The sequence below is a fragment of the Fistularia commersonii genome, chromosome 19 (assembly GCF_037954325.1).
Source record: "Fistularia commersonii isolate RoL2024-O1a breed Wild chromosome 19, RoL_Fcom_v1.0, whole genome shotgun sequence".
NCBI lineage: Eukaryota > Metazoa > Chordata > Actinopteri > Syngnathiformes > Fistulariidae > Fistularia > Fistularia commersonii.
In genome coordinates this window covers 8,638,300-8,882,092 of record NC_141302.1, presented here as the reverse complement: position 1 = coordinate 8,882,092, position 243,793 = coordinate 8,638,300, and the positions used below count along the sequence as shown (strand labels likewise).

Below are 243,793 nucleotides of genomic sequence, written 5' to 3'. Positions count from 1 at the left end.
GGGGGGGGGGGCATCTTTTTTCAGGTCTCATGGATCTCCATGATACTGTGGTTGTGTTTCCATGCAAGACACTGAAAACAAAAGATTTTTTTTCAGCGATAAAGTTAGCTTTCCATATCAGGGTATGTGTCTACAGATTCATATTTAATCAGACGTCATGCCAAAAAATTTCTAGCCTGGTGCAGAATGATGTGACAGTCAGAGAGGGAATTTGTGACACAATATTTCAAAAGGCAATTTTTGCAAAATATTCAGCCAAGGCAGTGTGATGAGGAAACCTGAAACTTCTCAACTGGAAGCAGAAAAATGGATATTAATATAGACTCCATTCATATGCATATGCAAGGAGTCTAGTATTTTTAAGGGTCGGGGTCATTAGATGCCATTTTTAACAGACTTTTCCGCAGAAAAGAAGATATTTTACCTCCCAAGACTTTGACTGTAACCTGCCATATGTGATGTTGAAGCTTTTGTTTTTCCATTAGTAGCGACAGTGGTGAGGATGATGATGATGATTATTTAAACTATTAAAGAAAAGAAAGGGGGAAAAAGCTGGCATGTTGTGCCTTTTAATGGAACTGCAGCTTAATAACTATAATTAATAACTATAATTTCACAGTTCAGTTGCAGACCACGAACACGCGCACGTCGGGATCGTGCAATCACGCTCGCTCCCGATCGAACCTCGTGCACGCGCCTCTGCGAAACTTCGGGGGAGTTGATGACCGAGCAGCAACTAGTCCACACTTAGCAGCCGTCGAGAGCAAAACACACGCTCGATTATGGAGGAGAAGAGAGTGGAGACGATCTCCGGCCGCGTGGATGCTGCCGTGTCTTCCCCTGGTAGGACAGCAGTCGCATGTTTCCTCGCGTGACTGTCAACACGGGTTTGTTCTGTCCGTCCACGCGTGGGGGAGAACGTTTGGGCAAAACTCCCGCTGAGAATGAAACAATTCAGCTGTGTCCCGACTGGTTTATCGGGGGGGCAACAAATTTGCTAGACGACAACTTTGACTGTTTGGCTAGCTTTTCTTCAATTTCGGCTTACAAAGAAAACCCGGATCGCATTAATGCTATTCTAATGGGAAACACGACACACCTGCAAATTGACACTTCAGTAATTGGCAGGTCGTTACGAGGATCTTTAAATTCTGACATTTCTCAGTGGAGTTCCGCGTGACATGTTTTCTGCTTGGATGTGACTTGCATGCCTCTGCAACATACATTGTTCACTTTTGCCTTCTTTGGAAAAGAATACTAATCCTTTTGTAGCCGAGTTATGTGGAAATATATGTTACAATTTGTTTGTCTAAAGTTGCACTAGAGACTGAACAATCTCCAGTACAGTGCTTTCGTTTCATTTTCTTCTGTGTGCATTGTAGTTGGAAATGGCATTAGTTTTACAATAAACAAAAACATCTGATGAAATTGAGATTTTGCTTGTCGTCACTTTAACCAACATTTTTCCAGAACATTTGAATTCACCTCAACAGAAGTTAGTGCGTGGGCACACCATCCGTTTTTAATAAATAAAAGAAAGGTATTCGGACACAAGTATCATATCTATGTGGAGGGTTTCCCCTCCACATGATTTGGCCGGAGTCCTGAATATTGAGCACATTCTAGTCTACAGGTTTCTCTCCGAACCAGATGGGCAGTTAAGTGCTTGTCACTCCGACCCCAGGTTCATCTTTCTTACCAGCCCCTGTTAGGGTTATGAGTCATATCTTCATGACATTAAATTGTCTTGATGTGTTGAAAGATATTCATCTGTAGTCTATGCTGCCGCCGCAAATGTGTCTTTCGTTGTGTCTGGTTTTCTATTAATGCTCTTGTAATAATCCAGATCTTTTTCTTTGTGTACATGATCATCTGTGCTACTGTTTCTCTATCTGAACTGAATAAGCACTTGCTACCTGTCTTTTTATTGTTAATACATGGTGTTGTTGACCCTGGAAAACATAAAAAACCTGAGAAATCAGTTGATCAAGTGGTTTCTAGACAAAAAGAATTTGAATAGTTTGAGAATGTGTTTTTTTTTTTTTTTCTTTTTAATAATTTTCTCTTGGAGTGCATATTTAGTCTTCAAACAATTGAGAATAAATCAATATTAATTGATTAAATAGTCAGTTAAAGTAAAATCAATATGCAGCTCTAATGAAGACTCAACCTTTTTCTTTCAGAGGAAAATGCTTGCTGTCAGTGTTGCTGAAAGTTTCCTTAAAACATTGTTTCACAAAAGGTCAATGTGGAAAACTTAAGACACCCACAACTTTTCTCCATGGTTTACCAAATCATAATTTTCAGAAGTTCATTTTCCATGTCTGTGTATATGAATTATTAACTGTCGGTTACATTTTTCATCAATGTCTTAGTTAATTGTACATAAAGATTTGCCGATTTTCTTTTTGAATGATTTAGCAAAGTTAGCAAAGAATTTGTGGGTAAAAAAGATAATGGGGTGAATATGTGGATAGACATAGGAAAATGATGTATCACAAATTTTGAAATAAAATAATTCTAATCAGCCAGCCTGCTAATCACAATTTCTCAGACAAGAGAACGTCTTTGTAAAGACTAAATTATACCAAGAATAACAGTACATCTCGTTCTCAACTTGTCCATCAAACTCTGTCTGCGTCACATCATCCCCAGAGGGCTATAGCATTGTTATCCATCCCCAGGGAAATCCCATTGTAATGATCGCCCTCAGAAATGCTATGGTCGTCCAGCCATGAGTTGATTCTCCCAGGAGCTACTCTCCTTGGAGCTCTCTCCCACCTCCCATTCCTTTGGTGTCCACCAAAGGCTGCCCAAGACATTTGTTTGCTGTAGCACCATATCTTTGCATTTCAGAAATGTTATCATGAAGACTTGCAGCATGTACAATTTTCATTGATTGTGCTGTTTTTAGTTCTGTCTTTTGGTAGAACAAGACATTGTTCTATTGTCTATTGAGTATTTATAGTGAATGTCCTTATGGGGGCGGCGTGGCGCAGAAGGTAGAGTAATCGTCTTTGGAACCAAACATTCCTTATTTTATTCCCGGTTCCTGTCAAAGTGTTGATGGGCAAGACACTGAACCCCTAACTGCTGTCCTGGCACTGATAGACGGCATGCCTACTGTTCATGGTTATTCCATGATGCGTTAATTGCAGAGAATGAATTTCCCCACAGGGATTAATAAAGGGTAAATTATTATTATTATATTATTATTTGTGTCGATATAAATTATCACAGCCTAGTCAATAATTTTTACATTGCATACCTTAAGCTGCATTAAAAATATGAATAAAGCAAACAGTAAAAATTTCACTATGATTCATTGCCTCATAGCTGTTGAATTCATGCCTCATTTCCTCGGATTTACATTTAATTATTTAGGCCTTACATTTTGCTTACTATGTGCATAATATTTTCCAACAGGCCTCCATGAACAGAAAATTTATATCGGACCTGTTCGCTGTTAGTTGTGGGCACTTAAAGGACATGAAGGTGATTTGCTATGCAAATTTCAGACCGCTTTGCATAACCTAACAAACCGGACACACAGGCAAACTGGTCTTTTTGAAATAATCAATACATAAGACATCAATACTGACACTGAATTTTAACGTTTTCGCCCTGAGTTATGTGCAGTTCAGTATAGTATTCAATTATGTATCGCAGTATTGAACATTCTTACTGTGAAGTCTCCATAAAGCTTTTAAAATCATCAGAGCTCAATAAGCAGTGATTGTCCTGGCAGATGGAGTGTTGCAGTTTCTCGATAAGAGTTTAGATTGTATTAATACAATGGCACAAAACTAGGTTGGTTTTTCAGACATACAGTGATTGGTCTTCTCAGATATGAGGTTTTGCAATGCCTAGAAATGACCATGTGAGTGTGCATGCGTGTGTGTGTGTAATGGTGTACTCAGAATCTGTCAGCCAGGGGTCCTGAGATTGAACTGATGTAAATGTTTGGATTGAGGGAGCTGCTCCAAATCTGTCAGATAGGAAAGCAAAATGGTTTATCTGTCAGAGACAACTTGATAGCACAAAGAACTGGATACCCTGTTTTTACCGTCTGTTTACTTTTATTTTGCTGCCTTTGTTTCAGCTGAGGACTTGGTTTGATTTGTTATCAGCAAAAGCAGTTTTCTTCATTATCTTTAAATATATAAAGATAGATTAAAGCTATCTAATTAATATTTTCAAGGGCTGATGTCAAACATGTGAGCTCCCTGGAAGAAGAATTGTCAGCGGCTTTATTACGAGAATAGTATTTGCATGAGATGAAAATGTCATTGGGCCTCCTTCAGGAAATATTTCTTTTCATGATTAAGATTCGACCTACAAATGAGGGCCGGCTTGTTTATGGTTTATACACTCACTGATGTGTGTGCAGGGTAAAGAAAACCATAATCTCGCTTTTGTTGTTCTGTTAATCACCTAGATTCCTTTGGATTCTTGACCCATTTTCAGTCTCCAGTCTCATCTGGCATTACTGGGGAAAGAAGTATCAGAATATTCTTTTTTTAAGACCTTTATCTGTTGTATATCCACTTGTTAAAGTAGTTTGGGAGAAGCTACTTTCTCTCAAAAGCTTCCACATGAAAATGCTCATAAGCCAGTAATCATCTTGTGAAGTCAACCATTTTTTCTGGAAAGAGAAACATCTCTCTAATTTTATTGGATATAATCTTTAGTCATTTTTATTCCTAAGAGAATAATTGGATCTTGTCAGTCCTGGTATATTCGAGGAACTGATGGTTTCTCCAGCAATAGTTTATTCAGAGCTCAGAATCAGAAATCAGTCTGATCTTTTGTCTGAGGACATTTTCAGGACACCTGTGAGCTTCCATTCTACCTGAAAGATAAAATGATCTGTGGTCAGACTTTGGTTTGATTTTAAGCACATTTTGTGTGCTTTGCATCCAGATTTTGTTTTCCCTTTGAGGGACGTGGTGGGGAGTGTCCGCTTGCAAGGACCATCTGCTTCAGGACTCAGGCCAGATAAAAAAGAGGGAAGGAGAAGGGGAACAAAAAGGTGAAGAAAGAATCTAGGTGATGTGAGTGGCCATACCTTGATTTATAAAATGTGAGTGAGATTAAACTTGTAACAAAGGTTTGACAGAACACAAGAGGCTTGTTTATGGTTTCAAACCTTTTAACAGGAGTTTATTGTGGGCCGTCTCATTTCGTTTTTTCCCCTGTTGACTTGCCAGTCCCTGTTGACTATGCCTTTGATTCTCCCCTTTTGACTTTGTCTATTAATGTGCCAAGTAGTCGTTACTAACTTCGTGGCAAACTGGCCCACCAACGTGTCCTCCCATCTTTGTGCCAGAGTCCCAGTGAGGATCAATTGCTTTCACCGGAGTCCAAGGCGGTGAATAGAAAAGACTAATGTGAAAAGACCTCTAATGTGTCATATCTTCCTGAACAAATTCTCAAGTGCTTCTCTAAAAAGCTGTCCCATTGCCCTCAGCGCTTCCCGCTTCACCCTTGCCGTCAGGTGTCAATGTTCAGTAGTGTGTGGCAGGATCTCGTTGCAAATGTGTGCTGAGTTAGACTGGTTTCCTTCCAGATTTAATAACACTCTTTGGGGTAACGGGACTGTAGAGGCTACTGTAGGTTACTGAATGTAATGTCATAGCTTTATCACTTTTTTCAATACTGAAATTTGTATTGCGTAATTTAACTGTCTATGGCCATATCATGTTATCCCTTCAAAATGCAAAATTAAGCAAGCCCTGGGAAAAAAAACTTCATGAAATGACGAGAACTGCATCACAGTACTGGTAAAGTTGATACCGTTCAGTGCATATGAATTTTACACTGCACCAGCATGAATCATCAGTCCCAGGTTGTGAATCTCCCTGTATGACATGTGACCATAAAAACGCAATAAAATGTAGACAAAGAAGAGAGCTGAAACTTAGATTAAAGAATTGACTATTTGTCCATTTGGATGAGCCTTTTGAAGGGCTCCTTGATGAAATGGTGTCAGAGCTGAACACCATACAGGCCATATGTGATGCAGCCAGCATCAGAGGCCAACTGGAGGGTCCGTCTGTCTTTCTTCTTGTCCCTATGGGGGGCTCAGAAGCCTGTTTTGGGCTTTCGCCACTCCAAAACACCCTGTCCTCCAGGATACTGCCAGCGCTTATTATAGACTCCAGAACAACACAATACTGAATATATCTGTCAGTCTGATTGGAGATTGTGACATACAAAACATCAACACAAACCATGTGCATGCGCGCCATCTTAATTCGGATAGCCTGAAAAAAGGTTGGAAACATTTGCATGGGATGTGGCTTATCAAGGGTGTTATGTCAACATTCACACTTGCGGTTGTCCAACAGAAAACCTGGAATGTACAAGACTGACACCAAGTGGCAGAAAGAAGATCCCTCACTTGCTGAGAATCCACAGGAGTAGTAGGCCCACTTCAAGACCTGGCTCATGAATCCCTCTGTCTGTCTGTCTGTCTGTCTGTCTGTCTGTCTGTCTGTCTGTCTGTCTGTGTATACATACATATAAACACACAATATAGTCATATATGGTGCGTCTTAAATTACAGTCATAGTTATATTTACTGGCAATTATTAGATTAAATTTGTATGTATTTAGCGTTTTTAAAATTCAACAATGTCCATCACATGTGTGCAGGTGTGTGTGTTGTGTACACTCCATGTATAAGGAATATTTGCTCATTTTAATTATTGTTGTAACATTAAGAAGAGTGATTATTCTTTTTTTACATTGTTGACAAATATATATAAATATATATATGTATATATACGGTGTGTATATATATGTATATGTATATATACAGTGTGTGTGTATATATATATATATGTGTGTGTGTGTGTGTGTATATATAAAGATATATACACATATACATATGTGTGTGTGTGTGTCACTTGAAATCTGCGACTTGCATTTCTTTCCATTAATAATTCAATATGTATAGATTTTTAAATATCCTGTTATCCTGTTGTTGGGTGTACTACTTGTCCTAACTCAGGGTCTTGGGGGCACTGGAAGCCATCTCAGCTTACACTGAGAGAGGGGTGGTGTTCACCTTGGATTTATTGCCATATATTCACAGGACCTGATTTCACATAATTACCTCAGAGATATTCTCTGACCTATTTAGGCCCCTGAAATCATAACTGTTACATACATATTCTGATCTTTATTCTGTGTTCGTGACACTGGCAAAATAAATGCCCTTTTGTTTGATGTGTAAAAATTCAGCATCTCCCTGGAGAAAATGAAAGTGACCTTACAGCATAAACCCATGGATGGGCTACATTCTTTTGTGTGTTCCGCAACCAAAATTACACGCATCCTTTCATAGAACGTGCCCCAAATCCCTGCAGGTGCTTGTACAGTCACCAGTGCAGTGTCTCAGCACAAGCTGACCGATAAAGAGCCTCTGTTATCTTCACATAACAGGCGCCGCGGCTGAATAATTTATGGGGGCATTCCAATACATTGACTCAGAAAATGATGGAGGGCAGGCAACTGGTAAATGGTTTGATCTGTGTGTTTGAAGGTGTGCAGGTGTGGGTTTCCATTACGTTGCTTAGCTCTCTTTTAAAGTGTGTGTTTTTGAGGTACTTGTATTATAACTGTCTGTTTGGAGTGTGTATTGTTGGTTGAACTTCTGAGATTTTTTTCCATGCATGGACATTTTGGGTTTTTTAGAATATTTTTGCACACCCAGAAGCTGCTGTTTCAAGAACCAGTGACATTTGAACATGAGTATTAGAGCTTTAATGAAGCAAGTAATTAAACTTTCACTTATCAAGCAACAAAATTGGTCTCTGGAGGGATTCTAAAAGAGAAAATGCAATTATTTTACTGAATCTTCATTCATGTCTGATCACATTGTGTTCTTAAGGAGCCCAACCATCAGGGGATACTTGAGGCTGATGGTTGTGCCAGTTTGGTGTTAACAGTTTCTCTTACAGTCTGCTTTAGGTGGCATTTTTGTTTCCATTCTTTCACACTTATTGGAGTCTTAGCTTATACTTTTAATGCTAGTTTGTACAGTAGGTACATGACAGTTTGCCATTCCTCTTTCACTGCGGACCATTTAAAAGAATTTGGTTATTTGAGTCGTTTGTGTTTAAATTTGTCTATATATGTATTTAATATGACCAAACATTGCCTTAATTCTTGTCCCTTATTTGTCAAACTGTATGAGGATAGCCTGAGGATATCTTTAGAAACTAAGTACATTTCTAGCTTTTCTTTCTTCATCATCATACATGCAGTGTCCCACTGGCCTTCTTAAAAGTGACAAATTTTCTTTCAATGTAACTTTGATGTAACTTTGTTCTTCATTGTTGAGCTGTATCCTCATGGCTCCATGTGGTTCAACAGTCCATTTACCAGGTGGAGGAATGTTTGAGAAGCTTGGCAAATGTGAACTGATGGACTTATTGTATTATTCGTTTTCATTATGCTGAGTTGCCTTCCACTAAGAGCTTTGTCAGTTACTTCTAAAAAGGTGCTGTATTCATGTAATTAATACTAGTGCATCATTGAAGCGTTATGAAAGTGTGACGGCTAAATCTTTCAGCAGGTTTAGTGAATTGGTATCGTAGATACTTGCTCTGTCCCTTTTATGACCCTGGAGTAGCTTTTGTGAAGGAAAAGGAGAAATATATTTACCACATGTATTTATGTGTGCAGTACATGTATGTTTATGTGTTTAAATACATAGATCTTTCTTGTAGAGTAGACCGTTTGTTGTTCTTCCTATCAGATTACTTAATAATGGTTTAAGACGTTATGGTATTGATTTTGGGTCAGCTAAAGTAATACTCGAACAACCACGGTTTCCTGCAGGATGCCATAATGTTTCGCTCACATTTCACTATAAGTGAGCGTATACATCTATGACAATTACTTCACGAAGAAGAGCCATCATGTCACATCTCTAAATACTGCATTGCAGTATGTTTAATCCACAGGACTGTTTCCCCTTATGTATTTGGCTAATTTTAGCCGCCACTTTGGAGGACAAGGTCAGTGTAGCTGAGTGCAAAAATTTGGAAGGGTCGTTTGTGTGTGTGTGTGTGTCTGTCTTTGTGTTTTTGTCAGTGTGTTTGACCTTGTTTACCTACATTTGCAGCGTCCTAAAATCCAGGCTCCTGTTTGTGCTTTGAGGGCCCAGTCTCCTTGACTTCTGTTTTGATGGTAAAGACTTAAGCTGGAGCTTAAGTTGTGATGGGAGGTTGAGGTGCAGGTAAGGAAATCATCCTCCATGATGATGACCCCAATATTTTTGTGTATGTGGGAGGAAGAGAGGGATTAAGTGATGCATCACAGCCAGCTTAGTTTCACATAGCCCATGTTGAGCTCTGCTGTGACCACTGTCTGACCTGCTAACACCAAGCCAAGGGGTCTCTGACCAACATGGCACTGCAGCTGTGGAAGAGATGGGAGGTACGAAGTAGCAGCTCATTTCTTTTTTTTGGCAAACGGCAATAAAAAAACACCCTGGTTTATGGTTCCAACTCAGGACAATGTTTCATTTATTTTTCTAGTATACTGCAGAAGCTGTAGCTATTGTGTGTGTTCTCAGAGCTTGGTGGATGAGGCATTCTCTGATTAAATTTTTTCCAAGTGCGAGTCAGTTCCCTCAGGAGGGTGGGAGGGTTCAGTCAATGGAAGTTGTGAATAAAGCATTAGTTATTGAAATGACATAAAATATCATCTGGTTTATTGGAAGGACTGAATTTAAAATTGTTATTATTGTCAGAAAACATTCACCAGAGTTTCCCTATGTTCAAAACAATGAATTGATTATCAATTTTTGTAATTGATATGGTGATAGCTATTTGCCAGATTTTTTTTTTGCTTTTTGTCTTTTACAAAAACAGACAATTTTGGCATATGCTTTAACAGTAATCCTGCTTTATTAAGATTTACTAAACCAAATTGAAATTGACTGTTTAACTTTTCTCACATGTAAAGATTTCTATGGATTGCGAGATTCTAGCATGGGTTTAATGTGGGTCTCTCATGAACTGTGTACACTTGATTAAATTGAGTGGAGATTTTTAATCACATACTCACAAACAACTGTCAGCCTTGCTGTTCGCTTTGTTTTTAGACAGTTAAAAATCCATACATCCCATCAATCAAGATAAAACTGATGGCAAAGTAGCCTGTAGCAAGAAAAAAATCTGGGTCTTGTGTGTGTGTGTGTGTGTGCGTATGCATGTGTGCGTGTGCGTGCGTGCGTGTGTGCATGTGTATCCTGACAGGTTTTGAAAGATTTTTTTAGAATTCATCCAATATCTCCTGTACTGGGCTGCTGTTAAATGTTACTTGTTTAATATAAGAGTTCCACTTGAGTAGTAAAGACAATTAATGTTGTCTACTTATTGAAGCAGTTGAGAAAATTCAACAACAAAGTAAGCTGATTATATGCCAAGTCGCTAATGCTGTTGGGCACAAACTCTGTGGCTGTAGGTGATTGCCTCTGTAATGGCCTATTGTATTAACTTTGCAAGTTTTTAGTGAAACAGGGTTCTTAGTTCAAATGAGCCTGTTATCATGAGTATTGTCTCTCATTTTTCAAAACCAAAACAGTGAGTTTATTTATAACCTGTTTCTCTTGTTCACTGTTAAGATCTTAAAGTCCCAATTTATTTTAAAGGAAAGGCACCTTTTTTTTTGTTGCCCGAAATATGTGCATAAAGAAAGCATGTCCATCAGTAATCATCTACATTGGGCACAAATGACTGGGCTATACTCAGAATTCTTGTTGCCATGTGAATTAAGGAACAAAATGATGTCAAACCCATTGGGTAAACTATGTCTACTTGAATCACATCAACATCAACAAATAATAGTCTCAGCAATACTAGTCCCAGGTTTAATTGATGTTTTTACTACAGTTTAATAAATTAACACCTGCTCTTTTTGGAACATGACTGGTAAAACATCTACGCTTTAATTAAAAATATCTAATAGTCATGAAATCCAATATTAATTTTACATGCGTTGAAAGAAAACCTCTGATCGTGGTCATATTAATTTTTTAAGACTTTCTCACTGAGGTACTTATTGGAGTTGAAGCACTGGAATCTGAGACTTCCTATTGTTTTTTATGTACAGTAGTCCTGAATCAGACTATACTTTATTTATCCCCAAGCATTTCTTATTTGACCTCCTTATCTACCTCCTCCTTCTCAGTCAGAGCCAGTGAAGATTATTATATATATATATATTTTTCAATTTAGAATCTTTAGAACGCTTTTTGTTAGCAACCTTTTTTTTTTGGGCTTTTTGTGGAGATGACATTGTCAACACAGAAGAAGATGTCTGATGAGACAGTATCCACCTGCTCGCTGATATCCTCGGATGAGGATATAAGATTTCCCAATCTGTGTATCAAAGCATCCCTGAAGCATATCAATGCTGTCTGGCATCCAATGCTTGAGCTTAGTTACTCTACCTGCTCTCCTCACCAGTGTTGCAAAGGCAGGAGCAAGCAGGATGTAGTGGAGGGGGACATTAATTTGTGAGCATCAGGGACGGATCTGAAACATTTGTCAAGTGTATTCTTTAGACATATTTTACAGTTGACATACTCCTCGATCCAGTGGGAAGTGATTGAAAATGACCCATGATGAATTTTGGGGCATCGGGAGATCTGCTCAAATCTGTCAAGTGTGGATTTGATAGGCTCTGAAGCTGAGGCTGCATTGATTTTGAGGTGGATGTAAACCAGGATCAGGAAAAGTTGTAGGAATTCTCTAGGGAGATAGAAGGGGTGCAGGGAGATCGCTAGGAGCCCAATGTCTGAGATGCAAAGCGTCTCCTTGACAACCACCGTCTTACACCACCGGGGGTTAATGTAGAGGCAGACGCCCCCGCCATGGTGTTTCCCCATGCTAACAGCATTCCGGTCTTTGGGATGACCGAATCCGTCTGTGCAGCGAATTATCGTTAATGTCCTTATTGTTTAAACATGTTTCTGTGAATGTGATAGAAATGATAGAGGCAGTCCGGTACTCGTGCATGTTGTTTCTATTGGCCTGGAGTTTGTCCTACATCCCGGGGAGCAAATGCACGTTGGCCAATATGACCGAGGGGAGCATTCGTATTTACCTCCCGCCCGTCTGAGTTGGGCTCTGATATTTCCCTTTTTCTTTCCCCAACAACACTTATTTACAACACTTTGTTTTGGTCTCAGGTCTTGACTCTAGTCAAATATATCTAATCTTCGTTTTGAGTGTCACTCCGGCAGCATGGTCTTTCATACGACGAGCTCCCTACTAGAATAAATCGGTCTATCCACAGAGCATTCAGAGGGTCTTCCCTCAGGCTGTGAGCATACCTTGGGATGTGCTTTGCAAAACAGTGCTATCACAGACCGTATACAACACCATAACAATGAAGCCGAGCTGCTCAGTGTGTTCTATCAGGTGTGTGTCTCAGCTTGCTGGAAAAGTATGGCTCTATTCCTGGTTCTCTGTCCAGGTTCCTCTTTTGTCTTCGCAGGTACAGAATATGCTGTACTCATCTCAGGGGAAGCATATAAATTTAGCATTGCTGTCTATGCTTAAGCTCAGCAATCTGCCACTAATGGCAGCAAATGTAATGTGCATTTTAATGTAAATCTGAAGCCTACTTGGCAGTGACCAGTGACAAATATTTTGCATATGACACATGCAAATGAACAACAGTTTATTCAATAACATGCTTAAGATCACTGCCCGTAGCTGTACGAACATAAACTGCACAACCAATTTAATCATGGAAACATCAACTATGGATTAATATATTCAAAATGGTAAAATTGCTTTCTACTTTTCCTAATCCTTTTCCTGCAATGACTGAATCTTAGCCTTTTTGCACTGTCCCATTTACCTTAAGGTTGATCCAGTTTGAAATTTACTGCCAGTCTTCGTGATTTGGATAAGATAATTTTGCTGCCACATGATACTCTTATTGAGGCTAACCGACCACCAGCAGAACACTCACATCATTTCATGAGATATAGACATGCATTGGTCTCACTGCTTGGTAGCTGCTACTTTCTTTGAATTGTGGGTGAAAAAGTCTCTTTTAATCACATGAAAATGATTTTATAGATTACAAGGATTTCTCAGTTCGGAAGAATTATCTTTGGATTTGTGCCTGTGTGATACTTTTTTCTTAAGACGACTTTGGAATTGTTGGGGGCAGCAAATGTGCAACAGATAAAATGTTAGACCTATTGCAGTGCACTCACAATTGTGTCTGATGGGTGATCCATCATATTGGTTCAGAGTTGGTATGTTATATTAAAACAGAATAAATGATCTCAATATTACAGAAGCTCCTAATTTACACTATTATTGCATTATCACAACATTAATGCCTGCATTAGTTTCAGTTTAAAAAAAAAAACATAGCTTTCTCCTAACCTCTTCAATATTTTAAGAGAAGATTGAAATTTTGTTGAAGTCACGCTTAAAGAGTGGTTATATGTACCAAAATTGATTTAGGGCAGTTCCCAGACTTCTGTTTTTGTAGGGGGTGTTTTCAAGCTTCTTTGTAGATACTGACAATTGGAAGTGATCCATGTCTTTGCATTGGTGCGTTTATGACAGGAGATTCTCAAGAAGCAGAAACCCATTTGTCTCCTGTGACTGCAGTTACTATTATCTCTGCTTCTGATACCAATAAAAACATACTTTTATAGCCTGCTAACTTGAAAAAAAAAAAAAAAAACAGCAGCATCTTGCACTCTCAAGCTCTCTTACTCCCTCTCTTACTTATTCAATCACTCTGCCAGTGCCTCTCTCTCCCTCTCCTCTTTCTCCTCCCACCTCCTTCACACTCTGTTGATCAGCTCAGGAAAGGGAAAGTGCTTGTGTGAAACCTGAGGATCGCTGGCAGGGTAAAGAAGCAGAGAGCAGAGCAAGCACATCGTCCTTTAACCTGCAAGGTAAGGTGAGCCTCACATGATAGCAGTTGATAGCAATTAGCTCTTGGACTGGACTATTTCTGTCAAGTTTAAAGCATATCAACTAGTATAAATGCAGGATCTTTAAAGCATGTGTTTACGGTGTTTTATGTGTGATTTGTTCAGGTATGAAAGTTGTGCTCCTGATATGGGACCTTCAAGATGACAGTGTTGTGTGCAGAAGTAGGAAATTATTAGGTCAGGTTTTTGGTAGCATCATAATATTGTCTTGTTTTAGTCTTGACGATCTATCAATGTGAGGAAGGTGATGATTTTGGTAGATTCACTTTTTTATTATCTCTGATCCAAGAATAGCTCACTGAACAACTAACCTTCTTGGAAGACCAACCTCAGACACATAAGACAAGCTTTCTCCTAAAGGGCATGCTGAAATGTCTTGCATTTCATTATGGCCGTGCACAACTTGCGGCAAAAAGCTTTGCAAATTATCATGTCTTCTCAGGTGTATAAACAGGTACCAGTGTGCTTTACACGCTACAGTGACTGTAGCTATTTGTATATGGATGTTTACCAGAGGCTGTTCATCATTTCAATTCTGCAGCCTCTTAACCCTGCACCCACAGGGTTTGATATCATACTTGTGGCAGCTCTTTGATTTAAGTATATTGTTGCACAGAATTCTGGTAATAAAACCTTTGAGATATTTGTTTCCCATATATTTCACATTAGTAAAGGGTCCAACCATGTGCACGCCAACCAAAAAGACCCAGTGTAGGGAGGACATACAGGACTTCCGTAATGACCATGGCTTCTCCAAGAAAGTCCTGCTCAACTGCTGTCTGGTGCGGCGCATCATCAGCTGGGCCTCACCGAATCCCAAAGGTATGAAAACATGGGTTTTTAAGGATGAAAATGTTCACTAATGTGATTGATTGCCTCTGATAGTTTCTGATACTGTTTAATTCAGTCAGAGTTTTTTTTTCTCACTGACGTAATGGGAATGTCAGCCCAGCTCGATTTGTTAATCAATCAAAGTTATCAATAGGCCCCTGGAATAAATATTCCTGGTCTTTAAACTGTTTTGTATCATATACGTTTGATAGCAGGAATTGGGATCTTCCTCTTGTTTCTTTTTCCATTTACTGGGAAATGAATTTCAAGATTTTTTTTGAGGCTGTTTGACAAAGGGTATCTTAAGTTTTTATTTTTTCAGTTACTGATTATTTTGCAGGTTCATGTACACATAGATATTGCTGAAACAAATAAGCTTTTGGACTACGAATAATATTTCATACTGCCCCAGTATGACTCGTAGTATCCAAGGACAAATATAATCTTGCCTTGGTCGACTACAAATTATATTATCTAATTAGTTGCAGGATAATTTTTCATTCTTTTTCTACTCTGTTTGCCTCTGTGATTGTTTAGTGTGCCTGGAAACAAAAAGCTATTGCTGCTGCTTTGTGCTGGGAATAATCTGTTTTCTTTTCTTCTTCATGAAATTGGTTTTGATATTATTGGCAGATATTTGTTTTTATCCAGACTTCAGTTGAATATCAGATTAAAATCTAAATGTTTTTAAGCGCCCATGTGCTTATTTTGCTACATGTCTGGATGATCAACTGCAGGATAGATTTGACAGCTTAATCGCAGTGATGGATTGTCGAGGACAAATTATCAACATTTTATTTATGGTGAAATTTGCTCCAAAACAGGCGCTGAACTAACAGAGATAGGAGAAATAACAAAATGTTGTGTTCAGAGTCTAATCTGGGATATGTACAACTGCAATGTACACTTGAAGTTGACTGTAAAATTAATTGTTTTTATCAATGTTTTTATGGTAGCAATATAGTCTCAGTTACTGTATGGACAATCTTTTCTTTTTTTAACAAGCTGATATGAACATAAAGCAGCTCAGAAATGTGTGCCTCATAAATGCTGCTGAGGATGTCAAGCCCTCTGAAAACATGGAATGTAATATTGATCAGTGATTCTTTTACATTTAGTGGAACACCAAAATTTATGATTTTTTTTTTTTTTTTGCAGAGTGAGAAATGGCTGTAACGCAGTGCCCCACAAGTCACACTCGACAGCTTCTGTAAATACATTAATTGAACCAGTTCAGTATTGATTACCTCTGAGCTTCTATATTCTTAGTGGTCTAGTAGCCTCATAAAACAGAATTTATAGCTACATGTGTTTGTACCTGGAATAGGCACCATTATGCTGCCATTTGCATTTGCCCTTACCACATATTTGGACGATAAGCATGCTAAATTTCTTTGTCTGGCAAATATTTATCACAAATGATACGTTAGGATGTTCCAGTGATGGATGATTAAGCTCTTATTTATGAAGTATATCAGTTTCTTTAAGTGAAATCAGAAGTTGTTACAGGATGTTAATACATTTTGACTAAGCATTTTAATTTTTTGTTTCATCGTAAAAGTTCAGAATGTAGATAGAGCCCCTACTTTGATCATACTTTATTTACCATGAAATGTGGCACATAACTCTTATGTCGAGCACACCAGAAACAATACACTTGTGCGGCCTGTCATTCATTGAAACAAACGGCTTGCTCATGATTCAGGATGCTATTAAACAGCCATGAATATCTCTGCTGGGATTCTTAAATGACATCTGCTATAAAGATATTTCTGCAGGGCCACAAAAACAACACAAGGACTCTGAACAATTGCTCGTTAGGAGAAGGATGATGCGTATCTGAGTTTTGTAACTCAAATCTATTCTTAGTCATTTTGTGTTTATTAATCTTGTGGCAGGTGCACTTTCTAGATCACATCATCACTTTGGTGTGCTCCTGTATTTCCTCCTTGTATTTGTTTGTTTGCGTGTGTGTGTTAACCTCAACTGCTGTAATTTGAATGTATTTCACTAATATCATGCAAGCTGATGAGCACAGCTGGACCCATACTTGGACCCAGGTGCTCCTGTCATACACTCTTAAATGAAGCAGAGCATTTGTTTTGACCCCCATTCCTTTCTTTGCTTCTTCCTCACTGGCATCAAAGCCTCTCTTTCATTCCAGACCTGTATTTCAATCGAGCCTTAAGGCCTATCTTCAAGAGCACAGTGGTATGAGGCCCAAAGGAAGGCAATGCATTTTTCAAAGGAGTGACTCAGGAATCGGATTTGTAGCTACTCTTCAACTTTAAAAATTCAACTTTGTTTTCCCATACTGCCAAACACCACTGTCACTGGAGGATTTCCTACACACTTATGTCTGTAGTCTCTGCATAATGCAGACATTGGTAGGAAAAAGATGAATTCAGAATGCATAATCTAACATAGTTAACAAATGTCCAGTTCTTTCAGAATAAAAGTTTCCTCCCCTCACACATGATAAAGTCGTAGGTGTAGGTGTCATTGGAACCTAAATCTGTGCGCTAATGTTTCCTGGAATAGCCTCCCAGCATGCATATTATCACACAATAAATCCATGGTCTGCTGTGAGGGTGTAATTTACAGGCCCCTGTTGTGTGTGACGCACTCAGATGACTCAATTGTTGTATCCACAAGGGAAAGGAACATGCTGTGTTCTAAATTATACGTTGTGGATTAAACAGCTTGTTTCTATTAACAGTTGTGTGAGACACTCATTGCTTTAGTTATTGTGGAGGACCCTGCACAAACATTGTATAATTCATGTTTGATCTGAGGACGTAAAGGAAATCCATGACTGTACTTTATTTTTACAGCCAGGAGAGGGCAGCAGGCTACTGAATAACTACATAAGTAACTCACTGTGCTGGTTCCTGCATTGTACTGCAGTTGTAGTTTTGTTGCCTCAAGTGATCTCAGTAGAAAAATAAATAAATTAATAAAACTATGACTGCGGATTTGTTGATGCAACACATATCCACTTTTAGGTCTATTTGTGTTTTCTGCAGAAGTAACGATTTATTTGAGAGGTTTTACCCAACCTATTTTTGGATATATTGGGATTAGGAATGTATGGATTTATCAGCTTTGCATTGTTTTCTGTATGTATGTGCCCAGTAATCTGTTTACCAGCAAAAATGCTGGTATTGAACAACAGTAGTGGGTGGTGTTCATTTCTGTTTTGAGTGGATGATTTAATCTCCGTTAATTCAAAAGGATTTTAATGAGGCCTGAAACACTTGATAACATGTGGAAAACAGATTTTTTTCATGTCTATGGGAACAAACTGGGCAATACATAACATTATTATATGTGAATACATACATAGTAATTGGTGCTGACAATTTGCTAATCTTTAAGTAAATAAGTAAACGTGTAGTCTAAATGCATTGAATATCTGACACTATCTATCTGACGACAATTATTCTCTGGTAAAACTGCATTGCCTGAATTTGACAATTTTATGCTACTTGAGTATTTTTGAGGGGAAAAAAGGTGCCAGAAATTCTGGAAGAAATTTCATGATGAAAATAAATAAAAATTAGTTAGTCTTTTTCTGCATCAGATATTGTGACGTGTCACTATTTAAAAAAAATGGCTTTTTTCATATTTGCCATTACTGAGGTCTTCATAAATGCAATTCGGATTAGTTTTGTTCCAGGATTATTTTCCACAGCAATGCCTAATCAGTCACAAAGTGAGCACTGTACCTTACACATACTGTCAGACAGTTGTGACAGACAAGCAACAAGGCCTTGAAAAGCAAACCTAACCACAAAGAGTTTGTAAACTGTAGGAACAAAATGTAATTATTGCTTTGAGTAAGAGCTGTTATTGAGCTGCAGGAACCCAGTGAGGCCTTTTCCAGGGACCGGCTGCAGTCGGGGTTAGATGTCTTTTTGTATTGTGTTTGCAATGAGTCTGAGGACTCTACAATTCAACTCTGAGATGTTTGTGTGGTTTTCTGTTTTAGTGTGGCTTCAAAAATCTCTGTTAATGTTCGTCATAGTCAACCGTTGTCAAATTATATTATGGAAACTGGACTTAGTTTGCCCCTTAAATACATTTGACATTTCATTTGATGGAGTTCTTCTTAAAAATCCCTACAAAAGATTTGGATTGCCATTTATATCCATAGTGATCCTTCACACCTTTTTCTGCAGGTCAGAATAAGGTTCAACATAATTTAAGGTTGCTCTAGTGTTACTCCTTTTTGTATGTGCTTACTTGTAAAGGAATAAAGATTAGCAAACTTTTTCAGGTTGTCACCGCCAAAATAAGCATGTCAGAAGATTACAACACCCTGTATTTCTGGAGATGGTTTAAGTTTATAAAGGCACAAAGTTTTTCTCACTGATTTCATTCTGTCAACTGTTGCAAAATTGCTCTGAATTCTGTTTTCTTCTATGGAAACCCTTTAGCATTGCTCACTCAAGATAAGCCATGCATTGGTGGAGAGCACTTCTCTGTCATGTCTAATCTCTTTATTTTAAGTCTGATTCAAAATTACTTTGAGCAAGTGTGTGAAGTTTGACTCCACATCCAAAAGTTTTCCACCATGCAACGTCCTGGAGTGTGTGTGCTCTAGATTTGTCTTGTCCTTTTTGTTGAATTGCTTTCAAGAACATTTGAGAAGTCCCTAACTGATTGCTGGCTTGATGCTATCTGCCTGTTTACTGTTAAGAAAGGCTCATTACATTTTAATCTTTTGTTCCAATGTGGTCAAGAGTGCACATCTCAATAGAACCAAGGTAGAAATGGAAAAAGGCAATGATGGATGAGAGGGGTAGTTAAGGCAGCACGCTGCCCTCAGTTCTTAGGAGAGGGGATCAAGAGCGATTGCTCAGGGACTGCTGGCTGGCTGAGATGCAGACATGTCCCACAGTTGTCATTTACTTGATTCATATGTTGTGAAAATGGTAGCTAGAGAATGAGAAGGAAAGGATCCAACAGTGATGCCTCTCCTTGCCGTTAATCTTCCTCATCGGTCCCGTACTGCTGTCAGGGAAAGCTGAAAAATAACTGGCTTTTTGCAATGGATGGGCTCACAGATGATAAGTGGGTTTGGTGAACTACTATAGCCCACGCAATTCAAATTTTTACTCCCAATTTAAAAATGCAGGGCACTTGAAACTTGGAAATTGAGAGTTTATCAATATGGAGATGAGGGATCTATGATCAAATCTGATGAAAAAAAACATTGCTGGAATTAATGGGGATCCACACAGTAAAACTAGATATTCCCTGATTAGATACAATCATTGAATTTTGTCAAACATGATGCAAACCAACAGTAACAACTGGACCTATGCGGTTTTTCCATTTTATCAATAACACTTTTTAAGCAATTTGTATTGAATGCTGCAAAAAATAAATAGCAAATTGTCTGACTTTATGGCACTTTTTTATTAGCCGATTATGAGGAAATGAGCTTTGGCACAACTCAAATCTCCTGCCCATGCTCCCCTGCTCTTCCGAAGCTTGGCATTGAATTTGCTTGTTGAATCCATAGTCATCATATAATTTGTTTTCTTTCGGTTACATTCTGTTGTTGAATAGTGTCTAAAATCTTTGTTAGACTTAATTATTATTTATTTTATTTTGAGACCAAAGAATACTACTCTTTGACTTTTCACAAATTGCAGGGGAGGTCAAATGCAGAAACAGCTAATCAGCACTGTTAGCTACCAGAATGTTTCAATCTTCCATTCAGTAAACAGCCTTTTCTTGACATTTTAGAGAAACATTAACATTTATGTGCTTTTAAGGATGCCATCTATCCTTCAATCCATACAGCTTTTCCCGCACTTTGACTTGTCGGGATGCTGGAGCCTATCCCAGCTGTCATCAGGTGAGAGGCTGGGTACTCACGGTACCCATCACCAGTCAATCACAGGGCCACATATAGGAATAGATAACCATTCACTCTTTCATTCATCCATCTGGGCAATTTTTCAGATTTATTCAAAGTCACCCTTGTTATGTTTTTGGACTGTGGGAGGAAACCAGGGAACCCAGAGGAACCACTGTTATTATTACTACCACTGTTATCTATTTTTTGTGTTTGAATGAACATGGATACATGGATACATTACTTTGGTGAAACACAACTTATTCAATGGTATTGTATGTTAGTTTGTGTGTGTGTGTGTGTGTGTGTGTGTGTGTGTGTGTGTGTGTGTGTGTGTGTGTGTGTGTGTGTGTGTGTGTGTGTGTGTGTGTGTCCACACACACACACACAGACACGTATACATATATATATATATATATATTGATCTAAAAATGGCACTGCAGTAGTGCTCCACTGGTTGTTTCCTGAAGTAGTTCATACATTTCTCAACAATTCTATAAATGGCTCAAATGTCACCCAACTGTGGCGTGCCAGACTGCAGAAGCACTTTCCATTATGTCACACAACAGTGAGCCTGGCGTTGTCTTTCTTGGTCTTGTCCACGACCTGTTCCCACTGCTGATAAACAGGGATTAGTAGCTAACAGCCAGGGATTAGTCAGAGAATAAGCAACCCTGCTGACCCACTTTGTATGTAAAACACCTTTAAGTAGTAAGTTGATGGGCAATAAACACTTCAGACACTTCATCTTGTCTATTCAATACAACAACTGGGTCGGCTCAGCATGTGACTTCGCCCTGTCACCCCTGTAACCGAGCCGCTTCCTTTTGTCTTCATGGGGAACTCATTCCATAATGTACGTCATTAAAGATGCATTTGTTGTTTTATTCAAGTGTTTTTCCACAGGCTAGGTAATATTGTTTATGAGGGAGCATGCAGACTTACCCTTAATGCAGAAGCACTGAAATAAAGACTGGAATCATCAGCAAGTTAGTTTACAAAAATATGTAATTGATTATTTACAAATAAAAGCATTTTTTCAGTTGAGGTTGTTGTTATTCACTTTGAGAAATTGAAAACCGGCTTAATGTCAATATGATTTTCCAGGGCAAACTTTCTAAGCTTATTATTTTAGTTTAGTACCACGTGACTATATTTTTTGAGGAAGAATGGTTCATTTGTTTAACTTTTTTCTAAAATCATTTGATCAGAAGTCTCATCTGACTTTTTGATTAATTTTTTTAAGCCTGTTATAATGAATTACCATTATTTTTGTGGAGCCAAAAAAAGCGAAACTGAAGAATCTTCAATGTGTTTTTTGTCTTTCTATCATGATGCTACAAATGTTTGCACCCAAGTAGAAGCCCAGCCTCTTAAGATTTTGTTTTATGCAGAATGTGCTAAAGCTTTTTCCTCCTGTTGTCCTCTCAGCGTGATGAATGCTATTTGTTACTCCACAGGCCTCAGGTTCATGTTGCAAGGTGTGCATCAGTGTTCTATGCCTTTTTAAATGAGGGAACAGGAGGCCGACACAGCAGCAGATGCTGTCACTACATGTGACATATTCTTGCAACTTGAATTCCTGTTTCCACTAACACCTCGTGATTTTGCAGCCCCTCATTATGTTTCTTATTTTTCCCCTGTGTTTGAGTTTGAGTAAGCTTCAATAATCTTACCTTTCTCAATTTTACCAGTTTGTGAAATGTTGTACTGGCGAATGCTATTACTATATGGGTGACTGTCGGGGGCCCAAATTGAATTTTGTGACTGCAGGTTGTTTCACCATAGCTTATGTTGATCATTAAAGCACTTACGATACACTGTCATACAGCTGGGAACCATAACAATCTAAATATCTTTCAAATAACAAGAAAAATTCTTACTTTAGCATCCTGCCTAAAAAAACTCAGCTACCTTAAATAACTAGCTGAATCTTAGCTTAGGGACATTATTGCCACTCCTCACCAGAGACACGCCTCACTATTTGGTAGAAAGTTTATATTTATTGCTTGGGGCTCATGGGAAATGTAATCTTGAAGTCATTGTGTGCACTGTGTCTCATCTATTTAAACAAAAAAGTAATCTACAGATTCATCAGGGATGAAACTTGAACCTTATCATATATTAGTGGGCTGGGCTGGAGGCTTTCAATGGAGCATTAGGAACACAAAGTTCCCAGACAAATTGTATGGAAATTTGTCTTGGAAAGGTTGTTGTGAAGTTGCCAGTGCCATCAATCATCTGCTGCCTCCGCATAATGTTGGTGCCTCATTTTTCCTCACACGTCATCCTGCGTCTATGTTTCTGCTGGTGGTGTAAGTGTATGTTGTAACCCTCTTTAGACAAGTGTTTGTATTCTAGCAGAGGCACAAGCCCTCTATAAATAGGCCTCCCTGATTGATAAAGGCTACAGTGAAATCTCGTAAGCCTTCGGCTGCCGCAGGGCAGGGATGACTTCCTTGTGTCTGTTTCACCTCTGCTTTAACACACCTGTCCCTGTCACAGTCTAATACGCCCCTCCTGTACAAACTACAGGCAGATGTTCATTGCTAGCCCTAAAAGACCTTTTACAAAGCATCTAATGAGGTGAGAGGTATTCCATTTCCAGTCAGGTACAAGCTGCTCAGTGGCTTTTAATCAAAAGAAAGCATTGGCTTCCTGTTTTCTTCAGGTTTTTTTCTTTTTTTGTTAAACTGCTAAACAAAAGTATATTGCTTCTCGGGCACCAGGTGAACCGATAAGACTGTATTTCTCCACAATAATGTTATGTGTTTACCATTTTCACACAACACACTATGGAACAGTCATTTAAAATTGATTTATGAATGAAAGTTTATACACAGATAATAAGAAAAGCTGTTCGTCAGTAACCTTTAACTCTATATCTTACAAAAATAAAAAAGCAGAGCAGCAGAGGGCTGGCTCCAGTAGGTCTCGACCTTTTGTCTGCCATACAAAATACATTGCGAGCGAGCCTTATGTCTCCTGGCCACAGGGCGATGGCTTTGTGCTGTTTATTTTGGCAGGGTCTAACTGAGCCTCATGGGCCAAAGCCCGGCCATCAAGCACTCAGTGACACGCTACACTCTCAGGCCTGGCCCCAGGATGGTGCCCTGGTCTCCCTTAACCAGTCAAAGCACCTTGTTGTCATCTGTTGTCCGTAATTAGTTGTTTTTTTTTTTTTTGAGCTATTGGAATTAGAGCATAATTTTATCCAATGTAGGCCCATTTTTATATGTGATACACCAATATCAGATAAAAATGGCTGGCCAATAAAGTCATACAGACCATAGCAACATGGATTTATGGATCATCAGTTTTGTTTTCATTCAAAATTATTTCTTTATAAAAAGCTAATTTTGAATTAGAGTGCAAATTGAGGTGCATATTTAAAATAATGTTGGTGTCATGTTTGTTGCTCATGCCAATAACAGTCCTGTGAGGGCATCACTTTGACAGACACAATTAAATGTAACCTTGATAATAAATGAGCAGCAGTCATGCTGAAGTAAACTGAGGCACTGGAAAGCTAAGTGGGTGAGATTTTTTGTTGTATTGGTATTGGTTGATTAATTTAGCAATTAACACATGCTCTAATTGCAGGGTCTTTTTATATTTTGACATATTTGCCTCACTCTTTTGACTTAGATCAAAATTATGATGAAATAATTCTGAAGTAGCTTTTTAATCTAAGCAAAATACCATTCTATAATTTTATCAATCCTTTAGTTTCACTAAAAACCAACTACTGAACAATGAACAGGTTCTGCCTGGATCTTTCATGTGCATATGATGCTAGTTTGCTGCAGTTATTGAACAGATGTAGACACTGAAGTGTAAGTAACAGCCTTGGCCATTGTAGCCAAAACAGACATTTGTTAGCTGATAGACTCAAACACTGTAAAAGACATTTGTGACTATGAGGACAACAGGAGAGAGAATAATCCCGTTCATGGTAGAAACAGAGGAAGACACAGATGAAAACTGCATGTATAGGAACAGACAGAAAAAGATATTGGAAACTACATAGAAGCTCTGTTTTACAGGGTAAAGTATGTGGCATTATAAAAATATATCTCAAAGATATTAGCAGATGTCTGTTCCATGGACTGGAGTCTGCTGCATCAGTTCTGATAAACCTGGATGTGTCTGACAGTAACTGCGCCCCTGAAATAGAATTACACTAAACAAATTAAAGTTTTCACTTAAGTCTATACCAGAGCCCAGTAAAAAACAGTCAGATACTTCATTTATGAGATTTTTTTTTCGCTAAATTCAAAGTTATCAAACTCCTGAAAATCATAATGAAATTTTACATTGATTTCATAACTAAATACATCGTCTTCATATAGACTATTTGTGGTCTTATTGAAAATCATTCTGCCTTAGCAGCATACCTCCTGCTGCTATGTAATTGTGATTAAAAAAAATTGATTACGATGGTAAAAAATGTTGAAATATAAGACATTTTATTCTTTAAAAGTGGAATACAGTATATACAGTGCAGTTTGATATAAGCTCAGTTTCACACACTATTGCAGTAATCAATCTAAATATGGTCAAAGCCCTGTACTGACCTGTAGTCTGTGGTTTCTATATTTAAGAGCTGACTTTTCTTTGAGACACCAGGCTCAGTGTTATATGTTTATTGACCTTGTGGAATTATTTTATGCTGTCCTGAGAGATTCAGAGCAGAAAAAAAGCCTCACTTTCTTGTATTGTAAAGGTTATTTTCTCCCCACACCACTGGAATTGGTGTCGCATCGGTCCCAACACAGCATTGACCTAAAGCAGTACACTTTTTAAAAGGCACGTCTCTGTCCTTCACACCATCTGGGGGAAAAATGGTTGCATATTTCTCACCCATGCTGTTACACATTAAGGCCAAATTCTATATTTGCCGGGTCCTTAATGGCACCAGTTCCATTAGTTCTCACATAAGGGGTAAACCAGGAGAATCAGTGGTCCCAGTGGATGATGCCAATCCTTTTTAAGTAATCGTTGTATTTTGTGCTTGTATGTCTGTCCACCTACACTTGCTTTGCAGAATTAGGTCAACAAACCACACACCATTCCTTCTTAGAAGAAACCAAACAAATTGAGGTCATGGAAACTAGGAGGCTCTCAGCTGGACTGCAGAGCTTTTTAGCATGGCACAATATACGTTTTGTTATGACAGTTAACTCCCGCTTAACACTAACATAGTCACTCACCAAAATAAATTGTCTCCATGTGCTCTGACTGGATGTTTGACATTATTGAACCTCCTTAAGTAACAGCACCTATTTTGGTGTAATAGTAAAAGTTCATTACACTCAGATAGAAGGGGGTCGGCCTGCTGCACTGAGAAAACTCTGTATCATTGAATTACCAAAGGACAGCTGCTGTCATTCATAAATGTATTGTCGTTCGGCTGTTGCTCATTTACAAGGAATCATGGTCTCAAGTTACTGGAGCCTGCTCACCAAAGGGGATGGTAACTTTTTGTAAAATAGAGGACATTAGCTCATCACTTAATCTCCCTGTGATGCATTTCCTCATACTTCTCTGAGTGCTTACTGGCAAGCCACTTCTACTGATGAATTTCCAATGTGATGGCCTCCCAGTAATTACTGTGCTAATGATCGTTTATATGGCATGGCGGTGGGTGTAATTTTCCCATTCTTTTGGCAGCAGCTAAATTTTTATTTTTCTTGTCTTAAAGGCAGTCATTCAGTAAATAGCTTCTTGCTGGAGAGAATAGTTTTGTGTCCCAAGTGTTAAACGCAAAGGGAAATAGCAAAGGTGAATAGATGCAGAGTAAGTGAATCAGAAACTTTGCTGATCATTAACATGGTTGTGCTACATTCCTCTGCATCTTTATTTCACAGTTCACACAGCTATATAGTAATTTACCAGTATAGTGTTTTAACTGTGATATTACTCTTATCAGAGGAGATTTATACAGTGACAGCTCTTAATAGAACCTGACATAGAAAGTACAGTTTGCTAGATCGCAAAACTTAGCAAAGATAAATTGATTGCTCAGGATCAAAAAAACCCGGCTAGTTTAAGGGATGTCATTTGGTATTGCAGAATAAAATGTAGCTTGCACAGTAGTGGGAGTTTAGATCTTGGAATAGTTTCAATGTGTTGTTGCTCCTGGCTGGTTATTATTACAGATGCCATATGCCAAATCCTAATTGTTCCCTGCAGACCGTGGACTACTTTAGTGATTTAATGGCAAGTGTAATTTGAATATTGCATAAAATCATTTCATGCAACACCTATCCAACATAGTTAGCCTCCTATTTTGATTACTACCATAATGAGGAGTATGAAGTGCAGGGCATATATTTGCTTTGGAAATATTTTTTCCAGTGTTGCCCGCGTGTAAGTCATGTCTTGCTGTTAGGACTTCATGGTTTGTTTTATTTAATTAGGCTTTATTAAAGATTTACTAGTGAAAAGGGAATATTATTAATATTTCGTCCTTTAAGTGCTGATATTCAATGACAGATCCATTATGTGTGGGAATACAGCCAAAGCACAGTTCCATTGTCAGACACCTTGCTATTGACCACTGACCAAAAAGCAGTTTGGATTTTGGCTGAGCCAGAGGGCATGTGAGTATGATTATATTTTGAGGATGATCAGTTTCAGCATTGCCATGAGTGAACTGAAATTAAAGAATTTATATCAGTTCAACATGATGATGGTAGTTTTTTTTCCCCAGCATAGATCATATTGTAGATCATTTAGGAACATGTAGGTTTTGAAGAAATCAGTTTTTTATTTGTGTTCACCACAAAGAGGAATATGTTGCCTCCGTTCTACTGCGGGAGAGAACTGTCTCAAACCAGATCCATAAGCTCTACAAATTCTCTCTTGTCTTTGTTGACAAATACAGAAGAGCCCCCGGTGTTAGCCTCATACTGTGCTGCAGAGTGAGCTTGTGGTGGCTAATGTGTAACATCATTCCCGACAGGACTATTTTGAATTGAGTTTCCTGGGTATCTGGACTTCTGCGGCGGCATGGTCTTGGCCTCTGGTTGCCAGCATTTTATAATGTATTCATGAAAGTCCAATTGTTGTCCCAAAAGTGGCACACATATTATTTCTGTTTTTCTTTGGCTCCTTTGGGCCTTGAATAGAAGCACGTATGCAACTTCCTGAAAATACCCACAGTCACACCATGGTAAGACTAAATGTGGCCCTTGTCAAGTCATTTTGATTACATATGACCCTGTTAGGCCCAAGACAAGCCAGGCCCATCTTTGCTGTAACCTTAAACCCACTAATCCTTGCTTATCTTATTTTGGCTCTTTTGGAACGTGCTGAAAGCCAAGTTAAGTCTCTGGCTCATTATTAGTGTCGTTTGGATCAGACAAGACCCACATTTCCTGCCATCAAGTGACAGTGTGCTTCAAGTACAACACAGACACCATGAATTATGGTTAATAAATACTCATCCCCCCATGCGATTATTTCTTACACCTGTATTCAGCAATTTTAATTCAAAATAAAACATTACCACCCCTGTTAAAAAAAAGAAAAAATCCATTCAGAATCCACTTCAATTGCAATGTCACCAAGAAATTAAAATAATAAATCAACCATGAGGTGAATCAAGTGAGCTGTCTGGTCATCAAGGGTAATACTTGCTTGTATTTATCTACAAGCACATATTCACCTTCCTAAAATCTTGAGTTTGGATGATGATATCATTTACAGTGAAGCAGGGTTATTGACAAAGTTTGTTTGAGGCTTGTGAAATGTGAATCTGTTTTTCACTCTTCTGTGAATGTGTTGTGAACTGAAATCTTTTTTCACTCCTTTAGAGCTCCCTCACTTGTTACAGCCTCTTCATGGTCCAGATCAGAGGCTGTTAGTGGATCCTTGTGCGTAAGCTGTTAATCATGGCATAAAAAACGCAGAGAAGTAGTAGTTTCACATTTTTCTCCCCTCGATCAAAACTTCTGGGCTTCCGTCCATCAGCCAATTGAAGATGGACTATTTGCTTTACTATGCCATTGCTCCATAATTTAGAGGATCAGGATTTTTGTCAACACACCCATCTAAATGTTCAGTCAATCCTTTCCATTCAGTGATTTCAAGATTTTGTTAAAGAATGGTTTATATTCTTTGACTAGCTTAAGATGACATGTATCATAGTGTAAACTAGGGAGTTCCGAGAGTTCTCATAATCACATCAACAAGGCCCCCCCATCACAAACTAGCTTTGTCAGCCTCTTGGAAACTGTAGAAAGATCCATTACTCCACTATAAACGCAGTTTAACATATTCTCCTATTTGAAACCATACACACAGAATTGCAAACATTTTATTCAAGTAGCAATATCTCAAACAACAATTTGCCTGTCTTGAGTGAGAGATCTATATTTCCTCTCTGTGGAAAGGTTGTTGAGGGTGATCCAATTTCTTGCCTGACATGTCAAATTCAAGAGTATCATCAAGGCTGCGGTTCTGATAACTCCCAAGATGTGCATCTAATTCTACACTAACAAACATTTTGCAAGATGAAGAAGAATAAATAAAAAGGCATTGTGTTTTCTGAAGCAGCCTCGTGATACAGTAGACTTCCAAATACAGTATTAACCAATGTTTTGAGAAATCTGCCAAAGTAAAAGCCCTTTTACATACAATATCTCTATCCTCTACTTTTTGCCACAAATGGTTCTATCATTCTTTTTTTTTTGGTCATTTTGTTTTTTTTGTTGAAATTAGCTTTCCACTGCTGTCCTGAAAACAGTCTTTTATTTCTTTACCAGATGAGTGCAAGAAATGTGTTAACATACACAATATTTTCATGAAAGGCTTAGTTTTTGCATTTGGTCATGTAAATATGATTTATTTTCTATCAATTCATTTAACAGAATTGAGGATATTACAGTTTGCAGTTTTCCATCAATCTTCCCAAGTTTTCACAAGACTGGAATTCTTATATCAATTACATTTTTCTAACAGTCTTCCTTACCCCTCAGCATCGCATTTTTAGAATGTTAAATGTCTTCACGTATTGGGCTATCAATATTTATAAAACAGAACTTGTACAGACTTCCTCTCAAGAGGAGTAGTATTCTTGTGGGAGAACTGGTATTTTAAGCTACTAAAATGATCAGAGCAGCTTATGTAGTGCAGGACTCTAGAAGTTCTTCTCAGATAGGCAATTAAGCCAAAAACAGCACTCTTGGAGGTTATTACAAATCGGCATGATGGACAAACACCATGGCAAATCAAGGCAGGATGTTGAAAACCTTTCATTTAAATGCTGACTATATTTCCCTTCTAAGATTCTCTGTCTCCCTTCCCCCATTTAGTAACCTGGAGAAAACAGAGATCAATTCATCATCCCTGTGACTTTTGTGTGCCATTAATTCAGACATGCCTGGAGTTGGTTCCTGTAAATATAAGGAAATGATTTTCAGCAGATCAATATAGTTTTTGCTCTGGAAAGGAATACTGACTGCCATCATTCAGCAGGATGCAATAGTGAGGAGAAGAGAGGGGGATATGAAGTTTATTACAAAGACGTACTGTACCTTCCCTCCTTTTTCTGCATTTTCATTTGATTTTTCTGGCACCACCAGCTTGTCTTTTATTAGCAGGGTGTTCAGGAGAATATGAAAATGACCCAAAACATTCAATGATTTGGGGCAAGATGTGGACAAGAGATGCTTTGAAATAATTGGAAATGGAACAGCTGGCAACTTTGTGCCCTTTAACGTGATGGAAAAATTAGCCTATCTGTTAAAAGGCAAATTACAGAATAGTTGAAGGTCATTCATGAGGTAAAAAGAAAAAAAGCCAAATGATTAAATATGAAATGATTGGTGAAAACAAAGACATGAAAAATGGAACATGTTAAAAACAATGTGGTCCTAAATATAATGGGGTCTCCCTGGCTTGTGCATCTCCCAACCACCAAATTATGTGGAAACTGGCAAGGGTAGTTTTTATGCAACTTTTCCAAAAAATAAACCATAAAACAAAGGGAAATGTAATTTTCATGTGTCAGCTGACCCAGGTAACAGTTGATTTTAAAGCCTGATATGGCAGTGGTGACGAAAACAAGCTCTTGGTGAACGTGTGTTGCCCATGGAGGAGTGAGAAATCCCTCTGATTGGTTGAACAATTTCTCTGAATGGGTTTCCAAAAATGGAAATAGGAGTGAGGAAACCAAGAAACTAGTTCAATCAAGAAGGCTCATCCAAACTGTTGGATGATTCTCAAACTTACCTCATTGGAAAATTCCTGGAAACACCAGTACCATTTGGAACATTACGAACACAAGTAGTTGTACTGGCTAAAAGAACTTGCTTGATTTATATCTACAATCTAGGTTTGTTACTTTTTTTTTTCTGAACCTGACCTGCGAGTATAGAATCATTTCTTCTCATACCCTGGCACCCTGTTGACTGTTGCTTCATGTCTGTGGTCTCTTTTAAGTGGCCTCTTTTCAGATGATGTAAGCTGACGCAAAAGTCGCCATGCATCAGCAGTGGTGCATCATTGTCGGTTATGTGGCTGCAATAATTGTACTTGTCTACCATTTCCCATCTTCTTGGACCATCTTGTTTCTGTGGCTGTTGTGATGTGGTTGTATTCCCAGAAGAGAGAAACAGGGAAAGATGCTGCTGATGACTTTGGCTATTAGGTTCTTAGCTGGTTTCCATCTAATCACAGGGGTCCAATGCATTAACTTCTTTGACCTAACGAATGATACTGCACTGCATGATCTAGAGAATAATTTGATGCGTTGTGAGTTCCCTGCTTGTGCAGGTCACGTGCTCAGCTACCACATCTAGAAGTCATTTAACTGGTTCTTGATTCAGAGCTTCAGATGCATGAGGTTTTGCTCCTGTTCACTGGGATGATTCACAGACATTCAATCCTGCCACCTTGAGGCCAAATTGCAGGTTTTAAAAACAGGTCTGTTTCTTGTAGAATTTGTTGTAATCAAAAGTAAAGAAATTGGTCAATGTTTATTTTTCAGTGTGTATTGTCTGGAGGGAAAGTAGATAGGGGGACTTAGTGGCGTGATGAGGAAATACAGGAGTATTTACAGAGAAATCGCTCAGCATAAAAGAAGTGTTATACTGAGGGGACTGAAGAGAACAGACAGGTAGGTTGGAATGGGTGGAGAGGAGTATTATGCAAAAGAAGACTATCAGCCAGAAGGAAAGGAAAAGTGTACAAGACATTGGTGAAACCGGCGATGCTGTATGTCCTACATTACATTACAGTCAAAGCGACTTACAGAAAGAAAGTCCTAGAAACAGTAACAAGTAACATCTGTCTATTGATAGACAGATGCTGGAGTAGGAACTGCCAAGCAGGAGGTCTCGAGGAAGACCAATGAGGAGATTTATAGATGTTGTAAGAAAGGATATGAAGTTGGTTAGTGTGAGAGGGGAGGAAGCAAAGAATAGGGTTAGATGTAAATGGTTGATTCGCTGAAGGGAGTTGCCGAAAGGAGAAGAAGAAGAAAGATATTTACTATCTGGCACACACCACAGAAATGCTATTACCCAAACAGGGCATATTGTTGATTGATTAAATAATGAGTTTTGGAGGATTGGTAGGAATGACTCAAGCAAAGATTAAAGGGACTGGCATTGCCAGTATATAACTGGATATGTTGATAATAACCAAAAATTCAGCAAAGGGAGCATTTGTGGCTTATTTTAAGGAAGCATATGAGCTCGGGAACATATCTGGATTAGGGATGTTACAACATACATGGGATTTCAGTTTTTCAGTGTGAAAAGGGATGAATAAAAACCTAATGCATCGTTGTATCCTTCAAGTGACATTTGGTCAGGCTCATCCTGGTCACAGTTAGTTTCTCAGAAAATTATCTTTCCTTTTTGTGCCCTCTCCATGCTGCAGGTGAATGGACATACAGTGCAATTCGCCCATATCAGTGTTGGACTCTAAAGCGTTCATCTTCCCAAACAGTCTTGTCAAGATAGCGAGTGTGTAGATAAAATGTGTGTATGTAAAGGTATAATGACTGATCTTCAGTTCTGCCTTCTTGCTAGAGGAGGGGAGATTGCTTTTCAGATTTTGCCTGGATGCTACAAGTATCACATCAGCAGACTCATAATGAAGGGGATTATCAGTTTTCCATAATGACCTCTTTTAAAACAAGCTCCACCTAATTCTAAAGAGAGGTAATGAATTCCAATGAAGACCGACTGCAGTGAGTGTCTTGCATAGGATTTACACTGTGCTAGCCTGCAGGTTTAAATCAGGCATATACTCAGGACTGGTGTTGATTTGACACAAAAAAATGCACACTGTGTCCAAATGATCTGCTAATTGCAGACAAAGGAGGGCAATGGAGTATAATGTGAGAAGGCATCTCATATTCTTTTCAGTCATGTCCTCAGGGAGCTGTTGTACTAACATTAGTACATTGATGTCATAAGCAATTCATTACTCTCCTCACATATCGACTGGGCTCTTATCTGCAGTGACACCCTCTGCTGTCAGAGCTACCATTAACCTTATGTTACAGGAAAACACTGAGTGGTCTATCCTGTCTGACAATATTCGAATCGGTAGCCTTTTAGTAAATACAAAGTGTTTGCCTCGTTTTTCTGGTTGCTTTGGATTCTTACATTATATGTATTTTCTCTTATTCGTATGGGTTTGTGACCTCTTGGCTGGGATTTTTTTGGTTTTCAAATTAATAACTCAAGTTTGAATCTCTGATGTTCCATTAATATACAGAGTTATAAATAGACAGAATTCCTCTTGTTCCTTTCATTGATGCTTAAAAAGTCCAAGTGCCTTTATATGTTTTTTTTTTTATCAACTCTCTATCTAATTTCTTGGAAAATGGCTGATCAAGAAAAGATCCAATAGTGTGTGTATCAGTGGGTTGGAGGATTATTTTTCTCATAGAATGAGGATTCATTAAAAAAAACAAGTGTAAGTCCAGATTTGCTGAGCCAGTGTTGCTAAGCAGGACAGAATGATTATCTATTGCTTGACATTGATTGATTTGTTTACCAATTATGTTTGACTAGTCAGGCATAGGTAGGACAGCTAACCCCTCTTAGCTCTTATGAGAAAAAAATTCTTGAAGCACTAGGAGCTTATTTCTGCTGCAACAGCAATAATCTGAGTGACTTATGTGACTGATAGTCATAAAATAGATACTGATGATGATATTTTCTTTTTATGGAGCCTTAAAGAATTAAGCTGACCATTTTCCAAATAACACCTTTAAAATATTGATCATCCTTCTCTCTGAAAACACCATCTGTTTGCTTTTTCTCACTAGAAGTGTTACAAGAGCACGATTTATGTAGATGGCATCAGCTTTGTGCTACGGAAGAATTGATCACAACTTTGATAGCTATATCATGCCTTTAAAAATTAATTGTTACCAGTATAATGTGCACCCATGACCACGAGTTTATTTGCTCAGCCTGACAAAACTCACTTTTGCCTTGTACCTCCAACTTATTTTTGGGGCTCATGAAACTGTGTTTTCATCAAGCTAATCTGGGCTGGGGAGCAGATTCATCTGTTCTATTTGAAATAGAGTACATCAATCCTAGTTTACAGTATAGTTGCTGTTCTCAGTTATTTCCCTCTTTCCCGGAAAATTACAGTGGAAATATTAGCCCTGTAATCTCCACGGATTTATCTGTAAATAAAACAGTAAATAAAATGGATGTCTCCGTGATAGTGTCCTCCCGGTATGATGTGCTCAGCAGAATGGCATGTCTTGTCGTAACTCAAGTTGATGATCTTGTTTATTGCCTGTTTATAGAATTTTCTCTCTGTAAACTGTAGTGCTAGGTTGCAAAGCCAATGCATATTTAAATATTTTTAAGCAAAAATTTTTTATATCTGATTTTTATTACTTTGTTGACAACACCATGCTTTTCCATTGACATGCAAATTGTAAATGGGGCAAAGAGGCTACATCCAAATGGAGAAACAAGTGACTTTTAATGAATTTTTTTCAGATAAAAGAACAAGCTGTATTAAATCTGAGCTTTTCACTCGGGATTTGGTGAGAATGAGAGACTGTACTTATTTGGCTTTCATCACATCCCTCTGGGTTAGCCGAGAGACAGTGAAAGAGGTAGAACTCATTGTTTGGGGGGACGGGGGGTCGAGGGGCTGCTCTGGAACTGGACTGTTAGAAAAGAAATTGAAACAACACTGTCAGCGATGCGGATGTCAATTAAATAGCAAAATTCTGTATCATTAAAAACACAACTATATTATTCTGGTGAATTAATGAAAGTGAATAAGTAGTTAAACCACCTTACTGAATATCTGAGAAAGATATAAGCGCTCTCAGCTTTGTTTAGCTGTGCAACATTTTGCAATGATCAAACATCCACCCAACGATGGATTTGGTTCATTCAGTGATATTTTTCAACATTTAAACCCTCTACCAGTGCCCTGACGCACAGACTGATGTGGTTTTATGAGGATGGGTTTAGATGATTGGTTGATCAGTTGTGGCTCCAGTACAACAACTTTAAAAGCTATTTTCTGGATATTGTCTGACAGGTCAAGAAGAATGGATGTAGCACTTACCTGGTATTGCAAAGCACACTCCACAGTGGGAAAGTACTTTCTAGATTGTTCCCGCTGTTAAATCTAGTGACCACTTTTTTCAAACCTCTCACCTCAACCTCCCTATTTCCACTCCAGTTCTGCTGCGGTATTTTACAACATCTGTCATTTGCAATGTAGGCTCTGGAAATTTGCTGTTACTGTCTTGATATTTGTGGGTAAATACCGTCTGACACTTTTTTGTATACTTTTTGAAACAAATGCATAAATGTTTGTTTGAAATTGTTTCCCTGTGAAGTGCTGCTACTGCAGTTTTCCATCTGCCTAAGCTGCTTTCCAACATAGCAAGGAAAGAAAGCTTCTGCAGTAATGGTGGTGTTTGTCGCAGTGTACCTGCAGTCAGTGGCTTGAAGACTGATCACATCCTGTCATTGTCTAAGAGGGCAATATGAACAAGCTCATGTTCCATCCATGCTTGCAAAGAAAAAGAAAGTTGCTAATAATGGTGGTTCTAGTAATTTGTGGTTCTAATCCCAAATTAACATCACATGGGATAGACCTTTGATTTTTGCTAGTAACTGCAGGAAGATAGATGGAATCAGTCTCCACATCAAGTGAACTCCTCTGGTAGACCAAAGGTTACTTAATAGCCTCCTATCTCTGATTCACTCTGGACCAAGTGCACGGTACCTTGATGATCTATAGCCATGTTTATTTGATGATGGTCTGTTTGTCCAAATGTCCTATCATAATGATTGGTATAGATTAAAAAATAAAAATAAAGGTTTTCATTGCAAATGCAGTCTCATTCCACATACAGTTCATTATAATGTTTGATGAAAAGGTATCTTCATCTATAAGACATCTCCAGCTGTATTTTTACCCTGCAATCCTAGACACACCTCACTGACCATTTCAAAAAAAAAAGTTTACGTGACCCGAGCTTCTGTATCCCTTTTTTATTCAAGGAAACATGAGTCATGAGAGGCGTTCCATACTCTATATGGAGCTGGAATGTAGTGATCCTCACATTGCAGATCAGATCCAACTGGTGGAGGTGGGGAACTTCAGACAGATTGTGAAATTCAAACACTTGGAAACTCAGTAAAAAAGGAAAAAGTGAAAATATGAAAGGCAGCACTAGACTAACTGTGTTCACCTTAATGCTTCTATTTTGCTCTGTGTTTGTTTTTGAATTGTTTGGGTGAGTGGCGAGCCATCTGTTCTGCATGAAAATAATGAAGTGACCAACCTCATTGCACTCACTTTGTCATGATGGTTGAGCTAAAGTACAACCTGAGAATACTTCAGTTTAACTGTTCCCAGTTGTCCCGGTAGACATTACAGAGACTGCAGTGATGTGTATGTTTATTGGAAACATGGGCGGCAATGGAAACCACCGGCTAGGTGAGAGGTGATGGGGTTGCACACATGTTGAAATTAGGGGTTCTCAAGGGCCTCAAGACAGCAAGTATGTTTGCAAATAACGAGACACAAGTGCACGTTCGGGTACTTCTCACATCTCTGAATTGTTTGCATGCCTGTTAACGTATCTGCAAGTACAAGAGCCATAGACTCACTGCAATTAAATATAGGACATTGTTAATAAAATATTAGGCTTCTTTCTGAATGGTACATTCTTAACATTTCCCAGTATTTATTGTTGTGTATATGTGGCTTGAAAATAACTTCACAGACCACTGTCTATTTTTCACTTTTCAAGCGTTATAACATTTCTTGTTATTTATTTATTTATTCTTTTGGAATTTTTGAACATTTTGTAATCCCTTGCAGGACATTTTTACTTCTCTGCATTTTACCCAATGTGGATGATCCACGATCCATGAGCCTCTCAGCAGTTAGGAGTTCAGTGTCTTGCCAAACCATATATTGACAGGCCAGGTCAAGCTGAGGAATCAAACCAGGAACCTTTGGTTCCAATACAACTGCACTTATCACCTGAGCCATGCTGCCACTGACATGGATATTTAGTTGGTTGTAGGTTGCAGTAGAGTTTTGGGGTCCCTATATCATGGGTGAAGTCTTATGTACCTAACAACTGATCATTGCTCTCTGTGATTGAGGGAAGGTGAATTCCCCTTGAATGTTGGAACTCTTTACAAATGTGAGACATCAATAAAATTGCAGCAATAAAGCCGCCTCTAACAGTTAATGATTGTGAATACAAATTTTGAATGAAAATCACATCTCGAGTCCACTTCAATGACCAACTCTAAAATAAGCCATTAATCAAGGAAAACATAAACTGGTATTGACAGGCGAGTGTCAGAGAAATGTCTCACAAAAACTTCCTTCACTATTTCAAAATTGTCAGTTTGAAACTTTCATAATTTCCTAAGTCCAACATCTTTTTCATGTAGCAATTATTTTTCACTCTCAGCTAAATATGGTTACCCACCACAAGTTGAGATAACCTAAAAATCCATATACTTGGATCTGCTACAGAACAAGAGTATACAGACAGGATATGTATTAGCCTTTACAGTTGGTTTTGGATTTAAGTGTGCCTTTTATATTCAACTGTCATTTATTTGTAATCATTTTTGACTAGACTTGGCCCTTTTCAATCACCTTTTACAGTAGCATCCTAAAAGGATTTGAATAGCTTACTACTTAGTGTGGTAATAAAACATGCTATATCCAGAGCCGATTGGCGTATCAAAGCAATATATCAGCCATACTTTATTGTTAATAGCACGTGCAAAAACACAAACAGCCACAGTAGAGTTCATTTCTCAAACCGTCAGTCAGTTGGTACGTCCACTGAAGGATTATCATAAAGCAGTTTTGTAAAATTATTGGGCACTAAATTTGTCGATCCGCTGCCAAAGCTTTGAAAGCAAGTATATAATGTCCCAGTGGACCTAAGATGCCTCTCAGGTATCTTTCAAATGATTCACCTAATTGAGACACTGCACTACTTCCATATGCTGCTCTGACCCAGTGGGAACTTTACAATATATTTCAAGTCCTTGAAATCATTATTTTTCTCCAAGCGTGTTTTATTCCTGCTTGTGGGGCAGTCCCCTTGCTGATCATTTCTGTCCAGATCATGCATGTGCTCTCACGGCACACTAGCAGGAACCCCAAGGTCATGGTCTTCAGAGACTTCACTCAGAGCAGGAATCACCAAAATAGACCAGCCGCACTGTTACCTGACCTGTGGAATCTCAACCTGGTTTCAGAGCAGATTAATGCACGGCTTACTTTCACATCTGGGCCAGTCAGTCGACTGGACATGTGGCCACTACTCAAATTTGTTCAAGTAAATTCATTGCCGCGGTTGAAGTGGTTAAAGGGTTCATGGAAATGACAGGCTTTTCTGAATCTAGAATCCAGAATGTGCTTGGCATTGATAAATGAGTGTAATTGGGGTAAAGTGTGAGCTCATTAGGGGAGAAGATGATGCACTTGGACGGTCTTAATGTCATTGCTGATATAGCCTGTCAGTCAAAATTAATTTTGACCTTGATATTTTTTTGGTCAGTAATATCACAAAACCTTAGCTCAACCTTGCTCTCAAACCGTTTTACTTATTTTACCCCACATTTATCCAATAACAACTATCTTAGCGCTGTCTTGAGAGAGCAACATTAATGTACCGCCTCACGATCACCAATTCTTTTAACATTTAGTAAAACATGATCTAGCAGGCCACCAATGTACCTTTATTGCTGATTCATTGAGGTGGACACTTTCCCCTTAATTCTCTTTTATTTCACTCCTCCTCCTTGTGTGCATTATATCTCTCCTCTCCTCCTCCTTTACTCGGACCAATCAGACCACACCTCCATGGCAACCGTCAGTGAGGGTAAAACATCCACAGATGGTGCTGAGTAGAGCGAGCAGCAGGCGCACTATAAGATCAAGTGTGGGAGTGTGTTTTTGTTTGTTTGCTGGAGAGGGACAGAGTGGAGAGACTCACGGGTTAACTCACTATTGTGAAGCTGGCAGCATAGTAGCCCAGAAGAGGACTAGAGGAGTGGCCAAGAAACTCTGAAGTTAAAGAGTGAAAGGATTGAAAGAAGCCCAATTTTACCTTGCCTCAGATCAAGGGGTGAACTGCCGGTAAGCAGACATGCCTGACCTGGCAAAAGAGCACACAACGTCCCTGTGTTGATCTGACAGCTTTATCCCGGAGTCACTCAATAGCATCTCTGGCAAGACGAACCCCCTTTGCTGCCCATGATCATCACTACCCCTACATGCAAGAGCCACAGTAATAGAGGCAGAGGAGAGAAGAGAGCAGTCACCCTGTTGCAGGACTTTTTTAAAATTGGGGCCATCCCTGGATGTTCTGAAGTCCGATTACCTCTCCGCACTGAGGGTTCCAAGTCCCCTTCCCTACTCTGGAGCAAAGATGAGCTGCAGGAAAAGGTGCAAGCGGGAGATTTTCAAGTTCGCACAGTATCTGTTCAGACTCATCACAGGCACACTCAACACCGGTAAGGCTCCCGGTGGAATGTCATAGATTGGTCTGTTTCTTATCTACCGTCAGTTTGCTTTGATTTTCTTGGAACTGCAGCGATTATTTTTGTTTCTATCCTGGGAATTTTTCAGATTAAACTTTAGAGAGATAAAAAGTCATAACCATCATTGTTAGATACCCTGTCTCATTCGCTGTGAATGTTTTTGATTGTGTAAATGTAAAAACTCACAAGAAATCTGATTTTAAGCAGACTTTTACATGCCTTTGTTAATTAAGTTAACTAACCGTAAACCATAAAAATTATTTGAAAAGATTGTTTTTGTTTGATTTGATTTTTTTAGGTGTCCTAATGAAATTTGAGCGTTAAAAGTCCCTAGAAAGATCACTGAGCAGTTAACGCATCATAATTTCTTTCTATTAAATCTATGTTTTTTTCAGCCATTGCTATAATAGATGAAAGCAGAATACATCCTAGTTCTTCTTCTACATACACACACAAACAGTTTTTCCATGGAGACAGATTATAAATCATTTTTAACATGATTTTGCTGTTGATGTACAGGGGGCTTATTAATTGATTAGGAATTGCTTTAAGATTATTGCAATAAATTTTGTTAAGTGATTTCAGGTACAAATTGCATGTATGCATCCATGTGTAGTTGTGATTATATTTATACATCATGGAGATTTTTCCTTTCCATGAATGTTCCACTGACTTGTTTGCCTTCAGCTATGCTATAGAGTTTTAGACGGTCAGACAACAGAGGCATCATATTATTCACATTAATACCCTTTACTCCTGCTCCAGTCTTGTTTAGTTGAGCTCTGCTGTCAAGAAAGCGGTTGATTCTCGTGCTGCATGAGCGGGATGCTGCTAATCCCCAGAGATGATACATGCTAATGAATTTTAGCGTATTTCTGAACATGTGAGATTTTTCTTTCCCACTGTGACTTTATCAACACCATTTTTATTCCAGGAATGCAAATCATTTAGAAAAAAAAAAAAAAAAAAAAAAAATCACATGTCCCGGTAATATATCTTTATAGTCATGGCCTACTTTATTTCATATTCTTGACCTTCAAGACAATGAAAGAGGAGCTGTAGAACAGAGAACACCATCAATAAGCAGTTATAGAAGGGTAAACCATGGCCTTCAAATTAAACTGATAAATATAGACTTTTGGGGGATACCATGTGTGGAGAAACCCACCTACTGTATTTGCCAAAGAGTGTTCACCATTTGTTACCATCACAATCTTTGTTGAGCATATTTCTAGAAATTCCACACATTTCACTATTTGCATGGGTGCAAAGTTTAGCATTATTAGTTCAAACGCCATAATGTTGATTTGATTTGATTAATTTTGTAAACGTCTACACAAAACAACATATATGGGCACCAAGCCGTAAGTTCATGTTGATTATGTGTCCGGAAATGGACAGTCTCAATCCTCTGAGTATTTTCAACCATGTAAGCGTTGACATATGAAGTTCCTTTGAGAACAAATTATAAAGAAAGATGTTGCGTATAAAATTATGAGACCCATTATCATTCTTTCATGAGAGAGTCACTAATTAAGTGCAGACATTTCACTAAAGAAACAGTTTAATTGCTAATATCCCCCAGCTTATTCCTTATATTAAGAAAAATGAAGCTTCATGGGAGCAAAGAGAGAATGATACATGGAATCAGTTAGCAGACCATGGAATTTCATTTGAGACATTCATTGTCCTGGAACAGTCAGTGCTTCACTGATCTCTCAGTTGCTAAGGCCAGCACAAATGCATTGCGTTGGTCAAGGGCAACATCCATGACATCCAGAAACAGTCCTTGGAAAATAGTCCTAAACTTTGCGTGTCATGTCATGAATAATATTTGCCTGGACAAATGCAGTCATTATGGAGTCCTTGAAAGAAGATATATGTAATTGCCTACACTTAAAAAAACAGTAATAACCTCTACTGATATCAGGGTTTCATTAAAAGATTATTTTTTATTTCACTCTGGATTGGTGGTCATTTGTTGACCAGAGTGACTGACCTTTCTGGCCAAAAGGAGTTAAACTGAGTCAGTAGGCCACTATTAGTAGACATATCACTCGTCCGTCCAACTAGCCCTTGAAGGGTAGAAAAAGGGAAAGAAATTGATGCTCAGGATTCATCCAACAACACATGGATGCAAATTTGGAGAGTGTTTTTTTTTTTTTTTCTCGCCTAGAAAATATTTTCATCTGCTTCAACATTTCCTAGACTAACCCTTTTTTATTGCAAAGCCACAAGTACTGTAGTCTCCATCGGTAACATTTAGAAACCCTAAACCTGTCTGATTGATGCTGCTTACATCTCAGCGACACATTTTCAATACCTGCTCGTCATGAAGCCCATTTCTTTGAATGTGCAGTGAAAAAAAAAAGATTAAAACATGTCTTTTCCTCTTTCATTCAGCAGGATTGCATTGAATCACATACTAAATCTGCCATGCGCAGCAGAGTTATATCCCTTGCATCTTCACCCCTCCCCCCCCACACGCACACGTGTTTGGCTGTCGAGAGTCACTGTTTCTGTCTCTCATCAACCCTTTTTCCCGCCTCATGAGGACAGGGCCATATTCTTGTAAGTGATTCCAACATATTGTTTGACATGTCCCAGCAAATCTCACACATGGCATCTACATCAAGAATGATAAAGCTGGTTTCACAGGGTTTCTCTGTGTCTAAGGATCTTTCAGTTTGTATCCACTGCCGCTGGGTTGAATTTCTTTTCTTATATTTCTTTTGCTGTCTTCTTTATGATGAAACAGTACAGAAATCGGACCTTCATACGTAATAATTACGTACAGGGTGCAGAACGCAGTAAAAAACATTTCTTCATTGTATTCTCTACTCTTAATATTCATTTTCAAATATTATTCAGCATTTTTTTTAATGAGTGATGTTTTTCATCCTCATGCTACTAAAAATAAGGTTTATTTTTCAAAAAATTGTTCAAACTAAAATAGTGACTAAACAAGAAACTTACACACACATTAAAACACTGATGCAAAAGGGGATGATATTTTACCACTGCATTTTACTACCGCATTTCAGTAGTAAAATAATGAATTTAGGAAAAAATGAATAATCAAAAATATAAATTTAGAGAAAATAATTAACCTCTATTACCTCTATAGGAAATTTGCTGTCATATATTTGTCCAAAGTTGCATCACACACTTTCTTTAGCTTCTTTCTAAATAAACATCAATAAACCAGGAGCAGGTGATGGGTCTGCAGTGTCTGAAAACAGCATTTTTAAGAATTTATTGTATCATCAATTCACATTGTCTGAAAAACCGTCGCAGCTGATGTAGAGAGAAGGTCTTGGACAGACTTTCAATGATAAAATAGGCCTTTTTGTCATTTTCACCAGAAACTTTGATGCTTTCTTTTGTCACAGAAATGACAGCATCTGTCCGTGTTTGTCAAGGGCCAGTCCTTTCAAAGCACCCATTTGGTGGCAAAATCCCAGTGGGAGATCGTGAGCATCATAAAGTGCCTTCAGCTGTATCATTAATGTGTAGAGAAGCTGCCATCACTTAAATTCAAGGTCTTTGGCAACAGTGTAAATCTGAGGAATTCTCTGCCTGACCAAATTTGTAGCAAAAAAAAAACTTCTCAAATCAATATGTAAATAGGTAACTTATTTGTTCAGACGAATCAGAAAGCAAATCTGATCCCAAATAAAATTCTTCCTTTTTTGCTATTTATGTTACTTTTTATTTAAAAATCAAGAATAAGTCCACTTAATTGGCAAATAAAAATGCTATACAGTAATACATAATTTTCTAGCTTTTCGGTATGTATGTTAAGGAGCACATGTGTGGGTACCAGCCCAGTGACATGAGTGCCTGCCTTGGTTTCCCTCTCTTTAGTTTCCTGATGACCATTAGCAGGTCATGTTCCACCTGTCCCATGTGGACGGCACATTCAAAGCCCATAATGCCTGACCAAACACTGAATATTTCATAGCTACAGGCAGATTCGGTTGTCATCAAGTCTGCGCATAGGTGTCCTCATTCCGGACAGTTGGCAAAGGCTCATTCTTTAACAGTGCTTGTTTTTACTCATCACTGCTCTGAATGTACAGAGAAGTCAAAGTCAGCAAATTCTCTGCTCATATAAAACATAGCTATTGGCAACATTAAGCTACTGTCTGACATCCTCTGTTGCCTTGCTAAAAGAAAAACTCAGTAACTTAGATATCAACAATCAACTTCTGTGTAACTTGTTTTCCTCTGTACATGCACATCCAACGCCAGTAGAATAGAAAAAGGAAAAAGTAAATTAGAACAAAATGACCATAGAAGTTAAAATTAATCAGAAAAAATATGATTATAGGTCTTGCTAACTAGAGCAAGTGCTGTTGTATGGAATAACAATACCAGATGGCCGCCCGTGTTGCATAATATTTAGTTTCACATTCCATGTACTAACATGACATCTGTTGGAATCCCATGATGAGCATCTGAATCAGACTCACGTTCATGTTTATTCTATGCAAAACAGTCTTGAATAGCATAATTTCTCCAATCAAAAAAAGAAGCTTTGTCCTAGTGTGTATTTGTACTTTGTGCAAACTAGAAATGTCTACAAGGGAAAGGAAGAAATAGATGTTGGCAGAGTGCCGATGACTGCAATAGATGGGTTATATCATGCCATGAAAATTAGAGATTTTATCAATTACAAATGAAAGCATTGTCATTTTTGACTCCCATTTAGGTAAGAAGAATGTGAACTTGATGAATGCACATTTCAAATGGGTACTAAAATACAGTATTAGACAATTCTTGGGGATGTATTATCAAAGTACAACAGCACAGTTTGAAATAGGACTTTATTCCTCCTGTCTTTGTAGAATTTAAGAAAATAAATTTCAGCAGACTTGACAAATGAAACATGAAGGGTTGGAATTACTATGGCATTTTGAAATAAATAGCACAAAGCTATGTGTTTTTTTTTTTTTATATTTTCATTCATGGATACAGCCAGTACTTCTTTCGGCTTTTCCCTTCAGGGTTCGCCACAATGAATCAACTTTCTCCATCTAACCCTATTTTCTGTATCCTCCTTTCTCACACCAACTACCTTCATATCCTCTCTCTCAACGTCCATAAATCTTCTCTTTGGTCTTCCTCCAGACCTCTTGCCTGGCAGCTCCAATTCCAGCATTCGTCTACCAATATATTCACTATCTCTCCTTTGTACATGATCGAACCACATCAGTCTGGCTTCTCTGACCTTCTCTCCAAAACATCTAACATGTGCGGCTCCTCTGATAGACTCATTCCTGATCCTATCCATCCTGGTCACTCCCAAAGAGAACCTCAACATCTTCATCTCTGCAACCTCTAGTTCGGCCTTCTGTCTTTTGGTCATTATAACAGTTTCTAGTCCATACAGCATCGCTGGTCTCACCTCTGTCTTGTACACCTTTCCTTGCCCGATAGTCTTCTATCACATAGTACCCCTGACACTTTTCTTCACCCTTTCCAACCTGCTTGGAATGGGAATGGGCTTGGAACCTGCGTCTCTTCACCTCTTTTCCACACTCTCCGTTGCTCTGGACTGTTGACCCCAAGTACCTGAAATCCTCCAGCTTCTCGATCTTCACGCCCTGTAGCCACACCGTTCCATCCGAGTTCCTCTCATTCACACATATATATTCTGTCTTGTTGCGACTAACTTTCATTCCTCTCCTTTCCAGAGCATACCTCCACCCCTCTAAATTTTCCTCTACCTGTTTTCTGCTCTCACTACATCACAATGTCATCTGCAAACATCACGGTCCATGGAGATTCCTGTCTAACCTCATCTGTCAGACTGTCCATCACCATTGCGAACAAGAAGGGGCTCAGAGCTGATCCCTGATGGAGTCCCACCTCCACCTTGAACTTCTCTGTTACCCCTACAACGCAACACTGTCTCACAGCTAGCATACATGTCCTTCACCAGTTTAACATACTTCTCTGCCACTCCAGACTTCCTCATGCAATACCAGAGCTCCTCTCTTGGCACCCTGACATATGCTTTTTCTAGGTCAACAAAAACACAATGCAGCTCCCTCTGGCCTTCTCTGTACTTCTCTATTAGGATTCTCAATGCAAATACTGCGTCTGTAGTACTCTTTCTAGGCATGAAGCCATACCAATACATCTATATTAATATATAGATAGATATGTGTGTATATATATGTATGTTCTTCTGTATGCAAGAAATTTGAGTTCCACACTTCAGACAAAGACATAATCCAATTAAAAACTATATTTTTGTTTGAAATATATTTAATTCAGAGTGACTATCTGTTTCTAAATCTACCATGAAAATTAGATAAAAATGCATCAACCAAAACACTGGTGGAACCAAGTGAGTTGTTGATGTCAATAACCTTATGCCTTACAACAACAGATTAGGATGTTTCCGTAATCCGGTGTGTTTGTCAAGCCTCTTACATAATGGAAAAAAAGAGAGCCTGTATCAGTGTCATCTGGTAAAGACGTTCCTTTAACCTTCCAATGTGACCTTCCATTGTGTCCCCTTTTCTCAGGGTCACTGCTTTTGGCAAAGGGAGATTTTTAACCATGATAGCTGTATCAGATTCCCAAAAGGTACAATTCATTGTCTCACTGTTACTCTGCTCCCAGCTCCTCGTCTCTGGTTACTGCTGTTGTGATGCTGTCCAACACTAAATCTGCACAGATTCTTTGGCTGTGCCACCGAGGACAAACAATGTCTGGCTAAAATGCCAAACTTTGCTTGAACTAACTTTTGATGTTCAACACAATGGCTGAAATTGAGAGCAGTCTACCCAAATACTTATTTTTCTGGCAAATGAATGATGGTTTTTTTTGACATCTGTTCACCGCTGCAAGACAATCTGGCTGTGTGTTGGCTTAAAGAGGAGCTAGAGAATGGGAAAAATGACACCTTCAAATTAAAACCCACTGGACAGGACTGGAACTGTTTAACATTTTACCTGCACTGAAATCAGGGTTTGAAGAGAGTTTCTCTAAGAATTGATGGCCCATGTATCTATCGGATATGATATTTTTTCCAGACAAGTTCCTGTAAATGTAATTTTCAATATTGATGCAGTCATTCAAACATGTTCTTTGTGCTCAGTAAATCCCTCTTGCTCAAACCACCACAATTGCATTCAAAATATTAAATGCTTTATTTGGTTGACAATTACCTTGTCAATTAATGTCACCCTAATAGTTAATAATGGTCCGATGACTCATTTTAGTTTTTTGCACCATACATCATCAACTCTTCCTGGAAGTAGATTATACTACTGATTTTTTTCCCATTAATTATTCAATTGAAAATACTGCTACATTTACTGAGCTAGAAATAATTCTTGTTCATTATTTCAGATGAGCAAACATCTTATTTCCAATATATGTTACTCAGGGGTTTATTTAACCAGCCACTGAATTATCCAGAGATATTTTTTTTTAAATATATCATCGGTGGTCTCTTATCAGAACGGGGACACAGCTATCAATTCAACATGAAATAAGAGGATGATTGTTCAGAGTTACTGGTTTTAACTGATAGCTGTTTAATTTAACACAGTGTATTATTACTCACATTGAATGAAATAATATAAAAGTTTTGAAAATAACTGCATGTGAAGTATTGGTCAGAAGACTTGTACTTATTTTCTTGGGTATATAATCAACTGCTGAATCCGATAGATGAAATATGGCAAACTGGAATTACTCAGTCCATGGTAAATCCCAAAAGAGAGATTTGTTGAAATGACTTTTATTCATTCATTTGCTGTTTCGCACAAAAGCTTGTCTGAACCATCATGAATATTTTCGATAAAATAACAATTCATTGCAACTGTTTGCTTTTTCAAAATATAGTTGGGGGGTGTTTGGATACTTAATTTTTCATGAATAGATAGATACACTCCAAGTTTGTAACACAGGCGCAGGGCTGAAGCTGCATAGCCTATTGACCTCAAGGGAGCTCATTCAGAGAAACATTAGATGATTTTAATAAACTAGGTGTCTGGTTGACACCTTGTTATATCTCAAGTATGGGAATTAAGTCATTAGGCTGACTTTCAGTCCACAGTCAGGTGGCTCTTATTATCAACAGGTACTGTGAATTTTATAAGGGAGAAAAACCTGTCTGGTTACTTTAAGTATTTTGTGTCATTTTTCCCCTACATGCAAAAATACAATTGGCTGCAGTTGCCCAGCAAACTGTCCTTTTAAACCCATCTTCGCAGATGTAAGGCTATCTAATCAGTTTTCCCATTTGCCATAATGTTTGTAAATGAGAATCCCTCTAAGTGGGGAAAAAAGGAGTTATTTTTAGTTGGGTGCACATGGCTGAGTTACAAGCTTGTGCAAAGTGTAGATCGTTATTGAATCCGCTGTGGGTTTTAGTTTGTGAAAAATGCCAAAGGAAATTGCTTTAATGATTAAATTGTAAAAAGGTAACCTGAAAGGATGGAAGTAAAATGGCTCTTAAAAAAATGACAAAACAAGATTGCGCCATTTGAAAGTCTTTTAAGAGGGTATTTTTATTTTCTCCTCTGTTTATCACCTTAGTGGATTAGTTATTATTTATCCATTGACATTTCAACTGCGCCATTGTAGTTTGAACCTTAACCCTTCAACACGATTTTCCCCACCCCCTGTCTATTCACATTACCTCCTATGCTGTCTCGCATTCCTCCTCTACTACTCTACTTTATCCCTTCTGTCACATTTATAATCACTGAAATTCCACAGGGAGTCTTTGTGTTAGGTGTTGCCAGCGGTCGTTTTCAGTGTGTAAGTGTGTGTTTTTTAAGTGAAAACTTTCCCTGATGCTTGCAACATGAGAGACAATGTCCTCTCACACATTATTAGTTTGCAATTACAGGGACTACTGCGCACCATTAAAAAAAGGAGAATCAATATACCTTTCAGGAATTGTATTGGAGCCTCAAGGGGAATCCATAGGAATGTAGTATTATTACTACTCTGTCCAGATATATTACATCATGTAAAAATCAGGTTGGCAGATTAATTGGTTATGTCAAATACAATCCTAAAAGACCAAACATGCTTGGGATAGTCTTTGCTTTCTACAGTCCCAATGGATTCTTGGGTCTTGTGAGTTTTTCTTTCTCTTTGTATTATAGTTTCTGCTGCTGTCCTCTTGCTAGATCAGTGAAGGGCTGCTCTCGAATGGTTTTCATGTCTTTTTTGATTGTATGAGTTGAAGGCTTGACATTTTAAGCAATTCGAGCTTGAGCCCCGCACAGTTACAGTACGTCAAACAGTTGGATAAATAGATAATTCAAAGATGTGAGGGGATACATACAAGCAGTTGGCCATTTTTGACATTTTCACAGTGTGACTGTCTTTGTGCTACTTAATACCAAAGTTATGGTCAGGTTGTTTAAAGATTCTTCTTTGGATGGTTGTAAATAAAGTCTCATGTGGATCTAACTTCTTGTTGGGTGCAGTGTGTGTGACTGGAATATTTGCAGCTACAACTCTGAACCACTCATCCCAATCGGGAGGGGAACTATTATATTGATCCTCAATATGTTTTCAAGTCAACTCCCCCTACCTCAGTTACAAAACGGTGCAATAACTCACATTTTCCATGGAGCCTGACATTGTTGGCTGTGCAGTAAAATAGAGCTCACTGAGAGCTCCCCCCTTAGTCCCATTACTTACCTGGCTAAGTCTTTGTCCATATCAGGCAGGTGTTCATGTCCATTTAACATCAGTCAGATGCCTCCATTTATAGAGGTAAATTGATCAATAGATCTTCTTCACTCAGATCTGTAGCATGATATGATATTAAGTTGTGGCATGGGGAGAGAGAGCATGCATCACATTTCACCATTTCTTTGCAGAACTGACAAAGAAAAATTGGAAACTTAATAATTAGGAAATGTATTAATTTCAATAAAACATTGTGTGGAAGAATGTCCAAGTTACAGTGACACTTTTTATATTCTATTCCTGAATGATCCTCTGGGTGCTTGAGTGGGATGCAACTTTTTTACATTTGAAGCCTGTCGGAACAACTGTTATCTGATGTGACATGAATTAGATCTCTACTGTAATGACACAATGTATGCCTAAAAAGCATACAGTCAATACCAGGGAACTGCTTTGGACCCTCCATCCCTACATGAGAAGGTTAAATAATGATGTTCATTCTCCATTCATGTATCGCCATTCATTTTAAAAGGTGGCAATTGAGTATCCATTAAGCAATAAGATGCTGACATTTTTAACCCTACTAAATCTGTAAAGTTAAAATGTGCCTGCTTCTCATGAAATTCAGACATTTTCCTCCAGAACAACATTTTCTTCATTTGCCAGGCATCTGATGAATGTATGTGATTGTAACGCAGCTCGACAACTCTTTGTACTGCGTTATGCTGTATGTAAAATGTGTGTTTATATGCTGCCAGACAGGTAGATAAACCAGACTCCCTGAAGATGTTTTCAGCCATGAAATACTAATACTGTTGCTTTTAGGGCCAGCTGCGGTACTGACATGCCGCTGATATTATCATTTTAAATTGACACCCTTTTCACGTTAAGTGATTTCTTAAAATTTCTAATCCATTGATTATCTGATTCTATATATATATATATATATGTTTGTGTGTTGTTTTCTCCTGAGACTAAGCTAAAAACAAACAGTTGGCCAGTAATGTTGGCCAGTTATATAACTAACAAAATACCTTGACCAGATTAAATGAATGTACAAATTTAGAAAAAAGGAGGAGAGGTGATGTATAACACACAGAGTGACAAACCATTCCTTGTGGAGGCAAGGTGTCATCAAGAATCTGTACTCTGTCTCCTGCATTTTCCATGCACCACTGAAACCACCAGAAATTCAATTTAAATGCAAAGCAACAGAGAATGAGGTATTTGTGTTGGACATTATTGTACCTCAACCTGAGCAGCCACTGAGATACAGCCAATACAGTCATGGTCAGTTTCCTTGTGTGCACTGTTCCAAAGATCACACTGACCATGCGGTTGCCTCTGACTGACTGCTTGATACATTAGATTTGTCCCTAATGAGGATGGATCACCCTTTTGCTCTTGTCTCCTCCTTCAGGTTATTTGCCCTATTTTCCTCCTCCTCTGTGATTAAGCCATGCCCCCAAAGGAGATCTGTGCCATATCCTATGATCTGTTTCTGTTTAAACTGATTCTAGTCTAATTAGATCTACACAGTACTGCAGAGTAATGAAATTATATTATTGTGGGCTTTTGATCACTATACATTGTCCAGAATGGTTACTTGGATTCACTGATGGATTACATGGGTTTCCTGCTGAACAATGGAGCTACAGCGTTGCTTCTCCATCAATCCCAGTTCTAGTGGATATGAGCGTTGCAGTATTTTCTTGAAAAGTAGGGCATCAGTGGGGACATGTTCTTGTCTGTTTGGTCAGAGTTGAGGAGAGGTCACAGGGGTTTTGCGGGTAAGCTAAAGTTTTGTTTTTGTCAGCTCCCAAAAAAAAGACCTGGTTTGTTTAGGTTGAACCAATCAATGGCCAGCAAACACTGAACTATTTCCATGTCATACCTGCATCCTTGCCAGCGGCGATCACTCATCTGGGCTCTGTAGATGTGCAATTGATTTTCTTTTATGGGTATTACTAATATCTTGTATATGATGTTATCATTTTTATTATATTTCTAAATGGCGAATTAAACATTTCAAGATTTATTTGTTTTTCTCGCAGACTCATGTAAATTCAGTCATGCAATGGAGGACTTCATCCACTTGCTGAAAATAGTCTAGTTGTTGTTTGCCTGTCAGTTAGATCCCCAGACTTTTGGTTCAGTCTTCCTGGTGAGGGAGTTATATCTCATTCTGGCTGTATTGCAGTTGGTGGTCTCAGTTATTCATCCTATAAGCACGTCTGTTCTTGGCTGAATACCTTTGTTTTGTTGGAATAGATTATTTCACCAGTGAATAGGAGCTGTTTCAGACTCAGTCTTTGTCCAGTAAAGAGTCATCATTTCGTTTGATTATTGTCTTATACAGGCCTCGGATCCCGTGGTTCTTGTATACAAATGGAACATTTTTCACCTATGAGAAACTACTTATGTCGTGTGAAGAAAGATGGAAGAAAAGTGTAATCGTGGTTTTGCAAGCCAATGGAGAATTAGAAAAGTGAAAGGAGTCAGCTGAGTTGCAGACAAAGCAATATTTGCTTCCTGTTTTTCCATTTGTTTGCTTGCCTGTGATAGCAGCCGAGGGACAGGAAAAATGCACTGAGGGGGCGTTTCAAAGCCAGCCACTTCTCCATGCCAGCAGGAACCAATTGTAAAGGCTTTAATTGAAAAGTGGTTGAAAATTTTTTGGATCATGTTCTCATTCCGCTTTAATTGCAAACAAAGATTCAAAAGAGAAAATATCCATTTTATACTACAGCTTGGGTTGAGATTGGGTAGGGTTGCTTTGTGCTGAGAAGTTCAATGTGTGAGCTGTATTGGTTTAAATCAAGAAAAAACAGTCCAACATAGCATGTACAAATATATAAACATGACTTCCTCTATGAACACAGGAAGTGGAACATCTCCCTGATCTTTGTATAAAATGTTGGGATATTATCCCTTGTCATTGCAACTTGAAACCTAAGTTATAAACACATTTGAGGTCAAACTAAGTCCCTCGCAATCTAAAGCTGTGGCATAAATTTATTCAGGGACAGCTTAAATCCTTTTAAATACACTATTTTCTGGACCCATGCATAGCTATACATTAGACCAGAGGTCTGGCCAACATGGAATATCAGTATGCTGATTTAACCAGCCAATATTGATTTTCACATATTGGAATTTATTGAAATCAGCATATATTATATGTATATTATATAACCTCTTTTTTTGGTCAGATATAATTATAATTTTGCCTGATTTCTTCTCAGCATGCAAAAAACGCTATGCACCAATGGATGATTCCATTTTCAGCTGATTTTAATTTTTTATAGATATTTAAAGATTTCAAGGGAAAAGATATCCATCTGATTTTGTAAATGTGCTGAAATCTTCTCTTACTACATTAGTGATCAGACTTCTCAGCAATCTCATGTGAGAAATGAAAATGTTAAAAATTTATAATAGATGTGAATGATGTTTTTTTTGTGTGGATTTGCACTCAACGGTTAGCAAGGTCTTAAAAATTCTAGTATCATATTTGCTTTGCTTCGAATGGATTTGGAAAACTAAAGGTGTTTTATTAACTGGAATTACATACTGTAAGTATGGGTGTTTGTAAGTATGATATGTATACAGTGTATGTTTGTATACATTTGTTTGTATACATTGTGTTTTTGAATATTTAAGTATGATGATGTTTTTTTTCCAGACCAAGTCAGTGCATCCTGTGTCATACTTTGTTTTGGCACAGTTCCATAAAAATCCCTTGAAGCCAAACTCCCAATATTTCAAATATCGGAAAAAAAACAAGGAGGCTGATTTTATCGACTCTTATTTTTGATGTAATCACATAACCAGCTGGTTTTTGACTGCTAATTTATGAATCATTTTGTTGGAAATGATGCAGGAAAAGAGTCTGTGCAATGAGTGGCACTGTAGAAAATAGGTGACATACAGAGCTCTATTTGATTTATAGTGTAATTTAGTGGCAACTTCAGACTCTGAGCCTGTATTTTCTCCCAGCAGTAAGGTGGGATAACCCTAATAGTTTGTTGTAGATCGAAACCTTAATCTTTGGTTTGATCTTCTGAAGAGGGCAGCATGTGGTCCTCTGTGTCTTTGCTTACTTTCATTAAACAGATTTTAACAAACCTTTGGATGAGGCTATCTACAGGGAATCTAAGAACCCAGTCAGTGCTTTGAACAGACTAACCTCTTTTTCCTCAAACACACACACATTTCTGCATTTATTTTTAGCCATCTATTTTTTAGATGATTTTTCACTTGCAATTTGTTGGCGGAGGTTGTCTGTCATCTAGGTGATGGTGAATTTGGTCCTGGAGAGGCCTCTCAGATGAGGGGTGAAATGTCTTCATGTGAAGAATCTCAAGTCCAGTTGCCAAGACAAGAAGATTTTGACAAGAGTAATGTCTTCTCATTTTTTCAATATAGAATACCCTGCCTGAGGCAACTTTGCCACCAAGGTATTTGCTGGGTATTGTAAGAATTTATGCATATGCTTGATGCATATATATATGATGCTAGTTTAGCTGGAACAATTTCAGATGAGTGTGTGTGTGTGTGTGTGTGTGTGTGTGTGTGTGTGTGTGTGTGTGTGTGTGTGTGTGTGTGTGTGTGTGATATCATTTGTGAAATACTTAATTGTGTAAGCTGGAATCAAATATCAGATGCATTAGCATACATGCCCACATTTTTTCTGAGCACCCTCAGATTGCCCTCCGTGAATTTTTTACTCGACTTTCAAGTTTTCATTAGCTTTTTGATATCCTTCCCTGCCCTGAGGCCCTCCAATGAGCTATGACTTCATAGAGCAAGGGCAAACATTGATTGCAATTGAATCGGTTACAATGTTGAGATGGGGTGTGTGTGCATGTATATTCAGCCGCATGCATGCTTGGGGCAGTGTTGGAGTGGTATGCTCATTTTCTCCGCCTTGTTTCACATTTATAATGTTTTTACAATTTAACACTCTGATGTCTATCAACTAAGATTGGGTTAATTGCTGTTATGACTGATTTATATAATTTCATAATACAGCGCATATTGTTTTTTTCTATGTACATTGATTTTTTTTCTTATCTGAGGGAATTAGATTTTATAGACTTTGATATTTCTGGTTTCTAAATCTGCTGTAATTTTTAGGTTTAAATTATGCCTAATACTATTTAAATACTACTTTTTCTTGTAGTTACCTGGTGGTAGCTAGGATGACACAGTAGGGCAATTCCAAGATTAAAGAGAAAAATTAAGCTCTAAAATAATTCTTTCTGGTGCCAGGAGTATTTTCATAATGTGTAGTATTTCTTCTCATTCTCAAACTGAGGCAGCCATGAGAGGTGAAACCTTTTCAAGGGAAGAAATTTAAGTCCAGGTGCCATGAAAAGAGTTTGACATCACTTTTTTAATCACTTCTCATTATTTACCTTCTACAACCTGGATTTATGCAGCATTGAAGCCAGATTTAAATAAAACACAAAACATGGCATTTTCTCCTAAATGTTTCTTTGCAGCCTTAGAGTGGCAGAGAAGTATGTTAGACTGGTGCAGGACATGTATGCTAGCTGTGAGATAGTGGTGCGGTCTGCTGCAGGTGTAACAGAGAAGTTCAAGGTGGAGATGGGACTCCATCAGGGATCAGCTCCGAAGCCCTTCTTGTTTGCAGTGGTGATGGACAGGCTGACAGATGAGATTAGACAGAAATCTCTGTGGACCATGATGTTTGCAGATGGCATTGTGATCTGTGGTGAGAGCAGGTAAGAGGTTGAGGAAAATCTAGCGAGGTGGATGTATGCACTGGAAAGGAAAGGAATGAAGGTTAGTCGCAGCAAGACAGAGTATAAGTGTGTGAATGAGAGGTGCCCGGGTGGAACGGTGTGGCTACAGGGAGTGGAGATCAAGAAGTTGGAGGATTTCAGGTACTTGGGGTCAACAGTCCAGAGCAGCGGAGAGTGTGGAAAAGAGCTGAAGAGACAGGTTCAAGCAGGTTGGAATAGATCAGGGGTATTATGGGTAGTATCAGGGGTATTATGGCATAGAAGACTATCTGCCAGAATGAAAGGAAAGATACAAGACAATGGTGAGACCAGTGATGCTGTATGCTCTAGAAACCGTTAAGATTATGAAAAGACAGGAGGCAGAGTAAGAGGTGGTAGAGATGAAGATGTTGAGGTTCTCTTTGGGAGTGAGAAGGATGGATAGGATCAGGAATGAGTCTATCAGAGGAACAACATGTTAGATGTTTTGGAAGAAAAGGTCAGAGAAGCCAGACTGACGTGGTTCGATCATTTACAGAGGTGGGATAGTGAATATATTGGTAGATGGATGCTGGAGTTGGAGCTGCCAGGCAGGAGGTTTCAAGGAAGACCAAAGAGAAGATTTATGGACGTAGTGAGAGAGGATATGAAGGTAGTTGGTGTGAGAGAGGAGGATACAGGGAATAGAGTTAGATGGAGAAGGTTGATTTGCTGCAGCGATCCCTAAAGAAAAAAAGCCAAAAGGAGAAGAAAGAAGCTGCCTTAGCTTTCCTGTGAAAAGTGTCTTCAAGGTGAGATGTCTGTTATTTTGCATTTTTCAGTTTTGCAGACATTGCTCTCCAATCAAGCCTTCTGTGTGATCAAATTAATGGAACGATCTAAGAGAAGGGTGGAGGAAAAAAAAAACAACAGTAACCTTTTAGTACTGATCAATTTGCTGTCAGTCATGCCTTGACTATGTTCTTCTTGGTGAGTTCAGATTGTAATTTTGAGTATTAAACCATGGGGGAACATCATATAATTGTAAAAATGATAGGTTGGTATTTTAACAAGAATTCTTTCACTTATTACACTTATTCCAACAAAATAATTTCTGAAACGTTTGAAGTAATTTCAAGGTATCAGGTAATAATTACAGTCTCAATATATTGTATATGACATGAGATGACATTTCACATCATGTGTCTTTAAATGACATTCGATTTTCCACATCATTACAGATGTTGTGATATCTGTTTGAATAATGACAAGGAGTTTTGGAATATCCTGATATTTATTTGTTTCCATATCAGCCAGCTCTTCCTCAAATTCTGCCTTGTTTTTCCTTCTATAAATTGTTCCTTGTGTCAGTGCGCATGTGTCAGTATGCTGTGCACACTGTATCTCCAGGAGAATCTGTTGCCGGTTTGTTCAAGTGTTTTCACTCAGCTAAATGATAGTACCTGCAGGTTCCTGTTTAATGGACAGCCCCATTACACATGAAATATGGCTCTTGTTCTGTAATGGCTGGATAAACCCACTGCCTGAAGCAACCATGATGAAAATACTGAAAAGAGGAAAAACACAGTGGTGAGGATTGTTCCTCTGTGAAAGATGCTGCATGCAGGTTTTCATGATGAGGTTTTATCAGACCTGTTTGCAGGTCCTGAGACACTGCTGAATAGATTCACAGCACGCCAAGGAGGTGATAAGACATGTGAAATTCCACCTTGAAACGCATGAGCCTGATACAGATTGTCAACGGGTTCAGTCTGAGATATGATAGGAAAGATTTCACATTGTGTGTTGTTTTCAGGAGGCCATGCTTTTGAAACGATTTGCTTAGCCAAGCCGATGTGCTGGGCTTTTCAGAAAAGCTGGGTTGTTTTTTTTCCAGTTTTATTTCTTCTACCTTTTGATTTTTGCTTGGTTTGTGCTGAAATTTGCATCGGAGATTTGAATTACGCTGCCTGAAAGATCCACGAACAAGCTTGTCAAGCTCATTTGTTTTGAAATGAGAAAGAAGAACAAAAGAAAATCCCCCCTAGAAGATACACATGGTGAGTCTTATTTGAAATGTCACGCTCCAGAGCCAGTCACACACAACAGCAGCCCTCATTGATTGACGGTACTGCGGTACCCGGTTGAACACATAAAGCGATTCACTCATCAGCAAGCAAACCAAAACAAACAAAAAGGAGGAAGTGCTCGCCATGTCAGAAGGAGATCACATTTCCCATCAGGCTTCTTCCCTGCCCCACACTGAGTCCTGAACCTCAGCCCTTAAGTGACAAGCACACAAATTGGACTTGAAGAAGCCCAGAGGCAATCAGAGCACACCATTCATGCACAATTACTCGTCCTTTAACAAAACGATCAGTGCGCACAGCAAATCTGACCACTTCAAGCTGAGATCTGCTAAAATTGAATCCCCGCATGAGTGGGTGAAGCTGGACAGTAATGAGAAATAGAAAAGTTCAAAAGGTAATTTTTAAACTGAAAAGCCCACAGTTGCATTCAGGTTTAAGTCTTTAAAATGGGTCTCTAGTGTGTGTGTTTTACTTTTAGCTGTGTCAAAAATAAATATTTCAACAAATGGATACAAGAAGTCATTATCAAAAGCTTGGTGAGTAATGGATTAACTGAACTTGAGATGTTAGACATTCAAAACACTTAAAATTGAGTCTCAGTTCCATATAGACTGACCCAGACAGGCAAACATTACTTTTCTCTGTATGGCATCCGCTCACATGCTGCTGCTTTAATTGTCTTTACTGACTCCTAACCTTTGCTTTGTGCGCTAGGTATGACGGGGCAACAACATAGATGCAAGTTTCTAGGGGTGTAGGTGATTTATAAATGTGTTATTTGGTATTAAAACTCAAACGTGCATGGTTTTGACAGAAAATGACTTGTACGACATTCATATGTGCAGATATTGGGGGTTTGCTAAACCTGGGACTGTTCACAGTGTTTGTCAATAGAAGATGGTTGTCTTGACTGCCTTTCATTGCGATTGTAAGTGACTGCATACAGCATTGCAGAATTTATGGTGGTGAATCTGACAGAGTGGTGCAAAAATAGAATTCTGGAGTGTGTGTGTGTGTGTGTGTGTGTGTGTGTGTGTGTGTGTGTGTGTGTGTGTGTGTGTGTGTGTGTGTGTGTGTGTGTGTGTGTGTGTGTGTGTGTGTGTGTGTGTGTGTCAGAGCTGTCACAAAGTGGCTGTCTGCCATTATTTCCAGAGAAAATGCTACAATTGCCAATTTATATGCCTCAGATCACAGGTTATCTAACTGAAAACATTAGTTTGTAGATTAATGCATGCAAAATCATCAACTCAATCATGATCAATAATAAGAGACCCTTTTAAAAATAAAATTGTCTCCCTTTCCTTTGCCCTTTTATTAAGGTCCTTACAATGCTCGCCCTGGTCTGTCATGATTCATCAATGGACTGCTGTGTTTTTAACCTTTTTTTTAAACTGATTTGCTCACCACATTTAGCTGACTCATTTTAGAACAGTAGGAAACTACATTAAAAACAAATTCATAAAATAAAAATACTTCCACTTTAAAAAATTGTCAAGTTATTCTGAATCAGAAAATGTAGAAAAAAAGGTGAAATATAAATTCTTCCTCTGCAGGGCATTAGTTTATGTTGAGTATCAAACACTGAATATCTAATCTGTAAGCAGATTGATCGCAAAACACTGGGATTCTGAATATTGTCAAAATCATCCATATTGCATAGCCATCCTATTGAAATAGCCCTGGAGTTGGCTCACCTACCTTTGTGTGCAGGATGAGCATTACTGATAGACTAATTCTGCCAAATGTCAAATTCTGCCAAAAAAAAAAGACTCTGATTTACATTATTTTGATTCAGAAGCAATTTGAGTAAAAAGCCTTTTTTATTGGTTCCTGTGAAAAGGCTTCAAACATTTATGATCTCCACTGGAGTGTTTGCTGAAGTTCTGTCAAGTGGGGCTTGGACAATAACATTTCATTTCCAAAACAATGCGTCTGAAATTGGACATTCTTCATCGCTCTGTTAGATCTCAGGTTTTTGCAACTCTGCAACACACTTCCAAGTTTTAATCTCTCTGCTCCAAACCCCCCACTTTGAGAAGTGCTGCTCGAATGAAATGCACTTCAGTGTTTCTGAAGAAAAACACAAAAAAACCTGATAAACGTTTCACTTAGTTTTAAGTCTTGAGGAACATGTGAGGGAAATAAAAGCCTTGTGTTAAAATGTTAAAATATATTCCTCATCTTAGTTCTCTCTCAGAGCCTCTCAAAATGCCCTTATGAACAGTTGCTGTTTTAATAAAATATTTAAATGAAAATGGACACTGGAGCTCTACAACACTGGAGCATAAAAGACTATAACTTCTTCACATGGCAATACTTCTATTCAGTGTCTTCAAAAGAACATTTCGTTTTCTACCTTCAGCAAGTGAACTCATAGCAGTTTGATTTTATTTCGTTTGTGCACCATATCAATGTTTGTTGCTTCACTAATTTCTTATCCATGTCCTCAGTATGACTTGACTGATGGAAATATCAAGCCCGACCACATCCCTTTCACATGCCAAGTAATTGGCCTTCGTTTTCAGCACAAACACCATCATGTCTTCATCATTATTTAATCTTTCACTCAGATTTTCCTCTTTTACTTGATTTCTCACACTCAGATGAACTCAGCTGTGACTTCTTTCGTTGTACTGACACAGTAACAACAGTGAGGCTTCACCTATCATTTATGATCACACCAGGATTTTACTGGATTTAAATTCAAGGCGATTGTTTTACAAATGTGGATATTCTGTAAGCCCTTGTTCTTTTTGAAATCATCTGGCTGTGTTAAAAGTCTATTTATGGAATATAATCTCTTTTGTGAGATGAAATGACTGCAAACTGGAGATCAAAGACTTTGAATGAGGGGAGATTTGACGATGGAAGCGTCTATTTATTGATTTCAAACATGCTAATTGGAAAATCTCAACGGGTTATCAAATAAGATACTTTTCCATTTATTCTTGTGGACTGATTGAGTGTTGTAACACAGTACTGTAAAAACTCATGCATATATCTCAGATATCATGTTCTTTTGCTTGACTTAGCATTTCACATGAGTAGTTACTCAACCGAAAATGAACCTGCATCCAGACATGCTCTTTTTGTTGTGCCATACGCCCTTAGAATAGAAATGTCTTATAATCTTTCAAACTCTGTACCACATGAAATAATTGGTTCACACTGTTCTCTTAGATTAAAAACCTTTTTTAGCACTATGAGAAAAACCGCCCACCACGCAGTCTAGGACTAAACTCTATCTGTTCAGTCCTGACTTGCTATCTGTGAATTTGGTCAGTTTCTGTTGCAGTGCAATGAAGATGGAGAAATGAAATGAATCGATTGCTCTCTGATGCCACAGCTTGACCATGAAATGGGATTTTATGATGCTTGCTCTGCTTGTACTGTTAGATGCAGGTTTAACCCTTTCTTGGTTGGTTGGGAAAGTAATGCTCATGGTTTTTAGAAAGCAGCCTATTGCGAATTACTTTGGCTGCCATACCACATCCCGTCAGTGCCTTGCTTCAGGATGTTGCAACAAGGCTTACACTTGCACTTACACTTTGTCTTGATAAGCTGTACTGATGCAATATGCCGTACTTGAACAGTACTGAGCTTGTCGAATTGAAACTGCTGTCAACAGATGCCACAGAAATCTCATGAGTACACAGTTGCTGTCATATTTAATTGTTTTTTTTTGTTCACTGACTTTTCAGAAATAATGACAAACTACAACACCGCTATTTTCCATTATTTCTGATATTTTACAGCCTTTTACATAGATAAATAACAGAGAAAAAAATGTAATGTCCCAGGAAATATTAGGCATATTGTTATGACATGAAAATCTACAATAAATTACTCTTGACCTGAAGAGGCATTTAAATTTACTTGAAATCTTGTTTAAAATCACTTGAAATTTGAAAAGAATGGAAAAAAATTAATAAAAATCAGTAAATAGCACAAAAATCTGTAAACTCAGCAATTACAAAGAAGAGTGAGAACCCTGGGATCTACTGTGAGCTCAAGCTGCATTACCTATTGACCAATGCAGAGACTAGAGGAAGCCGGCAGTGTCCCTATATGAATTTAGACTCAAAGTACACCAAAAATCTTGGGTTCTGGTTTAAAAAATTATACCAGGTGCTGTGTGTGTGTGGTTTGAAAATGCAGTGGGTCCTCTTAGCAACCAATTTTCATGTTGCCTTTTCTATACATTATTGATATATAAGTAGTGCTTACCAGTGTGACAAAAAGATGATTGCTTCAGTTTTTTGTTGTGTCCCATTAAAAGTCACTTTAACAGTCATGAACTTGTAGTCACTTACTCTTGCAAACATTGCAATTAGATGTTAATTGGTTGTGTAATTACACAGATGAAAGCTTGTGTCTAGCATTTTTCCTGAAGCTGTGAAAAGCCTGCCGAGCAAATGTTGTTATAGCCCACAATTCTGTGAAATTCTAGGTGGGTGGGGGTGAAGGGAAAGAGTAAAATGAAAAGTGAAAGAAGAATACACCTACTTTAAATCAGACAGTGACCAGTGTGTGTGTGTGTATGTGTGTTCATTGTTGTTTTGTCTGTCAGACAGGTAGAACCCAACATTTCGAAAACAGCACTGAGTCTGAGTATGTGAAAGTATGTTTGGAACACAACCAGGAGAATAGTTCACACACTAATAGGTCGCCCTTTGTTTTTAATAATTGCTCAAGATGCGGGTTCCTTCATGTCTACATATGGATTATCAATGAGCCATGACACCTTCGCTAACAGATAGCCCTAACTCATAAAATTCCATTAACAATCACAGCTGCCAGCATCAATAAGGCAACACTGCTGTCCACCATACTTCAGCAACGATTTCTGTGCCATTAATCCCCAGGGCTCCAAGGGATGTGGTTTAAATCTCTGGAAGGAGCCCACTGTCAAAGTGCAGTATTTGCCATCCCATGCATAATTCAAGTAAATTCTGCCAGTCAAGTTAACTTTATGCAATTTTTATGAGAATGGAACTCAACCTAGCTCTGTTAGGTGAAAGAGTCAGTTCTGTTAGGGTGAAAGGTCTATCCCAGCAGTGTGGAGTACACTTGAAACCTTAGTGTTATCTTCACCTTGGGCTTCTCTGACTATGTATGTTTGGGGTGACACAGCGGTGCACTGCTGTATGACTATGTTAGCTGTGCTGCCTACTATGCATGATTTACTATGTATGGCATGCTCAGATGTGAAGTTTACTACTGTATCATCTTACACACCAAGTGATGCTGGTGGCTCTGTAATTAAATCAAGCACTACTGCCTTTGGTTCAAGGTAACTGGATTTTTATTTTGTTGTTGCAACTGGGCTGACCTCTCAGTGCCACAGTAGTTGAAATCTATCTCTCTGCCACATGAGCCAAAAAAATAAAATAAAATCAATCATGGTATCAAAACTGATCCCAAAAAGATCAGTTGCATTGGGCTCATCGCTGTCTGAGGGTAGGATTAGTAACAAAACACAGCTGCTGCTACATTTACTTAGTGGTTATGATGACACCGTGGCATACTGTCCAGCTGTTTTGATCATAGCAGAATGGAGTTGATGCAGCTATCCATCGCAGGGAGTCTACAAAAAAGTGCCTGTTTAAACAACAGGCTGAGAGTCACAGCTTGGGATTGACAGAACAAATTGTGAAGGCAATGAGGTTGAGTCTCCCTTGCTTAGTTTCACATTTTCAAAAGATTTTAACAGAGGCTACCGACCAAACACTCCAGCGGACACAAACAGAGCAATAGAATGTTGCGGTAGATTTGGAAAACTGTAAACGGACTGTGTGCTGGTACCAGATGCTCTCATGAGACTAGGAAACCCATGTGAGCTCTTCAAAAAAGCCCCAAGTCTTATTTGTTTTTGAAAGTTAATACACCATCTTGTGTTTTAAAACATGCTTCTGGGACTCCCAGACATAGGGATGAGCATTTCTCTTCCTTCCTACAAACAAGGAGATTCTCCTATAAATTCTACCAGCTCCAGATTACTGGTCATGATTCGCAGAGTATGACCAAAACCACTGCAAATCAGAAGGACCAGGGGGCTAGACTGATCGTCAGAGTGAAATAAACTTGGGCTTGGCAGATTGATTTTGCCACCAGGGTGGTAAAAGCTTGTTTCTTAAGCTGAAGTGTGTTTGTTAATTGATGAGGGTTGCAGTCTGCAACATTGAACAATGAGATTCTCTCTTATTTCCCAGTTGGACCACAAAACGCCCTCTCAGGGATGCATATTGTATTGTCAGCTTTTTATGAGAAGAAAGGCAGAATAAGGGCATTTTATTGTTTTGTTTTCGTATTTCTTTTTCACTGAAAATGTGCCGGAGCATCTAGATGTAGAACCCATATTTTAACATTCATCTATTAATGTTTTATAACTCTTCTATTGCGTCAGAGATGAAGATTTTGAGGTTCTCTTTGGGAGTGACCAGGATGGATAGGATCAGGAATGAGTCCATCAGAGGGACAGCACATGTTAGATGTTTTGAAGAGAAGGTCAGAAGCCAGACTGAGATGGTTCAGTCATGTACAGTAGCGGGGTAGTGAATATATTGGTAGATGGATGCTGGAATTTGAACTGCCAGGCAGGAGGTCTAGAAGAAGACCAAAGAGAAGATTCATGGAGGTAGTGAGAGAGGATATGAAGTTGTTTGGTTTGAGAGAGGAGGATAAAGAGAATAGGGTTAGATTGAGAAGGTTGCTCCTCTTTGGCAACCCCTGAAGGGAAAAGCCGAAAGGAAAAGGAGAAGAAGAATTCTTTAATTGCCTACCTTAATTAAATGTGCAAATGTGTTCATTATAACTGCAGTATTTCTTATGATGTATTCACCCTGCAGAAAAAGGTAGAGCAAAACAAAGAAAGAAAGGGTTTTTTTATGGTCGCATGAAAATATTAAATATTTATCAACTAAGGCCCTTAGGATAAAACAAATCAAGAAATATTACTTTATTTCCCCCAGTATATGATTTCATGAGCAGCCTCCTAAAAAGTAATACAACCTGTTGTGAAGCAGTGTACTTTTAGCTTTCACTGTTTTGTATTTACTTTCAGCTATTTTAATTCAAGGCAAAATGTAGAGTAATCAGGATATTTATTTGATTTCATCGCATCACTTTTGACAGAATACTGTTCTTTTTAAAAGCACAAACTTCAGAATCTGTCTGTTTCCAGTCATGGTACCATCAGAAATTACAACAGTAGCACGATTTTTGCAATCTATACCTAATTTTTAGGTCTTCTTATGTTTCTCATGTCAATTTTCCAAAATGATACTATTTGCAAGATGCAAATGCAAAAAAAAAATAGTTAACATAATTCACCTTTTCAAGGTTTCTATAAATTAATAGAAAATGTCATAGATTTATCTTTGCAGTTGGTTAAGAGCCGGAAGCATCCGTCTTGCAGCTCATAAACCTACGCAACATTTTTCTGATGGAGTCAACTGTCTTTTCCACATTTCAGACACCATTAGCATTAATCACAACATTTGTCCCAAGCCGTCTGTGAAAAGTATTTGGAACTGCATTAGCTAGATAGGATATGCTCTGTTGCATCCACTCAGGAGACAATCTGTGGCCAGCCTTGTTCACCCTTTGTTCTTGTTGTTGCGGCGAGGCACATTAGAGCAATGACAACATAACATAAAGCCATCTTTTCATAGTGCAGTCCAGCATGTGTAATAGGCTGCAGTCTTGGGCCTCCCTTTGAAATCTGTGCCAGCACCAGCAAAATATTTTCATGATGTTTTGAACAAAAAGGCTTTTTTGTTCTACACATCCAGTGCCCGGTTGCAGATGAAACATATGTCACTCAATTACAGTCTATATGACGGTTTTACATGCTATAGAGATTTTTTGGAGATGCACTGAAGATAAAGTCAAAGACATACCCGTTATCTCTTCTCATTTTGCAGGGACTATTGGCCAGGAGATGTGAAAACAATTCCAGGAGTTTTCATTTCATTCATTTCCTGTCATCCTTTATCAGACCAGACTGATAGTAACAAACTCAATCAGCTGTTTCCCACCAAATGTCATGATCACTTTTTCTCAGATCCTGAAAGTGAACTGGCAAAATGAATGCTGCTTCTTGCCAGTCGTGACAGGTAATCTAGCCTTAACGTGGGAAACAAGAGAGGAGTTGATACTTGAGTGTTCCAGCAACCTCCGGAACAGTTTGCATTTGGTTACAGGCTGCAGGTCTGCATCAGAAGATAGCATTCATGTGTTGCCATTTACCTGAGCAAAGGGCTTCCCCTCCTTCTGGATTATTAATAGAGAACTCATGCATGTCAGCAGGGCTTGAGCATTGCCGCAATGGTACCATCATTGACATGGTTAGTGTTTCACCTGTCACTGTTAGTGATGGGCTGTCATCAGAGCCAGCCTAATAGATTTTAGATGAGATTGACGCCAGAGGTGGTTGATAAATATCATTTACGGGGCTGTATGTGATGGCAGCGAAGCCAAAGGCTGTTCAAGGTTATCCATCCAAGGTTACACAGCTGTGTATAAGCCGAGGCTTAACTCTTTAAGAGATACAGTATAAAGCGCCAGTGAGCTCTTGAGGGACATAAACTCTCATGGCGGTAGCTCATAAAGCAGTGATATTAAAACCATCATCATTGACTTGTGATCGATCATGCCACATTTTCTCATAAAACGGTGGTGATGAGACCATGCTAACTTGCAAGGTGATTAACTGTTTGGGGAAAACAGGAGACATCGTTTTTGTGAGAGACTTATTTTTTGGTGCTGAAACAATGTACTTGCTCAGCACAAACTGAGCTGTAAGTGTTGTTTTTTTTACCAGTCTTGAAGGGGTCATTTCCTGCAGCACAGCATTTCATCAGAGCCTCCCTCTTAAACCCCATGCATCCAGTTTGTAACATACATGACATGACAAAACAACTGGTCAGCATATTGCTACCTACAGAAGAAACAACAACCAGTGGCTGACGCATACATGGTTATAAACATTCACTGGGGAGGGTGTAGTATCACCAAAAAATAATGATATAATCTCTTGGGTCTTATATATATATATATATATATATATATATAAATGAGAGATTTTATTCCTGAGTTGACCAGTGTTTTTTTTCTTCAAACACATTTAATTGTACAATTGTCTAAGATTTAACCAACATATTAATGAATTAATCACTGTCATACAGTAATGTGTGGTCTAAAACCCCATGCATCCCTTGACAGAGCTTCTTTGCACAACTGAAGAGAAGTTGGGATAAAAAAAAAATACCAAAAAAATATTACAATAAATCTGTTGCTTTGTGAATTCACCAGTGATCAGCCAAACTAATTAAATGAGACACACACTGTCACAAATCAAATTTTCCTTTTCATGTGGTGAAAAAGGCTTGTATTTTTCCCACATAGTTTGCATGATGTTTGGAAGAATTTAGACTTAATTAAAGGGCAACAATTTTAATTCATTAGGAAGACATTTTTGCCATTGCTTTTGTTGTCTTAACAGAGAATTACGATGAAAGAAAAGTTTAAAATTGTTTGCTTTGGCACCACTCCTGTTCTCACTATGGTACACAGCTTGGCAGTCTTTATAAACATTCATTCTGTTACGTGACTGAAATAAATCAAGCTGGTGAAAGCACATAATTATTTAAATGCCTGGTATAATTTCTCATGCTAAAGACTACACTGCTCCCTTGTGTATTCAAGAACAGCACACAGGAGAAAGTGTGTGTGTTGAGTGGTAATATACGGCATACAATATTACTAAAATGAAATGGAGTGAGAAGCAGTGTTATTGCTGTTGGGCTTTAGGACAGAACCAAATCAAAGCAGCAGTAAATTAAGTTTCATCTTGCATCTGGAATGCTTATTTAGTGATATTTGTGGTCCCAAATAACTGCCACGATCAGCAAAGTGAGTGTACCGCAGAAGGCTTTATTGATTTTCTTCTCAGCTCTGAGTATGAATTTCTTATTTATTTGGAGATGCATCAGGATTTATGATTGAGAGTGAACTTTGCTCATTATGCGATTGTAATAACGCAGTGTTGACTGTGGTTAGAGCCGCCGCAGGTATTTGGTTACAAAAAAACATGTTTTTATGATGACTTGCTGCTTAACTTTTATATTCATATCTTCTGCCACGACCAGATACATTTCATAGGTGGAGTACAAAACCGTCAGTCTTTCCCTTCTTCTTGCAATAGTTAGTCATCCATTGCATCCCTTGTTATGTTTTGTCTCTGAACGAACATTGATGAGAAATATAGGCTGTCACACAGACCGCAGCTCCATGTCAGCGAATGCTGTAATGAAACAGTGTGACACAAGCTGAGTCTATCGGGTGTATGATGGCAGCAGGTGGGGCTGTACCATCGACAGATAGACAGATAGAAAGGAGTGGGTGCCTTTGACACTCACACCCAACTGTAACTCTTTGGCTGACATCCATGTTGGACTGCCTCCTATAACCACTAGTGCAAAATATGGTTATGTGGTTCAAGTGGTAAGAGCACTTGTTTAGAAACAAAGTTGCTGGTTCGATTCCCAAGCTCCTCCTTGCCTGCTGTAGTGTTGTTGAGTAAGACAATGAAACCCTCACTGCTCAGCGGCCGCTACTGCTGATGGTTTGTCTATGACAGGCAACAATGCAGGGAATCATTTCCTACATGAAGTCGATACAGAATTCAAACTTTCAAAGAAAAAAAAATAACTAAAAAAAGGTTACCAGGAACTTTGAATAAATCAGAAAAAATTTGAATATTCTTTTTGTGTATCCTTATTATTATTATTATTATATTATTATTATTATTATATTGTTATTATAATCATCATTTATGACTTTGTTTTGTATTCTTGGGAGCTGTTCTGATCTTGTTGTACAAGCCAGTGATTTGTTTGACAAAGAACTAAAGAAGTTTTGAGAAAAACACTTTCCTCTTAAGTTCACAATACAAAGTTTCCCCTGCAGAGCAGTTAACTACACTCTCACTGCTGTTATTTGGTTATTTGTAGGCACAAAAACATCTTACTCTGCACATCAAGGATCTTGTTTTTTATTCTCAGTGTCTTCAAGTAAATTAGTTGGAATTTATAGACAACATATAATTGAACAGAAGTTGGATTTACTGATTTTCAATCAACATAGTTTTTCCTTGCTCCAACCATTTGGAGAAATTTGTCTTTTGAGCAATCTTTTCAAGGAAATAAACTTTTTCATCGGGCCGTATTTGTCAGTGATCGATGTCAAGTGAATGTCCTACAAGGCCATGTGCCCACTGATTCAGACCATCTCGGCCGGTAGCCCATTATTACTTTAGCAACATATTATTGTAAAACCAGTCTCAAGGTGATAGTTTTTTCCATGTGCAGATAGGGGTGTGTGAGATATTGATGACTGCAGGAAAAAGCCAAAGGGAAAAGGAGGGCTGGGTGCTGACTATGCATATGCTGACATTTTTATAGATGCATCATTATCCATGTTATTATTTGTTTTTTCGTCCTGACCATCCTTCATATGTGACATTTAATATTTTCCCCAGCTTGCATCGGCAAACTCAACCCAGCAGATAAACCCACAACTGCTGCGCCGCGGTGTAGTACATATGTCTTGAGAAAACCTCTCTGCCCACTTTTTTTCCCGCCTGCTCAGGTCCAATATTAACTAATGTCTAATTAAAACCAGCAGGCTAAAGATAATTTCCGAAATGACATCAGGGTATAGGACATATACCCTCTGGCAACCATGACTTATTTAGATAGCCTGACTTAACTCGTAAAAACTGTGTTTTTTTAAGTGGGAAGTCCTTTACCCAATTGGTAAAATTCCACGGAAGTGCCTTTATCATTCTGATATCTGCACAGCCTTATTTGTTTGTCCGTGCAGCAAACACCCTCATTTCCTGTTTGTATTACTGCTTATTGTGTATTCACTCCCCTACCCAACCTCCCCCAATGCTCATTAATATTTTTTTTCATTTTCCTGTCTATGACTTAATGCTGGCAAAAGCTGAACGCAAGCTATTTCCTTCTGACTTTCCATTTCATTTGCTTTTAGAAAAGGGCTGTTGTTTGCAGCTCTCCTTGACCATTCCCGGGTCAATCGGTGAAGACCTTCTTGACGTGACACTTTCTTTTCGTTTGGATTTTATGTCACCCAAGGCATGAAAAATTGATGATTTATAGTTTGTTTTAGAAAGGGCTCTGACATACTGCGTTCTGCGTGTGGCGGGCGGTTGTGACGTCATGGAAAAAAAGCAGCATGCCTGCACTCTTTTATTTACATTGTTCTCTGTTGTAAAATCAATGTCTCGCCTGATACGTTGTTGTTAAAAAGTAAAGGGCTTTTCATCTAAAGACTGATCGGAAAAGGGGGCCTGGGGTCAAAAAGCATTGTGTGAACTTAACGCAATCCACCATAAGACTGTCACTCTCAGGGCTGTTTCAGAGCCTGCAGGTTCAAGATGAATCGAGTGCGTCCTCTACTGCTCAGGACTGAAAATTACAGTTCCTTCATTTTGATAAAATGTATGTCACACTTTGTTTCTGTTGTTTTCCTGATTGCTGTAAGAGGAAGATTCAAGGTGCAAAAAAATTCAAGTTTTTTTCCAAGTAAACACATCTGAAAAATAATGTCCAGCTGTGACTCGGATATTAAGAACTTGGTGTATTTTACTCTGCTTTGGTTTCATCCTTTGATTGATCGAGATTTGTTGGCTGTTTTGTTGTTGTTTACCGAACATATTTCACGTTAAGTATATCACAACAGAACTGCTGTTTGGTTATATTTTGAACTAACTCTGTCAACGGTCACTTATTATTTTACTATTATTTGGTTACATCACCTTCAGGGAATTTACTCATCGATTGGTTTTATTTTATTTTATTAAAATGTCATTATCTCTTGAAATGCAGGCTTTGTGGAACCAGCTAAACAGAAGCTGCTGTTTTTTCTGTTTCATTTGATTGAGCTTGTGTTTTTTAATTAAATGCCAATATTAGTTTTTTTTTGGCACAATATTGAAATTTATTGTTGCACCAAAGTCCTGAATTACAACCCCTGCCCAGCTTCTACCATTGTCACGTAATGATTTTTATAAGCTAGTAAGTGTATAGTTGCTCTGTATGGTTTGTTTTTGGTAGACTCCTCAGTCAGAAACGATGTATGTCATATTGACCTGTATAATGATACTCCCTGTCCTTGTGAGCTGCTAACGACAGCGCTCTGTCAACTCTCGGGATAATAATGTGACTATCTCCTGCTTTTTTGAAATTCCTGTCTCTTAATATTTTGAGGGACATGAGTTCATCCTGTCTTCCAAGAACAGGCTCCCGCTAGTTTTAGTGGCTGGATGTCTGCTCTGCTGCTGGTGCATGTCCGCCTACAAGACACAGACACATTTACCCTGGCCCCAAGCATCAATCTTCAATTTGTTTACCATTTTTTTGGACTTAAGACAAACAATACAATATATTTATTGCTGTTAATGTCTTTCTGAGTTTCAAGGCCTTTGTCCTTGCTGTTCTGTTCACTCAACAAAGGCCAGCAGTAAAAAGCAGAAAATTATTCATGTACTGTAGTTTTTTCCGTTGCTTCCATAAAGTGGACTGTATCATTTCTGCTCCTCTCCATGAAAATTGATTTTCTCTGAGGAAAGTGGGGCACTGAATACATATTCATATTGCATTGCACTGGCATATGCAAGAAGTAAAAAAGAATGTGATGTACCATACCAAGAAAATATGGAGGAAGTCAGACATCAAATAATTAGCAGATGCTGTTTGACTAAAACAGAAAAAGAGGAATAAAAACAGAAATGTGCACAACTAGCACTTACACTTATTAGCACAAACTCAAAGAATACTACAAAAGTATATCAAACGAGTTAGTGAAACATAATTTCACAGAAAACATAAAAAAAGTTATTTTTAACACTCTAATTAAAAATATGAGATATACTTGGCATTTAAATTATAGTTTTATATATATATATATATATATATATGTTGAGTATTTGATCAGTACACAATTCTATTTCTCATATTTAAAAATGAATGAGTCCATATCTCCACAACATTTGTGAGACTGTAAATGTAGCTCAGAGCAAAAAAATGTAAACAATAGTTGTCTTTGCTGCTTTTGTCATGCATGCTACACCCACTGATATTGGTTTTAGAAGTGGTGTCTAGGGTGTGTTTGACCATTCTTTTTTGCTGCAGCCTTTTGCATGTGGAATTGGCCTCGTCTGCATATATTCTTGCATTCTTGTGTCTCTCTCATCATTTTGATCTTTGCCCGGGTGTTTGAATGTAAAGCAAAAAGGATTGATCATTCCCATTATTCATTAAAAATTGCTCACAGGTTTCCTGTGGTGATGGCTAGAGAGCTTTTCCCCTGCTGTACGTTCAAAAGGCTGAAAGCCCGCTTCACTAACTGCTTTTTTCTCAATGAAGAACCTTGGAATACCAGAACCAGTTAAGGAAACCTGACATAGGAAGCAGAAAAGCTAAATCTATTTCAACATGTGGATGATTGACATGATATTCAGATGCACGGTTACACTCCTTATCATAACACTTAAAATCAAACGTAAGACATCATGGACCCTGAGTACACTTCCTGCTAGAGAAGTACTTTGTTATGAATAGAATCTGTTTCTTTCACCTGTATGACTACTCCATTATCACTTGATGATTTGTGGAACATTTCTTGCTCATTTTTCAGACCATCCTCCCTGCTGTTTTAGAAAGTTTATTGATTTCCAGCTAATTCTCTTTTTCAAGTCAGTGATATATTTTTTGTTTTTGTTTGTGATTTGACAGTGATTTTGAGGGGAGAAATTGCCAATTTTCATGTAACCTCATCCCAAGATTTTCATTAGATACCTATTCATGTATTTCATATTTATCATTTTTCCACAATTGAGTGATGTTAACACAGAATTATTTAGGTTACTGAGAATTCACAAACAGTTCTGCCCCTTAATTTCAAATATAATTAAATTGCAAAACATTTAGAACAACAATTATACTTGCTCTTTCTTAATCAAATCTCCTACAGACCATCTTTTGATTATAATTGTTTGTTTTTCAACTGGCTTGAAATCCCCTTCAGTATGTGTGTATGGCATATGGTTTATGTGGATCCTGTTTACCCCAGAGATTATAGATACTTACAGGCTGTAACTGGATTGTGTTAATTTATTGAAAAATTTGTGCCCAACATAATTGGGCCACTCTGAAATTCTGAGCTCTGCTGCTTTGAATTGATTCTCACTTTGGGACGCAAGTTTAAGAGTTCATGCTAATCCCACTTATAATTTAATTTAGCAGACCTTTCTCACCAGGATGCACTTCACTACACTTATTTCAAATACCCTCTCACTGGCAGTGAGTGCAGAAAAATATCTTCATCAAACTTACCACATAGGAGAAAATGCAAGGTGAAAATATATTTAATCCAAATTCCTCCTGGATGAGTGAGGTCAAAATGTTTTCTTAAATCCACCTGCATGATTATCTATTAAGGGTTCTATTGAATTGGAAATAATAAAGATTAAATTAATGACCGGTGTCACATACGCTGTGGAGGGATTGATAGTCAGATTGTGCTGCTTGCAGTAGTTGTGAGGGTTATAAGAGGGTTAGTCTTGTTGTTTGACGCCTAACCTCTTATAAACCTCATTTAAAGAGTTCCGATTTTGCATCTGCTCGCCTTAAAAGTCACCCTAATTTGAATGCAACGTTTATTTTGTTTGTTCCCTGAAGCACGAGTTATTATTATAGCTAGAAAAAAAGAATTAATCCAATTGATTTTGTTTCTTAAATGTCTCCCCAAAAGCCAATGCACACTCTGAGATGTCAGCATGTCTGGTATATTGCCAGTTATAGGGCAACAAGGGAACTTGGGTACAATGCCAAAGATGTCCACCCCACAATAAACTCCTACAGTAACAAGTCTGGTACAAGTCAATATATAAGAAATTGGGGTTAATACCTCTTGCCAAGTGTTCATTTGGCTGACTACGGTATACATTGACATCGATGTGTGTTTTCCTGCACATGGGTATCCCCAATTATTCCTTTAATTTGGATTTTTTGGCAGTTACTTTGTAAAACAGTCAATCGAAATGTCTGTTTCTGACAGAACCAGAACCCCTCTCAGTGGAACACTTAGTACCAATGTTGTTGGTTGGTCATCTTTTGACCCTTTAAGATTTTTAGCTTAACTTGAGTGTGGGCGTCTTTTCGCAGTCTTCCGTGGTTGTAGTAAAATCATGCCTAGTCAGTGAACCAGTTCAGTTTCTCAGATGTTTTGTCTCTCATCCCAGAGTCTTCTTCAGCTTAATAATAACAAAACAAAATAAAGGAATAAAAAATTAAAGCTGAGAAAGAAAGAAATTTGTTTGGGAAAATCCCACAACTAAAGTTGGCCGAGTATGCACATTGGGTTTTTGGCATCTATGTATTTTTCATTGTCTTACATATGGTACAGTCTAAGCAAACCAGTATAAACAAGAATAATTATATTCAGCAACCTATTTTTATTTTAATGAGTCTGAAAGGTTGTTATCCAACTTCTGGTTTTGGAATGCTGAATGTCAAAAACATTTTGGCAATTATAAAATTAAATAAAAGATGTAAACATACACATACAGGAAAGCAGCAGCATGAGGGCAAAGAATAAGCAGGTATCCTGCTGCTTACTAGCATTGTTTTGCCACAATAAGACAATTTTACGATGTGGGTGTTGACATTGTAATTCAGATGTCATGTCGGGAGAATTGGAGTCACTGCTTCAGGAGAAAACAATTATGACAGAAATAGGGTGCACAGTGAGGATTTAAAGGGTCCCTGACCTTCAGAATGACAAAGCACTCCTTGCTTTTGTTAAATCAGTACTTGATAAGTCAATAGAGTCTCAGTGCATCTCTGCGTAGATCGGCACTCTTAGATTATTTCGATGTAAGTTCACCTTGTGACTGACAGCTGTTAGAGACTTCTGAGCGATAGAGACGCTGTCAACAGGAAGCAGTTCAAAGGAGCGACTGCAAGTTGATACTTGATTGCGGTGGTTTGGCTTTTCCGCTTTTGAATTGGACTGCTGTCAACATTTTATGACATGAATTTTGCACAGGAGGCTCAGGGAGCGGAAGTCTTTGTTTTTCCATTTTCCTTTTGTTGTGTTTCACATCAGGAGAGGTGACTGTTGTACCTGTCGTAATGGAGACTGAAAAAGGGAACGATTTTTTTTTTTTCCCCACATGGGTTTGACCTCCAGACCTCTAATCCAAGTGATCTTACCCAGTGCTGGTCCAAAGCTGCAAGAGAAGTTGCTCCCGGATAGGCTTTTGAGGGGCAATCATTTTTGATATTACATGTAATGAGATGGATTTCTTCTGAGGTACAAAACCTGAATCAGTATTGTTGCGATTTTAAGCCTTTGATGTAACATAATACAAGTAATGTATTCCTTTTTTTTTTTAATTAGTAAGGAAGATTTAAATTACATTTTAGGTAAAAGTCATTGAGCTAAATTGACCATTTTTTATGTTTGCTAAAAATGTTGTTTTATTTCTTGTAATTTTGATTTTGCATCAGTTTATTGCTCTTAAGAATCGTAGAAACACAGGACGAGATGTAAAACTGTCCTTTGTTCTAGTAGATCGGGCCTGGCCAACCTGTGGCGCCCAAGCCACACGCAGCTGTTACCTTCATGCCGATTTTTGTGTTTTTGTGTGTTGTTTTTTTTTTTTTTTTTTTGTTGTGCGCGGAGAACGCTGGAGCGGCACGTGACTGCACAAGTAAAAAACACAAACACAAAATTCAGCATGAATTTAAGAGCCGCATGCGGCTCGGGAGCCACATGTTGGCCAGGCCTGCAGTCGATGCTTTGCACTTACATTGGTATATATTAAGAGCAATATGAGAAACGATCGAAAAGATATACATTTTGGGACATATCATCAGTAGTGTTCCTTTGATTCAATGGGTGTTTTTGCCATTTAACACTGTACACCCTCCTAAAAGGTGACCAGCCACAGGTTGATCAGATCTGAGCTTGTGTTCAATGCCCAATCATTACAATGTTAGTTATTGAGTGGGTCGGCTCTGTGAGCCCAGCGGGGGTTCTTCCGTATTATCCATATCCACAGGTTGCCACTTTCAGACACTTCAGAGATGATTCTGTCTGCCTAAGAGCCTGTCCTTGAATATCAAGGTCTTTGAGCAGCCTGATGATGGAGGAAGCCACAAATCCTCTACATCCCACTTCAACAGGAGATGTTTGTGTTCCATCCTTGTTGTTGAGCGTCCACTGCCAGTTCAGTGTATTGCAGTTTCTAGCACTCATAGGCCTTTTCCCAGGGAATTGTAAGTTCTGTGATGTAAACAGACTTCAGTGATGGAGACCAAAGTAACAAATCTGGCAAATGTAAACCAACACTGTCCAATCTCGTGTTGTCGGGCTTGAGTATGGTGGGAGCATGGTTAGGCTTTTTTTGACCCTCTCGGATGAATGAGGCTGCCATGGTGGAATTGGTTGCTCTCAGGGGTAAGGAGTTTACTGCATTCCTCTTGTTCTCCAGTACTGCTGCCAGACACTTCAACACCTGGTTGTGCCTCCAGGTGTAACGTCCTTGTGTGAGGCTGGTCTTGCAACCGGTCAGAATGTGTTTGAGAGTGGCATGGGATGGGCAAAGGTCACAGGTTGGGTCCAAGCCATACCACAGGTGGAGATTTTTGGCAATGGGAGTACATCATAAGTAGCTTGGATGAGGAGGCTTAGGTTATTTGCCTCCATCTCCCAGAGCTCCCTCCAGCTGAGCTTTCTTCTCTCCAGACCTTCCCATTTCATCCATTGCCCCTGCTGAGCAAGAGAAACAGCCTTTGTCATTCTATTAGGTTCCTCATGGCGACGCACCTCCGCAACCCCCATTTCCCTTCTTTCTGCTGTGGACTCCTTGTGCCAAGTCGATTTACTTGTTGACAGACCAAAGCCTCCTCTTCCCAACTGCACATGCCATACGATGTCATTGTGCCTTAAGGCTGAGACAGCATTCTACACTGCTTTGGATGTTGTCAACTTCTGTACGGTTGCCAGAGGAGGTGCAGTAGCAATGACCGTTCCATCTTTGGAGTCCTTTTAAGGTCATTTGGAGCCTCACTTTAGAGCACTAGTACTTGTTGGTGAGGCTTGTGATGGGCAGTTTAAGGATTCCTTTGCCACAGAGGCTGATTTTGGTCAGACAGCGTGGGACACCAAGCCATTTCTTCATGTATGAAGTCATGGCTTGTTCCATCTTTTCCACAGATGTTATATGGACCTCGTAGATGGTAAGTGGCCACACGACCTGAGTCCCAGCAGGCAACAGACCTTGACCTTTCCTGGTAGTTGTGTCTTACTGATGTTTTCAGAACCTTTGGTAAAATCCTGCTTTAGTTGTTGCACTTGCCCTTTGTCCCCAAGGCTGGTATTGTACTATCTACCCAAACTTTTAATAGGTTGCTCATACACCAGCGGTATTGGGTCATCACCAATGTAAAACCTCAGGTTTTTGAGCTCTCCCTTCACTGTTAGCTTGGCTTGATTTTCATCTGGGCCCATGTGATGTTCTTCAGCAATTTTCCAAGTAGTCACCTGGAGGATGCTGCAGAAGTGGTCAGGGTGGTGATGTCATTCATGTATGCTCATATTGGTGGGAGGCGGATACCGTTCTTAGTTTGCTCTTCCCCCACCACCCTCCTTGAGGCCCTGATAGATATAGATATTACATTTTGTCATCATAGTTTTTATATCCAAGATGTATTTGAATTTTTTTCAGAGTAAGAGGAAAATACAAAATGACTGACAATCAGTGCTCTTCAAAAATCCGCAAAATATACAAACAGCCCAAGAATTAGCCCTGTCCTTATAAATCATGTGCAGACATTTAAAGACACATAGCCATCGAAGTGGATGTTCACATAATGTTTGTCAGTGTCACCAGGTGACAGAGCTGCCTGCTTTTACATAATTAAGATATTTACATCAGAGACTGTGACTTCTCAGCTCTTAACTCGGTGTTATGGATGCAGCACGGCTTCTTTCTCTTTTCCCTGCAGGAGGTGTAGTTAAAAGTCAGCTAGTGAGGAATAATGGTTGTCTACAGTGTTATCTCTCTCTCCCTCCGATTCCTCCCTCCCTGTTCGAGGAGCAGCATCACCATTCTCTCTAGCATGTTACTGGCTCAATTATTCTAGGTGCTCAACTGGTACAAAGTGGGTTTTGCAGAGCAGAGATCAACCAGGGAGCTCTCACTTCAGTGGGAGAAAGGGGGAGAGGGCTGTCAAGGGCTGTGTGCCATTATTCAGACCTCAGCATGTAACGCATGTTTCACATCCACTCCTCTTCTTCATCATCCAGCCTACCTAGTCTAGTGAATACGGAAGGGAAGTTGAGATCGGGTTCTGTAATTTGTTTTTTAATCTTTTCTTTGCTTTTTGGAGGCTACCAGTATCTCTTTTGTTTTACGCTCTCTACTCTTGAGCCGTTCAAGTGTGGGAGTGAAACTGTGTGAAAGCTCACAGGACTTCCAGATCACAAAGCGAGAAAGTCTGGAGGGCAACATGGGGGCTCTAATGGTCATCTTCTCTCTCCAGCCAAAACAAAGACGCAAGGAGACAGGTAGGCCCGATCGAAGGAAAGGGAATCTTTTTATTAGAAGATGTTCTTACAAATTAATTACTGTTAAAGAATAAATCATGTGGTTAAATCACAAACCTGTGGTAAAATTCAGATTTAAATTCAACAGGAATATCTTTATCATTCTTGCAGTGGAATATGAACTAAATTCATTAATTTTTAACAAATGAAATAATTCAAATAACCCTATTTGTCTGCAGTTTCTCTGTAATTCTCTCTATTTTCTCCATATTCAAGTTCCCACACCACCAGTCCATTAAATTGACTTTTGAATTATGCACCCTTCGATAAACATTTGTCTGAACTCTACAAACTTGCTCGAGTTGAGCCACTGCTTTTTCCAATACTGATTTAATAGTGGTGGCATGCCACCCCGTCTCCCTGCCACCGCTGTCGTACAAGCTTGTGTTAAACCTCTGTCTCTCTGCGGTAATGCACTGATCAGATTCTCCATCACACAGGAAGTCGAGTCTTTATTAAGGAATAATGACAGACATATTAACTGTGTGGCCAGTGAAGGGCTACAGCTGCCAGGAGATGAATTTACTGCTGTAGTTGAAGGGGCAAATGAATGTGTGTCATAATTCATGTGGGGATTGTGAGAGAACTGCAAAACAAAATGAATTGGGGACTCATGCTTAGTCTCTCTGGCAATACATTACCACAGTAGTTGTATGCAATGTAAGCATATTTCACAAGGGGCTTGAGACCCCAGGAACCAGATCAGCCCTGAATTACAGCCTCACAGTGAATCACATGTGGAGCTTAATTAAGATATATGTAAGAATTGCAGTTTTTTTGCATTGCATTTCAAAAATTAAAATAGCTCTTGGTTTGGAAATATAGGACACTCCATAGTATGTGCTCCCCCAGCACCAACAATGTTTTCTAAGCCATGCATCTACAAATTACAGTTCATTTTATGTCTTTCCAATCTTTCCGATAGCAGTGTTCTTTTTTTTTTCCATTTGGGTTAATGAAGCCCCTTGTACCACTCTTGTGCTAAAAATGTTTTAAATATGTAGCATTTATAGTTTATCATCATAGTCTGGACTGTGATATAAATATAAAAAATTGATATAAAGAATTTCAAGCCTGGTGATGAAGCCCCATTTTGAGAGGCTGGAGTGTTACTGCACTGTATTGGGTTCAATCTATTTCCGTTGTCGCACTTATTTTCACAAAGTGATGAGGGTCCAACAAGCACACAAAGACACTTTGCCCTCCACCAATATTTTCAGCTCACCGCCTTGGCTTTGAGTGTTCCCATGATGTTCAAAATGCTGCAAGGATAAGAAAGTAGCCGGGGTCACCATGATGGTAGTTGCTGACGTGTTTGTCCTTGTTGTGTTTTCTATGGCTTGGATTTCAAATGTTTGCCTGTTTGTACTGAGTACAGTTTGTGTAGGCAGCAGGTACCCTCAGGGGTAGAGTGGCTGCAGTGGAAATGGCAAATCGTGAGTCAGGCTGCAAATTGTCAGTCACTGAGAGGGAAAATAAAATAGCAATAGTTTAACAAAATCTGAGTTACCTGAAAGATAATGATGTAACAGCCTTTTATAATTATAATCAAGTCAAACTGATTGGCAATCGAATCTAAACAATAGTTCTCCTTCAATTCACATGAGGTGCGGTTCTCATTGCTGGCCCGGTTTACTTCCAGGCCTTCTGGTGTTTACAGAGCCGAGTAGCGACTTGGGCCAACTGCAGGGATAGCACCTGTCATTGCTAAGGGCAGCCGTGTTCACCAATTACCCTGCTTGCTCAGTACTAGTAATTTCAAGCAAAAAATAAAAAAAAGAAAACAAAAAAAAAGAAACTCTTATCCCGCAATGCTTATTTTGGAGCATACATTTCTTCTTTATCGGTAAGAAAACTCCAGACATTATGCTCCACATCATTATAGGGCTTTGTGAAACTTTGGAAAGATGTTTAATTCGGTTCCCCTTCGTTATAACGCAAGTGGTGGATCATTTACCTCACACAATTTGAATTAGTCTCATTATTTTCTCAGACCATCTGTCACATGCAGAATTTCTAGCAGAGCTTCTCATCTTGTTCAGAAGAGCCAGATGGACATCACAATGTGAGGGACATTGTGATGAACATTGATGCACATGCTTTATTGCATTTTTGTTCCTCTCACCACAGGTACAACCAACAGAAAAACTAAAGGAGCTTTATGTAGTTAAGATGAAGAAAAGTTTTACAATCTGTTTGAGCAAATATTGTATTTATTTATTAAAATGCTGTCCCCAGAGCAATACCACAATGTAGAAACATCCCAAATAAACAGTAATATGCAAAACCATCATTTAAATTTCTCCTTGGAATTTGTCTCAGTAATAGACATATAGATTCTCTTTCTTTTTGATCACTATTTGCTACAGTCAATTGTTCACAATCAAAAATAAATATTTAGAAAACTTAAACCCGAGATTGTACCAGGATAACAATTTTGATAAAAGGTTTCTGATGTTTGGATTTAATTATGTGCTTATACATGTAACATGAGGTAATGTGTCGCGTATAACATTGTCAGCACTTCATTATAATTTACACATGTACTCCACTGGACTTTGGACATCAGTAAAAACACAATTTTTCCTTCCCTACATGCAAAAAGGGATTGGCTAGCATTCCATTATATTCCATTGTCTCCAGGTAAATTGAAGTATCTGAAGGTACCCCTCTCTCTCCCTCCCTCTTCCTCAAAATTGTTTTAGTTTTATGAGACGACATCGTGTGTGGCCCCTATTCTCTAATATGTAAATATATATACCTGTAAATGATAGGGTCACTACACAACTCGTTCCCCTGGTGTTTTTGTTTTTTCATTTTATTTTGTTTTGTGGCTCTTTTTTCCAAAGTCACTGTGTCACTTTACCATATTGTTTTTCAATTTTTTAAATTAGCATTTAAATTGAAAAAGTAATGCTACGGCAGTTGGCTTTTTGGGCAGAGAGGGTTTTTGGTTTCCACCATGACATTTCAGTCAGTGCAAACATTCAATCTGTGAAATTAACTGTTCTGCTCCTGCAGGGCTTGCTGGCCAATGTCATGAGGGCTTACTTAGAGAAAAGTACAGTAGTTACTGTTGAGAAAAGCTCCGCAGATGCAAGGAAATAGTCGTGCACTGATAGCGATGTAACTCGCAGGGCCAAGGAAGTGGATCCTGATACCCACTAATGAACTGGAGATACCTGGTGTCCCCTTGACTGCAAATGTAGTCAAGTATTCTTCTATAGTCTCTTTTCTTACCAAATGTCATGATATTACAGAAAGTAAAAGATTGACAGTGTTGCTTGAGCCCCCCCCTGTTTTTTATTTTACTCACTTAAATCAAAGTTAATGAGTATAACTTTAATCAGGTTCGTGATCTGTGTAAGGAAGCATTCAAGTATTGCAATGTCAGGCTTTAGTAATGGGTTCTGACTAGTCTTTCTCAGGGTTCACCGAGAAATAATGCATGTTTTTTCAAAACAATTTTCAAATGTGGTGATTGATTTGCAAATCTCAAAAAAGTCCAGCCAGCACTGAATATAATGACCAAGAATCGTGTGGGAGGGTCACAGTTCTATGGAACATTTTATTTAAAGATGACCATGAAAACGGTGAGGTAGTCTGTATCAGACCAGGTAGGATGAATGCCAAAGCAAACACTGAATTGCTGAACTTTTGACACATGACTTTCTCTGATTTATACAAAATCCCATGTTTATGGTGGATTCCAGCTGCTACAATAAACCCTGATGAATGAGTTATGATTGAGGTCTGCAGAAGAACCTGCCTTGATTCAAAACACCTCAATCTGTCAGCAGAGGTTCACCAAAGTTCGGCCGTGGAGATGAAAAAATAATCAGTCAGTGTTCGGCATAAAGAACTGAAACCAGGCTCCTCTTTGTCCTGTAGCAGCAGTCGAGGCTGCTGCTGCTGGCGTCATGTGTGGGAGACACTTTCCTGACATAACGTGGGCTGCATTGTACTGGATGAGCTTAAATTAAATTCTCAGCCTTTGTTGTTTTGTTTGGCTTTTTTCCTCAAGTTAAAGCACTGGAGGGAAACATAGCATCATAATCATAATTCTAAATGATGAATTTGAATACAAAGCTCACAGAATCTCGGAACTCGAGGTCGTGTCCAAAACTGTATTCCCTGGACTTAGAATGACTCTGGAGAACAAGGTGGTAGAAGAGGGTTACATCTGGAAGTTGTTGGCCGTAATCCTTGGGAAGCATTTCAGATGGTAGCTGTTCTGTGAGAAAAAAGAAAGGCATCACAGTGCTGACAAGATCTACATATTTAGAGGGCCTTTAGTTAGATGACTGTGTTCATTCCTAATCCACAAGGTTGAACTAAAAATACAAATCCCAAAAACTCAATTAGCACCATTTGCTAAAAAAAATGCAAATGAGACAAGTAATTCGAAATTTGGATTTACAAAAGGTGATGACTTCAAATTGACTTTTCTTTTAAATGCTTTTCATGATTAGATTGACAGTGCTGTTAATTTGTATTTACGATTGCATTTTCACAAAAGCAAACAAACAAAATTATTGTTTGATAGAGTACAAAAAGCAGTCTCAAATTCAGATTTCACATTGAAAACTTAAACCCATTCACATCAAAACAATCATATGTCAAGCAGTCATAGAAATTGCTACAGAATTAGTTATACAATTAGTAAATGCCTTGATGGTAATTTCCTTGAGCTAGACTTAGCAATCAAGTGAAGTTAGTAATGGCATTTAAAGTTTATTTGCAATTACTATATATTTACAATACATCATATTTCTTTCTGTAAGCATCAGTCCCCCTGATGCTTGACTGACTGAAGTAATTTGCAGTTCTCTCAGTTTCCAGTACAAGGCTCAACTACTGTCTGTCGATCAACCCTGTGGTGAACAAGTTTGTTCTTAAGATCTCATTGCAGGGAGCTCTAGATCTTGATTTAGTTGTGTATATATATTTAGTCTGGAATTTTCCTCTTCTTTAGCATGTACAGTTGTGTTCAAAATAATAGTGTTTTTTTAAAACATTAGAAATGCTCAGAATCCATATAATTTATCTCCATTAATTCGGAACACTACACATTATATTTTACGTCAATACATGAAGAAAAAAATGTATCAATATTTGAATTACTTTATAGAAAATGAAGGAGTGAAAAAGCTATTGGGCTGTTCAAAAAATATAGCAGTGTCTGCATTTTTCATTACAAACTCAAATATTTACTCAAACTGAAAAAAATGTTCAGATTTAGCATTCTTGTGACTCACTAAACTAATATTTAGTTTACTAAAAGTAAGTGTTTACATCAGTTTACACTGATACTAAGAACTGCTTTACATCTGTGCTGCTTGGAGTTGACTTCTGGCAGCTGTAAACAGGTATTCCAGCCTAGAACGATTTGACAATAACAGACTTAGGAGCATTCATATCATGAATGTTGAGTCCGTTGGTTTCTCTGTTTCTACCAAACCTACCGGTAAATTATTTGCCATGTAATAATATTATTTATACCAAAAACAGTGATTGATCAGGTCAGTTATGTTGGACTGCTCTTTATTTTGAACACAACTGTATGTACCCAGTACAGGTTTGCTTGTGGTTCTTTTCTCAACCCAGTTGCTGGGTGGGCTGTCATTTCATTTAATGCCACATGATGGCAGCAAAATAAAATAATCAAGCGTCTCCACTGACAGCTACATCATCACATTGAATGTGGAAAAATTAGCTCAAGTTTTGAACTTTTTTTATTTATTATTTTGACTCTTTGGTCATATCATTAAAGTGCCTAATTAAAACAAGGTGTTCGTATTATTTGAGTGCATAAAATATCAGGTTGTGTCAAGGCTCAAAGTATTACAAATTCTATATTTTTAAAAATATTAGAATAATTTAAATTTCCCAATTGTTGGAGCATTAAATGCACGTTCTATTCTAAGTACTGTGTCCTGTAGATTAGATGTGTCATAATTTGAATTTCCATATCATCACACAAAATTTCCCAAAGACTTTTTTATTGATATGTTTCAGACTTTTTTAGTGTGTGAATGTAATGTATGCAAATGTAATGCAATATTTGAAACATGACAGCAACTTCCCAGGGATGTCATTTTTAAGCTAAAAAAATTTCAGGTTTGACATTTCATACATTTTGTATCTTGCATTCATTTGTAAAACCAGCTATTCCTAAAATAATAAATAAATACATACATAAATAAATAAATAAGATCCAGCTTAAAGGTAATTTTCTTCAAATTGGATTATCATTGCAAATATCCAGAAATGAGCTCTAATTGATCCTGGTAATTAATGAGACGTTGAATTAGGATAATCCTGTCAGGGTGGAGGAGGTTTCTTGTGGCTGACGCCCATTGGCCGAGGGCATTAAAGGGAAATCGCAACTTACTTACTAATGAAATTTCAATGTCTAAACAACCATGCTGCCCGGCTGTGGAAATTACAATGAAACACTAATAATATAGCTGAAGCTCAGAATTATCAAGAATGCCACTGTTACTTATTAAGCTGCGTTCTTCACTGCAGCATATAGTCATGTTACTGTAGGAGTGGAGGGACTTCATGTCAGGTGTTCTGTGGAGAAATATCAGCATATCTTACATGTTTTTAAACATATTTTAGCAAATTAAGAACTTGTTCACTGGCGTGTTTTTCACGGAGCATATCGACAGGATACAGGTGCTGCGGACGTGTACTGCCTCCTATAGTAGAATCCCCCCCAGGTTAAACCACCACACTGCAATTACCTTGATCACCATTTCCATGGTGATTCATTCAGCATACTGTGTGCTGATGACATGCAGGAACAGTGATTATTTTCATTACTTTTTGCCAAAGGCCTTGATTACGCCCTATGTGAAGTCATGTAGTGATGAGAGACCAGATGTTGGGAAGTTTCTTGTGAATTACGTCATGATCTGGTATCACACTGGCCTGATGTTGTAATACGATTATTACACTATTTCTTAATTCTCCTTCTTTTCATCAATGCAACATGGTTTTTCATCGGCGTGTTTAGTGGCTGTCCACCCACTTATATTCCCAAACTGTGCCCGCACACACATACACTCTCTTGGGGTTTGCGGGCTATATTTGGATGGTACTCAGCTGCCACAAATAAATTTAAGGGCTATACAGACTTTATGTGAATTTAGTAATAGGTAATATGGAAATCACCTGAATATAGAATATTATTTTATTCAGGGAGGCCAGTGTCTCCGTGAGCCGGTCCCAAGCCTGGATAAATGCAGAGGGTCGCGTCAGTAAACATGACAGCCTCATTTTAATATTCCTTGGAAAACATAAACCACAGACTAATTCCACTTTCAAATTGCTGCAGGTGTTACTTAATTATATCACCAGTTTGTACCCCAAGCTAACATGTAAACAGTGTGATTAGCTTGTGTCTGCCTCCTTAACTGGTCAATGACAGGAAAGAAGGCACCATGTATTTGATTGATGACTGTTGAATTGAGGCATCTCTCCCACTCCTAGTTTCATTTTCCTCGAGAAAAATCTGACTTGCCCAGCACTTCATGAAAATTTTTCAGTGACTTTGGACAAAAATATGGATTATCAATTTTCTAGAAAAAGAAAACACGTTTGTCACCTTTGCTTACTTTTCTCAAGCTCTGTGTCAGAGCCTAAAGGATCCACAATTTAATAGCTCTCGCTGCCCTTAGTAATGGTTTTGCTTGGGAGTTATAATATGTGCTTGTTTACTGAACACACAAACCTACTGTACTGTATATACAGTGTGTGTGTGTGTGGGTATATACATACACATACACGTATCTATATGTATATATGTATATATACATACACACACACACACGCGCTCACACACACACATACACACACACATATATATATATATATATATATACAGGTATGCATATATAAAATGCAGCCTCAGAGCGGCATGGGCCAGTGTCTCCCTGAGCCGGCCCAAGCCCAAGTAAAGGCAGAGGGTTGTGTCAGGAAGGCCATCTGGCATAAAACTTTTGCCAAAACCATCATGCGAATTAAACCTAATAATCTCATAAGGGGTCGGTCGAATGACCGCCATCGGTACCCATGACCTACAGTGCACCAGTGGAAACTGGGCTACTGTAGGTCAAAGAAGGAGAGGTGGAAGTTGTGTTTTGAAACAGAGAGAGAAGAGGACAGGCAAGAGTCTGGGACTGAGAGTAGGGACCGAATATCTGGACTATGACAGGAAAAGGTAGAGAGTTGGTCGACATGATGCAGAGAAGGAAGGTGGATATACTGTGTGTCCAGGAGACCAGATGGAAAGGTAGGAAAGCAAGAAGCTTAGGAGCAAGCTTTAAATTGTACTATAATGGTACTGACCAGAAGTGAAATGGAGAGGGAGTTCTCATGAAGGAGGAATTTGTTAGGAATGTTCTGGAGGTGAAAAGAATGTCAGATAGACTTATGAGTCTGAAACTGGAAATTGAAGGTGTGATGCTCAATGCTGTTAGTGGCCATGCCCTGCAGGTGGGATGTGAGTTTGAGAAGAAGGAGAAGTTCTGGAATAAGTTAGATGAAGTGATGCAGAATATCCCCAGAGATGAGAGAGTGGTTGTAGTGCAGACTTCAATGGACATTTTGATGCCAGCAATCGAGGTGATGAAGACGTGTTGGGCAGATTTGGTATCCAGGATAGGAACGTAGAGGCACGGACAGTGGTAGACTTTGCAAAAGGGATGGAAATGGCTCTAGTGAACATCTTTTTCCAGAAAAGACTGGAGCATAGGGTAACTTATAAGAGCGGAGGTAGGATCACGCAGGTAGACTACATCTTGTATAGACAAGGTAACCTGAAGGTGATCAGTGACTGCTAAGTAGTTGTAGGTGAGAGTGTAGTCAGACAGCATAGGATGGTGATTTGTAGGGTGACTCTGGTGCAAAGGAAGATCAAGAGGACAAAGTGATGGAATCTGAAAAGGGAGGAGTGTTGTATGGTTTTCAGGGAGGAGTTGAGAAAGGACTTTATATGAGGACTCCCGAGGACTTTATATTTCAGACTTTATTTAAGACTCGATGCAAATTGACTCGTTTTTTCAAGTAATTTGTGGAAAAAAATGTGGGACTAATTTTCTAAACATAAACCTTATTAATAGTCATATCTGGACTCTTGCGTGCTTATGTATGTCATGTAAACCAAGCATTGTCTTTGATTGATATTAATGTATTAGGAATGAATAGGAATGAATATCAACAATTTATAGGAAGGTCCAATGTTGGGAGCAAGCCACTGGAGAAAAAATATTTTCCTTCTTTTTCCCCTTTTTTTCATATGCCTGCAGGTTATAACAAGCTTGAATCTGTTTCCTGGTCAGATTAACGAGGTCATATAGGCGTTGATTGGGATTGAAGTGCTTTGCATCAATCATAGACTGAGAGTCTTAATTTTAAGTGCCGTGTGATTGTTCACCCCACGAAAATCATCCCTCTGAAGTTACAATGGGTTAAAAATGTTACATTGTGACCAAAGTGAGCCCCATGCTAGGAGACATGTTTACTCACATACTCAGAGTCTGAAGTGGTTCTTAGTCATCCAGGTCATAGTGAATTCTTGTCGAAATCTTCTTGTCTTGGCAACAAATCTGTCTTGGTATTGATCCAAGTATGGCGTTGTACGTTTTTGAAAGGTTGTGTCTGAGTATTCCTCCTCCGTTCAGAGATGGTTTTTCCGTTTTGACAAAAATGTCTTCTTTGAATCCTCTCTTAAACCATCTGTCTTCTCTGGCCCGAATACGGACATTGCTGTCTTCAAACAAATGGCCCCTGTCCCTCAGGTGTAAGTGGACTGCGAAGTCTGTCTTGAAGTGGTGGCTCCACTGTTTTGGGCCATTCGTTTGTGCAGGGGTTGTTTGGTGTCTCCAGTGAAGAAGTCAGCACAGTCCTCAGTGCAAGTGACAGCATACACCACATTCTCTATCTTGTGCCTGGGTGTTTTTTCTTTGGGTTTTTGCCTCAGGGTGTTGCGGGGTTTTAAATGTATCAGTATATGGTGTTTGTTGGACACCCTTCGGAGTTTCTCTGAAACACCAGTAACATAACATATGATGATGCTCTTTCGTTTGTTGTTTTCTTCATCCTGTTCTATATTCCTGTGCCTGGTGGTTTCTGATTTGGTGAAGGCCCGATTAGGGTAGCCACAGGATACATAGACATTCTCAGTGGTTTGGATTTTAAGAGTAATTAAACAACTTCAAATACCCATATTAGATACCATTGAACACCTCAATGAATGAAAATTCAGAAGTAAATGTAACCAGATCCCACACCTCACTGTACTCAGATTATATGCCTAATAGTCTTTGTTCCAAATATGTCGTCACTAGTGCCAGTGAGTCTGTCATTTGCACGGGACTATTTTAAGCTGTGAGAAGCAGAAGCGGTAGGTCAAGGGGGAATGAGGAGTGTGTGGAAGCAATAGAAAGTGCTAGTACACAGGAGAAAGGATCTCAGGGATCAATGGGTCAAATAAAAGGTAACATCTGAAGGTCACTTTGTTTTATGTTATTGATTTGATTTAGGGCTGTATTCGTCCCCAGGGACATCGGTATAGGTCAAATGTATATATGTGTGTGTGTGTGTGTGTGTGTGTGTGTGTGTGTGTGTGTGTGTGTGTGTGTGTGTGTGTGTGTGTGTGTGTGTGTGTGTGTGTGTGTGTGTGCGCGCGCCTGTGTGTGTGTGTGTGTGTGTGTGTGTGTGTGTGTGTATAGATATGTAATATTGTTATTATATTTCTTCAAGCAATCCAAATCATAAAAATAACAATGATGAGTGAATTTGATATCAATTTCAATTATTTTTTTCCCTTGTTATTATCTAACAAGCCAGTTTTGTGGCTATTCATTCATTCATTCATTCATTCATTCATTCATTCAATCAATTACTTATTTATTCATGCCGTGGAAAAATGTATTTGCTTTAATAAATAAATATGCTAAGAACAATAACAAAATGCTGATTTTTACTGATTAAGAATCAAACATGTCCACATCATCATAGCTGACTTTGATGGAAAATTGATAAATTGTTAAAATTATGCGGTTTGATGAAGCCTAAAAACAAAGTTACAGTTATGCTGACGAGCTAAGGGAAACTCTTGATGCAGCAGAGAAATCAAAGCTTTCGTCTAAATGCGCAGGAATCTTCCCCACACTTTCTTCACAGGTTTCTTGACACTCTCCTTTATCTGATTCTGACAGCTCCGTACCTCAGTCTGCTTTATTTTATGTCATCCCTGCTGGGCCACCCCAGGCTGCAATGCTTCACTTTTTTTATTGTCGTTGGTGGTCTTCTCTTCTTACATCCTCATGAGCTGGATGTGTTACAACCCAGCACATTTGCAGCCTTCTGCAGGTTGTCTTTTAAGGATGATGCAGTAGGGAGGTGTCATCACTTCACTTGCAAGCTCCCATTTTTCTCACCCTGGTTTTTCACCTCCATCTTCACCAGCTGCAGGTTTCAAAAGACTTTCATGCTTCTTACCCTGTAAGAGCATAATCATGTTATCCTTGATAATCTTTAGCGACACTGGCAGAACTGTTTTATTATTGGTCAGCAGGTTATATTTTTCTCTGAATCGCAGTAAACACACTGGATACGTCACTTTTCATCGTCAACCATTCCAGACTCATTCAGCAGCAAGAATAAAGTTCTCAATAGAATTTTTTTAAACCTTTTTATTTATTTTTGTCATTCATGTTATTCTTTCTTTCTTTAAGAACATAAAATAATATCAGCCATTTCATTAAACTAATACTAAGAATTCTCATCACATTTCTAATAAATTAAAATCTCTCTGCTAATACATAGGGAGAAATTTAGCAGCTTATAACAAAGTAAAGAGAGTAGTGCCTCCTGGGGTTTCCAACTGAATTCAACCAGCTTCGTGAAGAAGAACTATGAGGTTACAAAATATCAATTTGTCCGGCCAAATAAAAGGCATGAGAGCGAGAGGGACTCCTCTTTGTTGTCATGTTCTCGTCACTGCCAGCGATGCTTTCAGACATCCGTTACATAAGGCAGCGCAGCCGCATAATTAGAGTTGTCGTATTTTCTAAGAAGAGTCGACAGTTGTCAGGGTCACCACATAACTTTTGGATTTCATGGTTATTCATGTCTACTTCAATTTTCCATCCTTCTCCAAGGACTCGCTCGAGATGTTGAAGGTGTTCTTGTGTCTCTTTGAGGCTCTTTTATCTTTTGGCTGCAAACATTTTTGAAATGAAAGTATATATTATATGCATTATATTTTATATTTTTCCACATTCTCATCAGACAGAACGGATTTTGTTGTTTTGTCTGTTGTCTATTGGAAAGGAATCAAAGCTTCCAGCAGCGATTTTGAGGCATTACAATTCCAAACAGCTGCGGTAAAAGCAAACAACAACAACAACAAACTACATAGCAGCCATGCAATGAAACATGTCTTAGTGAAATTGAACTTATAGCAAATAAAATAATGAATATAAAAGATACATTTAAGGGGAAGAAAAAAGCAAAACGAAACACCAGGGCTGAACAAAAGTCATTTTTCCTAAGGAAATGCACAGTGGGTACAATGTGACTGTTGCAAACCCCTCCTCCAACCAAGAGCATTGTGTCGAAAATAAAACCATCCAAGAGGTTGTAATCAGGAGCAATTGTTACCTCAAACGTGGGCATCCAAAAGGCAGCATTACATCTACTTTGGAAAATTGAGCATCTGTAAAGATTTTCAGTCACCCAACTTATTGTTATCCAAAAGAAGATTGGCTTCATTATTGATCCTTCAGGATGTTTCACATGTAATCAAACAGGCCTTTTCAAGAATCCATAACAGAGTCAATGTGTTAGTCCTAACTTTACGCCAATAAACTCAAAACACGTTTCCTAAACGTAACAGAGTGAACACTCACCTGACCTTGACTTTGCTCTTCAGCCCACTCAGATCATTGTGATAGACGCTTATAAAAGAAATTGGACATCACAAAAGCCCACTTCTAACCCGTGCGCCCAGAAATGCTCATTTTGAACTAAGCTACTGTATATGATGAGCTGGGAATAAGGGCCTGTTCGTAAAATTGCGTTTCTGAGTCAAAGAAGAAAAAATACACCGTCAGAGCTTTTGACCTCTGCACACATTCACTCAAAAGTGGCCCCTCAAATGCATCACTTCCATCCATCTGTTGTGTCTATCTCTCTCCTCTGTTGCTGCGGTCAGGTTCATCCACCAGCTCCTATTTTCCACATTTTTTTCCCCATTCTCTCCTCACACCTTCTCACTATCTTCTTCCCCCACCTTCCCCCTCCTCAGTCCTCCACGCATTTTCCCCCTCCCTTCTTCCCTCCCTCCCTGCCTGGCGCCGGCTCTTCATCAGAGCTGGAGATGCAGGGCTCTTGAGGGGAGTTAAATGGCCTGCAGACGGTGCACCGTGAGCTCGGTGTAGTCGGCCATGGGCAGCCTGTGACCTGTCCGACATGTCGTCTGTGAACTTGGAGGGGCTGGAAATGATTGCTGTGCTGGTGGTTGTGGTCCTCTTTGTAAAGGTGCTGGAGCAGTTTGGTTTGCTAGAGGCCGGCTATGACGGTAAGGGGAATAGTAATCCTACTGTGTTGTTAGTCAGAGTGATCAACCACTTGTTGTTCCCACACTTGATATTGTGCAGTACTTTGTTGGAAGTGTGTTCCTCAGTGAACTATATATATTGTCTAGTTTCAGTGTCTGAAGTATTCCTTGGAGAGACTATTATGTTTAGTCCTGGTTATTCTTAGAATTAAACTTTGCAAGGGGAAACACCATAATTGTCTTAGGTTAGCTTATAATCAACCAGTACCACAATACCACAAATTTGTTTCTTTGAATCTGATTAGTCATCTTTGAGCTTTTGACTAGGATCATTTTAGCGATTAGAAATATAAAAATTGAAAATATTTATAGATGTGAAAATCTTTCTTGTTCATCTTTAGTTAATTTTCTGTTTCCTTCAGGAAACTTTTGATAAGTTTTTTCTTGAATTCCATGGCCAAATTCATTTTTCATTTTTATATCACTTTAATCGATTTTGTGAAGGATGAAGGGGTCTTTGAGGAGTCATTATGGATATTTTTGATTAAAAACCAACAGCCAAAAAAGTATATCCATCATTACAGTAAAGCTTTTTCAAATGTATATTTCATTTTTCTGAGCCATATTTGAAGAGTGTGTTTTGTTTGTTTTTAACTTTCAGATTTTGAAATTCATGTGAATACCCTGAAAGTATATATACACCTGCAACAGGAAGCATGTTGGCAAAGATATTATTCTTTTTCAACACAGTTTCTTGCTATTGCAATATTTCATTTTAACTACAGTTCGATCACCTGCCCCTGTGCCCTCCCCAGGTGCATTTTAAGTATTTTATTTTCTCCAAATGATAAAACTTTTCTGTTGTTTGAACTGTAATCCACCTCTTCTGCAATTCATAATCTGAGGCTCCTTTGCCTGTAACTTCTCAGTGCTTGCCATTCAAAGCCTTCACTTGACAGCTATTGCTAAACTTTTGATTTGAAGGCTGAGTTTATTAGATCTTTGCAACTTTGGGCTTCGCTAACTTGTTTAAGCTGAAGGAGAGTGAAAAGTTGGGATAGAAATGACTTACACTCTGGAACCCTGGATTGATTTGTAATTAAATAGAATCTGCAAATTGTTTTATAAACTGAGAAAAACAGCATCTGCTTCATGATTGTTTCACTGTTGTCTTTCATCTTGTTTAGTTAAGAGCGACAGCAGTATAGGAGCCGATTTCTGATTCTCTTCCTCCATAGAAGGAATGTAATATTCAGGAGTTGGGTCTTTCAGGCAGTGAAGAAAACCTGTTATTTGTCTGCACTGCCAAGCTGTTGTCTTTATGTTTCTAAAGTGAAAAGCAGGCCAATATCATCACATCCGTTCCAATTCAAAGAATTGGATTTAATCACATTTGGGTACATCCACAGACTGTAATTTGCGTTATTTTGTTTTCATTTAGAAAATTCATCTTTATTTATAATTGTCTCTATATCTATGTTTCCCATCCACACTTTTCCCAATTATTTCTTTGAATTTATTTTCCTTGAAATGTTTGAATCTATTGTCAGGTTTTCATTATTTCCTTGTTTTTCATGGCTAGAAGCTGTAAATGCTGTATATCAGAAAGACCTTATCAATTTTTAACTTTTTTTTAAACTCTCTTGTAAGAGTAAGTCACCCAAACCATTAAATAATGAAATGTCATCAATCATGTTACTTTTTTCTTTTTTTCTCATAGATATCGTAAATAATTCAGCTTATATACAAAAAAACACTTCATGTATGCACTGGGACGCACCCTCAGTGATGTATTCTGGGGTCATTGGGTGTTTCAGGTCTCACAACATCATACACCCTCACCCAGGCAACCCAGACGGGGTTGATCAAGTCTCAACCTGCATCCCAGTAGCAATCTACGGATATTAATCCAAAGCCACCAGTTGGCCTTCTCTAGCTTTGCTTGCAGATGTAATAGCCCTCTTATTTGCAGCTCCTACAATTCCCAAGCGACTCATGACTTTGCAAAAAAGAGCATCCTGCAAAACCCCTGTAGCCGACTTCTATGGGCTCATAGAAGGTTCTCCAGCCTCCACCAGCTCCTGGCACTTGGTTAATTTCCTCTCGTTGGCTTCCTCAATTTGCTCTTCCCAGGTCACCGTTAATTCCAGTATGATCAGGTGTTTTGAAGCCTTAGAGGTGATTATCATATCTGGTAAGAGACTTGTTGGGGGAAATCTCAGTTGCTTTCCCCGGTCAACCTGTAGCTACCAGTCAGATGCCGTGTGGAGGAGGCCGGTTGTTCAGGGTTTCTCTTCAGCTTTGATGGAGACTGCCTTTTTTGGAGCATGATAGTGCTTGCTGTAGCTGATGGCTTAGGCTAAGCTTTCAGCGATTGCCTTAAACATGGTCATGGCTCCTCCGATAGCGACCATCAACCAGGGCAGCTGAGGAGATGTTCTAAAAAGCCTCCTCGAGAGGGACCATCAGCCTAGTTTGCGACGCTAAAAAAGATCAGGTAAAGTGAAGGGAATTGTAGGTTAATTATTATTTTACTTTTGAACACTAAATATTAATCACTACTAAGTTTTTCATGAATGAATTCATTTCATACTGTATTAACAAATGTTTCTAAAGCACATTTTATTTGGAATCTCAAGTTTCATCTTTGGGAATTATTGCTTTATCACTTCATTGCAGCAGCAAACACTTTTGCATTTTCTCCATTTCCAGTCAGAATTGTGCGCCTTCCACTGAGCTGCAGGAAAAATGAACCCACAGTGAGTAAAAATATTACAGAGCAAAATTGAAAACAAAAAAAAAAATGTTTTTGGTTTGATGCAAATTTCCAATACAATGTGCAGAAGGATTATGAATCTTTTTTTTTCAGGTCCATTTTCATTTATTTATTATATATATTATATCTTTTTTTAACCCCCCCCACACACACACACACACACATACACACACACTGAGATTCTCATTACTGTTTTTCTCTCCCATTTGATATTTTTTGCTAAAAATAGACAGTCAGTTGCAAATGGCTCTTTTCAGTGTCAGCTCCTGTCAGTGGTGGTGTGACATTAAGTGACAGCAGCGCACCACCAGTGTACAGGGGTGTGACAGCTAACAACGCTGCTCTTTGATATGGCAGTTATTGCAAATTGCTCCCATGTTTCAGGTGCAGCTTTGGTTAAATGGGACCGAGTGCTATATGATGCAGTTAACAAACAGACACAAACATAGGCTGCAAATAATACTTTCAGCAGACTGTCAATTCCGGTGCGAGGGGGATAATTTCTCCCCTGTTTTGTGCCCTGACATGTCCATCCTTTCCAGCAATCGATTTGTGGGTATTTTAAATTTTTGCAAAAAAGTTTAGTCTACATAGTCATATCATGCATTATTTTCTTAAATGTTGAAAATCTCTCTATAATTGTAAAATAATTTGACTTAAACCCCTTCAAAAATCATTATTCATTTCAAATATGTTTTCAGGTCATGGCTGCCATCTGTTGGTCAGTTTACCAAAAAAATAAAATAAAATAACGTTAAAGCTGGTCGGTGAATGATTAAATATCGAATTATTTGTGATATTTCTGTGAAGATCGTCAGTCATCCCAGGACGTGGATTTCGTTTATGAATCGTGCTATGCTGACAGTGATTTCCTTAATAGAAATTGTGATCATGTATTTATTTTAAATGTCATATGTTAGCATCAAACACCAACCCTCTTTTTGAAAGGTCTGTGCCAATTTAATATCATCATATTTAAATGTTTTTTTCGGTATATTCACATATATGTTTTTTTTTACAACCATGGAAAAATGTCATTGATAAATAAGTGTGAACGTACTAAAAGACAGTGAGAGTAATGATTGCTTGGAAAGTCTCAGGAAATTAGTTTAAAAAATCACATTTCAATTATTTTATATATTTGGAAAAATGTTTTAGAAGGTCAGTTAAATTACTCTGTCAAATTCATTTAAAATGGATGATTATTCTTTTTAGGGTGGTTATTGCAGCATTAAAATCTGAAGCTCTGAATGACACGTGTTTCTTGCTTTTTTTTTTTTTTTTCTAATAAATATTTGAACCAGTGTAGCGAAGCCTCGAATGAAAAGCACCTGAAAATCTAAGCACCATTGCCGTGTCTGAAATATATAGCTTTGACCACAAGGGGAAGTGACTCCATAAAAAGAGCCACTTATAGCTAAAGATAGAAGTCACACTTTTTGAAAATTATTTTTATTTTTTCTTTCATATGCATTTGAAACGGTTACATTTTGTCTTGTTGTATTTTTTAATCGTATTTGATGAGTATATCCACAATACGGTATCTTACCAGCACCACAGAGTAGTATGTTAATCCTTAAATTATTTAAATTAGAACCTTGACTTTTAGGGTGCATTGTCAACTAATTTAAAAGAAAGCGATTGAATATCCGTATATTTTATTTTCTATAACAACTAGGGTATCATAATAGGCAAACAGGTTAATTATATGAGACTCGAGCCATGTGGCTTCCTTGACTCGTCTAAGTGTAAAGTAACAGGTCCAATATATAAGAAGGTGCCCAGAATTGCCAAGGAGGGTTCAATGAAGTGAAGTTAAACAATTTTCATATATTATTACATTATCAAAATAACATTCTGTTATTTAACTAAGTGCTGCAGTTCAAATATGATATATTGGGACCTTTGACAGTTTTATCCAGGGTCGGAGGCTGATAACTTGAGTTGGGGAGACGTTTTCCATCAATTTAGTAGAGCCTGGATTTATGTTCTTGTAGGCAGGGCAGGGCCTGGCCCCACTTTTTCATCAGTCATTGGAATGAAAAAACATTATATTAGCAAACTAGTGCATAATCTCGTAAATGCTCCTGTGTGCAAATTATACTGTCAATCATTTTATTTTTTGTTTTGTTTTTTTTAATCAATGTTAGGTTCTTAAATTGTTGCAAAATTTTAAAAAGTGTAAATATTTTTTTCCCCAAAGCAAAGATGATGTCCTTAGATGTTTTTACCTTTGCAATGACCTCAAAGAATATTTTAGTTTGATCAAGAAGACTGAAGAATATGGAAAAATAGATCATTCAAACTATAAGGGAAAAAAGAAGAAATATAGCTTGACAGAAAAAAAGTTATTTATCTTCACATATGCATTGGCCTAAATTGATCGAAAGGAAAATAAATACTTTCTGTGTTTTTCTGTGTCTCGCACATGATTTTGCCACCTTCTGATATGGCAAAATCCCTGATTGTTTGCTGAACAAAAAAAATATTGCAGCATTATTTTTGCAAACACAGAGAAACATCAAAATGCAAGGTAACTTTCGTTAAGATTATAAAATCAAATGCGATATCTCAATGTCCCATGTCTGAGGGATAACACATCAATTCCAGTCATATACAGGTACAATGTATGAAAGGAAATCGCGCAATAGGAAATTGTCTGAGTCATAATATTATGAACTGTTTGCTTTCACATACTGTTATGTCTATGTGAACCCAACATCTCCCTCAGATTATTTTCTCTATTAATTCTGTTGTGACAGGGGAAGTCCCTTTGCAATTATCTAGGAATATATTCACCAAAATATTTATCATTGAGATATGATTAACATTTCACACACCAGTTGCCCCTTGTTTTCAAAATCAAGCAGACAAATGTAAATGATGTCCTTTATATTATTTGATGTGTTCATTTGTTAAAAATGTGGTTGGAAGAGGATTTGCTTTACAGCACATTCTACTCCTTTTAGAATTGCATGCAGGCACACAGGATATAATGTTTTCATTTGGGAGTGACTGGCATTTAATGAGGGTCTTGGAACTTGGAACGGCCTTCCAGTGCTCCCTTTTGTCTCATCTTATCTCCGGATCCAGTGCATGAAAGGGATAACCTTAGTCCACTCAAATGTGACCTTCACTTCAACAATCAACTTGTCAGCTTGTTATCTCGAGATGTCTCACCTCTACATAGCATTGCACTTTACGATGCAAAAACTTTTAATTACAGTTTGTTTTAGCTTGAACAGTGTATTCACATACTGTAAAACCTTGTGACCAGTGTGGGTTCAGCTCCAAAGAGCTCTGAACAATGGATGACAAGGGCATAGCATGCTTCGAAAGAACACCTTGTGGGTCAGTTCCTGAAAGAGTGAAGATTGTCTCTGAATTTGAGCCGATGGCATCAGTAATATATGGCATCTGTCCAACAAAAAGTAGTGTTATTGTAAAGTTTTCAATCACAGGAGAAATTCAATACTTAAATGTGCTGGACTGGATTAGAGTTTCCACATTAATAGATATAACCAATGAATATGGGATGTAAACGCAATGTGGCTGCTAAGTCTGTATTTTTCTAAAGATCCCAAAAATCTTCCCAGAAGGTTTTTGAGAGGAAGCACTTTTCTTCTTATTCAAGTCAGAGTGAGCAATCAAAGCGAGCCTGTTGGGCTTCTGCCCAGTGTTATTTATCATCAGTGATCTCTAAATTTTCCTAGGTTCTCTGTTGTTGTTGTCGAAGCTTCAAATGTGGAGCTTGCAACACATTAACGTGTAAAAACAATCAAAATATTTCATGTGAGAAAAAAAGACAATTTACAAAGTAGGATATTGTCCAACACCCATTAGTTGACAGGTGATGTAGACTGGCAAATAAAATGAGAGTAAAATGAGACCTGTGTCAACAGTCCACTTATATTTTGACCAATGTGATGTGAGCCACAAAGGCTGCTTTACAACTCAGCCAGCGCAAAATCTATTTTCATCCACTAGCTGATTGTCAACGTGTCACCAGTCAAGACTCCACAGATGCAATCCATCTCACTTTCTGGATAGAAGAAATCTACTTTGTTATAGTTCTATTTGCTCTCTCATCAAACATTACTGTCTGACCCAACTGACAAATTATCGATGATGGATAGATGTGACATCGTATTTGTGTTATATTAAAGAGCAAAAATAATGGGGGAATTTTTTTATATTTAACAAGCTTGTCAGTTTTTGATGCAAATCTCTTCTCCCTCCACCTTTAGTATGCTGCCTGCACTGCTGGGAATGTGAGCAATTGTCTTTGAGCAGTTTCTAAATAACCCAACGTATTTCTGTTCACATTATTAAAGTTTAAGCACCACAGAATTGGTGCTACTGTGATGGGTCTTTGTCAGCGGTTTAGCTATTATTTCTTCCTACACAGCACCAAGGGGGTGATCTCATTGTGCTGGTCTCAAGCCCAGATCAATGCAGGGGGTCGAGTCAGGAAGGCTATCCGGCATAAAACCTGTGCCAAACTCAACATGAATTTCAAATCTATGTCATTCATGCCAGATCAGTCAAGGGCTGAGTTAACGACCACCATTGGGGCAGATAACCGACAGTGCGCTGGGAGATATTGGGCCATTGTGCGTCATAGGACGAGAGGAGGAGGGGCGTCCGTGGGATAAGAGAGAATAGGAATGCAAGAATCAAGGATTTAGAGAAGGGACTTTGAATGTTGGGATAATGACTGGAAAAGCCAGGGAGTTGGTTGACATAATGTGGAGGAAGAAGGTGGATAAACTTTGTCTCCAGGAAACCAGGTGAATAGGGAGGAAGCCTAGAGGCTTAGACACAGAATTTAAGCCACCTACAGGTAGAGCATACGATGGAAGGGGAGAAGAAATTCTGAAGTAAGTTAGATGAAAGGATGCAGAGAATCCCCAGAGGCGGCAGTGATAATTGGTGCACACGTCAATGGACATGTTGACGCAGGTAACAGAGGTGATGAAAAAGTGATTCGAAGGTTTGATATTCAGGATAGAAGTAGAGATGGACGGATGGAGGTAGACTTTGCGTAACGCCTTTTCTGGAATACTTATTCCAGTATCCCAGAAAGGATATAATGTGAAGATCAGTGACTGAAAAGCAGTGGTACCTGGGAGTGTAGCCTGATAGTAGTTGAGGATGGCTCAAGAACACAAAGGTAGTGCAGAGAACAAAAGGTTGGAGGCTTAAAAAAGAAGAGTGCTTTGTGGTTTTCAAGGAGAAGTTGAGAAAGGCTCTGAATGGTCAGGAAGAGCTACTAAAAAATGCAGCTAGTGTGATCAGGTAGACAGGCAGGAGAGGATTTGGTGTGGAATGAAGGTCACCACTTGTTGGTGGAATGAGGAAGAACAGAAGTGTACACAGAGAAAAAGGTTATTAAGACAAAGTGGGACACTGAGTGAACTGAAGAGAACAGACAGAAGAACAGGGAGAGGGTCTACGATGACTTGGATACTGGGTTGGAAAGTGAGGAGGGAAAGACCGATTTATGACGGTTGACAAAGAAGAGATAGAGATGGGATGGACTTGCAATGCTTGAAAGGGAATGCAGATTGGAAGAGGTGACTGGCATTGAAGAGAATGAAGAGTTGCAAGGCAGTTGATCATGTTGATATACTGGTGGATGTATGGAAGTGTCTAGGAGCGCTAGCTGCAGAGTTTTTGACTATATTGTCAATGGGACTTTAGATAGTGTGAGAATGCCTATGGAATGGAGAATAAATATACTTATGCCAACTTTCAAGATTAAAGGAAACATGCATATTTGTTGTAACTATAGAGGGTGACCTCCACAATGATGAGACCCACGATACAAGGCAGTGTTAGCATTTGTGAGCAGCAGTATGTACCGATAGATTGAAAAACAGTGTGCCAGGTGCTGAACTGTGGTATTGAGTGAGGAAGTCTGGATGGCAGTGAAGTATTTTAGACTGGTTCAGGACATGTATAACAGCTATAAGACAGTATGCAAGGTGTGCCTTAGATGTGACAGAGGAATTCATATCGGAGATCAACTCTGAGCCGTTCTTGTTTGCAATGATGACAGATAGACTGACCGATGAGGTTAGACAGGAATCTCCATGGACACCGATGTTTGCAGATGACACTGTGATTTGTAGTGAGAGCAGGAAGCAGGGGGGAAATCCAGGAATGCTCTGGAAATGGAAAGCAAACGGATAAAGATCAGGTGCAGCAAGACAGAATACATGTGTGTGAATGAGAGGGGCCCAAGGGAAATTGTAACATGGAATTACGGTGAGTAGAGAAGAATTTTAAGTACTTGGCGTCAACAATCCAGAGCTATTGAAAATGTGGAAAAAAGAGGTGAGGAAACTTGTGCAAGGAGGTTGGAACGAGCAGAGCAAAGTGTCAGGTGTCATGTGTGATAAAAGACTATCTGCGAAACTGAAAGGAAAGGTGTGCAAGATAGTCATGAGACTGTGGCACTTGATCGGGGATGGATGGATAGAATCAGTAATGTATCCATCAAAGGGACGGCACATCTTAGATGTTCTGCAGAAACTATCAGAGGGGGCAGACTGAGATGATTCGGTCATGTACAGAGGAGGGAAATTGAATGTAGGGGTGGAAGGATGATGAGGCTTGAACTGCCAGGCAGGAGGCCCAGAGGAAGAATGAAGAGAAGATTTATAGATGTAGTGAAGGAGGACATTAAGTTAATTGGTGTGAGAGGAGAGAATACAGAGAGTAGGGTTAGATGGAGACAGATATTTGTTGTTGTGACCCCTGAAGAAACAGTGGAAAGGAAAAAGAAGTTGTCATTATCTCTTCCTGTCAGTAGCAATGTAACTTGAAACTTTGCTCAGAAAGGAACTTTGGAAATATCGACAGCTTTTAGAGAGAGAGCTCTTAAGGCCAAACATAGCAAACGTTCTTCCTCAAACAACATTTATATGTCCTTAGTTATTATGGTTGCATCAGGAGCCTGTCAGACTTTGGTGTCTATTTCTTCCATTTTTACTCAGTTCAAGAGAGTTCCCAGTGTCCATGTGTTTCATCTGTATCGAAATCCAAAAGGCTTTTCTAATTCCAGCACTGCATTGCATACATTTTCTTCAGCAGAGCTTTTCCTATTTTAATACGGCCTGTGTTTTAAATTATCCTCAAATTTGGAGAGACTGTCAGTCTACATGCAATCTATTTATCTTCCTCTCAATCTAAAAATAAACTACCAATCACTTCAATATCAGCTACACAGAACCAGTTAGACAAACAACCAAGATTCCGGTTAATGGAAAAAACACTATTGATTTCCTCTGATTCTGTTACTTGCTGTTCAACTTTTTCCACTATATCTTTCATCCAGACATTTGGCTCCAGCACTCTTGTGTTCTTTCTGTGGTTATATACCCTCTAGTCTGCCTCTGTTGTACTGTTTTACTCCAAATGCATATTCTTCACTGACCTTTCGACTTAAAGCTCAGTCTGACTGGCACTTTGCCATCGAAGGATAACACACAGTAAATCAGATGACAGGCTGACTGGGCACAGACGACCCTTGTCTTGTCCTGTGCCTGCACGTGTTTTCCACAGAGAGCTGCCAGAGAGACATACTGAAGCTCATACGGTGAAGACACACAGACAAGCAGGTCAATGTTATCAGCTCCAGCACGAAGCCCTGAAGCTTTGTGGTACTGTCCATTTGCAGACAATGCCATTTACTTTTCCTTTTCACGGGGAAACTAATCATCTGGATTGAATTAGGTTGCTGATAAAAATCTTGCGGATCCTGCTGTAGAGATGAGGCTGGCTACCGTGAAGCATGGTCACGTCTCAGAAACTAACAAAATGTGAGCACAGGAAAACATGACACTCATATTTTAAAGGGTATTATGCATTTAGCCATGTCCCTTCCAGAAGTCAGTCTCCGAATAATGATTTTTACATCAAGTGAAAGGAATAGGAGCGTTTCATCAAAGCACTGCAGCTGGATTTTAACGATATAGATGTACTTCTTTTAATTCTGTAAATTTTAATTTGACTACATCGTGAAAGGCTGTGCAATATGAAGAAATGTACCATCAGACCATAGAACGAATATATATCAAAAGATAGACCTTTCCCTCAATCATTTCTAAAGATGTCATCTGTTGCAAAAAGATTGCAGAAAAGCTACATGGCCATGGTTTATGTTACTTGTAATCCCATTTGTGTTCTCTACAAAACAGTCTTAAGTGATCAACAAATAGAATGGGAGATGGGGGGATCCACAACATTTGAGTTTAAGAAAGATCAGACTGAAAAAAAGAACAGGAAGAGCTTTCATCTAAAATTAGGGCACCTCTTATTCAGTTTATTTTTTATTTTTTTGGTTAAACTGGCTGATACTGATAGGAATACTTCACATCCCACAGGTTTCACAGAAAATGTAATATATTGTGATATTTGCCATCAAGATATGAAACTCAAAAAAGAAGGAAAAAAAAACTTTCCTTCCTTTTCTTGAACTTTTATTATGCCTCTGCATTATGCATCTATATTGCAATAAAGCTTGAATTTTGTAAAACTTTTATACTATGACGATGCATGCTTGAAAAAACAATGAGCCGCATAATCCCGGGTTCTCAAACAAAGTCCTGGGTATCTGAGTCACCCCCTCCCCACCCACAGCCCTCCATGGCTGATTACACTCGCTGAGTCTTCATGGGTTGCCCCAGTTCACAGCTCATAATTACCTTCCCCTTCTCAGGCTTCGTTTCAGTAAACATGACAGCCTCATTTTGATATTCCTTGGAAAACATAAGCCACACACTAATTCCACTTTCAAATTGCTGCAGGTGTTACTTAATTATATCACCAGTCTGTACCCCAAGCCAACGTGTAAACAGTGTGATGAGCTTGTGTCTGCCTTCTTAACTGGTCAATGACACGTAAGAAGGTGCCATGGATTTGATTGATGACCATTGAATTGAGGTAGCTCCCCCACTCCTAGTTTCATTTTCCTCACGAAAGATAACACTTGCCCAGCACTTCATGAAAAGTGACTCGATGGCACATAAATATGGATTATCCATTTTATAGTAAAACAAAATAAGCAGGTTTGTTACCCTCGCTTACTTTTCTCAAGCTCCATGTCAGAGCCTAAAGGGTCCACAATTCAATAGCTCTCGCTTCCTTTAGTAATGGTTTTGCCTGGGAGTTATAATATGTTCTTGTTTACTGTATTCACACACATACTGTACTGTATATACAATGTGTGTAGGTTTGTGTATGTATATGTATGTGTGTGTGTGTGTATATATATATATATATATATATATATGCATACCGGTATATATATACTTGAGGCCAAATGTCCAGAGCAACTGAGTGTGGAAAAGAGGTGAAGAGGCAGGTTCAAGCAGCTTGGAATGGATGGAGAAAAGTGTCAGGGGTGCTATGCGATAGAATATTATCAGCCAGGATGAAAGGGAAAGTGTGCAAGACAGTGGTGAGCCAGTGATAGTGATATGGCCTCCAAACAGTTACAATGACAAAAAGGCAAGAGGCAGAGCTAGAGGTTGCAGAGATGAAGATGCTAAGATTCTCTTCGTGAGTGACCAGAATGGATGGGATCAGGAATGAGTCTATCAGAGGAACAGCACATGTTAGGTGTTTTGGAGAGAAGGTCAGAGAAGCCAGACTGATGTGGTTCGATCATGTACAGAGGAGGGATAGTGAATATATTGGTAGACGGATGCTGGAATTGGAGCTGCCAGACAGGAGGTCTCGAGGAAGACCAGGGAGAAGATTTATAGACGTATTGAGAGAGGATATGAAGGTAGTTAGTGTGAGAGAGGATACAGAGAATCGGGCTGAATGGCGAAGGTTGATTTGCTGTGGCGACCCCTAAGGAGAAGAAGACTATATGTATATATACAGTATATGCATATAGTCTTCTTCTCTTATATATAGAGAGAGAGAGCGCACGGTGGTTAGCACTTCTACCTCACAGCAAAAAGGACCCTGGTCCAATTCCGACTCTGTGGAGTTTGCATGTTCTTCCTCATGTCTGCATGTTTTTTTTTTTAAGGTTCTCCAGTTTCCTCTCACAGTCCGAAAACACGCAACACTTTAATTGGAAAAACTGACCGGCAACCAGTCCAGAGAGTACCCCGCCTCTCACTCAGTGATAGCTGGGATAGGTACTAGCATCCTACATGATACTGTGTAGGATAAGGGGTAGACGAGATGGATGGATGTGTGTGTGTGTATAGACACATATATATTTTTTTTTTTCCTCAGTGTTTGACGGACACATTGAATTTTTCAATTTTTCAACCTGTCCTATCCTTAATTACCAAACTTCTTGGAAAAGGAGTGATAAGATTCTCCCCTTGAGGAAACTGGTGACATATGAGTGAAGAAGAACATACCATCTCCCCTCCAAAATCAATGTCTATCACTGTCATCACAGAAATATTGGAACAAAAAGGCCGCGGTTTGTCAGTCAGACTTATCCAGTTCATTACACAGATAAGGACCTTGGCCATGGACATGGCGACACACCACACCATTGGGATTCATGACATTTCAAGCTACAGTCCAGATGATACACATCAGACATTCCAGACGGTCTGCAAAGCCGTTTTTTTAATCCTTCAGTGTAGCGATGATTGTGGGTGGCGATTTCAGCTTTACTTGATGACATGACAGGTTCAGGTTGGATGGGAAATTATCACATCAAAAGTTCCTAAAATAAATTATTACTAATGCTCACTAATGAAAAAAGAATACACATCTATAGATAGTAAGACAATTTTACAATTTAAGAAATCATTAGAAATTGTTGAAGATGTTAAAATTATAGGGGTCTGATCAATGATGATGTGTCCGATTTTTTTTTGATAAATATTCGTGACACGTCATTACCCTAACCTGGTCCCACTCAGATTAATGTGTTTTTACTGACATTAAGTTTTCCATAACATAGCTCGATACAGTGACCTCTGGACATGAAGGCGTTTTTTTTTTCACCCATATTGCTGTGCCTTGTTGATTAAATCTAAATTCTCGATAAATTGAGCACATCCTTCTCTTGATCTCATGGCTCCATCTACAAACACCTTTGAGGCTGCTGTGTCAATCCTGGTGTTATTACAAGTATTTGTCCAGTCAAAATGAAGCAACAGTATTCAAGAGATCTCAGCAAAGGCCCTCTTATGAGCCTGACACTTACACAGTTCAGTAAATGAACAAGAAAGGATCTAAAACCCAATAACAGACATAATTCATTACAATTTTAAATATGATTTAAAATAGCGATTTTTTTCAGACAGGAAATATTGTTGTATTGTTGCATTTTGGACAAAAACGATTCTATGCAGCAAACATTTTTCTTTATTTTCTGAGCTGTTCTTTTATGAAGGGAAAGCTCAGCAAACTGTCAACTGTGATAAACCAGATATTCCTCCAAATATAATGAAGGTAAATTTGAATAAAAAATATTTTAACTGTTATTTTCAAATGTCAGGTGAATTAAATCACATGTAAATTGTTCAGTTGTTGAATAATATATGACTCTTTTATTACAATATTTATCAGGAAGAGATCTCTGTGGCAAAATTTAATGAGTAATCAATGTTCCTCATTGATTTCCATGCATGATATAACGGTCCCTTTTGTTTCAAATCTTTGACATTCAAACAGTGTCAACATGTCTTTTATTTTCAATTTGAGCACATTATAGATCATTTTCTAACTTTTAATTCTCAAAAACAAAATAGCCCTGTCAGGTCCATACACTCTTCACAATTTCCATGCTCCTTCATCTTTTTGACAGGCAGTGCCGTTACAATGGTGATTATTTGGAATTTGTTTGATTTTAATGGAGCGAGATGCCGTCTGCCATATTTACTTGTCAGAACCCTTTACAAACCCCCTCTTATCGCTGGACAAAGAAAGACATTTCCATATGCCTTTTTTTCTCACCCCCAACCACAGTTTCAATAATTCATAGGTTGGTTTTAGTACCTGTATTCTGTTGTTTCTTTATGTTTTATTAACCATGGGTCTATCGGAGGGAATGGAGAGCCGAGTCATTGGCAGAGGGAAAACTGATGCAGCTCATCCAATGCCTTAGGAAGCTTTTTGCTTTGAGCAAACTGAGCTTTTGGCTGTCACTGTGCTGTGGCATCACTGATGTTGCACGAGTTTCCACATGTTGGCAGCATTGTTGAGTTGGATGTTGCGGCCCAGGAGGCACAGAATAATCCCAACAGTCCATGCACAATACTGCACCGCCTGGCAGAGCAGCAAGCCAAAATTCCCCTTGCCAATGGGTGGTTTGGGGTTGAACAATTTATTTTAATCTACTGTGGGTTCTTTTCAAAAAGAAGTTCCAACTCGCGTTCCAACTCGAGTTTCCCAAGAAACAATTTTTTGAAATATTTAGAAATTTAATGATTCCAAAAAATATCCCTAGAGATGAAATGCAGCAGAAATTCAGTGACATCAATTTTCACATACAAAACAGGATTTTATTACATAATTTGCAAAAGTGGCTTTTGTGAAAGGTGTGGTGAAAAAATCTATGTATTTGTACTGGAGCCCAACTTTGATTGGTCTGCATTGAAATGAATCAGTTGGTCGTCACTTATCAAATTAGTAGAACTATATTTTTTCCTATATTGTTCAAATTCATTTATTTATATTTATCAAATATAAATACAAACAAGAGTGTATGATTGTTGTAAGTTTGTCTCCTTTGGATTGCAGATATGTATATGTTTATTTATATGTTTGGGCTTGATTCAATACTAATTTTTGGTTCAACAAGAACTCACTTTAGTGATTAGTCTTTACAGCGCTAATTTTTTGATACCTCAGTCGCCCATTACGGACTGCAGTCATACACAATAAATTCAGGTAAAAGGATAAAAGATAGTTTAATGCTCTAGATATACCAGAAACACCTTCAGGACGCATCCTCAGTTATGTATTGGGGTCTTATGGTGTTTCAGGTCTTGCAACATCATACACCCTGGCCCAGGTGACCCAGCTGGGGTTGATCAAGTCCCAACCTGCATCCCATTAGCAATCCAATCAGGATCTCAATCCAAAGCCACTCGGTGACCTTCTCTGTGGCTTTGCATGCGGATGTAAGGGACCACTTTTATGCAGCCTACATTGCCCAAGCAACTCAGAACTTTGCAAAGAGCGTCCTGCAAAACCCCTACGGCCAACTTCTATGGGCTCATAGAAGGTTCTCCGGCCTTTCTGCCTGCACTCCTCCACCAGCTCCTGGTATTTGGTTCATTTCCTCTCATTGGCTTCCTCAGTTCGTTCTTCCCAGAGCACTGTTAATTCCAGTATGATCAGGTGTTTTGAAGCCTCAGAGGTGATGATCATATCTGGACAGAGAGTTGTTGTTGCATCTTCCTCAGCTGCTTTCCCCGGTCAACCTGCAGCTGCCAGTCAGATGCCGTGTGAAAGAGGCCTGATGTTACATGTTGGCATGCTTGGGGGTTCTCTCCAGCTTCGATGAAGGAGACTGCCTTCTTTGGAGCATGATAGTGTTCGCTGTAGCTGATGGCTGAGGCTAAGCACTCAGCGATTGCCTTAAGCACCTGGTTGTTGGACCACCGATAGTGACCATCAACCAGGGCCTTTGGTTGCATTTGAGGAGATGTTCTAAAAAGCTTCTTCAAGACCAAAGAGGGCAGTAGGGTGTTTCACTCTTCGAAGAGTGGGGGGGGAGGAGACTTTTCAACCCTGGGGAGCCGTGTTACAAGTTCTTTGCTGGACTTCTGGATGGCGGATTAATCTTTAAGGCTGGAGTTTAAGTGTTTCTCCAAGCTCTTGACAGGGTGCTCTGTGATGGTTGGAATGACATTTCCTAAAATGGGAAACTGGAACTTGTCAATCATTTTCCCCTTCTTCAGCACCATGGATCTTGAGTTTGAGGGCTTGAAACTCATCCTTGCCCAGTTAATGAATCTCTTGAGCCCTTGTAGGATCCACCTGCACCCTGGGACCGAGGCCGTCCTTATAGGCTTTCATTGGGGACTGTCGTACACCTGACTTGGCCTGGAGCCCTCTGCATTCCACCTCGGCTGACTTGAGCACCATGTTCATGGTTAGTGCAAAAAAGGATGACCAAGATAGTACAGCCTGTTGTTATTTCTTTCCCAATGCAATGCCAGTCTTGTGTTTCTAACCCAGAAGTGACCCTCTCATCCTTAAATGATTGTAGTAATCCAGGATGAGGTTCTTGATCTTATCGGGAACATGATGGAAGTGCAAAGCTAGCTCGACCAGTTTGTGCGGTATGGACCCGTAGGCATTGTCCAGGCCCAACCACAAGACAGCTAGTTTGCCTCTGTTTTCATGGGCTTCTCTGATTAACTGTGTGACAACTCCAGTGTGCTCCAAGCAGCCAGGTGCTCCAGAGATCCGTCCCTTCTATATTGATGGGTCAATATAGTTGTTCTTGAGGAGAAACTCTTACCTTCAATAATCAGGAGTAAGATGGTTTGAAATTACTGAATCAGACTATCCAATTCCCGAAAACTGATTGATTTTGTGTTGAAAAATGAACAACACAAATAATCACGTGGTCGTAAGTATCAAGATAAAATTGGATGGGAGTGGGAGAAAATCATATTGGTTGTTTTTTCTGAAGAGGATCATTTTCAATAATTCAACAACTGTAGAAAAGGGAGTGGAGTCCCATTCCTCATTTCCATTTCAGCTTTGCTCATAAAGCAGCAGCAGAGGGTGGACTGAGTGAAATAATCCACCCCTTATTGAACATTCATCATTTGTGTCAATTGAGTAAGTAGTAAGTTTTTCTTTCACCGTGCCAAAATAAGTTTGGTTCATTTACATGAATGATCTCGGGTTGACTTCATTGCAAATGGAATGAAAATAAGCAAAGTGCAGCTGTAGGTGACTTACTCCAAATAATTTAATTGGGTACAGATACTTTTGAGAAGTGTACATTCTGAACTTGCATTTCAAAGATGTATTCTGATGCGTTTTAAATGCAGAAATATTAGGTCAAATGCCAAACAAGCAATTTATTCCACATTCATAGAGCTGATTTTCACTTCTCAGTGGTGAGGAATGTCAGGAGAAGACTGAGTCTGCAGGTGGGCAACGGTAACAAACAGTCCACTCAGGGCCAGTAGATGGTGGTATCCTCACTCATTTGATACACAAATCAGCCACACAAATTATGCAAATATCAGTCTGTCCCATTTCTTTTGAATAAAGCAAATAATAACATTTACAGAAGAATATAAAACATTAAAATTCAACCTTCCCCTGCCAATTTCTTTTAACATATATTTCCTTTCAATCACCCTAAGATAACCAAATTGAAAAGCACCAGTTGCAAAAAGATGTAGATTTCTGTTCTTTTTTTTCCTTTTTTTTCTGTTTTGTTTAGGAGTGCTTCATAGGTTATCTATGAATTTTGAGAAATTGTCATCTTACCAAGATAACAAATAGAGACTTGAAATTGATCGATCAAGGTGTGTGTGTGTGTGTGTGTGTGTGTGTGTGTGTGTGTGTGTGTGTGTGTGTGTGTGTGTGTGTGTGTGTGTGTGTGTGTGTGTGTGTGTGTGTGTTGACAATATCAACAAATCAGCACTTCTTATGGCTTCTGTAATGGCTGAGACACAAGAGATAAAAAACTGAATTGTATAGATATGTGGTACTTTGACTATATTTTTAATGTGTGCCATACAAAGAGTACATTTGTGCTTAATTACTTGAAAAAAATCAAACTTGAAACCCTTCAATTGAAAATGTAAAGTTCTTCACTTTCAAACTCTGTTAAGAATACCATTGATGTATTTTTTTTCTCACTGGATTTTAATGAACATTTTTTTTTTGCATTAAACTCTGAACTCAACCAGTGCACCTGAAAACAACACCTTGTCATGGTGACATGAAAAGAAGTGCAGTACCAGAGTCCTAAGAAAAGCTTGGACCAGAGGTGTATTTGCATTTCACGATCTGCACTTCAATGTTTGATATGCGCATGTGTAACTCATGCACTGTTGTGTATCTCCCAGAAGCACACCTCTCTTTCTCTCTCCGCCCCTGCCTCATCTCCCCTCCCTCTCACTCCCCTGCTCATATCCACTCCCTCTCATCTTCCCTCCCGATACTTCTCAGAGAGGCAATCAGTGTGCCTGAAAGAGCAGAGAGAGCCACAAACTGTAAGAGGAGAACAGAGTTCGCCTTCCCGTTTTCCACATGTCTCCTTATTTGTGGGGACAGGAGATACTACAAGTGGCCTCTCTTTTTGCAAGTTTGGACGTCATCCTTCTTTGAGTCAGCTTTTCTCGATTACCACTGACCCCCACGAGATCAGAGAGACCCGTCATGACTTCAGACTTCTCACAAACTTGAGGCTAGGTTTTTCCTGGCTCGCTCTCTACCTCAAAAAGCCTTAACCTCACCCAGACTGGATTTAGGGACCAAGCAGACAGAAGTCGGGTGCCAGGAGGCGCCCGGCACGTGCTTGTGGGCCGGCTTAACACTGGAGTGGGTTCAGGGGAACTGGAGTGCAGGACCAGGTGGCATACTAAGTCCTGGTCCTGGCAGCGGTCCTGAGGGTGAGGAGGCCGGGTCGGGCTCCGGGTTCGACTCCGGATATGTCGGTGCTGAGTGGGCTGAGGGTGGAGCTATGCTGAATGCGATCTGGGAGACAGAGGGGCTTCAAACTGTGGGCATTGTGGTGCTGGTATTCGCTTCCATCAAGCTGCTGCACCTTCTAGGGCTCATCAGCTTCTCAGAGGGTAAGACACATATGACAACATCACAGAGACCGCTAAATAGTCATTACATGCTTATGGATTAGGAATATGAACATTTTGAGTGCTTTTTCATCTCAATTTATATCCTCACCAAACAAAGTAGGCTTTGTCTTGGAGCTTTTTCAGACTCTAATTAGTTGATTGAGATAACAGAAGCATGAATAGGCATAGGCAAAGGAACAGACTCTTTCATGGATCAAAGTTGCGGAAAGACAGAATATGATAACTGACAGAACTTAAGAAATTTATTCATGGAAGGAAAAAACTGATGCAACTTTGTGATTGGATTTTTTTTGAATGACAGCTGAGAAAACTGGCTTGAAGCCCCCAAGTTCCTTTTTTTCTTTCTGTCGCGCCAGCAAAATAAATATTTACTTTATGCTCCTCACTGAGCGCTTAAGGAAAATCGATCATATATGCAAGCACAGCCACAGCAAAACACCCAGCAGAGAAAGTGTCAGGCCTAAATAAACTGTTTTGTTGAGAACCGCTGCAGTTGTTTCATCACAAAAGAGCAGAGAGCCCATTTATCAGTGTAAAGTTCAATAAACACACATCATATTTTTATTGGAATCATTAATGCAATCTGGAGTTTGGTATCCAAATTCAGAATAAGATAGCAAGGTGAAAATGTTTTTACTCTAATCTATGATGTGAGGGTATTTAAGCCTGAAAGAGCTGGCCTGACTGGAGAGAAGTGTTTAGGTAGAGGAAACACGCGTCTGCAAATTAGCTGTTATTTCAAATGCACGTGGGAGCATGTGCATTTGTGACCCCCATGCTCAGCATAAGTTTCCATGCGTCACTGAACAGCGGTGAGCTGAAACTGCCCGCCCCCGCCCCCCGGCATATCCAAACACAGCTGACACGATAGTGATTTTAGTGAAATTATACAGATCTCAGCGTCAACATGCCGTCTGCCATTTTCTCGTTGATGCTATCTGCATTTCAGGTGTCTTCAGGTGTAATTACTTATCCGCAATATGAGCCCATGAAAACAGATAAGCAGTCAATGCAGATATTGATATTGTGCAGGGGGCATGAACAGAAGGGCTGGGAAACCATTTTGATATTAGTGGCCTGGGATGACAATGAGTGATGGCAACTTTTGATTCTAAAAAGTCTAGAAATGATTTTCAGACTTTTTCAGTTTTAAAATCTTGAAATAAACTGTGTGTCTCTTAGAATCCAAACACTCAGGGTACAACCAAGATACATCCATTCATATTTATAACTGATGGTTTTCAAATTGAATTTCTTCTTGTCTTAAAAAAAAACCAGAATGAACTCAATAACACATTGATAACTATATGGTTAAAGAGAAACCCATTCATCCCCACAGTCAAGAATATTTTCCTTTTTCAGAATGTAATAGTTAGAGTTGTTGGTTAATTATGAAATGGATTCAGCATCAGTGCAAACACAACTAAAATACTACAATCACTTATACTAATCACATTTAGCTGTGTGATTTATTTTGTGATTTCTTTTATTTTTTAAATTATTATTATTTTTTTTATACTGCATTTATTTATTACTTAAAGTTGTGCTATCCTATCGTAATCTATACCCTGTTGTAAATTTGATACCTGGTTCATCATCTTTAAAAACAAGCATAAATATGTGTAAAAATAAGTGCAAGAGGAGGTCCCCAATAATCATGATGCCTAATTGGTTCCATTCAACTCGAAAACAACTAAACTCAATTTTCCAACTAACCTGAATGTTTTTGGACTGTGGGGGAATCCAGGGAAGACCCACTCAGACACGGGGAGAACCACTAACTCCACTCAGACAGGTCCCATTGTCAGGATCGAACCAGGGTCCTTCATGCTGTGCGCCACCATGCCGCCCGCAACAAATACAATATCTAATCTTTTTTTCATCTTTATTTTCATAAAGCCTCTTGGGAACTTTTTTTTTTTAAATGGAGAATGCACGCCTTGTTTAACACTCATAGAGTCTGACATGTTCACAGCTGGGAACTGCCCACTATGATCACATCCCTTCACTGCCAGCCACCTGAGCAGCCCTACTGGGGCGTCAAGGGGGTAAAGGTCTTTCTTTAAAAGCCTTTGTATGGTAGATGCTGAGGGAGCTTCTCAGCTGAATTGCAAACCTGAGTTGGAAATTTGTAAGGGGGAACGTTTGCTTTGAGTATCTCAAATGCTTCACTCATCTGGCAACTGCTGTAGAATCTCCAGGCTTTGCGGAAATGAAGTCGTCACAAATTTCTAAATGGATGGGGGACATGTTTGCCTCGAAGGAGCAACACAGCATTTCACGGATTTCTTCTGTTGCAGAGACTATGAGGTTTTTAAACAAAGTTAAGTTTATTAGCAGCCGCTCCCGTGTTGCAGAAAATTAATACGATTATTGCATCAGCACTATACGCAGGAGGAAAGCCTGGAATACATTAAGTGAAAGAACTAATGTTAAGTTTTGGTTATAGGCAGCAGGACTAATGTCCGATGATGTAACTAGCTTTCCCGAGGCTAATGTTGTTTTATGTTTTTAATTGGTATTTACAGGGACCGTTTGACTTTTAAAAGGAACTGCATCAAAATTAGCTTATTGGCATTTGTTTTCCTTGGGCAGATTGATGGAAAAAAAATGTGGATCAGGAAAACACTCACTCTTACAAATGAGCATTATGAAACAAAATCAGTGTTTTATATATAAACTGAACATGGGTCATGCATTTGTTGACTTTGGTCATTATATTGAAACGCTTGTTGCAGAATTAGCTGTGTGCTGGAGGCTATTTTGTCATTTTATTTTCTAGTTTCTTGCCTGAACTGTGGTGTGATCTACCATGACAAGGCCTTATACAATACTCAGTTATCATGGCGGTCTTAATGTCCAGAATCCTGAGAGATAAAAAGAAAAGAACACAAACAAACAAAACTGCTTCCAGCAACACCAGCAAAAGCACATTTAAATTGATATTTAAATTGCTTTATTTTGTTTTATTCATTGGGTTTTTGGGCTGTTGTTTTTTTTGGTGAAGATGACCAATCAAAGGAGTATTTCTGAAAAATCTCAACTGCTTGATTAAAACTACATCCGATGCCTTAACACTTCATATTTTTTTAAATACATATCATGAAAATAGCCTTTTGACAATATAGTCCTTGAACCACAGTTGTGAAACCACAGCCCCCAGGTCCGCAGTCACGAGAAGAACTTAGATGCAGAGGTTGCAGTGTTATGGGGTACAGAGTCAACTTTTTTATTTGTCTCAAATTAACAGACTTGCTCCCATATGTGCAGTTGCCCTTTCACCTACACAATGCAGGCAATACAGTGAAGTGCTGAGCAAAGCTCCGTAGGTTGCAGACTAATCAGTTTGTCAAATAATGATAAATAATTCTGTGGTTCAGCGATGCACAGCAAACCCCCAACCACCCCACAATCTCTTTCTCTCAGATGGACACGCAGACATGCACATACACACTCACAAAGACAAACACAGTCATCATTATGCTCTTACTTGATCAGGGTTGGAATGCTGTGTCAATTTCAGCTAGATTGCTTTTACTGGGCTGAAGTCACAAGGATCTTTGTATTGATATCAAGCTAACAAGATTCTTGTATTTGCACTGTCTTTGAGGGGGATTTATATTTATGGCTAAGTTACAGATATGGGTTTCGGCACAAACCTTGCCCATTCTCTGAGTTCTATTGCCAGACCTTGTCATGTGTGTTTGTGTTTGCATGTGCATGCACATGTATGTCGTGTGCAATGAATAGGTTGCTGTTACAGGTGGACAAAATTATGTATAAAGCAGAGTTGTACAGAAAGTGTGTTTGAAGACCACAAAGATAATTACAACATCTGTTTGTATTGCAGGCATCTTATTTACATTAATGTGGAAACTAAATAGCCTAATTATTGAAAACATGGTAGTTGCTCTGCGAATGTCATATTGTTACCTCAATTAGTAGTTTAGTTGTAAATGAGATATCAGATATGCTTACTAAATTGTCGTTCATTTTTCAATATTTTTTTGTCACCAGGATATTCATCAGTCACATTAGTGAACCTTTTCTCTAGGCTATCCCCTTCATGAGGGTATATTTGGTTTTCTATTAAATAACTTGAGAATTTTGATACATTGCCATGGAATTTGGCTTGTAACATCCAATAACTGTCTATGTCATCTTCAAATATGGTATTTCAAAATGCTTTAGTGAGTAATATGTGTAGTGATCTCCTCTTATAATTGAAAAGCTTATTGTCGTTGTTTAGAGCTGTAACATTAAATCAAACTGTAAAATAGATGACTACACCTTCTGGAAGAAAAAAAGAATTGCCTTATTATGATCGTGTCTTGTGGATGCAAAGCCATCAGTGGTTGGTTAGTTTCCAAGGCTGATTGCAATAGTATTTCACAAAATTTATATGCTGTATGTTGTTGTTTTAAAGCAGATCACCAGTTAGGGACTTGATATGCAGGAGAATATTGCAATAATTCCTGCATTTTTTTATGTGTAAATGTATGTTCATTTCTGCCATGTGTCTTTGTAAGACTTGTTTGTGTCACACATCAATTACCCAAGTCCAATCAGTAAAAACAGTTTATTCATATCAGTGATTTTTCATAATGTTGTTAATTTAATTGGCAATCCCCATTTGGAAAATAAATTCCATTCTTACACCCACAAGTCTGCATTACAAAGAATGTTTCAAATGTGTAAACAGGTTCTTTGTTACAGTGACTGAAGTGTTATATTTTTTTTGAGCAGCTCTTCTCAGAACTACAATTCTCCATCCACTTACCAATCAGTTCCAAGGGCAATTTAAACAATCAGCAGGCCAATTACCCTTTAGTTGTTTTGCTCTCTTCCTATTCCAAGCCGCGACGTGATTGACTTAACCTTTGCTTGAGCAACCTAAGATATAAGACCCTCCGGTGTGTCTAGATGTAAGAACTGCATGGAGTGATTGGAGGCATAGACAGAAAGCACGATCCTTTCTATTTGACTCAGAAAAGGAAAGGAGACAAGTATCACTTCAGCAATCAATCGTGATGGAAACATTGGAAACATCACAGATAATAAATTCTGATAGGGGGAGGACGACACATGCGTTTGAGCTAATGATTGGGAAGGGATGATGGCGGTGCTTAAGGCTCCCTATGGAAGAGTCAGATTGTATTCTCTGAGATGTATTTAATTAAATGCCCTCTGTCCTGCTGCAGTGGATGGATGCAGGGTAATGTACTGCACATCAGAGCCCCATATTGTATAGTTTTATCTAGATCTTATTAAACCAGAGTTCACTTTTTGGGGTTTGGTACATTCGTGAATCCCAAAGATCAGTAATGTGAACCACAATAGTTACAAACTTTAAAAAAAATGAAGACTAGAATAAAGTGCTGCATAAGAAAACAAAGTTTCACTCTCCCATGAAGTTTCATCTGCACAGAGCAGTGAAGCTGCAACGTGGCATTTAGTTTTTCAATCAAGGCTATACATCTAGTTTGCTCCTTCAGCTTTTTCATGACTTTAATTAGCTGAAAAAAGATAGATTAATCATGTTGTCACGGAATCCTAGTACCAACATTTTCTATAATTAATCCAAGGACATAGGTTCTCATGCATAATGCAGTGGTTCTGTGCCACCCTTATAGCTAATTTAATCTTTGCTTTGATAGTTAGCAGCAAGGGTTCATTCTTTCCTCTCACTGATTGTAGATAATATATTTGATGTAGGAAATGTGCTGGAAATACTTTGGTGTCCCTACAAACTTCATCAGTTTGGTGCACTAATCCATAGAGAACTGGGGCACTGGGATGGAAAGTGCTGACTTTAAGAGAGTCAATCTCATTACTACTTAGTTCTGTAGTATCTTGAAACCATTCGCTTCACAGAGTTCTCATATTTCATTTTTTTACTTTATGAAATTTCATTTGTCATCTGCTGTGGCAGACTTAAGAAAATCAATTCAATCAATCAATCAATCAAAATTTTAGAAAATCAAGTCTTTGGTTGAAAATATTCTATCTACCAGTAATTAAATCAATACTGTTTTGTACATTAGCCATATATACATAATGATAGAATAATTTGTTAAAGAACTCTTTCTTTCATTCATTTATTCATTATGTATACCTTGTGCAGGCTAATCTTGCAGTCACGGTCAAGGAGACCTGGAGCCCATTCCATTTAGTGAGACCATCGCCAGTTGATCACAGACCCACGTATAGATACATACAACCATTCACTCTCTCTTTTATATGTCTGGTCAATTTAGTCATAAATGAACCTAGGGAGGGAGGAACCAGAGAACCCAGAGGAATCTCAGGGAGAATGTGGAGACTCCACACTGAAGGCCCTATGGTCACAACTCGACAAGGGGCCAGTGGTTAGGGCAAGTCTATGTGCCAATGTGCCAAACTAATCATAAAGCAAGAGACAAATGCCGTCCATACAAGCCAACCTTTCCTGTACATTGACTCATATGATGTGTCATGCAGTTTTACTTACTGTGGACGTCTTCCTAGGTGTGTCATGTGTCCATGGCATAGCACTCTTTTTGTGTATCACATGTAGACTTCAAGGACTCTTATAGGCTGTTCAGTTCGAGGTGGGGGGGGAAGTTTGGATTTTGTTCAAGCATGCCTGCAGAGTATAACAAATATTTTGGTCATGCCAGTTTGAATTTAATGTGTTGAAAAAATAATGTCTGCACGATATGTCCAAATATCATTGATATTGCATCGTTAGAATGATACTCTTGGGCAATTTATCTGCACTTGTGGATATCATGAAAAGAAATCCAACATTAATTTTATTGCTTTTGGTGATAAAGGTTGATGTTGTTCCATTGGCCAAGATAGTACAGAGAATTATACCAACTTCAATAATGAGTCAATTTCTGTAACCTGAGGGGTCAAGATTTAACATTGTTATAAATGTTTCAAAATATTTGTGGCATTGCAATTCATTCTTGGAGACCCCTCTCTTTTGAGAATCAGAAACTTCAGTATTATATAAAGAACAGATAATATCAGAAGCAGCCTATAACTATCAAACTTTGCATTCACATACATAGTTCAAAAATGTGAAGCCTAAAGATTCAATATATTTCATATACTATAAAAAAAACACTTGTGACCCTCCAGGGGGGGAGGACTTCAACAGAAGTAGCATTGAAGTGATAAAGCATGTTATATTGAGAAGAATTATGTTCAGTTTTATTGATATCAATGTCTCAGTCGTTAATTTGATATTTCCTTTCTATTATCCTCTGCTGGTGTGGAGAAAATTAAAACGGCCGGTTCTGGAACTCTTGCTGAACCATGAACTGTCAGTCTGGCTTTTTTTTTGAGTGACTGCAGGTGTAAGTTTGCTGAGAGAGTTGAGAATACAAATGACTCTCCTAGGAATAGGAATCAGTCATTCTTAGATGTCTTTTGGTGTATTTGTTCATGAAATCTGTAAACTTTGGAGCTGGGGTGTGATAAATCTCTTACATTCTTTCTTGCCCCATCTCTAGCTGAAGAAGGAAAGGCAGAAAACTGAAAACTAAACATACGGATGTCAGAGCACATTCTATATTATTCTATAACCTTTAAAAGATACAAACTATGACAAAGTTATGTTACAAAAAACAATGACTGTTCATCCCCATCATCATATTTCCGAAGGATCCTGCACGTTCTTCCTCAATATCACTTTGCAGTGGGTCCCCAGTCAGTGGAGACAGTCTCACTCAGATGTAATTTTTAGCCACCAAACAGTCTCTACAACACTGTATTGCAAGGGTTTAGAAAAGAAACAAACTTAGACAACTTCAACTCAAAGTGTCACAAGACAGGTGCAGCACCTGATATACGAGAATAGATAATATGCAGATGCACAGCAAATGTATACAGTATCACAGTTTGAACATACTAATGTCTAGATAGTCTAAAGAGTCCAATCACTGTTGGGGAAAAAACTGGGCCGATAGGGATCGACAGCGCCTCCTTGAGGGTATCAAATTGCACAGGCGGTGAACGGGAAAAGAGGGCCTGTAGATTATTTATTCGTGCCCTTGTAATTGTTGGTTAGCAATTCAACAGATGGGTGTGAGCTCACAATACCCTGTGATGATTCATTGATGATGCACAGTAGTGTGGAATTTGTGTTGTTGGAGGAGATACCTAACTGTTATGGGTGAGTACACTTCCTATAACAGAAATGGTGCACCTCTGAAAGGTTGTTGGTTAATTTTGGGATGGTTGTGAAAATATACACAATTAATTCACTATTAATCCAGGCCCACAGTAAGAGGCATGCATCCAAGCTTGTTTTATCTTTTGTAATTAAAAAAGTGCACACAAATTCACCGGTGGTACAAAAATTAAGGGTGATGGTTTCATTTGCCGATAGAAACATACTTTACTTTGCTTTGCTTTCTGTTCTCCAGCAAGGAATAATCTAGACTTCAGTCATTCCGTTTCAGACGTTTCTGATGAGCTATTCACAGTCTACTCGGACTCATTTATTTAGATCTGCCTTTCAACCCTGACAGTCTCATAACTTGATGTTATTTGCGAGATAACGTTAATTCATATCTCAACAGACTGGTTTTACAGTGTTGTTGTTTTTTATATTTTTCATTCAGGGCAGCTCATGTTCTAGATAATGTTCCCTATTGGCTTTAGTTTTAAGACAGACTCTGGACGCTCTTTAATTTTGTTTTCCTTTTCACTCTATTTCATGGCCGTGTGTGTGATTGTGTGCATGTGCATATGGTGCGCATGCATTCCGCCATAAGGAACTGCAATCTGTTTTATTAAATAACAGCAGTGAAATATTGCTTCCACTGACTCCACTTGGGCTTATTTGTATTTTGGCCAACCAAATATGGATAAATAGCAGCTCTGTATCCACCGCTGTCATCATCCATGTGATTTATCTGATACAAAGTGAGCCTTTTTCATTACACACAAAATGTGTATGAATTATGTTTCTTGTACTGACTTGAATCTGCACATCTTCCACTGGCAAGGCCAGAGTTGTAGTCAGCACCTTTTACACCTTTGCTGCAATTGTATGATTGTTGTTGGCAGTCATTTGTTTTATACCATTCGAAAATATAACGTATGCTGAATTCTATATCTTTGGCTGTATCAGAGATTGCAACATACTGCAGACATTCTTAGTCAAACCAAGAAATGCAGCTAGTGGTTAACTGATGCTCTTTAATCTAGCATTCTGCTGTTGTGAGATATCAGTCCCAAATAATGTTGCAAATGTGGTGCATAAAATTTATGTATGTTCAAATTAAAATACATTTAGTCTCCTTCAGATAGATGAGTAGTGTGATGCTTTAGATGCAACGAGAAATTTGCGAGAAAAACCTGGTTGCTGAGACAACAGACATCAAACTCACAAGAATTATTTGGTGTTAATATTGCAGGATTGCAATTTTTCAAAATCTTCAACTACAGTGAAAAATTGCTTGCCTTTTAGGCAAAAGTTCTTGCCTTTTAAAATCTCTTTGAAATTTGATTGGTTTTGTGAGTAGTATTTGAATCTGCAAGACAAATCAATGTGAGTGTATTCTTTTGCTAATTTCTGCAGTGGGAAGCCTGTGTGACTCTGAGAGCCTTTAGTTTGATATTATATATCCCTTTCTTTGGGAAGCATGCCAGGATGCATAAAGTCAACCCCTGGCTATACTGCCAGTGACTGTTTCTCTGCCACCCTAGTCCCCTTTTTGGCAGGGTATAAATTCAGTTAATTGTTTACTGCCATGCATGTGTCACATTTGTCCCTATTTTGCTAAAAGACAGCATAAAACCCATAATTCTGGAATGGGATTTGAAAGTGAGCATGTTATGGCATAGTCAGATATTAAATATTTGGCTTGCAAATGCAAAGTAATCTCCTGTCTGCTTGCTTCAGCTGATTGTCTTTGATTTAATTTTGCCAAAGGCTTTGCTTCCTCCTTTGTGTAATTGACCATATGACAACATGACCTTCTCTAAATGTTCAGTGGCTACAATGTTACTAATATGGAGTTGACCTTTAGGAGGATTGAGTTTAAATCCAGAATCGAAAGAGGCATTGAAGAATAGCATGTGGCCAGGGAACAGGATATATTCAGGAGCGAGGAAAAATTCTTACCTGTAAGTAAGTTGTTTTTATTCCCACTGTATTAATTGAAAGTCAAATTAACCTTGAAATAGGGTTTGAGTGAAAATTGTATTGATTTGTGGCAGAATTTAAAAGTTCTTTGCCTTTGTGGTTCAAGGCCTGTCATTATGGGATAAAACTGAGGTTTCTTGGTTAGAGTATTTTTATCAATCTACTAACGATTGGTCAATCCATGCTCGGGGTAAGCGCGTAGAAAAGGTTTTGTTTTTTGTTTGTTTATTTGAAAATGGGATGTGGCCTCTGTAATATGCAGTGTTAGCAGTTGAAATATGACAGTGAAAAGTGAAGAGACAGTAAGAAGAGTGGGGGTATAGTAACGCTTACCATTATTTACAATTCCAAACTCCGGATTTCCTGGAACGAAATAGGATGAACAGCTCCTGTCAAGGAAATGGGGACTTAAAATGGAGTATGTTGAGCTGATAGCTGCAAACAAAGCCAGTGTCAAAACATTGCTTTTTAATTTCTTTATATTTTCAATCATATTGGATTTTCCCAAAAACATCCATGACCAAAGAAAAAAAAAAGAAAAAGAAAGAAAGATAATAAAATGATTTTAACATGGCAATGAGCGCTTGCTCACCTTCCATGTCCTGTCAGACTACATCTTTTCCAGCATCTGTAGAGTGACTGAAGTAGTTTGGATGTGAACCAAAGAGACAAGACAGAGAAATATGGAGGGGCAGCTCCAGTGCGCACCTCTGGATAAGATCACTCACAGTATGTATGTGAGAGTCATTAAGATGACTAAAATGCTCTTGATGCAAAGAATTAATGCAAAGATTACTTATTTGGTCCAAGAATCATTATTTTGTACTTGATTTTGAATCTTTCACTTTTTTATTTTTGTACTGAAATGACCCATCTTTGTTTTGTGATTCCTTGAACATATTTTGCCCTTTTATGGACAGCAGTCAACACTGTGCAGCAGTGTGATGGACTAGATACCCTGAGATCAATGATTGGCTGTTCTGTGCTTCATTGCCAGAAAAGACAACATGCTATATTAGGAGTGAGCTTGGATGAGCTTGGATGAGGTATTTGTGAGAAACATGGTGACGGTCACCATTAACGGGGAAATTGAAAGTTGTAAACTGCCTTCAACGAAACGTTTTTCAGGTGATCAGTGTTGATTTACTCTGGATTAGATTTGGTAAATGTCATTTGCCAAACCTCAAGTCCAAGTAATACATTTAAAAATAAACACTTAGACTAGCCATTTAAATGTGTCCATTTCTCAGACAAGATGTCAAATACTTTTGTTTACTTTCACGTCATTATGTTTTACAATTTCCTGGCCATTTCTTCTGGACGTCTGACGTGAGGCTACATTCGACACCAACTTACTGCTGGAGATGCCTGTCTGGACGTTCCTATTAAACAGATATTTCAGCACTATTTTCATGTGAAATGTAATCAAATGGGATCCAGCAGGGATAATTGGGAAAAATCGCCTTATGTTTGAATGAGAGAGTGAATGATTCTTTGTTCTATATGTGTTTATACGGTCCAGTGTGTACCCCACCTCTCGGCCAATGACAGCTCCATTATTTCTGCGACCCTTAATGCAGGATAAGTTGTAGATAATGAATGATTTTTTTTTTTTTTCCAGTTAAGTAAAACCATTTTGCTTTGTCTGTTCTTGACCAGGATGGAAACAAGGTCTTGGTGTGCATCCGCTCCTGATCTGAATACCCCTTTGTATGCAAACAAAGCCACAATTGTGTTTCAGAATATTATTTGCCTTGTAAATCTTTCATACAGGTCTTTAAAATCAACATTGTGCACAGTTGCAGCCTCAGTCATTGTGCTGTCATTGGTTTAACGGCTGCATTTTACCTCGTGAATTAATCACAAATATTGACAAAGAACCGAGTGGCTGCATATCATTCATCCAGGTGTCATTAGAAATAAGGGAATGACAGTTCAGTCTTGTGCTTGTTTATTATTTAAAGAGGCTTTCTCATTACCTGTGGGGAAATGGGGCTTTTTATTCTACGCGTTAGAGGTCAGTGAGGCTCATTCAATTAGACGAAGTTGCCATTAACTGTAACATGGAGCCACTGTCCAAACATGGCTTTACAGGAGCTGTTTAGACCCACATACTGTGTGCCGCTGTAACACTATCATGTTGACTGTCTGTCAGATCTATGTTCCTGTGGAGTCATGGCCTACTTTTAGCGCACCCACCTCCCCCGCACCGAGGTAGTAAAAGGATAGCTGCAAATAAATTTCAGTTAAGACTTTGTCTCCCACCCAGAGAGAAACACACGCAAAGTTAGCTATTATCATTTGCATGCTGTATCTACATTTTCGTCTCATATGCTGAATGAACCCCCCCAGCAAAGAGACGTGGTCAGATGACTGTAATCAGCGCCTGATATTATAAACTATCACGGCTGATTTCACACAGATTAAACCCAAATTGGTCCTATCCATATCGCTATTTTAATTTGAAAATTAGAGCAAGTAATGATTTGGATGTATTAAATCCATTGTTTTAAGAAGAATCCCCCTGGCCATCGTTTGCCTCTGAGCTCTGTGGGCCTGTTCATACACTCTGAGCAGCAGATTCAGCAGAGCACTTCATCAAACTATCTGCCTCAGCACAAAAAGTGACCTGTGTTTGTATTAAATTTTAACCAGCCATTTGCGGTTACCTGAAGACATTTTAATTTGCATATAATATAGATTTATTAGTTATTCTTTTACCAATCTTTTTTTGAACTCTCTCTCTTTTGTTTTTTGGTCCATTGGCCTAATTCATTTAAGGCAAATTGGCTTTACCCTCTAGCTTGACTTTTCCTTAGAGATGAAGGAACCGAGAACCTGAACCTATGGACAGTGGAGCAGCTGGGTGATGATTGGTCATTCCCCACTTCTTTGTGGATGGTAATAATATATTTACACAGTTTTCTCTCTTTCGTTTTCCTTTAAAAACTCTGTTTTATGGCCGTTGTCTATGAAGATTGCAACAATCTGGCTTGTTGTAATTAAATATTGCTAAAGCATTTTCATTTGTTTCTATCCATCTTTGGCCATTCAATACATTCCCTGCTGCCAGGCATAGTGGCAGATTTGTCCCTCAGAGGGAGCTGAGAGTTATACAGTTGATGTGACTTACATTTACTAAAGCTTTTCTTCTGAAGAAGGCAAAAGTATTGCATGACTCTGTGCACGTAATGATCAGTAACGTGTTTTCCGAACAAATACTTCTTGACACACTTGATTCTTCAGGACAGCACTTCTCTTCATATTAACTGATTTCATTATTTATATGTGATTTTATTTCAACCCCCAAACTGTGAACTTTGACCCTTTGACATGAGGTCCTATCTGCATTGCTTATCCACAAATACACATAAACTGAACTGCCGTGTCCACTTTGCTTGTAAACTCAAAGGGTAGCCATTAATCACACTGCTGCGGCGACTTGCTCTTTTCCTGTCTGATTAAGTACCATGTCACTCATGCATTGTACTACTGCATTTAAGAGATACATTTTTGGTCTCAATGTTGCTGCATTCCAGATGCTGTCATTCTTCCTGTCTTGTGAAATACAAGTCCCACTCGTTAGAAAACTCCTGCAAGGTCTGCTTACTGAATGCAGTAGAAATGTTTAATCTATGTTTACTCCTGCAGGAGTCATTGGTCATTGGATTTAGATCAGCAACTCAACGGAAAACTTGGATATGTTAATTTTTCGCCCCTTTAACAATAACTACGTACTCCAAGTCTCGAAAGTCTCCTCCGCAATTCCGTCTGTCTCTGCTCAGACAGTGCCTGGAAATTGTTTGGTCAGAAGTTAGTTTGAAAGAGAGCATAAACAGAAGGGAATCTGACAGTTTACGTTAAGGTAAGGGTTAGGGTTAGATTGATGATTGATTTACAAAAGGTCATTCCTAAATTATGTTCCTCTGCATCCTCAAAGTTGCTCTTGGGTGAATTGTAAAAACTGCAAGTTTTGCCGTCCACAAAATTGTCCTTGAGCTACTTGAAAAGACGCTCCAGCTCCATGCTTCCAAATAAAGCCTGCTCGCTGCCAAGGACAATATCTCCTGGTAACAAAAGCCACATCTGTCTAGTTCAGTGAGGACACAATGACGTCTCGTCTCCATCAAGGAGGGAAGTTATGTGTCGGGCAGGTAACAGCAACAAATGAGTGTCTTCGTAAGTGTCTCCTCCCTTGTATCCCCGAGTTATTGTGTCATTACAAAGGGCAATAGGAGCTGGCCTCGAGTCAGGGCATGAAAATTTGTCAGCCTCAATAATGTTGCTGGTTGTGTACGTTGTGTCAGAGCTGAGCCAGGAGCTTTCAACCATCTGCTCTGCATGTGTTTCGTTTTGCTAGGAGAGCAAAAGCCTCCCTGCCAGCCTGCTGAAAATGTATTTGGCAGTATCTTGAAATGATAGAACAGTCTTGGCCTGGTGTAGAGTGACCATATTTGGCTCCAGTCAAGCTGCTTTAGGCTTATTGAAAGAAAAGTTTGATGGAACTCATTTAAAGTATGTACTTTTCAGACATGATAGTGATTGAAGTGAGATGTTTTTTTTTTCTTTTCTGTTATTCTGACTTAAACAATCTAAACCAAGCATAATGTTACCCCAGGGTAGTTATCAATTGACTGTCATTTGAATGGGACAGATTCAGATATAATTATGGGAACATTTAGATTCGCTAGTTTGTTTTTACTCAGGTAAAGAAAATTGTTTTATAGTTCTCAAAAGGACTGGTCATTCTAGAAATTACATCATGATGTTCAGGTATTCAGAAGTTTTTATTTTTGTATTAATGTGTAGGGAGAGATAGTGCTTGTCCTGAGTATTATTTACATTTTTGTGACAAGCTATAAAGGGAACCTCCCCTGAGAGGACTGATAGGCATAAATATGCTTTACTACTTGCCTCATACTAGAATATTTTGTTTAAAAAGCATGAATAATTATTTCTTTAAAAAAAAAAATCACAATTTATAACACATATTTTAAGATTATTTTACTGACACAATGCATGCTGGGTTGATGATGTAAACTAGTTGATCATGTTAACTTTGGCTTTCCGCTAACATAGCTAGTATGGTACAGCATATACAGTAATAATGCCGCATCATGCTGCATTTGGATCTGGAAATTGCAATTTCCAGTCCGAGCAAAATGCTAGTTCACACAGCGGGAAATTGCTTGTGGACGTAGACAAGATCTTAAGGATCCACAGCAGTAATCTAGACACTGCTCTCCAGATGCATTTGACACATTAAACCAAGCTAGGCTGCTGAAAAAAATCACTGTTGCTGCCAGTTTAAACGGACACTAAAGTCAAATGCTGTGCCTACAGTTGTCTTTGAGAGAGAGAACAACTTTATTAATTCCGAAGGAAATTGTTGTGCCAGAGTTTCAAGTAAAAAAACATAACAGTAATAGATAATAGTAGAAAGGAGGAAGAATAAGAAATATAATGAAATATGTATACTTTCACAAGTATACAGAAGGGTCCTCAGGAAACGAGTGAGACCTGCTCAAAGAAAAAACTCAGACAAGAAACTGGATGCCCTCCAATGAGGATGTCAACAACCTGCAATGCAGAAGTGGCATCTGATGATTGTAGAGTAGCATCTGAAAGATTGGATGCGTAGCAGCTGACGAGTCAACATGTCAGTCAACACAGCAGTCTCTAAGTCTACCCTTCTTCTTGTCTTTGTTTGTCTTCATTTTGAAGCTTATTTTGCCCTCTCTCGTCAGCATCGTCCTTGTCGCTCACGTCTCTCTTGGGTTCAAACAGGAAGGGATGCAGATTATATGGTTTTGCACCGCAGGGTAAAATGAATGGGACTGAGTCCAACCTCATGAATGGACAGACACTTTTGCGATTTAAACAACAGTGGCAGCCTACGAGTAAAAGTTTTTTACAATTTTAATCAGACTAAGATATGTTGAGAGATTTTATCATTTTTATGTAGCTGGTAAAAATATTTATCAAGTAAGAAAATAGTGTCTTGGTAACTGGGGATCCCTTTAAGAATGTTTTCAACATTTTTTCATTTCTTCATATCCCTCTTCCCATTTCTCGTCTCGCAGATTATTTTTTGCTTCTTTTCAATCTATGTTAATATTTTGTTTTTACTATTGTTACGTAATCTTTTAAATTCAATCCAGATCCATGACTGTTTAGTTAGTTTATTTTATTAATTTATTAAATAAACAACTTTTTTTCTTTTAAATTCTTCCAGCGTTGAGTCAATAACAACATGTCCTTGAGCCTCAGATGTTTTCATGGATAAATGATCTTAAATAAAGTGTAACATGCACTTTTCTCAAATATTCTGAAACTGAAAAGTCCTCTCCGACTTTTTGTTCCGATATGTTTAAGTGTGGTTGCAATAAATATGTCCTTTTATATGACACCTTTATAATGAACTCTCATGATTGAGATTTGCAGTTGCAACATGTGGTTGACTACTTTTAAACCTACCAGTGGCCATGTAGCCTTAAAATTAGTGAGTGTGATTGCCAAGCGATTTTCAGCATTTGAGCTCATCTAGTGGAGTGTCGCAGCCATCAAACCTCATACTATTTTTTTCAGGACAGCCTGGAGCTTAAGAGGACATGCTCTGTGCTTAAAAGCAAGGCTGAGAACTTCTATCTTTATTCATTCTCTATTCATTCTTTCAATTTCAAGTTAGATAAAGGTTCTGGTGGTTGTGTATTGCTTGGAGGCAAATGTTTAGCTAAATTAAAAAAAAAAAAACTCAATTTAAATTTCATTTGTTGAGGAAGTGCCTGGTTATTTATTTAGCATTGAACTTTAATTGATTTGTGATTAAAAAAAGAAACCTTGGATAAATCAGTTTAGCTCAATAGTCTTACACAAACAAAGGGGAAAAATCTATTTAGTAATGTGTGTATGTGAAAAGATTGGATACCTGACAGGGTCTCAATTGACATCTGACGCAAGATGACATCAAAAGCTCCATATCATATTTTACACCAATGACCTGCTTCATACGACCGGGTTTGTGAATAAATAAAGTGACCCAGTGAACTATTAGCTTGTGAACACCAGTGAAGCTATATTTCTGCAACCTTGAATCAGCCTGACCTTCCATTTTCATACAGACTTTAGTAAAAGAAAATGTTTTCCAAATCACTCCATCAAGTGTAGTCAGATGTACATTTAGAAATGTGTTCATGTAATACCCGATATATTGTTGAAAATGTGCAGTAGAATTACAGATACATTAAAAGTAATTTCAAAAGGTCATTTAACAAAACAAGCCACCTAAAATATGTCTATAAGTAATTGTATTTCCAAAAAACTATTTGCCAGTATTGGAAAAGGCAAAAAAGATCATTTAAATGTAAATTTAGATTTTCTTTTAATGCAAATATTGTCTAAACCCTCAGTGCTGCCATTTGTTTTTTCTATTTTTTTTTATTTAACATCCTTACCCCAGCTATGTCCAAACCCTGAAGTTATCTGAGTGTCCTCTCATCACAATACATCATTGATTTTTCGCTAAGGGTTTTCCAAGCAGAAGAATATTCATGATCATTCACTATAAGCGTTCACCTTTATTTCTCTTCCCATTAGTGTCCCTTCCTGTTGGTCAGGAGTGTAACAAGAAACCAGCTGTCCAAAATTCCATTTGCCTGATACATTTTTGTAAGCTTTTAGGAAGATGGGGATTATAATTTGAAACATTGCTTACAGTAGATACACACACAAGTACAATAGTGTCACTTCATCATTAACACAATGGCGTAAGTGCTGTCCTGAAGAAACAATGCCAGCATAGTGCTGTTTCAACATGTTAGGAACTTTTGAGAGCCCAACCCTTGCATGGTGTGTTGGTGTCCCCCTTCCTAGAAATGCAATGCAGCTTCCCGTTGCTAAGGTAACGTGAGACTCTACACTGTATTCCCCCAGGTTATCCTCAGATTGTCCACAGGCGTGGGGTGAGAGCTCGTCTAATGAGGCTCTTCCCATGTTCCTCAGCCAAAAAGTCATCATCCAGTAATCAAAGCAAGTGGCTCTCTCTTGCTCTCTCTCTTGCTCTCTCTCTCTCTCCCTCTGATTCTCCTATCATTGTCTAAGATGCTTTCCCTTCCAGTGTCTTCTGCTAGAACGGGGGTTTTTAGTCACACATGATTATTCTAACTGCATTTCAGTAATATCTTTCAGTTATCTTTCAGCATTCTGTGTCCCCATTTCACAGAGCACATTTTGTGGTTTTTGGTTGTGTGAAAAGATATGATATTATGCTCTGCTATATGCCTAGCCCATTGTTCCCTATAACTTTTACGGTATTTCATGATTTACAGGTTGCCGCCAAATGCGAAAGAAAGAAGTCATATTGTAGAATAGTTTTATTATAATTACTTTGAAAATCCCAAGTAACACAAGACAGCATGCTTATCTCACAGAATCATTTGACACTGCACCCTTCTCAAAGTGCAATAAATGAGACCATTTAACCTGTGATAGGACAACCATATATCAGTTGCACAAGCGTGATTGATGAGGATGTTAGGTTTTGGTGTCAGGCTACCAGAGGAGTTAATAAGGTATGTAGACACTGTCTTTTTTCAGGTGATTGTGCAAATAAAATGTGCTATCAGGACAGTGCAGACAATGTCTGGACACCATCTGGCATGTGATAAAATGCTTCACAGGGTTAAGTTTCATTGTCACCTCCTTTACTGACACGCAATCATTTCTTGTGTCACATTTGTTGTGAAAGAAGAAAGGGTGCAAATTTGTGTAAATAGCAGAATCCTTTTATGGTGAAGAATGAATTTGAAAAAAAATGGATTTGAATAGGTTTCCTGTGTTCTAGTAGTCTATTTAAATTTTCTTATTAGTATTTTTTGCTGTTGTTTTTTGTGCTTCAAGAAAAAATCCAAAGTAAAAAAATGTGAAGTAGACAAAACAGTAAATTTTTGAAAAAGAAAAAAAAATACCCCAACCTGAATAGGAGTCACAAATTCAATCCTCAAAGTGGATTTTTTTTAAATGTTCCATCTGACCCTCCTCCTCCTCCCATTCTCCAGACAGCATTGAAGATGAGCTGGAACTATCTGCAGTTCGCCATCGCCCAGAGGGTCTGGAGCAGCTTGAAGCACAGACACGTTTTTCGCGCAAGGAACTACAGATCCTTTACCGTGGCTTTAAGAACGTGAGTGCCATGTCCGACTGCAGCTGGAACATAAAGTATGTCATACATAATGCAGCTGTGGCCTTTGTTTATTCCTGTATAACTCCATATACTGGACATCAAAACCCTGTTTCCCTTTGATTTTTTTTTTTTTTTTACATCTCTCTGTAGTTGACAGGTTGACGTAACTGGGTTTCAAAAGAGATGTAACAATGAATTCTGACGACACACCTTAAAAAGTGTTAAAAAAATTGTTTTATTGCTGAGTCTTATTAATTTTGTTCTAAATGGTATGTCAATTTGTGCTTAGCAGAGAAAATTACTGTTCTGTACATCGTTCACTGTGCCAGGTATAATTAGGTCAAACATCAAAACCCACTGTGCAGGATATGTGATGAGCAATCCAGGTCACACAAAGTCCTCAAGAGCTACCCATATGAAACTGCACAGCTCGATTGTCACCTCTGATGTGAAGTGTAATGAGATAACCCAGAATTAACTCAGCCCAAATTGTCTGGCAATGAACGTGGGGAGAGTTGTGTGATTGTTGAATTCCCATGTGGCTACAGTTTCCTGTCAAGCCTCTGCTGCACCCCAGCCAAATCCCTACAAAGCCTGCCTATTAGTCCACTTCCACTTGACTCTGACAGAGGTAAAAAAGTGCACTAATGAGGCCTTTCCTTGCCACCCCCTCCAAGACTCAGGATGAGGATAAGCTTTTAATTTTCCAGACTCATCACTGCTGTGTAAAAAGACAGATACAGTACAGACAGAGAAAAAATTTAAGAATAATGGCACTAAAATCACAGCGTCTAAATAGCTTTTGTTTGGTCCATCCACAGGCTTTAGCTCGTTTCTATCTCTGCCAGGGTCAAACAGCTCATCTCTGTCCCTCCCCAAACAGGACTGGCAGAATAAAAAAAGCAAGCTTTTAAGGTTAGCCAGACTAATAGGAGCTGGCATGGACCCCATGATAAGAAATGTGGCCATTTGTCCTTAATGTTCAGGGTTTTGAGGCAAATCAAATGCCTCTAATGCAGGCATCAGGATGAGGTTGTTTGTCTTGACAGCAGACTTTAAGAATCATTTACTTGTTGTGCAGGTGGTCAAGGAGGAGCCATGCCTCAAATCTCGTAATATGTCTCACAAGGACAAAAATAAGACCTCTGAATCTTAAGGTGGAATGTGAGTGAGGATGACCTTACATTTCAGACTGGAGCTTTAACGTATGAGAGAATCCATTGTTTCATAAATCCCCTGACCGCAGACCATGTGAAATACCAATATTGTCCTCATGTCTGGCTCAGTCTGCTGGCCTTTCACAGTTCACACTCCAGGACTCTGCCTCGGGCATTAGATTAAAACCCTTGAGTTTTCTTTTTCCATCTACTATGGGGCCTCTGTTCACAGGTTTATTTCCTTCACACTTATTCCCACTTTGCTTTGTGGGTCACAGTAAGAAATTTCACGCCGGGATGATATTGCATGTATTTGCGATTTTATTTTCATGGATGAGTTAATTTTACAAGCATATCAAATTAAAACAAATGTATCTTTCCAACCTTGGAAATATTCTAATGAGATTTGCACTGAATTATTTTCAAAATGGAGCAACATCTGAGAGCAAATGTTAAATTAGGCCCTTATTATCATAATACTCAGGATACAGATTTTGTTATTTAAATATTTTTTCTTCAGGACAAATGGTTCAAGTTACGGCAGCCGGTTGACAATAATGGTTCCTTGAATTCGAAATGTTAAACCTAAAATTGTAAAATATCCTGCATCATTGACCCAGCAATGGATCCATTCATCAGGAATTAAGTTATAAGGGATATTTCAACCTGATAGGATGGAAAAAGAGAGAGCGAGAGAACAGATAAACATCTCATACTGATAACACCAGAAGGGCTAACAGCTAGAAGGTTCTGGTGACAAAATATAATAATGGCCTCAATATTCATGAAAGAAACAATGAAAAATAATAATGGGAGCCTGGCAGGACAGTATCAGTAGATCAAGCCATACCTCCACCTCAGTGTACAGGGACTCGGGAGAAGACCACAAACAGTACAATATTAATGCCTGCTGTTGTCGGTATGATAGCTCAAAATGTTAGCATTATTTAATAATAATAATTTATCCTTTATTAATTCCCGTGGGAAAATTCATTCTCTGAAATTAATCCATCATGGATGAACCATGAGCAGTAGGCTGCTGTCGACCAGCGCCAGGGGAGCAGTTAGGGGTTCATTGTCTTGCTCTATAACACTTCGACATACTAGGAGTCAAGAACCAGGAATGTTCAGTTCCAAAGACGATTGCTCTACCTCCTGCACCATGCCATCCCTGAAAGATACATGAAAGATAGAGTTTTGCCCTGAAAGATACATTTTTACATTTATTTAGCTCAAAGTCAATGGCCTTTATGATTGTAGTGGATGGAAAAAGTGTAAAAAGAGTTGCAAACTCTCAAAGACCTTGGTATCAGCAACATATGAATGGAAGGGTGTGTTTCGTCAAAGATTACCCTGACATGGCCTTCAATGTGTAACTTTGAAAAGATTTACAGTGCACCATATGGCACATGACGGTAACTAGATAACAGTCTGGCTTCATTCTCAATTGAAAAAGTGTGATGATTTACAATCAGGTTATTTTGGTTCTTGAGTTTCAGTGACCTTTAGATCTCTTTTCGGTTAACAAAGAACTAACAAGGTTTAAAGTAGAAGATGCAGAGTTGGAACTCAGCTATACGTATAAAACTTTCCCCCTTCATCTGTGTGTTATCACTGTTGACAGCTGTAATTGCCCATCTGTGCACCGACACACTTACGTTTGCAGCATCTCAACACAAGAGGGGAAATTTTGCATTTTAAAAGCCCTTGCCCTGAAGATCTTAATTGCATGTCATTTTACTGCACCTTCAACAGATGGTTGACTTTTGACAACCAGATAAGTGCAGTGTTTTAGGACATAAACAGTATTCTAATTAGAAGAAGCTCAACTCAGTAACAAAGAGGTACCTCATGTCAGATTTATGTCACTGCCCTAGAGAAAGTTCGCTTTTATAGAAGATATATGTGAAATTGTTTGGGAATCAGAGAGACCTTAAGCAGTATTTCTTTGTTTTTTTATGGGGAGAGTTTTATACAGTTTAGAAAAAAAAGTTTGTCTTCAGTCCATGAGTAATGCTATTCTTAAATGTCGAATAAACAGGAAACTACTGGCAGCTCCCAGGGTAGCATTTACCCTGTAAACAGAAAAAGAGGGCAGTAAATCTCACCTCTATGGATGATGTAAATGTAACAATCGCCACAATTGATTAAAGAGGAAGTCTCTCAACAAATTCTTCATTATTTAAAGGATCACAAAGCTGGACGTACACTATATGGCCAAAAGTATTGGCGCACCCATCCAAGTAATCGGAATCAGGTGTTCCAATCACTTCCATGGCCACAGGTGTATAAAATCAAGCACCTGGGGAAGAAGACTGTTTTTTCAAACATTTGTGAATGAACGGGTTGCTCTCAGGAGCTCAGTGAATTCCAGCATGGAACTGTGATAGGATGCCACCTGTGCAACAAATCCAGTTCTGAAATTTCCTCGTTCCTAAATATTCCACAGTTAACTGTGAGCTGTATTATAAGAACATGGAAGTGTTTGGAAATGACAGCAACTCACCCACGAAGTGGTAGGCCACATGAACTGACAGAGCAAGGTCAGCGGATGCTGAGGCACATAGTGTGAAGAGATCACCAACTTTCGGCAGAGTCAATCACGATAGACCGCCAAACTTCATGTGGCCTTCAGATTAGCTCGAGAGCAGTGTGCAGAGAGCTTCATAGAATGAGTGTCCATGGCCGTGCAGCTGCATCCAAGCCACACATTACCAAGTTGGATGCAGCGTGTAAAGCACACCACAACTAGACTCAAGGGTAGTGGAGACGCGCTCTCTGGAGTGACTCCATCTGGCCATGTGATGGACGAGTTTGGGCTTTGCGGTTGTCGGGAGAATGGTACTTGTTTGACTGCCTTGTGCCAAGTGTGAAGTTTGGTGAAGGGGGGATTATGGTGTGGGGTTGTCTTTTAGGAGCTGGGCTTGTCCCCTTAGTTCCAGTGAAAGGAACTCTGAAAGCTCCTGCATACCAAGACATTTTGAACAATTCCATGATCCCAACTTTGTGGGACGAGTTTGGAGCTGGCCCCTTGATTTTCCAACATGACAATGCAGCAGTGTAAAAACCAAGGTCCATAAAGACATGGATGACAGAGTCTGGTGTGACTGAGCTTGACTGTCCTGAGAGTCCTGACCTCAAACCGATAGAACACCTCTGGAATTAATTAGTGCAGAGACTGAGAGCCAGGCCTTCTTGTCCAACATCAGTCTGTTACAAATCTGCCTCTGGAATAATGGTCAGAAATTCCTATAAACACACCTGAACCTTGTGGACAGCCTTCCCAGAGGAGTTGAAGCTGTTATTGCTGCTATGGGTGGACCAACGTCATATTGAACCCTATGGATTAGGAATGGCATGTCACTTAAGTTCATATGTGAGTTAAGGCAGGTGAGCGATACTTTTGGCCATATCGTGTATAACTCACATAGTCAGGGGTACTATGTGATAGAAGACTATCGGCCAGAATAAAAGGAAAGGTGTACAAGACAGTGGTGAGACCAGCGATGATGTATGGACTAGAAACTGTTACAATGACCAAAAGACAGCAGGCAGAACTAGAGGTTGCAGAGATGAAGATGTTGAGGTTCTCTTTGGGAGTGACCAGGATGGATAGGATCAGGAATGAATCTATCAGAGGGACGGCACATGTTCGATGTTTTGGAGAGAAGGTCAGAGAAGCCAGACTGAGATGGTTCGGTCATGTACAGAGAAGAGATAGTGAATATATTGGTAGACGGATGCTGGAATTGGAGCTGCCAGGCAAGAGGTCTCGAGGAAGACCAAAGAGAAGATTTATGGACGTAGTGAGAGAGGATATGAAAGTAGCTGGTGTGAGAGAGGAAGATACAGAGAATAGGGTTAGATGGAGAAAGTTGACTCGCTGTGGCGACCCCTAACGGGAAAAGCCGAAAGAAGAAGAAGAAGAAGAGAAGTGTATAACTCAAAAATAAGCCAAGTAGCTTTTTTTTAGCAAGTAGCAATGTAGGGAGAGTCAGCACTAAGCACTTCGCCACCATGCACATTGCTTACATGTGTTCCTTATATGGTTCAAAACCACACTTTTTTTTAGATATTATGTAGCCTCGCAAGCATCACAGTCTACAGCAGATTTTCAGATGTAATTCCTGTGTTATTTAGTCCATCCATTGTTTGCATAGTGCCTCTTTTAATATCACTGTATAAAGTCTGGATGTGGTTCTGCTTTCTCAACAAAGTGTAAAGTTGAAACAAGCAAGTGCTCATTTCACTTCCCAAACTTCCATGTAAAATAGATTTGCCCCCATGTCACAAAATAGGAGTTATGTTTTGAGACAAATGAGCAGTTGGAGAGAGCCAAGGGAACTTAAGTAGATATCTTTTCTGCATCTCCTCAGCTTTGAACAAAACAGAATCTGTTCGGAGCAAAAAAAACAAGATTTTCATCTTTATATTCACCCTAGCTGCTCGCTTACCTAAAGCAATGGACCATTAATGAGCAACATGAAAAGAAAAAAAGTCTTTCCTGCTTGAGTTCACTCAAGCAAAATCAACTTTATTACAAATCAACAATATGACACCTTATTGTTGAAAACACTTTCAGACGGAGGTGGTTTGGCCATGTACAAAGGAGGGATAGAGAATATATTTGTAGACGGATGCTGGAATTGGAGCTGCCAGGCAAGAGGTCTCGAGGAAGACCAAAAAGAAGATTTATGGACGTAGTGAGAGAGGAGGATACAGAGAATAGGGTTGGATGGAGAAGGTTGATTCGCTGTGTTGACCCCTGAAGGGAAAAGCCGAAAGAAGAAGAAGAAGAAGAAGAAGAAGAAGGAAATTGTTGAGAACACTTTACCATGCTACAGAGCAAATATTTATCAAATTCAGATTTGTGTTTTCTGAACATCAATTGAGTGCTTCATTAAAATGTCAATACATTGCTTTGAAATCCCCCTGATATTAGCAGAACAGGCATTGCTTTTTCCCTTATTTCTCTTTTTTGGATATCTAGTGAGACTCTTATATGTGTTTTATTGTCAATTATGCAAACTCAGTTCCTTATCTTTTATTTCCTTTTAGAGCCTCCACCATGCCCCAAGAAACCTCTGTTTACTTGTATGGAATCTTTATTAGCAGAACATTTCTCTCTGTTTCATGATTTGCATCCCAGCATCAAACCTGCAAAACAACCTGTTTTCATAACATTCTGCTCCATTCAAGGACATCCGCCTATTTGTTTGTCACTGTTTCTCTAATATTTCAAACAAAATTGGAACACTTGGAGTCTAGTGCCTCAAGGCAGGCGTAGGTAGGCATTTTGAATAGCTCGCATGAATTTTACAGTGTGTTTAACATCAAAAGTATATTTAACAATCTGATAGATTCATAGTTGAAAACACACCCCAAAGGGAGGTCTCTGTGCAGATGAGACACGGTGGTGCCACATGAGCTGCTCTCCTTTGCTGCCGAGAAGGCCTTCATCTGCTCTCTAAACCTTCACTCCCATTACAGTTTATTAAATTACTTTAACGCTGGAGGAATCACTTGTTAATGGTTGTAATTCCGACTCCATGAATCCCCTTTGTCTCTGCAAAAAATGTCATTGCCTTGTAACTGGTGGTAGCACTTTGGTCAAAAAGATTCTTAACAATGCAAGTATTTACACTGCCTCTGCATGGCCACAAAGAGTAAGTGCATTGTTAGAGAAAAGTTTTTTTTAAATCATTATCCAGAGGTATGTAGGAATTTGCAATCAGTCTTTAAGTAATTACTCAAATTGACTGTGCATCAGCGTGATATCTGTTAACTAATTCCTATCTTCTCAGCTACACTGCCTGTCCTTGTAACCTTTTTTTGAAAAGTTAGAGCAAAGGTTTACTGGAGTCCCTGACAATATAATCAGAATATTGTATATTATAATTTTAAAATTGTGTTTTATTGCTCTTTTCAGTTGCAAAATTTTGGTCTCGGAGGGCGAAAAAGAGCAATCTAGGTCTCAGTTTAGGGTTTCTCAGTCACTTATGCAGTAGCAAAATACAATTTGAAGCAGATTGATGGACCATGGATGTCAAGTATCTTGATTTGAACATTGAGCAAAGCCCATCACTCCTTCAAGTAGTGCTGTTAGCTCTCGGCACACACACTCTTGAGGAAATGGTTTGTGGTAAAAAAAAAAAAAAAAATGTGTACTGATCATGGCGCTGTTTGGAACATCTTGAGAATTAAAACCTACAATCTGGGTTCTGAGTGACATGTCATTTTTATTATTTCTTTTAGGAATGCCCTAGTGGGGTTGTCAATGAAGAGACATTTAAAGACATCTACTCACAGTTCTTCCCACAAGGAGGTTTGTACCCTCTGATTTGTTTTTGCTGCTTGTGTTGCTTTTATCTTTTCCTTTACACGTTGAAAAACACTGCACTCAGCTCACTCTTGAAGATCATCACGAAACATAACACTGAGACAGCCAGGTTGAGAAGCAAGACATTGTCAGCTTTTATTATTACACAAAGACTCTCTGAGGAGCAGAATAGAGAACTTTGAGAGACATTGATAAATCTGCTGGGTGAGAAGAAAGGCAGATCGATAAATACAGTGATTTAACACTCGGGTAAGAAAGATAAAACCTTTCGGCGGGCATCATGACGCAAACCACCCCCTGGTAGAAATTGCATTTCATGTTTTTCAGAAAATGAATTGACTCTTACTTTGCCCACCTCCTCCCACCCCCACGGCTAAATGCTAACTGCAATTGTTGTTGTTTCTCCATAGATGCTTCAACATATGCACATTTCTTGTTCAATGCATTTGATACAGATCATAATGGCTCTGTCAGTTTTGAGGTAAGGCTTTCACTATGTTTGTAATGTAATCACTCATGTAATCAATCACAGTATTTTTTCAGTTGGTTTTGGTTTTATGAAAATAAGCACTTTTTTGGACATCGAATGTCAAATGTGCTCTGTCTTTTTAAAGACAAATTGCTTAGCTGGGCGATACAATCTCAATGATTGGCTTCACTGTTTTTGAAAATTCCCAAGAACTCTTGGGAATCCTGTTCTAATTCTTTTTGCTGATCATCTTGGCGACCAGTGAGCAAAAGTAAAGGAGTGATGCATTATAATTAGAGCGACTGAGCTCTGTGCTTTTACTAGGAGTTGTCAAATACTTCAGCCCTTGCCAACAGTGAATTTCCCACACACATAAAAACGTATCAAAATTAATATTTTCAAAGTTTACAGACTGCAGACCCCTGAGGCTTTTCACTTCAGGCATATGCAACCTGCAGTCTTGGTGATTTAAATTTGGTTTGAGCAAATTTAATTGAGATTCTATTATGAAGTGATTAATATTCATGAAGGGCATATATTTGCATAGTAGGACAGAAAATGTGCTTTTACACAAGCTTCGTGGGGTAATTTGAAGTCCATTCTGAGCAAAAGTACAAGGATTCCCAGAGGAATGACACAAATAATGAATGGGCTAATAATTTGAATAATAAGGTGTTTGCTCTATGGCTATTGCACCCTCTCTCTTTCATATTTGACTCTTACTAATAACTGACACTATCCGTGTACAGAAACCATGATCGTAAAACTGAAAACGGTCAACGTGCTTATAGATTTCATTTCAAATGTTGGTTTTATGTCATCGATGGACAAACGCCATTTCCCCTTGCGACTCATTTTCATAAATGTGCTTTTTTTTTGCAGAATTTTGTCATGGGCCTTTCCATCCTTCTGCGTGGCACCATCCAGGAAAAACTCAACTGGGCTTTCAACCTTTATGATATAAATAAAGACGGCTATATCACGAAGGAGGTATGGTATGCTCCTTCAAGCAAGAGGAACACTGGGGTCTCACTTAAGTTTGTTTTTCTGAAACCACACCTAACTAATGTGTTTCTTATACTTTTTTAGATATTTCTGTCAAATTTATCCCAAATATAACATTAATAGCATGAACTAGTATTTACACTTAAATGGTCATTCCGATGTTTTGAATATTATAAACAATGTCCATGGTTTTTGATTCTGCTGTGGTTGTAACTGATGTTGTCACATCAAAAGCATGTTTTCGTTATTACAGTGAAATAAAATCTTCTGTCTTGTAGGAAATGCTCGACATCATGAAAGCCATCTATGATATGATGGGAAAATGCACGTATCCAATCCTGAAAGAGGAAACGCCTCGACAACACGTAGAAGTATTCTTTCAGGCAAGTTGTAACATTTGTTCTGTACACAAAGACACAATTAACACATCACATTAAAAGCAAGCTTTCCTTTCTTGCTGAATGAGTTTGATTGAACAACGTAATCACCACAATGCTGGGAATCTGTGCGGAGGGACGATAGAGATGCAGCTTGTTTTGTTGTATTGAACATACTGTATATTCAATCATTTTCAAGTTTTAATTAGTAGTATTGATTGTATGACATGTTCTTTACAGTCTCCCAATTCTTGGTAAAATATCCAAATACACATTTTGCCCTTGTTATATTCGCCAGACACAGAGATGCCATGTCTCACTATATACCCTGCTTTAATATCTATTTTTGAAATAGACTGTGATACAATGATAGCATAATGCTGATTGAAGAGGACCTGATTAAAGAGACTAGAAACCATATCATTATTTGAAGAAATGATAAGTGAAGGTAAAGATGGAGTGAGAAACGTTTGAAAAGGACCACTACATTGGCTTGATGTCCCACGTTTCCCTCTTTCATTTCAAACTTAATGATAATCAATCTCGAGCAATGGCTTGACTGTTATCGAGCGGCGTGACAGTTGGATTTTTTTTTCCATCTAAGACATAAAAGCAAGTTTTAGCATTTTTCATAATCTCATAAGAGTCCAGTCCACAAAGTGACTACATTTCTCTCTGTTGCCTCTCTCATTGCAGAAGATGGATAAGAATAAAGATGGAGTGGTAACCATAGATGAGTTCATTGACTGCTGCCAAAATGTAAGCCAGAGCCCCGCTACATCTCTGCTGTCGCTACTGTATTCACTTTCTCATCAACCTGTCTCTGTTTGTCCACAGGATGAAAATATCATGCGATCAATGCACCTCTTTGAAAATGTTCTTTAACTTTGGGCTGATGGGGAAAGCTTCTGAGGAGAGTATCTTCTTTGGCTGGGTCTAGTAACTGGCTTGGACCCAAACTGTGTACAGTGTGCTATGCAGACCTATGATCATAAATCAGATATTGTTCATTAATGTGGGCCATGAGTAGGAATAGGCAATATGGTATGAACACTCTGGAATTAGTTGCTTTTAACCATCATCAATTCTACTGAATAAGTTGGAGGAATTACTTTGTAAAATAGATGGAAAGGAGAGGAAGAGCTCAACTTCTAGAGATTATTTTTATTTGCAGATTGCACTGCTCTGCGCACTGGTCTTAACAGTGTTAACACACCTGAGATTTCTGATGTAAGGGTGTAGACGGGTTTCTCCTCTTTTGAAGCCTGTTTTTATTTACTGCCATGTGAAATCACTGTGACTTTTTGATGCATCAAAAAAGGAAAGGAAAAAAAAAATCACAATATTTCAAGTAACCTCTAACCCATCTGGAATTTTTATATTCCCTCCTTAGAAGCATGAACCGGCTTTTGATTCCAGAGTGTTCGAATTCCAACTCAGATATCTGTAGTGGTCTATCATTTGGCTCTGTGAAGGAAGCATTTAGAAGAAAAAAATGTATATACTAGAGATAAAGTGACAGATAAGACAAAAAAAATATGACACTTTTCAACATTGTTCTTGTTTACTTGCCAACTAGAATGAGACAAGGATTGTATTGATGTCAGTCGGACCATAATATTGATGGTTTGTCAACAGAAGCACACAGGTAGCTATTATTTACCACAAGTATAATATTTGATGAAATCTTTGTCAAAACATAAATGCTGCTTTTGGTGTTTCCTTTTGCCCTCTGTATGTATTATCCCTGTAAAGATAACCATCAATCAGTATGTTTCTATTTTCTCTGCAGCACTGTTTACAGTGGTGCCTAAGGTTATTTATATGTTCTTTTAGTCATTGTACAAAGGGTTGTCAGTTGTACAGTATAAAGTGAAAATTCACTCCCAGGTGAATTTCAGGTCCTTAGATTTGTTCATATAATTCACTGTTTTCAAAGACAAATAAGAAGTGCATTGGTTCTTTCTATGTATCCAACTCGTCTTGACTGGGTTGTGAACTAGCTTGCCTCCCAGGAGTTTGCTCCTCCTCGTCCCCTCAGCTCACATCCTCCGATGTGTGTGATTGAAGCATCTTGGCCTCTAATATTTGCCTCTAATACTCAAGGCATGCTGGATAGACATCTCACTGAACTCCCTCCTGCTATGAATCTTCTGGAGTGGTGTGTGAATACCGGCTATGTGAGGAAATGTATTGACTCTTTCCTTTTACTTCAGCTGTTTTATAAGAACGAATGCAAATCTTGCAGTTTTCCGATGTAAACTCGACAGCTAGTTGATACCGGGCAAATAATTTCCAGCATTTGGCTGCTACACAATTGTCTTTGCATCGTACGACTGGGTCTCACCTGCTCACTGAAAGCATGTTTGTCATCTGTTATGTTAGTAAAGAGAAACTAAGAATTTATCTGTTGTATTTTTTTATTTTCTGAATATTACTGGGGGGATCATTTGTGTATTTTCCATCAAGAAAAGCATCAATCTGTCATTCTTTGTTTTTCTTTTCAAGTACACCAAGTTATTTTGGTTTTATTGTCACACAGGGTTGGTTGATATGAAAATACTGCATGTTTTTAAAATGTTTGAGTATATAGATACAGCATCAAGATTTTACTGTCTACACCCAAACAAATACCATTTTCCTATTTTGATTTGTGACATTTCTTTATTTGGTATACAAACCTGTTTTTTTCTGCAATACATTGACTTGGTTAAAAATCTATAGCCATTACCTACAAATAAAAAATAAAATCACGATACAAATAAGCAAGATATCACTCAGGGGCAAATTGGAAGTAAACTGACAACTGATCAGTTGAAGTGATGATAGAAGAATTTCTGAGATTCTTCTCAAGATATGAGATGCTTTCTTTGGGTATAAGGTGCTGTTGTCCTTGGGCACATCTGGTAGGTTTGGTGTCCATTAATAGTTTTGTAAGGAAATATTTAGAATATATTCCTAAAGATCAGCTGGTCCGCATTGATAGTTTTGGAATGGAGTCCCATTGTGGCAGGAAGATAACATTCCAAACCCAGGTTATATGAAATGACTTTTAAAATAGGTGAGTAAATCACACTAGCAATCTCTTCTTTTAATTTTAATCAAAATATAAAAAGTGGGATCCATGTTATATACGATGATATAAAATATAAAAAGGTGTTTGATCTTTGTATTGATTTATCTATCAGTTAACCCCAGAGATGGTACTGTAACATCTTCACATTAGGATACCCCTTCCTCAATAGGATGGTCTTTTTCCACCATTTGGGTGAATTGTGTCAATTCATTGTGGTGAAAACTCAAGAAACAGCTGCAAAGTTGCAGTGAAAAAATGATTATCTTGCTGAACATCATGGAAATTAGCACCCAAGTGAAGTTAAATGAAAGTTTGAATGTGATTTGTGACTAGCAGCAGAGGAGAGCTACAATTGTGGTCATGGAAAATGATGGGTAGAAGCGTGAGGAGACGGTTTTCAAGTGGATTGGTGAGCAAAGACTGATTCCCTGATTGCAAACCATGATTTGTATAAAAAGAAGTTGAGGTTTCACATGGTAATAAAAATCTAATAATTGCTATCTTGAATGAACATGAATAAAATATTAAGCACCACTCTGCAATTTGCATTTTACTCACAGTCAAGGCCATGACTACAGTGACTACAATGGCTTTAACTACCTAGTACAGAGATTTTCTGCTTGAATGTATCAATATTCAAGAGGCATGTAACAAAAATACAAGTCAAGATTTTAATTAGACAATGGTGGTGTAAAGTTTTGGAACAAAATGTACATGGCACACGAAACACAATTCCTTATAACTCTAAGAGACAACCATCAATCTTTCCAGTTAAATTTAATTGCTCTCAACTCAAAATACTAAGGTATTCAAATTACCTGAGATAAGTTTGTATACAAACCAAATAGACTATAATTGAGAAATGACCTGTTGGACAAAATTGATATATCTACTTAAGGCAGGTGGTAATAGTTTAACAACACAAGATGCTTGTGTAATGGACAAAAAGACATTTTGAGGCTACATAGACAGTAATTTGGGAAAAAGCATAACTTCGGCAAAAAAAAGCACCTCCATAAAACAATGATCAAGGCAAAACACAAAAACATATTTTGCAGGTAATAGTTATTGTTACATTACATACTGTTCTAAAAAATCTGATGATGCAGCTGAACTTTTTACACTTAATACAATATGATGTGTAGCTTGTTCTGATTTTGACATGCTGGTAAACTGATCTCATCTGCTGGTAGATGTTTCATCTTTCTTACTAGCCCCAAAACACATTACATAAAGACCTTTTGGATTTTAGCTGGGAATACAGTTGAGTTATGGCAATATTTCTCATCAAGTCACAGGAGCTGATCATCTGAAGAGAATCAAAACATTTATCTGCATTATCACACACTGTGAATATGACAGCTCAGGCATCAATAGCTGACATGATTTAAGACAAAATAGTCCCTGGGCTTGGGTGAAGCCTGTTTTGATGTCGAAGCTCTGTGAATGGCATCTAGAGGACCTGCATGCACGCACTTCTATTTGGTCACTTTCTGCTCACTTGTGAGCTTAATGTCATTTGAGTTCTAATTCTTGAGAATTAATATGCCTTAGCTTTCCAAAAGCAGGTGTATTGGAGAGCATGATACAATTTTGCTCTGCAGCAGCGGCAAACGCTGCTGACAGTCAATGCTGAAATATTGAAAACTTGCCATTTATAATGTATGGACTATTGCCACTTACAGTGACTTCTGAACTCTGGGTTCACACTCTTGATTATTTTCAGTTAATTATTCTACCAAGAAATGCATTCTATGAGACTATAGTAAATATTCCAAAGTGTAATATTCCACCACAGAAACTTTAATATGATTCTTTACAAAATTGGACCTTTCAGATGTCAGTGTGATGAATTTAATTATAAATTGTTTTCCAGGGCTCTCTTTTTTAGGACTTGATATTTGTCCAGAAAAATGCTGAAACCCTGTGAAATGTTTCAATATGAGGTAGCAAGACTTTTGACTTTGCACATGGTGAAATGTAGGGTTGAGGATTTACATTTACTAAATGACTAGCATTGGATAAGTCTTTCTTTTCACATAATTCTACATATGTATTTATGTATGTATGTATGTATGGCCAACAAGAAGTGTATTCATTCCTATGGCTTGCATTGCTCTTCCTCTAGTTTTCTGAATATCTCTGCATTCATCTGATTTTGTTCTGTGCTTCATGCTAGCAGCAGCACTACAAATGACAAATGCACAGTTCAGCCCCCACCTGGGAAAGGAAGTCACCAGCCAGTGTACCACAGTATCAGATGGAAACAAAAATGGTCCATGTCAACTTAAACTGAGATCCAATGTGATTGGTAGAGACTCTATTAAGACACTTACATATCAAGTAAAGTATTTGACTTAAAAAAAGAAAAAGTTAAAATGAAAACATAAAGCCCCGTGGGATGAAGTCATGTACAACATGATTTCTTGAAATGAAAGTGAATAACCACGATATGGCACGCAAATAACCCCAGTCTAATTTTGTGAATCTACAAAGATGCAAACTGAAATTATATGTTGTATTGCTAATGCCAATAGGACTCATGGCAAAATTCTAAAAAAGGCTGGTCCATCACATCAGATATTGATGTTGTACAGCAGATTTCCATTTGTTTCCTCCAGATATACATGGATGTTCTTAAAGATAACTGGCTATTTGGAGGTCATACTGTATGAAGACCAATCTGTAGCAAACAAGTGTTACAAAGGCAGCTTTGGGACTCAAAGGGTAAATCTTAAAATGCTCTATCTGGTTTCCTCTTCTTTCTTTTAACAAGGCGTGTGGACTGTCCTCTCTACATGCAGCCAGAGTAAGAAGAATCAAGCAGAGCCTTTTGAGACTGTTCCTGTGATGTTCGAACATGGTCCATTTAATGCCGTGATTCTCCCAGGGTAGACCGGAGGGAAACACCGATACCAAGTTTCGGAGTTTCAGTGAGCAGCTGCCTGATCTCTCGGTGAACATAGCAGAGGAAGTCCATATAAGAAGCTCCGCCATGCAGGCCTTTGTCCTCCACCAGGAACTGACGGAACAGTATTTCCGGTTTGTCTCTTTGCCTCACAATTTGCAGCTGAGAGAAAAAAAAACACAAACAAGAAATTGAGTCAATCATAACCTACTTCCAACAAAAGTCCAGCTATCTATATACACACTCAACTCACAATCAACTCAACTGACACACTTGGAATACAAACCCATGAGGATACTACATTGTGAAATGGTGTCTTTATGCACAGACGCCATTTGGGGGTGCTAGATACCAGATAATAGACTGCAATGTAATTTTAGAACTTCTTCATTGCCGTCATCTCGGAGCATGTTGATATTTATAACTTGAGAATATTTCTTATATTGACAGTTTATTTACAAAAAAATGATATGAAGTTGGATCACATAAAGATGTGTTGATGAAGGGATCAATAAAGCATGTATATACTGCAAAAATTGTTATCGGGCATAATTGCCATCTCAGCAAATCCTCTTTAGGTATGGTGAAGAGCATATTACTGCCTAAAAAATGATTTGACACACCAAGGCAGTCAAATATAACCTCATAAATATCCATATACACATAGAATGTAGAATATCTAAAGTGACACATGTAACAGTGACAAATGGTTGGGGGGAGCTTCATAGGAAAGACATAACTAGCTACAAGGTGAAAATAGTTAAATAAATAGATTTAAAAAAAAGTCTAAGAAACTGACTTACCTTCATGGAGCTTTGACTCTTTTCAAGAAGGACGCTGATGATCGATCGTACCTTTCTGGAAAGAGGATTGTCCAGCTCTGGTAGTGCAAACTGAAACATAGCAAGAAGACACATTCTCTTACTTTGGAAGTTTAAAGTGATTCCTCTTAGCTTAAATGATCTGCTTGTGGGACATGAATATTCTAAAACCGGTGTTTTAATTCCGTGGTAGACTGCCTTGCCAGACATTTACACAATATGCTTAATGTTACTGCTCTCCAAAAACAACTACAGATGTAACAAAAAAAAAACTTTCTTATCTCCAGGCATAGATACTTTCATTTAGCTCACAACCTATCAAAGTGCTAGTAAATGAATTCTGACCAATGGCCCTTGCAGGTGGGACAAGGAAGGTATATTAAAGATGTTCTGGATGAGATCTGGGGTGCTTGCTTGGCCAAGCCAAAGAAACATGGACTGGCCATTTTCCAGTAAGAAAATGCCAGAGTCTGAGAGACGCTCCTCCGAGCAGCGGACTGGAGCAGGCAGAGCCTCACTGCTGACATCCATGTTGTGCTGAAAAGAAAAGGGTACATTCATTTGTCAGGCTAAAACATTATTATAAAAAAATAATATAAGTAAGAGCATATTACTGCTGTATGTGAAATTAATTATTTAGAACAATGCCAAGCTCTAAGACAAAGCCATCGCATGAATACATCTCACAGGTGTGTCCTATAAAGTGAAGGGTTATGCCATGCAGGTAAAATCTATAAGTCAGTGAATTTTAGAATGAGTTTCTCACAAGAGGGATGAGCCGTGGATAGAGCAGCAGTTGAGTGTCCTCTACCCCCATGGCCATGACTGACAGCCTCTGATGAACCCTGTCATCCGTGGACAACTCGGTGCTGCCAGTCAAAGGAGCAGTTTTCATCAGGCTGTTCATGTAAACTGGAAACACCTTCATGGCATCAGGCAGGATCAGCTATAAGTCGGTACACAGGCAGAAGAGGCAAAACATTTTATGAAATGTGTCGTTAAAAGCATTAAATGAAAGAAAAAAATTTGTTGTGAGGACTAATATCCCTGTGATGAAATTGCTTTTTTGAATCTAAGACATAAATAAGCAAAAAGCATTCCAATGTTTGATCTCAGATTGTGTCCTGCACTGACCTGACTGGCAACAGAGGCGCTGGCACAGTTCTTTCTGTAGCAGGCCAACATGTGGGCTGTCTGGTTGACCAGGATCTCCCTCACATTCTTTATTGGCTGGTTCAAAATGGCACGGTAAGCTGCACAGGCATGATAACAGGTTACCAACAACAACCGACAACTAAGGCTACTTTTGGAAGGGAGTAAACAAATAAAGACCAGAGAGCAAAGAAGGGAGTTGAAGATGGGCATGCAACTGAAGGTCAGTATTATGGTTGCACTTATTAAATGTCTTGCTATGTGCAGATTACGGGGAGGCCAAGTATCATCTGTACTTTATGTGAAACATGTGGTCTTTATTTCCACAATTCATTCTGCCCTTATTCTTAGGTCAGCAAATATTAATACAACATCAAGTGATGCATGGGGTAAATTCCACAAAAGACGGGATTATACTGATGATTGCACTACATTTACTCCTGAATAAGAGGACTGAATAGACTGGATGACCTTCGGTTGCAAAAATAAGAATGTTTGATGATAGATGTTATATAAAAGCATTGTGGTGGATAATGTGAGTGAAGTCACCTGATTTGGCAAAGAAGTTGATGAGTGCATCAGTCTCACAGTTCTTGTAGAGTTCAGACAACTGGGAGCTGCAGTTGAGACTTAGGTTGTGGATGCGGAGACGCCGCTGGCCATTAATGGTGGTATATAGCAAAGCACACTGGAAGGTGAAAAACACAAGTCACGATCAGACAGCATTTAAACTCTCAGGCGCAAAGAGAAGTTATTGTGATATGGAAGAGAAAAGCAAATGTATTTTTTGACTGTTTGTTTCCATTTTAATCAATCCCTAAATATGACATACGGTAAAAAGAAATAAGATGTTTCCAGTGTTAAGAGGTAGTGCTTTTCTTCAACATGTATACAGAATTGAACAACTACATTTGACAAATCAAGTTTTGATGTTCGATTGTCATTTTAGCAATTAAATGTTCTCTTCCGAGTTAACTTTCATTTTCTCGTCACTGCCTGTTCATCTCTTTCTGATTTATCGGATATATCTTGCTGGACTTACTATAATTTGTTGCTGATACTACGTGACTTCTTGCTCAGTTGAGGAAAGATTTCAAAAGACACACACCTGAATGAACGCCCCCGTCTCTTCACTGAGTGTGTCATCATGCTTGAACTCCACCGTCATGGCCTTATCACAATCTACTGCTGCAATCTCTACATCTGTGGTGTTGTTCATGTGGATAGCACCAAAGAAGTCTGTCGCTCTGAAACCTGAAGGAGGACATACATGGGGCAACTGTTATTTCTGTAATTAATTCACCAATCTCATTGCTATAGAGGTTCAGAGTTACAGATTACCTGCACTTGTGCGGACACGCATGATGGCATCAAATCCGATGTTCTTCTGCACATCTTTCCTTAGGTCTCTCAGGAAATGTTCGCCATCTGTCTCCACCTGGCAAAGTGAAGCACATTTGTATCAGTAGTAAATGCAAGGTCAGCCAGCAGATGGCAGACTCTGATCTATTGGCTTACACAAAAATGAAAAGTGGATTGTGGGGAAAAGATGTAGATTAACTGTCTAATGTGAGTTTGGGCAAGTGAGGAGTATTTTTATCAAGATGAATGACAATTTTAACTTCTTGACGACTACTGGAATATTTTTACGGACAGTTATTATTTTGCAGTACTTGCATACATTGTTCTGTTTATACTGAACTTTGGTATGAATTTTCAATTGTACTTGGGTGTCTAGTTAAATTATTAGAACAGCACTATTTGACCACTCCTTATCATACAGTACGTACAGGGCATAAGTCAAAGTGTCAGTACGGTGTCGTCAAGTAATGAAAATACATTTTGAAAGTGTGCTTTTAGGGGCCAAGACATAAACAAAACATTTATTTAAACGTTTTACCTGAAAGTTGTTGTACTTGTAGACAGATCCTCCAGTGTGAGAGGGCACATCAGCCATGGTTGCCAGATCAACATACTGACTGGGGAAGAGGAAGAGATCCACACAGCAGCCTTGTGCAACACAATCTTTTGACAGCTGCTCATACACGCCTTTCTGAGGCTGGAATAGAGTCTATGGATATAAGCAAGGGATTCATTTGGGTGAGTAAGCATGTACAACGTAAACTGGTGCACATGAAGTGCAAATATTGATTTTTAATGTCAGCCATCTGTTTAATTATCTGAGACCAGGCTCGAGTTCTGCTTGTCATCACTCCACAAACTCAATGTGTATTTGAAGTTCGGAGTGAGCTGTATAGGATCAAGTCACTCTTACAAAAAGGCTACTCACTTTTTCTTTTTCTGTGTTGACAAGCTTTTTATCATCTCTGTTCTTCAGTTTGCCAGGAGCCTCAGCAGTGGGCATGGAGGAGTGGAAGATGAAGAGCTTTCCACTACACTGTGCCTCCTGGATTTAAGAGAAGGAATAATATCAAACCAATGATATCCATTTGACTGGTGAGAGATGAGTTCCTTCCTGGCATGATGTTGTTTCTAGCCCTTAATATTAACAAACTTTATTTACAGGAAACTCATAAAACAAAAATAAATTGAAACACACATACCCACACATTTAATATAAGCACAAGAAATAAGGTCTCTGGCTGTTGTAAAATCAAAACTGCTTCGGATTAGAAGCTGTGCGTGATCTTTTCCTTTACTCTTTCCCAAAACAATGACCTCAACCTGAAGGGAACATTAGTTTAACTTTTGAGTAAACACAAACACATCAAGGGCATAGAAAACAAGCCCCCCTGATGTGTAGTACATGAAAAATATGTATTTTAAGTGTTTTGACAATCAATAGTCTAGTCAAATTTATGGTTGCCAATTTCAAAAAAATAATCTCTATCCACAACTGGATCTTCAATAAATGTTTCCAGGAGGTCTGAAAGGGCCCCAAATCTCTCGGTTCTTGCTGACAGATGTCACCCTGTAGCTAACCTTGAATGCCTCCACGCCAGCCTGAATGACAGGAGCAAAGACTGTTTCGCTCTCTGTGTCTGCAAACATGTCAGGGATTTGGTCCAGGAGACTAAAATTGAAAGAAACAGGATTATGGTTTAGTTGTAGTACTTCGAGAATTTGACAGACTTGCAGTCAAGTCATCAAACGTATGTTGCACAGGAAAACTTTATGTTGCTTTATGTTGTTAAAAAAACACTTTATGTTGTTGCATGATGGTTAATCTGAGGGAAAACTTTTCTGACACTAATAAGTGAAACCAAAGTCTTACTTGTGGATAACAGCTCTGGAGTCCTGGTAGTTGACGAGAAAGCCGTCAAGCAGCGGGACGAACACCTCCGCTGTGTCAGACACCACTATCATCTGAGGCATTGCCAGAGTGCTCTTCACATTGTAGAAATGGAGAATTTTGTTGTAGGTGACAAAGCCAACCTTTATTGCTGAGCTCTCTGCACCATCCTCTCTGGTGAGTTAAAGAGAACAAGTACCTTTGAATTTCTTGGTGTTTCTATTCAGTCAAGAGAAAGTTTAATATGTGTTTACAGATTGTCAAAAGCACAGGTCTGAGAATAACTGCCGAAGTTAAATATATATATTTAAAAACTGAGATCCTTAAACACCTTGAAAAAGAACATCAGTTTTCTTCAGTCATTAATGGCCTACTTCAGACATATTTTTCCAAAATGATAAGTTGTTAATAAGTCAAATACAAGAATTGACTTTGAAGGGAAATTACACAGACATTTATTAATAAATGTTTGTTCTTTGGTAGTGTCTGTGTAAAAGGCCTGCTCTGAAAAAAGGGGAAATTAATGCTTTAGGTTTGCAATATCCAAGTCAGTATGTGTTGCAAAAAACAAACAAAAAAAAAAATCATTCACTGAATAATATCTTTTTTTATCTTTCCCTCTTAAAGACACTTAATATGTTCTTATTTTAAGAACAGACACAGCATACACAAACACACAGTGATATTTAAAGGAATGAGGGCCTCGAGAAAAAACTGCTGACAGGAAGCAGAACATGAAATAGGGGGTCTGGCACTGGTAGCCAGGTTGCACAAAAACAAAACATTAATCCTTTTTCACAGTCAAATTTAAAAGCATTTTTCACACACATTGCCAAGTGTACTTTGTTGTCCTCTTGTCATAAATCATGTAGATGCTAAGGGACATTCCTTGACTTTAAACATTTACATCTAAACAATTGTAACTTTTAAATAACTCGTAATGATCCTGATCATTCAGGTTCAGAATTTATCTGCACCTGCATGTTTTAAAACTGGACTTGTGTGTTTTCTTATATGAACTAAATATGTATTTGTCATACACGAACATCAACATTATAAATTTGAGGAGTATCTTAATGAGATGAAGTGCCTGAGGCGAAAAAAAAAACATTCAAACACGGCCGGAGGGAGGGATTGTCTGAAACTACACTGTGCCTCCTGGATTTAAGAGAAGGAATAATATCAAACCAATGATATCCATTTGACTGGTGAGAGCGTTTAGAGCATGATGTAATGGCAGCCAAAAATGCTGCCGTCCCTTATAAAGTGGAGAGAATAAAGAGGTCCTCCGAGTTGTTGTAAAAGTAACCAGGTAAAGTCCATCATCCTCTCCTTTGAGATAAAATTAGAACTTTCTTCAGGTCCTTTTTTTCATTATCGCGTTTGTATCAACAGCTATCTGTAATACATGTCAGTTCAGATTTTGGGAGTTTAAGATAATTAAAAATAAGATACAGTTGTGATATGAATCCATCGTCTCTATTAGCAAACTCACAGTTATATTCAGTATTTCCAGAAGATAGGTAGAACAGGAAGAAACAAGCGAGTCATATTTTACAACCAACTACACGGATTGAATTCACCTATTTTCTACCTCGGCAGCTTGTCCAGCAGAGTCTTCAGTTCATCACATATTAGTTTGACCAGTCCACTTTTAATGTTGTTATAGGACACATCAATCATGAAGATGTAAGCCGGTGGATTAGGAATCTTGTTGTTCTGTGCACAAAAGAGCAGATTCGATGAATGTGTTGGTGCTATAGATAGCTCTTCATTGAAACAGTGGTAATTCTGAGTTAAGCTAGTGCTACCAAAAAATGCATTCCTCGTGTAGAAATCCTGTTTATGTCTTATCACAGCATGCATCAACCTCCTCTCAAATGCCTCTAACACCATTAATGTTTCCTTTTTAACTTTTCTATAATTCAAGGTAGTTGTGAAGAGACACTGGCAGGCCTTAATCCTAAAAGGTGTTGGAACTGCAATTGAGCATCTGTGAGGGTTGGGGGGGGTCAGTAAGACAGTTTCCACTCCATGACAAGAAATTCACAGCCCAACTTTTCTGAAATGGCTGGCCCACAGAGGTTGTTTATAATTCCTAATAAACAGCGTGCAAAAGTAGGCCGATGGTGTGGCTGAGCTTTACTCTTACTTTACTTACTCTTGACGTCTGAACTTCTAAAGAGCCTCACTGTACTTGATTAAAATCACTTTCTTGTCCTGAATAATGTAGAGTTGTCAAAAAAACTCCTTCAGAAAGTCAGTGTCCAGTGAGGGCCATCTAATTCAAATGGCATATCTTTTTTGAACGTTAAATCATTTCAATGCTATGGAGGCCTGGGGAGGCAAGTGTGATTTTTTTAAGCAATGTTTTTTTTCCAAGTTATTGTTGTTATGGCAACCTGGAATATATCCACTTGAATAAAAACATCTAAATTGACTTACTGGAGTTGACATTCATGGCCAAAGTCAGCATTGCAGCAACAAAATTAAAAAGTGCCCTCGAAGTGGAAAATGTAATCTTAATGTTGATTCCACAGTTTCCATACCTTGCAGTAGTCAAGGGTGGCTACAAACTCGTATGATCCCAGTGACAGCTCAGGTCTGTCATAGAAGTCCACCCTCCGCCCCATGTGATCAAGATGTTGGAAATAGAAGATTGGCACTTGGATCAAACATGGATCAGACAAAAACAAACAAATAATTATTTACTGATATAATTTATTTATTTAACAGAAATAATGTTTTTTTCTATAGAGTGCATCCTACCTTCATTGGTACAGTTGCAAAACCCACACTGGTAGCGACGGCCACCATCAATAAACTGCATATAGGGACACATGTAGGCCTTGCATCGATTGCAGCGGATTGGACCCGTCTCGCCATGATTCACAACATATAGAGGGTTCTATTAGGGAAAAACACAAAACTATTGAGATCAATTGTACAAAAAAATGCTCTATTAATATAACTTTGCATTGTAATAGTACAGCACTGTTGAAAATATATAGTCTTTGAACAATAAAAAGGTAGCTTAACAAGCTCATGCAAAACATAGATATAACATATCTTATGGCTTTCCTTATGGATTTAGCTTTCATGAAGGAAATGCAAACAAAGTAAGAAGTGTATTATTAGAGGGTGAACTTCCAGGTGGCTGGTTGGCAAATGTTTACTGTATCTAGGGGTGTTTATAAAATACAGTTAACAAAGGGTACATACAATGCTGAATTAAACATTGAGGCACAATAGTTTGCCACTTTTCAGCTGCAATAAAATTCAATTCATTGCACTGACACTTTAACTGTTTTGTTATATATCATAGGTGTGTGCTTGTATTAAAAACTAACATGACTGGGAGATACTAAGGGATGATCCTTTTGTATAAACCTCTTATCTTCACAGAGGCCCCTGATCTCACATGAGATAATTAGCAAAACACCAGACTAACGGAGAGCTAACATTGCCTAAAAAGGCTTATTGGTGCTCACAACCAGGCGAGCAGAGAGGAAAATATCTTGGGGAGAATTCTTAGACCACAAGAAAGGGAGGGGGGGTCATTCATAGGACAAAAAAGCTTTGACATAGAGAACTGGACCTATGGAGTTTTGACTGTATTGTGTCCATTTCGTGTTCATCTTGAAATAAAAACTCAGGCTCATTCAAGTGGAATTTAAATAAAAAGCAGAAGGGTTACTCTGAGCCATTGATTCAAAACTTGGAAAACTAATTATGGTAGCAATACAGGTTATTCTTAATTATTGTCATATGGTCCCGTGCAAATAAATTTGTTTTTTTTTTTGGTGTTTATTTTCTTTTTGAGTTTATGTGATTTCTGTCTAATTTTCAGATATTTTCTGATTAAACCTTTGCCATTACACATTGCAAAGGAGATTCAATAACTCCTACCTTACACAAATTTAGTATCTCCTATTTTTCCATGCAAAAAGTTTCTGATAAAAAAAAAGACTTAAGCTTATTCAAGGAGTTAAACAAACACATTGCTGGATTATTAAGTCACGGACGCATCCTTGATGACCCAAACTCAAATGTTTTGAAATTCCTATTTCCTAGTAACAGTAGGGTTTGCTCCATACAAGGAAACTATTTCACAGCTGAGACACTATGAATCATTTCACTTACTTTCTTTGATGTACTTTCTTTTGCATGTAGGTAATCATGTATTGTTGACAATATTTGGCAGCAATAAAATACTAAAAACTTAAACTATTACCTACCTCATTCTTTGGCAAATTGGCAAATGGTTTAATGATGGCAGCCAGGGGTACTTGGCACTGTTTGGCCAGATCAGCAGTGCAGGGTAAGGAATAAGTGGTGCTGCGAATGAATCTGGGACTGGCATTACCTGGCATTGGCAAAATAAGAAACATATTACATACATATGAGAAAACATATTATGTTTGTTTAAAAGTATTTGGGCTACCTTGGTCTTGTACTGCGAAGTCAGTGGTGACCAGAGGAGGGACTTGCCCTCTGATGTTTGTGCTGAAGACCTGTCCTCCTTGTTTTGCTTTATCATCCTCAATGACTTGGGTCTGAAAATAATAAAGTTTGCAACCCACATTACAATTTCATTTTTTCAAAGAGGGGTGACTTATGACAAATATGCTATGTTTAATGATTATTTGTATCAACATAATAACAGATTGATATTTTCTGTTGTCCTACACCTGCTTCTTTCCTCTTTTTTTCAAAACTGTTAATACAAAACTGACTCAAAAGAGACAGAGATATTTCTAACTCCTGAAGAGCATGTCTGATGATGTGATGGACATCTACTCACAATGCTAGGGATAGAGTCGGGGTCCAGTTTCTTTTGTGGTGGACCAGCAAGTGAAGCTGGGGCCCCGGGGAACCCCCCTGGCAATCCTGGCTGGGGCCCAGCCATAGGCCCACCAAACTGACCTGGACATTCAGAACACCAGCAACAGTCACTGCGTTGTGAATTTCAGTGAGGCTTACAGACCACAAAGTTATTCAAACATTAACTAGAAAAGAGATGTTGAAGACCAGTTCACACTTGAAGGACTTGCATCTCTTCAAACATGCTGATCATGTGACAAATGTAGTTCTTAAAATTGTTTGACAGCTGGGTGAGTGTTACCTTGCTGCTGATGGTACCCAGGTGGACCAGCAGCTCCAGGGCCAGGCTGCTGGAAGCCTCCAGGTCCAGGAGGAGGCAGTCCACCAAAAGGAGTAACCATGCCTGCCATGGGAGGTCCCCCCATAGGTGGGGCTGCCATTGTCATGTTTGTTTGGGGTGACAGTGGTGGAGACATCTGGGGTGGTATGTGAGGTGGTTGCGGACCTGGAGGCATCTGTGGCTGACCCACTGGAGGAGGGGGAGTTTGGAAAGATGGGGCACCAGGACTTGTTGCAGACGGAGGGGTCTGCATTGGTCCACGAGCTACCCAGTGGAAGAGAGAGCAGTGTTTCAACCTCCAAAGACCCAACCTTTCATTTGGTATGCATTCTTAATGTCTCTGGGCTATTTGGGCTAATTGGGACCTGATTAGTATAAAGGCTAAGCATCATCTTTTGGCATGATGTAGTTTTGAGAGAAATTGGTGTCCAAATATGGGGACATTTAGTCTGAATATTCATAAACACATTACAACATCTATATTACTTACAACAGGTATAAGTTAGTAAATGGCAAACGTACGATAGGTGCCCAAGTTCATAGCACTCATCTGATTGGTGAGCTGCTGACTGGGAGGCGGCGCTGGAGAGGCCATGCTGTTGTAAAAAGGCTGTTGTGGTTGTCCATAAGCAGCAGATACAGCAGCTGGAGGGGGGGCGTATCTAAGGAACACAGAAATATTTAGCAAAACACTGTCTAAGCTCATTCTGACTGCATATTTCTGATTCAAAGATTCTTTTAACTTACAATGTCATTAATCAAAAATCACATTTCCCATGAATATATATTTAAAAAATCTGTGGCCTCTACAGGGAAATCATCAGTGAAACTCCTGTACCTAATACATTTTGGTCAGGGTGTTCACCATTAGATGACTAAAATTTATACCACAACACTTGGTTTCACAGAAATAAACGATTAAAAAAAGAGGAGTTGCTGTTCAGTGAAGACTGTTACCCTTGTGAAGAAGCACCATTCTGCTGGGTGTTTGGATGATAATGACTGGACACTGGAGGTGGAGGCATACCAGCAGGAGAGGAAACCGTTGATTTCATCACACCTACATTGAGGAGCAGGTACTTTACAAACTTTTCTGTCTTGCATAATAAAGCTAGATATTGGATTCTTTATACAATATGAACATACCAGCATTGCAATATTTGCAGCACGTTGTATATTTTATATTACATAAGGGGTATTTTGTCTGCTCTGTTTTTTAGCAAAAAATAAATAATTAATTAAATAGATAAATTAAATGTGATTTTTCTTTCTCATTTAAAGCGTTCCTGACATTGTATCCTTCTTGGAATAATTGTTTCAAATAGGACAAGAAAGGGAAATAGCATAGCAATATGGGTCACTTAATTTCTAAAGTGGTTGGGGCCAATGACATGACTGATACCATCTTTAATCACAACCTCCGCAATCCCATATCTCTACTTAAGCTCTTCAAGTTATTAAACACCACACAAGTATTAAATACAGCAGGTATTGTTATGACAAACGAGCACTCTATATTCTTCAATGTACACAAATGTAGTATGAACAAGCAGATAGAAGTATGATCCGGTAGAAGACACAGATCAGGCAAGTAGTACTTTGCTTTGCTGGTTATCCAAAAAAAGAAAAATCTAAATTTGAAAGTCAAGTGACTGACCTGTTGGTGGAACAGAGAAGGCTTGAGGCGGACCCCCGTAGTGCCCATAGAGGGGCTGTGCAGGTCCAGGACCAAATCCACCTTGGTAGCCCCCCATCCCTGGTTGGGCTTGGGAATACGGAGGTGCAGCAACATAACCCTGTTTACTCATTTTTGTGAAATGGCTGTTTTCTCATGCCAAGATGAATGGGTTTATAACAACCTGCAAAATTAAGAGACATACATGAAGCGAAGAGATCATCAAAATGACAATGTGTAGATATTTGCTGATAAATCACAGGGCCATTATCAAGATGGCCATAGAGTCTGTGGGTATTGTACCAAGTAATCAAATGTTATTTGGAAAAATAATATCTGACAGTCCCAGTGTAAATCTACTACTTTTTGTCAAAATCTTCTTGTTGTGGCAACTGGACTTCAATTTCTTCACTTGAAGACGTTTCGCCTCTAACGTAAAGCACTGGCATCCCTGGAGTAGCATCACAGCCACCTTCAAGTTCTATACCTGCATTTTACCTTAATTATAATGTAAACCTCTCTCTCTCATGTGTGTTTATCTACCTTATAGAGTGTATTGTTATACATGCTGCCATTATGATATTAGTTGCCCCTAGGCCCTGCTACTTAAAACCTGCATGTCTCGGCTGATTATGGAAAAATAACAAACAATCAATAGCAGCTGACCTCATAACACAATAAACATGGACCTTTGATATTCCTTGTATGGAGATACTACAGGGCTATGAGGGTAATATTATCTTATCTTGTAGATGACTGTATGAGGTGCCAGTTTGAGTCCACATGAGTCCACAAACCCAAATAAAACTTGAAACTAGTTTCCTGCTATTTTGCTGTGATTTAAACAAATACCAATGGGCCTGCACACCTAGTGGATGCCTCAAACCTTTTGATGACATGGGATGAACTTCGTCACAGCTGGGTCAACAAAAATTGCTTGCGGACTGACAGTTAAGGGCTTCTATCTTAAAACACGAAACACGTCTGTAATTGCATTATGAACGAGCTGTAGATATTCAAATAACGCTTAAACGCTACCAATAACCGCTTCATGGCATGAAAACGTAACGTTATAGCATCCGCCACTTCCGAGACTTGCCACGTCAAGAATCGTTGTGATGCCGAAAAAAATGCAACCCGTTTTCAAAATCCCATCCAACTGAACGGATGTCTTCGTCTTTGCGGAATAAAATCAAAATAAGGAATCAGCTTATCACCTTAGGGTTGATAATAAAAGTCGACACTTTGACAGCGCGGCGTTCAATGTTCACTACATTCTGATTTAAACATCTTGCTAGCCAGTTTCACCCTTTTAAGATGACCGACGTCAGAAAGTTTTCTTTACATTCAAATGATTTCCTGCTACAAATACAACAAACGCTCCGTTGGTGAAACTCGTGTTATTTTTTTAGTATTTACCTTGATATTGGGCAGAGTCCTCTCCTCAGTCTATTGCTTTCGGGGAAGCTGAATGCCACGTCAAACTCCTCGGAAGCGCCGGTCGCCGTTGCTGGGATGACGAAACTGTGTCAGTCAAACAAGTGGGGAAGAAGTGTTTCCGGTTTCCGCAAAAAGTAGATGCAATGAATAACTGCAAAAAAAAAATCTAAACAATAGACAGCTAAGAAAAACGAGATGTAGCTTATGGTACAATTCTCACCACGTGGTATAATAATTTTCACGTTCCACGTAGTTTTGTAGGCTGTGCCTTTTGCTGCAAAAAGCACAGCTGGGATTTTATTTTGGCGAGACAGGAAGCAGATTTCTGGATTGCGCCGTGATATTTTCATCTATTGACTCACCGGACACTCGTGTAGCGTTTTGCGCATGCGCACATAGGACATCCATACACGTCAGCACCTGGTCTTCGACCCCGGTTTTCAACATTTCATTTTCACTTGCGGTTTCTACCCGATCGCGACGTCCTCACCCTCAGCTTCAGCTGTTTTTACAAAACAAACACTGCAATTTCCTCAAGTTTTAAGGCGTTGACATGTAAACGATAACGTCTTATTGGATTGTTAAAGAAAATTGAGTAGAAGTCATAAAATCTGAATAGCGTCATAATTTTACACCGATGGAGTTTTAATCGCTGCAGAATAAGAGCCAGTGCAAACTCATGTACACTATTTAAGTGTGTTTTGTTTGCGTTTTATTGACAACTGTGTGTATTATATTCAGTGTTGCACTGTATATTCGTAGAGTACGACTATCTCTATAGTTATTTTTTACAGTGCGAATATTTAATGCGAATCGTGGGGGAAGGGGGGTATGAACACCAATAGCCAGAATAAAGATAATGAATGAAATCTGACGAAGTACGCACTCTTACTGCCCTTAAAGTCCGAATGCGTACTTCCTTTTCATGTCTATAATCGTTCTGTAATTAATATATCATATAATGTTTGTTTTGAGATTAATGAGACTCATATTTGAGATGTGCCACTGACTTTATCCGGCTTTGTCCGCTTTTGAGAGTGACTTTTTGTTTCCAGACCGAAGAATGCAATTGCATCTCGTTATCAGAGGATCCTGAACACCTTGACGAGCCACCAGTTGCGCGCATCTCCCAGCAGGCGGGTTTGTGTGCAGTGACGTCTCTGAGCGGGCTGGACTCGAGTCAGATGGGGATTAAACTGCGGTGGTTTGGGGTTGTTTTCTTAACTGCCGCCGGTCTGCCGGACAGCTGGATGACTACGTTGTGGTGAATTAGCTGAGGAGGTGTGCGTAGCATGGGTACTGGGGATTACATCTGCGTAACGCTGCGTGGTGGTGCGCCCTGGGGATTCAACCTGCGAGAGAGAGAGGGGGACTTTATTTACAGACCCTTCCTGATTTCCCAGGTATCTATCTATCTATCTATCTATCTATCTATCTATCTATCTATCTATCTATCTATCTATCCATCCATCTCTGTGGGTGTCCGGAATCTCAGATGCTGAGATACTATTCAAATGGACGTATTAATTTCTTTATTTGCAATGATAGCCTTGTAACTTTTGTAACGACATAGTCTTATTCCTCTCCCCCTCTCTCTCTCTCCCTCCCTTTTACATATATATATGTAAATGATACATATACACACACACACACACACACACACACACACACACACACACACACACACATATATATATATATATATATATATATATATAATGTGTGTGCATTTGGAGTATCCTGTAAAAGGTAATGTCTTCTGAGAAGTGCTTTTTGTGTGTGCGTTGGCTGTGTTTTAGTGCAAGATTTTGGGACCCTTATATGGTCAAGGCCAGAACAGAGCGCGAAGCTTGTGATGGTGTGATCTGTTACCACTCAAAAGACTTGAGCAAGAAAACCAAAACAATCTGAGCAAATGAATACCAATTGATAACAAGATTGAACCGGGTGGTTTTTTTTTTTTTTTTTTTGTTTGTTTGTTTGTTTGTTTGTTTTCTTTGTTTTTGCACACTACGTCGTTTGAAACATAAGATAGCTGTGGACTATTTATTCGCACTAAGACATGAACTGTGATTTCATCTATCATCTATTTACTTTATAGGAATTTAGTTTTGGCATTCCTCAAGGTTTTACATTTATTTTCAGAGTGACTGAAAATATTGCCCATTGCATTCTAAACTCTCGATCCTATTTTCTTATCAAACATTCATTCAAAAGTCACTTAACAAAAACATGGCTGAGCAGTAGATCTTTGACTCTTGAGTCATGTTCACATACCACTGACCAAATGTGTTATGTATTTCTTTTGGTCACATGTTGCCCTGCTTTCAAAAGTGCATTAACTCATTATTATAAAGAGCAGTATGCCTGAATATTGATTAACTAGCCATCAATGGAACTAGATAATTTCTAGTATGAACACACTGTTTTGCAAGAAAACCATCAAGAACAAATGTATTGCCAATGCTGAAACACTGGAAGAAGTGTCAAAATGACTTGTATTGTCTGCTGTGTGCAGTGATACATTCCTTTACTTTGAAGTGAAGCTAAACTCTGCATACATTGACGCCCTGTAGGTTTGTCAGATTCCAGGTACACAGATCCGTCATCAACTAGCTGTCCACAAGGAGAGCTCATACATGCTTTTCTCATGCAGTATTCCTTCAACTCAAACCTACAGATGTAGAGAACTGTGGGTTCTTAAAACACCTATCATCGTCTATCACTTTGATGGGAAAGCTATTGTTTAACACATTTAAATACAGAATTTTTATATCCATATGTTACAAAGTAGGGTTTTGATCCAAGTAATTTATTAGATACACATTTGCTGAGAGAACCAGCCAAAAATGTGCTCATTATCTTCCATTAGGTTGAAGTTCACTAAAACTATAAGACATTATGACATCAGCATGGCATTGTCATATTACTTGTTTTGAGATTGCATCTCAAAACACGCACACATTAAACTCTGGTGAATAAATTGCTATGACGGACTGAGTTCTGTCTTTCATTATTTGTAATATTATTTTCTTGAACTTTTTTTTTTTTTTTTTTTTGAACTCTTGAAATTTTTATTCCTTCCAAATAATGATCATGCATTGTATATGAGATCTTACATGTTGCATAGGAGTATGGATAAAGCATACCTTTATGAAGTATCAGGTAGCATCCTCTTTGTGTTCATCATTAAGCCACCTCATCTGGAAGACATAATACAGACAGGCTCTACTCTTCTTGTGGGAAAGTCTGTCTGTTAAAAGCTGAAAAATCCAATAAAACAAGATCATGGGAAATGCCCTTAATCTTGAGACTCTCTTGTGTATGATAAAAAAAATGTGTCTAAAGCTCTTGTACAATGTTTTGTTATGTTTCCTAAGAGAAAATGATTGTTCATTATAATGACAAGTACAGTGGATTCACGCTTTAAAGGTTCTTTCCATATAAGGGAGGCTGTATTTTTCTTCTTGTTTGGAGTCCTGACCCAGGAAAAAAAAAAGTTGATGAGGTCACTTTATTTTCAAAACCAAGAGGCCACTTGACAATTCTCCAAGTGGAGATCTAAAAAAAAGTACAATTTACTGTATATGAAGTCATAGAACGTTTCACTTTAAATTGGATTTAATGTCATGATGAAATCAACAACGTGAATATTTGTTCCGGGAGTAAAATTATTTCTAATGTTGTCTGCTTAATGGATATTCCCAAATAAGAAATAACTTAAATTCAACCAACCTGAACAGGAAATATTTTCCTCTCCTAATTACCATGATATGCCATTGTGGTATGTGGACTGTCATCATGTATCAAATCAGCTCTGGACCACTGAATGACAAATATAATCTAATTAATTCAGGTAAAATCTCCAGTTTCCATCCTCAGAGACTTGTTATAGTTCATACCGGACTCAGTACAAATACAAGTATGCACATTTTAAAACATTTTTTTTTACAAACAATACCAAAAACATATTATGCAAAGTTTTACTCTCAGAGCTGTCTTCCTCTTCACTGGTATAAGAAGGATCTTGATAAGGAGGCCTCTGTCCCAATAGTGCACCATGGGAACCTTATTAAACTGTCAGGCAATCAGCAAAATGTCATTGCTTCAGTCATTCACCACAATCTTCCTGGAGTCAACAATGTCTTCACAGCTACTTGTGCTTCTTGGGTTTTTGGCATTTGGCTTTTCAGCAAAATGTCTTGCCCTGTGAGGTAATGATGATCTCAGCTGATCACAATGCAAGATGTTTCTTTTTCCCTCTCCTGTTGGACACTATCAAAATATACTCAGGCCAGTGTTCATTCAACTAAGTAGTTTGAGAATTTTGTTCAACTTAATAGAATCCTAGGGTTCATGTCGGTTATATTCTGTCAGAACTTGCTGATTATTGAAAATGTTCAATAATTATTATAATATCTGCTATTTTAGGACCATGCATTTGTTATGCATGCTGTAGGGACATCAAAAGCATATTAAGACTTATTTTTTTGAATCATGAATATTACTGCTAAAATAAATTGCAATACACAAGAGAAAATGTGCACAGTGTAACTATTTGCATGTCATTTGTCAAATTGTTAGATTTCAATTACTTCTTAATGTACTTCCGATTGCTGATAATTTCCACTCAGACTGATGGAAACTGGTAGGGTTACATCAGAAATATTCTGCTGATGTTTTACCTATAATTTCTATTACATTATGTTTACATTGTTGCTGGTTTAGTCTCTGCACCTCGTACAAATTTTACCAAATTAAGTGTTTTGAATATTCATACAGCACAACTACAATATATAGATAATGTAATACAAAGCAGCACTTTTATGACTAATGTAGCCAATGTACATGAAATAACCTTCAAATCAATATGTTTTCTCACATTTTATAGAATATTGCATTATTATGTGAACTCGTCTGCATAATCAGTGTTTTTTATTAACATTGCTTGAAATACATTTGTATACTTTTGTTTACTTTCATCTGGGAGTGAATAATTTAAGAAAGTCATAAAAACTGACTACTTTTTCTTCCCCTGAAAACTATGACAGGACAAAACAAAACATATCATATCTAACCAACCGAGGAAAAACATCTTTGTTTTGGAACTGATATGAACAGATTAGTGATTACTGATTTTATATGTGACAATTATCCCCACATGGAGTAACTGCTATTTGTAAGGCAACTGGAAAATGTTTTCCTGAAATGTAAAAGCATAATTGCTTTAAGCTGGAAACGCACACTATGCTGCCTTGTGTTTCCTGCTTCCTCCTTCGTGTTTAAAACTCTTAAGTGGATAATTTGGAAATCGGTAACACAAGCCTATAATGTGTAATCACGGTCCCACGTAGTGTCAACAACAATCCAAAGATCAGGACAACCATAGCTTAGGGCAGATGTTCCATAGTTGGTAGTTTTTATCGAAACACAATTAAATACAAACGCCATGTGTGTGTGTTTATTTGATTCATTCAAAAATAGTGGCTTAACTGTGTATTATGCATTATGAGGTGAGACAACGCAGAGTGTTTCCCCTCCTTATTTGGAGCAAAAGCTCTAGACTGTCCATCCTCCCTTTGTTAGATGCCCCACAGGAAAGGCATAACGGCTGCCATGTAGGGACTGTTTGCTCACTGTTGACTCTTAAAGCATTAGTGATGTAGGCTGGATGTTTTTATCTGAAGGCTTTTCAACATAACACATGAAATAGCTCTGTATACAAAGCAAATTAGCCTGATTTTATTGGCCTTCAGGTACTTGTGTTTATGCTCTGGCGTAAGTGTTTCAGTCTCTGGTCTTGTAATGTGCTAATTGTGGATGCATCCCCAGGCAATAAAAAACATGCATCCAAGGTTTGCCAGACAGATGAGTAACTGTTTAACCGGTACATTTGGATGGATATGGTGTTACTTTGGCACAACAAAACACTGACGCTGTTATTCATCAAATGATGCCATAATTCTTTAATGTTTCTAAAGAGAATCTGCTTATTTTCCACATGAATACCTGTCATGATCATGCAGTCTTAAGCTTCAACTACTGCTCTGAAGAGTCTGTACGTTTGTGTGCACAGCGCCATCTTGTGACAAGTTTGCACTACAAGTGTTAGCTGTTATTTTCATTTAACAGTCCATGACACAAGGTTGATCATCTTCTGTACATCAAACTAAAGGAGATAAATAATACTTATAAGAACAATATCTACTTTATATCCACATATTTTATATTTTATAGATGTTAAATCTGGATTAAATGAATCTCAGATAAGGAAAACAAAGCTTGTAGCATATGCTTTAAAGATTATTTAAAATACATCTTCAATGCAAGCATCCCGTTGTTTAACATTTTATGAAGTTTTGTTGTGCTAAGTGTGTTTTAAAGAATTGTACACAGAGGAGACACCTGAATATCAATTTTTGAGTGACAGAGAAGAACAGTAGACAAGCCAAAGCAGGGCTCAGGACCCCGCAGAAACTACCGAGACACAGATGGATACAAATTATTCTCAGAAGTCAAATGGTGTTGCAGAATGGTTGACATTTTCTATTCAAAAACGAACATACATTTCCAATTTTTACAAACATATAAACAAAAATAGAATCTGAGCTTAAATGCTAAAACGTTGGAACCAACCTTTTGTAGCACTTTGGGATTATGGAGTGAAATTCTTGGCAACATTTGGTAGTTGAAGGAGTGACATGCCAAGAAAGACAGACTGTACAAAACAGAAAGTTTCTGGGAGTAATTTTTATCTCAAAAAAACAACCCTGCCAAAACCTATGAGGAAATTTCTCATCCCTCATCTTAAGAAATTAGCAGCTCATCACAGACCTTCCATTAAAGCAGTTTTTTGAAGTGTTTGTTACTTCTATAGTTTCCAGGAGCATATCTGTTAATTGCACAGGACTGGGGTAATCACTTATTCATATAAATCTTGAGGCCTTTTGTATGGCTTTTTTTTCTCCTTAATAACTTCATTTGCTAATCAGTTGTTTTATTGGCCTCTGGAACCAATTATGGGAGAAGGAAACCATCAGTCATTGTGCAGAGTGCAGAGAGGTCTTTTAAATGGATCTGCGGAAAGTCAGCTTACTGCAATGATATGCAAATGAGGAGTTGGAATACAAACTACATTTGCCACTTTTATTGCTGAACATTGTACAAATGTCCTCCACGACATTAACACTGATTGCGTGCTAGTGTTTATTGTGCAGCTTGTTACCTCATTGCATGGACAAGTTCATATAAAGATTCTGAAAATGAGATAAAAATCACTCCTGTTTTGCAACCCTATGCCATTATCCCAATTTGAGACAAAATGAATACGCTTGCAAGAAACAATAGCCCTTTCTGAGATTTTTACTTAGTTTCATGGGCCTTTATCCTCACATTTGCTTTTTTTCTGTATTTTTTTCATTACATATGTTTTGCTGATCATGATCAACTGATAATGTTTTTTTTTTTTGTTTTTTTTTCCACAAGTAACTTTGAAACGTAATTTCTAACTACAGGAGGGTGAAGCAGGGCTTGTACTGTGTACAGAGGGAGCGGGGTGCTGCTGACCTCAAGTTGAGACATTGCAGATCGGTGGCAGGAATACTTCCACCGAATACTTTACGCCTTCCAATAAAGAAGCAGAGCCGGGGACTCTGGAGTGGACACACCTATTTCAGGAGCTGAAGTTGCTGAAGCAGTCAAAAAGCTCTTCAGTAGCAGGGCCCCGGGGTTGGATGAGGTCCGCCCTGGGTTCCTCAAGGCTCTGGATGCTGTAGGGCTGTCCTGGCTGACACGCCTCTGCCATATTGCGTCGATGTCGGGGACAGTGCTACTGGGCTGGCAGACCGGGGTGGTGATCCCCGTTTTTAAAAAAGTGGGATCAGAGGGTGTGCTCCAACTACAGGGGGATCACACTCCTCAGCTTCCCTGGTGAGGTGATCGGTGTATGATCGGAGCTTGGTCCGCATTGGCAGTCGTAAGTCGGACCTGTTTCCGGTGAGAGTTGGACTCCGCCAGGGCTGCGCTTTGTCATCTATTCTGTTCATAACTTTTATAAACAGAATTTCTAGGCGCAGCCAGGCCGTTGAGGGGATATGACTTGTTGGCCGCAAGATCGATTCTCTGCTTTTTGCAGATGATGTGGTTCTGTTGGTTTCATCAGGCCATGATCTCCAGCTCTCACTGGAACGGTTTGCAGCCGAGTGTGAAGCAACCGGGATGAGGATTAGCACCTCCAAATCGGAGACCATGATGCTCAACTGGAAACGGGTTGAATGCGTACTCTGGGTCAGGGAAGAGGTCTTGCTCCTAGTGGAGGAGTTCAAGTATTTCAGGGTCTTGTTCACGAGTGAGGGAAGGATGGAGTGGGAGATCACAGGTGGATCGGTGGATCGTTGCAGCGTCTGCAGTGATGCGGATTCTGCACCGGTCTGTTGTGGTGAAGAGGGAGCTGAGCCAAAAGGCTAAGCTCTCAAATTACCTAGCGATCTAAGTTCCCAGCCTCACCTATTATCACGAGCTGTGGGTAGTGACCGAAAGAACGAGATCGCGGACACAAGTGGCCGAAATGAGTTTCCACCGCAGGGTGGCCAGACTCTCGCTTAGTGATAGGGTGAGACGTGCGGTCATCGGAGCTCGAAGTAGAGCCGCTGCTCCTCCACATAGAGAGGAGCCGTATGAGGTAGCTCGGGCATCCGGTCAGCATCTGGAACTTTTAAATGTATGTTCTCATTTCATTTTTATTTGAAAAAACTAGACTGTGGGAACTGTGTAAGGTATTATATACAATCAACTTCTTTTGACCTTCTTGGAATGTTATCCTATGTTGCCGTCACAGCATACTTGTTAGCAGAAAATTATTAGACTTAGTCCTGAAATCAATATTTCCTGTGGCACTGTTAGCGGTGACTTCACTTTCTTTTTTCTAATGTTTTATGATCTTGTCTTTTACAGGTTGAAGAAGGTGGTAAAGCCTTGTTGGCTGGAGTACAGGAAGATGATGAGGTTGTGTCACTGAACGGGGAGCCTTGTGCTGATCTCACCCTTTTACGGGCTCAGGCGCTCATCGACACTTCGATTGACTGCCTGCAATTACTTCTAAAAAGGTAGAGCAACTTACCAGCCTTTTGGTGTGAGTTTATTTTGGAGGGACAATGTTCTACACAATAACATATTTATGTCAGCTAACAATGACTGGTTGTCAAGTGATGGTTACAATCAACAGAAATTATTATAGTGTGACTGTATTAGCATTTAGATTGCATGTTATTTCATCGTGTGCCCTTTGTAATTCAGTGAACCATTGCGTTCTTGCACATTCATGTATGTATGTCTCAGTGAGCTAATATGTGTCAGCTCAACTGACCTTACAGCTACCTCGGCTGAGGTTTTACAGATATGTCTCAGACTGATTGCTCAGCCATCACTCGTTTTGTGAAATATATGTAGTTAATCAATTTGTAATAAATGTAGTATAATGTAGGGGTAAACAGTGCAATTGCCCTGACTGGTTTCACATCTGGAAAGGCTTATCAGACTGTTCTAAATGCAATTAAATGCAGCCCATGTTGTTGTTGTGTGTGTGTTTGCTTTTTAACAAAAGTTGCTAGTTGAGGCCATGTGGTACTGTATGTATATGTTAAAATCTAAGCTCACTACTCAATTAAGTGTGTGATGCCTCATTACAATATGATTCTTTTTTTGCAGGTCAAAAATGAATAGACATCCAATTTGTGTTTCAAAGCACCCTGTATTTTCTTCATAAAAATATCTAATGACGCTTATTTAGATTTGGCTAAAAAAAGAACACATCACTGCAGTTTAATTTACTTCAATCAAATACTTATGTTCACATGATAACATTGTGTTATACTCATCTATGACAACCTTGAAAGTTGAAAGTTGGCAGGCCAATGTTAAAATGTAATTAACTTCCACTTCAGTGGCCGAGGTCTTTCATTTCGCTTGCTGCATGAAGATTAAATCTCCTTGATAATTACATTCAGGGAACATTGACTTTACTTTAATAATCCGGTGACTATTCTTGAGTGACAATATATATGCTCATTAAAATTATGTTTCACACTTACTTTTTGCTCAGAAGTTAAAGAAAAGCATGGGTGAAAAATCTGATTATTTGACAACATAATTGTGATATTGTGTTTTGACCCTAGACCTTATTTCCCAGTTATCTGCCCCTCTATAAGCAGTCATGCACTCATTTAATCTTTAAATGAATTTGACAAACAGTTAAATTTGAATGGTGTCCACTCCATTTGAAGTGCTATCTTTCATGCATGAGATGCATTTTTGATCACTACAACAAGCCTGCCTTAAACTCTCTTGTTCTCCCCTCTCCTCTGACAGACACAGTGCCAGCCCCTCCGGACACTATGGAGCAGAGGAGAAAGTCAGTGATAAGTATTCTTCTGGTCAACATTTAAAGAGCACAACCCTCCACATCTTCTCCCCAAAGCACATATCTCAAACCCCAAAGGAGTTCTACAAATCTGTATCCCGAGATGATGCCAACAATACGGAGTCGGTCAGAGACAGAGAGTCTCCCCAGGCACCACAACTGTTTTGCACCCAGCTGTGTGCTCCCTTGTCTGGCGAAAGTCGAAGCCTGGCGTCATCATGTAGAGAAAATCCTAATGAATTAAGAAGCTGTTTTTCTCCAGGGGCCATGGTTGAACTCAAGCTTTCCCTTTCTGAACAAACTCTGGACAAGAGTAGCTGTACATCGCTTGGGAATGCTCACGGAATTGAAGGGGACCTCTCAAAAAGAGAAGCACTTGAGACACTCGGCAGACCAAACACATCCCAGTATTTGCCTTGCTCTGTCAGAGAGCCCCTTGGCCAGCATGGAGTGGTATTTAGTAACCCTTCTGTGCTGCGGCAAGTAGAGGTCATTTTGCAGCAGCCAGCAGCATCAGCATCAAGGAGGAGCATCAGAAGTGTGGGTGGTCGGGTGGGTGGCCCCGGGGTCAGTGGAAGTGCGGGATCCCGGAGTGAGGGAGAGGATGCAGAAGGCCACTGTGAGGGGATTCTGGGACCTTTCAGTGTCTCCTTTGGAATTCCCTCAGAAGAGGGAACACCGGTAGAAGAACGAGTGTTGGTGGAAGAGTCTGATGGGGAATCTGAGGGTGATCCAGACAAACCCAGCAAGCACCGGGCACGGCATGCCAGTGAGTACCATACAGGCCACATCTGTTTGGATTTTTTTTTTTGTCCTGATGTGACTTCATTTCCTGTCTGTGACAGTGTGTTGTGAGGATCTATTCTTAATGAGTGATTTGGTAAAGTAATAGGTCCAGACCTGACTACGTAACTCAACCACATGTATGCATTCCAGATTGATGTTCAGTGTGCCCCTCAAAATAGCATGGTCATTGCAGTGATTGGAGGCTGCTCATTCCTTTGACAGGACAAGATTGTTTCATTTACAACCTGAATTTGGGAGGGGGGGGGTGGGGGGGGGGATCCAGTTAGGCAAGTATCAATCAAGATGAAAAATGTATACATGAAAAATAAAGAGCAAAAAAGGCCGTATATTATGTCTGAAGTGCTGCCACACATAAAAAAAAAACTCCTTATCCAAATGCTTCATGATGAATATGGAACTGAGGCGTTTCTCTGAGCTGTTTGCAAGACATAAATATAACCTTAGCACGTTGATGAGGCCTGCAGAAGTAGCCTTTTGACAGACACCACCATGTGCTCCCCAAGCTTGTTACCTGATCCTTACAAACTGAGTGCTTTAACTCAGCTAAAAAAGTGAGACCATTGCTCACTCCCGCTGTCTCCTCAACCTTCAGGTTCGTCTTGCAGGAATATAAAAAAAGTAAGACTACTCGTGATTTTTATTGTATTGTGTTGTATCGTTACTTTTTCTGAAAGAGTGCTTTTTGTAAAATGGGTGTGTACGTTTTTGCAGAGTGGAAGTATTAGCAACAGAGAATGATATAAAAAGAACTCAAGGTTTTAAGGGAACAGCTTGTACTTGCAAATAAGGGCAGGAGATATTTTGTGATACAAAAAAGTTTATCGTATGCAGGCCACCGTTATTCAATCTCTTTTCTTTTTATTCCTTCTGTCTGTTAATTGGTGACTAGTAAACTGAAGTGGGTTACCTGAAAATATTCGTAGACCAGAAAATTGCTCATTTTGTGTCCATCTGAGAGAGCAAAGTTGGAGTAATACAACCTGAACTATTAAGATGGATTTATTTATTGAATAAATTATGCATGTGCTGACTAAACATTTCTCAATGGGAAATCCGTTGATAGTTGAGTTTATAGTCATTGTTTATTGCTAATCTGGAGAATAATCAATATCAATAATAATCATGTCACTGACATCTTATTCGTTTCACGGTAACAACACAGGTCTGACAAGTAATGGACAAATATGTTGTACATCAGATGTTTTTATATGAACAGAATGAAATCCACTATAAGATTGAAATGCAGACATTTCCAGCTGAAATGTGGGATTGGCTGATTTTAAGCAATCACTTTTAATCATTTTCACTACAATTATGAGCTCAGATACAAAAGCAAATTTCCTATGTTTAATTAAGCCTTTGTTGATAAAGCTAAAATATACAACCAAGGCCTCCCAACATGAAGGACAGGGCAGGGTTAGGGTTCGGATGATTTACAAATTAAAACTATTGACTATGACTTTGACTATTACTGTAAGGACCATTTTAAGTTATTAAGATGTGTAATTTTGTATTTTGTAAAGCAATATTACAAGCATGTAATTGTCTGTTTTCCATCTTGGTACAGGGCTCAGGCGTAGCGAGAGTTTGTCAGAGAAGCAGGTGAAAGAGGCCAAGTCCAAATGTAAACGTATTGCGCGTCTTCTCACCGCTGCACCACCCAACCCTAATAACAAGGGGGTGTTGATGTTCAAGAAACATCGGCAGAGGGCAAAAAAATACACACTTGTGAGCTACGGCACTGGGGAGGACGAACCTGAATACAGTGGTGAAGAGGACGAAGAGAGCCAAGACGACAAACTAGGAGCCCATGCTGTAGAATTCACAATTGCACTTCAGAGCAACTCAGATTTAAATAAGCAATTCCTCACTAATGTCCTCTGTAGCAAAGGTATACTAACTAGTAACAGACACAAGGATCTCCTTGATATTGAGCAGAACTTGAGCAACCAAGCAGAGATGGAATGTTTACCCGAAACCAAGGGCAAGGGTGCCCTAATGTTTGTCCAGCGACGGCAGAGGATGGATGAGATTTCTGCTGAACATGATGAGCTTCGAAGCAAAGGGCTTCCTGTTGAGGGAGTGAAGGAAGTGGGGAAAAATGTTGAGCCCTCCTACATGCAGGCCACAGCAGAGGACCATACATACATGGACGTGAATATACACCAACAACCCCAACACCCGCAACAGTACCAGCAATACCAAGAACAGCAGTATTATGAGCAGCAACGGCACTACCAGCAGCAACAGCAGTATGAACAACAATATCAGCAGCATCAATATGAACAACAACACTATCAACAACAGGCAGTGTATCAGCAGGAGCAAAAGTATCATCAAGAGCAACGGCAAAATCAAAACTATTCTTCAAATATCAATGGCACAGTTCAACAGCATACAAATGAAATGCAGCACAGTACTTTGAGCAATCGTACTGCAAAGCCATTTTCAGCGCAAAATATGACAAGTACTCCTTACTATCCCACAATCAGTGGGATCGATCAAGATTCAGTGGGGCAAGGAGAGCAGATTGCCTCCCGTGATGAGCGTATTTCTACTCCAGCAATAAGGTCAGGCCTTTTGGATTCAAAGAGAAAAATCACTGGGAAGCCTATGTTCACATTTAAGGAAGCACCAAAAGTGTCACCCAATCCCATGTTGTTAAATCTCCTAAACAGAAACGATAAGAAGATTGGTTTCGAGTCAGGCCCGGAGGAAGACTACTTAAGCCTTGGGGCAGAGGCTTGCAATTTCCTCCTGTCTTCACAAATCAAACACAAGACTCCTCCACCGGTAGCTCCAAAACCTGTGATTGATCCAAACTCTCCTCCCTGGTCTGCACAGATAGAAGAGACCAATCAGGACATGCCTCAGCAAGCTGAAAATAGTGTTTCCACACCTGCTGCAGCCCCCACCACAGACACTGCTCCTCCGGTAGAACTAGAGCCAACCTCTGCACCTGCCCTTGAGCCCTCTTCTGTTCAAGTCCAACAGGAAGCTCCAGCCAACACTATCAGTGAAGAAAAGGACAAATTGACTCTCTCTGTGTCTGAACCTAAACAACAGCAGGTAGTAGATCAGGAGGAAAATGGTCAAAGAGATACATCCCCACAGCCTGAGATAGCTGTTGCAAAAACCTGTGCTGCACCACAAACGCAACCACAACCGCAGCCATCCACCATTTCTTGGCACCCGGCTCAAGTGCAACCCCAGGAGTCACCACCAAATCGTTCTCCACCAAAGCCAGCATGGGTGTCACAGCAACCTATTCAGAGCCACTTGCAGCCACAACCACCTACAAGTACTTGGACCTCTTGGAATCAGCTCCAAGAGCATGGCCAAAGTCAAGCACATGTTCAAGCATCCTGGAACCAGCCAAAAGAGCTATCACAGCCTCAAACGCAAGTTCAACCACCCTGGGCGCCATCTCATGAACTACAATCACAACAAATGCAACAAACCTGGGGCCAATCCCAGGAACCAATACAACAGCAACCCCATGTTGCATGGACACAGTCATCACATGCCGGAACTCAACCTCAACCTCAACCTCAACCTCAACCTCAACCTCAACCACCATGGATGCAACAAACCCAGCAAAAATCTCTGCCGCAACCTCCTTGGGTTCAACAAATTCAGATAGAATCCCAGCCACAGCCACCATGGGCTCAGCCATTGCAACAACAGACTCCTCAACAGACATGGCAACAGGCTCCCCCATCAGCACAGGTTCATCCAAATTGGGTTCCAGGGCAACCTCAGGCTCAGCAGCAACAACCTGCTATTAATGCGTGGCCCGCATCACAAATTCAATCTCAACAGCAGCCACCGTGGATCCAAACGGCCCAGTCACAGCCTGATAGTCAGACTTTAAAGAGTTTGAATCCATGGGCGCCTGTACCTCCCCAGATTCCCTCCCAACAAATGATGGCTCCTGAACATGGCCACCAACCAAGTAACTCCTGGGGAGCAGAGCAAAGTCAAGCCCAGCTTCAGCCACCATGGGTTCAGTCAGTTCCTCCACAGCCCACACAACAACAAAACTGGCAACCCCCAGCAAAATCACAACCACAGACACCAGGAAGTGTGTGGGTATCGCAGTCACAGCAAACACCTGTGACAATTGCACCATTGATGGTGAATACTCGGCCATCTCCAAAACCTTGGCAAGCACATCAAAATTTCCAACAAAGGCAGAGCCCACCTACGCCACCTCAGCGGATGACCTCGTTTACCATTGGTCAAAGAGTTTCATCACCTATCAACCCCATGGCAAGCGTCTTAAATCCACCATCCAACAGTTCATCAGTTGAGATGCCAGCAGTCAGAGGAAAAGGAGCTGATATGTTTGCCAAGAGGCAGTCTCGGATGGAGAAGTTTGTTGTGGACTCTGACACTGTGGAAGCAAATAAGGCAAGCCGATCAACATCACCAGCCGCTTCCTTACCAAATGAGTGGAAATACACTCCCAATGTACGTGCTCCACCTCCACGTGCATATAATCCTATTCAATCACCTTTATATCCCCCAGCAGCATCAAAGCAATCCTCCTCAAGTAGTCCTTCAAGTAATAACAAGAAAAAGGGCAAAGGGAATCAGAAGCCTCCCCCCAAACCCCTGAATGTCATAGAAGTCATGAAGCATCAACCCTACCAATTGGATTCCTCACTCTTTACCTTTGGCCCAGCAGCAGAGGCTAGGAAAACCCTTCCACCTAAGTCTGAATTTTCACCTGCAGACCCACCTGGTGAAAACCAATCCACAGGATATGAACAAATGGCCACTGCTCAGCCAGCTGGACCATTTAATGGTTCATACCCTCAGCAAGTTTATGGTATGCCAATGCAACTCATGATACCTGATGGCCAGTACCAGCAACCTTCTAATGTTTATCCCCCCAGTAATGCTTACCAGCAATCTCCTGGTGCTCCATACCAGCAGACATTTAGCCAGCACTGTCAGCTGCCCACCCCATCTACTTATCAACCTCAAACTCCCCAATCTCCAAACGCTCTTTACCAAGTGCCACAGGCCCACTACCAACCAGCCAATAGTCCTCCCTACCTGGCTGCTCCCTCTGTGGCTTATCCGCAGCAGCCTTCCAGTAATATTGCTCCAAGTTACCTAATAGCTGCACGGCCTGACTCCACATCAGTTGGAAACCCAGTTTCTGCCCCAAAACCTAAGTTTACAGCTAAAAAGAGTTCAGCCCAGGTGTGGAAGCCAACAAGTGTTGAAAAAGATTGATTCTGGCAGGATTGTGAAAGGCCTTATTTTCTTTTTTAATTCAAGATTTGATGTGCTACATTCCACTGCAAAGTGGATATTTTAAGTGCAGAATTTAGCTTTTATATTCACTTTTCTCAACAGCTCGTGCTCTACAATTTTGAGTTTGAGAACAGATTTCCATGACATCATAGCACAGGAAATACAAAAAATGGCATTTGGGTATACCTTATCTTATAGAATGTAGAGAAATTGATAATTTGATAATTGTTTGATTTAAAAGTGTCCATCGTGGTGGCATAATAGGAATGTAGGGGAGCAGAAAATATGTGAAGCAAGGAAGAAAGATGTAAGACATAAATAATAGAAGTGAATGATACAAGACAGGGATGATGAAAGGTGAATTGTGGAAATGTAGAAATTTGTAAATCTTTACAAATCTTTCTAATATTGTGTAGTATGAAATTCCATATATAGAGAGCTAATTTATTAATATCATAAAAGCAATGCAGCAAATATGGCAGAGGTATGGGAATATTGGTTAAATATATTGCAGTGAAAGACACAAGGCTAAGTTTGTGATGTACAGAAATTATGTGACTTAGTGGAGTTTCAAGTTCAGCTTGAGAATCCAGGCTTGTATGGAGACATACTGCTATCTCATGTTAGTTCAACAAATATTAGATCAGTAAAAAAATTGTCTTTATGCCTCAGCGTCTTTTCAAAAGAACCCACATAAAGTAGGTTAACGATATTTTAAGCCTTCTACCAGCTGTTGCATCATGTTTGCACTATATTTAAACTGTCTCATGAGAGGCAGTGCTGAGGTCCAGGGATAGAAGGCTTGAATTTCAACTTCTCCTAGCGAAAGGTACTTTCCCTAGAATGAAAGTATTATATATTATGGTACAAATAAAATGTGGCTTCCCCAGATAGTTTAACTTTTCATTGCATCATTTCCACAATTTCTTTCATGAGATAATGTAACAAAAAAATAAAAATTTTGAGAAAACTGACCTAATAACGCTCATGAATCTATTTCTGGTTTCAGGCTGCCTGTTTCATGTTCTGTTTTTATCTTATTTCTATGTGTGTATCTCTTCATAGTGCACATTCTGTATGATTCACTGCTGTGCCATTAAAATGTCTCTTACCTTTTTCGGGGACTTTTTGTTTTGCCCTTTCTGAATGCCTTTTGTTTCTTATGTTTTTCATTGTTTCTCATCTCTTTCAATACATCCCATTTGAACTTTCCACAGCTGATTGATTTTTCCATCCACGCAATTCGTACTGCTGAAGCTAATCCATTGTTATTTGTTTGACAAAACTACAGATTGAATTTTGCTTTGTATGGCAGCTCAAACATGAATCTGTTTCCAGCAATAAAGTATCATAATGATCCAAGATCCGAAAAATTAACCAAGATAGTTTACAATTTTGTCATCTAAGATGACTGCTCAGAAAACAAATTCCTGTAGAATGACCAACATAACACACATAAAAGCGGTCTTCTTTAGATGATGACATCAGATTGAGGCAACCACAGTGGATCTATCAAGTAAGAATGGACCTGCAGAGTTTCAGAACAGTTTTTAAAGTGGAGATTGAGTACAAATAAAATATTCAGAATCAGAACCAGAATACTTTAGCGATTCCCAAGGGGGAAATTGCTCTTCGTAGCAGCGGCTCCGACTCAGTAAACTGAGTAAATTTCCTATAGGATTTTGATTCCTACTCACATGGCTAGATTCAGTCTTTCTATTAGTTTCTTCATCAATTTTGTTTTTGAAAGTGCATTAAATATTATATTGTATGTATCTGGTATCACTACATTATAGAAGAACAACAAAAATAAAATCTTGAATTGCTAAATTGCTTTGCCAAATCCCTGACTGTGACTTTTAATACCCTGCCCTTGTAGTTAATACAGAAGATAAGGAATACTCTAATCAGTGTAGGGTTCTATATATCAGAGTTAATATCTTTGTTAAACAATTGAAACTTCCATGAAATGCACTATAGAAGTTAAACCCACAAAAAAATCATTAGCACAGGCTCATAATTTTTTATTGTACTTTATTCATCCCTTGTGGGAAATTCCTCTCTTTAACCCATCATGGATGAACCATGAGCAGTTGGCAGCCATCTAGCGGCACCAGGGGAGCAGTTAGGGGTTCAGTGTCTTGCTCAACAACACTTTGACACACTAGAAGGAGCCGGGAATTGAACCAGAAATGTTTGGTTCCTGGACAATCGCTCAAATTCTTCCGGCGTGCCACCCCTATCATAAATCTACAAGAACATAATTCTCTCTGATATGTAATCTATTTTGGATAGCTGTCTTAAAATGGAAAAACCCTGCATTCAAATTCTGGATGGAAGCTCCTGGCTTAATGTCTGCCTAGACCTGAGATACATGTCAAAATCAAAACATGTTTTACCAAGATAAGAAACATAGAATTTATCAGGAAAATATATGGTTGCCTATGCAGTACATTTTTTATTGGACAGAATAATTGTTTTATAATCCTTGCTGTTGAAGGGTTTATTCCACCTTCACCTCTCTTTCACCTGCATTTCTCTTCACTCCACTCCCTGCTATTCTGTCTTTTTGTTGCCGTCTTTTTCAAACTGCTGATCTCACACAATTTCTGCCAGATGATGGCAGCACTGCCTTTTCTGCAGAACTAGCAGCAACCGTAAACTACAATGTACGATAGGTATTTTTTTTTATTTTCCTTTTTTCACCTCACATAACCTCTGTCTGCAGCAGCCGGTCACTTCAGAACAGAGTGTCTAGAAATTACACAATCTCTGTTTTACTTTGGAGATGTTTTGCCTAGCAGTGAAGAGGTCAGATCCAATTAAAGCAAAAAGGGATGTGACTCAGTTTGGGAAGCCTGCTGTTATTAGCTGGTTGTTCTTCCCTGTTTTGATTAGGATTATTCTGAAATGTATGATTATGTCCTAAAAATGCAAAATTTTAGAGTGGCTTTAACAGTTAACATCTTATGTTCCCCCTTCCCTGGATTAATCACAAATGACTGCACATTCCGTGGACAGGCATCATTAAAATATAATCCCAATAGAGTATTACGAGAGTTGAAGGAAATGTTTAGGAAAGAACTTGTTTGCCAATATTTTTCAAGCAGATCTGGGGTAAAACAAGCCAAATAAAATGAACTTTTATAAAATAAATGTGTTTGGTTCTCTCCTCACAGATACTTGGCAGAAGCTTTTCCCTTTCCCCACCAGCCAGAGTACCATCCACTGGCCAGCATTCAGTTTCAACTTCTTCATCCCCCAGGCCTTCAGCTCGAGAATCCAGGCACACATCCTTGCTGGAGAAGGGCCACAAATCCCTTACTCCCTGGGAGGCTGCTTCCCGGCATCCCCTGGGCCTGGTGGATGAAGCCTTCGCTTTCCAGGACCTGCAGCAAAACCTTGCCTCCCATGTCCGCTTGGCAGCACAGCGCAAAATGCTCCCTGAGCCTCCAGCCGAGTGGCAAGACAGGGTGTCTCACCGGGCCAAGCAAAAAACAGGGCCTAACCAGAGCCAAAGCCGCAGTCAGAGTCGGGCTCCGCCGCAATTGTTTGTCTCCCCAACAAAAAGCAATGTTCCCAGCGCTATGAGTCATGTTCGCTATGGGTCCCTGCCCAGACAGTGGCAGCCGCATAGGTCGATGACAGAAATGAAGTCAGGCCCCTCAATGCCCCCCTTTGAGTTTAAGATGCCCTCTGGAAAGCAAACTTACAAGTCGGTGTACACCAACACAACTTGGAGTTGGAAGCGGTAGGAAACAATTTGTTTGACTATTTCGTGTGTCATGCTGCTTTATTCCAGACACGTGTGCCTACGAATAGAACTTTTTTTAATAATTCCTTTTTAACGGTATATAAATGCAAACACACTATTAAATGAAAGATGGAATTAATAATTCAGTGATGGGGATAGTAAGGTAGTGATGACTTTCTACTTTTAGTTTTACAGTTTACTTTTCGATACTTTGTTTTGCATGCAAAAAGGAAAAGTGAACACTACCAAATAATCCAGACTGGAGTGAACAGCAATGCATAAAATGGGCCTGGGGTTTGGCAATGGAAGCAATGAGTATGTTGTTAGGAATGGATGTGGGAATGAACTCATATGTTTGATGTACAACACAAGTGGAGGGAATTCAATAATTGTAAAAACACTGGCTTTTTGGAATATTCAAAGTAGTGTTAATGGTGTGCTGTACATGGAGATGTTTTTGTCAGTGATAGATCTCTCATACAGCAGGTTAAAGTGAGGTGGGGTATTTGCGTGTACATTCTAAATTTGTGGTCAAGCCATCCTATCCCATCTCAAGCTAGCTATCCACTTTTTGTTTGTTTTGTGTCAATCTGTGAGCTCAAAGATGGACATGTCGTCTAGGACTTTGTTTTTTGTTAAGTTTGCAAATCAGGAAACCATTTCAATGTCAGAATGTTGATACGAGGAATGAGGTGGCAGATCTTGAAAAAGGTTGAGATTGTTAAAACTCATCATATTGTGTGTGGTCCATCTACTTTTTATGTAAGTTCAAAACGGATGGGGGCGTGATTTTATCTATGGCTTGATTTCCTGCCAAGCTTATGAAAAGGTGAGTATGCTTTGGAAAAGAACATTCTTCAGATTGTTTGGGGCTTTTGCTGAGTCAAACTTTAATCATTAGCAAGCTAAAGTATTGTTTTTGCTGGAAGTAGCTATACTTGGACTGAGGAAGTTGTTTACAGAACATAATCAGCTTGTGTCTAGTTTGAACTCTTGCTGCAGATGGCCAACTTATCTTCAAAGATTAAAAGCTAGGTTGGCGTTTCCACTGGTGAATCACATCAAGAAACATCATGAATATAAATAAGACCCTCAGACCTTATTTTCTAACTTTAGGGACTTAATATAAACTCAAGCCCAACAGGATCTTTTGGCAAAGAATGCCATGTGTTTTTTCACACATCCAAAGGTTCCCGCTTAACTTCTCACTGTTATAAAGGAAAAATGAAAATAATTATTATAATTGTAATTATATTACAATAGTTGATTCAATTCTTATTCATGATGGCTAATTCACTTTAATTGTTAGAATGGACGTGGAAAAGCTCTCAAGCCTTTGCTTAAACTCTGAATCATTTAGAAATGATTAACAACCCCCCTTATGGAGAGGATTTAGGATTTGTTTGTTTTTGTGACTTTTTAAATCTGAAATGCCAAGAACAATGTCACCATTGCAAAATTAAAGCTATAATATTCCAAGATTAAAAAGATTAACAGGCCTACATTTGACCACATTACATCAGTTTATTCTCCACAGAAAAAGGTAATTTCTCTATTATTGTGAAGCAGAAAATGATCTGATGCTTTAGTGCCGAAAATGAAAGCATTTTGCAAAAATAAGATTTACAAAAACAAGTGCAAGACTTTGATCTCATACTTATTCATCTTATTTCTTATAATATCATAACTTTGTTCTCTGTATATGTTGACAAAGTTCTTGGTATAAAGCAAATTTGCAACTTGCATGTGAGAAACTTGCATATTTTTCTTTTCAACAAGCAAACATGAGAAATTGCTTATTATCTATCTATCCATATTTTTTTCATTTTGTTTTTGACACTGCTAATTCATACAATTCAAAATGATATTTTGGTACTTATGCTGTATCACTCACTGCTATTTTTATGCCCATCATACAATAGCAAATAATCAGTTGACATTCCGAAAGGATCAAGGTATGGATTTTCATTGAGTGTGATACAGAATAAATGCAACCAAATGGACTTAACAGTCCTCTGCGTTTGTGAGCCTTCTACTCTTTGCCAAGCATTTGAAAACACTGCTCTGGTCCATTTATTGCTTGCTGTACCATCCAATGAAGCATTTTGTATAATATATTGTCTTGATACTCACTCTCCCCATTTTTAGTGGTGGGGCATTAGGGACTGCAGTGGGGACTTGTTCCCATGGTGACCACCAGTTATATAATAGCATGGGTACCTATTGCAGCCAAGTCATTAGGGAGTGAGAGATAAGGGCATAGAGGGAAGTGATAAACAGATTTTTGTTTTCTGACAATTTAACTTTGAAAGAGTGTCCTGTCATACACAGAATTTGAATGCTATTGAAAGTGTGGAGCTCCACCAAGAGAATGAACACAGTACAATAAATCACAAAATCCTAGCTTACAGTAAACACATTTTATTTCATTTTGTGTATTAGGTTGCTGATATGAATGTGTACATGCCAGGTATTGCAGCATACTCATGGAATTGCTATTTTATATTTGGATGTATATCAGGGAAAAATGAATGAAGGATGGTCGATACAATAGTGACTGGATTCTAAGGTGAGTAAACAGTAGAGGGCCTTGAATCGCTATTACAATACATGATGGTATTTTAAACAGAAAGTATCCCAAGGTCCCTGAGAGATCCTTGTTGTCATGTCAAGTGTAACCTGATATATTTGTTGCTAAGCTGCAGTTCTTGAAAGCTGTTTGAGACAATTACAACTGCAACAACTTTGTTGTATTAAAGCTTTGTCTGTGGGTTCAAAGATTCAGGTGGTTTTTTTATTCTATTTTTTCAATTCACTGCCATTTCAATATCTTGTCACTCTAAGAGCAAAATGTGTTTAAGTTTTACTAGTTACATTTATCACATGATCTCAGACAACCAGGATGAGTATTGGAGAGTCAATTCCCCAAATAGATTTGATCCAGACCTTTTTTCCACTAACACTGGTTTGGGTAACCCTCGAGATTACCTTTAATTGACATCCTCCCAAGATTTTTGAAATCATGAAGTGACCACTGTGTATCACAATTTACAGATTTAAATTACTCGTGAGATATATAGACGGCTGATATGTTGGGGATGTCCAGATGTTCTTCGATATGAAAGAAATTCACTATGGTTTACAACAATATTATGAAGGAATTACTAATATGATCAACAAAAGTTGCATGCTAGGATTATGCAAGGTACTGAAGATAATTGACTCCTCCACAACCATTCACTACAGCACCCATCTTTCCGAGTGGATTCCGATCTGCAAGGATTATATGTCCATGTCAATAAATTGATTGATGGATACACGTCACAGCACAGCATAAAAAGGCCAATGTATTCTGTAGATTAAATATTTAAACTACAAGCAACCGGCTCTCGGACTTGATATTGATTAACATATAATGTTATGTAATGTTTTGTTTTGTTTTTTTCAAAGGATTTCCATCAATTAGCAATGTTATTACTGCCACTTAGATGGAGAGTGGTGTCAATTAACAATTGACGCTTGGTATTTCAATAACTGTAGGCTTGAAAATTTCAAGATAGCTAAAGTTTTTATAAAATTTCAAAGGGGATGGATGAATGTTCCCTCTAAATTGAGCAAACACACAAGCTCCTTGAAAGGTCCCTTGGACCACTCTCAGCAACATCATAGGTACAAACTGCATTCATGCCAGTATCACATCCATTTAAGTTACATGGTTTCTTAAAATAATCAAATTACAGCAGGTATTGTCATTCTATGGCTTTAATTAAATGATATGTTTTAATTAAATGATATGATACACTTACAATTAAAGACAAAAATTATGTTCATGACCTGCGTAATGTGTTAATATAAGTATAGATATTTATTTTAACTATGGCTTAACATGAACTGCCAAGTGAACAAAGCCACCTCTAAAGACCAATTTTGAAATCACACTTTTGAATTTCACAATCTTTTCACAAATAATCACAATTTCGAAAGCTCCTCAAAATCTTTATAGACTTTGTCTGTAAAATATAAAATCACAGTTTGTATTCTGATTTTGTATTATAATGATTATTATCCATTCATAAATGACACTATAATAAGCACAAAACTAACTCCAAACTAACATTTCACTTCATTTTTCCCATCTGTCCTTCTCATGTCTCCAATGGTTGTACACTTTGTCCAGGCTTTTGGCCCTGTCTGCTTCTAGCTTTGGCTTTATGCGAATCAGCTGGTCCAAATGTGCCACTTCAAGATGATTTCTGGATGCTGTTTTGATATTATTCATGAAACCAAAGCCTTTTTCACAATGTGCACAAACACAGTTTTATGGTATTTTCCTCCCTGAATTTAATATACATGATGAACATTTTGTGCACGGTTATGTCTCTGCTCTCATCAACTATCAGGCTATGCCAAGGTGCATTTTTAACACTGCACATTGTCTCATTGATTGAATTCACAAATTCAAAAGCATAATTTTTTTGCTTCACCAGCTTTCTGGTGCACTCACATACTCTGCCATGCGATCGTGAATTTGTTGAACTGAAAGCATTGATGTATTCATTTGATGACTAGAAGAGTATCGTCGATGAGAACTTAAACTTGCTTGGGGTTGGATTTTTTCCTTCCTCTTCTCTCAGTCTTTGGTGCTCGCCCCCAATAATGTACCGACCCCTATTCCCATCTTGCATCTTCGTATATTTGCAAATTACTTTTGTGCTGAATGTGACGTTTAATGTATTCCGGCTTCCATTCTGTTTACACTGTTCCCTCTGAAAAGTTGTTAGCTACTTCTGCTTCACAGCGTGTTTTGCAGAGCAGACTTTCTCACTCAAAAAAGAAAAAATCCTACCCAGTTTCAGTTTTTTTTTCAGTTTGTATATTCTCCGACAGCCATTCCATCCTAAAAGAACTACATATCTTTTTTGCCTTGGCTCGGTGAGTGGATGACCCCCTGCCTGTTTGTTTTGCCATTATTGTTAAGGGTTAACACTCGCAGCACTGAACATCGTTCGTAGGCAAAAACACAGGCATGCACATGTCAATGACATTGATTAGTTGTGTGAATTTGTGTGTGAACTGCATCATGCCATCGGCTGGTCAGTCACCTGTCACTCTCCAAGTCACACTGCAAAACGGTACAGAATAAAATGTAATGTGTTTATTTTCTATTCAAGTTGGATTTTTTTTTGTGTGCAGCGCAGATTTTCTGTGCGCAGAGATCATGTTAGCAGTGCGCTATTAGAGGGAACATTGGTTAGGATTGGATTAAACTTTACAAGTTTATTTTGAATACAGTAAAATTGAAATTCAAATACAATATCATAGAGCCATTTAATTTGTGAAAAGATATCATTTAGGGTAAAGGGAGCAGTCATGGCCATGACCTAAGTTTAGAACCCCTTCGCTCCTGTACCAAATACCAATGACAACAGACTGTCACCTAACCACCCACCCACTCATTCAGTCAGGCGGGTCATGCTGCAGACCGTCTGCCAACGTGCTCAACGACAAACCCCAGTCTGGTGGAGTGTGAAGACCCACGCGGCCTGCACTATCCCATCTGACCCTCTCACCTCCCACCTTTCCTTCCTACCTTGAGGAAACAGGTGCAACAAAGACTAGCTTGAGGGTCTTGCAGGACAGGTAAGGCATAAGTGTGGGCCGATGTTTTGGCTTTGCTCTGAGGACACTAACAAGAGTAATACTCATCCACACTAAGATATGATTTCTGAGTATCTTTGTTGAATCAAAACATTTTAAATGTTTATAAATTATGACTTTCTTTAATATACATTTACAATTTCGGTCTCTTTGCTTGCTTTTTAATACTGGCAAAACACTGGCTGTCATATTTTTAACATGATTACTGTCATATTTTTAACATGATTTGTATTTTTTATTTTATTTTTAATTCTATCAAAAAATTAAATTACAGTTTAACACTCATTTTTTATTTGAAATGAAGCCAAGGATTTCCAAACAATGGACCTTCTTTATTAAAAAGCTTGCTTTATCCCCCCCCAAAAAACTCTGAGAGGAACCTTATTTGAGTGTGGATAAACCCTCTTTGTTGTGTTTACAGATGCTTTGGTGTTTACCTTACTCTGTGGTGTCTCACTGCTATTGCACCGGCCCACATGTTTGCTGCGATAGCACCATGCAAAGTGTGTCCTTTCAGCTCACTTGGGTAATTTCAAATATATCGATTCCTGGAGCCCTGACACAGCTAGTTGCCACATTTGAAGAGCATGTGCTTGGCGTTTAACAACCCAAGGTTATTTAAAGGGATGTGCTAACTTTGCCCTTTCTACTGGCTTATTAACCTCGGAATTAGAGGGTCTTTGTGAGAACTGTGGAGGGTCTATGCTTGCTATTTCATCCATTTTGCTATCTTCACGTTTACTGATTTGTGCTGTCTTCTCTGCAATGCCATCCTCTCTCCCCTCTTCCTAGGGGCAGCCATGTCACTGTTTTCCACCATGACGACCAATGAGAGGAAGATTCAGGCTGCAGCAATCTGCAGGGAGATCCAAGCTCAAGATGGTATCATTTTCTCTTTATTGCCTTGTTGAATACCTGTGAAGAGTAATTTAAATGCTCTTCTCTTCTCTTCTCTTCTCTTCCCTTCTCTTCTCTTCTCTTCTCTTCTCTTCTCTTCTCTTAAGTCCCTGCCCACTGTCTATATCACGTAATCAGTCCAAGCATATTTTTAACACTGCCACTTGCTAAAACATATTAACTTCACAGTAGCTCAGCCTGTGCAGTATGCACTCTCCACTGTCACATTGACTTTATAGGAGGTATGAGCCAACCATCTGCAAGGGCAGCAGTTGACAACCATCCCATTTCAACCCCGACTATAAATAAGGAAATGATTAGTTTTATGGGCCAAAGTAACTAATCCCTTTGTCGTTGTCCTTTTAGCATGCTATTTCAAGCCTAGGACAACTGTGAGGCTCTCTCGGGTGGGTAGAGTATGAAGGCTTCTGACAGCTGAGAGATATTCTGGCAAATTATGCATCTTACATTTGATATAGGCCTGTGACATGTCCATGATCAGCATGCAGTAGCAAGCACAAAGCGATGACCACAAAACAAGTTCTGGACATGAGTGGATTAAGGGGGAGGATAATGTCTCACTTATTATATTGACAGTAATACCAAGTCAGCAAAATAGAGAGGATTTTAGTGCCAGGGCTTTATTCTGATGAATATAATTTCTATTCATTGAATTTAGATATGGGAGAATAGGAAAAATAAAGTTGTCTTAGCAATGCAAAACCATATACATTTTAATAGCATGACTTTAATCCTATGTATGTCTTCTGGTTCAGATATAGAGATGGATCTTGGGAAGAAAATGAGTGTGCCTAAGGACATCATGCTGGAGGAGCTGTCTCTTACCTCCAACCGGGGCTCACGCCTCTTTAAAATGCGGCAGAAACGCTCAGAAAAATATACTTATGAAAATATCCAGAATGAAAAAAACATGCAGTTGAATGTAAGCGAAAACTGGAATGCTGTGATTGCCTTTGCATGAAGAGCTATATGGTCTATGCTGTTCTTTTGTCTTTTGTCCAAATAGGCGCAGATATATTTTATCTAGATACAGATAAACAGATATACAGATAAAGTCCTCATTTTATTTCATTTTATTTTATTTTATATCTAAAATTGTCTTTACCGGTAGTCATAATAGGAAAATACATAGCAAACCATGGCAATACACACATTTCTTTATCTTTAGTGTAATATCATTTCCTGATTGGTTCAATAGCCTTTCGGTGTAGCAGAAACAAGTGGGCAAATATTTAGATTGTTCTTGTCAGCATTTTCTAAGAAAAATTCAGGTAATAATGCAGTAGCAGAGCACCTATTGATGGAGGAGGTTCTATTGATGGCGAGAAATCCTTGTAGAGACTTTACATGCATATGCAATTATAGTTTAAGCATTTGGGATTGATTGTAAACAGGAAGAGGAGGAACTTCTACCTGACTTTAATGTACAAAAATAGATTGTGTCCTAGAAATAGACTATCTATATAATGTCTCTCCCACTTGACAGCACTAAAACCCTGTTGAGATTAAACGTCAACCCAACCATACTCAAATCCAGTCAGTGATGGTGGACCATCATATCTATCTCGAGCAATCAGGAATTTAGTGTCTTGCCCAGTGATGGGTAAATGATCTCTGCTGGAGACGGGAAGTGAAATAGCAACTGTGCAATGACAACATGACCACTATATAGTCGATGCCGTGATTAGAATTTCTGAGCGTTGGCTAGAAAGTTTCACATTTCCGGTTCACCTTTTCAAATCCCACCCCCTGAAACTTTCTAACCCCTGAAAACACACATATCAAGTTAGGTTAAAGTTTCACTTTGAATGAAATTGTTCCATTCAGTCCGATAGCTAAAGCAAGCATACTGTATGTCTACAGATCATTTGGAACACATGGCTTACGATCAATAGCTTTATGTTTGGATGACAGACATTAGCAGTATCTTGCTACTTGTCACACAAAAGCATATTTCCCAAAATGTATAAAATTGTTGTTGTATATGTGCAGTAATGTGTAGTCAGTTGATTTTTGTTGCAGTCTCTTAAGTTCTTGCATCCCTGTAACTTGCAACCTTGTCATCCATCTCATTTTTTGCCCATTACATGCAAAATGTGCTCATTATCATATAGAGATGAAAGTCTAAGGCAAGGCAAAGTTAGCCATGTCCCGTTGATGCTCATAATTAGCTTTATTAATGTTTTATGTATTATTTTTTTACGTGCCAATACTGCATTTTCTTCTCCAAGCAGCGACACCTGAATGTACGAATGCACTGAGGTTGTCAGTAGAAAAGATACATGTTAACTCACCAAAGGTTGTCTGAATTTGCATCACTAGTAATATTTGGATCACTGAGACATGCGATGACTTTGCATGCTTTTTACTGCCTTCATTGTCTCTCAAAAAAAAAAGAAAGATAATAATTGCTTTGCTCAAGGGAAGTTTTATGGCTTATCTTTGATGTTAGAAGGACTCTGATATCTCTGGTTTGTTTATCGCTCAAGGCAACTGAGGCACTTTGTTTCAAGTTGTCAACATTTCCTGAGGAAGTTCTGGAGTAAATCATTATAGATATGTTACAAGGATGAAAGCTAGATGATTGGGCTGCAGTACTTTCTGTCCCTGCCCAGAAAACAGTGTTTTCTGATGTTGAAAAGAAGGAGAGAAGTTGATCATTTCTCAAATGAATTGCAACACTGAATAGTGAATCATTTAAAAATATGGAAATCACCACAATACAGTTTACCATTCTTGCCATCTGTTGAGAAATAGACATGCTATGATACAGTTTTATGTAAAACTCTGTGAATACCAAAATATTTCTGCTATCCTTTCAGAATACCGATATTTCTCAGACTGATGATGGTACTTTTGTGGAGAGCCATAGTGGTGAAAATGATGTGGTTGATAAAGAGGCAACTGAAGCGGACACCACAACAGTGCCAGATCCAGACAGCATTGCCCCAGGTAGGTTGCCATGTTGATATTGCTGAACAGCAACCTATTTCAAGGACCCAGACACCACTGTCACTACTGAAGCTGTGGAATATTATGTATGACTGTGGATGTCTTGGTAAAACAACATGGATTGAACATTTTCACTTTTTTGCATTTGTGATTAAACTGAGATTAACTGCATTTTGATATATAGGCATATGTAATATATGTTGAAATGCATTGTCCACAACAAATAATGTCACTCCAGGCAAGGAGATGGTGGATGGATTTTTGATTTTCAGCTGTTTCATGTATTGTTTGTAATCATGCATGCTTTGATCATGCAAGCAAACGGTGCCTTCCTGCCAGGATTATTCCAGCCTTGTGGAAAAAAATATTGTGCGTTTTTCTTAATATTTTTTCCTTCTGTACCATCATCCATTTTTTAATCTTCTCCCCTCCACCTTCCCTTATTTTACCTAGCCACAAGCTTTTAGATACCCTACCTCGTCACAATTGTCTTTGACCATCTTTTGAAGGAAGCATACCCACAGGAAGCAATTCCTGTTTGATACCATCAGCCTTACATTCACATCCTTCCTCAGCCCTCAGTTCTGCCCATCAGACACAAAACCAATACTGATTTAAGGATGAACATGTTTGCAGATAGGCAAAGTGTTATTTCTAGATCTGCATGACATCACTCCATCTGTAGCAGAAATCAGGCCCAAATTCATTTGGTATCAAAATGTCGACAGTAAACTAAAACAGCGCATTCATGTGTGTTTAGCATTTCTCTGAGTATTTTTAACCATGGCTGTGTATATGTAAATTTCCTTAGACAACAACATGTAGAAAATGAGCAGTGCTTTAACTGGAAAGAGGCAACTTCATCTTATGTGCCTTCCTATCTTGCACCTTTGGAGGTTGAGAAAACAGGAAGATGGACTTCTGTGTATAGTTTGCTTTTCAATGTGTTTAGTACAAGTCCTTTCATCTCACCAGACAGTACATGGAACTGGGTGTGTGACAACCCTTTCTCGTAAAAATAGCAACTCAGTCAAATTCCAACCCAGAACAATATTCTGTGGGTTTGGAAAAATACTTTTACACTGGGTTTTGTGATACATTCCTCCCCCAAACTGTAAACTTCCCCACAGGACTTAGTCTCTCCTTCTTCCCCACAGGGCAAAACATAAACTCAGGAAGGAGATTGTTCATTGTGAGAGGTTTAGACATGACATGACGCCCCACATTATGTAATATTCAGGCTTGCCTGCCCCCCCTGAGTGAAGCACTGGATTTGAAGGATAGTGCTTTGGATAGGCCTCTCCCATCAACACACATGGTCTATGTAGAGAGACATACATGAGTTGTGAAAGCACACACACACACACACACTCACACACACACACACACACACACACACACACACACACACACACACACACACACACACACACACACACACACACACACATACACACACATACACACACATACACACACATACATACACACACACACACACACACACATACACACACACACAAACACACACACACACACACACACAGATATGAACATTGTCCCTTGATTTGTTTTGCTGTGGATTTTCAACAAGGAATGAAAAGCTAAAGAAGATGCAAATGCACAATATCTACCATTAAAATGCTTATGTCTTAAACTGCCAGCATTTGAAGAACACAGTGCATCATGCATGTGTGTATATATATTTAAATACATCTATATCTATGTTTCTATATGTCTATCAGACAGATTGATCGAAAGACTGTTTTGTTTGTGTTAGTGTGTCCATATGTATCATTTTTAATTGTCTTTATTATGAGGATTGTTACTGTTATGAAGTTAGTGTGTTTTGTTGATTAACTAGTGTTAAATAAACAGATATTAAAATTTGCTTCAGGGCAAGTTACAATAAAATATAAATAAAAAAAAAAAAAAAGAACTATTTTTCAAGCTCTATGTAGATTTCCTATTTGGTGCTGTGTTATGTTACTCACCTAGGTTACGGAGGTCCTTTGAAAGACATCCCTCCAGAAAAGTTCAACATGACGGCTGTACCCAAGTCCTACCACTCACCCTGGGAACAGGCTGTTGACAGTGATCCTACCTTAAGTGAAACTCACAACATCCATTTACCTGAGCTTGAACCCCAACCAAGTCTACCAGGGTATAAGAGCTTCAACAGGTAGAAGAAAAATTTGCTATTTACAAATAGTCCTGGTTTAATTGTGTTTGCTTTCACTCTGTAAAGTGAGCAGAGCAAAAATTGTTATAACACACTTGTTCAGCTTCTACTTTCCCTGGTTAAAGCATTGTCTCCCTTTAATTAGAAGCATAATGTGAGCTGTCACTGTAATATCTCTTACAAGCCTACAATGTCTACCATCTAGGGTTGCCATCCCATTTGGTGGTTTCAACAATGCACCCCGACCTGCTCCCATCAAACCCCTGGAAGTGGAGCCTCTCCCTGAGTACCCTGAACTCAAGGGCAACATGGCAGTGGATCGACCCTCCTTCAACAGATCAGCTCTGGGGTGGGTGTCAGCAGGCAGTCCAGTCCCCCTCCAAACATTTACCCTTGAGCCTGGGGTCGTCCCTGAGTCAGACGATCTTTGAACCAAAATGTAGTCAAACAGAGATGCTGTCAAACAGAGATGCTTCTGCACCTACGGTTACGTCTGGCAGGGTACCATTTCGGTCAGGGTGAGCGGGAGCTCCCTGAGGGGTTTGGTTCATGTTATGATGCAAGCAGTTTACTCTGGTTTCTGGGGACACTAAAAACTGCTCTGCACTGTGTGAGGAAATGAACCACTTAGAACATTGGGAAGATACCATTGGAATCAGTATACTACATACATTGGTGTGCATAAAAGTATTTTGTTCATTTTGGCTCAATAAACTTATGAAGAAAATATATAATATGAGCACTTGTTTTGTATTCAAATGACTTAATGCTATAACTGAAATCAGAGGAAACTTTTGAGTGGGTATTGAGTGTTCACGGCTGAACATATTCCTCGACAAGCCCCCAGGTAATAATTTCACAGCAAGTTGGTATGAGCACTCACATGAGGGAACAATGCGGTGCTGGTGCGACACTGTCATTTGCAAAGCAATCAGTATTACATCATGAGAGGGGCCAAATATACTTGTGAATGACTGAAACACACCTCAGAGTCACACTAACTGACAAATCTAATCTATTTCACGGTTATAGCGCCTGAAGTGTCTTTCACCTTATGGCCATAACCATGCAAGAATGGGATTAATGGGAGAGCTGCTTGATGTTGTTATCTGTGTATCTTTCTTTTTCTGTGTGTTCATTACCACCCCACTAATAGTATTCAAATAAAAAGACTTGACTGAAAGATAGGCGTTTTAAATGTTTCAAATTAAACCAAAAATCAACATTCCTACTAATGAGGGTGAAAATGGTAAACAAATCTGTATTTCCTTCTTGCTTGAAAAGAAATATTACTTGATTACGATATGACCAAAATAAATTCAGTTTGTCAACATACTCTTTAATTTATTTTGTAAATGTACAAGACAAATGACTATTGTTCTAATGCATTTGATTTTGAGTCACAGCAGTAGCATGTCACTCAAGGAGGACAACAGCAAGGAATTCTGAAGGTAAAAATATTCTGGTCCCAGGAAAATGACATTGATTCAAGTAAGTATGCTTGCTTGGTTTGACTTTTTTGTGGCCATTATTGAATTCTGAGTATAACGAGTCATTATGCATTGATGTACCGACACACAGCGGCACTCAAACTAAAGATGTCAATCATGAGGTGTCGGATGATGCAGTAAACCATCACAAATGAAAGAACCTTTTGGTTTGGGACTGATATTCAATATTCACTCCTGTCTGGTTTGCAAAATAGCTAATGAATACATTGTGTTTCCATGTGATCATAACAGTCTACTTCTGTTGTCAATTTCCACACTGAGTAATTATTTGTGGTGAGGGGACAAAATAAGAAAAAAGACTGGAACTGTGTATGTTTTGAACTGTTTTAACACTAAATTGTAATAAAGAAGCAAATCGGAAGAACAAAATAGAGTTCTGGAACCTTTACACATAACATAGATCATAACCTTATTTAAGAACAACTTTATTTATCCCGAAGGAAATTGAAGGGAGGAAAGGAAAATAAAGGAAATAAATTAAATATTTATTTGTTTGTTTGTTTGTTTGTTTGTTTATTTATATCAGCATATTATATTTTTAACCTTTTTCATCCACCCATTTTGCAATATAGTATCAGAGCGATGACAAAAGATATTCTTGATTAGTTATTCAGTAACTTGTTCTTCATGTCTGTTTGTATTTAAACATGTTTTCTGCTAAATTCAGACTGTCTCAGTTGGCTCTCAATCCACTTCTGTAAAGAAGATGGGAATAAAGTACTTGGTACAATATTGGATTCCAGATGAACTATATCCTAACATTGAAAAACATAGTCTATACTATACACATCCTATTTCACTATTATAACAGCAGTTGTAATTGTGAAAAATACATAAGCAGTTATTAGTTTTTTCAGTTTAACTAGTGTCCAAATACTATTAAATTTGATTCACAATCCAAATGGCTGCTTTTTTGTAATATTGAAACTACATTTTTGTTTCTGTAATGTTTGTTTACTTTCACGTTTTAGGTGGAACTGGTGTTAAGCTCAATACAAAAGGATATCTGTGACATATTTTCATTTCATATATAATGTTTTTATTATAATGTTATGTATGTTAAAACCCAGGAATATATTTTCATTCACTATACACACACACACACACTCACACAACCATTTGTTAATTTCGTAAATATTAATAAAGTCTGCCCCTGAAAAAATGTTTTAAGGGAATGCAACTCGGATTTCCTTCAGCCATGTGATAGTTTAGCAGCAACATTCTTTGCCTCCGTGAGAGACCCTTTGGAATGTACAGCCATGCCCTCCTTCACTCCTGCAGAATTCCTGGTCAGCCCAGGAGAATGCTGTGGACAGCATGCCCCACAGCATCAACCAGTGGTTTCAAGTGAGTTCATCAAAGTAACGCTTGACCTCTCTTTGAACTTTTACGGTAGCATTGATCAAGATTTGACTGCCGAATTATTGCTAGGGACTGTAGTCTAGGCAGACGACTGGGGAGCCAGACAATTCGATTATTAGTCTCCAATTGTAACTCGTTTCCCCTCTGGCATATTTACTTTGGCCTGAGATAACACAGTCAGAACTAGACAGGATTACAGCTTGTCCTCAAACTGATGGGCAAAGCTATACTCCCACAGTGACCTCAACCTGAAGCAAAAAAAAGAAAGCGATGTTGTTAGTGAGTTGAAGAGTATCTTAAATTTGAGGGTTAACACGATATGGCTTCCAGGTTGATCTCTCAGGCTGCAGTTCTTGATGAACTCCAATGGAACAAGTATTTTGTGAATGCAACAAACACAAGACGGTAGAGTTTTGAGTTAGTTAAATTTACATGAATTCATTTGATTTGTTCTTCCTCAAAGCTGAGTAGGTAGCTGAGCAGCTGGTCCCATGTTTCTTCATCAGCAGATCTCAGTTACAACAGGCTCCTTTGCCATTGTCATGTTTCAAACCATTTCCCTCATGGGTTTCCATCTGCACATACAACACCAAACACTGACTTTGCAGGATGGGGCTGACAGAGACAATCGTTGAGTCACATATCCCATAAGGATTTCCATAAATATGTGATGGTCAAGTAAGAAAACGAATGTGTTGGGAAGTGAATAATACAAGGTCACAGAGCTCATACATTTATAAATCTTGACAATTTTGGACTTAAAAAAAATGTAAAATATTTTTGTTTGCTTTTCAAACTAACCATATCAAGGTCTAGGATTTGAATCTGAAATAATGTATCAAACTGGCCTCCTGACATGGAATACATAACTAAAGGGAAAGTACAGCCACCTGTATAGTTGTGGAATTTTTGGTTTATGTTTTTAGTCTCTGATGACTTGATATTCTCTGACTTGCTTCGGGTTGATGGATGTGTGCAGCAGGTGTGCATTCTCACAGAAAAGCGCAAAGCCCAATAGGATATCTAAAAATAAGAGTGAGAAGAAAGCATCCCGGAGGTCAGTGGGGTAGTGTAGAATGACCGGGGTTGCAAGGTGAAGGCTGATCAGGCTCGCTTTTCAACCCTGAAATTAGGTGAAATTATGTAACGAAGAGGAATGTATAATTACTTTACCAAAATGAGTAAAAGCAAGGTGCACAGGGAGGGCTGCACTGGCTTGTGCTGATTTTTCATGTGCGTAAAAGAGACTTTATGCAAATTTTTAAATCGGACAGGTTCGGCAGACAAACACCAGAATTAATTTTACATTAAGTCTGTAAAATTATTATTGAGCAATGTGCACTTACATTCTTTAAGTGCTGAGAGGTTAAGTAGAAGACACGGCATTGCAGCCAGAACTATTTTATGGGAGGATGCACACATCTTTTGGACATATGAACATTCAAGACAGCACTCCTGTTTACTTGCAAAAGCCTCAGAGACCAATTAGAGTCCTTGTTCCTCACAGTCATCCAACCTCTGACTCTACCACAGGGGGCTCATCTATATTTCTTACTGGTCAATATTTGTTAACCCCTTGTCACTGGCTAATAGTCAGTTAAGAGCAATTAACCTAGAAGTGCTAACATAGCATAGAAAATGAGAGGAGTTATGAATGATTACACATAGGTTGTTTTTGTTATACAGAAGGAAAATGTGATGACTAAGGGTGAAAAAACATTTATCTGTTTTCTGGTAACAGAGAATTGCTTTAACAAGCAGAAAGAAATAATCACATGTTTTTTTCTGTACACAGCAGCTACCGTGGATACAGCAAACACAGCAGAGAAATATATCACCATCACCACTTTGGCTGCACTCCAGAACTAATGTTACATGGTGACCTGCCAAAAATATTATGCTTATGTCATCTACTTTTCTGCAATAAAGCAACGAGTACAGCTCTATATGGGAAATAAAATAAAATAAATGCACACCAACATGCAACAGATTTGGATGGACAATTCTCTAACATGCTATATTACGAAGCACACCCAAGCTGAGACAACATGCTATGCTGTGGTAGTGCTAAGTCAACACGATTGCTGACAAACAGCATTCCAGCAGAAATTGTCATCATCTCAGTGGGAATAAAATTCATAGAGATGCTTAGCCATGTGTCCTAATGATTGTTTGTTCCGTGTTTTTTGTTAACCGTTTTCTAAATGTGCCTGAGCCGTGATGAAATCCAAAAAAACATTTGGATGTATTTAAAAGAAAACAACAGCAAAGTACTAGCTTGACTGTTCTTGAGAAACATGAGGAGCAGTTTTGTTCCGAAACCTCATCATTACAGGATTTTAATCCTTAGTTAAATATAGCAGGAGTTGCTCCAGTGGCATTGCCTCCCATGGCCTCCATTGTGGTGTTTCAGCATGTCTAATCTCTTGCGTAACAACAGCCATTCACCTCTGTGTGCTACCTCATTAGTAGTAATTCAATACAATACAACAAATGGAGCTCATTGAATACATTACAAGCTTTGCTTTGTTCACACTTCTGCAGCTTGAGCAGAAAGCAAGAAAATGGCATTTTCAGTTTCATGAGAATCCATACGATTGACAATCTCACTGTTTGGACTTGTTTCTATTGGTCCTATTACTTCAGAGTTTTTTTGTGTTGCGGGACACTTGAATAATTTTACAAGTGCATTTTATTCATACTGTCTGTTCCATTAGATTTATTTACATATCCCATGATGGAAGTTTGCACACAAACATTCACAAAAACAAGGGCATTTATTTTTACTCAGGCTGAGACAGTCAGATTAAGTTCACATTTTAATTAGATGCTTGGAGCGCTATTACACCAACTGGTGATTTGTCCGCACCAGCCCTTTTTTTCCCGCTTTCTATTCTATTCTATTCTATTCTATTCTATTCTATTCTATTCTATGTTAAAAAGTATGAAGTATTCATTTGTTTATTTCCTGAAAAAAGAACTTTAGAAATTTGCTCTGACTTTTCCTTTATCTACATTTCTCCCATTTCTCTCTCATTTGAAGAAATCTCGCCACATCCAAACATGCACAAAATAACACAAAAAATGTGCTGTCTTAAACCTGTTTACAAAATATTGTTAAAATGAAACAAAGTAAACTATAAAAGACAAAAGGCAGAGAGATCTATGAGAGTGTGGTCCAGGAGTTGTTGTCCCACTTTTCTATTTTGTTTCCAGGCTATAAGTATGGATTTAAAGGGCAGACAGCAGTGCTAAAAATATACCCCTACACACAGTATATAACATTAGGTGAAATGGAATTTAGCTGCCTAGTCACCCAATCAAAACCATGAATCTATATGTCAAAAATATCAAGGCTTAGGGAGAGTGCCCACTTTACAGTGGAGCAGATTGTATTTTTATATATCTATAAAAAAAACATGTGTGGAGTGTCACACACTAAAAGTTAACATTATTTCATGCCTGCGTCATTTGAACTAAGATTGTTCACTGTGTTCAGCAATCCATTTGGGGCTTTTTGAAGGTGAAAAGCCAGGGCAGTGGGAACAGGGCCCTCAGGGACATTAACTGAGAACATTCTCTCCTTGTGAAGCTGGCAGTGACTTATTAACTCATCTGAAATCAAAATGCTCCTCCCGTCAGAATCACAGGTTAAGAGTCAGTTTGCAAAGTTTACTTTTTCGCACTCTAATAATCAAAGTGATCTACTGAATGAATATGCAAACTTGGCAAAGTTTGGCCTCACAGCACGAAGCACAAGGGGACCTTCCTGTTTGCATGTTCTCCCCTGTGTTGGTGTGGTTTTCCTCCAGGTTCCCCAGTTTCCTCCCACTGTCCAAAACATGCAGGTTAATTGGAAAAAAATTGGGAAGATTGCCCTGAATGAGTGAGTGAGTGAGTGAGTGGACGGGTGTTTGTCTATGAATGTGGCCCTGCGATTGACTGGTCCAGGGAGTACCCCGTTTCTCGCCTGATGACAGCTGGGATAGGCTCCAGCATCCACCGCGACCCTGAGTACAAGATAAGGGGCAGAAAACGGATGGATGGATGATTTTAATATGACTATTAAAGGAGAAACTGGAAAGTCCAATGTCAAAAGGCTTTGATTAACACAGATAGATTTCTTGTGTATGGAACTATTTCAAATATTTGCCTTCACAGATCTATAAAATTTTAATGGTCTATCATCCAACAAGATGTGTGGGTGTTGGGAACAACTTAGTTGGCCACAGGGAGGAACATGGGTGACCAAAACTCTTTTCATTTACAGAGTTTTGACCCAGTGTGAGACAGCAATGCTGAGACGGCACAATCAGATTTAGCAAGTGGTTGTAAACTGTCCACCAAGGATGGCAAAAGTTTATGAAAGCAAAGCTTGCACAAAGCCACACTTTTCTGATGATAATAATTCATAAACTATTAGATATATCTAGAGAGGTAATCCCAATTTATGTCTAATATCCATAGATCAGGCTTGCCCAGTATGAGACACTAAATCCTAAAAGTGAGTTCAGAAATCTCCACGAAGAAAAAAAAACAACTTTGTATGTTACCTCTTTTCTAAACAGTTATATTAACGTACAGATTGTCTTCTGTTTTGTTGTTAATGTAGCTTGTCGATGAATATTTTCCTGCCAACAAGTCAGCAAAGCTTGCATCACTCAAACACATTATTACTGCTCTCTAAAACCTTTTCTTGTGTCAGAGGGAAGCGTTATTTGTCCCTTGAGGAAATGTGTGTGAAGGGAAATGGTGTTGTCAATGGGCCCTTTTAAGTACTTCCTGGGGAAAGTCTGGAGCATGCTGATACATTGTGACCCCTCACCGCACACACACTCAATCAAAGCATCCCATTTCCTTTGCCTTAATGAGTGAGAAGTGATTCTTCTGAAGAAAGATACATTTTTTCCTCTATCAAAGTTTTCCTGATATTAGGCCCTGTTGTAAAAGGTTTGGCAAAAGGCTAATTTTTTTCACTTTTTTTGCACATTTTTCATTGTAAGTCCTTCTTAAGTCAAAAAATGTTTTTCCTTTTTGTACCTCAAGGTAAGGGCTTGAGCTTTGTGCTCACTGTGTACCTGTAGTTCTACCTGCGTACTTGCTAATTCCAGGTCTAATGTTAAACTGGCAACGCAGGATCTTTTTAGCACAAACATAGGGAATGTACTACAACTTCTGCCCATGAGTTGAATCTTGCATTCCTTATTGCTTCAGTGTATAGAGATAACTTAATAGAAGACAACAAAATGCTCCAGATGATTTTCTGTACACTTTATCCAGCATACAGGGATACTGTGGCGCTGGAGCAGATCCCAGCTGGTGGGTGGGCCATATGTAGACATTCATTCTCACTCACAAAATCGGTCAGTTAAGGCTCCCCAAATAAACTGCTTTGTGATTTTGGACTGTGGAAAGAGCTTACAAAACCCTGATCCAAGCAACACTTGCACAGGGGAAACATGCAAACTTAATTCAGAACGGCCCAAGTCAGACTCTGAATGTCGAACCTTCTTGCATGGAGGGTGCCGACCACAACACCACTATACAACCCCATTAGGAATTTGTTGAGCATTTTCAAATGCATTTCCTGTCATGTCTATTTTTAACATTTTTTTTTTATATTTGTTTTCTAGGATGATTATTGCATATGAAATAAACCCATAAAACACAATTTCCCAATTTTGGAATCAAAGAGGTATGTGTCTAATGGATAATGAATTGAGCAGGGGTATCAAAATAATAAATATCTTCATATGAAAAATGTTTAAAAAAAAAATTCTGTTTGAAATATGGGAGAAAAATGGGAACAAAAGCTCTCCCTTGCAAACCAGGACCAAATTACTTGCACATTTCTTTTCTGCAGCAATCCAACACAAACCACAATTAATGAAAACAAGGATGCCTGCATTTACAATTGCTCATGATATTTCCCACTCGCTTTCAGTTGCATTAGAAATACAATATTACTGCGAGAGCAATAAATCAATGGGATTTAAGGGAACTCATTTATAGCTTTCTATTTTTACTCTTGTGGACAGTGAATCTTTTTAAAAGTCAATCCAAACTAATTGTTAAATAAACTTATTTACTCCAAAAGTTTGCAGGACAGTCCGCCTTGTAACGGAATGGGACTTCCACTGCTAGTTTTACATGGGGAGAAAACCTCTACGGCAAATCCATGATGTATGCTTTCTTTATAATACAAAATTGAGCAGATGTTGTTTGGATAATATGAGCCACTTTCCCCCCTGCTCTCTGTTCACCATAATCACAGGTGTTTATACATTTCCCCAAAAGTATTGGGTAAATTCCACGGGACTAAATAAAAAGCACTCTCCGAAATCGCGTTTAGGCAGTGCACATTGGACTACTGCAGTGCATTCTACAGTTACTTAAATACTCCAATGGCCAGTCCTGTGACTCCCGTGTTTCCTCTTCTGGCTGCACACAAGGAATCTATCATTTTGCATGCTTTGTGATAGACTTAACTTACAAGAGACGTTTGAATGAGGTCGTTACCGTTTCTATTACACACACACACACACACACACACACACACACACACACACACACACACACACACACACACACACACACACACACACACACACACACACACACACACACAACTAAAACGTGTGTATAGATTAAGTGCAATTGAGTCACTTTGCAGTGCGGTACGTATTATTAATAAGGCGCTCCAGTAGCTCCGGAGCAAACCGCAAAGCCCTGCACCATACAACAACATCAGAAAAAAACACGCCAGCAGATGTTTTAGTACAACTGTGCGCATTGTAGCGGTGGTGTACAGTAGCGTGGCAGACTGCAGTAAATACAGAGTTGAAGAGGCGGGGTTTGACATCTCAGCTCTGAAAACATCTCTAATCCAGTATTTCAGGTGCCGAAAGTCGACCGCGAGTCCTCCGCCCACCCGACTGCCGCAAAACATCAAGCTTTCGAAAAGAAAAGAGAAACACAACACACACATAAACCGGAGTATGTCGCAAGTGGACAGGGACGGTTGGCGAATCCACGGCGGGATTTCTATAGCGCATTTCTTATGACAGCAAAGAAGAGAAGAAGTTCGAACGGCGAGAGGACAGTAGATTTCGGGACTCACTTTTCGCCGCCTGTCCTCGGAGGAACAGGTTAACCAGGCGGCTTCCCAGTTTTGTCCACGACGGAAGACGTCAACTCTCCACACTTGTGGCTGCATTCTCTTTCAGGTGAGTGTCTCATGACTTGAATTGGACCGAAGAAGTCCTCAGAACTTTCATAGCTTTTTCATTCTCACGGCGACGTCCAAGGCGGAAACATGGCTTCACCTGAAACTCAGGTAAGTCGGAAATCAGCCAGGCCCAGTGTTAGCCGGGTTGTATCCCAACACATAGCTTTTTCTTCTTTTCACCAGAACGTTTGGCAAATTTAACAATACTGTGTAACCGTTTTTAGTACAGCATATTTGATGTTAAGAATGTATTTATTTTAATGACAACAATGGAATTTTTATTCTGAAACTCGTTTGTTGACAGCTAACATTAGCTTCATGTCATGCAATTTTTAAATATCTAACGCTAGCTTAACTAGAAGGGATATGGCAGCTTTCGTGTTAGTTTTTACTTTTAGAGCAGTAGTTAATTATTTTACTTCCAAGTCACGTAGTTTTAAATTTACACTTTTAGCGGTTCTCAAAATCTAACCCTAACACATACTGGCTGTTCTTTGGCAATTTCGATAGTTGCGTCACTTTTAGACAAGCGCATTTCAGCTGTCAAAGGTTCCGTGTTATGTCAGCGTGAATTAGGAGGTTCAGAGAAGAATATTTGCGCCATTAGATTGGCATAGGAGACTGAAATATAAAGAGACTCTCGGAGGTCATTCAGAAGTTGTTGGCAAACGCCTCAACCCGCTCACCCTGTGAAACTGGCCTTTCCCACATTTATACATTTTGGTCATTGCAGCAGCCCTCTGTCCCTAGGCATGGGATGAGGAGGCACTGAGGTCACAAACTCCACAGACAACCGGACACACACACACACACACACACACACACACACACACACACACACACACACACACACACACACACACACACATCTGTTTCTCTCAGGCACAAGCTGGTAAAGTAAATATGGAGGCATGCTGATGAACCAGTTTTGATAAAGTTGTCAGTGTTACCGCAAGTTTTTTAAAAGCATTTTAAGTAAGAGTGTATAAGTACTAATGCTGTTTTTACAAAATATACAGAGTTTGCCTATATCTTCCTCTTAAGCATCCTCTGTCTTCTAGATTATATTTTGCACTTGAATTATGAACATGTGGAAACACAAGAAGCAAACATGGAAGCGAAGCGATCACCCTGGTCACAAAAATTGCTGGAAAGCTGTTGTCAAGTGGGAAATCATTAAGGAAGCAATTTGAAGAGCAAATAGGAGGATGTAATATTTTAGTCAGATTGTATTCTTCAGAATGGTATCCTGGAACATGTGCTTTTGTTCTCCCTTTTCCTATGTTGGAAGCAGTAAGGAATAATGGGTGACTCAGCGTGTTGGGGTGACCTGTTCAGTTTCACTGTGCAGAATGCCGGGTGTGTGCGGGAAAGTGGCAAGCCTTTGAGCAGGAAGCCCACGCAGGAAGCGGCTGCTTCATTGTTGCCGAAAGGCTTGAACCTTGTCTGCAATCAGTAGGGAATTTTAACAGCAAGGTTTCACATTTATTAAAGGTTTTAGCCTGCAGAGTCAGTTCTAGTTGCTCCCTTTGTTTTTTTCTGCAGTTATCACTTATGTGTTGGCATTTGCCAACACACAAGTTTATGACTGATGGGAAAAATAAATGAATAATTCGAGAAAAGCTAAGTCTTTTTGCTCAGATAATGCCCAAGTTATAAAATATTTTAAATCCACAAAAATTATGCGATCAGAGGAGGAGTGTCAATCCTGCAATTTCCCTTTGAATCATACTTCGTAATATGTTAAGTAAGCTTAATAGTTGTAATTGAATTTCTCAGTGTAAAGTCACCTTCCCACTGTGACCATGTTGCCACGACACATTTACGTTACCACAAAGAACCAGAATATCATAAATGTTGAATTCAATTATTATTAAATCTTTTTTCAGCAACTTCAGTAAACAACTAAAGTTTTTTTTTTATCTTGTCTGATACAAAGTTTTTGTTTTCCAAGCAATAGTCTGGTTCAACTGTAAAGACCATGTACTATGGTGTCATCCAGTAGTGTGCATATTTATTATCAAAATGTCCATTATGTGGAATCCTTCTGTGTAGGCATTCAAATACAGCTGTAGTATTTCATGTAGTAAATGGCTGTGAAAGGACAAGAAGCATGACTCAACTGCTCCAACCTATTCCTTTTTAGAGGAAAGTTGTCATTTTGCAAGACAATAACAAGGACAAAATGTGAAACAAGAGATGATAAAGAAATATCATACCTTGGAAAAGGGTGTAGTCTGCGCAAGGTATGACTGCGCATGTGTAAGGAACACTACACTTTTATTTTTATAAATTGACAAGCATTATTTGCATCCTCTCCAGATTCATTGCATACCCTCTGCATTCAGTCTGAGTACTCATTGGCAAGGCTTTTAAATGTAAAGTCACGTTTTTCTGTTTATTATTTTGTGATTTTGTATAACACTTTTTATTCTAAATTGCAGAGAGCTGGAGGCAGGCAGCTGCTTAAAACTCTAGTTTCATGATTCTTTTTACATTATCCAAACCTATTCATGTTATAGGCATTGTGATGGCAGGGTAAATGCATCTTAATAGGCATTGCGGTCATGTATTTATATAAGAAATTATTAGTGAGGAAAATACACTGTAGGAGCATACTGTGATTGAACCTATTTAAATGTCTTGTAGAAGTGGTGGCTGTTTAACCTGTATTAGCCTTTTTAATCAGTGCAAAAAATACAATGCTCAGCGATTATGTAGTTAAACAATCCGCCTGCCTGATGCAAATATTATTTAATTACATATATATATATATATATATATATATATATATATATATATATATATGTATATGTGTGTGTGTATGTATGTGTGTATATATGTATACATATCTGTAAGTATATGTGTATATATGTGCATATAGATATATGTATCTAGATATATACATGTGTATATACACTGCTCAAAAAAATAAAGGGAACACTTAAAAAACACATCCTAGATCTAAATGAATGAAATATTCTTATGAAATACTTTGCTCTTTACACAGTTGAATGTGCTGACAACAAAATCACACAAAAATGATCAATGGAAATCAAATGTATTAACCCATGGAGGTCTGGATTGGGAATCACACTCAAAATTAAAGTGTAAAAACACACTCCAGGCTGATCCAACTTTGATGTAATGTCCTTAAAACAAGTCAAAATGAATCTGTGTTGCTTCCTGAGTGGACACTATGATTTCACAGAAGTGTGACTGACTTGGAGTTACATTGTGTTGTTAAAGTGTTCCCTTTATTTTTTTGAGCAGTATATATATACACATATATGTATGTATGTATGTATGTATGTATGTATGTGTGTATGCATATATTTATTTATATGTGTGAATACATATGTATATATGTGTGTGTATGTGCGCATATACACATATGTATACACATGTGCGTGTGTGTGTATATATTTTCGATGCATATTCATCTTCAGTGTGATCTCCCTGCATTTCACTTTGCACATCATGGCCACTTTGAATTAGTGTGACTCAATTGACTATGAATTGATTCATCAGAGGTTCTTTGCCTTTCCATATAAAGGAGACCAAATGAATCATTCTTAATGAGGTCATCCATCAACAGATCACTCATTGATATTATAGGGTCTGACTCTCCATGACTTCACACCAATGATGTGATTTTACCAGCTCCCTTGGCCCTTCAGGCTTGCTGATATGCAGCACACTCCATGCCTGATTGCTTCTGGGTGCTAACCACAGCATTTTCCTGCAACAAGGGAAAGGGATTTTTCAATCCTAGACTTTTCTCAACAAGTCTTAGGAAGCTTTTGTTGACAAATGAACTATACTTTCTGTACAACTACTCTTGAAGGCAAAAGTAGCATTCTTTATTTTTCTTTTTCACTCATTTCTTCTATGTTGTTGGCAAAGAATTTGTTGTACAGTGTGGATTTCATTAGTATCATGTTGCACCTTTTATATGATTAAAATAACCAATCAAAATAAGATTGTCTACACAAAAGAAGAGAGAGAATATCAACGCACTAAACTGCCTTTTGATGAGTAAACTGCATCCCTGTTGTTGCCAACACTGGTAAAGGGGGTGGGATACCATTGACCAGTGTTAAATTAAACAAACCAAAAAATCACGTTTCTTGTCAGATTTACATTTGTTGGTTAAGGGAGCCCCTTAAAATATGCCCCCTCAAAGGATTCATCCTCACTTAGAAAAAAAAGTAAATTCTACTACCTGTTAGTCATTACTGATTTCTCCAGGGATGAGCAAAGACAGATATATAGTTCTTCGTAAGTAACATCTACCAAACACAGAGATACATGGATGCACCAGGTGTATATCGGAATTGACTGATAATAATTTTGTTAATAGCATTTTATTTCAACTTATGAAAGTGGTATTACGGTAGATATGAGAGGAAAAAGGTCTGCAAAATCAGATTTTGTGAATCAAAAGGATTTTAAGTCATGCTTAATTCAACCACTTATTAATGAACAGGGCTATAAGAACAGTACTTAGATTTTCAAACATATTCCTCATTGGCTGGATCAGGCCCATGCATGGTGTTAATCTGTCCCGCAAGACTATTTTGCAAAGCATAAAAATTACATGTAATATTTGATCTAAGAAACTTCTGCTATTATGCCATGATTTTAGTAATTATCCCCGCCTAAAAATAGATTTTCCTTCATGTGGCCCCTGAGCTAAAAGGACTTTGACAACCCTGTACTAAAGGGAGACTTCTTCATCTTCTTCTAGATATAAAAAAAAATTAAAAAGAATATAATTTACCATCAGCCCAACTTTTATTCTAATCATGTGATTAAACTCAGAACATTACAATATGGGGAGGCCGAATAGATGGATAAATTGTAGATATAAAGTCATTTTCAGATATCTTAATAAACAGATGTCACATAATATGTCACAAATTCCAATTTCATGTTGTGTTTCTATTTTTTTCTAATTTATTATATAATTATTTTTGATATCCAATATATTGTTGCCTGAAAAATATGAACAGACAATATCACTTTTTATATTAGTGGCTGGTTTTTAAGGCTTTTTTCTTAAAATGGTATAGTGTATTTCTCATGTATTGGAGTTAAAATGCGTTATCGGTCTCAGTTATTTGATGTCACAAACATGTGTTATTTCAAGATTGACCACATTATATACCAAATACTACATATTCCAGTGTCAGTGATTAGACCTACAGGTTGAAAAAGACTAAAATGATTCTGGTTTCTTTGCTGCTTTACTTTTAAAGTAACAAGTACTGAAGAATATAGTGTTAGCTGGTGTCTCACTGTAACAACAAACCTGTTTAACCATATTGTGGCATGTATTAGTTCCATCCATCATTTATAGAATTTGCAATATGCTTTTCATAATCTATACATGTATTTTTGTTTCAGTGCAGTTGGTTCACATGTAATACATCACAGTGTTAATTGAGTAGACAAGGCGATTTTAAATAGAATTTAGTATAGTAAGATAAATATAGTATATATATTTCTTCCCTCAGCCGCAGGAAATCTTCAATCTTTGTAGTTACAGTTAACAGTTAAGACAATTCATATTTCATTGTATATTTATTCTTCCTCCTTTCTACTATTATCTATTACTGTTATGTTTTTTATTTGAAACTCCTGAACAACAATTTCCTTGGGATAAATAAGTTGTTCTCATCTCATCTCATCTCTCATAAAACTAGGTGCATTTCTAAAAACAAACATGACCACAAATAATTTTGTGTAAGCATGACATCCTTTTTTCTCTGTTACCAGCAATATATAGTGTTCCATCTTTTCAATCAAATCCTTACCTGGAGTCTGCTGGAATTTCATGTTTTCTGATTGAATGCTTTTTTTTTTACTGCTGCAGTGACCCAATAAATTGGTTTTGAGGTATTTCATACTTAGTAGAAGGGCTTTTCAATGTTGCCTCTTACACTGTTTGATTCAGTCCATGAACATAAGTCTGAAATTCTATTATTTCTTACCTAGATTTGAAAAGGAAGGATCTCTGCAATTGTCTTGGCTTACTTTAGGTAATGACATAAATCTGGCATCTTGACAAAGCTGTAACCGGCCAATTGAGTTGTATTCGGCACCTAGTTTTATAAACAAGGAAGCAGATATTTCATATTGCTGTAATCTGTTGGAATTGATAGTGTGAGTGAGTTCTGTTTTTTAAGTTAAAGAAAAATCAAGGCATAAGCATGTAAAATACATATGGGATGTTTCTCATTTGTCTGACCAATGTGCATCATTCCTTCTTATTTATACTGTCCTTATAGGATAGGTGCAAGAAAGGCCTTTGTTAGTTGCAACCTTGTCATCCTATGTTTAAAATTGTGTCATGCTGTGCATAATAGTTTCTGTCACACGGTTTTGGCAGACAAGGGTTGTTATGCTAATTGAAATGCACCTAAAATGTAAGAAGATTTGACTGATCTTGCTGGCTGTACAAACACATCTTGCGGAAAATGCTTCTTTATCACCAAGAATAGAGAAATAGAATTGAAAAGAATAGAGCAAAATGCAATTAAAATGATACCAACACTTTTGATGTTAAGCAATTATTTACTTGGCCCTTCAGAACCTCAGAATGGTTATTTAAATTAATGCATTAATTGTTGTCAGTATATGCCAATCTCAAGTGTCATTCATGCTAAACATACTTGAGCATGAATGATGCTTGCAGGTCTTCAAGCAGGCTACCATAATGCAATACATTCTCTCAGACAAGAGAGGGTGGGTCATATTTCGTCCCACTGTTGTCAACAATGTTACAATGCCAAACATTTGCTCTACTGTACTCTTTAACTGATATTGAACCTGTGTGGTTGTGTTGTATTTGTTATCTCTTGTTGGGTGCTGGATTTCAAACCAGAGCTGAATCAGATGTTTATTTGTCGTTTATTTGATGTCCTTAAGAGCATTATTATTATGCATTATTGGAAATCCAGTGATTGACCTCCCAATTGTGCTTAGCATCTTTAAAAAAATAGCACGATGAATCAGTAATGATGATAGTTGCTACATTTTATAATTAATTGCTAATTAATTTGATTTTAATATTTTGGAATTCACTAAAAAGTTTAAAAAGAATCTGTAGAAGTAGTTTTTTTGATATTGTGTTGAAGGTGCCAAAGCAGTCTGTGTGCTCTTCCTATTAAAAGACGTAATACGAAGTCACATTCGCATCTTTATAAAGGAGTACTGTAAAGAAGCAATTTTAATAGTTGACTTACCAGGTTTTCATTCTGTATTAGAAAATATAAAATGTATCGTGAGTAAAGTAAATGATGATACAACTTGTACTACATAGCATTCCAAATGGTGGTTCCTTTTAGAGTGGCTGCTTTCTTAAAACACATGCTTTTTGCAGTTTTGTCCAGTTTTGCATATAATTTGCCTATCAGTATCAGTAACTTTTAAGAGTTATTGCACACTTTTTTCTAATTTTCAGAAGGAAACTGATCAGATGCATTTAACTTTATGCTAATGAAAATGCATCAAATAATCTACCTCTGTATGTTTGGCCTCAAACTGAAATGTGAGAGAGTGCTGGTAAAATGGATGTTTCTCATACTGACTGTGCACACCTTTTGCTGTTAAAAACACAATGTAGAAACATCTGAGGCCCTGCAATTTCATAAGTGAAAGTTGATTATATATGGCAACTGTACAGCGAAACAACTGCCCCATCAGTCATGAAAGTAATCGGAAAACTACAATTCTGAGCTCAACTTATGGTTTTGGAATCCTGCTAAAATGAAATCTTGTTGCAAAGCACAGACGAAGATGTTTGCATTTATAAATGAGCCAAGGGAAGATGAGAGATACCAGATACATACAATTTCCAAAGACTAAACTTTAAGTTCTACGCCCAATCTGCTGAAAATCGGGATCTGTGCATCTTCTAATTCCTTAAATACTACCAATGTTGCTCAACTGGTTTTAGCTCAAATGCTGTGTTTCTTTAGACTATCACAAGAGAGAATGTTTCTTTGAGCAAACTAGGACAGTGGTTGTTTTTTGGCCCTCACTGAATAAGTCTTTGAGGTTATTTTTGAGGTGTTAGAGGTTAAAATTAGAGCGACTCAAAGGGAATCTTACAAGACGCTGCACTTAGTTGCACTTTGTTGCTTGTCTGGGCTTTGTGTATTTGTCTGCTTCAATGATTTATTCATGACAAAGGACAATCTCTGTTTTAATTTAGAATGACATATTAAAACAAAGAGTTAGTGATCCTATGTATTTCTTGCAGCATCAAAATGTAACAGCCTCAACACAGTCTACATTGTCCCATGCAGCTCAAACAATTCATTCAAACATTTGTTTGCTCAAAAGTCTGTGTAGCACTGCTTTCATAGGTCTGGAGTGCAAATTCAATGCTCAACTTTTTGGTCTTTTCACATTATTGATGAAGCTTCATGGGGTACAAGTTTCATAAATTGGATTTGATTTTCTTTGATTGATCATATTGTCCTGAGCTGCAGCTTTTATGTTAAAATTAGGTCAGGTTATTGTTGTTTGGTTTTCTTGACAACCAAATGACAAAAACAGGCCTGCTGATTAAGTGGGACATGAAAGAGACATGAAGGAAAATACAATTTTTGAATTCTTAGAACTACCAAAGTAGTGTTGTTTTTTTTTTTAACTCGTGGATATCTTGCACAATAATGTAAATATGTTATGTGTTGATTTTTAAATTATTTTTGTTTAATCGTTACTTATTTGTGTTTGTACAGCACTTTGATAGAAAGGACTTTGTACAGTGTATTATCATAATTTTGTTTGATGACCAACAGAAGACAAATCAGTGACCACAAGGATACTCAATTAGTTAATCAGTTTTTGTTAATCATTTTGACCAAACTATATTGTATTTTTATAAAATGATTATCATCAAAAGATAACAGCGTGTTTCTTTATTTCTTATCTACTGGCAACACAATAAAAGAAGAATTATGCTCAGCAAAGACAGTGGATCTTCACAACAGATAATGCTGAGGTTTTCCTCAGTCAATCTTTTTTTTTTTTTTCAGCAATAGCAGGATCACGCGTTTTTCCTGAAATCTAACTAATACTTCTATGGTTTTTCACATTGTTGTGCTTATTACTTAACTATTAAACAAATGCTTTAATTGAGATGTGACTTAATGCAACTGTATTAACAGTAATAGTACCATTTTTATTGATATTATATTAGGTTCCCTTAAAGATTATCTTTATTCTGTTTATAGACTAAACACCTTTGGGCCTAAATGTCGAAATGCATGCTGCATTGGTAATGCTTTCAGTTTTTACATTGCTGTCGGTTCAAAGGGTGTGTGTAAAAAGTAAGGTGCAAAGTTTGTTGACATGTGTAAAATTACAGTTTGGAATCCAACCAGGAGAACATCACAATGTAGTTTCAGAATTTTCAGTTAATATTCCATTTGTGTGTATAAAACTACAAAATGTTATCTGCATGTATCAGAAAGAAAGAAAAGCTGAAATGTTTATTTCATTTTATTTCGTATCATGTTTTTTCTTTAACATAGAACATATATGTTTGCTATCCAGAACCAGGCCTGGATAAATCTTGGATACCACAGATGTACCCTGGAGTGGCACGATTGACTGCTGAGTCCCAACCACTCTGCAATCATGCATGAAATTTGCATACATACAATAGAGCTCCCCCCTGAGACTGTTGTGAATCTACAAGGTGACTGATGTATCAAAGCACTGAACATCAGAAGCTTTCTAAGGAGACTAGGATTATTCGTTTTGCCTTTTTGGAATTATTTTTCAATTTTTATTTTTATTCTAGCACATGAAAGCTGGAACTTTTTGTAACTGGAAATTGTAAACCTGCACTTCAGCTATGGATTCGAAATTGTGTACCTGATGTGAAGTGCTACTGCAACCAGTGGAATAACTCAGCCCAAGACTTTTGTGAAGTCACTTCTGCAGGGCAGAGGGATTAAATCCCTACAGTGACCCACTGGGGTGTTTAGACTATCCCACCTTTCATACAGCAAACCCCACTATCCAATGGCATGGGTCAGGTTCTTCAGGAAGCCAGGGAGCAATCTGGGGAAATCATACCAGCCAGGGAGCATGCTGTCTTTGGCCCCCACCAAAGGACTGTTGAATGAACCAGGCCAGAACAGCTGTTTTCTCAACAGCGCTGTGCAGGTGGGTTTATCCTTTTTCTACCATTTTGTATTAAAGTTGAAGCACAAATTAGTTGTTTGATGGGTGTGTAAACCGGTAATAACACTAAGGCTTTGTAGTTGCAGTGTGTACTGAAGTTGTCAGACAATTGACAGACAAACCTACATAAAATTAGTGCTTGTTACAATTTTGTGCTGTGATGCTCATTTATACAATTACTGCCTTCTTTCTGCTTAAGCTGTACTCCATGTTCCAACCTTCTAAAATGACCAGCGTTTGAAAATTTCAAATCATTGTCACAATCTAAATTTAACGTAGCTTCCTAGTGGCAGTTACTTTTGACTAGCTGGATGCAGCCGGGTGAGCTAATTCATGATTATAGTCAGCCCACTGGGAGGTCACCCTCAGAGAGTGTGACTCAGATGGTGAGCCAGTGATGAGCTGGTTGAAGATCATCATCACCCATGGCTTCATATCTCTACAAAGACACCCGTTCTTTCTGCCCAGCAGTTACCAGTACAACCTTGAATACTTTGCCTTGATGCCATATGGACCCATGTATTTAATGCTAAACGCATCCTCCCATTTTGCAGGTACTATGGCAGCTGGATATCTTCAGACGCAGCTTGAGGCAGCTTCCTGGGCACTTCTGTCTGGGAGAGTCATGCATCTTTTGTGCATTAAAGGTATTGTGAAATCTCTAGTTCAAGGAAGAGCCACCTGTCTTGTTCTGGTTTGATGAGTCACGTAGCCAGCATATCTGTTGAGCAATCAGGATGACAACTGTTTTTCTGATAAACAAAATGCCCTCAGAGCCCATGCTGACCCAGAGTCTGTACTAACAAATTTTTATCCTCCTTGCCAGGGTATATTCTCCCAGTTTCAGCACAGTCGGGAGCGCGCCCTGCCCTCTGACAACCTGCGTCACGCCTTGGCAGAGACCTTTAAAGATGAGCAGCGCTTCCAGCTGGGCTTTATGGATGATGCTGCAGAGTGCTTTGTAAGTTCCTGTGGCAACCAAGCTACCCTAAGGGAGGGATCCTGGCATATGGAGGGGATGTGTGTACATTTGTGTGTTCTCTTACCACACAGTGCACTGCAACAAACTGTTTGGCGAGGTCATTGAAAGAGCCTCTGTCCCTCCCTTCCCCTCCCATCAACCCCAGCCACATTGCCACTAAATATCATGATGACAGCTTATATAAGTACCAGGGTTGTAGTTGAACCTCTGTACTGTGCATTCCCATTTGTTGCATAATTTCTGCGCTTTCTTGAAAGTGGATTTCATGTACATTCTACTACTTTTTCATATTGGTCCCATTTTTTTTCTTGTTATTTTTTCCTCATAACCTTGTTAAATAAAAAGTTTCTTTGCCCAAACCAAAATGTTTTTTAATGATTTTGTTTTATATACAATTGTTGTATTAACACATGTGGTAGGTCTTGTTTTGTGCATTTTGACATACAATTTCTTGCTTTTATATTTTGATTTTTCCAAAAAAATTACATACCTATTTGCGTCCAAAACTGAAGCTATAAGTGTTACTCAGATCTTGAGTTTTGTTATGGAATTATTGCTTGAAGCATCATACAATACAAATTAACCTTGTTGTTATTAATAAGCTAGCCTTGGCATGACAAATTTAAAGCCTTAAATGTCACCATCTTTATTCAAGTTACTAAGTCTTTGTAGAATGGCAAGTGGTTGTCCTGGGGATGTATTCTAGTGTATGTGTCTTGTATTGCACAACTGTTCTGCTGTTTATAAAAAGAAAAATATGTTCCCATTTCTAATAGATTTGATTTTCTGTTATAGGAAAACATATTAGAGAGGATCCACCTGCATATTGTGCCTGAGGAGTCTGATGCCTGCACATCAAAATCTTGCATCACACATCAGAAGTTTGCCATGTCACTTTATGAGCAGGTCAGTTGAAGCCAAAGACTTTTCATTCACCAGTAAATGTTCTTTTAGAGAACATATTTGTGTGAAAAATGGTTCATTACATTGTATTTCCTTTTTTGGTTGGTTAGTTGATTTCATGTTTAATTTATTCACTCAAACTGAACACACAAGCCAGTCAATATCAGGATTAAGAGACATACATACACAGTCAGACAAGTACATGAATTGCTCTTATACAGTGAAAAGCCAATCCATCATGTTTGAATACTGGGTTTGCCCTTATTATAATAAGTAGGGTGATTCTGTAGCAGTATCAACTAAATCACAGATGGTGTATACATGAATTGTAGCACAATGCACACCTACCTGCCTTGTGGGAACAATGTCCTCCATAGACTCTCTTGGTACCAAAACTGTTTTCATAACAGAATTTGGTCAATTGGCACACTTGCTTCAACTATCCAATGAATACAAGGCATTAGTAAGAATAATTTCAAGTAAAGAGTTTTACCCAATATTGTAAGCATCTTTCCTGGTCTCTTGACTCTCTTTCCCACTGCAGTCTGTGTGCCGTAGCTGTGGGGCATCCTCTGACCCACTGCCGTTTACAGAGCTGGTACATTATGTCTCCACCACCGCACTTTGGTAAGGCATTGGCGTTATAAAACTTACTTTCCCACTTGTATTGTCATCTGTCCCTCTCTACTCTGTTTTTGGTCCCCATGACCATCTCAAGATGTTTCCTTAAGCCTAAAGTCTGCTTTGCATCAGACAGTTTGTTTGGGGACCCACCCTTCCCCACTCTCTTAAAATCTTCATATTGTCCGTGTAGCCTCCTCCACCTTGTTTGTTTGAGTGCCTCAGCTCAACCACCTTTTTTTCAGTCAACAAATGCTTCAACGCAAAGACGAGTCATTTGGAGAGCTGTTGCAAGCTGCATGTACAATTGGAGACCTACGGAACTGTCCTGTAAGTAGCTGATTGAAAAACTTAATTTTTGTTGTCTTTCTGCACATTAAAGTGAGATGTCGCTTTATCTTCTCTGCTCAAGAGCAACTGTGGCCAGAGAATTAGGATCAGACGGGTCCTCATGAACTCACCAGAGATAGTCACTATTGGCTTCGTCTGGGATTCTGACCAGTCAGACCTCACAGAGGATGTTATCCGTTCACTTGGTCCTCATCTCAGTCTGTCAGCGGTGAGTGTATTATAATCAACACGTTGTTAACTTATTCTAGTTTCTGGATCTTTTTGCAGCATTATATACATCAGTCATGTGGAATAAATGTTTTAGGTTATTGTTTCCCAACATCAGATGTTTATACATGTCACAATATCAAAATACCTAATTTTCTAAGCTGACTTAATTTGTAATTATATTCTTATAATTTTTCATAAACACAAGTCATTGACCATTTTTAGTTCTGCTTACAGTATATGGTTGAAATGAAACATATGCAGGGATTTATGCCTCTGTAAGTCGTTATTGCATAAGTAGTCATCACCCAATGCCAAGTTGGCCTGAGATAGTGATCAAAAAGCCTCTGCTGGCCTTGGACAGCATGTCAAAAACCCCTTCTATCATGTTTGCGTGAGTTAGTGTCTGTACATGCTTGGCTGAGAGATATTGCATGTGGTAGACATTACTTGAAAAAAAAGCATTTTTGTGACGGCTTGTTTTGTTTTTGTTTATCATTATCATTTTGTACATAAATCTTGTATATAAATTTAAACAATTTATTTATTGTATATTCATATACTACTTTGAATAGGTTTTACGGTCACTGGTTCATGTAAAGTACGCTTTTAAAATGTTACATCATTTGAGAAATCTACCACAATAGTCATGAAAGTGGTAGCTAAACTCAATAAGTAAAATCAATCACGGTTCATATCAGAGGAAACTTGTATGACCCTCACATTACATAACATTTCTGTAGACGTATTCTAGCAATTTGTTTGAGAACAAAATGTTGCCTGATTTCAAATTAAAACATTTGAAAAAGTAGTAGTAAGGTCCCACAGTCTGTCATGAGTAATACAGTAAAAGACTTTAACGTGGTAAGCAGGATCTTTTGGGTTGTCAAATGGACCTCCCAACCCCACTGTTTGCTTTGTCATGTTTTGTATTTGAGAGTGATAGGTGGAATGAAAACTGGTTGTCCAGGGAAAAGGAACAAAAACAATGCTTCTGTTTTAATATACACACCAACAGACAAAATTGATTTCAAAATACCATCATGCATTACCATGCAGGACAACCCTTAGAATGCTGGGGATCACTGTAGCTAGTCTGCATTAGTTAAGCAATGGCACTTCCGATTTAGACCAGTCCTGATTCTCACTGATCATCAAATCAGTTCCAGTTCATTTTCTCCTTTCCTGAATTTATGAACAGATTGAATAACTCAATGTACTTTTAGATTCACTCATTCTCACTTGCTGCACTAGTGACACATGTGTATTGTATATATGTTGTATGTGTTTATATAACATATTTATTGTATTTGTGGATTCACAGCTCTTCTACAGAGTTACAGATGAACATGCCAAAAAGGGAGAGCTGCTGCTTGTGGGGATGATCTGCTACTCTAGTCGTCACTACTGTGCCTTCGCTTTCCACACCAAGTCCTCAAAATGGGTCTTCTTTGATGATGCCACAGTCAAAGAGGTGAGAAATTAGTTATTTTAAATACAATAATTATGACCAATACAAAAACAGTCACGTAAGTTGTACTTCAAAAAATACAAAAATTAATGAAAATTACTTCTCATTAGCTTAAAAAGCAATTTAATTTATTGTCAGAGATAATGCATTTACTGATAAAGCAAAGCCTTTTTATGCTAAAGATAGAGATAGATTTTTTTAAGCAGTAGCGAAGATAAGTGATTCAGTGTCTTATCTCCATTACAATGTCTTCTTTCCATTCAATATGGACCACATTGATCGCTCTTCATGAGCGTCTCAAAGCCCAACTCCTCCATTTCTACTGAACAGTCATCAAACAGTGTCCTTTTGCAGTCGGAATTAAAGCTTAACCAGTGAAGATGTTTATCCTCACCCATTCACCAGATGAAGTTTAAGGGCTGTTAAGAATTCTGAGTTGCAAAGTGGATATTTGTAAAAAGACTGGGTGAAAAAGGTTTCTTTTGTGGTTTTGCATCTGTGTGTGCGTGTGTGTGTGTGTGCGTGTGTGTGTGTGTGCGTGTGTGTGTGTGTGCGTGTGTGCGTGCGCGTGTGTGCGTGATCGCTTTCTGACGAAACCTTATTCACTGTTTTCCTTTTTTGTAAATGGTATCTTATACATGCATTATGGCGTGCCATTTTTCTTACATGTATACAATTTTCATTGGGACTGTGGTGCATTGGCTATCTGGCTCTCTTTCAGTCCATCAGTAGCCTATGATGTAGCCCTGGTTTCCCCACAATCACACCCACATATTGTCACCACCAGAACAAACTGAGATGGAGGAGCTTTAGTTCTCAGTGCCTGCCAACTGCATACCTGAACTGCATCGAAACTTGCCAACATTTCCATGACTACCAGCTGCAAAATGGCTACTTTATAGTGCCCTTATTAGGTGCTTTTCCATGCCTCCTTGGAAGATTAGAAAAAAAAAAACAAACAAACTGAGAAAGAAAAAAAGAAATATTTGGAAATGTTTAAGTTTAGCTTTTGGCTTGGTTAGATGGTAGCATGTAGTTTTTTTCAAGTGATTGCACATTGTTGGTAGGTCCAGTGCTTGAGACAAAATAGCATGACGGCGGAAATGGGTTATAAATTGAGCATAACTTGTGATGCAGCTGAATCCCATGTGGTCAAATAAGCATCAACAAAATACGCAGGCTTAATTTTCAGGCTGGGCCATATGCCTACACATCAAGATAATCCTTATTCCAGGAAGTTTTGTTGAGTGAAGATAATGAATGATCTTTGATTTTGTTTATCCCTTTCCTTTATTTATTTTGCAAAGGTGTCAAATGAGATTCATTTATTTTAGGTTTTACTTGAAGGCTAGTTTTTGGTGCTTGCAGTCCACTTTCAAGTGGATATGAAATGGTTTAGTATTTAGCTGTGCAGACAGGTCATGAGCTCCTACATACAAAGTATGAGCTGACTTAATTGGCATAGATTAGATTAAGTCTGATGGAGGCAATAAAGGATGAAATCAACAAAAACATTGTAGATCCACAGGTGTTAAAGTGAGGGGTTTTTGTTTTGACAATTCTCATTCATATTACAAAAACAACTGTCATATGAGCGCTTCTTTACAAATTCACAATGAAAAGAAGCACTTTTTTTATAGGTAGTATCATTCACTTTTCTCTTGGCGTGTTTTTTTTGTATTGCCTGCTTCTTTTTGTGACAGACATTTTTTATCTTTGTTTTTTTATTTATATTATAATAACATTACATTCTGTGTAAAACTCTGTGGTTTCCCTGTGTACATTTTTACCGTTATGTGGTGCAATTATCTGGATCTCTTTCATTTGCAAGGTATTTTTGTTTCTTTTACCTCCTCCTTTTTACCCAGCTCTTCTCTCACCCCTACACCCGTCATTAGCTTAATTAAACTAACACACAAGAACCACACTAGCATCTGTTAGCCTCCAGCTTGCCTTTGTGATGCTCTCTGGAGAGATATGTACCTTCAAAGCATTATGATTTTTGTAATATGGCCTCTTTGTCATAAATTAGTTTAAACCCATTCAAAGAAAGGCTCTGCTTTAATGTTGCCAATGAAATATGTGAAGGCCTCACAGCTGTTTGTTGAACTTTTCATTGTGATGCCTGGGCATTTTCTTCTTGCATTGTAGTATCGTTAACACTAAATGCACATTGTGTTTTTCATTTGCTGTAGATTGGCTCCAGGTGGAAAGATGTAGTCAGCAAATGTATCAAAGGTCATTTCCAGCCTCTTCTCCTCTTTTACTCGAACCCTGATGGTAGCGCTATCATAGCAGAAGATGTCCCATATCAAAACAACGGCCAGTCCCAACAGAAAACCCCATTAAGTGGAGAAGTACAAGGTTTGTTGCTTATTATTTAAGGGTATTGCAACCTCAACTGAGAAAATGTTTAACTCTATTCAGATATTCAAATTGTATGCTTTTATGTTTTGAACACTTTGCATCTGAATTCTTAGCAAAGACAACTTTGAATTCAGATGGGCAGTGATGTTCACCTTGGTAAAATTCATTTATTTTTCAATGCAGGGGATTTATTTAAATATTTGCCAATATTTAATCTCCTTAACAGTAGATTAGTCGTCATTTAAAAGAAAAAAAATTACAATAAAAACAACATTAGTTCAACAAAAACCTGATGATGAACTTGCATGTCTGTAAAGAATCATAAATTATTCATATCTTTGCGAGCCCAAACAATTGACTATTATTGCTTTTTGGATGATTCATCTCTGGATTTGTTTGGTTGGGAAGGTTTTTATCCTCTTTAAAGATCGTCCTCTAACACTCCACGCTGGCCATGCCCCAGGCCAAGCTATCAAAACTGATGGGGCAACAGAACAAAGTGGATGATCCTACAGTGTCAAGACGAGAATCGTACATTTTGTAACTGAAATTCTGTTTCTTACTCTCAATTGTGTCTAAATTCCTGATAAGATTCTCTTGCTTTTTCAACATTTTATTTTCATCAAACGTGTTTTGGAAAGAAATGCTCTGAACTATAATTTAATCATTTTTGTTTCCTATTGTCTCCCTTTTAGGCTTTGAATCTCCAGTCTCAGCCCCTAAGAAGCTCGATCTCAGGGAAAACCTGAATGCTCTTTTGAGCCAAGGCCCTTACAAAGAGAAAGCCTCTTCAACCTTTAGCAGGAGCAGTGCTCAGACTAGCGGTGGACGGGGACCAGGTAAGGAATGAAGTGACCTATAGATGTATACAATCTTTTTGTCTTTTCAATGTTTTGTCCTTTTTTGATTATAGAAAGAGAGTACAAAGGAGATTTGCAATCAGAAATAGAGAGGAGCACACAAAGTATGTAAACTGTGTATGGAAGTGGAAATTCCTTTAGCTGCTTTAAGGGGACATGTTTTCACTGCAAATTCCATTCAAATCATGATGCACCTGTTAGGTCTATGATATATGTCTATAATATAGACTGTCAAAAATTTGGAGCATTTCAGATACTTGGGGTCAACAGTCCAGAGCAAAGGAGAGTGTGGAAAAGAGATGAAGAGATGGGTTCAAGCACATTGGAATGGGAGGAGAAAAGTGTCAGGGGTACTATGTGATATAGGACTATCAGCAAGAATGAAAGGAAAGGTATACAAGACAGTGGTGAGACCCGCGATGCTGTATGGCCTTGATACTGTTACAATGACCAAAAGACAGGAGGCAGAGCCAGAGGTCCCAGAGATGAAGATGTTGAGGTTCTCTTTGGCAGTGACCAGGATGGATAGGATCAGGAATGAGTCTATCAGAGGAACAGCACATGTTTGATGTTTTGTTGAGAAGGTCAGAGAAGCCTAACTGAGATGGTTCGGTCATGTGCAATGGAGGAATAGTGAATATATTGGTAGACGGATGCTGGAATTGGAGCTGCCAGGCAGGAGGTCTCGAGGAAGACCAAAGAGAAGATTTATGGAAGTAGTGAGAGAGGATATGAAGGCAGTTGGTGTGAGACAGGGGGATACAGAGAACAGGGTTGGATGGAGAAAGTTGATTCGCTGTGTTGACCCCTGAAGGGAAAAGCCGAAAGAAGAAGTCTAGTTATAGACTAGGGGTCAGGAACCTTTTTGACTGGGAAAGCCATAAAAGCCAAATATTTCTAAATATATTAAATTGAGAACCATTTATATGTCTTCCTTTCAATGCGACGTCTGGTGCCGCATAGATTTGTTCGAAATGCCGCTTTATATTTGACTGTTTCATCCATGCGATTTTATCATTGCATATGAGACATACTGCAGATCCAAATGCAAATTCCTCTGTCTACCCAGCCTGGGATGCACAGTAATCATTGTCTTTTTTTTCTTTTCGCCATCTTTTCCGTTAGAAGGGTTGACGTGGATAAACAAGTTGTCAATCTGATAAAATGGATTTCTTCCCCTTTACAATGACCTGGACATGTGCGGAAGTCATTGGTCCCCGACCTGACCAATGGGTGACCCGTGAAATTTATCTTCAAAACTTAACTTTCTGTTTACATTAAAATGAGTAAATGAGAAGAAATAAATAAGTATTTTAAAATCAGTTCCAAACTGATTTTTTTTTTTTTTTTTTTTTTTTTTTTTTTAATTTGTCTGGGAGCCATATGGGGAGCCTATCTTGAGATAGGCTATCATGGATTGAACAAGAGATATAAACAGGTTAAGTGGCTGTTTTTGTCAATAGCCTCAAAGTGTTGATTTCTAAAAAAAAAAAAAATATTTAAACCTATTCACATTTTGTTTTGAGAAAAGTGTAGTGTCTGATAATATGGTTTCTGTAAACACCTGGTAAGTTTTTCTTTTTTTTTTTTTTTCAATCATCGTGTTTGCTTCACAATTCCTGTTAAAATCTCTGATAGTTAAGAGGGCCACAGTATGATCCTGTTTTCTCCTGCCATAATTAATCGTTGCATTTCAAATTGAATGACTTCTAGCAGAAAAAAGTTCCTACATTCCCATTCTTCCACTCTGTTGCTTTTGCCCTCATTCAGCATAAAACCTATGCAGTACATTATATCTGTGGCAATTCTCAGTCATCCAGGTCAAGGTGTTTGCTGGAAAATAGTATCTTGCTTCTTGTCCAGTTTGCACAACTTATCAGTGAATGCAGTATATGCTATTTTGACTTTAAAATCGCACATACATTAATTGTTGCCTGCATCCTCTCATATTAAACAAATGTGTTTAAAACCTGATAATACCTAACACTTAGCTTTTTTTTTCTTCAAGTAAAAATTCTCTCCAGTGATCCCAAGCATCAGTTCGGGGAGAATTTGAGAGAAGTTCCCCTAAGAGCTGGAGAGGTGCGAGGGATGCATCCATCCAGAAGAGAGTCTGATAGAAGTGGTCAGCGGAGGTTAGAGTCACGCTACAGAGGTTGGTCACAGACCTACAGTAGATTGGGGTATAAGTTTTATAAAATTCATTCTGTATTCATACTGTAACACATAAACAGTGTTTTTTTGATACAAAAGGCTAGCCTTTCATATTGTGAACCCCTTATGTAACCCCTGGTTAGGGAGCAATGTGTCAGAAAGGGGATTAACTGCTGACGTCTGTTGGAGCCTTCCTTTATCCCACTCACTCTTAGTCACAGCACCCAATGTGAACTTCAACAATTTCAACAAAACCCAATAATTCAAGAGGATCAAGCCAAATTGATACTTTGAAATAAATTTTCATATTTATGCCAATTCTTTTTCATGTGTCCTCTTTGGACATGCCACAATCAGTGACCTGTTTTTAATACTCCCGCAGTACATCACTGCATTCAATTAAGTATCTCTGAAAGGATTAGGTGAATAGAGTTGTAACACAGTCACTATGTTTGCACCAAGCTCGCATCCCGTTAGTAATGACTCCAGTAATCTAGTGTTCCCTCTGTGATAAGTTGCAATACTTGAGGTAACACTTAAGTTCTAGTTTCAGTATAATTTGCAGCACTGTTCAGTTCAGTCTTATTCATTTTGAAAAAAAAGGTATGTAAGCATTAACCCACAATTATCTATGTAACCCCAATCCAGAAATAATGTGACTGTGAAATTGTAAAGAAAAATGAATGCAATGATTTGCATATCTCATTAGCCTGTATTTCATTCTCATTACGACAAAAACAACATATCAGATATTGATGACAATTTACAAGATCTGCAAGTCTTTAATTCTGTTTTCATTTACATTTTCTGAATTGTCACAACTTTTTTAGTGTGTACATGTGTGTGTGATGGTCTCAGATCAGATGAATGTTGATGCATGGGATCTAACCTTTATGTACACTCCAGCACCGGCAAAGAAAATTGACTCCTGGGGGTCATAATTTACACCTTTTTGTGTCATCTACAATTATAAATGACAGTAACATGCTGTTTTTCTGACCTTCTCTTCCTTTTGTAACCTTTAATGTTGCCAACACTGGCATCACTTTGTTACAGGAAAGTGATCTATTTAATTATTTATTTATTTATTCATGAGTTACATTACAAAATTCCAAGTTTTAGCTATCAGATGTAGAAAGAAAATTATTATAAAAAGGAAAAAAAAAAACCAACAAAACTTAGCAACCGTTTTGAAATATACGCCACCATTTTTTTGTTTTCCCTGAGGATCCTATTCTCTCTATTAAAGGTGATTCATATACATAACATGATTTCATGCATAATTGTCGAAAAAAAGGCTGGTTCAATTATCTGTATTATGAAAAATTGTTCTTTTCTCATGACATTATTCATTCATGATACACCCTGTGACTTACTTTCTCTGAGATCAATTTGCCTTTGAAGCCCTTCTTATTGGCATTTCTTCTGTTTATGCTCAGATCCTGGTCAGGAAAGGATCTATTCCCGCTCCAGTTCTCCTCCAGAAAATGGCTTCAAAAAACACTTTGAGACTCGACTGTACAGCAGTCAGGGAAAAGGTCCCACTCGGAGTGACCGACCAGCCCAACTCTCCAGTCGCTCTTATGAGCCAATCCGCTCTCATTCAAGGGTTCGAGTCTTACCAAGCACACCCAACATCAGTAGTGATCATCACAGCAAGAGACGAGACCAGCTCAATGGCTATGATACAGACAGCAGCCAAGACTCTCGGGAGCGCCCTGGAGTTGGTGGAAACGGACGTGGCAGGTCCAGTCGTCCATGGAAACCAATGCGGGAGGCACTAAATGTGGACAGTGTTTTAAGTGGCAATAATGGTGGAGTTGGCATTGCTGGGAGTCAAGACCGTTGGCAGCATAGTCCCAGGAGGCGACCAAACAGTCAGTCACCCCCTCGTGACAGAGATTTTACATGGGGAGGTCAGGAAGAGCGCAAACCCAAGAGCCTGATGACCATTTATGAGGATGAGCAGAGGCATGAAAACAGCGGAAGCCGCAGCTCACTGGACTCTGAGAGCAGAGTGGGCTTTTGCGACAAGGATAGGTCAAAAGGCATAGCTACTCTCAAAGTCCACAGTGACAACTGGAAGATCCAGCGAACTGAATCTGGATATGAAAGCAGTGACAGACTTAGTAACAGTTCAGCAAATCTTGATTCACCAGTCGTGGAAAACTTTTCTTCCAAAGACATGCGGCCAATACCTGAGCTGGATCTGACCAGGTATAGCTTTTATTTGCCAGATCACAAAATACAATGTAGAAAATATTTTGCCTCTGTTCGCTTCTCTGAAACTCTTGAAGCAGCAACCTGCTTTGTCATCCTATTTGATATTATGCATCCCAAAAGGGCTGCCATTTTTAAATAATTAAACATTAAAAACAAACTAATCTAAGAATAGCAAGACCCATTTCACATAAATCCACACAAGGCAGTTACACAGACTTGATAATGCTGCACTGTCATTTGTTAGCTTTGTAGTCTGACTTGTTTTGATAAAATGATTGCAGCTAGTTTGACAACTTGCGTAGTCAGAGGGGAGAGGGAACAGATAGCTGACTTACATTGCTAATGCATTATTCAGGCACATCTCTTGACAGGTTACTGTTTAAGTCATTCTCAATTACAATAATATTTATTTGTAAATATACTGTGAAGATGTTCTGGTATGGGTTCAGTCCTTACATATATGAAAATGTAAACACTTGATTTTAATTTAGGTAGCTGTGTTGTTTTTTTCAAAACAATGCCAAAAAAGGACAAATCAGGTTTATCTGCGTTTGTGTGCTGCCATCACATTCAAGTAAATCAGAATGCAGAGATTTTAATTCAATTACACAAATGGATTTAGACTGACGGCAATTTGCCCCCCTTTTCCTGCACCCTTATGGGTCAATTATGGTACTTCTCAACTTCTTGATTTAAAAAGAAAGAAAATTAAAAATATAGAAGAATCTTCCTGTCAAAATCTTCTAGTAGTGGACATTAGACTTGCATTTCTCCACATGAACATGTTTCAGTCCTCATCCAAGAGGCTTTTTTTTGGTTCTGAACTGAAGTCCAATTGCCACTACAATTAGATTTCGACAAGAACTCACCATAACTTTGGATGACTGAGCACCTTTAAAGACGAGAATCTTCCTTTTATGTATAGGACAAGAACGTTTTCTGGATTATCCTTTGGTATTCTGGAATGTATCCATTACTTTTTTTTGTGTGTTTTAGGGATCACTTCTCCCAGAAAAGAAATGATGATTTAAAGACAGACATAATGCTGTCTAGCACTGGTAAGTTACCCACTTTTTGCACTTCTTCCTTTCAACATATCTTAACGTAGGCTGAAATATTTGACCATTTGAGGAAACCAGCATTTTTTATATCATTTTTGATATTTCATACTAATTGATTTTAAGGAATTAATTTCCTTAAAAAATATCTATTGTTATTCATGTAAAATACAATATCATACATTGCCTTCCTATTTGTGAAAATAGGTCACAAATTAACTGATTTTTCACAGAGCTTTTCCATGACAGGAATTTCCCGTGTTTAGGCTTCCATGTTTTGGGTCATTGAAGGCGAAATCCTAAAATCCCAAAATGGCATGTTGTGTTCACACATGCATGCGTGCGTGTGTGTGTCATTTCTTGCGTAATGAATAAAAAGGCCACAGAGAATATTTATTTTATTTCTTCCAGAATGGAATCTTAAAGTTACCTATTCAAACTCAACTTGAATTGAAAGCAAAGATCTGATATCAAGTGTGAGTTACATTTATAAGTGGCAATGCTGATTCTTTTTATGTTACAGAAAATTCTGGAGGTGGGAGGTTGTTGATCGGATACCCCCCAGTCTTCATAAGCACATGCTTGCAGTTTTAAAAAATGCTCATAGAAAGGAGAAATATTTTCTGATGTATCAAATATTCAGATATACAGACTGAATCCAGAGTAAGAAGGCCTGATGAGTAAGCTTGTAAGGGGCACCCAGCTGTGCTCAGCTCGCCAGAAAATGCCATGATTGGGCATATAAGATGACAATACATAGCACAAGTATTTTGTTGTCCCAAAGGGCTTCAAGGAAAAGACATGAAAACAGTCTAACACATTCTTATTTATCGTGAGATTTATTAAGGGTTAAGAATAGTTTTTGTGGCAAAGTTGAGAAAACAGGAAAAGACATTCATAGTTCTTAACCAGACTTGTCAGCGGTTTACATTTACACTTCCAGAATGACTCATGAGAGACATATCTTAGGAAGTCAAGTTCTTTGCTGCACTCCTCCAGTGATTTTCTATGAACATTCCTGCAAGTTACCAAGTCTTTACTAGATGAAGCTGTGACTGTGACTTATAACGCAAATGTTTTTTACTGATGTTTTTTAAAATTAATGTTTTCTTTGTGTTCCTCCTGTTTTGCCTTTTTAAGGAGAGTTGATATTTTATAGATTTAGAAGGGGTTCACTTGGATCGTTGGTGAATGTAAAGACTTAAAGCAGATGTTTGCATACTTTGATAGTATCTAAAGTATTTAAAAAGCACTTGTCAAATGAACGCTTTCTTGTAAATCTAATGAATAATTCGATTAATAATTTAGATGATTACATTAGATGATTACATTTGTAAATTCTATGTGTTGACAAAAAAGGCTGTAGCTGATATGGTGATAGATGCATAATCCTGAAACATAAAATTAGCATAGAATATTTATGCCCTGCTTTTATAATTTGTATTTACTTGCTGCAATCAATTTCTCCAAAGTAAATTTGGTCTGAGTTCAGCCATGGTATTCTATTGTCAGGTATTCAGTCAAGTTTAATCCTTTCTCAAAGCATATTCATTGAGGAGGAGAAAGGTTGTTTGATGCACAGTTGACATCATGATCTCTTCATATCTACATTCTACATTCCAATTTAGATTTGGCTAAACGTGATTTGGTACTTTCATGCAAATATAGATGTGTCAACCTTTACCAAACCAAATACGTACTTTTTTGTGTATTTTTTACGAAAGTCACTTATTAGTGATACCAGGTACTCTGTTTGGCATATAGATATGTATTCATATCGGCAACGAATCCCATGTTCTTGACTTTTTATTTGTCTTGAATTCTAAAATTAAATATAATGATTTATATTTAGCCATTAAGGAGCTTAAGAAGATCAAAGTATTTCACAGACCCTGATGAAGAAGCATATTTTTATAATGAATCGCATGCTTGCTAATTCTGACCAACTGATGTCACTACCTTGCCAAATAAGGTTGATTCTACTGTGAAGGCAGTTCAGTCTCCCTCTCTAACCATCACCCCTGATTATCTTATCCAGTCATATTGATCCTTCCACCAATTTACAAACGTTCCAATGGACATTTACATGAAGTGACCCCTCATTTGTTAAACAAAAATACATTTTATTGTAGTGTATATACCAGTAACTAAAAAGCCAATTTAACAACGACAATGGGCACAAAACAGCTTATCTTGATATTTTTAGCTTATCAAGAGATGCAGGTGAATTTCTCCTCCTGTTAAACAATAACCTCTTGTCACAGGCTAAGCATTAGTGTCAAATGTTGCAGTTATTGGTCACATAAACAATGACCTTTTTGTACATGTGTCAAATAAATTTCAATTAGTTATATCAGACTGGACAATAAATGGTTGTAGAGCATCCTGACTGTCATAGCTAGAAAGGTCAACACTGCAAGGAAAATTGGCAGGAAATCCGGACTCTTTAACTTTCTATCAAGACAGTAAATCAAGCCTTTTCTCAGTAAACAAAGATTGGCTGCAGTATGTCCTGCACACTTCATCAAGATTCTGTGTAATACACTTGAGAAGCGATCATTGAAGTGTGTGTTCTTGATTATGTATACATTTTTGATCTGTCCTTAACCAACTTGTCTGAAATATATATTCAACAACAGTGTCAAAAACACTGCTCAACAAATTGTGTGTAAAGTCTCCATTTCTGGAACAATGCCTCTGATGGAAGTTTCAGAAAAAAAGCAAAGGGTCATGGTGTGTTGTATCCTTTATCCGATTAAATGGATTTGTTATCCACTTGTATCTATCCAGGAGGAAGAGAGTTGAGAACAGTAATGCTTCTCAGCTTAACTTACTGATGCCACCCGAGGTATCTGTTCTAATAGCCTTGGTGTTAATGCCATGGGATGAACGCACATTTATATTGTGACTTTTTCAGATGTATTGTATTTACAAGCATGTGCCATTAAATAATGAGTTATACTACAGGTTGTTTTTTAAGAAGGTTATATATTATTGTGGGATTCAGACAACTAATAAATTACATTTCAAATAAATAGAAATAAATTTTCAATTGTTAATTCTGCTTCTGAAAAACTTGCTTTAGATTTATGTATGAAGCTGAACATATTGACTAACTTTAGCATGAGAGACAGTAATACGTGCAATATTAAAAATATTCACATCATAAATGCAGTGGAATGGTGATGTCTTGTCACAGTAAAGACCTGTAAAGTAATTCTTCAAGAACAGTTTCTCAATGCTTTACTGTGTGGTTTCTCTTTCCTCAGCAAGGTTCCAATAGGTTCCATGAAAGTAATCAAAATTTATTTCAGGTCACTGTTCTCTCTGCTCTTGACTTTCTGTAAAATATTTTTTAACCTGTCTTACACATTTGTCAGCTGGATCAATTTATTTTTAAATGGGATCAGAGCTATATCTCCTGTAATATATGTGAGGGAAAGGTATTTTTAATTACTCAAAGTAAAATATAGTGCATTGCGCGGATTATAGTAAACCAATCACTATTTGAACCTATTTTATTTCAAAGTACAAAGAAAAAAGAAAAATCAGAAGAAACAGACATGCATGATCATCCTTTTATGATAAACTTTTCTTTATGCTTTTGCATCAACAAGGGTCTGTTAAATAGTTCTGCTGAGCAATGTCAGTTTAAGTGGCATGCCAACAATAAGCAAAATCTAATGTATGTTGTCCGAGCATGTGGAACATTTCTCTGGTCAAGGAAGCGAACACACCTTAGTCCCTTTGATAAGCTGTTGATGAGACCAGAAACTTGTAATTAACTGTTTGGGGTCATAGCAAATCCCTACATCTGAAATTCAGAAATCAAGTGAAAATTTATCAGTTGATATTGGAATAATACTTTGAGTATCAACATCATATAATCAGATGCATCCACATTTTGTTATTCGGCTGCTTCCCCCCTCCGGCCAGTGCCTTGACAGCTGTTTGCTAACCATAAAGATGAAGGTATTTTCCAAAAAAGAAGGGCCTGTAAATGGCACCCCCTTTTGATTTTGAGAATATTTTTAGAGTTGCTTGCCAACATTGCAGATCAGCAGCATCAAATTGTTGAATTGCCACATGGACTTAAGGGCTTAAAAATGCAATAGTGTTGTGGAGAGGATCTGGAGTCTGGAGTTTGACCCTGGCGTAATTGCATGCCAGCACAAAGGATTTAGCCACTAATGCTTTGAGAGAGTACAGAAAAAAAAAAGAGTATGCTGACGCATCACAGATGGTCCTTAGCCACTCACTCTCTTCCTTGCCCTGTTAGTCAGCTGTTGTCTGTCTCAGGCCTTGTATATCACACCCATCCTGCTAACTTGGCTTAGTTCCATTCCATCTCTGCCACTTCCAACCAGGGACCTGTTTTTTTGTAGATCTGAAAAGTAATCATTATGTGCAGTGTAGCAGCACAATTCATTAACATTACATCATAACCTGACTGACCTTGGTGGTTAGATAGACTCAACTCTCATTTGATATCATGCTGGTACCCACTGTACCATCCACTGGAGTTCATGCTGGGTTCTTATTGTGTCTTTAGAACTATTAGCTTAAAGTTAACTTGGCCTGAACAGATTCTCTTTGAAGGCCCACACTCTTTGGCTGGATCAGACAGCCCGAGTGTTCTAAAGAGGCCTGAGGGCACTCTGCCAGACCACTGGCTTTGATATTTCCTCTCCCAACAGCAGGAAGAGGGCCTCTCTATGGCCCCTGTTAGGTAACATGTCTTTGCTGGAGAGACAAAACACACACACACACACACACACACACACACACATATATATATATATAAATATATATACATGTGCACACACACACACACACACACACACACACACATACAAATACAAATAAGAGCAGCATTCAGATACAAACTCACGACAGATGTTCTGTGGCATCAGTTTTGACCATCTGGTTGCAATGACCATGAGCATGTTATGTGCAATGTGCTGATGATCTTTCATTGCTGTCTAGGTGAACAAGGCAGAAAATTACCAGATCTGCAAGGCTCAAATTTCTTGTCTGGTCTGCCATTACAAAGGTAAAATATGAATACAGAGCATTTTGTTTGGTCTATGTTTTTATTTCATTGACAGAAGGATATTAAATACTGATATTTGTGCTTTTGCATTGTAATAGAAGAAGGGCCTTCCGTTACACTCCTGGAATCTTGGAAAATAATGGTTTGGACAGTGAAAGAGAGGAAAATGTGGATGGCAGCCCAGTCAGCTCTGTGCCTCCTTATTTAACAAAGACCAGCAGCTCTGAATGGAATAGCTCTGATGACCTCACCGGGCCCCTCTCTGAGCAAGAAGATTCTATGGCCAACAGAGAGCCCTTTCTGTACAGCTATCTTCCATCTTTCTCCCCCAAGACCTTTGCCAGTAATCATGTTGACCAATCTGAACCATTGGAATTGCCAACATTGAGCCCCCACAACGAGCCAAAAAATGGCACATCTTCCCTCTCACACACTGCCTTTCGTCGCTGGATTGAGACACCTGCCGAATATGGACTTTCTTCTGATGCCAGCTCAAAATCGGGGTCATCAGACCAGGATAGGAACGATCTGTCAGCAAGTGAGAGTGATGAGAGGTTGCCTAGTCCAAAACCCAGCTACATTGACAGTACAGCATCCCATATGCTGACAGATCCGGTTCTCCCCACCACTTACTTTTCGGTGGATAACTGTATGACAGACACTTACCGGGCCAAATACCATAAGAAACCTGCCTTGTACATGAAAGCAGAGGACCATGCATCATCTGGGGACAGTGATGTGGATGGAAGGGGGATTTCTATACCAGATGTTCCGCCCCCAGAGCCATCCCAAAGCAAATCAGAATCAGGTGCCCAATGCTCACACTCTTTTACATTTCTAATATAATATTTGAATGTCTTGCCTCTGTTTTTTTTTTTTTATTTATCTTTAATGCTTTCATTTGTTTAGTCTTTGGCTTTTGTTTTACAGGCTATTCGACTACAAAGTCTGCGGCAAGGTGGAATCCTGTTACTCCAAAAGGACTTGATGAGCATGGTTTCTTATGATGTGGAGCCCACCTTGGATGTGACTGGATGCAGTGTTTTGCACCTTAATAGTTTTATTGCGAAAAAGAGAGATTTGCAGAGACTTCAATTTGATACGACATAATGTTTAACCTGATGCTGGATGCCAAAGAGATTGGTCCTGAAATATTGTAAAATATGTATATAAGAATGGCAGAGGTTCGAAGTAACTAGGAATTAATTTTACGTCGAAATACTGCATACAGGAAAGGTACAGGGGGGCAACAAGCTTAAAACATGTCTGTTTGGACTCAAGTCAGTAATGAATGTGTCACACAAGCCACTTTAATATATGAAGAATCATTTTCTGCAGGTTCAACATGTCTGTTGTTTTCCCCCTTCAGTGTTAGTACTTTTTGATCCAGTTGTATCTGTAAAAAGTAATGTACGACCCTTATTTTTTTTCAAGAGCACACAAGGCTTAGAAACAGAACTTTTTTTTTTGATTTTTTTTCAGACGAAAGGCTACTTATTAAACAATTTTAACATGACTTGAAAACGAATCCCAGGGATCTCTGTAAATATAAGTGTAAGCAGCCCCCCAAAGGAGACATTTAGTAACATGACATTAAACCTTGAGGTGTATGGACATTCACAAAAGACCTGAACATCTGCCTTCTATCTTTCCTGTTAAGCCTCACAGTGAATCGTTAAGAAAACTAATTTAACAGCATGTTGCTTAGTCTTTGCACTGTATTTCTTTTTTATTAATGTCTGTTTTCAGTCCTAATGGATTTAAAGTTTCTTAATTTTCAAGTGTATGAAGTTCTATTTTTAGTTTTTGACCTCCTTTAACAGCAAGTCTAAACCAAACGTCATCCAAAAATGGACAGTGCTTGCTTTTTTTTTCGGCGGGGGGTACGAATAATAGTGTAAATAAATAGATGCAGTGTAATGTGGTATATTTTCCCTTTGATTCAGAATGTTTGATATGTGCAACAGATGGTGCCTTTTGTATTTTTCTATAGCAAGTTTGAATCAGAGCCATGATTTGTACAATTCTTAAAACTTTTGAAATGTATTTTTTATTGATTATAAATTGTAAAATAAAACATTTTACTTAATATCAAAACAATTTACTGGTCTGATTATTCTGTACATTAACTCATTTTTTAATCGCTTTAAGATAAACTTAAATTAATTAACTGACGTCCCACTAGCATAGTCAATTCAGAATTTAGAACTTTGCTGCCCTCTGCTGTTGCATTTTTAAAGCGCCAGAAAGCCCATAGCTGGACCCCAGCCATACGTATATTGCCTGCAGAGCTGCGTTACTAATGGATAGTACCTGCTCAGAAATAATCAATAATAAACACCCTTTTAAACTTCCTGCAACATACGCAAATGACCTGCATGAAATGCATTTTAAACCTTTGGTTATCAACCACAGAACATTCTGTGCCACCAGATGGGTAAAATTCACAGGCAATTACTTGATGCAACCCACAAAGAGAAAGGTCATTCCTGATAAAATGAAACATATGGCTCTGTCATCAAGACCATCGGCAAAGCTGCTGTTGGAAAAGACTGAAAACATTTTGTGTCACAGAGCAGCACAGGATCACATCAGGCTCTCTTTTTTTATATTCTTTGTTAAAATAGCTTTTCAAACTCTTAATAAATGTAATTCCTTGGTTGTTGTTCAGTGGTGAAAATGCAGGTATTTAACCTCCCTCAATAGCATTCATGGCCTGACATAAATGGGTTAATATTTGGAGATTGTGAGACCTACAGATTTCCTGCAAAGATTACCTGCTTAGTGTGGATTGATTAAATTTTTTGGGTCCAAAATAACAAATATGAGCACATCTTCATTCATTTCCCCTTTTTTGGAAGGCTCCCTTGTAATATTTGGCCATGAACTTGATAAATCTAAGGAGAGAAATAAGACTAAACACTTGGGAAGTCAAGGATTTTGAAACCAATTTAGAATATTTTTTTCAAAAAGGGGTTATACACATTATTTGACTGAAGGTCATTGATATTCAAATTGCATGAATGAAGGTGCAATAATAACAAAATGAAACTCCTCTCATCAAAACATTCAAAAAAAGTTGCCATTATGTGTGGACAGTACTGACATCATTTGAAGCTTAAGGAAAATTATAATCCTGACACCAAATTATGATTCATCCATTTCTCACTAGAGGAAAAGGGTAAATGTGCACTATACCATATATATATATATATATATATATATATATATATATATCCGGAACATCGACTACCCTCAGCCGTGAAGTATGCTGCTCCACACCGAATGGCATGTCAATCACAGTTTTGATACCCTTAAATCTGAACGATCCTTTTGCATGCACATGAGGTGTGTGTGTGTGTGTGTGTGTGTGTGTGTGTGCGTGTGTATGTGTGTGTGTCTACTCCCCCATCCGTCAAAGTGGGACATGGTCTGTCAGTATGGGCTCCTCCTCTGCAGCTGCTGTACTTCATTAGGGACCATCAGCTGAGCTCAGCGCCCTACTGTCAGATTCAGACTTCTGTTTTCTCATTACTCTTTCCTTAACTTTCTCACTACTGCTCCCTCCCCTTCTAGATCTCTCTCTCCCTCTCTCTTTATATATGATTTCTCACCATGTCAACCTACCAAGTGCAAAAATTTCCCTTTTGTTTACCCTGCTCAATGCTATCTCCTCACTCTTTTTTTTTTGTTAGTCAGCCAGCCAGCCTTCCTAATTTTGTCTGGGGATTTTCCTTCTCTGAATCTGTACATATACATACATCAGTACACACACATACACACTTCGGGGATTTGGTGTTCTTATCAGTAAAAAAAAGATGTGTGTTTTAGGCATATTTGCTTTCCACCATCTAATCAGGTGTCTGACATTTATGGTTATTTATAAAATCACCATCATGTGAGGAAAAAAAAAATCATTATCAGTTGCATCGGCGATCGTGCTCATCATTTTATGCTCTTATGTTGCTGTATTGAATTCTTGATGGTCTATGGAAATGAACCAAACAGGTGAATTGGTCAGCTGAAATAAAAATATATCTGTTATCTCAGGTGCAGTTGGCCCCAGGCCCAGTGAACCACTGCCTGCTAAGGATGTATTTGATTTTGGCCCTAGACTGTAAAGGTCACCATTGGCATGAGGGTTATTTTAACAATTGATAGTTAGACACATCAAGCGGTTCTAAATATCTGCTTGCTTTTCCAAAAGGAGAAAATCACATCATCTCCTCAGCCATGTGTGAACAGCAGTGAGCTGAGATCAGATTTACAGAACACCTTTAAGGTAGCAGTGATTACGGAAATTGGAAAAACCTTGTTTTCTTTAAGCCTCCCTTCCCCCCCAAAAAGGCAAGCGATGATACGAGTGGTCACTAAACATTTTTTTCCGACTAGGCTTATCATAAATCATACAATTAAAAAAAAAAAAAAAAAAAAAAAAAGGACAACCTAAGAATTTACTCATTCTGAACAGGAATAGGAAAATGCCAGACAGAAAAAAAAATAAAATTATCAGCCACGAAGATTTTTTTTTCCCGCTTTCGGTTGGAGGAGGAGATAGACATCCCGTCTCAAGTATTTGGTAGAAAATGTTTCAAAGTGCTCGATTTCAGCCCACAAGCATCGACGGCAGAGAAAGACCGTGGTGAGCAATGTGAATTTATTTTCCCAATTCCAAAGATCGACTACCCCTTCTCAGGAAGCAGTTGTATTTAGAGAAACTTTTCAAAGGTCAACGGTTTTTGTACACGTATGTCCAATTAATTCTGATGCCTCCTCATGTTTCTAAATGGAAGCAAGATCCGTATAAAAGCAGCCTCTGCAATTCAACCCCAGTATTGCTCCGCTAACCGAAAATACATAAATGAAGGAAATGATCCCACTAAAAAAGAATTTCATGACCGCAAATAATCTAGATATGTCCGTCATTTACATTTCTTTTGAGTTAGCGAAATGGTGGGTTACTGCGATATCCCTTCACTCTCAAATAAATACATAACATAAATAAATGCATCAACAAAACGTCGGATATTTTAAGACAAAGTGATTAGCATGCTAAATGCACTCATTCGGAATTTATTACATTATACTTGTATCCATTTATTTTATCATTATTTTTTCTTTAAATAGCCGGTGGTTGAGTGTTAAATAGCACTAGATTCAAATCAACAGTTCATGTAACTCATACTTATATGTGTAAAACATTATGGACATATTTGATACCGGCAAATTTAGGAGCCAATGCAGCCTACTATCTGATATCAATTTATGTAAATGGGGAAAAGGCAATTGTTTATACTGTGTTTTGTAAAGTGCAAAAGCAGACCACCCTCTGGCCTGCTGCGTGCTTGTGCATCCATGGAGCACACATGTACCCACACAGCCACCGGGCTTTTCTTTTCTTGTCAGGATGACAAGCAGTAGGAAAAGGATTATGTGTAGAGGCCCTCTTATGTGGGGCAGAAGAAAGTGTGAAATCAGATTGCTTTGGAAGACTTAAAATATGAAGGGGGGTTGAGGGGGGGGGGGGTGCTGCGACCCTGTGAGGTCCGTGGAATCCTAAATATGAGGAAGCTGAAGAAATATAGCAGTAGTTGGGTGTAGTCTGTTCCAGGGATTTGCCAAATTTTCAGACTTGAGAGGGTGGCTTAATAGAGGACAGAGAGAAGAAGCTGGAGGGTGGTTTGGTGGCAACAGCTACTTTTCAACAGCATCCTGGATGTTACTGTGATATCCCAGACAGTTATGGTTGTAATTCTTTTTGAGCAAGTACTTTTCTTGGGATCATTTAGTATAAAATTATCCTAAGCTGCATAGAGAAACATGCTTGAATATAATTTGAATGATTCAGAATGTAATAATCACATGTAACGTTTTAACTCGAGTATCTCTATTGACTATCACAGTGCATCACTAGGGGGCATTAATGTATTGGTTTTGTTTCACTCCCTCTTGAGGTTGTTTGCTGATGTTTGCTTGCCAGTTTCCGCCACTTGCATTTATGTGTCTCCTCTAGTTTCCTGCTTGAAACAGAATCACAATAATGACTGCATGGTGCAGCGAGACGATAGCACAAGGCTGAGAGGGAAGGGCTGTCTCTTGGCAAACAGTGAAAAAATCAAGTAAAACAAGACACTTTTTCTCCTCTGGCAGTGCTAGCGTGGAGGTGGTGTGCCACACCAGTAGAACCCATGATGAGATTTGTTACATTATGCCAATACCATGTTTTATTGAGAGGTGGTGTGGCACAGGTGTTTGGAGTGCTTGAGCGTCATGTGTCACACCATAAACCTTTTCTCTATGTGTGCATTGAGTTGTATATTCATCCATATTTTTGTTTTATCTCACATAAATATTGATTTATTTTGGGGATAATTACTGTGATGCGCTATGTAATTACTATAATTTTATAAATTGAATCCTGACATTAGTCCTTCACATTTGTGAAATAGAACCAGATCGATTTTCACTTTTGATATGATCTCTGTTGCCAAACATAGTTTTGAGTTTAGATGCAGTCAACATAGGGCTTAGAAATATAGATATTCATATCAGAAAATAGCAGTTATCCCAACACAGAATTAGAATTTCAGAAAAAAGACTTGCCATCTTTCATAACGTGCTTATAGTTACCCTTTTCTAAGTCACTTGTGAATCATGTCTGTTGCGGTGTAACAATTTTCTTTCAATGGATAAATACTGTACAATCCATATTTTTGCTGGTTGTCCCAAAAGCAAAGAGCGGTTTGCTCCAAGACCACCTTGTAAGGACTTTTAGTGCTGCTACCCAAGTACATAATTTTCTATCATATCCTGTCTTTTAATTGCTAAAACCCTGTAAGTTTTCAATTTGATTTTTTTTCTGAAATAACATCAGCGACCATCTCTTTGAAAGAAATTGGTGTGCCCATGATTATGAGTTGTCAAGGTAGAATGTGAGGTTGAGTTTGAGTTTGATTTGCTGGTGACATGCTTTTATTACTACCATATTTTATATTGTGTAGCTTAAGACTCATCTTGGCAGACTTTTGTTTGATATTGATTCAATAGTTGTTCATCTAATGAAGCCTGCTTGGTAAATTGCCATGTGATTCAAAATTTAAAATGTAAACAGTCATGTAGAGCTATTCAATGATTTTAAACTCCTAAGCTGTTAAGGTGTCTGTCATTGAGAAAGAAAGACTTTAAATTTTACTTTTCGTCATATACATTTCCTTCTTCATATACATTTAAAAGTACTGTCAATGAAATGCATCTTGCCAGACACCTCATGTCTCGTAACAATAGCTCAGAGGGAGAGAGAGGTTCTCTGTATGTTGCCTTGAGCCGGCGCCATTCTTGACGGTCTGAAAAAATTATGGCCGAGGAACACTATGTGGTGGAGTGGTTGGGGTTCCTGAGGATGATGGCAGCTTTCCTGTAGAATCTGTGATGGTAAGTGTTCTGCAGAGAGGGCAGTGTATTTCTGGTGATCTTCTTCACTATAATCTTCACTCACTGCAGGTGTTTGCAGCCCATAGCAGTAATGCTGCTGTACATCAGGGTGACACAACTGGTCATGATGCTCTGAACAATGCTGCTGTAGATCTTGCTGATGGTCTTTGGTGACCTATCAAACTACTCAGCCTCTGCAGAAAGTACATTTACTTTTGAGCCGACTCAACTACTTTGTTTTTTGGTGTTAAGTGACCATGTGAAGTCCTCTCCATCAAGCCAAGATATTGAAATTTGCTTACCCTCTCTACTTCAAGTTCCCAAATGAACAGTAGTCAATGAGCCTCTTTCGCTCTTCCTCGTGTTCAGCAACGTCTCGTTCATCTTGTCTATTTTGATGGTGAGGTTGGTGTCCACACGCATTGACACAAGACCGGCCACCTCATCACCTGACAGTGATGCGTCCTGTCACTGCACTGCAGTGCCGTCTTCAAACTTAAGTGCGATGACAGCAGGTGACACAGATGTGGGTGAAGAAGCTGTAGAGGATTGGTCTGAGGACTCAGCACTGTGGAGTGAATGCGTTTTTAATACTAGCTGAAATCTTTTACCAATCCTGACATATTGGTGCCTGTTGGTCAGACAGTCTGTGAACCAATCATAGAGGGTGGGGTGCTGGCAAAGTGTTGACATTCTGTGGGGGAATTTGTAGGGAATGACCGGGTTAAAGACAGAACTGTAGTTTACAAATAGCATCCTGATGGAAGAGTCTTTTTTTTTTTCTTGGTTGGGGAGGGAATAATGGAGGGTAGGGCAATGGTATCTGAGGTGGACCGCCTTTGTTGGTAGGCATACCGCAGGGGGTTCATGGTGTCTGATATGCTTGCTCCACTCAATGTGAGCCAGCACCACTCTAAAAACACTTCATAATGATTGGAGTGAGTGCTACTGGCCTGTAATAATTCAGGTGGGTGAGCTCTTGGGAAGGGGGTAATGGTTGTGGGCTAGAAGCAGGAGGGAATGAACAGTTCTCTGGCTGTGACAAAGTTTGAAGATGGAGGTGGGAACATCAGCCAGCTCATTGGCAAATTTTTGGAGGGCCGGTCTAGGCATGTTGTTGGATCTTTGCTGTGCTTGATCTTCCTCAGTGCTTTGTGTACCCAAGCTGCTGAGACTGTTTGGGTAGGGAAGGGGGAGTGTGGTTTGACTACCTGTAACCCTCCTTCACATGAGCAGGATGTTACTGTTGTGGGGACAAAAATTTCAGTCATACCACCTCAATAGTTGTTTTAAAAAAAAAAAAATGGGGGCCCATATGGGCTCATGATACATTTTCTATTCTTTCATGAATTAGGATGCCTAGTTAGTTGCCGCTATTGCAAGTCAACACACATCATGATTGCCTGAGTGGTCAAAGTTGTTTTAAGCTAATTAAAAGAATACAATAAATATAAAAGAAATAACATGAAATGTGCCTTCAACATTAACTCTGTATGAAGGCTCTCAGTCATCCAGGTGATGGTAAATTGCTGTCAAATTTTATCGTGACAACTGGCAAAACAAAGTCCAGTTGCCATAAGATTGGACAATAATTAACTGTTTTTACCAATTTAAAATCTGTGGAATATTAAATATTTTAATCCAACAGTTAACATTTTGTCTCATTTGTTACAAATATGTCCTGGACTACTTTTACTCACTATATACTCAACTGCATGATGTCAGCAAATTGATTTATCTCATAAATGTTTCTGAAATTTATTTTGGCCTTTGATTGACAAAACTCATGAAAGGCAATACTTGGTGACTAGTGCACAGAGCTTTGTGTAAACTTTGCATGTAACTATGCATCTGAGTAAGAACCTACAACTAATCACATCCTAGAAAGAATTGTAGCATGACTGACAGACAGACAGCAGGGAACCAGAATGAGTTAAGTGGAGAGTCCATCTTCATCAGAAAAGGAGGTAAATGAGAAGAGACCTCCAAGTGTAGAGTTGAAAAGAAATAGACTCACACTTATTTCATCATTTAAATGTCCAATGACACACTTTCCCTCCCAAAGTTAACACCAGCACTAAACCACTTTAATCAAGATAAGATGTTGTCTAAGATGGACTGATGGCATTAAGTCACCTTTCTGGTGAATCTGTGCTAGGGATGATTTAGAAAACAGAGGTACCTTGACGAAATACTGTTCATCTGTGGTTTATTATATATTTTTCCCCTCTTTCCCCTTCCTTCAAAACTACATGTTTACAAAATGACTGAAAACATCCTGATTTCACATTAATTGATGATGTACAAACAATACTGTCTGGGGTTTGATATTACTTGGGTCAAGGTCCCTCAGGAAAATGGCCAACTTTAAGATAGAAATGTATGGTACATCTTCACTATTGTGTGCAATGTGCCATTTGTAGTATACATGTTGTAGTTCTTGAAATATAAACTGTTAATTCTTCAAACTATTATACTCTGTTTTCATATACACTGTGAATTAAGGGCGGCCACTCAAGGCATCCGACAAGTCACCAGAAAATGTCTCAGTGTTTTTCACGAGGACACATAGACAAAGCTTCTGGAGAGGCGAGGATCAAGCCAGTGACCCTCTGCATACGAAACAGTAGAAGTGTCCCTTGTGCCATGCTGTTCTAGATGTCCATTCACTGCTGATAAATTCTTTTTGATTAAAAGAGTAATTTCACGCGTTATGTGAACCAAGTTTTAGGTTTTCCCTTTCGTCAAAAATCCTACCCTTGCTGTATCCTCTGGAAAAAGGTCTTTCTTCTTTACAAAGGCGAACACAATGCTCAGTCAGTAAAATGGCAGTAATTTGATCGTAGTTCTTAATTCAAACTGTACTCAACGTGTTGTTATTGATGCCCACATTTGTTACAGTCCAGAGATGAAATGCATGGGTTGAAGAATACATTTGCTATTGTCATTTGCTTCTACTGCCTAGCTGAAATAGGGCATGACGCATTGCATCCCTTTACATCAAGGAGCATTGCTTTTAGTGTCTCCATGGAAACCATTACTGCAATGCCCCTTGCAGGTGGTCTGTCATGGATTGGGGTGGAAAAACAACCATCTTCATGTGCCAGTGAAGAGAAGGCAAAGTAGAAATGGTTGGAGAATTTTCAAATGACTCTGAAGTCTGCAGGCTCAAGTTTTGATAACTGAGGATTAGCTCTACCGTCTCCCTCAAGCTGCTGCGGCTGTGTGGTTTCTTTCTTTTCTTTAATCTGTGCACACAGCATTCTGAAATGCACATATTTACAAAGAACATCTGGGTAATTTGTATGAAAATGTTCTTCCTGTTTTGTATTTCATCCTATAAACATAAGTTTTAATGTTTTGCAATAACCGAGTACATGAACCCCTTGCTCTCCTACTCCAGAGGGCCTTTAATAAGACTATCAAAACGGTCCAATATTTCATGCATTGAAAAATTTAACTTGTCCTTTGCATGAAATCCATTTAATGCAAAAGTATATGCCTCAGATTTGACACTTGTGTGTGCATATATTGTTGCAAGGATTTGGTTGATATAATGCGAGCAGACATTAAGGCCCTCAAATACCAGTAGAACAAGCACTCAGTGTTTTTAAATCTTTGTTCATTACCTGCTGTAAATGGTTGAATAAATGCACAGAGCATGCTTCAAACAAGCACTTTCAATTATGCCTTACACTGGTGATACTATAACTAAAGTACTTTTAATATATTTGACCATATTGTGATGGAAAGTGCTTTTACAAATCTGGGAGAAAAAATAATTGGGGGATAATCTTTGTAGCCCATAACGTCTGTTGTAACACACATACAGGCAATCTATTTTAAACACTTAATAATGCTGTGATTTGACTTTGTACACTTTGCTTGGATGCCTTTTGGATGTCCAATAAGTGATCAGAGTTCTCCCTCTACAACTGGCTAAAAATCTAGTCTCAAGTACCTCCGTTATAAAGAGGATACCCTGGTAATCATGCACATCATAAACAACTTAATTTTCATTAAGCCTCTTTACGCTTTACGGTAAATTTAATTAAGATGATCCCATGATTAATGTTCTCAGCAACCTGGTAAAGAGGAGCAGTGGGATGGTGTGTTCTGTTCCCAGATTACTGACAAAATACATCCCGGGGAATGTGAGCCACATTTTGCTATTAATAACTGGCATGAAACTTTAAATCTGTACACTGTGTTTTTCCCATAAAGTTTTATTAGTTAGGAATGTCACCATTTGTCCATTGTTTTAAAAAAAAATATATATGTAAAGGCTTATCTTGGGTTTATTTATTTTTTTTAATTTTAATTAGATTTTTAAACAGGGCAGGGTGGAAGGTTTGCATTGGGGTGCATCTACACAGCATGATGATGTAAACCAACCTCCGTTTGGTATCAAGGGCATATTGGTTGGAATCAAAGTTCATGCCTTTGTGGCAAACTGATTTTGTTCCTAAAAACTCAGTCTGACCTGGTTCAAGTAAAGTTTTAATTCTGTCTCTAAAAAACCTGTCCTATCCGGTGTGTCTAACCCAAATCTTCTGGCACTGATTTTTTTTTTTTTTTTGACATCTTGAACTTATAAATTATAGCCAGGCATGTCAATGTCACATTGCTCCTTCTGCCAAAGCAGGCAAAAAAAGGTCCAATAAATCAATTTTTTGAAAGCCCATCTCAAAATGTAATGATCTTATACATGGGAATGTATTTCAACAATGTACCTTCCTACCATGATTCTCTGGTCACACATACATGCATGTACGTAGACAGATCATAACCCTCACTGCCTCCATCAAATTAATTCATTTTTGATTTCACAAATATGACCTGTGATTGCTGGTTGTCAGTGGGAGGGTGGTGGGGTGGGGTCAGTCGGCAGCTGATACATGAAATGATTGGATGAGTGCAGCGTGTTCCCATTATCTTGTCCCTTGCATTGTAATTATCACTCTTGCTCTTTCTGCGCCACTGCTCCCATCTCTCCTCGCCATTGTAATCGTGATTGACTGGTGTGGCGGCCAAAACAGCGCAGTCTGAAAAGGCATCAGACACACATCTCATAACCGCCTTGCCATTTGATCTCCTCCTCCTTCACGCCGACTGCTCCTCCATCTCTGCCTCCCTCTTGTTTTTTCAGGTTGACAGGAAGTGGCAGCCAGACGATAAGAAAACATGTTTGTAGATGAGAGCAGATTATACTGTGCTAAAGCATGTTGTTCTGAGTTTTTTCCTATTCAGTACGATTGAATATAATGATAGACTGTGTTGGAACCCTGTGTGAATTGATGATACACATTTTCTCTTGTTTTGATGGTTGTCATATGCTTTTAGAATTTGGCATGGTTGATATACTGATTTCTCTTTTCATCTTTTAATGATTTGAAGGCAAATGTGTTGCATGGTGAATGCGTTTAATAATGGTCACTTTAACTGTAACGACACAAGTCAAAATTTGGTCATGGAGCTGCTTTTAATGCCTCAGCGCGGCAGACAGTTTTGCCCCATGACAGGCCTGAATGATAAAGCTTGTCAGAGAAGGAAGTTCATCAACAGCCACTGAAAGTGCCATTGATTGAGCACCCCTGAATTCTGCCATATAATGGATTGGATTACTCCCTATCTGGATGAGAGTTGTGCTTTGATGTGAACATCCAAGTCCCCATACACATACAGACCAAATATAGTGGTTCCCTGTGCACACCTACATGCGTTTAACATACACATGACATAATACCCAGATTTGATGTGTACAACAAGCTGACAGCCTATGGAAAAAAACTTGCATAATGCTAGGGAAGACATTTACACAATTGGGATGAAAGGCAATTACATACTGTCAGCAGCTACTGAGGAAAAAACAAAACAAGCCAAGGAAATAGGAATAATAGTTTGATAGATATCAGAACATTTGTCAGGCATCTGCCAACGCATTTTTTTGGCGTGAGAGATGAGTTTCATTGAATCCATAGTAGAGAAGGAAAATTAATGAATTTGTGGGAAATGTCTTTAATATGGAGCAGTCCCTACAAATTGTTTCTTGTGCATTTCTTTTTTTTTTTCATCCAAGCTCCCTCAAAACAATATTAAGTAAATCATTGCCAGTAGATTGTTTTGAGAGCCATTTATGCATTTCAAGTCTCATTATGATGAAAAGGGTAAACAGACTAGAAGATGTAAAACACTGTTAAAGTGGCATTCTACTTGCTTCCCTACATTTTAAAAAGGCAGTGTATCAAGACTATATCCAACCAAAGATGAGCAAAGCTGAAAAAGAAAGGTAATTAAACAAATCTTTTTGCCAGGAGTATTACCTACATAAATGGTTACACTGTGGTATGATTTTGGAATAGATTTTATGGCAATTCATTTTGATTTGTCTATTTGATATTCTGTGTTCATGAATGAACAGAGAGAAAAGTGCTGCAGAGTTGTCACGTTCTGTCAAAGGTTGAAATACCACAACACATGCTGTTTGCAAAGTTTCCAGCAAATGTGTATTTTGCATGAGTGGTGGAGAAATAATGTTGGCCACAATAATGTGACACATTGTTATTCTATCAAAAGCACATCATCGTTAAAGAATTACATAGTTGATAATCTCCACAA

The 243,793-nt window shown here is 38.5% G+C and overlaps 5 protein-coding genes across 14 annotated transcripts; 4 read left to right on the top strand and 1 right to left on the bottom strand.

The window, feature by feature from the left end:
* Positions 1–560: 560 nt before the first annotated feature.
* On the top strand, positions 561–143,352 carry kcnip4a (potassium voltage-gated channel interacting protein 4a). Of its 7 annotated transcripts, XM_086165386.1 has the most exons (10): positions 13,871–13,951; positions 14,660–14,812; positions 129,146–129,241; positions 130,270–130,394; positions 137,807–137,876; positions 138,302–138,372; positions 139,243–139,350; positions 139,644–139,748; positions 140,439–140,501; positions 140,580–143,352. In XM_086165386.1, exons 2-10 carry the CDS (start codon positions 14,674–14,676, stop codon positions 140,625–140,627), a joined length of 825 nt encoding a protein of 274 aa, XP_086021512.1. In that variant the 5' UTR covers positions 13,871–13,951; positions 14,660–14,673; the 3' UTR covers positions 140,628–143,352. The 7 variants fall into 7 exon arrangements, with proteins under 7 accessions (XP_086021513.1, XP_086021517.1, XP_086021512.1 ...); XM_086165387.1 differs by lacking the exons at positions 13,871–13,951; positions 14,660–14,812 and adding an exon at positions 561–843; XM_086165391.1 differs by lacking the exons at positions 13,871–13,951; positions 14,660–14,812; positions 129,146–129,241 and adding an exon at positions 561–843.
* On the bottom strand, positions 141,044–160,360 carry sec24d (SEC24 homolog D, COPII coat complex component). Its single transcript, XM_086165385.1, has 24 exons — positions 160,332–160,360; positions 159,211–159,301; positions 157,774–157,975; positions 157,074–157,176; positions 156,639–156,778; positions 156,078–156,380; positions 155,757–155,878; positions 155,397–155,508; positions 155,191–155,318; positions 153,722–153,860; positions 153,502–153,617; positions 152,547–152,671; positions 150,935–151,126; positions 150,643–150,733; positions 149,990–150,106; positions 149,600–149,770; positions 149,041–149,137; positions 148,808–148,953; positions 148,249–148,387; positions 147,682–147,800; positions 147,314–147,493; positions 146,893–147,084; positions 146,530–146,619; positions 141,044–145,888 (listed from the first exon to the last, which is right to left on the bottom strand). Exons 3-24 carry the CDS (start codon positions 157,922–157,924, stop codon positions 145,688–145,690), a joined length of 3,174 nt encoding a protein of 1,057 aa, XP_086021511.1. The 5' UTR covers positions 157,925–157,975; positions 159,211–159,301; positions 160,332–160,360; the 3' UTR covers positions 141,044–145,687.
* A 139-nt stretch (positions 160,361–160,499) lies between these two features.
* On the top strand, positions 160,500–176,848 carry synpo2a (synaptopodin 2a). Its single transcript, XM_086165600.1, has 4 exons — positions 160,500–160,634; positions 168,184–168,335; positions 169,597–170,417; positions 172,023–176,848. Exons 1-4 carry the CDS (start codon positions 160,524–160,526, stop codon positions 175,700–175,702), a joined length of 4,764 nt encoding a protein of 1,587 aa, XP_086021726.1. The 5' UTR covers positions 160,500–160,523; the 3' UTR covers positions 175,703–176,848.
* A 7,924-nt stretch (positions 176,849–184,772) lies between these two features.
* myoz2a (myozenin 2a) lies at positions 184,773–191,914 on the top strand. Its single transcript, XM_086165601.1, has 6 exons — positions 184,773–185,117; positions 185,928–186,017; positions 186,809–186,975; positions 188,876–189,005; positions 191,004–191,187; positions 191,393–191,914. The coding sequence occupies exons 2-6, from the start codon at positions 185,936–185,938 to the stop codon at positions 191,616–191,618; spliced, it is 789 nt and encodes a 262-aa protein (XP_086021727.1). The 5' UTR covers positions 184,773–185,117; positions 185,928–185,935; the 3' UTR covers positions 191,619–191,914.
* A 9,054-nt stretch (positions 191,915–200,968) lies between these two features.
* On the top strand, positions 200,969–231,835 carry usp53a (ubiquitin specific peptidase 53a). 4 transcript variants are annotated; one of them, XM_086165606.1, is made up of 17 exons: positions 200,969–201,286; positions 210,859–211,476; positions 212,049–212,141; positions 212,321–212,455; positions 213,272–213,382; positions 213,924–214,006; positions 214,246–214,330; positions 214,413–214,559; positions 215,883–216,032; positions 218,225–218,393; positions 219,092–219,235; positions 221,265–221,411; positions 222,850–223,627; positions 224,630–224,691; positions 229,678–229,744; positions 229,843–230,552; positions 230,675–231,835. In XM_086165606.1, the coding sequence occupies exons 2-17, from the start codon at positions 211,333–211,335 to the stop codon at positions 230,749–230,751; spliced, it is 3,102 nt and encodes a 1,033-aa protein (XP_086021732.1). In that variant the 5' UTR covers positions 200,969–201,286; positions 210,859–211,332; the 3' UTR covers positions 230,752–231,835. The 4 variants fall into 4 exon arrangements, with proteins under 4 accessions (XP_086021732.1, XP_086021734.1, XP_086021733.1 ...); XM_086165608.1 differs by having other exon boundaries at positions 210,837–211,476; XM_086165607.1 differs by having other exon boundaries at positions 201,277–201,396.
* The last annotated feature ends 11,958 nt before the right edge of the window (positions 231,836–243,793 follow it).

Bases quoted from the DNA above. Each gene is read 5' to 3' on its own strand.
- kcnip4a (XM_086165386.1), top strand. From the start codon at position 14,674: ATGTGCACGCCAACCAAAAAGACCCAGTGTAGGGAGGACATACAGGAC. The intron at 129,242-130,269 runs GCAAGTGGCTCT...CCCATTCTCCAG, and splicing joins GTCATCATCCAGTAATCAAA to ACAGCATTGAAGATGAGCTG. The intron at 139,351-139,643 runs GTATGGTATGCT...TCTGTCTTGTAG, and splicing joins ACGGCTATATCACGAAGGAG to GAAATGCTCGACATCATGAA.
- sec24d (XM_086165385.1), bottom strand. From the start codon at position 157,924: ATGAGTAAACAGGGTTATGTTGCTGCACCTCCGTATTCCCAAGCCCAA. The intron at 148,388-148,807 runs GTGTGTGTCTTT...TTCACCTTCCAG, and splicing joins AGACGGGGGCGTTCATTCAG to TGTGCTTTGCTATATACCAC. The intron at 145,889-146,529 runs GTAAGTCAGTTT...TTTTTCTCTCAG, and splicing joins AGAGTCAAAGCTCCATGAAG to CTGCAAATTGTGAGGCAAAG.
- synpo2a (XM_086165600.1), top strand. From the start codon at position 160,524: ATGGGTACTGGGGATTACATCTGCGTAACGCTGCGTGGTGGTGCGCCC. The intron at 168,336-169,596 runs GTAGAGCAACTT...CTCCTCTGACAG, and splicing joins CTGCAATTACTTCTAAAAAG to ACACAGTGCCAGCCCCTCCG. The intron at 170,418-172,022 runs GTGAGTACCATA...ATCTTGGTACAG, and splicing joins GCACCGGGCACGGCATGCCA to GGCTCAGGCGTAGCGAGAGT.
- myoz2a (XM_086165601.1), top strand. From the start codon at position 185,936: ATGTCACTGTTTTCCACCATGACGACCAATGAGAGGAAGATTCAGGCT. The intron at 186,018-186,808 runs GTATCATTTTCT...CTTCTGGTTCAG, and splicing joins GGAGATCCAAGCTCAAGATG to ATATAGAGATGGATCTTGGG. The intron at 189,006-191,003 runs GTAGGTTGCCAT...TTACTCACCTAG, and splicing joins TCCAGACAGCATTGCCCCAG to GTTACGGAGGTCCTTTGAAA.
- usp53a (XM_086165606.1), top strand. From the start codon at position 211,333: ATGGCATGGGTCAGGTTCTTCAGGAAGCCAGGGAGCAATCTGGGGAAA. The intron at 223,628-224,629 runs GTATAGCTTTTA...TGTGTGTTTTAG, and splicing joins CCTGAGCTGGATCTGACCAG to GGATCACTTCTCCCAGAAAA. The intron at 230,553-230,674 runs GTGCCCAATGCT...TTTGTTTTACAG, and splicing joins CCAAAGCAAATCAGAATCAG to GCTATTCGACTACAAAGTCT.